Source organism: Corvus cornix, chromosome Z (assembly GCF_000738735.6).
Source record: "Corvus cornix cornix isolate S_Up_H32 chromosome Z, ASM73873v5, whole genome shotgun sequence".
Lineage (NCBI taxonomy): Eukaryota > Metazoa > Chordata > Aves > Passeriformes > Corvidae > Corvus > Corvus cornix.
This window is the reverse complement of record NC_046357.1, coordinates 41,046,960-41,335,317: the sequence shown is the minus strand read 5'-3', so window position 1 is coordinate 41,335,317 and position 288,358 is coordinate 41,046,960. Positions and strand designations below refer to the sequence as shown.

Sequence of the window (288,358 nt, the reverse complement as noted above, 5' to 3'; positions counted from 1 at the left end):
GTGAGTGTCGAGACAGAGAAAGGTGGGTCTGTTTTGAGCGAAATCTGGGAGAGGGGATTATTGAAAATAGGATGTATCCCCCCGATATAAGAGAACAGGCTGTGATACAGGAAAAACCAACTACCAGTCCCAGACCAGTCTCAGATAATCTGATAATACCAGAGCTGGGTAAAAATTTGTTTGTGGACCTGGTAGAAAAGATGAGTAAGGAGCTTAATGTAACTAATTGTTGGGTTTGTGGGGGAACACTCATGACCAAAATGTGGCCCTGGTGAGGAAATAGTTTAGGTCCAGTCAAACTTTTGAGATGGGACAGGGACCGAGACAACCACGAGAAAAGACTCAAAACTGGAATTTGGGTATTGAGTGCACCTGTAATCGGGGAGAAGTGTCTTCAACGAGTGGGAAAAAGTTTAAAGATGAAGTTAGAAGTACTTCACATAAAAGATATTTAGTAACCAATGGGACCTGGTCGGTGCCCAGTGAACCAGAGATATATTGGGCAAAATGGTACCGCAAAGGAAAAAAATCTGTCAGAAATCCAAGGGAAAACTTGTATCAATGCTATGAACTAGAGAAAAACCCCTTCTCTGAGATCCCTGAAGTATCCAAATTCTGGAGGAAACTGAAAAGCCGAGAAACTGGATTTTGGGAAGCTCCCAAGGGATGATTCTGGATATGTCACCAGAAAGCCTATCCCACGCTGCTCCCGAGTTGGAGAGGCAGCTGCACTTTGGGAGTAATACAACCTGGACTCTTTCTGTTACCAGAATGAGAGGGGGGTAATTTAGGAATACCTCTATATGACCCCTTATGGCGAGACAAAAGAAGTATGCTGGGGAAATCTCAAAGATGGGGAAATGAGAAATGGCCTCCCAAGAGGATTATTAAGACTTATGGACCGACAACATGGGTGCAGGATGGAAGCTGGGTTTATCAGAGCTGGATCTATCTGTTAAACCATATCATTAGACTCCAAGCAGTTCTCAAAATAGTAGCTAACCAAACTGCCTCCGCCCTGGAGCTAATAACGCACCAACAGAGACAGGCCAGGGCAGCCATATATCAAAACCCGACTGCCCTCGACTATTTATTAGCCAAGGAAAGAGGAGTCTGCAGTAAATTTAACACCTTGGACTGTTGTATCCAGATCAATGATACTGGGAAGGCAGTTTTGGATATTGCACAGAACATCAGAACAATCACCCATGTTCCAGTACAGAGATGGGAGTCCACTCTTAGACCAAATTGGTGGGACAATTTGTTGGGGGTGGGTTGGTGGAAGAAATTAGGGTTTCTTTCTGATATGTTCAGTGACAAGTTTACTGTTTCTCCCCTGTCTAGTCCCATGTTTTATTAAGGTTATTGTTAGTGTAGTTCAAGGAACGCAGATGATTGTTGAGTTGGACGACTTCAAAACCTCCAAAGCCAGTAGAACAAAGAGGATGATGATACTGAAAGGAAAACAGACCACCACAGATATTTGTCAAGAGGCCAAGTTTATATATGAAAGGCATGAACTAATAAGTAAAATCAAAAATGGATACGAAAGCCAAATGGTCTAATGAAAAAAGAAAAAGAGGGTGTTGTTATAAACAGAAGTAGAGAATTGGCTTTCGTATGTTAATGAGTTTATTAATTGTGCATTAGTGTGTTAGTGGGTTAATGAGTCATTGTATCGAGATTAATGTGTTATGTGAAGTAATTAGTTGTATAAGTTGACAAATGTCTTTGTGTAAAATTTGTATTTATGGTTGAAAACTGGTCATAGAAGTTTCTGGGCATGAGGCGAAGGAGGGGCGCGGGTGGTGATCACATTAACATAAGGGGAGAAGACAGAAGACCCCATTGGACAATTGCACACCAGCGAAGAAGATCCCTAGACGAGGACCAGCCAATCTGAATACCGTACGGAGGCGGGGTCACGTTGTTGTAAACAAGGCAGAGACTTTTTGGAAAAAAAAGTCAACTCGTTTCTTTATTAACAACTGAGAGCGGGAACCCAGGATAAGCCCAGGCTCCACATGACAAGCCAGAGTCAAACAACACACAAAAAAGAACAGTGACCCACTGGGTACTCCCTCGGACACCAAGTTCCACAGGAGGACCTGGGATAAAGTCTCAAGACAGTTCTTACACCCTCTGTCAGTTCACAATTGGTGGGTTTTGGATCCTTCCTCTGACTGGCTCATTTCTAGGGCTTCTATTGGTCTTTATCAAGATGCATTTTTGTCCAATCATTTCCCGAGGGCATTGAATAATTGGATGATTCTTTATCCAGTAGCAGTCCAAGACATTGACATCACCTCCATGAGGTAATCCTCTGATCTATCACATCATCACATCCTCAATTACATCCCCACCTAGTGTTCACGCTTCGATATTACACCTGTACAGTTTCACAATATCCTCAATTAACACGTTAATCTATTTAACTATCAACTCCCCTCTTTTTCTTCTCATTTGAACAGTAACAATCAACGCCCCGAAACAAATTCATTTATTACAATGGGAGGAACTATGCTTAGCTCTGGAGTATAAAAAGTATCTCCCTGGCATAAGGGCTGTGCCTCTGGCCATGTTTGACTCTTGGCTGAGTACCCAGCGGTGCTTCCTTTGTTTTGTAGCTCAGCAGTTCACTAACTATGGTATCTTACTGTCTATAGCTTACACTTGTTAATAAAAATCCAATTAAATTTAATTGGCTAGAGAGCTGATTACACCCTGCCCCTCCGTCCCTCACAGCTGGGCTTGGCAGCCACTGAGGCTTTTTTTTTGCTGGGAGCCAGCTGAAGGGAGTCTACCCCTCACGTACCAACAATAAGAAGCCTGGAGGTCAAAGCTACAATCCCTCTGGAAGGTGGCACTCCCTGCCAAGACACACAAAAAGGAAGGGGTAGAGCTCCTCACCCGAGGGAGCTATCTTCCTGTTGCTGGAACGAAGGCACGTAGGCAAAGGCAAAAAAGAAACAGAGAGGGGACTCTCTATGGTTTCCACATAGGTTTATTCCGTGAAGCAAACAGGGACAAAGAGCCAAAATTTTTACAGAGTCCAGGGATTTTATACTAGGCACAGAATAGGCGGGGAAAGGGATCCCAGCCAATGGGACAAGGGCAAGTAGGCGGGGTTAACAGTGAGGCAACCAATAGGAACAATATGTAGGCGGGTCTTAGGGAAGGAACCAATGGTGTGTCGAGTACCAAGGAACTTTCTAGAACTTATACATAGGGAAATGAATAAACATGATCTTATTCATAAAACAGGGAGCGGAAAGCATGAACCAATCTTGGGAAAACGTGTAGATTACTGAAATGGGAGACTGTGGGCTCTCAGCTTAACTAGGAGTGAGCTGCTTTAAACTTGGGTGCTTGACCACCACAGCCTGGTGTCGGTGTCTTCATCCAAAACCAAAGTGGTTGAAGCCACTTACACTGCCACAGGCCACCTCACCCAGTGTCATACCGGGGTTGCTGGTGGTTGCTGGGGTCAGTCTGCCTGAGGGGTGAGGGCAGGGCTGGGGAACGTGATGGAGTTCTGTGCCCAGGGATGGCCATGCAGCACCTGAGGGGCCCGGGTGAGGAGAAGCTGGCTCCAGGTTTCAGCAGTGAGTGGGGAGCGAGGGCTGGGAGCAGCTGGGGGGGGGGGGGTCTCTGCAGACACAGGGACTCATCTCACCTCTGTTCATCACAGCTCTTCAGCCCCTGGAGGTGGACGTTGCTCCTACCGCTTCTTGCCTGGTATCTCAGACTGCCTTGATCCTGAGCAGCCCAAGGAAGCAGCAAAAACCAGGATGCTCGCTGCAAGCGCTGTGCTGCTGCCACTGAGCCAGCGGCCTGAGGCAGGCAGGGTGGGAGCTTCAGACAAGGTTTCACAGAAACCACAGAATTCTGCGTTGGAAGGGACCCAGAAGCATTGTCAGAGTCCAGCTCTTAAGTGAATGGCCCATACAGCAGTCGAAGCCACAACCTTGGTGTTACCAGCATCAAAAGACCCACCAGCAATGTCAGGAGTGGCAAAAAGGACCTCCAGGCTTTCTGAAGTCCTTCTCAGAGAGGAGATCTAACCCCATCCCCAGGGCTGGTCAGCCATTTATGTCTAAAGGATCACACAGGTGTTGTTGAGCCTCACAGGATTCAGGCTGGCAAACCAACTCTATTTATAGAGATAAGACAAATTATTTATTTTTGCAGCCCAAAAAGCAAAACATACATTGGGCTGATCCCCCAGAGTGGGCAGCAGGGGCATGGGGATTCTGCTCCTCTGCCCTGCTCAGCTGAGACCCCATCTGCAGAGCTGCTCTCAGCACAGGAAGGATGTGGACCTGCTGGAATGAGTTGGGGTGGGGTAGGGTGCTTTTTGAGACCTTCAGTGAAAACACTAAAATCTTAGAATGTGGACATTCTGTCTGCTCCTACAGGAGTTGCTGTGGGTGACAGTGCAACTACAATAAATATGCATCAGATTTCTGGTCCAGACATGCCTTTATATTTAGTTTTATACCAATAGCCTTTTTTATGTGGCTGCGAAGTTTGTTCTAAGGGTGTTGCAGGCATTGGAAATACCAGTTTTCATACTTTGAGGACACAGGGGCGTATAAAACCCTTATGGTTTTGTTAAATGAGTCAGCAAAGTACTCATTACAATTTTAAAGTTTGGCATCTTGGCTGTGTTCTTTAAAAGTCACATTCATGAAGAAGGCTTGTGAAAATAGTACTGTTTCAGAGTTAGGAACTGTGATTGCCCCAACACATCAAGAAGGGATTTCTGATACAGAGCACTGACATAAGGAAAGTCTTGTAAGCCACAAAACAATTTTAATGCAATTAAGGCGAGTCTTCCTCCTAAGCCCAGAAAAAAACTTCATTTCTTAGCTGTGTAATACTGCCTTACAGTATCTCTCCAGTGGAAATTCAGTATGTGTTTTTTATGAGTTTTCTGAAGATTCAGAATAAAGGATACTTGCTCAGCTCCTGAAGTTGATAGTTGAAAACTCTTCCATTTTAAGTGTTGTTTTTGCTATATCTGTCAAACTCCTTGATCTTGCTTGGCAGAGGAAAAAAAATGGCAGTTTCTAAACTGTCATAGCAGTCTTTTCACAGCCCAGCTATCTGTGGCCCTAAGTTAAGTGGAACTATGGATCCCCAGAAAGCTATAGAAGCACTCAAGTAGCCATTTTAGAAAAAAAGGTCTTTGAGAACTTGATAAAAACTTGATAAGGAAGTTTCAATGTGTATTTAATAATAAGTTTCCAGTTCTGGGCTTTATGAATACAACATTGTAACCACAAGTATAGGGGAATTTTGGCCCTGCAACTTTAAGAGGATTTAATTTTTAAATTATTTTTTATTTTATTTATTATTACTTTTTAACTATGGCTCTATTTAATTTTGGCATGCTGCTTTTTACTTCTTGAGCGAGAAATGCACGTTACTGGCAGGTTGTTACCTTTTAAATTACCAGTAACATCATTATAAACATTTCTCAGTGCACAGGTACGTGCAGGACTAATTATTCAGAAAGAAGGATCTATACCAGGGTGCAGAGCTTTATTGTACAGACCCTGAGTACTTCAGCAAAACTGATCTCACCCTATAACTGTCATTAATAACTGCCTTTCACAGAATAAATTAGCTCATAGAATAACTTCACTTCTTGAAGTTTCCCTGCATCCTTTACAAATGGGGCAAGAGCACTCTGCAGTTAACTACAGAAAATTAAAAGTTACTTATTTTCACTTGGCTTCAGTGACTGAAGTCATGGTTTGTGTTTGCCTCTAGTATTCAGCTGTTCTCTGAAAGTTCTGGCAAGTTCTCTGAAAAATAGCTGTGTGTCCCAGGATGAATTAAGGTGAGATAAGCCAAGGTCCAACAGTACATAATCTGATCTTTCAGCTCAGGGATCCCAGTTCCTGCGGTGGGGATGGGAGCAGAAAACTTTACCAGTCCCCTCAGCTGCTAAGTTAACAAAGCACTGACTAAAGATAAGATTATTTGTTCTGTAACAAGAATCCTTTTGTTACTATTTATTTTATAATTTTTTTTTTTACCCGCAACTCTTTTCAGTGAGCCCTATATGTATACTCATAGATTCATGCTCCTGTATTTTATTTCATTTTATTTTTCTATTAGATAAGGCTCCAAATCAAAGACTTTCCATGATCTGTGAGTATCTCATTGCAAATTGTGACGTTAACTGTCACCAAAGTGATACCATTTGCACTAATTTCCCCAAATCAGCTTCATTTTTTCACTGAGTACACTGAGTGCACATGTGCTTCTTGGTCACTACAGTGCTTCTTGCTTAAACTACTAGAAACTACATTTAAAATCACAGCCTTTAGAAATTTCTCTTAGGAGGATGAGGAAAGAATTAGGATTGTTAAGTCACACCTTCGTAAGTTTTAGGTCTTCTGTTAATTTTCTACCAGGCCATATTCTTTTACTTGCATCATTATAAAACTATTTTACAATAATACATAAAATTATTTTACACTGATAATTGGCTGCCTTGCACATGAAGAATTTTTGGAATCCTAAAGCTTAGTTCCTCATGGTTTAAGAGATTTAGGTATTAATTCCAAATGGCATCTCACAAAGGGCCAAATTCCATCCAGGGATAAATGACTGCTCATCCATGCCAACTTTAATGTAATCTGCTCTGCTCAGCAGAGGACAGGATTTCACAGAAGGCTCTTATTTGATTCCGTACCCATTTGCAAGAGTGAATTCTTCATGCTTCTCTTGGGCACTATTGAAATGGCAAACAATGTTAAATGCTGCTAAGGGTGCCAAAAAGAACTTGAGCTAATATTCTTACTGATTAAAAAAACCATTTTGGAATTAGCTGACAGAAATCTTATCTCATGAATGAGAGGTGCTCTGCCTCGTAGTAGCCCATGAGTGGGAAAAACAACTTTTGATAACAAAGCTCTTTAAAGAATAATGCACTTCCTGTATGTTCTTATAAAGAAACTAGTGTAATGCAAATAGGGTGATAGCTAAGATACAGGTGTGCTGGATACAAAAGAAAACTCCTGTGCTTTCTAGAACTCTGACAGTCGGCTCATCATCCTCCAAACTTCTCGAAGGCTCAAACAGTACTCTGCTGGTTCCAAAAGTTTAAAGATGTCTGAATAATTATTTCAGGCCTCGTGCCGAAAGTTGCTTGGACGTCTTGCAGAGATGACTTAGTTCTGAAAATATGCATGCAGATAGGCAATAATGGACCTGCAAGATATCATCTGCAAAGTTCTGGGCTAGAGACCTGAAGCAGCAAAATGTGTTGCTCTCTTCCCTGCCTTTCTTTTCAGGATGTAGCTAATTTTTCTTGCCTGTGATTTCCCCTAAATAGGCCCTGGCAAAATACCACTTCCTCTTGTGTGTACCAGTATGGGAGGATATTATGCTGGAGAAATATGGTGTATAGAAACAACAAAGAAGGAATAAGGAAGTAATTTAATTTTTATTCCGCCTGCATGATAAAATTCATGCTTCACAGTGAATCAACTGCCAAGCCCAAGGAGAAAAGGACTATCCTACTCACAGATACCTGAAAAATCAAAAGAATAGTTACTTTTATTCATCAATTGATTTATTTACTATAAACCTTTCAACTTGCAAGTAGTGTTTGCATTTTTTAGGACAGAAAATTCATTATTCCTTCCTCCTCCCCCAGTAATTTTTGCATAATTACCTGACTAAACTTCAAAGGGGAAAAATTATAGCTCTACAGAAAAACATCATAAAACTGCCTTCAAAGAAGTGGCTTGGAGACACAAAGCAATGCTAACGTGTTATCTTTTTTATTATCATTATTCTTAAAAGTAAATACTGTGATAAGTGCATTCAAGCAGCACAAACAACCCCACAGCCAGCTCCTTTTCAGAAAAAGCTATTTTCATGCCTGTCCTGCTCTAGGAAATGCTTGGGCAGGAGCGACACTCAGAGGAAGGCAGAGATTACACACTTTGTCAGCATTTTTTTTAATTAGTTTTGGATACAAATAAATATTTATATATATATATAAAAATAAAAATAATTTTCCTGTCCATGCTGAGGCAAGGATATGGTGGGTACCTCTGTTTGGATTTCAGTGAGCCCCCAGCATCACTTTAGATGATGGGGCTTGCTGAGTTTGGCTCCAGGTCCTGCTGATAACACCTTCTTAACTTCTCAGACATCAGACTGCTATTTCCTCCATTTACTCTTCCTCTGGGAGAGCTTGTCCTCCCAGCACATACCAGATCCAGATTTTCTCCTGGCTGCCTCACACTCCTGATTCACAGACATTATCCAGCACCTGCAGAGGATTTCCTTCAGGGATGCAACTGCTCCATTTGGTCTCATTCCCACATCTTCAGCTTGAAACACCAGCCACTGAGCCTAACTCTTTCCTATGTATCTTTCAGTTTAACAAAAACCAGCCAATTTCTCTCAAGTCTCCTGAATGACCTCTGAGAAATTTTAAATACTCTCACCCCATAGACCTTAATGTTTTTACTTTTTTCCAGTGATTGGGAGGAAACTCCCAGGTGAGGCCAAGTTCCACCTCCTGGAAGGTCTAACTTTCTCCAAAATACTGTACAATACACAGGGTAGAAACCATTGCTCTGATAGCTTTGGAAGATTTAGGATAGCCCAGGGGTCTGCATGCTGCTGGTGAAGTCTGATCACCCTTAGAGACAACTGGGGCAAACGCCCTGCTGTGCTTGTGTGAGGCAGAGGAATTATGGACAATCACAGTGCTAAATAGCAATATTTTGGAGGGAGTTGTGGGCATGCAGAAATTGCCATGCAAGGAGTAGGGAAATTACAGGAATATTTTTACATGTTTGTTTCCTTTGCCCGGATTGGTGGAAGGAGGAAGGTACTGGAAGAGAGAAGGGTTCTGGAAGTTTGCTTTAACTTCTTGGTATTCCTTTTACTTTTAATTCTGTTAGTAATAAATTTTCTTTATATTGCAGCTGTTTAAGTGTGGACCTGTTTTGGCTTGAAGTTTTTTCTGTTTTCCTCAATAAATCTTTATTTCACCTTACGAAAATGAAGTTTTAATTTCCCCTTCTCTGCTCAATTATAGCAGAGGCAAGTAAATAAATCATTTTTTCGTGGTGCTTGGCACCTAACCAGCATCAAACCACAACAGAGGGGAGGCCCTCTGCCCCTCCCCTGAGTAGTGGTGAAATATCTCAAGGGAAATTACTCCTCCCATCAAGGATCAATGGGTTATGTTTCAATGGAAATGTTTTTCTCCATTTTCTACCCAGTGCAAATCAAAGACTTGTAAGGAAATGAAAGGTGTAGCACAGCCTTGTTTTCTGCAGTACAACCAACTCTGGACTCCAGTCTGTAAATAATTTTTAGGCTTTTGAAAGAGGCTCATTAAATCCTACTGTGTGGTGTTCTCAGTTTAGAGGCTAAAAGTTTTACGTGTTGGGCTGTTAACATCTGCCTACTTGAAGTATCAAGGCACTTGTATCTACTTCCAGTCATTTTTAGGAATTTCTGAACCACGGTGAAGGTGTGCCAGTTTGAAAATTGCAAGTAATTACAGAGAAGAAAATTCTGCTTTTTCCTCATAAAAATAAAATAATCTTAATTATTTTATTACTTTATTACTCATATCAAGTCATGTCACAGAGGCGGTTTAGCAGCATTATCAGTTCGTGTTCACTGGTGGAAGGCTTATGTTCCCCAACATGAAACTGGCAGCTCTTAAAAGCTCCAGAGAGGCCAAAGGAGCATTGTGGGTTTTTCTGTGTGCACTGCTGCACACAGTTTAAGCAGAATATTAAGGTGCTTGAATGCATCCAGAGTCTCATGTCCCATGAAGAGCATCTGAGGACTTTGGGTTTGTCCAGTTTGGAGGGATGACCTTGTGGTTCTCTACAGCTTCCTGAGGAGGGGATGTGGAGAGGGAGTTACTGATCTCCGTATCCAGCAATAGGATGGGTGGGAATGGTTCAAAGTTGCTTCAGAAGAGGTTCAGGAACAGGGTTCCTACAGAGGTGATGGATACCCCATGCCTGATACCCTGCCTTAAAAACAATTATGTGGGCAATGAGCTTAATTAAAGGTTCTAACTTTTGGTCAGCTCTGGAATGGTCAGGCAGTTGAACTAGATGATTTTCATAGGTCTCTTCCAACAGGAACAGGAACTTCTCCTCTCCCTCCCCTCTCTCTTTCCCCACCTTTAAGAGCTTACTGCAGGCTGTTGATTACACTCTTAGTTATCTCTTGGGCAGGGACTATAGTTTCGTAGATAGCAGCAGATCGATGTATTAATTACATGAACAACCTCTTTCATGCCTGCTTTTAATCTCATCTGTTTAACTCCTCGTGTAACTGCTGAGATTAGAAGTACTTTATGGCTTGTCTCACATGCGCACACCCCTCCATTCTCTGCGGGGTTGCTGTACAGAGAAAATTGCAGCAGGTCTACACCTCCCTCCCTCTTTTCATTTGTGAAGAGAGTAAACAAGACTGCAGCAGGGAGGAAGGAAGGGAGAGAGGAAAGGAAGTGGTGTCCCGAGGGGCCCGGACCCTTGGCATGGAGTTTATCCCATAAATGCTTTGGGACCTATCGACAGGAAACTCCTGGAGAGGGTCACTGCCAGAGCTGGCTGCTGAGCAGAGCGTTCCTGAGAGCCCAGGCAGTCAGTCAGGGCAGGCAGAACCCAGAAAAATATATCTTCAGGTTAGGGAATCCTAAAGCCCCTTCTTTTGCTGCTTGCTTGGCAACCCTGATCTTTTCATTCCCTCATTCTTAAAACTGCAGATTATTGCACTTTACAGCTGTGGTGCTCGGGTATTCATCTGCTCTACACTCTTTTGGCTAAACTGGGGCATCCCAGCCTGCAAAAGGCTCCAGTCTGTTGAGAGGTACTGAAGATATTCTGGCACAGAAAATCACCTTGAATGCCTTTCATCTGGGTAAGGTAAGAAATTAAGCAGTTTGCAGAAAACAGCTCAGAGAAATAACATTACAAATAAACATCAAATAAAAGCAGACAGAAGGTGTTACCTGTTCCCAAAGCATGGAAATAGACTCAGTATTAGCAGCAACTTCTGTAGAAAAGGTTATAGCAACTATAGATCTTTATCCACTGTGACAGAAGTTCTTCATGGAGCAGCAACAAGGTGCAAGATATATTTTATATATTTTCCTAAGTAAATAAAAATGCAATTTTTTTTTAGATCTAAGGCTACTTAGGGAAAAAGAAGAAGATTGGGCTGCTATATAAGTCCTGTACATATACACAGACACTCTGATTTTCCACCAAAACCTTGAGTCCTAAATATTTTGTCACATTCTTCACCAAGGAGAGCAAGTCCACTTTAAGGCAAATTGGTGGCGTTTTAAAATTATTTTTCTTTATAAAGAAAATAGTCCACACAACAGGTTTGGTGCAGTTTTGTATGCCATTTAAACATTACATACTATTCTGTTCCAGTTTGCTTTGTAAGAGGAAAAAGCAGCCACATGGAAAAGCAATCACAGTTGCCCAGCATCTGGAAACAGGGAATGTGTGAGGGTATCAGCAACTAAAATTTCCCAGGGCTTTTTTTTTTTTTTTTTTTTTTTTCCTTTTATTTTTGGAGGCTTTTGTTTCAGCTCCATGGCAAGGTCTCTCCTGGTGCTCCAAGACAGAATGGTCTTCTGGGATTTATTTCACCCAGTTCTGCATGTTGAATAAAGACATTTCAGTGGCTGAAAGGGTGTCAGTACAAAGCTCATCAGTAGTAACTAAACAGCAAATGTAAAATAATTACTGTAAATAATTACAGTAATTTGCTGTATTTTTGTACAGTATAATTGATAGTACAATTATACTATCAACTGGTGAAAAAAAACCAAACAAACCCCAAACACCAATAATCACCTGATAGAACAAATGAAAAATTCAGATGGCAACCTAAAAAAGTGCAACTGCTGCAGAAAAATGAGAGCACCTTTCAAAGGGATTATGTCTTAAATAAGAATGCTGATATTCTGGATCACTAGTAAGTTTGCAATTAATAAAACTACTACCTTGAAAATGTTTCTCCAGATGGAATGAGGGTTTTTTTCTGTATGTATTTAATGATACAAAATTGTTGTTTTGCTTTTTTAGTTTCTTTAAATAACTGAAAAATAAATCTCCCTGCTCAAGCAAAAAAAGAAGCAAGAACCCCAACAACCTGAAAGGTGTCTGGAATAGCTTAACTTGTGCATAGTCTCCTGTTGCAACTTCAGATACACATTCCTCATTTTTGTCAGTATTTAGGCCCAGATGTTTGTGATTCTAGAAATGCATTTGGCTGGGCAATATTAAATGTACCACAGCTGAATGTTCCTCCCACAGCTTGGAAAAAGTGGCATCTATCACCATTGCAGATGGGCAGGACAAGAAACCTTCAAATATGTAATTTGTAAGTAAAGCTTTGTTCTCCAAGAACTTAGGTCTGGCAGGTCACTGACTAATATGGGATGCATTAGGTCCAAAATCACCAAGAGGCCACAGCTGCAGCAGTGGTGGCCACATGTTTTCCAGCTGCCTGCTGAATCCTAGAGGTGGTCCCAGGAAATTGCAGTCATTGCCCCTGCGACATTCCTGAACCCCTTAAGCAAACTATGATGCCTGTAGGAACCCAGAGTGCAGAGAATATTTCTCTGCCTGTTTTGAAGGGTTCTAGCCCCCTGGACAACACTGTTTTTGACCTTTGTCCTTGGAGAAAATTGCCTACCCTCTGGGAAGAATTAGAAACCACTCTGGTGTGAACTAGGTGATAGAATACTATGTAAGATTGTCACAGGGTGAAAAATTTAGAGGATTTGGGTTTGTTAATGTAGTAAACAGATAAAGGCAAAAAACATAAAAATGGAAGAGTGGTGGTGTTCTCCAAACCTTCTTCTTCTTCTTCTACTACTCTATATTCTGCAGTAGAAGTAGTTTGGGATGATTGGATAAAGAATTCCACAGTTCCACGTGACCAGATGATTTATTATACATTGGTGGAAAAGTAAAAATAATGTAAGCTTTTAGTGACCATTGGTTAATTTACCTTTAAAAGACTGTGTAAATCTTGATAATGAGGCATTCTCCTGCATTCTCTGCTCTGTGCTATGTCTGGGTCACGTTAAGTGGCTCTATTTCTCTGATAAGACTTTATAAACAATTATCTGAAGGCACAGAAGGCTGATAGCCCCATTTGTCTCACGAACTCCTGGCAAAGACTGTAAAATTCTCCCTCATCAGGGGAGGCATAATTATAGCACAGATACTGTCAATGCTGAAGCTCTTAAGACTGGATACTCCCAGATCCACTGAAGCCCCACAGTGGTTCAGAAAAAGGCTTGGATCTCTGAGGTGCTGCTGACCAGTAAGAATTAGGAAGAGTACTGGGGCACCAAGTAAGCCTGTATTCACTGGAGCCATGAATTCTGCTCTGTACATTGATATGAACATTATTTTTTTAAAATATTGCCTCTGACGGACTCCTTTGAGTCAGAGGATGGTTTAAGTTAAGGGCATAAATAACGAGTGTTGTCATACTGAAGTTTTATGATTGCTAAAAACTCGGAATTAAAAAAAACTTCAAGAATTGTCTTTATTACTCACTCTACTCCTTCACTACTCTGAAAAAATACAAGGAATTTGTCTTCTCTGTAACAGAAAATGCCATAATTAATACAATCATCTCCTTTTCCCATCACCTTTATACCTTCAACTGCGTCATTCCATGCTTGCTTGAGAATTTTGGCAAACAGCAGTTAATGAGCCTGGAGGGCATAAGAACATCTTAATGAGATCATCTTCGTGGAAGGGGAAGGAGAATCTTTAAAGTTGCCATTGTACTTCAAATGATGCTTTCAAGATCCACAGTAAAACTGAATTGTTCATAAATCATTTTTCTGGTGGTACCAAAAATCACTGTTTTCCAATTTGAATTTCGGATGCAAGGTAGCAAAAGGTCTTTGGTTATGAATGAGCATTGTGTTTTCAGATGAAAGCACATTTCCCTCGTTTTTTCACCATCTTCTTCAGGTATGACAGAGGTGGCTCATTATGCTGCTATAGTTTATGGGACAGAGGGTGATGTTCTGTACCAGCAATAGAGATTCTTTATTTGCAGCAAAGATAATGCCTCAACCACACCTGCTCATCAGAGAAACCCAAGAGCTCAAACCCCAGCCCTTGTGCTTGCATTTTCATCTGCAGAGCACCAGCTACCAAAATCGAAACATACAGATCTGTTCCCAGAGAAAACACAGCTCACACCTGACCACAGGGGTCCTCTCCCTGTGAGGACCAGCTAGGGAGAGACCAAAGTTGATTAAGTAGGAGCTGAGAGAGGAAAACCTCTCACACAAAAACTGGTGCTGCTTAATGCAACCTGTTTGATATGGAAGGAAATTGCTGGTGGAACAGGAGTGAAGACGTGGCTACTCATCATTTTGAACTGGCTCGCTTCTGAAAGAACTCCATTGAAAGCCAGGGAAAATAGAGAAAAACCACAAGGTAAGAAAAGGTCTCTTAGACATCGGGAGGAAACTGAACCATGGAATCTGCTGAGTTGGAAAGCACCATCCAGTCCAGCTCCTGGCCCTGCACAGATGCTCCAACAATCCCACCCTGTGCTTGATCAGAGAGCACTGTCCAAACACTCCCTGAACTCTGTCAGGTTTGGTGTTGTTGCCACTGCCCTGGGGAGCCCATTCCAGTGCCCAACCACGCTCTGGGGGAAGAACCTTTTCCTATAATCCAACCTAAACCTAAAGCCCCTGACCCAGCTTCAGGCCGTTCCCTGAGGTCCTGTCACTGGTCACCAGAGGGAAGAGATCAGAGCTGCCCCTCCTCTTCCCCTCCTGAGGATTCTGAAGACCCCAGTGAGTCTCCCCTCAGTCTCCTCTTCTGCAGCTGAACAGAGCAAGTGCCCTCAGCCCCCAGCTTCCCCTGCAGACCCTTCCCCATCCTCACTGCCCTCTCCAATAGCTTAATGTCTGTATCACCCTTTTGTTAAAGACAAGACTTCACACACCATTTCAGTACTCTTTGCCCGGGAAATCAACCTTAGAAATATTAACATTAAAAAAATACACAGTGCAAATTACATAACAATAAAAAAACTGCTTAAACCAATGTTACAATTTGCTGATTCTATCCAGAAAACAGTTAAGACATATCCCCAAGCAGTTCCCAAAACCAGGATCAAACGGTACAGTGCCAAAGCAATTGAACAGCACAAAATTCTGTTTCCCTTACAGAAGTCACCGGTTCACTCTGACCATCACTGGTTAGGAAAATTAATGAAAAAACAAGAAATTTTGTTACTTCAGCAAGAGCAAATACTACCAGCAAAGGCATGCTGCGCAGCTGATGAGTAACTTTTGAACAGTCAGGAGCTCTGACACATGAACAGAAAGAAAGCAGAGAAGTCAAAACTCAGATTTAGTAAGGCAGGTAATGGAATGTGCTGTTATGTGTCAGAAGTGTTTCTTCAAATGCTGCAATCCTTTAAATGCCAGCTCTTGACAGTCCTGAATTGCTCAATCTAATAAACTGATTATGTGTTTTAGTGACACACTTTCCTTCTAAAACTCAAGGACTCAAAGGTGAACAAAATTTATGTGCAAAAGTTGGGTTGAATAGTGTCTAGTCACAAAAAAAAGCCACAACTAATTAGTGACAAAGTACTTGAGACATCATACATACCAGTGTTGCACAAGTTCTTCAGCTATATTAAAAAGAACGTTCAACATAAAAATTGTTTTCAGCTGAACTAACCAAGTACACGATAGTTTTCTGCATCAAATAAAAAAAACCCAAAAAATATCCCCTGCAAGAGGCAGCACAGAAAATCTTCTGCAAGCTACACATTACCTCACCACACAAAGGAGGAGGACAGAAACAAGAACTGCAGGGTAAAGGGTTTATATCTGCATGTACAGACTACAGACCCTTGAAGGGAACACAGCTCAGTAAAATCTCACTACTCTGAAAGCTTTCAGTTGTATGTGTCTTCAAACAAAAAGATCTGTGGAACTTAGGTGTGTGTCTAATCATGGGAAATGTTTAGACAGAACAGGTAGGAAGCTCAAGTCACCACTGGAATAGAAAGGATAAAACTGCTACAGAAATCTGAAACATACATCGCTCAATACTGCTTATTTACAAGGTTGTTATTCAAAGGTCACTGACCACTAAAGTTTATTTCATGAACCAATCTGTTCTTACAGGTCTTAATCCTATTAATACTGCTGTTTTTGTCAATACACTGCCACAGTAAGACTATATGATCTTTTATATCAAGACTAAATTTATAGTAAATTTAAATTCAGCTGCAGTAAAGAGCATTGCTCACTTGATGACCTTGTGTGCTTCAGCAAATTAAATGAGAAGTACTTGGTTAAAACATAGCTTTAACTCCTAAACCTAACATGTGACTAAAAACACTTCCTAAGGAACATGGTGACGCAGGGCTGTTATCTAGAAAAATCTTAAAAGTTTCTGAGGACTCAGCAAACAAGTAACAGGACAATTAAAAGTCTTTCACGCTGTTAAATTTAGCTAAGAGTTACATCCTGTTCTTCAGCATCAAGTATTCCCCACGCTTCCAAAACAAGAAGCCATGGGATTACAAGAAAGGCTCATTTAACACGTTTCATAGAGGCTCTGTTATCAAGAATATTAGTGACTAAAATATCTCCAAATCATGGGCATTATCAATTTCAATGGTATCTTCATGTTCCATCTTTGCCTCGTGGTGCCCCTCCTGCAGGTCATCCAGGGAAGCCAGAGCCTCATTTGTGTCACTGGCAAAAGTCTCACGGGAGGCATCGTCATATTCTTGCAGGTTAAGCCCCTTGATGGCCTTCTTCATCTTCTTCCCCAAAACTTGTATCCTCCTCTTCTTGGCAGCTTTTTTGTTTTCATACTCCTTTTGGTTTTCCAGATAGAATATTTCCTTGAAAGAAAAAAAGTAAACAGCAACAAAAAAAATTTTCGCATATTCATTTTACTGGTATTTCCTAAAGAAAATGTGAAGTGATAAAAAAAAAATTACAAATACTGGTCAATATTTAACTAAAGTACTTGTTATTGAGAGCAGAAGAAGGAGAAAAGACTGCACTTAAGGAAGAGGGTGGAACAGAAAATTTCTTTTGTAATAGTGTAATGTGATCAATCTTGCAACTCGTTAAATTTTTTGTGACCACTGTAAGCTATGAAAAGATGTTGGTCTTTTTTTTCCTGTTTCATTTTTCTCCAAACATAAAACAAGAAATCACAATGTATGTTGATTTGGTTCTCAATTCCCAGTACCAGACCCCAGAAGGGTTTACAGAGTGACCTGTAGCCACCTACCAGCAAAATAAAATACTTTTTTTTTTTTAACAAAAGCTCTACTAAGTAGCATATACCACAAAAAAGAAAGAAAAGTTGGTATTTTCTTCACTCAGTTAAAACATCTCAGAGAAATAATGTTTACAAGCTTACAAAACTGATTTAGAGAGCACCACACATGAGCCCAGTGAGCAATTCAGATTAGGTTTAGACCATCAACTGATTTAATGAGAAATTCTGCCTGGTGCCACAGTTGGAGCTATACAGGACAGAAATATTCCATTAAGAGACCTGCATTCAATCCATGCACAATGACACAGAACTACATGGGAAGAAACACAACATGGATATCTTTGCTGTAAGGAACACAAATATACAAATTAAGGAAAATCTAAGGTTTACCCATTCAAAATCTACAATCTCATCTTCATCAACAGGTTTTTTTGACTGGCAACATGCAAAAGTGAATTCCCTCTGCTTAGAGTTAATGGCAATTCTACAGTTTTTGGGTAGGTCTTTTATTTTTTGCCTGTATTTTGAATGTGAAAGCCTGGTCTCAATGGAATACATAGTTAAATTTGCTAGAAGTTACAGAGTTTCAACCGTGACATTTCTAACAGGAAAAAAAACCCCACAAAACCAGAATGTACACTTGCACTCCTGACATTTTTACCTTGATTTGTTCTTCTTTGATGCTCGGTGTGTTCTTCAGCAGGTTTAAATAAACGCCCCCAGGTGTTCTTCTCCTGGTGCCATTCTTAATAGGGAGAGAGGAAATTAGGAATAGCAAGCTTAATGATAAGTGTTGACAAAAAATAGCTTCTAAGGCAACACTCAGTGTTGAGACAAAACCCATTTAAGTTCTGTGTGTGTCAAGTATCACATGAAAAAAGCCCTGGCTATGTCTCATTTGTGAGTGAATTAGTCATACGAAGGTCAACAACCAGCCTGCTAAATCTGGACAGGAAAATTATAAAGTTACAAAAAAAATTTTTATCACTTCACATTTTCTTTCCAGAACATAATGCTAAATAAAACCACACACTAAACCTGATTTTGGTACGAAGAAACAAAATATGAATAATATTCTAACTACTCTCACAGCTATCTGCAACAAGTTTAACTACTCGAGCACTCCTAACACATAAGCCCAGTAAAATGTCTAAAATGAATTTAATAAAATTATGCTATCTCAGGGGTTTTTTTTTATAATTGTGCTCAGAAATGCTACAACTTGTGTTATCTACAGGATTTTGCAATTCTGCTGAAGCCATAGGAAACACAACCTGTACTTTTAAACTCCCTCCCCACCACACAGACCCAGCAGTTTTTAGCGCAGCAGCAGCAGTGCAATACTTAAAGCATGGAATGGGCTCAGCTTTGAAACCTCTGTAAATTTTAAGTGCTAATTATCATACTATTATTCGATTAAAATTTGTAGTATGAAACACTACTTGTACTCCAGTAAAAACTGGGTGACACCGTGCAAAATGTGATACTTTCCTGCCAAATAATATACTATACAATCTAAAAAATTCCAAGAACAGGGAAGGTCAGGTTTTAAGTCGGTTCTTGAAACAGCACATGTGAACATCTTTTTATCACTTGCATTTCATTTGTCTTTTGTGATCTGCCTTTCAAAGAGTGTACTCTGATCTGCATCCAAAGCCACCTGTGCCACCAGGAGCTGTGTCCCTTCATCTCCTCTGTGAACAGTTATTAAATTATCTTTCAGGACATGCTTCTAACACAATGCATCTAACACAATGCTTCTAACACAACTGGCTAGCTGGAATTTGTTGCCGTTACTTTTTTTTGAAGGAGAGAGGTGGTGGGTTTTTTAATTTATTTTGGTTTTTTTTTTAGACTGTGTCCTCCTACTTGTTCTTCCCCTCCTCTCTGCTTCTGAGTGATGGACCTTAAAAGACATAAATTGTAATCAAGTGAAAGTATTTCCCGGTTCTCACCCACTTTTTCCTCACCCACAGCTTTTCTCATCCACTGTGTTTTATGCACTGAGGCTCAGTATTTAACAAGAACAAAAAACATGCCAAAAATTGATAACTTAAACATGGGGTATAGGGTTCTGACCATGATTTGCAACAGAAATCAGTGCTCAGTTTTGCTCTGCTAATACGCAAGCCAGTGGTTCCCTAATAAAGCCAAGAGCTTTCCTTTTGGGAGTTACTCTGCAAATGGAATACTGGAAATGCTGTTTTTTATTCAAGCTTGAGGATCTTTCAGTCCTGAGTCTGTGAGAGAAAGATCCCGAAGAGAGCCACAGTAACAGACACAACATTATCCCTGCAAATCAGACACCAACCTCAGCACAAGAACCTGGGTCATTTCCAGGTTCATTCCACCTTACTGTTTGCTCAAATCCTGCTGGAAGCTTACATGAGTGTTTATTGAGGGAGTCTCGTGGCAAGGGAAGGCCACAAAACTCCAGGAGAACACGTCCAGCATGAGAGACTTGCATCAGCACTGTGTGAATATTCTACAAGTAAAAGGTTGTGCTGCCCTCCCCGTCCCTGGCAAACCCACAGGATGGCATTTTCCTTACCACGATGAACAGTCCACCATTCTGTTCCACTTCAGCTGTTTCCATCAGCAGCTCAATGGCTTTTCTCTTCCCAATTATTTTCACTACTCGAGCAATTAAGTCTTTCTTTGGCTCACAAAGTCTGAACAGAGAGGAAAAGAAAAAGCAGCACATTTACTGTCAGGATAATTTCTCGAGTATAACTGACTGTGGAACTTCCACAATGAATAATTCGTTTTGTGCTGAGGATTCTATGCATTCAAATGTGTTTAAATGGTTTATTGAATCAGATTTCAAAATACTGAGCTTCTGAGGGACGTTCTTTCCCTAAAGCAGGCATTTTTAAAACTTGTTTCAATGAAAATGCCTTGAGTGGTTATTTTTCTTCTACTGATCTGTGAAATATCAAACCAAATATGAAACAGCAAAGACCTGCATAAACCTCTGAAATCAAAGTATAAAAGCTTCTTGTGCATTTAACAGTTAAAATTAACTTTTTACAGTTTAATCAGCAACTGGAGAAAATGGGAAGTGCAAAAGTTCCCCTGTATCACGTGCCACTTTTAGACAAACCTACGTAACAAAGAAGAAATCAATTTGTTGACTGATCTATGATAATCTAGAAAAAGCAAACAAACAAAAAGAAAAAATTACACTACAATCAGAACCCTATTGATAAAGCTCAGTGCCACCACTACTACAAACATTTAGAAAAAGAGGCTTCTGTCCTATTTCAATGAAGCTCTATACAACAAAAAGGAGTTTATTGCAAGAAATATGCTCAAAGTTTTCCAAATAATAAATGAGAAACTACCCAGAACTGTTAACAGCATTAATAACTGTCTAATTGCTGTAGCATTGCCAGATTCTGAAGTAATACCACATGTATAAGAACAACAATGACAAATTATCCCAGGTTTTATTCAAATGTCAAGCTAACTGTCAGTAAATTGTCTTGCTCCCTACTTAACATAATTTTCTTCCCTTGGACCCCTGAAAGAGGAGTGTGGCAGTTTGATTCCATCCAAAACACTGCACTGCCCACGTTATCTCCAGTTTCAAAGGTTTAGAACTTGTAAAACAAGATTTTTGTGTGACCACAGCATGTGTGCATTGGTGTCCAACTCCAACCAACCATGGGGTATTTCCCCAAAAAAGCCACTACTAAACCTGTATACTGAAAAGCAGAATTTTTCCTTGCCACTGTTCTCAAATAACAAACCATCCTGGTGTCTCTTTAAATAAAAACATTAAAAATTCAAAGAAACAGGCAGTATTAATTGCATGTTTCTACAAGATCACCAGCCACAGTGATGCATTTTTATCCCAGGATTTTGGAAATGCTTTTCATGATCTGGTGTGACACCTTATTTAGCAGCAGGGGAGCTTTTCCCCCCTCTTCTTTCAACCAACCACCAGTACTTAGTGAAGTGAAAACATACCATTATTAAACTCACCTATAAGCAATTTCATCTGCCACTTTTTCCTCTGAATCTTCCTCTGTTATCTCATACCTTCCCTTGTATTTCATCTCTTGCCTTTCGCCCAGTCTATCTCTCACGGGCCGCTTCCGTTTGAGGAAGCCCTGCCCGTTTTCCTCCTCTGCTGGCAATGCCTTCTTGTCATCCTGCATGTACTCATCCAGCTCTTTGTCTAAAGTCTCTGCCTCCTTCTGCTGGGCTTCCTTCATTAGCTTTTTAGCCAGCAGGTAGTTGTAAGTCTCGGACTGCCTGCTCCTGTCAATTGAGCCGTCCATGCCCAGAATCCCAAGCTCAGTGGCAACCGCGTCCTGGTTCTGCTCCTGGAGCACTGCGCCCCAGATGTTGTTGACCTTCTTGCCACGCAGAGCAGTCTGTTTCTGGTGGCTCTGGCTGAGCTGGAAGGGCTCAGGTTTGGCAGGGGAGAGGTTGAAGCACTTCTGCCTCTTTCGCTTCCACAGGCAGCTGTCGTCGTCAGAGTCAGAGCCGCTCTCCTCGCTGGAATCCACGCTCTTGGTGGTCCTGTAAGGAACACTGGGAGCACAGGATGAGATGCTGCTCTGGAAGGGCCTGCATGAATCACTGCCAGCGTGTGGCTTCTGGAATGAAAAAGTGAATTGAAACCCATTATTCATGAAAATTAGAAGAGCTATCAAGTCGTCGATTAGCTAAAATACATAATTCTAACCCATGTGGCCGTGCAGTCCTCCACCAGCATCTCCTGGGCCACAGCACAGGAGCATCCTTTGAAACTCCTGTATTTTGAGTGTATGAACATGAAACAGAGCATGGCTGACACAGAAACACATCAGCAGTCACTCTTCTTAAGGCAAACTTTGCTGAGTGAAAATGATTATGAGACTGGAAAAGTAGTGAATATTCCCAGACTGGACAAAGACACAACATACACAGCAGCTCTAAGAAGAGAAAAATACCAAAACAAAAGAGCAACCTACCAGAGGTTTGTCTAACAGCAGAGCAGTTAATAATCTCGCTGGAGTTTCAAGTGAGAAAATCAAATGACCAAAAATAAACCCCAAAACCAAACCCACAAAACTGGGATGCTGCTCAGACTAAGAGTGTACTGTGATCCTGGTTCCATCAGGACAACACCCGACCAGCTTGGAGACAGCAGGACCTTACAGAACCACCCATTTTTCCTCCTTTAAACCAACCAGACACCATGGATTAACTACAGCTAATTAATTAGAACAAACACCCCCACCAAAAAATCATTCCACTGATACACAAATACTCAAGAAACACTCTTGCTCATAATTCCAGTTATTTCCTGAGTGCTTTCTTATCAAGTTATATGCTGTCCCATGATCTTTCAAAGTAAGATCTCTTCCTTCACTTTCAGGTGAAGCGAAAAATTCTTTCTTTAGCCTTACTGCTTTCGTCAACATGGGCACTGCTTCTTCTTTCTCCAAACAGCAAACAGAAAAGAGAAGTATTCAACTTATCACATTATAAAATACAAACCTTTAACTTCAAGTATAATACCAAAACCAGCATAAATAAAAAAAGACTGAACGCTTCTGTAAGAAACTTATTTTGTGCTTCATTTCTCAGAACTATACTGCAAAGATCAAAGTAACTGGAGAAAATATAATTCTTTACACATACAGTGTCACACACTGATCTTAGTTTGAAATCTTTCCCTTTCTGTACGCCATCATGAATACCTTATACTCTGAGTACAAATTCCTCACAAAGTAAATTCCTCATATCCTCTGAGAACCCCAGACCGGTCTGGGTTGGGAGGGACCTTAAAGCCCATCCACTGCCACCTCCTGCCACAGGCAGGGACAGCTTCCAGTATCCCAGGCTGCTCCAAGCCCCAATGTCCAACCTGGCCTTGGACACTGCCAGGGATCCAGGAGCAGCCACAGCTTCTCTGGGCACCCTGTGCCAGGGTCTGCCCACCCTCACAGGGAAGAATTTTTTCCTAGTATCTGATCTAAACCTGCCCTCTGTAAGTCTGCAGCCATTCCCTGTGCCCTGTCCCTCCAGCCCTTGTCAATTGTCTCTCTCCATCTTTCCTGCAGCTCCTTCAGGCCCTGCAAGGCCACAGTGAGGTCACCCCAGAGCTTCTCCTCTCCAGGCTGAACAAGCCCAGCTCTCACAGCCTTTCCTCCCAGCAGAGCTGCTCCATCCCTCTGCTCATCCTGGTGCCTCCCCTGGCCGGGCTCCAGCAGCTCCAGGTCCTTCCTGTGCTGGGGACCTCGGGCTGGTGGCGGGGGGGACATAAGGCGGAAACCCCGAGAGACAGAGGGACAGTGCTGGCATCTCTACCCAGACACGGAGAGATGCGGGAGAGCCGCAGGGCCACGGGACTCGCAGTGCTTGGAGCTCTCTCGCGTGGTCACCCAGCGGCTCGCCCCCACTGCTCTCATTGTCCCCACTGCCCCAATTGCCCCCACTGTCCCACTGCAGCCACTGTCCCCATTGCCCCCACTGCCCCAATTGTCCCCACTGCCCCCATTGCCCTCATTATCCCACTGCCGCCACTGTCCCCACTGCCCCCACTGCCCTCATTGTCCCCACTGCCCCCATTGTCCCCACTGCTCCCACTGTCCCCACTGCCCTCATTGTCCCCATTGTCCCCACTGCCCTCATTGTCCCCACTGCTCCCACTGTCCGCACTGCCCTCATTGTCCCGATTGTCCCCACTGTCCCCGCTGTCCCCACTGCTGCCGCTGCCCCCATTGTCCCCACTGCCCCCATTGCCCCCACTGTCCCCATTGCCGCCCGCTGCCCCCCAATTGCCCCCATTGTCCCCACTGCCCCCATTGCCGCCGCTGCCCCAATTGCCCCAATTGCCCCACTGTCCCCATTGCCCCCACTGTCCCAATTGCCCCCATTGTCCCCACTGCCCCCACTGTCCCCATTGTCCCCATTGTCCCCACTGCTCTCATTGTCCCCACTGCCCCAATTGCCCCCATTGTCCCCACTGTCCCCACTGTCCCCATTGTCCCCACTGTCCCCATTGTCCCCCATTGCCCCCATTGTCCCCACTGTCCCCATTGCCCCCATTGTCCCCACTGTCCCCATTGTCCCCATTGTCCCCACTGTCCCCACTGCCCCATTGTCCCCACTGTCCCCATTGCCCCCACTGCCCCCATTGTTCCCGCGCGCGCCACGCGCCGGCGCGGGAGCGGCTCCCCGGGGAGGCCCCGGCGGCACCAGCGCAGGGACAAGCGACAAGCCCCGGCAGAAACCACCGGCCCAGGGAGAAGCCACCAAGCCCCGGGAGAAACCACTGGCCCAGGGAGATGCCACAAGCCCGGGAGAAGCCACCGGCCCGGGAAGCAGCGCTGCACGCCGGTAAAAGCCCCTCAGGCGCGTCCTTCGCGGCCTCCCCGTCCCGCAGCCCCGGCCCGGCGCCCCCGGCCCGGCGCTCCGGCCGCTGCCCACCCTCACCTGTCCGGGGGAGCCGGCGCCGGGCATGTCCGAGTCGGAGCCGGATAGCTCGCCGTCCTCCACGTCGCCATCCATGTCCCGCGGCTCCTGCGCCATGTCCCGGCGGAAGGGCGGAGCGCGGTGGCGGGGCGGGACAGCGCGTCCGTCCGGGGCGGGGATGCTGAGGGGACGGCCCGGCCGCCGCTCCGCCTTCCCGGCGCTGCGCCGTGGCGGTGCTTCGTGGTGGATGGAGATAAGGCGTTATCGGTCTTACAGCGTGTGGCAGGCGGGTGGTGGGACCCGGGGGCGTTGCGGGATGTGGGATGCGGCGAGCTTGCCTTAAGCCGGGTGTTCTTTGGGGTGAAACCCCGGTGTGCTTTCAAGCCTGGTCAGCGAGAAAGAAGGTTCGTTCTCGTCAGTGGCGCAGGCAGCAGATGCATCCCGTAGTGAGGGACATCTGGGAACTAACAGGCTTTAAGGATGTAATAAATAAAGGTGTGGAGAAGACACGGCTAAGAGGGAATCCATTAATGCGTATAAATATTTCCAAGGCAGTTCGTATAAGGGGATGGTGCCAGAATCTGTTCAGTGGAGCCAGTGACAGGATGAGGAGCAGTGGCCATAAAGTAGACCACAACAAGTTCCACCACACCATGAAGAAGAATTCCTGTCCATGGAGGGGGCAGAGCCCTGGAACAGCTAGCCCCGAAGGTTGTGGAGTATCCCCCTCTGAAGACATCCCAAGCCCAGCTGGACACGTTCCTGTGTCACTGCTCCAGGGGACCCTGCCTGGGCAGGGGGTTGGGCTGGGTGAGCTCCAGGGGACCCTTCCAGCCCCAACCATTCTGTGGTTCTCTGTCAGTGGAACAGGGAGCACTTAGCATCCCCTCCTCGAGGACATCTGGGTGATGAACCTTTAAGGTGATGGCATTATTGTATGGTGATACCAGCGCTCGAGGTATTATTAATTACTGATTGAGGAAAAAAAGAAATCCAAGCAGATATATCATGATTGTTCAGCATGTATCAGCTGATAGATAGGTACATTTTAACAAAAATAAAACAGCACAGGCAGTAAATCACTTCTACTGGAAACATCTTTATGCATTTGACTCCAGGAAAACAAAAAAGCTGTGATTTTTCAGGGAAGAGATACATCACAGCTAGGCATTTAAGGTCTTGGTGATGTGGGCCTGAAGACCTAATATATTTAAGAGAGGCACTTTTTCACTCTCACCATTAACAGGCCTCTTCATGGACACTGTTTTTCCTTTATGAATTTTAGACCCTCTTACCTGAGGACTTCAAGCTATCAGTGCCTCATTCGAAATCCCTTAGCTGTGGCCTAATTGGATTTTCAGTGCTTGGACACTTAATTGCAATGAAAATCACTGGAGGATAGTTCTCATTATCAATTAGCCATCCTCGTTATCAGTTATCCAGTCAGGCCTTTGAAAACCCTGCTTGACATTTTTCTGCACATTTGGATGGCTGCTTTCCTTAAAAGTTTCACTCCTGGCCTTAAATTTCCTTTTGTCATCCCTTGGAAGAAGAAAAGGCACAAAGCTGAAGAAAGACCAGGAACAGTTAAAGCTCCTTCCCTGTTTGGTCCCTCATGAAACTCCTGTTGTGGTGATTCAGAATTATTCAAGAAATCCAGTGAAAATGAGATAAATTGTAGGGTGCTTCTTTCTGTGCTGTTCTCACCTGATTTCCCATTGCATTTAATGATGCATAGCACTTACTAATCACATCCTGTTCTGCAAAAAAGCTGTTTTTCATCATATTTCCAATTAAATCATATCTGTGGGATTTCACTGGGTCATAGGGAGTTCCTGGACTGAGGTCAAGTGGAGCTGTGGAACAGGGGAAATTTAATCATCCAGTAACTCACATGAAGGAGTTCTCTATGTCAGCATAACCTGTATGTGAACAAAAACTACAAAAAAAACCCACCACAACTTTCAGTTTAACTTCGGAGCAGTAGTTCATTTGGGCACTTCATAAAATGTCCAGAAGCTGGCCCAAGAAGATAAATCAGATAACAGTGCCGCTTACTCAAAAAAAAAAAAAAAAAAAAAAGAAAAGCCAATTGATTCACAGCCCGATATCTGGATTTCCTATATGAATATTTTGTATTGAGATATGTCTTCCCACCTCCATCTTTAATGCAGACTCAGCTATAAAGGACATTTTGTTTTCCCACTTCACTTCCTGGCAAAGGACAGAGAAGTTCTTGGTTAAACACTAATTTCACTCATGGTCTCCTTGATGTCTCTTTTTGCACACCTTCAATTTTCCCCTTACCAAAACCAACTGAGCTGACAGAGAAAGCTTAAAAAACACATTGAGCATATCACCTTCAGAATATCACCTCCAGGTATGCTCAAAAATCATATAATTAAGTGGAACAGAGAGCAATCCTGGTTTATGGCAGCTGCAGCTGCACTCTGTTGTGCTACTGCAGTTTGGTGTGACTGGAGCCTCATCACTGTAGGTCCAGGTAAGGCTCAGAAGATCCATCTCTGATTGCAGCAGGTTTATTCTGAGAAGACAGAGTTCCACCGAGTTTGTAGCAAGTACATTTCATGTCTGTGAAAACAAAGTGTGCAGTATTTTTTAAACCAAGTTGAATAAATCATGGAAAATTACTCCCTCCCTGCTCCAGTGGATGGTTCCATATTTCTTGCAGCTGTAAGTGACTTTGTTTGGGATTCCTTGTGACAATCCCTATGGTTGTTTACCATTTCCTGGCTGCACAGAGAGGGTGCACAAATTTCAGAAAATGTGACTGAATTAGCTGATTTGTTTGTGAAAACCATTCTGTTTTTCGTGCCCTAATGAGCAAGTCAAACAGATGGAGAATATTTATTTCAAGGCATGCATTTAATTAAAGCAACCAAGGTCGTCATGGCTTCTTCACCTCATCATGAACTGAATTCACAATAGAAAAGACTCTTAACTCCTCCAGGATTTTTTTTTTTTTTTGAAAGAATTCAATTGGTGGTGATAAGACTAAACAATCTGTTCAGCAGCACAGTACGTCCCAGCCCAACAGGATGTTCACTTGGAAAGGGTGTTATTCAGGAGCACTTCTGCTCCTCCGGTTGGAGCTGAACCTCTTGGAGGGGTGCAGTAACCTGAAAATTCTTTTCATCTGTGCTTCCACTGGATGAAAGCTGGGTTTAGTTTCCCTGAAAAAGTGCAGAAACTTTTCAGATAATCACAGTTATGTGTCATAAGTGTCCATCCTCCCACTCTGACTCCAGCACTGCAAATACCTGTTTTTAAAAGCCATGAATTCCTGAGATGTAGGCGGTGTGCCAGGGTGTTACATCCTCAGTGTGGCTTTGAAACAAAAGCAAAAACATTCTCAGTGCTTTTTTTTCCAACAGGATTTGTTCAATTAAGGACTTCTTGGTTTTAGGGCTAATCAAAACACTTTAAAAAAGCCCGAATGAATTATACAAACATACAAATATCAGTAACAAATACCTGCATTAAGAGAAGACTTTTAAGATGCAAGTTAGTGAAAGTCAAACCCTTCTAATGAATTCATAATATGCAATTGTGAAATCCTGGTGAAAATTAAATCCTTTAAAGTGAAGGAGATGAATATGCACACAGGCACAAGAAGTGCATGTGAAACCATCTCCTAGGTCCTCATAAGGAGAATTTTCAGGTCTTTAGGTACAGAGGGGTAGAGGTGTTTTAATGCTGAGTAGCTCTTTGGTGTGTGTGGGTTTGTTTTTTTGGTTGTGGTTTTTTGTTTGTTTGGTTTTTTGGGGTTTTTTGTTTGTTGTTGTTTGTGGGTTTTTTGTGTATTTGATTTTTTTTTTTAATTTTTTTTTCTGACTATCCTACTCAGTTACAATTAACTGGCAGCAAATTTAATTAATCCCACCAAGTCAAGTCTATTTTGCCTGTAAAGGCAGTTGGTAGGTAATCTCTCTGTCTCCATCTTAATTTTATTTTCTTTCCTTCACCTGTCCTTCCCGTGGAAGTGATAGAGCACTTGGGGGCCAGCAAAGGTCAACCCACCACATAAGTCAGTCTCAGTCCAGATCTCACTTAGAACTCTTATTTAATCAGTAATTGGCAGTTTTTCTTTTTACATTCAATATTTTCTTCCTGCCACATCTCTTAGTACTATTCACAGCATTGCTGTCCTTTGTGGCTGTAGGCTGAAAGGCTGCTTAAAAAAGAGTTTAATTGGAAAGTTCTGAGAAATAGAAATAAGTTCTGGAAAAACATTTTCAGTTCAAATGTACTCTCAAAAGGAAGTGATTTCAGTAAAGCAGTTGGTAAAGGTTAATTGCTAGCTGATAAAAATATGTGAGCAGGAAGGCAAAATGGTCAGTCTATTCAAGAGTTGCACAGGCATTAATATAATCATTGTAGCATGTTAAAAAATTGGATTAAATCTTTACACTTGGAAAGAAACAATTATTAACTCACTAAACAGAACTTGTAACAATGCTCACCAAGGCTGAGTCATTTGTCAATAGCACAGATGTGCCACGTTTAGATGAAAGAGGTCCAACAGGAAACAAATTATAAATTGCCGAAATACTTAATTTTTTCCAGTGCATTCCAGTAACTGTAAAACAATTAAGTGAACCTGAAAATTTTGGAGGTTTTTGTTATGTTTTGTGTCGATTGCTCCTAAACTAAATACTGACTTGGACTTCTGGTGCTTCACATTTAGGAGTATTTCAGACTGTCCAAGTCACAAAGTCTGATCTAAGTTAGAAGATGACACTGAGCTGTAATGTTCAGGGAAGGTAACTGAGCTGCTCTGTGGCTTTACAATTGTGAAAATGTATTTTCCTACTTTTATTAGGTCATATCCAGTCATTCCAGGGTGAGATGAGTCTGTGAGAAGAACCTGTGGTTGACTTTTGTCTCCCTCTGAAACAGAAAAATTAACAATTTCATGGAGGTAAAATATGACGTCCCTTTAAAGTAAAATATTATCTCCATTATTTTCTATGCCAGTGCCGTTAGAGAATGAATGGATGCATTTAAATTTTGTCAGTGAAATGTATTTTTATGAGAAGAAATGGCCTGCTGAGATTTTGCCACTGAGAAATAGTAATTCGACAGCTCATATTACTGTGCAGGGACAAAAAACTAACTGGGTAATAGAGCAGCATCACACTGCTGTAGATTGTAAGATATTGAAGTAAGAATTTTAGGGACAATGGAAAGTTTGTAGACTTCTGTTCTCTTTCAACACTTTTAAATTTTTTTTTCAAAGAATGCATTCTCAGTGAAGTGGGGAAAAAAAAAGGAAGTTTTTATTGGTTTTCCAGATATACATCTTACTTTATACTGGAATACTTCTTTTGATCATAATGATGATAATGAATAATGATAATAATAATTTTTTTTTCTGTTAAATGGAGATGAATTCTAGCTACAATATATTGACCAAAACAGAAGTTTTTTCTCCATCCTAGCCATGGACAATCAAATCTACTTTATTGTATATTCACTAACAAAACCAACCTGGCTGGTCAGAACTATTCAGAAGTGAAAGTTTTGTTATTTCTATTAAACCATTATTCCCATTACTGGGATCTCCATGCAGACTTTTTTTGGTAAATCAGCAGGGGTTAATTGTGTATGACAGCAAAAGGTGATTTTGCAATGCATACAAACAAACAAATAAGTAAGTTAATGTCTTTTAGGCTTTTTTTTTTCCCCCTCCACCTGTTTTCACCCTAGCCTGGGATGAGTTATAAGGCAAAAACATTTTGAGGAAATCACACCTGCTGTTGTTGTTCAGCTCCCCTCCTCTGATCTCCCTGGCACCTTAGGGTGCAGGGCTGTTCTGTGCAAGGCCTGCTGTACAGAATGCCATGTTCCAGGGCTGAAAAAAAAAGGAAAAAAAAATGCAGCTTTGTTCATGTCAGGGTCTTGGATCTCTCAAGCATTAAGCATGCTCACAGGAGCAGATGTTGCTTGGAGCTGGCCTTGAAATGAGAACATCGAGAGCTCCAATAAATGAGCTGCCACTTTTACAGGCACAGCAGCATAATTTCCTGAAATGCATGAGTGAGAAATAAGAACCAAGCAGGGTGGTGTCCTCACATGAACTATGGAGCCATAAAGAGTTTGGTTATCAGAATATAAATATTTCTGTTCGGTTATTGGAGAGAAGGAAAGATTGTGCTATTCCCTTTAATTTATTCATCTCTTCATAAGTTTTTGTACTTCTGTCAGAGACTGGAGACAGAGGAGGCAGCCGAGTGAGAAGACTGAAACAAAGAATTCTAAATCTAATGTCAAAAAGCTGTTGGATGAACATTCCTAATAACAATTTTGAGTCAAAATTGGGAACATATCGGGAATTTATTCACCATAGACATTTTCAAAAACCCAACAATTTTCCGGCATTTATTTACACTGTAACATCCAGGATTTTTCATAGACACTACTAAAAGTGTGCCCAGTGTCTTGCATCATGGTATAGGTGTTTTGTTTCTTTTAATTACTACCAGGACATCTCATCTATCTTTGTTTAGTGGATACCCTAAACTTCATCCAGCTAAACAGTGTTTTTCACATTTGCTGTCCTGCTTAGAAAATTGCCATTAAGTTTTCTGGGGTGTACAAACCCATGAAGTGTCTCCCTTACTGCAGCTGCAATGTATTAATCAAGGTTTGTGGGGCGTATAGGCCTTTGACTCCTTAGCTCTCTCAAGAGATTTCTTGTTCTATGACATCTAATTCATCTCTAGTTATATGATAACCATTAAACCATTCTTTATTGAATTTTGTTCTTCAGCTATTGATTGAGTTCTCTAAGTGTTGTGGGTCCATGGAGCCCCTTCCTGCAGGTGCATTGAGGTAACTTCTCAGGGATTTCTACTGACACTCAGCCAACACAGATCTAAATCTAAAATAACAATCAAACATTTCTTAGTTAATTAAACATAGCTCATTACAAAATGTTTTAAAAATCACAAAACTCCTGGCTAATTAAGCTGTAATTCACCATCAGGTCAGGTTCATTTTTGCACTGATCTTACACCATCTCTATTTTACACAGTAATTGATCAATCCAACAGCCTTTCTTATGCCTACCTGATATGTTAATTCAATTTGAAAATAAATACACGACCTCCTTATAAGGTTTGAGTAGGTGCAAAGAGAAAAAACTCTTTCATCTCAAATTCCCTAAATAAATGCATTTGCTTACGCTTTTCTAGCTTATTTTTGTTTGCTTCTGGACAAAGAAGGAAGGAGAGTGGGAGGATGTACATTTTGTCACTGATCTAACAGAGTGAAATACATAGCTCAGATCTGAATAAGACAAGAATAGACAGTGAGTACTAAATTCCCCAGGCACTTCCCTTAGCTAAAACACAAAAGTAGATGTTTATGAAAATTTTTCAGCCAGAATTGTTCACGGCAACTGACCCAGAGTTATGCAAGTTGTGCCTGACAAAAATACAGCAGTGCCATCCACATTTTCAAAGTAAGTTTCCAGTATTCACACAGCAAATCTCCAGCCTCCAAGCTAAGTGCAAAAGTATGTATTCAAATGTCTCCTTATAGCAATGGGTGTGTCAGATGGGTGATTTAGTCTGAAATTTTAAAGTTTTAATCAAACCATGGCAAAGCAAATTATTGCAAATCCATGTCTAGCAGTTCATTAATTTCCAACTTTACAAGTAAAAGGTACCACTTCAGCTTAGGAGGCTTTCAGGACACAACCTGTGTGTAGTTGCCAGGTTTTCCTGCAAAGTAGAGAGTTTCTGTGATCTCCTTGTATGGACAAACCTGCTTGGTTTGAGAACAGCGTGAGCCCAGGGGTTTCAGCACAGGTTTTACACAGCCATTCCGTACAGAAAGGCAGAACACACACATCCTGTGTCCTCTGGAATGTCTGCATATGCAAAAGAACTTTAAAAGTGTTTTTTTGAGAAATTCTGGTATTTTATCTCACCGGCAAGTTCTCTCTGTCCACGTATGGGGTGGTGGGTGAACTGAAATTGAGTACAAAATACATTGTGGCATAAACAGACAGCTTTTAGCTTCATACATTTATCTCTTCTATTCATAAACAATGTAATAAAAAGATACCAATTCATAAATAAAACGTTTTATAGCAGATTTTTTTTCTTTCTTTGTTTCCAGTTTTCACACGAATGCCACGATCCTGAGTTATTATCCGTTTGAAAGGAATTCCCATATAAATGCACTTTTCTTCATACTCCTCCTCCTCCTCGCAGAAAAGATTTGGACCTTAGTATCACTCACAGCCAAGTTTCATCAGTCTTAGATTAGAATAGCAGGCCTGAAGTTTAGCAATAATAAACAGACATAGTTCCCAGTAGCGAGTGAACAAAATGTGTAAACAGAAATGCCAAGCTGGTGCTCATTTTCTCAATACAAGGAATTCCTGGGAAAATAAAACTCCCACTTTTCCATTTTTCAGAATGATTTTCAAAGCTTTAGAGAAAAGCTATAAATCTAAAGTATTTTTGGTCAGTAAATAATATCATTCAGTTCTGTTGTTAATAGGACTACTCACAAGGCTGCAGTTTGGATGCCTTTCTAGCACTTTTCAAACTTCTTACACTGAATTTTTTTTGGATATGGGATATCAGTCACACCTTTCATATAATTTGATAGCTTCTCTGCCTTGGGACAGCATGTGAGGCAGTAATCTGAATAAAGCACAAGCATTTTCAAAGTGGACTGTGAATTTGGATTCCTGTACCGGCCTGGGGATAGTCTTTATTGCAGTTTATTGCTCAGTCACCAACTTTCACTGCAAGAGACCCAGGCAGCCCCTGCAGCCCCCCACAACATTATCAGAAGCACTGGTTGGAGGCACAAGTAGCTTTTTGCAAGGCACTCCTGCCTGTTTTTTTAGGTCAGCTGCTCCAGAATGAGCACCTGCATGGGCCTGAATTATCACCCACTCCTGGCCTATAGAGACTCAAGAGGTCTAACACAGAAAAAAGCATCATATCCTGAAATAAGAGAGCTAGACCCTTATGTCACAAACCATTTCTCCCTGTTCTCTAGTTAGTGTCGTTCACAGCACCCAGAAGATCAAATTAATCCCAAATGCTTCACAAAAGACAGGATTTAAAAAAAAAAAAAAGAAAGAAAAAAAAATGTAGGTTTTATTATGGATATCTTGGAGTCTAGTTGCACCAGAGAGCATAATGGCCAGGTTTTTAATTTCAGAACTGCATAGAAAAGTGGCAGCCTGCTAGAAGTGGTTGGAAAAACCTTGGTCTGGAGAGGTCGAAATGCAAAGCCTGCTCTCTGCTGAGGGTGGTGTGACATTACCTGCAGCTGAACAAGCACACATTTGTCACACAGCAGGGAGGCCTCTCTCAAGGAAAAGTTCCAAATCTGTGCATAATGAGAAAAATCTGTCTTGAAAAGGGCTTGGCAAAGAAAGAGGTTCCCAGGCTCAACACAGCATTTTGGGTTCTGTACCTAAGTAAGTTACAAGGGAGAGTTGGAGACCCAGAAAGAGCTTAGCCAAACTTGCATTTCCTCAGAGAAATACCTCACCACCACTATGACTCCCTGCAGGATTCAGGAGGTACTTTCAGAGGTCACAGCTGCACACATTATTCCCATAAACTCTAGTCTGTGAGTCAAGAATGCCTGATGTGGTTTACAGTCTTGATCTGTTTCCTTCATCTGATATTGTTAAAATCAGGATGCATTTCCCCATCAGCATTTTCATTCCCCCACTCACGTTCACCAAAGATATTGTTATGGCCTCAGCTAATACATGAGTTTAGGAGTAGAAGGAAAAACCATCCTGAACACATTAAAACAGAGGCAGGGAGGCTGGATTTCGTATTTAATTTAAAACCCTGAAGTAGTTTTACAGATAAAGTGTGAGAGAAAATTCCTCAGTAAACATTAACATCCCTTAACATGGCTTAGGATGTATTTTAATTGCCTCAATACAGCAGTGTAAGGTAATTATGAGGATTAATTGTTTCTGTTTGTGACTCATTTGACCAGTTTCATAAAGCCTGTGTCTTGGCCAGTGCTGTATTGACTCACTCATTTAGAAATTGGACTAAATTGAACATTAATCATCCTGCTGGCCTTCAAGCCTCTTTCCCTTCAGCGTCCTTTGCACAGGGGTAGGTGTCAGAATTTAACAGAACACTGCCAAAGTTTAAGGGGAAAACAGAAAAGAGGGAAATCATATGTAAGGAAAGTTTACTCACGCAATATATGTAACATAAATTTTAACCTGAGCCTCCATTTCTGTATTTACTTAGAGATCACTGGGGACAAAGTACAAAGACACGTGTGTTCAGCAGACAGTAGAGGCCAAAAAGACAGATGGTTTTGGTAGTCAGTGGGCTGCAGGGGTGGCTTCTGTGAGAAGAGAGACTGGCGATGCCCCTGTGTCAGACAGCTCCAGGACACAGCAGCTGCTGGGGAAAGCTCAGCTCTGTAACAACATGTGAGAGAGAGGGTAAAAAACACTACACAGCAGCTGTGAGAGAGAGGAGTGCGACAAATGTGAGAAAACCAGCCCTGCAGACACCCAGGGCAGCGCGGCAGGAGGGGTGGGAGCTGCGCCAGGTGCTGGAGCTGAGATTCCCCTGGGGCAGCCCATGGAGGGGCAGCTGAGCCCTGCAGCCCATGGAAGTGAACAGGGGAGCAGAGATCCCCCTGCAGCCCCAGGAGGAGCCCAGGCTGGATGTGTCCTGAAGGAGGCTGCAGCCCTTGGAGGGCTTCTGGCCTGTGGGTCCTGAAGGAACTGCACCTCATGGAAAAGATTCCCACTGGAGCTGTTCTTGGTGGCATTGGGGAAGGTGTTTTATCCTTCTCTGCTATTAACTGGCAATAAATTAAATTAATCTTCCCCGTGTTTTGCCCATGACAGTAACTGGTGAGTAATCTCCTTGTCCTTGTCTTGACCTGTGAGCTTTTAATCTTATTTTCCCCCTGCTGTCTTGCTTAAGGAGGAGGGGGAGTGAGAGGGTGGCTTGCTGAGCACCTGGCAGGTGGCCAAGGTCATCCCACCACAGCAGCTGTGGAAAGGCAGCCAGGGAAGGAGCAGAGACAGATCTGTTAAAGAATCCCTCCAAAACACTTGTGTGGCTGTAGCCTTTGGATAAGAAATTTTGCAGCATGGGCATCAAGGGAAGCATTTGCTCCCTGGCTGGTACAGCATGGTCTCATCTGCTAGCCTCAGTTTCAGGATATTCTCAGTTTAGAGGGGCATTTCCTTCCTTCCTTCCTTCCTTCCTTCCTTCCTTCCTTCCTTCCTTCCTTCCTTCCTTCCTTCCTTCCGAATTCCTTCCGAATTCCTTCCGAATTCCTTCCTTCCTTCCTTCCTTCCTTCCTTCCTTCCTTCCTTCCTTCCTTCCTTCCTTCCTTCCTTCCTCCCCTCCCTCCCTCCCTCCCTCCCTCCCTCCCTCCCTCAGTATTGGCAGACATCTAAGGCAGAAAAGGCTCATCTCTTCATACTGAATTAAACTGAAGGTGGTTGTCTGTCTTGATTATTTTTTTTCTAACACCCAGCATCTGACATACTGGGGAATGATGCAAGCTTATAAACATTTTTCAGTGTGTCATGTTTGTCTGCCTGGAGGGAAAGGGCTTAGCAGGAATATTCACTGAGTACTCTTGAGAAATTCCTCTGCTCTGGAATTAATGATTTTTCTTATTTCCTTTCCATTGGTGGACAACCCACAGCTCTCAAATTATTTGTAGATACTTTCCTATTGGGACTGTGCAATCAGGATGCAAATGACTAAATGGTTGGGGGTTTGGTTGCTTATTTGTTTGTTTGGTTTTTAATATAGTGTAGCTCTTCTTTATGGCTTCTGAGAGCTTGGATTTTCAGATGGAACTAGATCCTGCATCTGCTTTGTCTTGGTTACATCAAGAACCCCTCACTGCAGGAAGCACCCCATGGTCATAACAATTCTGGCTCACTGCAGGTCTGGGCATGTGCCACAGTAATTCACCCTTCCTCTTACACAGGTTTAACTAAGAAAGATCTCAGTCCCTTTCCTGCTTAAGCTTCAACAATTTTCTCACAAACTTTGTCTTTAAAATCTAGAGTCTTTTAAAAGGGGAATAGATAAGCACCTCCAGTAATGCTGGGTAATAATTTAATCCTTGTGCAGGACATATACTCTGGCCCATCCACAGCTTCCCAATGTTTGACTTGGCTTTTATCAGTTGTCCCGTTTTACAACTGTTTGCTTTTTACCATACGAAAAAGTTGCTAAGGGCTTCTGTTTCCCATCTGGTAAATCTTGGTTCCAGAAAAGCACAACACAAGAAGCATAGTGCTGCATTCCTTGTCCTTTGGCCCTGCACAAGCAACAGCCTGTCAGTGTGGGTACATAGCAGCCTTGGTGAACTGGCCAGCCTCCAAGCCAAGAGAGACTCAGGAAAGCTTTTGCAACATAAACCCAGCTAGCTGAAGGCATCAGATTGTCAGATTGATTTTACACTAATCATTTTGACATCTTTGTGACCATCCTGGACTGCCTTTCATAGCTGTTTTTTCATGACTTTTCAGATCTCCTAAAATGGCCTGAGATTTTTTTCTTTTTTCTCCAAAGACAAGTTCCTTTGCTCAAGGAAGTCTATATTTCAGTCTTGTCTCATAAAGAATTATACTAGTCATGCAAAGGACATACTTACTTTGGAAGATGGGTTTAAATATGTCTACCAGTACTTATTCCTGTACCTCAAATTATAAGAGATCCCCTCCTTTTTATGGAAAGGTCTGGGCATCAGATCATGTCCCTGACACTTTTTTAACCATAGGAGAATCTGTGCTATACTCATGTAAAGAAAAAGAAAACTGAGAAGAACAGTAGGATGATCCACTTAGTTCTGCCCTTTCCAAACTAACACCTGTGTAAGGTTCCTGTCTTTCATTTTACCATTAAACGTATCACAAGTTCTTTCATCTGCAATTGGTATATTGCATTCAGCCAATTTTGCTAAATACTGGAAGTTATATCCATGACATAGGTATTTTACAACCTTCAAGTCAAATCTCTATTTCATGACATGCATGACAAAACCCCTCACCAACTGTTACATTGAGTTCAGCAGTGAGATGTCTGGACATGCAGTCGAAGCTGTTACCAGACAGGCTGAGCAGTGCTGGGAGGTCCTGGAAGCAGGAGGTGTAAACAGCAAAGGGTTTCTGTCTATTCATGGTTTTGTCTTGCTACCTGATATTGAAAAACCCTTCTTCTTCTTCTTTTTTTTCCCCAGACCCTTTGTTACTTACAGTGGTAACTTAGATCTTTTGCAGGTTTGAAAACACAGGCTTTTGCTAGTTAAATCAAGATATCACTCTGACTTTCAAAGATTTGAGTGCATTGGGAAGAACACAGATTCAAAACAATTTTTTGTGAAGGAAGAAATTATGGGATTAAAACTTTACTTGAAATATAAATGTGAGTCTCTTTTTAAACCGTATGAAAGTGTTGGTGTGGTCATGACATCTAAGGACAGAGAAAAAAATAAGGCACAGTGGTAACATCTCATAAAAAAGCAAAGCAAAATATAAATTGAGAAAATTACCCAGAATTTAAGCAGATACCTAAAAACTGATAATCCCTCAAAGAAAATGCACCTGGTATATGTGAATTTAGTTTTAAGTAATGCGGAAATTAAAAGGAATTCACCTTTTCAGGGAAACAGAAGAAATGTTTTGTAGCTTGTTTAAATTACTAGCATAGATGAAGGTAGATCTTGAAGTTACTTGTTTTCTGTTGGTTTGTGGCTGGAAGAAAATCCCACTTAGCCTAACTATATTTTACCTTAGGTTGTGCTGCTCTTGAACAAGTACCTCATTATATCAGTCTTAAAAGAAGCACTAAACAAAATGAGGAGGCAGCAGCTTGTGTCATAGAGCTAACTAATGACAATAAATTCACAAGTATGCAGCCAGAGTCCTTTGAGGACAGGAACACACACCTCTCAGGCAAGTGGGCTACAAGATCACAGAATCAAAGAATATGCCGAGTTGGAAAGGACACATAGGGATCATTCTATCCAGCTCTCGTATCCCACACAGGACATCACCAGAGTCACACCATGTGCCTGAGAACACTAGCCGAACGCTTCTTGAACTCTGTCAGGCTGGTGCTGTGACCACTGCCTTGGCGAGCCTGTTCTAGTGTCCAACCACCCTCTGGGGGAAAAGCCTTTTCTTAATACCTCATCTAAATGTCCACTGACACAGCTTCAGGCCATTTCAACGGGTCCTGTCACTGATCACCACAGAGAAGAGATTGGTTCCAGCCCCTTTTCCTCCCCTCATGGGGAAGCTGTAGACTGCAATGAGGGCTCCCCTCAGTCTCCTCTTCTCCAGGCTGAACAAACCAAGTGACCTCAGCCACTCCTCACACGGCTTCCCCTCAAGGCCCTTCACTATACTTTTTATGCTCCCTTGGACACTCTCTAATAGTTTAATGTCCTTCTTGCATTGTGGCACCCAAAACTGCCCCGAGCACTCCAGGTGAGGCTGTCCCAGTGCAGAGCAGAGCGGGACAATCCCCTCCCTTGCCCGGCTGTCGATGCTGTGCCTGATGCACCCCAGGACAGGGTTGGCCCTCTTGGCTGCCAGGGCACTGCTGAGTCATATTCTACTTGCCCTCAACCAGGAACCCCAGGTCCCTGTCTATGGGGGTTCACTCCAGCCTCTCATTCCCCATACATCCATGGTTGCCCAATCCCAGATACTGTGAAACTCTGAAATGGACCAACAGAAAGAGCCAGAGCCCAGCATTAAACTTTTAGCTTGGAGCTCAGTAATGAAGAAATTGCTTTGCAGAACTCCTTGCTTGTCTGCATAGTTGCTGTGGGGTACAGCACTTTATGGGTGAAAGAAGTTCAGCTGGTCCTTTCATCCTACTTGTCCTGGAGCTGGGTATTCTCTGTGAGGAACTGCTGAGAAATTGAAGTACTAAACACTGGAGTCCAGAGTGATGAATCTACAGGGTTTCTTTTCTCTGTGCACACATGTAATTGGATCCCTTTGTATATTAGGGTGCAGAACGATTTTTACTCTTTCTGTTTGTCTCTGAGCAAAAGAAGGGAGAGAAAAACTTACTTTTTACATGGCACTGAGGATGTGTAATACATGCCCCAGCCTGTGGAGTACATGCGCCTGTGCTAATGTTAAATCTTACTTGCTCATCCTCTGTGACACTCTGATGCAGGCAGGGCAGATTTTCCTGTTTCTGAGAAATCAGCTTTCTTTACAACATGCCCATTGTATATTTCACAGGTTCAAAAAACTTTGAAAAATTTTACAAAGTGTAAAGATGTAAGGAAAAGTGAATACTAGAGATCATCTTTTTGGACTCCAGACACTCCATGCTCATTGGGAGTAGGCAGAAGATTCAAAAGACTGTTTTCACTAATCTTACAGTGGTTTCAAGCTATCAGATTGATGTAAATTCTAATGCCTATTTGCGTTAGCTAATGCTACTCACTCAATGCCTGTTTGTTCCACACAGCACATGTACCTTAATTGTGAAGACACTCTGCAAACAGAAGAGCCCTGTGTTGATCTCCTGATCATCTGAAAACATTAGATTTTGATTTAATTTAATCTCCTGCTGAACTCATCCTTCTTACTTAAAGAGAGGCATGACATGTGGCAAAACTTCAACATATAGATGTGAACATGCTTCTGTAGCAGGCAGGATACATATGGAATTCCACAGTCTGCACTAGATCACAGAATCACAGAATCACGGAATCACAACTGAGTTGAATCGGAATCAACTGAGTTGAGAGAGGTCCACAAGGATCATCGGGTTCATCTCCTGGCTCAGCACAGGACACCTCAAGAGTCACACCATGAGCCTGAGAACATTGTACAAACATTTCTTGAACTCTTTCTGTCAGGCTGGTGCAGTGACCACTTCCCTGGAGGGCCTGTTTCAGTGCCCAGCCACCCCCTGGGTATAGATGACCCATCCTACAGCAAAGGAAGATGCAAAAACCAGAAACTGCATTAGGGTTGGATGACCCATGAAGAAAAACGTGCCTAGTATGTGCTAGGCACTTTTACAGGAGACACATGAAAAACCAGCTTCCTCAAATCATTGGCTTTGAATGAAACTACCACATGCCAAGCTGTCAGTGCTTTCTGAAGGAAAAGGCAGCATGCTGAGAAGGCCTGGGGCATCTGCTGCTGATCAGAGATACATCCTCAGCACATCACTGGCAATCTAGTGTGGAAAAAAGAGGCAAGATGTAGCTGACTTTAGGGACTGCTTACCTGATAGAACCAGAGGACATTCCCGTGCGACATCAATGATCTTTACTGCAGAGAGCTATTGCTGGCACATTTTAACCATGCTGTAGCAAGCCAGAGACATATTTTGTCAGAAGACACCCCCAAGTGCCAGAGGTTAGGCACTACATGGAGGCTTTGCTACAGGAGAAGCAGTTACACAATATATCAGTTACCCTGTACAAGTTTTTGTCCATGCTATAAGTAGGGAGTTTTTGCAGCGCCAAAACAAACTAATGGCATTCCACAACTTAAAAATATGGATCAATTTGAAAACCCTTCAAACCCCTATGGTTTTCTGAAATATAATTGGAAAGATGGAAGAAACAGAAATGAGGCTTCAGGACATTAAGTAGAGAATTAATTCTAACGTGTTAGGTGATTCTGTTTCAAACTAAACATATTCCTGATGATAGTACTAACACAGTGCTAGTGTCCATACATAACACAGTATATCATGCATGAGACCTGCACATGTACAGGACCTAGTTTGACTGAAAAGATCAGCTACTACTTTGTTTTACAGTTAGGAGAAAAATTATTGTGGATGAGCTCTACAAAGGGGCCATTGCCTGCTCTGACCCCTTCAATAAGGAGTAAATCACCCTAATATCCACTTTGCTGCTCCCATGCTTCTTGTCATGCTCCTCTTTCTCCCACCTGCTGTGCTTCCAGCCCAGCTGGTGCCAGTGCTCCCTCCACTCTCTGCCAACCCTACTGCCAGAGCCTGGACAGGAGGGTGAGGAGAAACAAGCCCTGAGGCACGGGCTCACTCAGGAAGCCTGGAGGTTTCTGTCCAGGCCCTAGCTCCCTGCTGGGAATTGCATCTGCTTGGGAATCCTGCAGGACAGTCAGGGAGACTTTACACAGAAGTCAAGCTGCTGCTGGAGGTGTTGGTTCAAGAAACTGTGCAGCAAGCAGCGCTTCAAGATGTGACATGGTGGCAGAATTTGCTGAGATACCGTGCCAGGAAGAGCAGAAGAGACAACCCAGAAAGGAGGAGGTTCAAGTCGCTAAGAGTAAATGGGATTGTGTCAACAATGCTTTCAGTACAAGATATAGTCATCTCCAGCAATCAAAGTCCAGACCTGAAATAATCTGATTTGCCTCAAAGGATCCTGCTGGGTTTGACACCTTTTGGACCAGCCTGGTTGAAAAACACGGTAAACATTGCTGGAAAATAAGATTCCAGTAAATACTGAGGAGGGAAGGCACAGAATACATCAGCCTTTTCCATGTCATCTGTAACCAGGTCCCCTGCACTGTTCAGAAGCAGACCTGTATGTTCTCCAGTCTTCTTTTGACCCTTGATTAGGTACCTGACCACACAGAGTCCCTGAGAATGGCTGCTCCAAAGAAGGACTCCTGCTCTGTGTTACAGAACGGAAATCCCCTGCAAAGTGCAGCAGAAAAATATGCCATTCTATCTACGTAGAATTTGCTGCTGAAATACTGCAAGTGCCAAGAATAATACCTTACTCTCTCTTCTGGCTTCTTATTGCTTCTGAGGTGGGCTTTTCTCAGAGGCTTGGATGCACCCAGTTAAAGACTGCTATTTATTTTCATTATGTTAATCTTATGCCTCATGTATTTTACAGCCAACACTGCTCTGCCCTTTCCTGATAGCACCTGCACCCTTTTTGTGCAAAAAACCCCCAAACTGTGCCTGCAGTCACATGTATCTAAAGAAAGGCTTTCAACTCCCTTTTTCCAAGCTTTCTCAGCTACAAATTAGGACACTCATCCTAAATGAAAGGATGAGAGAAGGATAATTCCCAAGCAGAGAGTAGCTACAATATGTCAAATCTTGCTGACTTCCCCAGTTTTCTGCTCCTCCTCCACCCTTCCTGGCTCACACTGCCTCACCCACACGGGCAAAATACCCTGGAGGATATTTTTAATGAATCTGAATATAGAGCCTATTTAACAGATAGATTTATTTCTGTGCCATTGAGTGAAAGCACTGCAGATGAAGAAGTCTGTATTCTTCTTCTCTCTTCATAAGTGCAAAATTCAGCCCTGAAATTGCCAGTGGATCATCTTCTGTTGTACCTGTGTTGTGGAGTGTTGTCTCTATTAAGACTCTCTGCTGGTCTTAAAATAGCCTTACAAAGAATGCACCCAGCAGGTGCTCTTCAACTGCTTTTAAGAAACAGAAAATATTTTGGAGGGTTCATGGTTCCAGTGTTTTCTGTTGCCAAGAGAATCATGCTGTGTGCCACGGGTTCCCTTGCAAGTCCTTGCTCCTGGTGAGGCACCGCTCCAGCAGTGTCAGAGCAGCAGAACACCACAACCAATTGGGGCCACTGTGACTCACTACTCTCCATTTAAATAGTTTTACTGGGGCTAGACGACTGGCAGGGATTGGTATTCTGCTCTGGACTCTTGTGCCTTTACTTTTAGCTTTGCATTTTGTTCTATGCTCCATTGTGATGTCTTAAAAAATCAACAATGAATCATCTTGTATTAACACTTTTTTTTTTTGCCATGATTTTTCAGGGTTCTCTTTATATTTCAACCTGGATGCAAACAGTGAATTGAGAAAGGGTCCAGTGCATTTAGGTGGACGTAGGAACAGAAGCTGCTGGGGAGCCCAGACTGCAACAGTGACCTCCAGGCACTGGGGCACACAGAATCTACTCATCAAGTCACTACTCAGAAAGGAGAGATTGACTCCACAGTCTGTCGGGAGCAGTTTTCTCATCCCATCTACTTCCAGTTGGAAGAATCTGATCTATTAAACTGAGGTTTGGGAAGCAGACTTTGAAGCAAACAAGCAGGTTTGCCATGTTTGCATGCTCACTCACAAAGATGAGCACTGCTCATGATGAGGATTAATTCAGTGTCCTGGTTTAAGCCCAGATGGAGATCAAGCACCACGCATCCACTTGCTCAATGTCCCCTCTAACCCCCACCTCACCCCAGTGCAATGGGAAGGAGAATCAAAGTAAAAATTTGATTTGTGTTGAGATAAGAATGGTTTAATAACAGAAAATGAAGTAAAATGCAGAAATAATGGTAGATAATAATGCTAATAAAAAGGAAAGAAACAAGTGATGCACAAATCAATTACTCACAACCCACTTACTGATGCCAGACCCTGTTCCTGAACCCCAGTCGGTCCCCTCTTCCAGGTAACCCCCCCAGTTTACATTCTGGGCCTGACATTCTATGGTGTAGAATATCCCTTTGGGGAGGTCGGGCCACCTGTCCCAGCTGTGCTCCCTCCCAGTTTCTTTTGTGTATGTCCTCACTGGCAGAGCATGAGACAAGGAAAAAAGGGTCCTTGACTCAGGATAAACACAGCTTAGCAAAACTCAAAACATCAGTGTGTTATCAACAGCATTCTCATTCCGAATCCAAAACACAGCACTGTAGCAGCTGCTGAGAAGAAATTAGCTCTACCCTGGCTGAGACCAGAACATAAGGCAAGGTCAGATTTGCTTTTTCTGTATAAAGAAATACCTGTAATAAGCATCATAAATAGTTCTTCATTTTATGTATTGTGAGTTTACACCGGTTGCCCTATTTTTGATAGGCAATTTTTTCAGGTGAGTTTAATATGAACAAATAATGTCAGATCAAGATCATCCTGGGACAAGTTTCTTCCAAGAGACTGGTTAGCCAAACACAAAACACAAAATGAATAAATTGAAACAGTTTTAGAAAATAGAAATGGATTGCAACCTTGAGTTGCTGAAGTTAACTACAAAACATGTACTGGGTAAATTAGGGGCTTCTTGTGTCTATATCTAGATAAGCTTTTGCTACTCTGATGTGGTTAAAAAGCATGACTTACTGTTTGCCCTGTAGGAGTGAGTAACAGGTCTGACATAATACAACTGCCTGGTAAATTAACTATTCCTCCTCTTGCTGGTTCCTCTGGCTGAAGTGATGAAAGATGATTCTGGTAATGCCAGAAAACACTGTATTTTTACTGAAGGAAACCTACACCATGAGCACAATCAGTATTCTTCTGAGAAACTTACAAATTATTCTAACTTTATTCTTTCAAGATTTTCCAGGTTTTATCTACTAACAGTTCAAATTAGCATAGTGTGTCCCCTTTATCAAAAACAAACAAGCGAACAAACAAATTTCTTTGAATTTCTGTGACCCATTACTATTTCACAGCTGATGTTTCTTCTCATTTAAATTCCAATCCCATTTCTTTTTCCTCTTCATCTTTATATGTTATAGAAGAGAGAAAAAAAAATCAGAATCAACAGTTTTACATCCTTTTATGTCCATGTTTTTACCATATAAACACTTACATCCTTTCATTAGAAATTATTAAACCCATGTGGTTCTGTATAACATAGGCAGCATTGTGATTTAGCTAATAATACTTATATTTTTTCAGTGTCAGTTGATGCACAAATGGAGTATGCTGTTTCTTAGCTTCCTGTCTACACTTTGCTGATGTTGCAGACTTCAGGGTTGTTGGCATAATATATCTAGCTAAAATGACTTCGTGTTACATTCTCTGATTTTGCTATTTTTAGAAAGAAGGAAAAAAAACCCCAATGTTGTGGAAGCAAAATAGTTAATGTCTCATAGGCCTCTACAGGTCTCCCTACTTAAGACACATTTGCAGCTAAGGGTCTTGCCAGTCAGCATGATTTATTTACAAAGGAGTGGATTATTCATAAAAGGAGTAGATTATTTGTAAATGGTTGCACTGCATAGCCCCTACTTATCTGAAGGATTTAAATCTCTGCTATTACCTACCATATCCTGCTTATCTGACACGGTTTTGATGAAGAATGTATAACCCACATGTCAGGTACTATCAGCTCTGTGTCTGACTCCTTTGGACAGAGCTCCTATCAGCAGCAATGGTCACTCTGCCGTTCTGTGTTCTCTCCCCCAGCTGTAGTGATAAAATGCTTCTGTTCTGATCATATCTGATCTAAATTGTAATGCAGTTTTTTCTGTAACAGAGACCCAAAAAACCTAACAGGAAAAAAGTACCTGCTCCTTTCAGCTCACTGGGCCACCAAAGTCACCGTGACTTAAAATTGTCCCATCTGTATATATCCTCTTGGGACATATAAATAGTACGAGGCCTGTAATAAGATCTCCCATAGCATACTGTACTCACTTATAAATAGAACAGCTTTAACCTCTGAATAGCACTCTGCTCCCCACCCCATCCTATGTGAGCAAGGAGGATGGCCATGTGATATGGTAAGTAATCTTATCTTTAACTATATAGATCATGTTACACTGTTGATCTCTAGGCAGATTTTAGAGGGCCTCCTGGGACATTCTGAGCATCCCAAAACCTCTGCTGCAAACTGAATAAACAAATCACAATAATGTTGCAAAGTTCAAAGCAAGGAGGGGAGATTTTTTTATTTTGAAATAAGATTCACTCATTCGCACAGAACTGTCATATCCACCTGTTTGCAAGCTGCTAAATGTTTATTTCCACTAAGTCTGGAGAGAATTACATGAGGTAAGACAGAGGGCAAGAGACAGCCTTTGGTGGCCTCTTCACATTTCCAGAATTGCCACTGCCTGGGTGTCCTGAGAAGCTGCAAGTGGATGTGAGCTTGATGAAGTTCTAGTGTGAGTGCCACCAGCAGCTGTCAGTCTTGCAGCCATTTTACTGACTTTGTCTTGTGGCACGAAGGGAGGCATGAGGTCTTATCTAGAGAACTCTCTTGCCACATATGCCTGGAAATATCTGCCTTAGTGACTTGATGGGGCTTTGGAACACATGGATAGGCCTCAGTGACTGGTGTGAAACACCGGTAAGAAGCACAAGACAAGAGATAGAGGGGTAGTGTTGGCAGTGGCACTACAGTAACCACAGACACATGTTCTTGGGCCACAGTGCTCCTGGAGAGAGCACTGGGTGAGGATGCCCATTGTGATGTTACCTAGCCCCGGATAGTGGTGTCTCCGAGGTAACTGATATCACCAGGGGATGTACTGATGTAACCAGATGATAAATTGTCTATACCTGGTGAGCTAACACAATGCTTATTCTTCAAAATCCACTGGCCTGTGGAAGTGCACAATGCCCATTGTGTAAGAAGGAGAACTGGAAGTCCACCAGCCCCAGTGTTCTGCCAACTTCACCTGGTCTCAGTCAGCCAACTATAACATTGAGGTCCCCCACCACTATGGACTACCAGAGAGACCCCCAGGACAGAAGAATGCATGCATAAAGGGGTGGAAAAGTATGTTCATGATTTTGGGGAAATTATTACCATACATGTGTTTATTCTGGGACAATCAGTGAATATGTATGAAAATACAATATATAAACAGAAACTTTCCAGTACTCAGCATGTACAATATTTGGAGGAGCTACCCCTTGTGCATCCAGCCAACGCTTCTTAATGTATGTTGGTGTTAAGTTTTTTGTTTTTACTGAATTTATGGTAACGCTGAGATGTCCCTGACTGACAGACTGTGATGATGGCTAGTGACTTTCCGCAGTTGGTGGATCATCACCTGACTGCTTTATCTGCGCACCAAATCTCACCCAGTCAGGTCATGCCTGGACTCCAGCTAAGTCAGTTGTTGAGGTTTGGAGTGTTGAGCGAGGCCTTTGGTGCTGGTGTTGTTTGAGGGGAGTTTTTTTATTGCTAGCCTTAGTGACCAACCCCAGATCCATCAAAGGAACTTCCTTGGCCTTGACAGGTTCAGGCAGCTGAGGCACCCAGGAGTGCTCTCAGCAGCAGAGGTGAGTTGGAAGGGGAAATTACCTTGCAGAGCTGGGAGGGTTTATTTCTTGAGGGACCTGACACTTCCACCCTTCCCCAGTGCAGGTGATGATTGCAACACCTCTTCCCTTTCTAGTGTGACACCCACTGCTGCAGCACTTAACAGCTCCCAGCATCTCACAGCTCCCACCATCCCACTGCAGCAGAGAGCAGGACCATGGAGCTGGACAACTGCTGTCCCATCTGCCTGGACAGCTGGGACAATGCTTCCTACCTATGCAACCTGAAGTGGGATGAGAGCATGGCTGAGTGCCCCCTCCACAAGATGGAGATCCTGTCCATTGTTTCCTTGGTGCAGGTGGACCACAACTTTGAGGAATATGTTGTCACACCATCTGCAGCATCATCAATTATTGGCCAACAGGCAGGAGGACCTCGTGGCCATCCAGCTGCCCACAGACTTGCAGCAGCAGCACTACAGCCTGTGGCGTGCCATCTGCCCAGGGCTCCTGCAGGTGGCCTCCAGCTGCATACTTGGGCATCCCTTTTCCATGACCAGCCAGCTCTCCTCCAGTCCCTTCCTCTCCAGGTACATCAGAAACTGAGACTGACCTTTGAGAACTGAAACTTGCATGTAGTGGAGGGCTTTGTAATGCTCACTCTGCGCTGCTTTGGCTGAACACAGATTCCTTGGTTCAGCATCAGAGGTTCAGCCTCAAAAACCACACGGCAAGGTTTGTAGGGAAGCTTGTCAATGTTGCTGTGCAGTAGTGCAGCTGTGCAGCGCGGAGGCCCACAATCAGTCGGACCTGCAGGATGGCCATGCTGCTGAGGAGCAGGAGGGCAGCCCCCTGGATGCCCCCCATCCTGCTGCCTCACCAAGGGGGTCTCTCACACGCAGTCCAACCCCTTCCAGCTGCCCTACTGGAGCTGAAGAGAAGAACTCCATCACCTCAACCCCTGCTCTTCATGGGGGTGGCCCCATATACAGGGAGAAGCTATTGCCTCATGAGGATCTAGGGCAGGCCATGCCAGGTCTCTCCACTCCCAGTTGGGACAGAGACCACTCACCTGGGGGACCAGCAGCTCCCAAGGCTCTTTCTCCTCCTGCAAGAGGCCAACCCACCAGCAATACTGGAAGAATGTCCCAAACAGTGATGAAAATGGAGCTGGGAGCTGGGGTAGCAACTGGGATATTTGCCAGCCCAGTCAATCAGAAGGCTCTCAGTAGTCTATCAAGGAAATTAAGTGGATGAAAAATACAGAATGTTAGTATTATTTAACAGTGCTATTGGCATTGCTATCCCCATTTGTGCTTTCTCCCCCTTTTCCTGGTGCATGGCCTCTGCTTCCTTATGTGTAGCTGGCCTGTATGGGATGAGTAGGGTGGGAGAAGGGGTGAGAGGATGCAGCCCCTGGCCAGGAGGAGCAAGATGTTAATGCTGATGGGTCCTTCTACGTGTGCCAGCTACTATTTTATGCCAGGTACTATTTTGTTGTTCCCCCAAATGCAAATGCTCCCCTGCTGCGGCCTTGCATCTCTGCAGCTGGTCCCAGGCAGATGTTCCCAGACAGAGGTCTTCAGCCTGTGCCTGCACTTTAGCCAGCACTATAGCCTTTGCCCCAGTGCTTATCACTCCAGTCCTGTCCTCATCCTCACCACACCTTCTGCTCCTGCATCCCAGGGCTCTGCTCTCCTACCAGCCTACATTGTTTGGTGCAAACTTGCTATAGCATCAACCAGATCCCTCCTACCCAGTCACAACTTGATGCTTCTCACTGCATGCCCCTAGGGCCATACCCTGCCAAGGCAGGAGCCCAGGAAGTTCAACAAGGGGGAGCACGAAGTCCTGCCCCTGAGGAAGGCCCTCCCCAGGCACCTTCAAGTGCAGGCTTCCAGCAGGAAACCAGCTTTGCAGACAAAGCCCTGGATGTCATGGCAGGCACCAAGTTGATCCTAAGCCAACAATGTGTTCTTGTCACTACTGGTGTCCTGGACTGCTTTAGGAGTTTTGCCAGCAGGATGAAGAAGCTGATCACAGTGCTTCACCTGGACCACTGTGTTCGGTTCTGAGCTCTCCATTACAAGAGAGCTGCACGTGCTGGACCAAGTCCAGCAAAGGGCCATGAATATCTCAGGGGACTGAAGCCTCTGTCCTTGGAAGATGGGCTGAGTGAGCTGGGACTGTTCATCCTGGAGAATACAAGGCTCAGAGAGGATCTGATCAATGTGCAAAAAGCCCTGAACCTGAAAGGTCCTTAAAGGGATGCTGCAAAGAAGATGGAGATGCGCTCTTTCCAGCAGTGTCCTGTGACAGGAAAAAGAATACTGAAGAGCAGATTGGACATGATCCTGGGTAAGTGGCTCTAGCTGTCTCTGCTGAACCAGACAACCCTGACAAGATGAAATCCAGAGATCCCTTCCAAGGTCAACCTTTCTGTGATTCTGTGAGAGAATTTAAGTTACATAAAGAATCTAGTCTAATAACTTCATTTTGGATATATTAAATAAGAAAGTAAGGAAAGTAGTACAATTCTTCTTTGTTTATACTTGTTAGTTATCTGCAGGACACATACTGGGATGCATGACACAAATCCAGCTACTGCTACTAGGAAAATGACTGATATCTAGGACTCCTAGGAAAGACTCATAGCCATTATGCTACAGAATAAATGTTTTCTTTCTCTTCTGCTGATCTTGTAATTCTTTTTCAGCTGAAACTCTTCCATCTTCTTCACCTTACTTTGTATTCTCACTGCTGTCCTTGTTTTCAATGATAAAACCTGACACCTTTAAAATAATTTATTCACAAGGGAACAAAAACTGTAAAAAAATCACACAACACTACTTCTATTATTAGAAATAAACCAAACCTTCCCTCTGCTTGACCCTTACTCCAAGTTATTTTCTTCATGTTCTTTTTCTCTAACAGATCACTCATGTTTTCAGACTATCTACTCCATAGTAATCTTCTTTCCTTTACAGTATATTTAATCTTTTTCTCCAGTCAGGATGATAGTCCAATCTTTCCACAGTGCCACAGTACCATACAACCAGCTCAAAATTACATCCTCCAAATGGAGTAAACAAAATAAAATATTTAGTATGTGAATGGAACAAAGTCCATAATCTTAAATAATGCATTCTAATCTAATTAAATAATGTAAGTTATTATGTATTAAAAAAAAAAAAGATAAAAAAGGTAATGGCCTACAGATTTTCTAATAACTGAATACCATAATTATGCCTCAGGAAACATTCATACATATATAGAAAAGATATTTCTTATTAAAAATTTTAAACACACAAACTGGAATCAGGCAATCTATGTGTGTTTAACAACCTTTTTAAAAGCTGTTTAGCTTGTACTTCTGAGTTTCAGAAGTTAGGAGGTTGGTCCATGTGACTTAAACTGTCAGGCAACAGTGTGTATGTGTTTTCATTAATGTAATCTTACCTACTTCCTCAATCAAGTAGGCTGCCAGTGCCACATACTATAGGGTCCTTTTTCAGCATTTGCACTTTATAACAAGAATGTCCTCTGATATTTGTATGACTAAACTTAAAAAATAAGTGTTAATCATAAAAGGCTTTTGTTCCTATTGGAGAGACCACATAATAATGTCAGCTAAATGTTACAGACATGTTTGCTGTGTGTTGCATGTACTGTATTTAAGAGCATATAGAAGCATCACTAAGTTGCTTCCATTGCACTGAAACAGAAATTTCAACAGATTAGTCCTTTCCCTCAGTACAGCTCTGTCTTGCTGCTTATCATCCTGTTAAACATATAAACCAGCAGTGCATAATTGATTTCTTCATCTTTTAACAATTAACTCTCAATACAGCCAGCAAATACACTTTGTTCCAAAATGCAATGCCCAATTCCCTTTCCCTCACATGCTTCAAGATAGCTGCAAAGCAAGGAACTACAGAACTGGAGACCTACGACATCCAGGAGACAGAAGAGAGCCTTTACCTGTATGTCTAGGCATGCAGTCACGAGTGACACACTGTAGGTGTGGAGCTTCAAAAGAACATCTGCTTGGACAAAAGGAACATTTTCAGACAACCCGTGCAACCTTCCTACGAGTGATACACAGAGGCAGAAAGGATCTAATTGAATACAGGACATTAATCAAAGTACACAGAAAAAAAATGTTGGTAAGAAAACGTTTTCATTTATCATTCAGATGCTAGAAAAAGGGCTGGGTATAAACTCAGCTAAATTATAATGTCTGCCTTTCTTCTATAGATAATTTCTTATTGTTTACATACAACAATGTCCACTGTATGCATCTGAAGTCAATTTAGAGATATCCCTTTGTTTGCTTGCATTACAATTTTCTGAAGCTCTGCTTCAATAGAGAAACATCTCAGTCTATTCCTACTAATTATACAGTATGGCAAGTTTCAAAACTCAAATTGGTTAGATTGCTTTTAACAAAGGTAGCATGTTGTTTTACTGAAAAAGCTGGCAGATTACTTGGAAAACTGAATTTTTACCTGAACTCTTGGTAAATGTTTGGGTTCCCTATATTTAGAAAAATTCTCCCTGTTTGTCATTATTTATGGGGTTGTCAGAAAATACTGAAGAACAGTCCACTGTGCATTTTGATACCACTGATTAGTTCCTTTTGAATTTTGTTTTAAGTTCAAGTTCTAAAGAGATAGTTAAGAATTCTTAGTAAATACTTAAGAATATCAGTTTTCATTAAAAGGAAATGTTTTCAATCCTTGTGATTGCAGAGGAACAGCTGAAAAGATAAAAAAAAGACGAACAAAGCAGAGAAAGTAAGCAAACAAAGCATTTCCCAAATTTCTGCACTGCAGCTGGCTGTAGGACTCTAGTCTCTCTCAGGGAGACCTATGCTCTTTCTCAATAATCACTCTTTCCTAAAATTCACTTCTTCTCTATATAGTCCACATTTTTCCTTTAATTTTCTTTTTTATTCTGCTCCATAAACAGTATTTTGCTCAAAAAATTCTAAAACAAGGATTGGTGGGCCTTTCCAATCACATTCAAATGTGAAAAGGGTGAACCGAAACTAATCTTGACACAGCTCTGAGGACTAAATTTTTTTCTTGTAGCTTATTATTCTTTCCCCTGTTTTATTCTACTTTGAGTTCCCACTGATACACCATGGCTATTTTTGACAATAGAAGTAATGTAAGAATGCAAAAAGAAAGCTAGGGCTGAACCTAGTCTAACATCATCATCCTTTTTTTTTATTTTCCGTTAAGATTATGTCTATGTGTTTATTGGTTCAGTTCATAAAATCTGCCAATTTGACTTTGCCCAGAGCTAAACTTACTGTTTGAATGTTTAGTGAATCTTGCATGCTTGCATGTGGCAAAGAAAGCTGAGTAAAGATTTCCAAATTATAGACAAGGAGAATTTAATAGCCACGACACTCAGGATGTCTTCTGTTTCTGCTCTTGGCTATTAAACAATAACATTCTGAGAAAGGCAGAAGGTCCGTAAGGGAGATGAAACACAGGGTCTTTTAATGGCACATCTATTGTAAGACTAAACTTGCAGCTACTTACGTTTTTTCTTAACATACAAAGATTAAACAATTGGCCTGATAGGTAACACAATGTAATTAAGAAGAATTGACAGATTTCAAAGTAGCTAAGAATGTCTCTTTACAAATCATAGACTTCAGAAAAGGATGGGTTTAAAATTTTTCTTTAGAACATTAAAACATTGTGTATTACATGCTTTAACTTCATTTGTATGCTTATATGCAACTAATGTCACAATGCTTTAATTTTTAAGCTGCTCTTTTACTGATACATTTCATATGCTTTGTGGTACGTACAAGACCTTGCTTTCTGCAAGAATTCCACTGAATTTTACAAATACATTCATTGAATATTGTTAAAAATGTAATCAACCTTGAGGAATATACCAAAAGTACAGCTTGTCAGTAAGATACTTCTAAATTACAGAGTAGAGGCCACCCCATTTAGAAAAGCCTCTCAGATTGCTGAAGTGTTCCTGAATCCCAAATTGTCACATAAGATGTTTCAAATATTTGTAGTAATAATGGCTGAAACTTTAAAAAGGAGACTGGTCACTGCTACATGTATTACATTGTAGGGATCTTGGATGATCTTCACAAGTCCTCCTCTACAACCATTTGAAAATATGACAATTAATTTTTGCCTGAAATACATTATAGAAGTTACTAATTGTTACGCTATAAAGGTTATTTTCCAAACCTCAGTATGTACTTGTGAATGATTTTGTTTGAGCCTGCAGTATGCTACTGTAAACAATGTAAATAATACAAATACTGCAAAGTTATTAATCACGATTTATTGCAAATGCCAGAAAATCCTGTGGTCAAAACTGGATACTTCAGAAGATGCAGAAGTTTCACATTATGTTGCCTGAATTTGTGTATGTTCATCAGACTGTTCAAACCTTTGGTCTCAAATGGTCTCAAATTCTATCATACCAAAACAACCAACTTAGGCAGCAAAGAGGAACATTTGGTGCATCTTAACAGATGCATCGTATGTAACATACTTTCATATTATATGTATGATAGTATATGCTTGATCTGTGTGTTTCCATCTTTTTTTAGGATTTGTCATGGCACAGTTAAAAATCTAGACATAATTTTGTTTACAAGTTAAAAATCATGCACAATCCTTTTTTTACTCTTAACCCCCTTTTTCTTTTTTGTACTCTTGCTGGTCTTTTTGTTCTAGTAAACACCAATAAGGCATTTTTAACAGTTCTTAAATTAATTGGTGGAATAGTAATTAGCTCATTGACTTCCAGTCTCTGTCTTAAAACTCGGTGTTAATTATTATAACGTATGTATTTTATACGTCTGAGATCACTAAATCTTACTATTGCCCTCCTCCAAGCATGCTATGCATGTGGCTTTTGCCAGAGGAATGGTGGTGCTGTGTGTCTCTCTGAGGATCTTTCTTCCCTATTTCTGGGAAGATCTAGTCTACTTCTTGAGGTGGAAGAGGTCGAAGGCAACAGTAAAAAAGTGGGCAAGAAATGGAATTCTTTCCGTAACTGACCTGTTCATGCAGAGAGTGGAAAAAATTTCCCCAGAAGCCATTCCTTATCTATGAAGGGACAGAGTACACTTACCAAGAGGCAGACAGGAGGAGTAACAGGGTAGCACAGGTTTTCCTACACTACGGGAATCTAGAAAAAGGTGACACTGTGGCCCTGCTGATGAGTAACGGACCTGACTTCATCCATGTCTGGTTTGGGCTGGCCAAGCTGTGCTTCATCGTGGCCTTTCTCAACATCAATATCCACTCAAGATCTCTCCTGCACTGTATTAATACATGTGCAGCAAAAGCTCTGGTCATAGGAGAAAGTAAGTTCTGTGTTGTATTTCACTTACTGCTCACTTTCTGCTGTTTCCTGCTTTTATCAAAAATAGCAGATCAGAGCTCTTCTAAGCTGCAAGCTCTTTATATATATATACAGTTAAAAGGAGGGAAGAAAAGGAGGGGGAAAAGGAGGGAAAGAGATAGTGTTGTCTAAAAAGGAGAGAAAAGAGATCATGTTTAAATTTCAAGGGTATAAGCACAAAATAAGCCCCATGCAATTAATTAGTAGAATACAAAGCTTTAATCTGAAACTCTCCAAGTACTGGACAAGGTACGAGCAGCAATAATCACGCATCATCTAGAAAACAGCCTTGGGAGATACTTTAGCACAGTTTCCTTTCCATTTCTATTTATTGATTTATGTAGCTTATATAAAACTTCAATGACTACAGGAAGACACAGATTCCCTTTATAGTCATGATTTCCTTCAGCTCAAAATTTCTACATAAAAATTTATGTTACTTTATAACTACTTTAAAATAGTGATCCCAAGATAGCATTGCTTGGAGCAAAGACTGCAGCATGACAAGCTGCAGTTTTGTCCCTGTTCACAGTGTATTTTGCAAATTATTTCACTTTCTACTCCTGTTTTCTCATCTTTTGGCAATACTACCATATTTCCATATGAACTTGTAAGAGGTTGTTATTTGGTATGTGCACCAAGCTTTTAAACATGTGTAATAATATAGTGATTAAATTAAATCCTATGTATTAGCATCACAAACTAAGTTCATGGTATTTTACCAATTACAATTAAAGCCACATGAGAAATATAGGGATATTAAACATCATGATGTATTTTTCACTGTACAGTACGCAGGTTAGCCCTCCTTTGGCTGCAGTAGGTTTATACAGTGGTATGATATATAATTTCAATGCTGGTAATCAGGTCTGTACCTGTACTTATTTTAATAATTAGCATGGGGTTTCTCGTTTGGTTTTGGTTTTGGTTTTGAACTTGGCAGATTTTTTGGGATCAATAGAGTAAGAATTTATTTTGAATCTCCTGGAAAATAATGTTGCTGTCTGGCTGATGAGCACCAGTTCTCCTTTCCAGCATGTTCACACTCTACCAGACAAACTAGACTTTTAGTTGTTCAAGTTACTGAGGATGCCCCATTTTCTTGATATATTGGAAGTAAAGAAGCCGCAGAGAAGAAACTCCTGCGTAATGTGTCTGTGGAAGGAGATGTGTATCTTGACACAGGAGACCCCCTAGTGATGGATGAGGATGGGTTCCTCTACTTCACTGACCGGGGGGGAGACACTTTCAGGTATAGCACAAAGTTAAGACTAAATCCAGGGAGCTTGGAAGAAATCACACATACACAGGACTGGATGACACTGGTCAGACTCAAACCTGATGAATGTCAATTTTGTTTAAACAAATACACTAAGGATAGGAATCAAGCCCACCAAAGTTTACTCCCACATAATTGAATTTTTCAAATTTGGCACTTCTTATATTGCTGGGATCTCAAACGAGATGGCACTAAACCAGAAAGGGGTTTGTCTGTCTATCTACATTCTTCAGTTCAGAATAATGGTAGCCCACATTAAAAGTAGTCTTTCATCACATATAGGAGAAAAATGTGTACGTTAGCATTTATATTAATATAAGAAATATTTTCAACAGGTGGAAAGGAGAAAATGTTGCCACTTTAGAAGTTGCAGAGATCATTAGTATGATGGATTTTGTCCACAAAGTTAACATTTACGGTGTAAGTGTAAAAAGTAAGACATTCCCTATAGTTTGAGAATATAAAATGAAAATAGTAATTTCCTACTCTAACTTCTCTGTTCTTGCAACTGAATGCACAAATACATGTAAGGATATAAATAGTTTCAGCTTGGCAATTCAGGCTTTTCTACATGTTATGAAATTTCAGTTCAAATAAAATGCTATATTTAATAAACATGACATGCTGAAATTTTGTAATGAATGGAAGAAACATCGGGATAAATTAAAATTTGTAACACAGAAGTGAGAAATACAAAGTGAGAAATACAAAGTTATCAACAACACAGGACTTCTCTTAGGCTACAGGCTTTCATCTAAAAAAATGGTAAACCAGGGTATATTAAAAATGACATGCGTGAAACCATTATCTTATGAGTACCGTCCAAGAACATACATATTTTTAATAATTGGAATGTTCTCAATCATATATGATGCTTCATAAAAATGTACAATACCATGCTGAAAAGCTGTAGGCAACTAAATTACAAGATGAGGTAGAAAATTTCTCAGAAGATGCATCCGTGGAAGGAACAGGTTGAGGAAGACAAACTTTTTGTGGTGCTAACTATTCATTGTTTCTGTTGAAGGCAAATAAAGGGCAAATAAAGTCTAGTATTAAAAGAAACCATCCACATGAAGAGGAAGCTCTCAAGAGACAGCGCTGACAGATGGGAAACACAATGTGTTCAAAGAAAGAGGATACATGAAAATAAAATTAAAAGGCCGTCATCTGAATGGCTGATCAGCAGATGGCAGTCATGCAGTGCATGAAACTAAAACTGTAACCTAATGTTCAAAGCATCTCTCATTATCATCTACAGTTGGAGTTGACAGGAACTCCTTAAGAGGGTTATTGCTACCTCAGACAGTAAATAGCACATTAAAAAAATGCCTCAAGAATCACATCAATTTTTGGTCATGGTGTCAATAAAATCTAGATGGCACAGTCTTTCGTATTTCTATATTGACCTGAGTCTCAAATATTGATAAAACAAACTTTACAGCATATCACCAGTTCGGTAACTGCAGATTCATTTTCAGGAAAAGGAATACCCATATTTTTTCTTTCCAGTTTAGGCACACCTCAAGGCTGCTCTTTTTTTCTGAGCAGATTTAACTGTGGCAGCTGATTTCTTCCAACTTAGATATTTTCTCCACTTAGAATTTTCACTTGTGTGAAATAGAATGCAGGAACTATGTCTGTTACATATTTTTGCAAAGGGTTTTGTTTCTGCTTGCACGTCAAACATAGTTTGATGCCTGTAATTTACTAGGACCCACTTACCCTTTTTGTCAAAAATTTGTCTGTGGAAGAGAGTGCAAAGCACTCAGCACTGCTTATACACTGTATAATAGGCACTTGACTTTATATAAAACAAGTACAGTCTCATACATATCAGTGTCCATCTATTGCATTAATCTTTGTGTAAGTGCATTCAGGTTTTTTTTTAATTAATGGTCCCTCTGATTTAATTAGGCCACTATGTCACCAGTGTTCAGGTAGGAATAAAACCTAGCAGGCACCTTCCAGCTACAGATAATTCCTAATAAAAAGGCATCAGTGACATTTTTTAATTGAATAAATGCACTGAAAGTAACTTTTAAAGTCTTCAATACCATATATTGTAAATAAAATATCATGTACCTTATAAATAAAATATCATATACTTTATAGTCAGTGATGTCTGAGAAAACAGGATGGATACTTCACACTATCAATTTATTTGTTCTGACTAATACTAAATCCCCCCAAGTGTCATAAAACATTCACATTCACATTTTTGTCATACTGTTTTTCAAATTTTTTAGATTATGAAGGAAGAACAGGGATAGCAGCTATTGTGCTTAAACATCACCACACCTTTAATGGAAAAAGACTTTATAAGCATGTTGTGGACTTTTTCCAAGTTATGCGCAATCACACTTTGTGAGAATCATGGTAAGACAATCAATTGTCTCCCACTTGTATTTATCTTCTGTCTGACTTGAAAATTGGTCTCTGCAATCATGTAATGCAGAATGCATTTTACAAACTGTTTCAATAATTGGAAACAAAAGGTAATACTAGCCTAAATTGCTGTTTGTATTATTGTTATTATGATGAATTTTAGCACATATATGATTAAACTTCTATTTTGCTATAAGGATCTATCCGTACCTCAGAATCCTAGATGTGATTAATAATTTGGCTGTTGGATTTTGCTTCAAAGTTCTTCATCTTTAACTAGTGGTTGCTTCCAGTCAATAGAAGACTAAGCAAACAGATGTAGAGTATTACGCACAACAGTTTCTTCTTATAAAAGGGTGATCCATTTCAAACTTTTTCCTGATGTGGTTGTTCTTGAAGTGATTATTATTCACTGTTACTGACAAGGCACCAAAGAAATACCAAGTTATTTGCAATAGATAGTAAGATAAATGTTTTATAGAGATGATTTCCTAATATGAGAATTAAAATGCACACACATGTTTTAAAGTACAAAAGCAGAACTAGGATATAATTCTTCTTTAATGTCTACTTTAAAAGTGCAAGGATTACATCCCTTGTGAACTCCCCACAGGATGATCTGTAAGCAGGAGAGAATGGACTGGAAAGAGCAGGAAAGGGCTCCACGTTACATCCTCTGAAAGTTTGTAGCTCACAGTTTTGCACTGTTAAGGGATGATGAGAGGCATTTGGCAGTTTTGCCCCTCCTTAAATATTGACAAATTGTCTAAAAGGCACAAATTTAAGAATTTTAAAGATTGATAAAACATTTTTTTCCCCCAACAGATCAATATACTAAGTAAATGTACGTTCACATGCAGTAAGCATAGGTTATACTATCTATGGTGCTTCAGGACACAAGTGGCCTCTTCTGGGAAAAGCTTTTGGAACAGATCTGTCTTTACAGTTCCACTAGACTGAGAAAATCTCTAAAGAGTTCTAAGGTTTATATATGGCAAACCGATTAAACCTGTTTGCATTTATGTGCTCTCTGACTAAAGCTTTCTTTAGGTGATTGAGGAGGAGCCAAAGTAACCAAAGTTACTAGCAGTACTAATTAATTAATATTTACACATGTGCAAATTTTTATTAAAAGAGATAAATTTCATTTCATTTTAAAAAAATCAAAATGAGAAAAAAATATTGTTACTTCATGAAACGTCTTAGGAGAGTATAACAGGAAAAATGCTGAACTCAGAATTTTCTGTTTGGAAGAAAATTAATTCCATTCTCTATGTCCTGAGAAAGAAGTCACCCTGATCAAGAGTGACAAACAAATGCATGAAATTCTCATGCAAAATTGGATTAAAAACAAAATCAATCTTGAAAATTTTTCAGCAGTCTGTATATAGGTTTTTTCTAATATGACTTGCAACTATGGTTGACTGGTTTTGTAAAAATCAGACAGACTGAGAGTTGTTCTCAACATCTCTGACTTGACTCTAAAAGAACAGCAGGGGCCCAGGGACAAGGATGCAAAGAACCAGGGAACTCTGTGGCTCTGTTATGTGTTCCACCTGAGTTGTTCAGACTTCCTTTCAACAAGAACTAAAAAGTTGTTCCTTTCAGTGTGGGAACTAAAAGAAAACGTTCACTACATTGAAAACACCATATAGGTAATAACAATGCTTTAGAACAGTCTGTTTTAAGCTTTTCTCTTAATGTAAATAACATTTGAAAGGAGATTAATTTATATACCACTTCTGCTCTTATATGCCAACTATTGTGTGCGGAACAACTTGCTCATGAATTGGCATGTGAATAACTGCTGTACAGCAACTACTTACACAGACAAGTAAGACAAGAAGGCATTTAACATTGTCGGGATTATGTTTTAAATTAAGTTTAGCAGTAGGAAATCAGAAGAGAGCCAGTACCACAAAATCAGTCAGCTCTCTGCAGAGCATCACCAAGTGTTCTGTACTCCACTGATTTTGTGGTGAACTGCCCTAAGGAAAGTTAGAAGAAAATGCGTATTTTGAAACAGAAACTTGCAATCTTGTGTGTTGCTTTATTAGGCAAATAAATAAGAAATAAAATATTCATTTACATATTGATTTCACTGCACCTATGAATCAGATAATTCTGTTTAACTAAAGAAATGACATACTAAAATTGTATGATCTGTTTTATTCTGTAAACACATCTTATTTTCACCGATATAGGCTGAAATGGAATATTGCACCTTACTTGAATTATTTCTTTTATAGGATGTTATGCAAATTACTGCAACTTTCAAGCATCAGAAAATGCACCTGACAAATGAAGGATTTAATCCAGAAATTATATCTGAACCTCTGTATTTCATGTATGAACCTGCATATTCCTATATTCTTTTGACAAGAGAGATATAGCAGAAGGTGGTTTCTGGTGAAATATGTTTATAAAACACAGAAATAAAATTACTCTATAATACGGAAAATTTTAGATCTATTCCTGCAACTATTTCAGCAGGAGCCACTATGCAATATTTGTTCTAAAAATACAAGATATTCAAATTAATCTTATTGTGATAAAATCTGTCCCTTCCTAAGACACAGACACAATATTATGTGCATTGTGTAAGCTGCACTGCATCTTACTATTTCCTATACTATTTCCTCACACATGGGCTCACATATGCAAATCTTTACTTTACATTTCTCATTGATTCAAACTATTTTTGTCTAAGTCACCACTATCTTAAGCTAGTTGAATATTTTACAGGCTGACATTATTATTCTGACTCTGCTTTTAAAATGATAAAAATAATTAGATAAATAATGTCCTAGGCATTAATAAAATGAGCCATCAGAAATACAAGCAAAATACTGCACAAGCGCTGCATGTAGACTTCGGTTCGATGTTTGATAATCATATGATGTAATATTTAATTGCAGTATTTTATGTAATGCTCAACTTCAGACTTTTATAGAAAATTTCAATGGTTTTATTTTATGGAAAATAAAGATAAAAATAAAATTTCAATGATGAAATAAACTTGGAGTATTTCGTGTGCACTATTTCCCACAACCTACACCGGAACCAATGCAGATTAAATTATTTGCAAAAATTAGTGCTTGATGGCACATTACCTCTTCTTTTACTTACCATTTGTCACATCCTGAAGCTGAGTTCTCTCAGGAAAACCGAACAAAATTTACTATAGCTTCTAGCTTTTGCTGAAATGAACACCTACAAACTGTTAAAAGGAGCTACAAAGTTTCAAAGGCAGAATCAGATCAGAGAATATCATTAGCATACCTGTTGCATGTACTGTCCTTGAGTGTACATATCTGGTCCCATTTAAAAATCAAACAAGTCTGCATTCATGTGAGGGAAAACCTCTCTACTCTATGAATCCCTGAATTCACATGACCTTTTGCCAGGATTAACAAAATATCTATACTATAAAGCTAACGCTTATCAAATTTAGAGTCTTAGAGACTTGCATGACTTCCCCAAACATGAGACATTTTTTCTTGGTTTTCAGTATGTGCTATTACTACCACTGCTAACTCTGCTCCTTCTGCCATAAGGCAGTGATGCATGGCAATTGACCCAAACACCTTTGGTGCATTGCAGAACCCAGGACACAAGTGGCCCCGTGTCACAAGACTTCACCATCTAAAGTAAGGAACAATCTGACTAACAAAGAAACTCTGTTATGATCACAAAGGTCCATAACCTTGATGATACCATGCATTTCTCAAGATCCTCTGCCATTCCAAGTCACGAGAAATGTGTGCGACAAGAGCAGATGCAGCTTGAGGTCTGGAAGGCGGAAGGTAAGTGTGCAGAACTGGACAGCATGTGATACCCAGCATATCAGATACACCTAGGGCACACTGACATCTCCCGTGAGACATAAGGTTTCTGAGCATGGAGTGAGAGAAGCAGAGCTGCAAATAAAAAAGCCTTTACTCTTAAGAATTGTCCATTTCTGGACTTGGAAGAATACTGAATATAATACAGGTTTCAGGAAGGCCCAAGGAATTTCAATGGTTTGAATACATCATGTGACTGTATAGCACCCAAAAAACCTCCTTTGACTGAAGCAGTAAACTTCTTACATATTGCCCAGTTTCTGGGAATCCTATTATCAAGAAAGAAAGAGATCAGTTAGTCATGACTCTTGAATATAGTTGTTTCTCTAACTACTTCTACTGTGGTCTTCTAACACATGAAACAATAGTGTTCACCTACAATTCATCTTACAAGCTGACACCTTACTTCCAAAATGTCAACAAGTTTCAGAACATGACATAGTATTGAGACAGCTCTGAAATGGCTACTATAAATAAAATACTTGTAGTTTTCCTACCATCTAAAGGTTTGTATAAATATGCACAAGCGTAACACTTAAACATGTAGACTGTTGAAGGACTATTCCTATATAACTGCTATTACCAATACACCTAATTAAGTTTGCAACATTTACAAAGCTCCCAAAATCCCAGAGAAAAGTGCCATCTTCTACCTTTATTTTTATTAAGGAGATACACTACAGACTACTGTCTTAACTGTCTGTTATTTCTTCTTACCTCCTTCACCCTTTTACTCTCTACTTTAATTCCTTCTCAACATTCATTCTTCAGAAAAGGTTAAAATACAGCACAAGACAACAATCACATTTACCACGATCTAAGCAGGAGATGGTTGAGGAATGTGTCTCTTACATCACAAAATTACTGTGGTTTCAGGATTCAGAAGAAATGGCCCATGCACATGCAGAGAAGGATGAGTACCTCTAACTCTTAAGCCTCTAAATCCTTTTCTTCCTCACCTGTTGTTATGCTTTTCAGGCTTTCAGTGGAGTTGTTTCCCCTCCTCATTTCCACAGATCATATGGGAAAAGGAGCATATGAGAAGAAAACTAAAAAAGTGAACAACTACTTTTGCTACAGTATTTAAATAAGCTAATACTTTAGAATTTAACCCAGTTATACCAGTTAATAAAGTGGCATTCCATAGAGAAGACACAATTGAAGAAATCAATGAGAGGGAAGACAATGAGCAGCAACATTAAATGAAACTTGGCTTTAATGCTGATCATGTACTTACAAGGTTCTCCAAGTTTACAACTCAATCCTATGAGTGGCTTCTCCTCTCTGGAAGGTCAAACTTTTTTTATGCAAAAGTCCTAGATCAAAGGTTCCACAAAGCAGAATGCAGATTATGCCTGCTAGTCTCCTATATTATTCTATTTTGAGCCAAGACACAGAAGTAAGTTTTCATACTTGACATCTATTAAAAAATGAATTGGGATACTATTCTCTACCTAGTATGGAAAGAATTATAATACTATATACTTACTATATACTGTATAATACTAAATTGAAATAAACAGCTGACATCTGAAAATTTATGATTTTTTTAAAAGAAACCCACACCACCAATGATTCTCATACATCTAAAATGCCTTACTTAAAACAAGTTCTTTTTTTCCCCTCAAAAATTTGAAGTATTTCACATCCCTGGTGCTTATGCTACTAAAATAGCATTGTAATTCCCTAGGGTATATTAGTCAGGTTCAGAGTTAATGCAAATATACATACACATTATATTTCATTATCTGGATATTAAAAGGAATAATGTCTCAAAGTTATAATATCAAAATTACTCTTTTTTTACATTAAAAAAGTATTTCAGTATTTGGTGCATATTTCTTTGCTACAGTGAGTTGTTATAGGGAAATTTTTTAGTTTTATCTAATCACATTTTTTAAAAAACTTCTCTCAGAATTTCATCAGAAGCAAATTGAACTCCTTTATATTTCCTTATTGGGTCATACCATACTCCAAGGAATCAAAATGTTTTGAGGGAAATTGAGCATAATAATTACAGCACAATAAATAATTCATAGCTCTCTGGTATGACTTTATGAGTTCTACATATGTCAAGAATAAAACAGATTCCAGCTAATGGCATGTAAAAAGAAGCTGATTAATGGATACATTTCTTGTTATACTTTGGGGGTTTATTTACTTAAAAACAAATATCACTATATTTAAAATATAAGAGATTTGAGAGACTTTTTAGAGCAACATTTAGAACCTCCTTAAAAGGTTTCTTCACAATATGAATTTGCCACTTGCAAGCATGTGTTATGTCAGCAATTTTAATCTCATAATAGCACACAACTTTCCCCAGACTTCTTGTCTTATTCGGTGCATGTGGCAACTTGAATTTGCTTAACAGTTCAGTAACCTGTGTTGCACTTATTGACCCATGCATGCATTTAATTTTATCATCACTGATGAATAGTAATTACTTTACATGAATTAAAATTACTCATTTCCTTGTAAGCCTTTCAAATCCCATGCTACTTACTTTAAAAATATTAATAAATATGCAGTCAGCTGCATTGCATAAAAGCCCTGAAAGTATAGAGAACAAAAATACTGAAGGTGAATTTAACCTATCTGCTAACTATCGGTGCTAGACCAGCTACCTAAGCTGAGGCATCTAAGTACCACTCGGGATGCATGAGATGGGCAACTGTGACTCAGAAGTCCAGTACCTTCTGCATAGGTACCTAATGTTAGGTAGGCATTTATCTGCAAGGAATCTTGACTAGCACTAGACCCAGTCATGGGCAATTGATTCAAACCAAGGTATAGACAGTAAGTTTAGAGGATGTCCTCCCAGGGACTCCAGACTTCAGCAATATGTGAATTTTTGTATGTATTTTCCTGAGATCACAGCAAGCACGCATTCTTCAGACTCCTGTTAACACTTGACATGTTATCAAGAAATAGTGCTTCAAACAAACTAAATACAATCCTTAGTAGGTGCAGCCTTCAAGGAAAAAGACATAAAAGTACATTAAATTTTATGTGCCACATTTGAAAGAAGTTATAATATATATATACATATACATACACATATACATATTCATATCCATACGCATCTACATATACCGAGACCTGTTTTCTTGGGTGCTGAAACTAGTTTTATCAGACCGGACTCTAATCGTAACAGCCCAGAGTAATTCCACTGCATTTACCATGCCAGTGACTCATGTGGTGATATAAGGCCAAAGGATTTCTTTCTGTGTTGCTTTTCTTTGTTTTGTACTTCTGGGTGAGATAAATCCCGCCCACAAGGAAAACAGTGGCATTTATCAAGTGTTTGTCTAACGAGAAAAGACCTTTAAACTGAAAAAAAGAAACCCTTGCCTTGCTACACTTGTTAGCTGCATTGTGCTTTTTTATGTAGGGGCCATTTATGAACTGAGATCTTAGAAGAAATGTTGGGGCTACTGACATTCTTTTGCTTTTAATTCCCACTGCACAGTTCAGTTTCACTCATTTCAGTATGAGCACTTCAAAACAAATGGAGATCAAAGGAAGGACTTTGGTAAGAGTGTCACAGGAGTCGGTACTTCTATTTGCTGGTCATGGGAGATAAGTATTGAATTGCCCTTTGGCTTTCTGAAAATTTCAGTCACAAGGCACATTGTGAAAGATATCTAGATACGGACAAGGAAACTGCAGTTGCAGGAAGAGGTGGTGATTTCCTTTGCTGTGAATCTATTCTTAGATTGTGCTATAGTAGAGTACCAGGATACGATAGACAAGCATCATTTTTTTCTAGTATGAAATTGGAGTCATCCTGTAAGACACATTCATGCACAGAGAAAAAAAAAACCCAAAACAACAACACAAATAATTCTACAATTTACAATACAAATATCTATGATCAGACCGTGAGATATCCCAGCAGAGTCCAGAAAAAATCCGTTAGTGAGAAAACAGTACTGATTTAAGGTATGTTTCATCTGATAGAAGATTAGCACAGGAAGTATGGGCGGATCTGGGGACTAAGAACTTAACTTTTCCAGTTCAGAATTGCATTAAATTAGACTGTGTTTACTTGCCATCAGACCAAGCCACCTACACCTTGCAGTAATGAGATCTCTGTGACCATTTGGAAGGGTGTTACTGTCTTCCCATTAACAAATTCTGTACAAATTTTCAGGTTTTGTACCCAAGATTTCCTAAAGTTTGAAGAATTCATAAAATATGAAGAATTTTAGTGCTAGGCATCAGAATAGACTGAAGGGGCAGAGCACAACAGTAGCTTCTTAATTAAACCTTAGCTCAAGAAAAGGCACAGTGGGATCAGTTTCTTGGTTTCCAGAAATAGAGGAGATCAGCTAGATGTATGACAATGTTGTGAATGTTCTGATAAAGACACAAGAATCAATGTGGCACTTAAGGCAGAGCCTGGCCTAAATAGGATTTTTAAATAGAAGGTGTTCAAGTTTAGGTGAAAGAAAACCATATAGAAATGCCCAAAGAAACAAACACCAGCCAACAAGAAAGTACATATATTGATAAAACCAGCTCAGTAGGTTGGAAACAGTATATTTTTGTCTTTAAAAATCCACAACAGTATAACAATAAAAGAATAGAGTGCTTCCTCTGGAGTAAATGCTCCATTTACAGAATATGGCTAGTTTGCAGTAGCCTCTGATCCATGATTTCATAAAAATTTCAGATTTACATCATAAACATGGGACTTTTACACGTTTCACTTACAACCAGAAGAGCTACAGACTGAACATTTTAAACAGAGACTTACAGGATCCTCAAGTAAAGCACAGTAGTAGACATCAGAGCAGAAAAAAGTACAACAAAACAGTTCAACAAGATGTGAGTAAGTATTTGTCTTTACGTGAGACTTGCTTTTATGCAAGGAACAATGAATGATAGGCTGCAACAGGAGAGATGAAGCCTCCAAACTGGCAGTCTTCCCATGAAGGCAAGAAATTCTGTTATTAATTAATTAGTTCTCCTGCAGCATTATGCAACAACCTGTCACACTATCCTGAGTAAAATTTTAACTGACAAGCTAAACCCTGTAATTTGCTGTTTTCATTTAGCAGTGGTTCAAAGGCCAAGGATAAACATTTTACTTTGTCATGACTGGTTTTCTTCGCAAATCTGTGAAGCTGTTTTGGGGGAACCTCTAGTTATATTACTTGATGTAATACCCGGCACAGGTTTCAGTAGGAAGATGTTTTGTATCACAACTGCCCATTCTATGATGTTTCAGACATGCAAAAAATTGATTTTTTAATAAAAGAAAGTCTAATTCCACTCCTTTTGTTGACAAGAGAAGTACAAAAATTGAGGCATTTAAACATTTGTATCTGACTGTAACATTAAAGGTTGTCACTCATGAAACATATTAAGACCACCTGCTTGTGTACATTCCCCTCTGTGGGGGACTGGAAACTATTACACAAAAGAACAAAAGCTGCTAAAGGAGCAAATATTAAAGGCAGGGGGCAGGGGGCCTGTACTTCACCTTAAAAAAATCTTTATTTTTACTTGCAAGGCTTCAGATGTTTTTGAAATTGTACTCTTCAGCAGTAGTTAATCTCTTCTCAATTCAATAAGATAAGAACCTTATCTTATTGCTATTTATTTTTTTTTTAATATTACAACCATTATCTTATCAGGATCAAGGTCCCTTTTAACAGATAATTCAGTCATGTTTTTCACACTCATAACCAGGGTTAAATTTTTAAAACAACACAGAAAATTGAACAAAACATAAACCAGGATAAAGTGGATGGATGCAAAGAAGAAAAATAAGAATTTTTATATATTACGTATGTGGTTCCATAGACAATTTCAATGAAAGTCAGAATTCAGCCCTGACAAGTTCTGAAATTTTTAGAAGTCACTGACAACAGAATGGAGGATGTCCAACCACAGGCAGACACCAGAAACAGAGGTGTTTCAGCTAAGGTTTTACTTCAGCTAAGGTTTTAGAGTAAAGTGAAACACATTCATTAAAACTATATGGCTGTCCAACATACCATCAACTACTCAACATTTTTTCAGAGCATGCCAAATGACCGGTGTCTAAAAGGAGAAAAAATAATATTAGGATTTACACTGCAGCGGGGATAGAATGATGGAAAATGTGAATACTGCTCAATTCAATACAATTAAGATCAAACATCCAGGTTTCTTAGGGTATTCCTTACATTCTTAGAGATGATACCCAGTAGGATAGTACGTAAGGACTTGTTCAATAATAGAGTAATGAAAAAATATGAAGAGAGAAAACAGTCTCTCAAAGTCTGGTGAAAGTGAATTTCTGCATCTTACGAGAGGGATGAGAGTTCATCAGCAAGTTACTTTGAGTGTTACTTGTATAAGCAAGCTAAAAATGTTCATGTGCTAGCACAACCAGGTACATGTAGAGGCTCGAGAGAGATTTGGACTACCCTCTACCCCCAGGGACATTTAGACAGACTAGGCTGCTGGATGTTTTAATATGCTCTGTAGAAAAATGGATCTTCAGCAAAGAAAAAAAAAAGCAAATACAGACAGTATGTCAGTGAGAGAAAGAAGTTATCTAAACTCTTAGGGCCTTGCATTGCAGGAAGCCTTGCAAGACATCCACATCCTTACACTGAAAACAGCTAAGGAAAGCAGAACAAAATTATCATTCTTCCGAAGAAGGATGAAACTTACAGAAAAATGGAAAAGGCATTTTAAAAAGTCTTTGTGTCTCTAGTTCTTCACTCCACTAGTGAAGTAGCTAGTGGTACTACTAATCTATATCAAAATATTTAACTAATACATAGATAGTGCAAAGAGGTTAGTCAAATCTTTCTTCAAGAAATTATGGAGCACTGGGGTGGTCTCTGCAGCCCCCAGAGGCTTGGGATGAGGTGCACCCCTGCACCTACCCTTGGCTTGAGTTCAGATGGCAGGATGAGTTAGTGGGACAGACCACACTGAATTACTGAGTTTCTTTTTCCTATGGTAGGCAGCAATGACTTTGCTAACAGTCTGATTACGAAGATTCACTGATCTTGTATAGGCACTCTTATCTCTGAAAAGGGAGACCTTGAAATTGGTCAGGTTACTGTGCTTCTGTAGCCACTATTTTTCCTCCCTACTACCTGACTGGCTGGTGTGCTTGGCTGAAAAGGATTTCAGCCCTTCAGAAAGGAGAAATAAAAAAAACCAGCATAACAAGAGCGGGGATGAGGTGTTGGGCTTCTGTGTGCTAGACACTTGCTCTAACTGCAGCCCTTTCTAACAATCCTGATTTCCAAGTCTCAAAAAACTTCCCAGCAGCTCTTCAATCAGACATCCTTATCAACATCCAGGTAAATATGCTGCCCCTGGACTCAGTGACGCAGATGACTGTTTCCAATCTTAGGGACCTGAGTTACTGCTTTTCCTTCCTGCTCCACTACACCCTCCTCCTTAAGCTAGCATCTCCTGGCTCATCTTGCTCCACTACCTCTGCATGGAGGTGACTCCACCATTGGGTGACCCCACAGAGCTGCAGTCTGGCTCCTGGATGCTCTTGTTGCTCCCTGAAACTGACTTCAAGTTTTGAGTGTCCCAATCCACTCTTCTTTTGCCTCTGATGTCACCATGAGAGGCAGACACCTGGTTTGCTTGCCCTTAAAGCTCACACCTGCACCACAGTAAGCTGTGGGTGCCAGGGAAAATGAGCTGACAAGAGAAAATAAAAAAGCTGGGTAATCAGTTTAGAGAAGAGAATGGCCCTATGGACATAAGCAGTAAAGGATATGAAGAATTTTTCACAATAAATGTCTGCCTTGATTTATTTCCTTAAACAAAGACCAAAAGTCAGTGAAGCATATAAAATACAAGTATTAAATGTTTAATACAGCTTATAGACCACGAGAGTTTTATCCCTACTAACCTCTTTTGCCATTGCTCACTCTTCCTTTCAGACCCTCAATTACTCGTTAGGCTGTGCAGCAAGGGCTGCAACAGCTGACACTTTGCTAGTGACCACAGAGGCTCAGCACTTTGGCCTGGGTTTCATGTCCCACATTTGCCCTGACAGTCGGCATCTTTCTTCTGTTATGTGCATTATATGGAGGACTCTGCCAGGACCCTGCCAGGACCCGGCAAATTCTTTGGGACCCCTCTTCAGGGCAGATGATAGAATGATGATAAGAGGGAAAAAGAAGAAAGGCAAAAGTCCATCACAGTCCTTGCAGTCCATGAAGAATTTTTTCACAAATTTCAAAACACCCATGAACTATGCTTTGTGGGTACACAGAGTTCCAAGACCAGGCTCAGGATTCTTTTTTTTTTTTTTAATACTGACCTTCTCCTGCTGGATATTTCACATGCGATTCTTTATGAAGAATAACAGAAGTGCTCAGTGTGTATTTGAAGGGAAGTTAGATGACTCTTTTTTGTGTTGTGATATTGCCTTGTTTTTCTAGGAAAGAGAGCATTTGGGTGTGTATCTTGTGCATAGAGACAGTTTATTGGGTGAAATACGCAACTCAGGCTGTTTTGTGGATGAATACAAAGTCCAGGAGACACGAGGATAAGAAGTGCCCATTTGGAGGCATTTTCTCTCGTGATTTGTACACCAAACTTTTAACTGTTGAACACAACGTGAACAATGGAGAGTATTCCTGTAAGGGCAGGTAATCTTTTAATATTCTTATTTTTGTTCTCTCTTGTATCCAGCTAACATGCCCCTGTACAGTGAAGAAGGCTGCTGCCCACCCTGTTGTGGTGACTTCAAACAGCCCAGACTGCTGCGACTGTAGCAAAAATCGCCAGGTATGACCTTGCTGAAGAGCAGTACTGGCATTTAAGAGCTTTATGACTGACTAAGCTGACATTTAAAAATGAAAAGCAGAAAAGTGCAAAAGTGTGCTGCTGAGGTGAAGTCGCACGACATAATGCCCCTGCTCCATCACCAGAATAGACAGGGCTTACTTGCAGCTGATTCTGGACGTGCCACCTTCTCTCTCCTATTTTCTAAAACACCCATGCTTCTAATAAACAGTTGACTAGAAAGTACCTATTTCAATGGATAGCAAACTGTATCATCATGTGAGAATCACCTCGTTTTGAAAAAGCTTTGAAACAGCAACAGCATCTTGCATATAGATTTGTGGAGTGAAAAAATGTGATTAAACCAAACTATACAACCGGGAAAAGCAAGCTCAGGCCACACAACCAGTCTTCAGTTTTTCCTAGATATCAAAGTTAAAACTATTTCTGAGTGTTTTGTGTTTCTAGCCTAAGGTTAGAAGTGAGTTGTGTTTGTGTCCCTGTTAGCTTCCCTGCTTCTGACTATTTCTGACATAATAAAAAACCTTATAGCTGTCCTACCAATCCCCTTTTCTTTAGCCTTATACCATCACAGCTGCAAGAGTACAACTGAGGTATTGGAGGGGTAATGCATTAAAAGTACATTAAAAATGGTGCTCTAACCTACACTTCTACACTTCACAGGTCATTTAAAACAATGACCTCTCCTACCTGATCTCACATAATTTCAGGGGTTTTAACTGCTGTTATCAGATGACTGTGTACTGTAATCCATTCTACCACCATAGAACAAAATCCAAACCACTTACTTTCCTACCAGCTGATTTGGAACTTCAGTTGGAATTACTACAAGGATCTGGAGAATAAAGCAAGGCAAAGCCACAGCTGTTAATGGGGGAGGGTATGAGAGGCTGTACATCAATCCAAAGCCTTTCCTTCCCACATAAGCAACTACTACAAGAACATCAAGTGATTAAGACTGGAGATGAAGATACAGCATATATGGGATAGGATGGCAACAGTTCAATATATATTTCAAAATGGACTTCTGGGGGATGAGGAAGATGAATGAGAATAGGATGGAAGTCAGTGTTTTAGAGAAATCCTTACTACTTTATAGATTTTCTGCTATGCTGCCTTTCTCACAGAATTACTTCACTGTATTTAGTACTTTCCTAGCATGCTGAGCTCATGATTTCATCCAAGAAAGATCATGACGAGGGCATGGTTTCTAAAAGCGGTCTCTTCAAAGCTTTTTGTAGGCTTTTAGATGCACACTGCTTTAAGAAAATCTATTTGTTCACTCTTTAGAGAGCAAATCCTTTGCCTATATGTATGTGTGCATTGTCACTACAACCATCCACTCAAAGTGTGTCCTTACACTTTTACCAAGAACCATGTCAGTCACTACCAAAACATGCAGATAAACAAGATGGGCATATTTATCTAATGTCACTGGGATAGGTGCCAATAGTTTACTCTGTGGAATTATAGTTGGAAAGCAATTCATAATACAGTAGCTCTCATACCCAGACTTGTTGGTATCATCTGGTGCATCTGTATTGCTCAAAGCTGATGTTTTTCGTTATAATCTTGTAGTATGTTTCCCAATGGAACTGCATATATGACATGACAATACCTCCGCAGTATTCCTCATTTGCATGAAAGTATTAGAAATATTCTATACATCATCAACACCTAATTAACCTAATTCCAGGGGTTTAAATAGTGTTTCATCACACACAGACTCTGTGTGTTTCATCACACACAGAGTCTGAATTTATTGCAAAGCAAAATACGGTCCAGAAGTACACTGGCAAAAAGAACTTCTTTTGTCTTCTTTATGACCTTCATGGGCTAGAGAGAACTGAAATAAGCAGAGAGCATTTACAACAGAAATTTACCGCTTATCTTTCAAAGTGGTTCAGCACTGTCAAACTATGTCAAAGGGAATAAATAGCACTCAGTGGGTAATCTACCTTAAAGGAACACAACAGGATTTTTAGCATTGCCTAAATACCTAATACTGCATAAGAGGATGCTCTTTACAGCCTCTCGTTGTGAAGAACGAAGTCTTTACAGAAAAGTGCGTGAAAGTGCTATTAGTTGTTGCCAGTATGGTCAGATGGCTAAGAGAATAGACTGAGACTTAGAATAATAGTTCCTTCACATTTTTGATAATAAACAGCTCTAGAGCTGTTAATCACTTAACACTTAACTTTACAAAGGAATCAAATGTGAGAAAGACTGATTTTTAAGCCATAATTCTTAAGTGGATTTTTTTTTTCTGTTAAGATACTCCTAAAGACCTCATGATTACCCTGTAACTTTGCAAGAGTTCTGTGGAACCCACTTGGGATTTAACCATTGCACCTTCAGTAACAAAGAGGAATATAAAATCATGGGAAGATTAAGAAATTCAAAATAAGGCAGTCACCCCCACTAAGCTTTGCATAAAACAGAGACACCTAACATTGCTAGGAGTGGCAAAGGAAAGGAAATCCAACACAAGAAGGAAAACTTTGTCGATTACAGTTCCTTTAGTAATGGTACAGCACAGCAACATCAACCAAAATACAGCTACTTGTACATAATATAAAAATATAATCCTTCATAAAGTTTATACTGTGCTCAGAATTATGTACTGAGCTTAAAAAGTGATGTATAACATTTTCTCTTAAATAATATGGTCAGCAAATGGATGTAGTAACACACTTTAATTTGAAGACAAACACAGAAAGAGCAGTTTCTTAGTTCAGTGTATCCATATATCATACCTCAGGCAGGATTTGAGAGAACTAAGTCTTTCGAGTTTTCCCTTTGCTACTGTTCTCTATCCATAGCACAGCTATGGTGAATTGAATTTTTGGTAGTGGCAATTATTACCAGATACAGAAAAGTGTTATTCAGAACCAGCTTAAGGCACCAGTTTCCACGACAGACCCATGACATTACTGGCAAAAATCAACTTTAAAGGCAGCTATGAGTGTTTAGCTACAGTACCATGATAAACAACAATCCATTGTTGACAACATATTCTGTTGACTAGTGTGGCTTTTGTTTATTCTCTAAAAGGAGTAGTAACATGTATGATTTTAACATTACTACAATCTGAAGAATGCATAAACTCTTTGCAAAAAAAAATTCTCCTTTCATCTCTCCTTTTTAAAATTCCAATCATCGATCTTGCAAGACAACTCTTTTACAGACTTTTTAGAAATACATTCCAACACATTATTTAGTAAAAGCCCACTAAATTATTTTTCTTCTTGAAAAGAAAGTATATTGTCCCATGTCCCGTGACCCTCTCTCCCAGTTGTATTGTATCTGCCTCTGCTATCAACAGCACTGATGAACAATTCATTTAAAAGAAATCAAGTTTTCTCCTGAAGTCTTAAAGAGCAAACACAAGACCTTGATTTCCTCAAGACCTCTATCCTAATAATAGCCCATGATACCAGCGAGAATTTAAAACAATATGAAGTGAAACTATCATCTTGACAGCACCTGCCACAAAGACCCAAACAGCTTCCTTGCTGAAACTCTCTTAAACTCTAGAGTGAAAAGTAGGATTCGAATACAACAGGACAAGGAGTAAATTAATCAGATTTCACTACAGAAATTGTGCGTTACATATTGAACATCGTAGTTCAGACAGAGAATCACAGCTGAAACATATTCAAAGAAGTACTCTGAATTTCAGAATATGTGCCAGACACATCACAGAGCAATGTCAAAAAGTTATGAATGTGACAGTCACTGTAGCTAACCTGGTTCCATTCACCAAGGGATAGAAAAATTTATCACAGGAAAAGAGGAGTAGATACTGAATCATATATCACATAGTTCGCAAGTATTTTTCAAATTACCATCAACTCATAGTACTTCTTCCACTTATCTATCACAAAATAGTTAGGGTTGTACGCGATCTTCGGAGATCATCTAGTCCAACCCCCACTTGTATCCCCACATTCCAGAGTAGGACTGTCTGCAACTACTTGTAAAAAATAACCAATATTCACTACAGAGTTGATATATTATGCAATAAATCCCCAAAGGCTTTCATTTGTATTCATCTACTGGGTCTGCCAAAACCTTGGCTCTTACCTGCACTTAGTGCAGAGTGTTGATGAGATTTTTCTGTGCCTTACAATAATGCCAACCTTGAAGTCAGACATTTATTGCCAGTGCAGTGAATAACCTCAAGATTTTCCTATGAAAAATACCAGCAGCACACAAAATGCAAATTTGTGTCTCACTACCTATCTTCCTTTAAGGTGCAATGAGCAGAAGTCTTGTTATATTGTTTCTGCATCTTTTGCACCTGAACCTTAAAGTTTATCAACTTTCACACTTTTATTCATTTTTTGAAATTAAGTGAAACACCTCTTCAGAATTAAACTACACAAATCACATGTTGTCATAAATTCAGTCAGCTGTGAAGAGGTATAGCTCAGATTCTAGCAACACAATGAGCAACAGTGATTTCTTCCATTTCAAATAAACTTTAAATAAATAATTTCAATTAAATTAACAGCTTCAGCCATAACAGCTGTAGTATATAATAAAAAAGAACTATAGAGAATTAATCTTGCTATTGTTATCTAATCATATCTAACTGCAGGAATTTTCTGAGTCAATCAATAGCAACATTTTCTAAGCTAAAATCCAGACCTAAGAATGACATAAAAAATGGGAAAATAAGCTGGAATGACATTATGTTAAAAACAGACATTCTTCATTAAATGAGCTAACCACACCTTAAGGTTACAATTAACTTTGGTCATGTTCTGAATGTGCTCAGATCTCTAAAGACCCAGTAACTTTAGGATACACAATTTATCTATAAGGACATAGTACAGCCTTCTAGTTCTTTTGTATGACTGGGCAAAAGAAAACTGAAATCATCTTGTACGGTTGGTTGTGATCTCAGTTATCTAACAAACATATGACACAAAAGTATCTCAGAGAGCAGTGCAAACATAAAAGCTCCATGACAGGGGACAAAATAAGAAAAAGAAATTAAAAAGAAAAAAGGCTGCATGGGTTTTCTCAGTTGTCATTTACTGTTTTGCCTTCTGGCAGATGAAAAAAGTTATCTTCTTTGAGTTTACGATGTTCTGGTAGATCTAGCTGTCTTTTTGCTTCTTCAATGTCTTCCTGAATTGCCGAAATGAGTGCATCTGAAAAAGGTAAGAATAGGGATATTTGAAAGTTGGTTTGTATTCTGAACACAGTAACAAGTGAAAATAAGGCACCACAAAACTTCAAACAACGATTACAGCAGTAGAATATAACTAGGAGGTTTGAAAGGCAGAATTCTTTGCTTGTAAAATGTCTTTTAACTTGCCAAAGTTGCATTTTACCCATTAACAGCACTACCCTCTTCTTTTCCCAAAAGACATGTTAGCAGTTCTGTTTCAATACTAACAAAACTGCATTTTAAGAAGAAATTAATACACTTGACTTTTTTGACAAGCCCATGATTTTTAAATTATTCGTCAGACAAGTGAAAGAAAAATGCGGGTTTTTAGTGTGATACATTAGAAGATGTGGGGGTATGTTTTTTGATTTTTAAGTTATGAAAAAATTTTACTGAAATTTCAAAGGCTAACAGATAAAACATCTCATGATGGAAGGAGATACAGTGAAGACACAGAACTTGCATGAATAAGACAAAAAAGAAACTAGTTTGAGGGAGACCTCCAATACTGACCTAAGGAATCAAAGTTTTTTTCCGGTCGAATGTATCCTGTTATGACTATACTAAGAATTTCTCCATAAAAGTCTTCTTTGAAGGTGTGGATAATGTGCGTTTCCTAAAGGAAGAGAAGTAAGTGAACAATTATTATGAACTTAGGAGTTTATCTCCCTCTCCGTAAGCATGCAGGCCTAACATTCAACATTCAAATTCTCCTCAACAGATAAAAATAAAAGGGACATTTAATATAGCATGTATAATCCAAAATTAAAAGGCCAGGGCTTTAGTTTTTATTAGGAAGTAGAATTGCACTTTGCATAGAATTTTAAAAAAATTACTCCCTTAAAGAGTAAAAAGTGTATAAAGAGAAAAAGAAAGAAGAAAGAAAAAACCAACAAAAAGCCCCAAACCAAACAGAAAAACCTACAAACAACAAAAAAAAACCAAGAAAAAAAGAAAAAAAAGCAAAACAAAAAAACCCTCAAAAAACAAAAACACACACCAAAATCCCCCTCAAAACAATCACCACCCCAAAAACCAGAAAAACCCAAACCAAACAAAAAAAAACAAAAAAAAACCCCCACAAAAACCAAACCAAAACTTAAAAATGAAACAAAAGAAAAAACCAAAACAAACAAAAAAAAGCCCCACCAAACAAAACCCCCCCCAAACAAATAAACAGCCAAGGAAAAAAAAAAACACCGAAACAACCCACCAATCGAACCCAACCCAAAAGAAAAAACACCAACCAATTTAAAAAACCCCCACACCCTCAGACTTGAAGAGAAATGCTTCCAAACTTCTCAGTGGTAAGATTTCCAAGGCTGGAAATGTTAAGGTTTCATCAACAAGTGGATACATTTAAATAACTATGAATACTTTGATAGAAGTAGTCAGCTCCAGGAGAGCTTTTACAACTACCTCCTAAGGGAACTGAATGATAAAATTGAACAGCAAGTCCAGACTAAGACACGGTTCCACCTTACACTCAAAACCATTTTATGCACATCTTCATCTTCAAAACAGGCCAACCCATAGCATACGCCAGCAGAGCTATCAGTTAGGAAGCTTTTAACTACTTGCTGAGAAAAGTTATCCGCAAAAAATTTTTAAAGTATACATTTGCCTAAGACAAACACTTAGAAGCAGAGATTCATGTCCAAATAAAATTGTTTTCAACATGAGAGCTCTGCAAGACTCAGGAAAAACATCAGCATCTGACAGCAAAAATCCCCAAAGCCGTCACAGCTCAGGATTTTAACTTCACCATCCTTACATCCTTATATGCCTTTAAATATTTATTCTGTACATTAAGCTGCAGCACCTCATGTATGGATTCCATCATTTAAGAACAGAATTATTTTAAAAATCATTACAAATTAAGCTGCCCCAACATCTCCTATCTGAAATGCAGATACATTGCAGAGAACAACAGATTATTACTATGTTCCAGCTCATTCTCAGGCTCTCATAACCAGTAAATTCAATGCATTTATCAAGTTTACGCTTAATTTGCTACCAGCAACTCAAGCAACCATCATTTCAAGTACTGTTATATTTTAAATTTGGAAGTAGTAAAGAAACAGTGGAACAGAAGAAAAAAAACTTTATTCAACTTCATCTGCATATTCTCTGGTTACAGAGACTATATTCTTTTCAGAATATAAATATTATATAGATAACAAATGCATTTCTAATGGTGCACAGATCCCTAGATATCATTCATCAGTCAAATCCTGCCTATCTTGTTAAAATTCATCTGGTCTTTTATTACAATAAAAATCCCACAAAAACCAAAATTCTTACCACTGATTTCTTAGTATTCTTATAGAAGGGATTCCATCCTATGCTCAAAACCATTTTATGCACATCTCCGTTTCCAACACAGGCCCATCCATAGTATATACCAGTAGAGATATCAGGTGGAAAGCTTTCAACCACTTGCTCAGAAAAGTTAGCTGTAAAAATTTTATAAAGTGTAAAGTGTGAGCGACTTTGTGCAAGTTAAGAATATAACAGGATCTTCAAATACTTAAAAGCCAAACTCTGCCTACATACTATTTACAAACATAACACTGGTGATGATAAGAATAACACAACATACCATTTGGCAAAGTATAAAACAGCTTCATAAAATTCAGTCACTGTGGCAATACCAGAGTTACTACATCTCCTACATGCACACCCACTGTATTTTATAGTTTCCTTTCTCTTCTGCAATAATAATTAATAAATATGTCATTTCTACAGCCAGAACACATTTCATTCTTAGAACAATTACTACAGCTTTACTATGATGAAAAATGAGAGGGGAAAAAATCAACTTTCTTCTGCACTATAAAAGAACATCTCAGAACTATTTATTAGTAAAATATTTGCTGATGAAACAAAATATCTAGAAGCAAATGCAATAATTATTTAGTCATCTGTCAATTTTGTACAAGTTCACTTACAGAGGCCTCTGTGGATTTGAGATTTCCTTTGAAAAGTACATATTTACAGTAAAATAAAATTTCCTTTTGACTGAATTTAACCTTCTCTCAAAATTACTATCCTACATCTATTTCCCAGCTGAATAGATCTCTTCATGCAAGATATCAAACTGATTTGAAAGGACAGTTACCAAATTTTTATCAAAGCTCCCAGACATTAACGGCTTCCTTTCCCCGTTCCCTAATACCAACACACCGTTTATAAACAAGAGAAGAATGTGACATTCTCAGATGTCAGAAATCCAGCACCATAAGCGTAACCTTACGAAGTTTCATGTCCATTAGAAGAAGTGCCATATGACCTCTGACCTCAGTGTCTGTTTAAGGCAGGTCAAAATTCTCTTGCAGTAGTCATCTGGCTGCATTTAGACAACTGAAACAGAGATGGGCAATAGGAAAATATATTCTCTGTAGGCCAAGCCCACCTGCTCTATTTCAAACTCTGCTTTACACCCCTTGAACTTTCTTCCTTGCTGCGATTCCCAATGCCTACTCTACTCCCTTCCTTATTCCTATCGGAGGTTTATGTGAAGGCATATTTTCCCAAGCTGCCACACCACAGCACCGTGAATGTGACCCTTATCTACATGCTGTACATCATGACGACCACTAGATGAAAAAAGGAACAAACATCAAAACTCAGAGAAACCTCTTTACAGACTGAGGTGTAGAAAATAACACAAGGGAGAGTGCAAGACGCTAAGCAAGGGGTGGGGGGGGAGGGAGGGAAGCGTCAGGAAAACGCTGATACCGAAGGAGGGAGGGCCGTTCTCGGAAAGCACAAGTCATAACAACAGCGCAGCTGTGCAGGGCAGCCGGGCGACTTCCGAGGTGAGGCGACCTGAGTCACAGCGCTGCTGCACCGCTGCTTGGCAGGAGCACGGCACGGCTCCGCTCGAGGGGCGCGACAGGGACCGGCTGCAGAACCCCCCGCCCGGCGCCTCACCGGCGGCAGCGCTCCCGGGGCCCGGCGCGGACCCCCAGCCCCACGGCCGGGCCCAGACCCGGGAACACCCCGCCCGTGTTGTTTCCAGGAGATGTGCCCCCCGCGCCCGCTCACCCGTGGGAATGCCCAGCTCCTTGGAGCCCCTGCCGAAGCCCTTCACCACCTCCCCGCGGCAGAAGTACGGCAGGTGCCTCATGGCCCCGCGCTAAGGCGCCGGCACCGCGGGCCCGCCGCGCCGCTGCACCGCTCACCACCGCCTCCCGCACAGGGCGCTACCAACCACAGGGGAGGAATCAGAATGCGCGCTCAGGCTTGCGATCCACGCAACGCTCCGGCGGCTCCTGCCACCCTCCAGAATGGCCGTGCCCGCCCCGCATGCCCAGTGTGCCCTCCCTTGCCAGGGGACTGCGATCCCGGCCGGAGTGGGGCGGGGCGGAGCGGGCGGGCGGAGCCGAACGGCGATCCCGGCCGAAGCGGGGCGGGCGGAGCCGAACGGCGATCCCGGCCGAAGCGGGGCGGGCGGAGCCGAACGGCGATTGAGGGGCGGGCGGTGCCTGCGAGGGGCGCCGAGCCTTGGCGTGCGCTACGAGGTACCGTCGCTCGTCAAGGCCAGCGCCGTGCCCTTTCCTGCTGCCCATGGGTTTCGTCACACTCGGCTCTCCGAGGGCAGTTGGGTCTGGTCCGTGCTGCAGTTTCTTCCGATGGAAACTGCGCAGTGACAGCTGTGACTGTTCTGCACCAGCTGCCACGTCCTGACCCTCGTACCCGAAAGGCTGCACCTCGCACCCTGCGCCACGCGTGGAGACAGGGATTGTTGCTCCCTTGGTAGCCCTAAATTTGCCTTTTCGCTCAGAAAAGGCCAAATGCTTCAGTGCACAGCAGACATTCAGGAAAGCCCCGAGAACAGGTCGTCTTTTGTGACATGCTCCAGCGAACTGTAGTTGCGTGCTTAAAACAATTCAAACCACCAAAACCCAACAACAAACCAAACTAAAACCAAACCAAAAAATCAAACCATTTTTACTCACCTCTGCTTTACATCATGCTCACATCTCCCTTTCTGCCATTACTGCTGGTAGTACCGGGATCTCCTTTGGAAAAAAACCATCAAGACAACAGTGCTCATCCTGTGTTCACTCAGCTTAAAGGAAAATAAAGGGTAACTGAGCATTTCTCTTCCTTCACTTCCTGTCTCCAGTTGATCTTCATGTTGATGAAGCTCATTAATGTATTTAGATGATTAACACTCTTTTTTCTATTGCCCTGATCCAACTTAAATAAATTCCAGATTGCATGAGTTCAAAATAGTAGTATTGTGGAAGATGTCCATAATCTTGGTAAATTACAGAGCAGCCAACCTGCCAGCACACAGTCTCTTTGTATCAGTGATACAATAGGCCATTTGAGTTCTGGGGTCTCATTCAGCACTGCTGTGCTGCACATAAGCATATTTGTGTTTAAAGACATAACTGTTATCCAGAAACACCATCCAGAAAATCCCCGAAGTGAATTGCCACTTTCTTTTCCTTCCCCCCTTCTAGAACAGAGCTTCTAATTTCACCAGTTTGATATAAGTCATAAAAATATTTCAGGACTTACCTCTAATTTAGTTTGCTATTTTTTAATGTGGAAAAGCAATGTAAACATCCTTGGCTTGTGTTTGTATTTAATTGTATTCCAAATAAATAACTTTTTAAAATGGGAACTGTTCTGAGAAACTGACTTATATATCATCTTATAAAGCACTGACTGTTCATGGAAGCTGTGGACACAAGCTGTTTTATATAAAAAGGCAAAAAAAAGTTATAAGTGATTTTGCCTCAAACTTATCCTCTTCTTTTCCTCTTTCATTTCTCTTATCCCAACTCCCTGCTATCCTTTTCAGGATAACATTCAAATTCATTACGTCAGTTTTAGTAGCTTTGATTGTCTTAGAGAATCACCACATGTGTAACTGGAACTAGCAACAGAGTGGTGATGGTATACATGTAAGAAGAAAAAGTGGGAGAAAAATATCCTAAGTATGCTACTGGCAGGTCAGTTCTGTTCTGCTGTCTCTGAGTGTGTAGAGAATAGTGCTACAAAGAGTGTTTAAAGTGGTATTTCGTCATGGAAGTGTCTTGGATATGAAGTCCAAATCTGGAAGTCATTGCCTAGTTGCTTAGCTAATGACACACCATTAACAGTTGACAGTGTGACCTCATGGCCATTAGCATTGCTAGTTTATTTTAACTGAAAAGCAAGAAACGGAAACAAAACCCCTCTATTTTCTGGAATGAGTTTCCTCCCAATATTTGTATTCAAGGACATACACATTTGTGTTCTACCCCCTCTTCTCCACGCCCCCTTTTTTTTTAAACAAATCCATCTCTTCAGAACAGATGCTGATGTTCTTGTGATATCCACACGATGGCACGCAGTGACTTCTTTTTCAGTGTCTGTAGGTTTGGGCAAAAGGTTTACAATCTCAGCAACTAAGAAAACCTTGAGAAGTACTAAGGCAAGAAAGTATTTGTTTAAGAACTATGTGGTTAAGTAATTTCACAGAAGTCTAACTGACAAATTCTATCTCATTCTGTCAAACAGTCATAACATTAATAATTTCTATCAGTAATCATGATGGACTGCCATGATCCAGGTAAAACATTAGCTGTCCTTCATACTATGTCCTTGTTTTTATTTCGTTACTAAGTATACTGTTCATATTGGAGAGGGCAGATCTTGAACAAGTCGAATTTAATTATCTCAACTGAAATTCAGAGTCGTTTACTAAAATTTAGTAGATTTAGTAGATATGTTTCTTCTAAAAACATCATCAAATTTTAGTGATGAACATGTCTCCTAGCACTGCCAGTCAAGAGAAGAACAATTTGATAGTTCCTACCTCCAGTGAGAAAACTCAGGCACTGTGTCAGGCAGCTAGGGAGGAACTTCTGTTCCCTGCTTATGCTACTTCACCTGTAGTTATTGTTGTCAGTGAAAAGTATTTTTCTTTTTATATATTTATATCTATATGTACATATAGATATACGGCCACAGAAACAAGAAGAAAGGAGAGCATGTGTTACAGCACCTGTGTAGGACCCGTGTCAGGTTACCTAACTGAACATAAGCTTTGAGGACTCATCATACTAACCAACATTTAATGCAGAGTAGAACATACTCTTTTCATCTTGTTTTGCAGTAAAACATAAGACTTGTATCACATCATAACCCTGTTCCAGAGTCCCTGTCTCTTATTACTGTGCTGCAAAAGCCTGCATTCCTATGCAGGACTTAAGGTGAGAGCAGGAATATCCTGTTTCCTTCATGTGGTGTGGAAAAATAGCAAAACCATATCTGCTGGATACCAGAATATTCTAGGACTGTCCCAGCCAAACTGGAAATTCTGGTTACACCAGGCTCAGTGAAATATTCAGGAGCTGACTCAGAGAAAAGAGTGCCATGTAGTAAAACTAGTAGCATTTTAGCCAGTTCCTTGGAAGTTTCCATTCCCAGCATGACAAAACACTCATTGATTCAGGAGTTCAATTCAAGGACGCTCTGGCACTCCGTATTTTTAGTGTGCTGAAACCAGGTGATGAAATCAAAGATATGTACAAAACACTCTTGCTAGAATGTCTAACAAATACCTGCTTTGAAAGTATTTTTTCTGTATTTTAGTCTGGAATATAAAACCACAGAAGTTATTCTTTTACTTTAAAAAAAAAATTATCTTTATTTTTAGCAGTCTGAAGTTTTGTTCTGGTTGAATGGACCACTCTCTTCTAGGAGAAGTACTTGCACATTAGTATGATGGTACCAAGACTGTGTTAGATTACAGTGAAGCAACAGGTACTATCAATGTCTGTATAACAAGGCATAGCTGATATTATCTACTGAACATCTTCTGATAATTACATAAAATTCCAAGAACTACAATTTGTATGTTACTAAACTATGTGTGAAAGACAAAACTGGTGCATTTCAGATATTTTAGAAATATTACATAAAGGCAGAGAACTTGATGCCTTTTGAAAGTCTATGTCGATTCTCAAGGATTCCTCCAGCTTTTGAATCCCTATTTCTCTCTCTAGTGTCTTTTCTCCACACCAAATCCTCAATTAGCTCCTTGAAAAATGCACAGCATTGCTTTCAGCTAGCTTCCCATTGTCTCTGCGCAGCCCTGTATTGTGCCATGCGGACATGCTTAATGGTTAGTGCTCAAAATTCTCTAAATTTTAATACTGCTGAAGAAACTGAGCCTTTAAAAAAAAAAAGCCCTTAAATGCATTTTAAGTTCCTTCCTCTTTGTCCATGTTCCAAAATATGTTTAATAGGTGTCTCAGATTAAATAACTGTAATTAACTAGTTCTGATTAGGCTAAATCATATGATGGCCATCTGAATGGCAGGTGCATTGTCACACATATTTTTTTTCAGACACAGTTTACCCAGATCAAGGTATTTGTGACCAGTCTGTCTCATATTATAAAAGCAACCTTCAATTAATTGTATGGCAAAATATTCAGGAGAATCCTACCAACAGAGGCTTTGGGAGCGCAAGAAAAGTAATACCGGGCAAGGCAGCTCAGGTAGCTTACCACCTTGAAGATAACTAAATGAGATTCTCATGTGTTTCACAGACTCTAGTCCAAAATATCTTGCATTTCTCAACAATCAACACAGATTGCTATCAGGACTCTCACAATGGAATGTAGAAGAACAAGACTGGGATGGTGACATGGGCTAGGAGATGTTTACTGTACTGTCATGATGTTTGCAGATGAATAGATGTTAGGCAACTTGGAGGTCAGTGTCAAGCTATTTCTGTAGAAATGGTGTGTAAGAGACCAATTTCTTACAGGAGGCAACTGAGATAGCTGACATCTAGTAAGAAAGTAATAAACAATGGGACAGGCAATGGATTTTTCAGCTCATTAAATTTAAGATACCAGAAAAAGCTTCATTTCAGATTTTGGTGAACCTGCATAATTTCTGCTTCTTGTGAGTTGGAAAGCAAACAAAAATAATATACCAAATATTTTCTGACCCAGAACTTAATACTACTTGGCTGTTAATTTCTGCTTTACGTGGCAAAGAATAGAAGACAAAGGTGCTAAAGGTTTATAGAAAAGGGCAATCACTCCGAGGGAAAAGCCTGTTAGAAAGGTGTAAGCTCAAGCAGGAATAAGTATGGAGATAAAAGGAGCAGGTATTTGATGTTTATGAAACTTTGTAAGTTTGGGAACACTTTACAAAATAAAGTAAATCAGTTTGTCAAAACTGTTTGTCTTTACTGCAAGAATTGGTTTCACAACGATATAAAGAATAAAAAAATTGAACCATTGACCACTGAATTAATTCATGGAAATGCCATGAAGAACAGTACCCTCTCAAAACCACAAGAGATGCACTGCCCCTGTGGTAGATTTGCTTTTTTATGTCCAGGAGTACCCTGCCTAGGCACTGATCTCTATTCTCTTTACAGAAGAGATTTTGTTAGTTTTCAGCCTCCGAGGGACAAAAGTTTTTCACCTACGCAGTAACATCAGAAAGAGCAGAAAATGAAAATTATTGCCCTAGTGACTGACATTACGAGGAGGATACAATGAAGGAAGCAGCTACAATGTTTTTCCTTGCATACTAATCATCATTTTTACCATCATTTTCTTCTTTCCTTGCCTGGGCTTGCTGTCTCAGCCTTGATAACAGAGTAAGCAACAGGTGAGCAAACAAGAAAGATTCTGGTGAAAATTTCTCATTGCTAAAAGGAATCTGTAGTTTGTAATACTCCTGCTCCTACCCGTATGTGCTGCATGTTCAAGGCATGCCTGCATTTGTGACAGCACTGCCATCTGTAAAAGGTAACCATTCTTTCAGTAGCAATCTTCTTACTGTTGCCTGTTGAAGAACTAGCCCTAGTCATTGCTCATGTCTGCCACTGCGAAGAGATCCAAACGTGCCATTTGACTGCAACCTCATGACTTAACACAGGAAATATTTCCACAACAACGAGGGAAAAGTGTTAGCCATAATTTCCTTGATATTTGAGCTCCATCCCATTTGCCATGCACGCAATCCCAGTAGTCTTGCAAGCAGCCTGTGCCAGACACATCAGTGCTGCGGACAGAAGCATTGGGCTGCATCAGTCTCCCAAAAGTTGCCCCACTACAGGCAGACTGCAGTGACTGGTCCTTGCTAGTAAGCCTAGCTGGGTGCTGCCCTACTCATTTTCTTAGTCACACCAAAGCTATAAATACAAGAGACATGTACAAAGAAGAATCCCAGAAGTAATACAAGGCTTGCTCTGAATAATGCAGCTGGTATGTTTGTTGAAAAATTAATTATATTGTGGAAGCACTGTGTGCTGCTTCTTCAATTCTCCCAGTTAAGCTGCATCAATCCCCCCTCCCCACCCCCCCAAAAGAACAACAAAAACCTTCCCAGCCAAACCAAATAAAACCAAACAAAACCCCAAAGCTCACGATTGTTTTAGGACATCTCCTATTCCACTTACTTTCTCAAGGGTATCCTGAGCGGCAGAGATTCAAAACAAGTAATCTAAATCAATACTAGTTTCATGTGGAGATGTTCTACCAGTTTTTCTACATTATTAATATCCCTACCTCCTGCACATGGATCGCTTATTTTGCCCCACACTGTTTACCTTGGTAAAGAAATAGCAGTGGCAACCCATAATTTATGCTACAAAACAGGTTGAGCAGAAAATTCAGTAGAGCCTGTTTTACATTACAGAACTAATTACCCCCAAAACTAAGGGTTTTTCATAGCCATCATCAGTGTCGTATCAGACAGGTTTAATAAAAAGATTAATATAATCCTTCATTGCGTAAAATATAAGCCAGTGATTCATGAGTACTGTCAACCATGTACTTGCACATGTACGTGGCAACCAGAATGTTCTAACATGGAACAGATATTTTGAGATATTGCAAAACATTTACTACTGAGTGAGAAAGGCCACCATATCCTGGGGTGGTTTGAATGATCTTCTACTTTCTTCCTTGACAGCAGAGAAGAAATAGTATTTTCTCACATCAGACAAGTGACTTCAACTATCATTAACTGTCTCTGTAGGTAAGTAAGAAAGTGGCACAAAAGCACTCAAACTGTTTAATCTGATGTTGAGAATATACAAAAAGATGAGCAAACTAACATCTTCTTCTCTTAAGGAGAAATCAAGCCATAGAAGACAATCTGCTTAAATATCTGTTTTGATCCACATTTGTTTTTATGCCAAATATTTAATAAATATTTACAGCCCATAGTAGGCCTATAAACTAGAATATAAGTTTCTGAACCTGTTGCCTTGTGAAAGAACTTCGAATCATAGAATGGTTTGGATTGAAAGGGACCTTAAAAATCCTCTAGTTCCAGCCCCCCAACATGGGAGGGACACCTTTCACTTGACCATATTACTCAGAGCCCCATCCAACCTGGCATTAAACACTTCCAGGCATGAAGCATCCACAACTTCTCTGGGCAAACTGTTTCAGCACCTCACCAGCCTCACAGTAAAGAATTTCTTCCTTATATCTAGTCTATTATCAACAGTTTAAAGCCATTACCCCCTGTCCTATCACTAAATATTCCTGTTAAAAGTCACTCTCACCCTTTATTTAAGCCCCGTTTAGGAATTTAAAGGCTGCTCTTAGGTCTCCCCAGAGTCTTCTCTTCTCCATCCTGATCAACACCACCTCTCTCAGCCTCTTATTCACAGGACAGGCACTGCAGCCCTTTGATCATCTTAGTGGCCCTCCCCTGCATTTGCTACAAAAAGTCCTTATGCTGGGGGCTCCAGAGCTGGACGTAGCACTCCAAGTGGGGTCTCTTAAGAGCAGAGTAGGGGGGCAGAATCCCCTTCCTTGCCCTGCTGGCCACACTGCTTTGGATGCAGCCCAGGATACAGCTGGCTTTCCAGGCTGCAAGCACACATCGCCACGTCACATTAAGTTTCTTGTCAGCTGACATGCCCAAGTTCTTCTCTGGTCTGCTTTCAATCCATTCTCCTCCCAGCCAGTATTTGTACTTAGGATTGCCCCAATCCAAGTGCAGGACATTGTACTTGGCCTTGTTGAACATCATGAGGTTTGCATGGGCCCACCTCTCAAGCCTATCAAAGTCCCTCTGGATGGCATCCCTGCCCTCCAGTGTGTTGACCACACCACATAGTTTGGTATAGTCAGCAAACTTTCTGACTTAATACCAAATGACCCAGAAGTTTGATATATCCTGAAAAATCTTTGAGAAGCTGTGAAATAACACACAGCATCAGCAAATGCAGTTACACTTTTTCTAGTCTTCCCGTTCACCACACTGCCCTGTTTCTGACACCTCACTCTCCACATCACTCCTTAATAGACATGTCGTAATCCTCCCGAATGCTGAATTTAGAAACAAAGAAGCAAATTTTGTCAAGCATGGTGCTGTGACCATTTCCCTGGGGAGCCTATTCCTTTGCCCAGTCACCCTCCCGGTGAAGAACATTTTCTTGATATCCAACCTAAACCTCCCCTGACGCAACTTCAGGCCATTCCCTCGGGTCCACAGAGAAGAGATCAGTGCCTGTCCCTCCTCTTCCCCTCATGAGGAAGTTGTAGACTGCAATGACATCTCCCCTGTGTTTCCTCTTCTCCAGGCTGAAGAGACCAAGTGACCTCAGCTGCTCCTCATACGGCTCCCCTCAAGGCCTTTCACCATCTTTGTGACCCTTCTTTGGACACTCTCTAATAGTTTGATGTCTTTCTTACACTGTAGCACCCAAAACTGCCCTTAGTGCTCGAGGTGAGGCCGCCCCAGTGCAGAGCAGAGCGGGACAATCCCCTCCCTTGCCCAGCTGTCGATGCTGTGCCTGATGCACCCCAGGACAGGGCTGGCCCTCCTGGCTGCCAGGGCATTGCTGACTCATGTTCAACTCACCATTGACCAGGATCCTCAGTTTCCTTTCCATGGCACTGCTTTCCAGCATCTCATTCCCAGTCTGTCCATACATCCAGGGTTGCCCCATCCCTGGTGCAGATTCCAGGACTTTCCCTTGTTGAACTTCACAGGGTTGGTGATTGCCCAGACCCCTGATTTGTCAAGGTCTCTCTGCAGGGCCTCCCTGCCCTCAAGGGAGCCAACAGCTCCTCCCAGATCTGTATCATCTGCGAACTGGCTCAGTATCCCTTCCAGTCCTGCATCCAAGTCATTTATGAAGATGTTGAAGAGCACAGGGCTGAGGAGCCCTGTGGAACCCCACCAGTGAGAGGTCTCCAGTCTGATGTCACCCCATTCATTGTAACCCTTTGTGCCTGACCCGCGAGCCAGCTGCTCACCCATCCCATGATGTGTTTATCCAGCTGTGGGCTGGACATCTTGTCCAGAAGGATCCTCTAGGAGAAAGTATTGAAAGCTTTACTGAAATCCAAAAAGATTGCATCGACTGACTTAAGGGTATTTAAAGATCAAGCTAATTCTGATTTCAGATACCTCAGTTTAAATAATCAGTAGATTTTTTTAAAAATCAGTTAAACAATAACGAATTTAAATAAAAATGAGTTACAGGAGAGCCTCCCTTTATACTTCACTTCTTCATAGTATAATGAAACCACATCAATTTTGCTCCTGTGGGCTAGTTGTCCATGTATCTATTTCCCACAAATATGGATTATTCAGTTTGAAACTGGTAAAAACACTAAGTGATTTTTATTTATAAATTCTAAAGTTAAGGTAGTTATTTTCTGTGAATTATTTGGTATTATATATAGTGATTTTTATTCAACCAACTTTTGATCCTGAACCAATTGCTGAAGAATCATGACTGATACAGAAAAGATCTTGTAATGTGTACTTGCTTTATTACCAAATCCTCAGTATGTTCAGCATGAACCAATATGACTAACATCTACTACTTCACTTTATGCCTCTTCACAGTTAGAATGTGTAATGCAATATTTTGCTGTGGGAATAATGAGGATTTTTTAAAATCTTTTTGTCTTTGAACATTGTTGGGTTCCCTCCCCTGCCGTGTAGCCCTGGCAGAGGGGCCCTGAGGGCACAGACACGGGGTTTCCCTGTCCCTGCTCAGCCTCGTTCCCATTGTTTGGTTTGTGTTCCCTGCGCGGGCAGAAGGACCCTCGGTCCCGTGACTGGAACAGTTCCTGAGCAGAGCTCCGGCCATGCGGCTGGAGAAATAAACATCTCTGAAACAGCTAGCAAGAATCTGTCTGTCCATATATATTTCCTTTCCACGGGACGCCTGGTTTGGTATATGCATGTTGCAGGATCCCCACTGCAACAGAACATAGCTGTTGCCATATGCGTGTAGGAGAGGAGAAACAGGATGAATGATACATGGTTGTTTCTTTATTTTTGTGAGAACACCAGAGCAGTTTCCCAGAATAGTCTATCAATACACTACTTCATACAGAAACCCTCAGCAGTATCCCAAAGAAACAAAACTATCAACACGGGACCTCACTCTGAGATTCAAATGAATATTTATATGTTTTGTGTTCGGACCATAAATTGTCTTGATCATATCTTGAAATATTACTCAGGAGGTGGCTGCAAGAAGCAAAGGTTGCAAAAGATTTGGACAGTAATGGACTGCAGCAATGCAATCTTTGTATCTATGCAGTGCTGTCAGAGACTGAAATATTATATTTTATGACTTAAACATTTTCTTAAAGCACTTTTAAAACTGTATTACAAAAGCTGCAGAGAACACTACCACACCCTGAATGGGGCCCCGGCTGAGGCCTGACACTGCTCGCTGATGAAGATAAGATAAAGTAACAACTCAGGGCTGGGGACATTCACTGAGCACAGGCTTAACACCTCCAAGATGAGGACCACAGCCCCAGGGCTATCAGCTGCCAGGCTCGAACAGACCCTCGCACCAAGGGGTGGAGGGAGGAGAGGCTTTGGGTACCTTGGAAAAGCCTCTGGTCAGAGGCGCAGTGACTGCCCATCCTCCAACTGTGCAGAGGAGCCCAGCTGAGGGGTCCTCACTGGGCAGCGTGTAGCGGTGTGGCCGCGGCGGCGACGGGGGACCCTCAGCACCAGCAGAGCGGATGGAGGGGAGCAACGAGATGTCACTGGGACCCTCGGATGGGTGATCTGCTTCCATCTAACCCCTGTCACCTCTCCCTGTCCCCCCACCCCCCACGCACACTTCTTTTTCTTTCTCTCTTTGTTTTCTTTTCCCTTCTCTTTGCCTCTTTTACTATCAAATTAAATACATCCATTTTTTGGCAACAACATCTAACCTCGTTTGGTTTTAATCTCATATCTGGGGATATTTTGAACCTTCCAGGTTCTTTCTGGTTTATGCTCAGAGACTTAGCTTGCTTTGCTTTCCTGGGTCTAAACTGGATTGCAACAAGTGCATTTAATCAGTAGACCTAAAAGCACTTCATTGAAGAAATAACTGCCCTCTCTATTTAATTCAGAAACTACGGACACAAGAAAATCCATACATCAAGTCCTCTTTTGTCTTGGTTTGCATTAGAAACACATTTTTGCACAGGTACATTTTCAAGTGGCATTATTAGAAAAGCTTCTTTGTATTAACTTAAGTGCTCTTTTTCAAATTGAGATAATCTCTGTTTATTTGGCATTCCCTTTTGGACTTAGCACTAGAAAATAAGAGGCCGTAGGTCTTCTTACATTATAGTTTTTTCATACCAGGTTATTGAAAGAATACTGATTTGCTTGAATAATTTCTTCTGTTTTTCTAGCCTTCCAGTCCACCACACTGCCCTGTTCCTGACAGTTCACTCTCCACATTTATATCACAACAGTTTGCTGGTGTCTGGTTGAACAGATATTTTTAGCATCACACTTGCTTATGATCTTCATTTTCCTTCCTTTACAATGGGGGAAGAAAGTGCTGTCTCAGAGTACAGGATGGTTTACTGGTAAATCAAAACTAAGTCCAATGATTTCCAGGCTGTTCTAACACCATCCTAAGATGCAGACAGCAGCCAATTGACAGATCAAACAGCATTAAGAATAAACAGAATGTCAAATGGATGGATTAAGTGAAGATGTTTGATCCAGAAGAACCCTTGTGCAGGACAACAGTCTTTTCAAGGATGCAGTTCAAATCTTCATATGTAGATCTTGAAGAAAAAATGGTTTTCTTTAGGGTGGGAACAATCTGACCTCCTAGCAGAGCTACAGAGATGATTTTTATATATGTGCCAGCAAAAAAAAAAAAAACCACCACCAAAAAAACCTTACCTGTTTTATAGACAGTTGTTTCAGAGTTTCAAGAGGTTACCAGCAGCATAAGATCCCCCTGGACTTCCTATAAGGAAAAAGGTGTGCTATTTTTCAAAAGTTTCATTTTTTTGAGGACTGAAAAGCTTTTAAGATAACCAAGCTGCTACTGAGGACTTAGTATGAGTGTTGATAACAAGAAATGAAACCCTTTCTTTCTGACAAGCTTCTTACCTGTAACTCATCATCAAGAGATAAATACTTCTTGCTCTTTTGGTAGTTTCCTTTTTAAAAATATTTACCTCTACCACAAAACACCACCACTTATGTTTATCAGAGCACTACATGACAAGACAAGGCTTAGAAATAGAAGAACCAATGGAAAAAAACCCAAAGACATCCAGCAGCAATTTTGTCCATCAGGAAGGTTTACTGAAGCTGCCAGAAAAAAACCCCAACATATGAGAAGAGTTCTTTTTCTCCATACTGGCTTGTATGGCACTGTGTTTTGGATTTGTGGTGGAAACAGTGTTGGCAACTCAGGGGTGTTTTCCTGAGCAGCACTTACACAGTGTCAAGGCCTTTTCTGCTCCCCTCACTCCAACAGCAATTTGGCTGGGCACACACAAAGAGTTGAATGGGGACACATCTGAGACAGTTGATTCCAACTGACCCAAGGGATACCCCGATCATATGGCATCATGCTAAGCATATAAAGCTACGAGAAAAAGAATAAAGAGGGTAATGCTTGGAGTGATGACATTTGTTTTCCCAAGTCACTGTTATGTGTGATGGGGCCCTGCTTTCCTGGGAATAGCTGGACACCTGCCTGCCCATGGGAAGAGGGGAACAAATTCTTGGATTTGCTTTGTTTGTGTGAACTGACTGAAGAGGCCACCTAAAAATAGAGACTAGACAGGAATAAGGGAATAAAGGTAGGTATTTACTTGAAGGGCCTTCAAAGGTAGACCCTGGGGAGTCCAGAGGCTACCGCCAAAATGGACCCCAATGTGGACGACAGGTCACGAGTTCTTCACACTTTTATAAGTTTGGTTCATTTGCATATCAGGGCTAATTCTCCAGTTAAAGCTTCAGTTAATGATGTAGCTTCCCCAAGCTCACCCCCCTCTTAAGATGCTGGTTTACACATTTTGGGCCTAGGACAGTCTGAGTGTCCTTGGAGAACAGGCCTGGAGAGGGTTTGTTATATCTACCTAGCATGAGAGAACAGCAGCTAACAGGCTACAAGAAACTTCAGAGTTACACACTAGGCAGTACAGGATTTGACAAATATGAAAGTTAAAATTTAAGGCATCAGAACAGTTTTTGCATTACCTATTAAACCATCCTTATCTCAGCCCATGAGTTTTCTCACTTTTACCCTTCTGATCCTCTCCCCTATCCTGCTGTAAGGGAGTAAGTGAGCAGCTAGATGGGGTTTGGTTCCCATCTGGGGTTAAACTACCACAAGAAGAAACTTGTTTTGTCCTGGATGTTGAGATTACTAATTGATTCATAAATGAAACTACATATTTATCAGACTGTACTAAGGAAAGGTACTAAGTATTCTTGACTTAGAAACTATGAAACTGTTAAAAGATATCAGGTATGGAGAAGAAACTTAGGAAGTTCTTACAAGAGACCTCAATTTTACAGGCAGTCAAAATCTTAGGGAAGCTCTTGTTCAGCATCTGTCTGTGACAGACAGGAGACATGCAAATTTGAATATTTACATAAGACATCGATTTAAACTTAAGAAAACAAAAAAAGAAAAGGAGTGGTGAATTGCAGAACATAAATTATCTGTAATTAGGACCCCACATGTACCCTCTAGGGCAGAACAATAACCAAACCACTAACTCTTGGGAACATAAAGAAACAACGCAGATTTAGAAGCTAAAGTCTGGAAAATCAACCGGACACATTTGTGAAAGACTGCGTAAAGGTACAATAAAATACACATCCCAGCAATATCCACCCTTTTGATAAAATTGCTCCATTTCCAAGAACTTACACCATCTGCAAAAGCCTGTGGACAAAGATGAAATTCCTAATAAAAATGAAAGTACACTTTTTTGCTGCAGTACACCGGTACTGACTCCAGGAACTATTCAACAAGCAGCTGTATCTAGTTGTATGAATAAACCCATTGCAATTTATGGTAATGTGCAGTTTATATGACTGTGGGATGATCTTACAGTAAAGTCCCAAAAAGGCAATAATTGAATCACATACCAGGGGACAATCCTTATTACAGATTCAAGTTACTAAATATACAAGTGAAAGACAGTCTTGTGTTGCAGCTGCCACCTAGTCCATGTTAGGAATTTTGCAGATGCCACCTCAACAGGGTTCAGCCCTAGGTTCCTGCCTGAAGGAGACAGGTCACTGATCTGCTGAGTTAATAACTTGTTTCTTTATCTGACATGCAGAGGAGCTTGAGCGGTCTGGTCCAAGGAGGGACCCCTATTCCAGACCACACACCCCAACTATATGTTGGTTGCTGGGCTGACATTTGTCTGAAAAGTTACCACATTCACTTAGAAATGTTTCCTTGGTTCTTAGCTTCATTCTGATTACATCTGCCATTTCAGCTAGTTTTGTGGTTGCACCATTAGCTTTATCAAAAAGTTTACTCTCAGAGAGCTCTTGCAGCCTAAGGCCTCAAGTGCTTTAGTTTCAAGGCTATTAATCCTAACAATTCTCAACACTTGGAAATACACACCTTATTATTTCCTTACGGAATGGAGCACTGAGTCCAGTGACGGAAAATATCAGTCTATGAATTTTATCCACAGCTGACATGATAAAAAAGAATTCCCATGGGAGTACTGGAAAATTCTTGTGTTCAGATTTCATTCTTTCATGCAGTTTCTCAGGACTCACATACAGTACTTTTATGAACATGTTATATGGAGAATGATTGCCCTAAGGGACAGAGAAGGACATTCTGTTTCCTGCACAGGTTTTGGTAAAAAAAGTCCTTAAAATTGAAATATTCTTGAAAAAAATTCAGCTGATGCCAGTAGAGCAACCCTGTTATAAAAAAGGAACCCACAACAATAGATAACATACAGTGAAAGTCTAACTGAAAAAAAAATCCATAACAAAAATACTGCCTTTCTTACAGAATTTACACAAAATGTCCTAAGGAAAGCAATACAGGGAAATTATGAGTAGATGTTGAAAGCTTAATGCTAAAGATAGAACAAAGTAAAGAGAAGAGGCTTATGCTGTACATACAAGTAACATTTAAAGGAACTTTAGGTTCATGGTTCTAAGCTGACATTTATATTTGGATATGCTGGAAAAAAGTATGGATCCAGAATTCTTTTTTTCTCCTGTCTACAAGTAGCAATACCAGACAATATAGCATGAAATCGTATTAGCTATAGATGTTATACTAACAGTGAAGCAGCTGTGCCCAGGCAGCCCCTGGGTGTCCATGGTGGAGCAAATACCAACCTACGTGGGTATTCCCATGGAGAATCCCACAGCAGAACACGTGGATGCCCAAAGGAGGCTGTGACCCCATGGAAACAAGCCCACAGTGGAGTTTGCTGGCAGGACTTGGGACCCCCCGGGTGACCCACGATGGAGCAGTCTGTTCCTGAAGGACTGCGGTCCACAGTTTGTGAAGAACTGCAGAATGCGGGAAGAACTCACAATGGAGAAGTTTATGGAGGACTATCTTCCATGGCAGGGACCCCACATGGGAGCAGAGAAAGACTGTGAGGAATGCTCCCCCTGAAGAGAAAGGAATTGCAGAAACAACAGATGATGAACTGACCAAAGCCTTCACTCCCTGTCCCCATCTCACTTGCAGAGAGAAGATAGAGAAGATCAGGAGTGAAGCTGATCACAGGAAGAAGGGAGGGGTAAGGGGAAAGATGTTTTTTAAGATTTGATTTTATTTCTCATTAACATGAGATTACTCTGATTTGATCGGTACCTGATTTGATTGGTAATAAACTTACTTCCTCAAGTGGCATCTGTTTTGCTCGTGACAGTAATCACTAAGTGATGTCTCCCTGCCCTTCTTCGACCCACAAGCTTTTTGTTGTATTTTTTCCTCTCCTCATCCAGCTAAGGAAGGGGAGTGATGGAGCAGCTTTGGTGGGCACCTGGCATCCACTCAAGACCAACTCACCATGCAGCTGTAACAACATAACATCTTCAATAAAGCAAAGAAGGAGAAATGAAACAAACTTGACTGGGAAAGCTGACTTTTGAAACCGTCAATAGACAATCAAAGGAAGGGCTTGAGCAGAGCATTGTGGATACAGTCTGCAGTCCTTTCTGAAGTCTGCAGCTGGATCACCTCTAAGCAATTGTGAGACCAAGCTCTGAAGTTTGTGAAATGTTTCAAAAGTGTAGAGGACAAATGAAACCAATTCAAACATTAGTTCAGAATTCCTGGTGTATACATACACATAGATCTCCATGTATGTATTTATTTATGGTCAATACATTATATTGGTATTGATTTGATATTACTTCGGGAGAGGGGACTTTCTAACACAAATGATGCTTTTCATAAATAAAACTTGAAATAGTTCAGAGGGTTGAAGTTTTTCTCATTTGCAAGCGTCTTAGGAGGACTTTGACTGATTCTCCTTGTGGTTAAAATACTGTCTTTTCCAGGCTACAGCAGGCTGAGCTTTCACCACTCTTGCCAAAGCAGTCAGCAGGAGGAGTCGTTCACTCCCCCAGCAGACATGGTAACACCAAGCCCGCTTTTCACCTTTTCAGTGCAATCAGCAAGTCATACTTCTTAACTGGATCAGAGTAACAAAAAATAGTCCAAATGGTTCAATTTGGTTTACTTGGCAAAGTCAGTGGGGTGAGGTGGGGGCTGCAGGGGAGGCCTCTGCAAGAGGAGTTCAGGGGATGCCTCGTATGGGACACAGCTTGTTCCAGACAGTTCCAAGATGGAACCACCGCTGGCCAAAGCTGAACCTGTCAGTGACACTGGTGGCACCTCTGTGATAACATATTTCAAGAAGTGTAACAACCACTCTACAGGAGCTGTGAGAGGGAAGAGTGAGAAAACTATGGAAAAAATAGCCCTACAGACACCAATGACAGCGGTGAAGGAGGGGGAGGAGGTGCTTCAGATGGTGGAGCAGAGATTCCTGTGCAGGCCCTGGAGAAGAACATGGTGGAGCAGGTTGTCCCCCTGCACCTCATGGATGATCACAACTGAACAGATATCCACATGCAGGCCATGGAAGATCACATAAGGAGCAGCCGGGTGTGTGTTTTGAAGAAAGCTGCAGGCAGTGGAAAGCCCATGCAGAAGGAGGGTCCTGGCAGGAGCAGCTACCTGGGGCAGGAACCCATGCTGGAACAGTCTGTTCCTGAAGGACAGCAGCCTATTGAAAGGACCCACACTAGAGCAGTTTGTGAAGGACATGGAAGGGACATAGAGAGACGTGGAAGAAAACAGCATCAGGATGAAGGACTGGCAGAGAGGAGCAGTTATGAACTGATTACAATCACCATTCTTCATGACCCTGAAGCACTCAGGAGGGAAGAAGCAGGAAGAGTCAGAAATGAAGGGGTGAAGTCGAGCCTGAGAAGAAGCCAGAGGGACTAAGGCGAAGGTGTTTTTAGTTTTGTCAGATTTTTTTCTCACCATTGCACTCTATTTTTAATTGACAGTAAATTAATCTTTCCCAAGTTGAGTCTGTTTTGAGTATGATGGTAATAGGTGAGTAATCTCCCTGGCTTGATTCCAATCCATAAGCTTTTCCATCTTATTTTTTCATCCTGTCCTGTGAAGGAAGCAAAGTAAGAGAGCTGGGTAGGCATCTGGCAGCAGGCCAAGGTCAAACCCACCACAGTGGGAGAACAAGAGGCCCCTATTTTACCCAGTGTATATTTTACAGTAATTTTGGCAACTCAAGGCTGCAATCCACTCCACATTATTTTCGATTCTGTAATTAGTACTAACTGCCAGCCAGTTTCTTGGAAGAAATTTGTCCTGGCATGTCCTTGATCATACAGTACTGACATAGTTCATCCATATTAAACTTATTTTAAACTTACCTGAAAAATTTGCCTCTCAAACAGTATCACAATTATGTGTAAATACACAACAGGTAAAGTGAAAGAGTATTTTCAATATGTTTTACACATAGCCTGAGGAAGAAAACATGACCTTTCCTAATGAACTTTAGGCATGAACCACTCTTGTCCCTACAAATTAATACTGACCCATATTAAGGCAAGCATGCTACAATGGGCTTTAGATATGCTTTTCTTTCTTTTCAAAAATGTGTTGAGATGTCTTCCTTCTGTCAGAAAATGTTTTGTGTTAAAATGGTTTTGGCAGATGTGATCATCTTCTTTGGACCTTTTATTTCAGAACACGGTATTCGCATACTCCACCCTCAACCCGATTTATGGGGAGGCTCAGCTTTCAAGAGTTCATCTGCAAATTGAAGATTACTTTTTTCCCCTACTCAGGTACAAAGCAAGCAGAATCAGGAATCTAGGGCAAGAACATTAAGTCTCATAAACTTTACAACAAAGGTAAATGTTGCTAGGGATGTTTATGGAGAAGATAATAAAAATTTCTGGATTGGAGCAACTCTTTCCTTAGAGAAGGTTAATGTAGTATGTAGTAAGATCACACTCTCTTTATGAAGAAACCTTCAAGCCCTAGCAGGATTCAAAACTGAGGTTAGGATCCTCTCTCTGAGGATAGATATTAGGACCTCACATCTTTCTAATGTTAGGTCTGAACTATTAGAAGAAACAGGTATTTGGGTTACACTTACATGACAAAAATTCAGACAAGTCATCTTTAACAAAGGTTAGCAGGGAAGCTCTTATTACAAAATGCTAGACTACCATCTGACTTTTCAGAAAAAGGAAACTTACTTCCTTAAAAATGGTAAAGTTACAAGAATTAGCAGTAACCGTGAGGTTTAAAAAATTCTCTACCACTTAAACTTTTGACATAGCATAAAAAACCTAAGGTATTTAGAAACATTTTGTATACTTTGTGTTTTCCAAGAAAAAGCCTAAAAGCTTGGAGGCAGCTGTCAAATTACACATGAGATACTAGTATCAACTTAGAGAAAGCATATCTGTGAGATAGATGTCCTTCTTATTGGAAATACATTTAAGCTGTATTCTCCTGCACCATAACTATGTAAGTTTAGCCATGCACATAGAAAACTATTCTTGAAACTTTCTCAATGTTGTTTGCATGTACTTGTTCTCACTGGATTGTTAGTCTTACCACATCAATCAAATATTCATGTACAAACTGATTTCATTCAAACCAATCAAAATTCACATCAAAATCATTTATGTATTTTAAATTTCCCATATTTGTAATGCTTTTTGTTAACTTTTGTCTTCATTTTGCCTTTAAGTTCCATTTTTTTCTATTGCTTTAATTTGTCTGTCAGTAATTCCAAAGTTGTGAACAACATAACTTTTTCCTTTTGTTTTATTGCTGCCATACAGTCACATCTGTCACTGGCCTGTCACATGGCAGAAAGGGAACTTTGTGGACCCTGATCTTCATATTCCAGACTCAAGGTTCAAGAGTAAAAACCAGGCGCAAACCCATTTAATCCATTTTTTCAGGAACAGGTAACAAAAACTATCCATGAACAGAACTGTCAGTGAACACAGTCCTTGAAATGTCACAAAGCTGCACAAAAAAAATTATGAGTCTCTGCCAGCATGGTCAGCCAAGGATCACAACCTCTGTAGTCATGTCAGCCTACGGAGAACTCCACTTTTTACTTGTGCCAAAGTTAGAGAATAACAGACTTCTTAATTTCAGTCCTCTATCTGAAATAACTACATGGAGTAATGACTTTAATGCCTTCTTTTTCTCTCCACAGGAAGTACTTGTTAGAGGGTATTTTATTACTGCACCAATATATATCAACTCTAGTTGGTGACTTTGCATTAGACATCTTTGCATCTGTAGTTTTGTAAGTAATTAGGGCAAGGTGAATGGAAAACAGTGAGAGCAAACAGCTGCCCCTAAAGCTTACACAATTCATTCTCTTAAGAATACTAGTGTTCAGCTCTACTACTTGGACTGTGATTGCAATACTGTGATGTTTTGCAGGTGGTTTAGCAAGAGAACAAATACTTAAATCTATGTTCTGATTTATTTTTCTAATTTACATGGAAGACGAACAAGATACAGTCACTGTCTGTAATCATAAATCATTAATAATTATAAAACATTACTCTTCATGGGGAAAACTAATAGGAAATCTTGCCCACTCCCACAGATTTCTGTCTCCCACTGGAAACTTCTCTTACCAGCCTCTGCTAGGTTTACATATGAAAGGCCTTTTTGGCATGGTGCTCCGTGAACAATCAAAAGTGAATAAGAAATTCAGCCCTATAAATAACAGACATACTAGAAAACCATCTTTTCCCCCCACATCTGTCAGGAAAAGGGAAAAAAGGGAGGACTGCCAAGCTAGCATGCAGTTACACACTAATTCTTTACCCAGCACATATATATATACACATTAAACATTTTCTTGACAACATGATGATGAAAATTGGAGATCTTGCAATCCATTCCTAAAATAAGCTGTCCGATCCATGTGGTGATGTGTGGAGGCAATTTCCCCTTCTCCTGGCCGTGTGTTCCAGTAACAGCCTTGAAAGCTAATCTCATTTTCTTGTTAGCTTCCACGTTCTTGATCAGTGCAGATGTGGGACCCTTCAGTACAAGCTCATGAGTGGGATGAGGAATGGCCGGGAGAGTCCATTAGGTGTGCCTCCAGCTGCCAAATCAAGCTGCATGTCAGATAATGCTGATGTGCAGGGATTTTTTGGGAATTCTGCAAGCACTGTTCGAGCTGCTGCAGGCTGCAGCACTCGAGTTTTTTAATGAGGCACACGCTCTTTGTATTTCCTTGAAATTTAATTTTCTGTTTTCTATCGAAGTACTTTGCTAAAATAACAAGGGGCTTGCCCCTAAGCTCCACCTTCGTGTTTCACAGCTCTCCAAACCACGTGGACTGTGTTTATCGTCGGAGAGATATTTGAAGGGACAAAGTGAATAAGAAATCTGAGTCTTCTTCACACTCTGCCTAGACACGTTTTACTCCACCGCTGGAAGTTTCGTGCACCGCTTCCCAGCCACTGCTCCCGTTCCACCCCACCCTCCCTTCCGTCTGTCGATTTTCCCTCACGGAGTTCTCTGAAGCCCACTTGCAGCAGGAGGCGAGTCTCGGGCTGCGCGGTGCCGCCGCAGGAGCACCGGCCCCGCCGGCTCCCCGCTCCCGGGCGCGCGGCTGCTACAGCCGCACCGAGCCCGCTCAGCGCATCCGGCCCCGGCGGGTGCGTGCTCCTTCGGGGCTCGGAACCACGAGAAAGCCTTTTGATCCCGTGAGCCGCAGAGAAGTTTGGCCTACGTGGGTTCCAACGTTACCGGCACTGCTGGGAGAAAAAAAGATACACAAGCGCAGTTACCACGGCTGCCAACGCACAGCACGGTGTGGGTGAGGGCGGGGCCGGGCGAGGCGCGGGGAGGCAGGGGCGGGATCCTGAGGGCGGCCGGACCCCGGGTGGGTGGTGGCGGGAGGGGCGCGGGGCCTCCGCAGGCCAGGGCAGGAGCCGGGTCCGGGTTGGGGCCGCGCCCGCAGGGGAGGTTGCCGGGCTCCCTGCCTGCCCCGGGCTGCTCCGCACCTGGGCGCTGCGGGCGGACCGGGAGCGGCGTGGTCCCGAAGCGGGCGGCAGCGCGGGCTGGCATCGCTCTTCCCGGGCGCTGTACCCTGCGGAGCCTCGCAGCGCTACTCCAGGAGCCGCTGTATCGCCGGGCAGGTGCCGCACTGGAGGGCAGGGAGACACATCTGTTGTCCATCCGTTCTTTTTTCCCCTTCTTTCCTCCCTCACCTCTTTTTTTCTTTTCTTACCCCTTTCCCTCTCTCCCCCTCCTTTCCCTCCTCTTTCTCCCTCTTTTCCCGCTTTCTCCTCTTCTCTTTAGTTCCACTTATGTCCTTTAGCCTCTTTCTTCCCCTTTTCTTCTCCTTTCCCTTTTCCCCTTCTTCCCCTGCTTTCCCCCCTCTACACCCCCTTTTTCTTAGTTTGTTTTGTTTCCCCACTTTCTGTCTGTCTGTCTTCCCACCCTCCGTTTGCCTTTTTCCGCGGCAGTGCATGCAGGGAACCTGGGGCAGGCTGCTGCCCTCCGGGGGGGGGTGTTGGTTTGGTGTAAAATCTGTTAGCGCTAACAGGGTTCAGGACATAGCTGATGCTCCTGAGGTGTTGCAGTCGTAGGATGTGGCGCTTCCCCCCCCCCCCCCCCCACCAAACTCATTGTAACTGGGAAAACCCTGAAGAAACTTTTTTTTTTTTTGGTCAGAATAAAAAAAAGCTGTTTAGAAGGTTGTAAATAGTTTTCTGTGGCCCAGGTCGAGTGAGAGGACTGAGAAAGAAGCCTGACAGGAGACTCAGTTATGCTCTGGCACTTTGCCTTCTTTCAGTGTTACTCAGAAAAGTAGACTTCTTTGTGGGAAAGAGAAGGAGTGGCAGCAGGAGGGAATTGCCATTTTGGAGTCTGCTATTTTAAATTTCATTTTTAATGTAATATGAGGTATTCGACCACAGAGTTGGCAAGGATGAGAGTCAGAAATGGTAGTGAGAGAAGAGGGGACAAATCTAGCTTTTCTGTCTATCAACTTCAGCTTGAAAATCCTTGTGAAAAATAGTGCAGTATTTGTAGCTCAATTTGGAGTTCACTTACATTGCTTTTGAAAGTAGGTGTATACAAAAAAAAATACTACTTATATTTTCTCTCCTCAATGATTAGCTACTCTGCCTATAGTATATATCAGCATAATGCCTTTCCTATGAAATCTGAATTGTCTGGAGTAATACTAACTTCCTGAGGCCAGGAGAGCCAAAAGTTGATAAAAAAGCCTGATTAATACCTTTGCCAAGTCTGCCTTTTTTTTTCTAAGATAAAGCAAATGCACAGACAAACACACAAGCTAAAGATATACATTCTATTTGCTGAAAATATTATGTTTACTGACCAAAATCCTGCTCTCTAATTTTGTTTCCACATTGGAAAACCCACTGCTAGTCTTATTAAAAGATTTTATTTTGGTTTTTTAATAATCCCTCTCAGTTTTCCTTTGGATTTCCACACAATTCAAAACTTGTCCACTTACTCTGGTTCATAAGCTCCTGAAACTGGAAAACACCTAACTTTAGCAACATAAGAATTCTGTCTTAGGAAAGGTGAAAAAAGGTAGTGCCACAGAAATGTAGCATGCCCAGTACTACAACTGGAGTAACTTTCACTATTAGGTTTACTTCATAGCTCCAGAGACACCACTTCTTGCAATGTGCAGCATTATTGTACATGGGATAATTGTGGTGGTATTAGAGGAACTTAATAAAGCAAACAGAAACCTCATCTTGGAAAACTCTGATAGAATATCTCAGGAAGAATCACTGATGATTCTTTACCTCACAGATGAACTGTAACTGTAGGTATGGCTTTAAAATGCTGGGTTCTCCATAGGGCTAAAGAAAATCACAGAATATTTTATATGTTGTGCTTGAAGAGGGATCCAAGTACTCAAAAATTTGCCAGCCTCTTTCTTCTGCCTTCTTTCTGATGTTAGAGATTACCTTTTCCTGCCAGTGTGTCCCATTCTGAAATACAGCATTGTCACAAGGCAGCAATGAGCAAAATTTTTTATGTGGGCGTGAGGACTGCAGCAACAGCTCTGTTCCTGGCAATATTTTAGGTCCTACTTTAGAATAATGCGAAAAAAATAGGTGTGCATTTTACCTTAAGGAGCCAAAGTGTACAAATTACCTTGATGAACACCGGGCAGTTCTACCGCATGTTAAATTGGCCAACATTTAACAGTTTAAAGATTTCATGATTTTTTTGTTTTGTGATTTGTGTGTACTTTCAGTGTTAGTAACCTTGAAGTAAAACATATATTTTTGTCCATACTAAGAGTCGCAGGCTTCCTGAGGTCAGAACTGGTCACTGAATGACTTTGCCATAACACCTTTACTCTCCTTAGTTGAAATTTCTTACTCTTAGCTCTATCTGTGGGGCCTCTAAGGATGGACAGGATTGAAAGTAATAATCAGGCTTTGAACTACTCTGCAGAAGATTTACATGATACAGTAGTATAAGAGAGTACTAGAAAGGCTAGTAAAACTTACTGCCTTTTCAGTTTACAGTCTACACAGAGTGTATGTTCAAGTGTGTTTTACTCAATTTTTGAAACAGAAATACTTTAGTGTCTTAGATTCCTAGCACTTGAATATGAAGACCTGAATTTGAATATTGAAGATCTTCAAATAACATGGATGTTTGAATTTATTTTCATCTCTTTTATTTAGCTCTGAAAAAACAGCTGTCTACTTTTAGTTACTCTCAGTATTTAATTTCCATGTAGTGGTGGATGTAGGAGTACTAGTCACTTGTGGAGTTTTGTTTAAAGCTGTCTTCCAAGTTAACAAAAGACTATAAATGTGTTGAGTTTTTTTCTGTAAAAAGGGAGTGTATTTTCCCTTTTTATTATTTTCTTAAGCACCTCCAAAGGAAAAGCATCTACTCCTACAGAGTGCTGTCAATTGCAGGCAATTGTGCCCTCATGAAACCCTGACGCATGGTTTCAAAATTAAGGGTCCCATTAAAGGCTTATGGTAAGCCAGCTGCTCAGCTTATGACCATTTCTCATTTTCACTAAGACTCAAGACTACCTATCAGAACAAATATGAGTTCTTTGATTTATTTACAGGCATGTTTACTTTCAAGATTGTGCTGCTTGGTGTCACGGAAAGCTGAATAAATGATTCTTCACTGTGTCTGGCAGATCTTTGCAGATGACCCTGCAGTTCACACAGTCTGTGTTTATGCATGTTTGTGTTTATGCAAGCTGCTTACTGCTTTAAAAATCACTTCCTCATCAGAATGGATGTTCTGCATAACTGAATCTGAATTGAAGCATGGTAATTGTAGTAACTACAGGATGTGTGTGCTTTGAAGCATTCTGGATATGCCTTTGTAAAATGTTACGACTTACCAGCAAATGCATGTTTGTGGCCCCACTGGCTGGAGAGCTCCCTGGAAGCCATCTGGTTGGATAAGTTGTTGCACTCCTCCTGGCCCAATGTGTGGGTGTCAGAGATGGGAGCAGCATTGCTCCTTCCACCAGCAGCACATCGTGATGCCAGAGCAGTGGCGCGGTGAACCCGCAGAGGTTGTGCTGTGCCGGTGGCCAGAGGCTGGTGTCCAAGCTATTGGGGTAGTGGTGTTCTGCCAGCTCTGCACATTCACAGGCATCCTCATTTGTAGGACCAGCAGATCCAGTCCAGCCTGTCTGCACAGAACCTCCACACCAGCTTTGGTCTCCCTCCAAGCTGTTGTATACTATTGTAAAAGTGTTTGGTGTTTTGGGGTTTTTCTGGCTTTTTGTTTGTTCATTTGGAGGTTTTTGGAGGTTTTTGTGTTGAAAACGTAGGTTTCTCGTGGGATTTTGTGTTTGTTAAAAATCAAGCTGAAATTATCTTGGCTTTGTTTAGTCATACCATACCCTTTGTGTACAGCAGTAAAGAATAATTTTGGCAGGGAAGAGGGCAGCTAACCCAGCCTTTGTACTAACTCCCTCAACTACCAGCAACTGCTGTAAGTTTCCCCTTTCAATAACGACTGCTTCAGAAATAGAGGTTTTGATTTGAGGAGAAAGCAGTAAAAAATAGGAAGTGGGTCAGATATGTAACTTCTGCAACTGAACTTCAGTTGAGAGCAAGATGTAGGCTGCCAAATAAAAGCATTTTCTGTGTAGCTGTGCAGACCTCCCTCCAGTGCAAAGTGCTGCCTCTGACAAGGTAATTCTCTAATGTGCACACTAAGACTATGCAGAGCTAAAGCTTTACTGATGTTAAAAGCTTTACTGAATGCAGTCTGAAACTGTATTAATGAGTGTTCTAGGCTCATTAAGTATATTAGGTGTATTATTAGGTAACAAATCTTACCCTGTAAAGATGAGGTTTTGTGAACTGGATATGATCAAGTTTTAGGACTTTGAAATTGCCAGTATAAGCAAATAATAATTTACTGTTAAAATCGGTCTGAGGAAGCAGCATGTCAGTGAGAGAAAATTGCAGGGAAAAGAATTCCACATAAAGATAAGAGCCATGTTAATGTGTAAATGTTTGCAGATCTCTCATTTTGGTATAATGAAAATGCCAGGTCTGATTATTCTGAGCTCTGAACAACAGAGGAATTGGACCCAGCTGGGTATACAAGGCCTTTCTGAAAGGGATTCTTTATCCTGCATTCAGCTAAGTTTTATTCTAAAATGGGAGGATGAAAGACTTCTTAGCAAGCTTTATTCTTTGAAAATTTTAGAAGGTGAAGACTGCAATGGTCACTTTCAATTAAGACTGTCTCCCTCCATTGGAACAGTGAGGGGTTGGTAATCTTCTTGAGTGTGTGTTATTTTTCAAAGCTAGTGCTCCTATAAAAACTAAGAATAGGATAAAATAATAGTGCTAACAGCCGAAAGAAAGAATTCCAACATCTGTGAGCTAAAGTATCACAAATATAACTGCATTTGAAGTACACTTAAGTACATTTAAGTTCTATAAATGTCTTAATTTTTAAGTTTGTGGGCAGAATACAGTAATTGAAGGTTAACCAGTAAGCTTCATCCTATGAAAATATATACTCAATGGACACTATCACATATCTAGTCTCCTTCCTTTGTTAATTTAATATATGATGAATATTATTTTTAGTGGATTAGATCTACTAGTGTAAACAAGCAGGACATCAAGCACAGAAGTGTGTGATAAGTTACAAAGCATGTTAAAACATGTTCTAAATTATGTTACTGTGTTCAATGTCACATTGCAAACCGAAAGCCAGAGTTTTGGAATTTTCCTTTTAATTTTTTTTTTTAATTCAAAGTGTAAGACCTCATTCTTAAAATTTAACTCTCTGTGCTTTCAGCTGTAATTGCATGCTAGCTCACTGGGCTACTTCCCTTAAGTTTTAAAATTTAAATTTTCTTCCAGTTTGACTTCACTGTACAGCTAAAACATACTATGAACAAATGTTTACCTTTCTTAAGATGTATCAGAAAAGCAGGATAAAATAATTACAATTGTAATTCTGGAAACAAAGTACACTTTAGAGTAAATAAGATATTTATATAATGCTGTTAGTCACAAATTTGTGTCTAGTTAGTGGTCTCTGCCTGCTGTTGGATAGAAATACAAAATATTTGACTACAGTACTTCCTTAAAAAATTGCTGATGTTCATACCTGTGCTAGACATTTGTGCAGTGATCCACACCTTCCCCCCACGTGCTACATTCCCCCAGTCAGTCTGCAGTGCCAAGGGCAAAGTGGTGGACCCAATGTATAGTGCATCCCAGGCAGCATTACTAACAAAAAACTCTGTAATGCCATGTCTCAGTTTCTTAAATGCACCTGTTCTGAAATCTGCAAGTAGCAGGTTAAGAGCCACAGTTTAGGAATTAAAACCTAAAATTGTACTGGGGTAGCTTAAAGAAAATAGGGGGGAAAAAGGAAATTCTTAGCAGAACAGCCTATGGCAAAACCCAGGAGTGGACACAGTACACACTTATTTTTCTTAAACAGAGTTTCTTACCAGTTTTTCTGAGTAGCTGTTATTCTTAGAGCTATTAAAAAAGTTATTCTGAGGCACTGTTCTTTTTCTTGAAAGTAGTAAAAATGTGAGGAGCCTTATCTCTCTCAAATATCTGATATTTCATAAACTTACAGATTCACATTTGGAAGACACATAAACTGTGTGGGCTTTTGCAATTAGGGGCTGGTTTGAAATTCAAACCTGCACTGAATTATTAGGCAGTGCATTCATGATTAGAAATGGCACTTGAGTAGCAATGTAAGTTATTTAAGGATATCTGTTCTTGATCAATTTACCTGCATGAGATAGTACTTCCAAAAAGAAAAGACACCCAGTTCTGCAATACAGTTCTAGACTGCAGTTTTCTCAATAGGTACAGCTGTAGCCACTGTATAACTGCAGTGATTCTGTTCACAGAGTACTGAAACAGAAAAAAGGTGCTTAGAGAGTAGCAGAACTAACAAACAAAGACTATCTAGTGCCTGTGAAGTAAAGTAGAAAATAAAATTGGCTAGAAATCTTTTTGCAATCCAGCCTTGCAGCATATCTCCACATAAAAGCAATTGCTGAATTGTAAAAACAAGTGTGTTTAAATGATGGTAATACAACACTGCTGTGCACTTAGATTTGTGCACTTGTGTGACTTGATACAAATCAGCTTGAGATTGCCTCTTACCTTATAAAGCTGTTTCAGCAATTCAGTAACAGCTTTTCTCAAAATTCTGAAAATTGAGGTGCCCTGCTATAACAACGTTTTTTTCTCGCCCTTCTCATCAGCTCTTTCCTGGAGGTATTTCTAAGAAGCTCATGTGCAGGATGAAGAGACTATCTCACATAAAAATCTTGAAAGGCTGCAGGAACTTCTTTGCCAGTGAGAACTAAAGCATGACTACCATTCAGGAAGTGAGTGGTAAGTTTTAGTGATAAATCTACGTCAACCCTGAAGTGAGTATTAAACATTCTTGTCAAACTCTGAAGCATGAATTAGCAAGAAATACTTGCTTCTCAGTAGTGTATCTGACTTCAGTTTTTTTCTAGATGCTGAATCAGCTCAGTTTTCTTATTGAACTTCAGTTTGTAGCATTACTACTGTGGAAAGTGTTTCATTAAAATTGTCTGCTTCTCCCGGTCTTTTTCTAGAAAAATTTTATTTGTTAAATTTTAATTTTCAACAGAATATTTTTGGCTGAACCGTTCAGCTTTTTACTGTCTCTAAATAACAATGTAATTATTAATCACTGATTTTTTTAAAGAAACTTTTTAGTCTGTGAATGACAGTCATATTCCATTTTATTTTAGGATTTTTCCTTCCATTTCCCTGAAAAACTTGCCAAATTCCTGAGAAAACAGAGACTTTTTTTCTGAAGTTGTTGAAGCTCATATGAACAGAGAGGAGGACGTTTTTTTTTTTAGCCCTGCAAAGCTGCCTGGTATTTGAAATGCTGAAGAGGAAATTACGGTTTTGTCACAACTTGCGTTTCAGGCTTTTCTTGGGTCTAACTCTTATTTTAGTAATAATTTCAGTTTTGAAAGTTAACCAGAAAGAAGACTTCATAAATCGGAGACATCTGGAGCTAACAAAAGAAGATCCTATTAGCAATGTTAACTGCACCAAGATTATTGAGGGAGATATAGAAGAAATGCAAAAGGTACAGCTTGAGGTATTATCAGTGTCATTTAAGAAACGCCCCAGACTAACGACAGATGATTATATTAACATGACTTCTGACTGTGCCTCCTTCACCAAGACTAGGAAATACATTATGGAACCTCTCAGCAATGAAGAAGCAGAATTTCCAATTGCTTACTCAATAGTGGTTTATCACAAAATTGAGATGCTTGATAGACTTCTAAGATCAATCTATGCTCCACAGAATTTTTACTGCATTCATGTAGACAAAAAGTCTCCAGAATCCTTTTTTGCTGCTGTGAAGGGAATAGTCTCATGTTTTGATAATGTCTTTATTTCCAGCCAGTTAGAGAGTGTGGTATATGCTTCATGGAGCAGAGTGCAGGCAGACATTAACTGCATGAAAGATCTCTACAGAAGAAGTTCAAACTGGAGATACCTAATAAACCTATGTGGCATGGACTTTCCTATAAAGACCAACCAGGAAATAGTAGAGAAATTAAAAGCCCTTAAGGGTGAAAATAGCTTGGAAACAGAAAAAATGCCTGTTTATAAAGAAGTAAGGTGGAAAAAACACCATGAGATTATTGATGGTAAAATAAAGAACACAGGCATAGACAAACAACTACCACCTCTCAATACTCCAGTTTTTTCTGGCAGTGCCTATTTTGTAGTTAGCAGAAGCTTTGTAGAATATGTATTAGAAAACAGCAAAATACTTAAGTTCATTGAGTGGGCGAAAGATACTTACAGCCCAGATGAGTACCTGTGGGCAACAATTCAGAGAATCCCTGAAGTCCCAGGTGCTTTTTCTTCCAGTGACAAGTACGACGTTTCTGATATGAATGCACTGGCCAGGTTTGTCAAGTGGCAGTACTTTGAAGGTGATGTGTCCAAAGGTGCACCCTACCCACCGTGCAGTGGAGTTCACATTCGCTCTGTCTGTGTTTTTGGAGTAGGAGACTTGAACTGGATGCTACGAAACCATCACTTATTTGCTAATAAGTTTGACACTGATGTTGACCCTTTTGCAGTGAAATGCTTGGAAGAGTATTTGCGGCACAAAGCTTTGTATCTGCAAAAGAACTGAAATGTATGCTCCTGTTAGGAAACATAGGTACAAATATTATACTGTGATGTCCTTTAACATGTTACAGCCATGGTGGGGATGCTGATGATGGCTATAATGACTCTCACCGTGTTGGTGTGGTGGTGCTGATGCCCTCCCTTGTCCATGGACAAGGGGGAGAAAAGACATGTCTCGAGTACGCCTTGTGGCACACTGAGACTTGGAGCTTTAGGTACAAAATCAAGACAGCAGTTTTTCAAAAGCCAACTATTTGGAATATTTATTATCTAGAAGGTGTAATTAATGGACTTCCTTTGGCTAAACTGTTTTAAGGCTTAGAAAATGCATGATGTTCATGGTTATTCTTAATTTTTTTCCCATGAATGTAATGCTAGCTGGAAGAGAAAGATGAAGGGGTGGAGTAAAAAGCAGCTGGACTGCACAGGCTTCATACTGAGTATTGAAAGATCTCAGGAATATAGCATTAGAAATTATCTAAAAGCTATAAAAGAAGGGGATATGCAAAGCCAGCTGTTACCATTTTACTTAGATCTGTTTGCTGCAGTTCTGTTCTATGTAATTGTTAATCCTCTTGAAAATCTTGTCTTCAACATAGAGTATTAAGGAATTCAGATCTTGCTTTCATATTCTTAAAGCCCCTTGATGTTGTGATACAAAGTTTATACACTAGTTTGTAATTACATTTTCTCAGGGAAACTTCAGTTTTGTGCCTGATGAGATTTAGACTTGTAATTTTACATTTCTTACTGTATTGGGAGTCAAGGTTTTGGATCCAAAATCACTCAAGTTTCTCAAAACTTAGCTGCAGTAGTGTCTAAATGGAATTTAGACATGTTACTGATGGAACTGCTGGTTTCTGCTTTCTGTCAAGGTCAACTTGCATTCCAAATTATTTTAACACTAAGTATGGAAAAAATAAAATTATTTTTTTAAATGATATTGTCTCTCTGTACAATTAAAGTCCCTCTGAAAATACCACAAATAACTCCTAATGATGAAGGCCAAAGATATTTTACTGTAGTTTTCCACACATGACTGAAGCTGTGGCTGAGATAAGACCTACATTACCTCCATATGGTCATTTATTCATGTGTCTGTGTTTGTTTTTAACTGGTGCATTTGATTTTAATTCCCATTAGGCCCTTGCTTAGTTTGGCAGAGAACACTGTGAAGGACGATATTATTTCCTCATCAATTTATCAATTCAGGTTTGTCATGCATAGTTACTGTCAGATATCTCATTCCTGAGATGACAGTGGAATTCATGACAAGCGTTAGCAAATGGCAAAACAGACTAAATTTTTGTATTTGTGAACTGTTGCTGTAATTGCAGCATGAGTTTCTTGCAAAGGTCGTTTGTCCTGAAGTTTCTCCTACTTAGACATTAACATAAAGAACTGCTGACTGTTGATCATGCAAACAGCTAGGAAGGCAAGCTGTTTTATCTGAAATTTGATCCCATTTTTGCCAACCCCTGCCTTCAAAACCACCTGAAAGTTGTTCAGGGAGTTTTCAGAGACTTTCATATTAACAGGTAATTAAAGCCTGTTAGTGAAGGCAGTTGAGGGAAATAGCCCGTTTTCCCCACCTTTTGGCTTTTCTACAAGAATGGTCTTGCAGACTGTTGTCCTCTACCACCTTTACACAAGCTACAACAAAGTTGAACTTCACTGCATATAGTCCTGGGAATTTCCAGGAAGTCATGCTATATTTGTAGCAGAAAGAAAGCAGATTTTAAGAATTTGCATCTAAAGACAATGTACATGATTAGCTTCTATGAGACCAGAACTGCTAGTTCAAAAAGACTGAAAAAGTAATGATAAACAGTAAAATGTTCTGTGCACTGGATGGAGTGCTGACTCAATTGCTTGAAATCTACTTGACAGTTAGAGCATCTTTACGTGCATATCTCAGCCTGCTCTGTACTTAGTCGTTTTTGTAATACAGTGAATGCCTGTCTGTATTTCTGTTGTTAGTAATACTGCTACTATAGATAGTGAAGATGCTGCTTGATCAGCTGCTTCAGGTATTACTATTCAGATGGAGTCAAGAGAGATTCTGTGCAGGCTCACTGTGTCTTCCTTGTACAGAAGGAAAAGTAAAAGAGCATTGCTGTTAAGCATACATTTTCCATAAGAGAAGGAAGAATTTCTTCTGGGAAAAGTAAACTACAAAAATACCCACCTCTCTAAAACTGACTAGAGAAGAGATACAGAATTTAAATGTTCTAGGAAGACGTTTTCATGGAAAGAACTCTGTATTTCCTGAGCAAGTACTGAACATGCCAAGGGAAATTATTGGATTAATTAATGGTATTGCAAGTACACATAAAGAAAAAACACTTTCACCACTATAATGAGTAAAGAAAGCAATCTGATGTACATTAGTGCTGTCCGCAAAATCAGATTCATTACCCAGCGTGCAACAAGCCAATAATCACACACTTGAGAGAGACATTGATTGTTTATTCCACATCTGTGCAAGCCTGGATGCTTAGTAGTGTGACACAAATCAAGCACACTCCTCCAGACCCTCCTTGCCATTATTTATACACAGAAGTTCAGAGTTAGTAACTTGCCAAGTATAGCCCCTCTGTTATGCTTGGTTAGTAATTTCCATACAAGTTACATAATCCCAGCTAACTTCTACACACATTCAGGGGAAGAGTCTTCACCTGGCCAGGGGTCTTTTTTTCTACTTGTAGGCACGATTTTTAGTATTAAAATGAACATAGCTCATTCAAGGTCCAATACACGGACCTTGAGTATTCTGCCAAGTTAGCAATCAAAATCTTGATTTACTACATTCTTAAAGCTTGATATTTCCAGGTTGTCCTTGAGTAAGGTTGCTATCTGCTATCTGTTCTACTGACATAAAACAACAGCTTGATTTTCTACATCCTTAAAGCTTGTTAGTTCCCTGATGTCTTTGACTAAAGGATGCTGGCTGCTGCCTGTTCCTCTGGTTAGGTTTCCTTTCTTGCTGATTAAACTTAAAAGTGTACAGAGATGTTGGATCAGAGAACATCCTTAAGATGACAAGATAATCTTGACATATTCCACATTTTGCAGCATTATTATTTCACTGAATGTGCTAAGAAACTTAGCCAAAATAATAATCATTCTTGAATCAAGCAACTTTGTGGCCCTAATAAAACAAGATCTAGATTACATTCCTTACTGACGTCAGCAGTTTTTTTCATAACTTGTTTCACTTTTCTACTAGATATTTAGAAAACTGGAGTAGAAGTCTAACACTAACATAAGTGAACATGAAAGAAAAAGGCTTCACTGATAATGCAGCAACAAGCTAATCATAATGCTGTGCTGAAGATGCTGGGCACTTGCCAGGAATAACAAAAAATTAAAAAAAAGTACATGACCCTTTCAACCACACATGCTGAATACAGCGATGCTCTACTGCTGATTTACTCTGATCACCTTCAGGTTCCAAATCAGGGAAGAAGGCAACACACAGACCTGTGCCAAGATGGACTGTACTCGGATAGAGGACAGAGCAGGAGAAATCAAAGCTGTGATGCTGGGTTCAGCTATGGTGCTGCCCAAGTCATACCCTGTTTACACCAGCCTTCACACCGTGATCCTGTCATCCTGTGGGCAGCTAGGAAGGAAACAGGTTTGCATTCTGCCAACTGAATAACCCTCCTTTTTCCTTTTCTTTCTTTATTTTTTCTGTGGTTTAAAGCTGGTTCAGTTTCTCAGTTCAGCTCACCACCATTGCTAGGAAGCAATGAGTAGCCACTGAAATCATTGCTGAAGTACCATGTATGCTATTCAAAGTCCCCTAACATCATTTAATTTTCCATAGCAGAGCTTTCCAGAAGAGCTCAGTGCATTGAAGACACTGCTCTAGTTCAGTCCCCCCTTAACACATAAGCATTTTGAGTGGCATTAATAACAACAATTCAATTGGTTTACGGATGGTAACTGTGGTAACAAAGTATCCTGTATCACTACGGATAAGGATGATGTAAGGATCACCAGCCTTTAGGATCAAAGGCTGATTTGATCCCAGAAACCTAATACTTGTGCTTTCATCTCCTGCATGCCTGAGGTTTGGTTTGACAAGGAGCATGTGTTCAGCTCTTGCTCCTTCCTATTGACCACAAGAAAAAAAGACAGAAAGCCTACAAGGTGAACACTGCAGTTATAATCAAGGTCACCAGTCAGATCACCATTACTTGGTGCATTTTCAAGTGGTCTGACAATTAAAAATTGACCTAGGTCATAACATGAATGCACTACAAGATAAAAATGAAAGAAGAGGTCATCTGCTTCAATGTACGTGTACTGTGCTGATCAGGAGGATTTAATCCCTTCCTCCACATTCAGGGCTTTCTCCAGCTCTCAATTGCTGCAGCAGTTGTTAAAAATAATAAACATGATTTAATGTTCCTTCTGTCGCAATACTTCACTTTTTCAATTTACATCTTTTATTGAAAGTTATAGTGATGGTTTTCTTTTAGTCACAGAATAAATAGAAGAGCTAATATTGTAGTGAGTACCTCTTCAGTCAACTAAAATAAGGAAAATTTTGTATGTAAAATGGCTTCCCAATTCCAGTTAGCAATACTATTCATCCTTGGCTTAACATTTCAATAATCTAGATCAGTTTCCATAGTTTTCAAATTATCTTCTTTTCAAGGGATCATTTTAGTTCATTTTAATGCCCTAGACTACAGTGTGATAAATTAACAGTAATCTGCTTTTGACAGACAACAGCCTTCCAGGTGACTTAGTAGACATAAAAAGCAATAACCTTTAGGTGATGTTCTTTATTTGAAATCAAGCCAGCCAACTTTTTACAGATATACTTACTCAGGTTTTAATAAACTAACTAATCTGATCTGTCAAGTTATTTCAAGATACTACTATATCTTTCTGGAATAAGCATCCTAATTTTTCTGGGTTTTAGCTGAAATGAGTCAGTTTCTTACTCTTTGCATACAGATAAGTTTGGATTTTTTTTCTTCTTGGTTCCCCCTTCCTTTGCCTTCCTCTTTTTTTCCCCCTTCCTTTTTTTCTTTCCCCTCCCTTTTCTCAATCAGACAGAACTTGATACAGATGTTTGTGTTTGCACCATTGTCTCCCATATTTGCTTTGCCTAATGCACAGTATCTTCAAACAGGGAACTATTCAGTGCCCTCATTTAAATACTGTGCCTCTCAAACTGAGCTTTTCTGTGGGGGTCTTAAACATGGTTACATTTTTCTAGGATCTGCCAGTATTTGTTTTAGTTTGTCTGTCTTCTACATCTATAATAGAGCTTGACAAGAAAAAGGTAAGAACACAACCAAATCCTTGAAGTAAACCAGTATATTTAAAAAGATACTGTTTTCTTCAAAAACCCGTAAGTTTTCTAAGTTTCCTAAAAAACCACTAAGTTGTGTAAAAGATGAACAGAATTCCACTAAGAAGAACACATCAGGCTGGGCCTTGAGCAGATGCCATCTTTTAAAATCCATGTCACATACTCCAAGACAGGATGCTGGAATGTTTTCTGAACGGATACAGATCTAGCTATATTTTTTTTTAAATATTTCCTCTCTACTTGGGAACCTAGGCCTCCAAGGAGATCTAGTCACATACAACTAATTGTATTTTATTCTGTACCATGAAAACATATTAATCTTGCCCATCTTTGTTTTTTTTTATTTTTCAGGGACATGAGCCCACTTTGTTCTCTCATCTAAACAAGTAACATTTCAGGAATCTTTTAGCAGAAGATGTTTAGTTACTAAAATCTTCAGTATCTTTGATGAAGCTAGTTTGTCTACAATCAAAACCCTTTCTCTCTCTTCCTTTCAGACAACCTGCCTTTGCTACACATGGGGGTGGGAAGCAGAAATGGTCATAAGGCTTCAGAGTGTAATTTACCAACTAGTGTGAATTGCATTAGTGATGCTGGAAGTAGAGATTTCCCAGTGTTGATGTGAAATCACATTAGTATGGAAAATCTACTGGAAGAGTGCACAACACATGTCTGTAGGTATGGCTCAAATCTCATTTAACAACAGACTGTTGGTAATTAAGCATGTTACTTTCTCCAGGCAGTTAAATCTTAATTATCTCTTTGAACTACTAGATTATTAGGATGATTTTGTAATACCTCATCTACAGCAGGAGTTGAAATGCTGTTGACCTTAATTTTGAGTTAGTCCAAGCCACCCTTTATGCGTTTTAAAGTTCTGCAAAAATAGCAAACCCATTTTTAACAACATACCAAGCAGTGATGTTACCTGCATGGCATGTCTTTGGTGGGCATGCAGAGCAAGGAGGTGCCCTTAAGACTTAGCATATGACACACTTGTAAGCCTTGCATCCTGGCACACTCAATTCCTGTTGCTACAGGAGCCCCCAAGAGGAGAGGGGATTTGCTTTTACATCAGAGCAAACTCAGGTGAACCTCTATTGGGACAGTGAGACCAAAAGCATTTATTCTTTCTGGTGTGGCTGTGGCACTGTAGCACAGAGCAGCTGTGGCCTGTGAGATATATAAATCCTTTACAGCAATCAGACAGCAATGAGAGACCAATAAAAAAATATCCAGACTACACAATTAATTTATATCTTCTTCAAGCACTTCTAATAGAAGGCTAAATACGAGTACCACACATGCTCTTCCGTCCCTCTCTTCTTCCTTCCTCCCCACTAACTTTAATTTAAATAGCTGCCATGCCAGGAAACAGCAAACAAAATATTTCACTGAGATAATGCCCCTGCTCCCTAGGGCAACAGACCTTTGGAGAGCTCTTGTTCTCTTCAAATGATCAAAATCAGAAGGGCCAAAGAGAAACTTCACTTTGTTTTCACAGCAACTACTCAAAGCATTTTTCTTTGCTGCTTTTAAACTTTTCTGCCTGCTTGTGTAACTGAAGTTTCAGGGAAACTACTTTCAGATGGATTAGATCTTGCATGTGAGGGGTGACTGTTTCTCACCATGGTAGCTATTTTTTAGCTTAGTTTTTTAGTAAATTCAGCATCTCAAACCCTCTTAAAAGTAATTGCTTTTGCATGTCTGCCTTTTACTTTGCGAACTACATTCTGCTAGGATTTATTTGGGAAATCACATTGCTTTTACCTACTAATGCATCAAAATCTGCAGTCAATATAGAGTACTTTTGCCCTTCTTGACCCTTGAAGGTTGAATTTTTACTAGCAGCCTTAGGAATCCTCAGAAAATTCTAAATCTGGCAGGCTGAGCTGTAATTCATGTACTTCAGTTAATTTGCATGAAACTATGAGAGCACAAACCTATTTCCATCAACTGAGCATCTTTCTAGCATTAATATAGTCACACATGGAAATCTTTTAAATGTGGGAAAATCCTCCACAAGGCTACTTTCACCATCCTAAGATGGATGATACTGACTGGAACAGTCTCTCAAAAAATTAGAAGTACACTAAGAGCAGAAAACACTGGAAAGTGACAGTTGCAGCAGAAGAGAACGACAATCAAAGTATCAGAACACTTCACCTAGCTCCGTCCGAGGTGCTTCAGTCACCAGTTGCTTTACAGCCAGTGGAGGTTAACAGCATATTTGAACCAGCTGCTCGAGGGAGGGCAGTGATTTAGTGACAGATTATGAGGTACTTGGTGGCTTTCAAGTGAGCCGTCAACATACCCATGCCTGTGAGCCCAGTTTGTCTGCACCAAAGGTGCTGAGGATGCTATTCAGTATCCTCCAAAGGCTGTTCTCCTTCAGCTCTGAAAGGTCATAAGAGACTGGGGAAGGCCTTGAATGGCCAAGGTAAAACAAATGCTGTACCCATCCTAAAGGAAGGGCAAATGGAACAATCTGAGGAACTACAGGCTGATTGCCTCATTTTCCGTCCCTGGGGAAAGCATATGTGAAGCAAGAACTCTTAGGCAAGTACCAGCACACAAGGCAGAAGATGGAGATTGGCTAAGTGATGCCTAATCTGATGGATGATCATCTGTGATAAAATGATTGCATTTGTGGATGAGGCGAGAGCCTGGTTGTGCATGAGCAAGACTTCAACAGAGGCTGTGAGGAAGTGCAGCAAGCTGGACTGGAGGAGGGCAGCTTTGAGGTTCTGCTCTGCCTACAGGGAGGTTACCAGGGGCTAGGCTTTTTTGACAATAGCTGCCACAAGTAGAAACAGAAGAGTTTTCAGCTAGAACACTAGGACAGGCTGCTTGGAAAGGCTGTACCATCTCTGTCTTTCATGGAATTCAAACCCCAGTGACACAAAGCCCTGAGCAACCATGTCTGACCCCACAGCTAAGCCTGCTTTGGGCAGGGGGGTTGAGTTTGGAGACCTACTGCACTCCACACCATTCCATATAACTGTTTTCCTATATTCTTCCAGCAGTTATAGAGTTACAAAGCCCCTCTAAAGAAGTAAGAGCTGGTGAAAAATATTTCCAGAGTCAGAGAACCCATTACTTACAAACCAAATGTTCTAAAAAATATGCAATACCAGAGGTTTGCTGTAACTCATTTTCCCATATTGCACATACCCACTTTGTCACCCCACAAGTATCAGTCCCCACAAAGTCCCAGCACACTGATCCTGGTTTTCATCTGTTGTCTTACTTTTAAGCCAGTACTCCTTTCATGAGGATACTCCCATATCTATCTGGGATTAAATTTGGTCAAATGTTTGCTTACAGGAATGACAGTTTCACTCAAGGGGGACAGGATGCTTGCCACATGTAATGTGATGGTATCTCCCCGTTACTGGCAGTCACATTTCAGAAGATCACTTAGCCCAGATGGAGCTGGGAATAGCAGGGTTTTTTTTTAAATAATGAAAACACTTAGCACTTTCTGTGTCTGTTGTGACCACCATCTAGCTTTGCTCATGAAGTCACAAATGAATCCATTTGTGAGATACAAAAACGGGATGACAGGAAATAGTTCCTCACTTTTCCTTGGAGTGCAGTTAAAAGGAAAATGAGTCCACACGTGTACAAATCTCACTTTGGACACGAAGAATCTGCACAAGCAAGTCAATCTTCTTCCATGTATTTCTCTAAGAAGGTATTTGGCTTTTGGCTACTAAAATATTTTAGCTATAGTAGCTATAATGATGAAGTAGCTAGTTCATCAAAGTAGCTGTTATCATGAACTGTAGGAAAGCAAATCTGTTTTGTGTCATTATTTTCACGTGTACTCCATCTTGCTTCAGAAAGTTTGTATGTGTGTGTATGGACTTGTATGGTACTTTTAAAAACAAGTGTAAAAAAGGCTAGATACATGTTTCATTGTGTAGCTTGTCATCTCTTTGGACAGAAGCTGATACATAAAATAGTTTAGACTGAGAAACCACATTATGGAGGCCTTTGATGGGAACTTACTATCTGATAAATAGTCTACCAATCCCAAGGAAAAGCTTGTCTTAAAATTTGTACATCAGAATACATCAGTGGTGGTATTATTATTTATATAATGGCATTGGGGTTATAGTAGCATAAATGGCTTTTGGCAGAAGGCAGTATTTGGTTGATGTTTGTTAAGTGCTACTCTCTTTAACTGCTGGGGAAAAAAAGGAAAAATAACTCTACCAAAATGATTTCACTTTCTGCTGAGTGCTCTGTGTCATTTGTTGGCAAAGGTAATGGAAGGAAAAATATCAGCAACAAAAAGTGAAATGGTTTTTAACATTAACAGCACTGGCTCAAATTTTGTTTCCCATATTTGGTATTGCCTAAACTGTAGGAAAGGACTATGATACAATTCATATTTCATGCTGCTAGCCTAGGCCAATTCTTAAAAAGAATTGAAAGCACCTAATGTAGTACACTGAATAGTTATGTTCAAAATTACATTCATGCCCCACTACACCTCAAGTTATGGGCATCTTGTTTTTATCACCATCTTATCTTTGATCCTTCACTTAAACACATGCATTTACACATCTTCTTCCATCTGGCCTGGCCCATGCTGCACAGCCCAGCAACTGCTTAATTTTTAAGTCTGCACAAAGACATATGCTGTAGGCACGCTCAGAAGGCTCTCCTTTGCTTCGCCTCCCTGTGTGAGAACAGCACACACACTCATTTTTGGAAAGAATGAGAAATACATGTCGCTGTCTACACAATAATTTGATCTCATCTCTGAAGAAGTCACCAGTTCTATAGTTGCAAGTGGGTTAAAGACAAACCCTTCTCTGCTATCTACTATAAATCTTTCTATACTATCTACTGCCTTGGCCAACCCCATGCAGTTGTTAATTCCTTGTGCTGGTTGTTCATGATGTTTATGTAGCTTTGTGCATAATCTCAGATAAGAAATCAGGCACATAATGCCAACATCCCTTTGGAAAAACATTTTAAATGCAGCCCAGTGTGTACATCTTCACTGATGTTTGCAGATCTCTGTGCAGATACTGCATGCTATTTGCATGTTGTAAGTGTCACTGTGCTTGTCTGATAGCATATTCCGTTTATCTTTCTCTGAGGTTGTGGTACAAACCAATCAATATCAGAGGCCCACTGCTAAGCTGAGAGGTTGGCTCAGAGTGATGGTAAGTCTCAAGAACTGACATCTGAAGAATGCCAGGCAGGAGAAGTCAGGAAAAAACAACAAAGCAGTGCAAGTCACAGGAGCCTGGACTCTGCAGAGTTTCAGAAAGGAAAGTTTATCAACCTCAAAAGGCTTACGCAAATAAACGTCAGCTGGAGAAAAAAAACCAGTCTTTACTACCATGCCTTTTAAACATATCTAATTACCAGACAGAAGATTCTCTATCTTTATTTTTAAAATGGCAAAATAAAAATGGTAAAATAGAATTTCAGACTTGGTGTTAAATGAAAATCTGCAAAAAAAGGATTAGGCTATTGGATAAAACACTCTCAAATAACACTTAAGTATATGTCAAGAGGCCCTTGGCATTTTTTCTCACAGAATTGATTCCAGTGCTGCAGTTCAATATGCAAATCCTGGTTTCAGAGCTGCTCAGCCCACATTATCACATTATTTCTGCCAAAAGGGAGTCCAGCTGCTGGGCAGATTTGTGACTCTGCAATCTGACTCCTGTGGTTCTATAGTGTTTTCTATGAAGGTTCACACAGTACATTTTTTGTTAGGCAGAGAACATCAGCAGAGGCTTGCAAAACACAGTGACTTTTAGGGAAATTGAAATCGTCTACATTAACTTAGAGACAAAAAATGTCCTAAATATAAGCTATGAAAAGCAGAACCAGTGATGAGACTCTGCTTAGCACAAGCAGTTGCTTTTTTCCACAGAGTAAGGAGATGGTAAGAAGGGACAGAGGATTCGGTGTTAGATGTGAAGTAGTGAAGTGGCTAGGGAAGCCCATGTGAACCTTGGGAATGCAATAGTGTAGAACAGAAAATGGCACAGATCCATTCACTTTTTCTGGAGTCCTGGCAGTGGACACACACTGAGTGGACACATGGGGGGGGGAAACAAGAAAAAAAAAGCCTCAGTATGAGTTTTTACTAGAGTGAAATACTAACTTGTCCAGAGGAAGTGAGAGGCAGCAAAATATCACACGGTTATTGATTTCAGTGTAACTTTATCCAAATACCCTACTGTGGCAAGTGTAATGTAAACAAATAAGAAGACTGACCACTTCTTCCAAATAAACTGTATCAAAAAAATCACGGGGCACTGCACTAAAAGGCAAGTGAGAGGAAGAATATATTTTTTTATGCTGAGAAAAACAGAATGAGAAAATAATGTGTAATAAAATAATGAATAGATTGGAACTAGAAAAATGGAAAAAAAAAAAACCAAAAAACCAACAGCCCCAAAACAGGAAAACAGGAAGGCTGAAAAAGGTAGGAATAGAAAAACTAGTAAGGGGTAATGACAGTAAAATGGCAGGATATGGTGGAAAAAACTGTTTTCATGAAGTTTTGACATTTTAAAAAGTTGTCCACTCTGTCCATACCTATCCTGTCCACCACTACAGTGCTGAAGCATTATAAATGACTTAATATTGTACTCGTGGCAAACTACAAGTTTTGACTGTGAGAGAACTGCACATTTAGGAGGCAGAGATTCACACCACAGCTCTGCGGGGCAGGTGCTGCATGTCAGCCTGATGGTCAGGCTGTGCTGAGCCACCCTGCGTCATGTCACACTGCGCCACACCCCTTCCTCCTTTGCATGGTGCTGGAGCAGCCTGTGGGCAGCTCCCACTCAGCACTCGTGGTAAAGCCCTATCTTTAACAGGGCACAAGAAATTCCATGGAGAATGTCTTTCTTTTTTGACAGTAGAAATTATGAATAGAGTTGCTTTCTTGTTAGGAAATCCTGCAGCACCTTGAAAGACTGACAGGGGTGACTCGCTTGCTCTCTCTGCCATAAATATGGTCTGTGGAGTGTCTTGCTGAGAAATACCATTTCAAATGATACTTTGCAAGATCTGAGCGTTTTTTCTTGGCAACAGACCTGCATTTCCAAGGCAAAACCAGAAGCTCTAATGAAAATCACTCTAAGGAACTAAAATCAGCGCACAAGATATAAAACTAAAATATAATAAAGCTAAAATCTTTCCACTAACCTCTCCAGAACAACTAACACAATCTCTTCTCACCTGCAAAGTTGTATGTATGCATTCAGTATAAATGACCTCAGGCAGTGCCAAAGGATTTGGCAGTAAATGGAAATAAAATCCTTTCACAGGCACCAAGGGCTTTTCCTCCCTGGAAAGTTAAATTTCTAGCTTACCTAAAATGGAACAACTATTTGGGAAGATCTTTCCTCGTGGAAAATTAATTCAGTGTAATAATGCCTTTATACTTTTTAAAATCTAATCCTGAAAAAAGACCATCCACAGCAAATTTTACTAAACAAAGAAATCTGAGATAGCTCCACAAACAGATTAGTGCAGATCAGGATGCTCATTTCCATCTGAAAGCTGAAAGAACAGAAAGTTAAGCATCACACATCAATCATCTGGAACAATGACATATCTCTTGTATGAAGTCATATCCTAGTGTTTTCTCACAAATCATCCATTACTTTGTCTAAACCGTAACAGGAAGTCCTCTGGTACTTACATAACACATTTTCACCTGGTCTGTTCTTTGGGCCTAAAAGTAAAATAAATCGAGTTTTTGAGTTTATTACTACCAGACAGCTAAGAATGCTTTTCTTCATTTGGGAGCACATGCCCTGCTTACTATAGCAATTTATGAGATACTGTAATCCAGACAATTTTGTCATGAGAAGTACAGTCACTACAACCAGTATCAGAATATATTCCAGATACTTCATACACAGTAAATGGAGATCAAACTACATCATGTACTTATACTGCAAGAAACCATTTTATCCTCTGCATAACCTCAGCATAGGGGTGATTTATAGATGTCACTACAAGGTTAATGAACAAGAGCACAACCTGTCCCATCAAAGAACTTGAATCAATGCAAGAGATCTGGGTCTCAAAATTCCTTTCTATTGCATATAGATGTGGAAATGCACTGTCCTAGCAAAGCAGGACAGAGGGAGAGTCGTAGAGATGGGCAACACTGCCCTAGCCTTCCTGCTACTGCCAGCTCTGCAGATTCAGCCTCTAGCTTTGGGTGAGGGGAATGCTTCCCAGCACAATGTTCTTTTGGGGCTGCACACAAGTTTGGTAGTGGCCAGTCAGGCACAATGAACACTGGAGAAGTACACAGTGGCCTTGTTCCTGGGGGCAGCCAGAGGGGAGAGTGAACAGGGGACATCTTGTGCATCCTGCAACTTGAATGAGGCAGGAGGGCACCAGGTTGGGGGACATGGTGCTTGTATTTTTTCTGCATTGATGAGTTACTCTTGGTGTGATAGTTAAGACTGATTTCACCTATCTCCACTCAAAAATGCATGTACCTTGTCAGATTTAAAAATCAGAGAATTCCAGATATCTTAACAATTAGTTTGTGTTAAAGTACTTTTTATTCACCAGAAATGGAAAAGGTTGAGAGCAGAGATGGGCTACAGCCATCTACTGGTGGCAAGCCAAACCACCAAACATATTTTAATTTATATATCGCAATACTATCTTTCCTCTGCTAGGCTGCAAATCTTTAACAGTAGCATTGCCACAAGGATTGCACAGTTGTCTATTCCTAGCTGTGTCACCACAAGTAAGGAATCGTTAAAACCCATGGAACATTTCTTTAGAGAAGGTGACTGACTGACTGACTTCAACAGAGCCAATTAAGATCTGTCTTATTTACCAGAAAATCTTCAAACGGAAGCCTTTTAGCTAACATTAACCAGCTGCCCCCATCTCTTCTTTCACAACTAAAATTTTCTCAAATTCCTCCATTTTATCTTTATCCTAATTCTTCCAGGGTCATGTAGTATCACATGGGCACATGCAATTTTTGCAATGTCGGCTATTTATAAAAATCTAAAATTAGGCACTTAAAAATATAATAGTACATTATTTTCACCAGATACTTAAACAAATGAATATAGTCTTATGCCTTCATCCAGTGTAGACCTGCACAGCAATCCGTGTGTTTAGTTAGACACATACCCATGTCTAACACAGGTATTTGTCTAACACACACACACACATACACATATTAAAGAACAATGCCTTGGCAACAAGGAAAGGTTTCATTGCACTGTACAAGACATAACTTTTCAAATGCCAGAGGTGGTTACACTACCGGTTAAGAAATCCCCAAAAGAACAAAATAACAGGAAGAAGAGAAAACCTTTCCCCAATGCCCACTGCACTGCTTTTTATTTCACATACAGTATCTGATTTCACATACAAGACTGACAGAAGAGCAGCTATGTGTCTAAGCTTCTCCCAGTGGTGAGGACACTTTCCAGGGAAGAAGACATAGGAATTTGAATGCTCAAAGCCTGAAAAGGACATTTGTAGGTGAATATCCTGCTCACAAAGCAGACATCCAAGTTTGCATATTAAGGAGGTCCAGCTGTATCAAAAGAAAATCTCCTTTAGCCCCATCCGTAGGGATTTACTTGTATCACCTGTATCTGGATCCTCATTCAAGCAACAGATAGCTATTGAGCAGCTCGAAATCAGATAGTTTTGGGTAGCAACTGAGTAGCAGGTTGTATTTTTGAGGCCAGGTTGTGGAAACAAACAGATTGCAGTCTAGGGATCATCCAACAACAAGGTGTCTGAATCCTGCTTCACCTGTGCACATCATTTAGTGGCTCTAATTCAAGGTTAAACTGACAGTCCTCAGAAGAAATACAATCCCAAACCTACTAGCATGCCAAGTCCTGTTCCCCTAGATTACTTTGAATCAGTAGGTATCTTCTAGTTTGAATATGTTTTCCTTTCACATTTCTTCAGTCCTCTGTATCAGCCTTGTTCTGGACACCAGGAACAAGCTGTCTGGAACAAATTGGTCTCGGACATCATCTCATCCGTCACCTCATCAGGACTGTTGAGGCCACCTGAGATGCATTTTTGGCTTCAAAAGTCGCAGTACATAGCTGTAGTGTGGTGCACAAGGGACTTTATGCCAGCCTAGTTGCTACAGGTAATTTTAACTCCACTTGCTTTAACTGGTCTTAAGCTTTGCATCTGCCTTTGTCTTTACAAGGACATACTAGCAGCCTTAGAGAACACTATGTGGCTAAATTTCATTTTTCACATAGTTGAACGTTTGCTTATTTCCAGCTCCCTTTCTCTCTCCATCTGGTAATAAATGATGGGAAGTTCTGTCAGCAGTTGCAATACCTTTGGGAAGTCTGATGCCTATAATTTTTGTCATGTATATTACCCACTTGTAATTTGTTATGATGACTGATGACTTGTTCGAAGGCCTTCTAGGCTCAATATTAACTCTAGCACTCACAGGAACAGGCTGAACAGAATAAGGATTCATTCTGTCTCCTGTGCAGGTATATAAGGTAATCCCAATGTTGTTTATAAATCCAGGGTAAAGAAAGATACCTGCAGATGTTTTCTACAGGGAATGAGATCAATAACTTGACTGACTCCAGCTGGGTAGCAGTACTTTGTATTCTTCAGGCTTTGTTCCATTCATAGACGGAAAGAATTACTGCGCTGGTTTTGGCTGGGGTAGAGTTAATTCTCTTCACAGTGGCTGCTATGGGGCTGTGTTTTGGATTTTTGCTGAACACAGGGTTGATAAACAGAGATGTTTTTGTTATTGCTGAGCAGGGCTTACACACAGCCAAGGCCTTTTCTGCTCTTTGTACTGCCACAATGGCGAGGGGGCTAGGGTTGGGAGGAGACACAGCCAGGACAGGTGACCCAAACTGACCACAGGGATATTCTAGACAATATGGCATCATGCTCAGTGTATACAGTGGGGGAAAGAAGGAGGAAGGGGGCAATGTTGGGACTGACGGCATTTGTCTTCCCAAGTCACCATTACCTGTGATGGGGCCCTGCTCTCCTAGAGATGGTTGAACACCTGCCTGCCCATGAGAAGGGCTGAATGAATTCCTTATTTTGCCTTACCTCTGTGTGTGACTTTTGCTTTCCATGTTAAACTCTCTTTATCTCAACACATGAGTTCTCTAACTCTTCCAGTTCTCTCCCCAATCCTGTTGGTGGGGAGTGAGTGACTGGCTGCATGGAGCTTGGCTGCTGACTGAGGTTAAACCATGACAATTACTCACACAGCAAAAGAAAAAAAAAAGAAAACCAAGAGAAGACAAACCTTAACATGACAGAAAATAAATATTAATATTACAGAATTAAGTAAAATTAAAAAAAAACCACTCAAGGGTAACCATGAAAAAAGGGCATGTAGTGGTAGGGTAAGAAGTAATGGCTTTAAACAGAAAGAGGGTAGATAGTTTAGGTATTAGGAAGAAATTCATCACTATGAGGGTGCTGATGCACTGGCAAAGGTTGTCCAGAGATGTTGTGGATGTCCCACCCCTGAAACTGTTCAAGGCCAGGTTGGATGGGGCCCTGAGAAACCTAGTCTAGTGTCCCTGTTCATGGCAAGTGGGTTGGAACTAGATGATCTTTAAGGTCCCTTACAACCCAAACCATTCTGTGATTCTATGATACGTGGACATTTGTGAACTAAGCCAAATCTGAGGTAAATAATTCCTGCTTTGTTTTTAATTTTTCCATGACTTTGCATCTGAAGTATCATCATCAGTAGACCAGGACAATTTCTTTATAGTATGAAAAAGGTCTTGATAAAGCAGTGGTCAAAAAGAGCTTTATATTGCAAAATGTGGTTTACTTCCCATCAAGCTTTCCTTGAGGCATCTGACTTTTCTATAGCACTTTACAAGATTTATCCCAGATATATCTCTATTGAAATCAATCCCATGTTATTTTTTTATTCCTATTGGTGGTTTCACTGTAAATGAAAACTACCTCTGTAGCAGTACTTCCTGTTGTACTTCCTGATGTACAGCTACAGTGCTGTTTTCCCCACATGAAGAAAAGGACCAGTACTGCATTTAACCTCATTAATGAAAGCCGAGAAATAATTGTTTTTCTTGGCTGGACATTTGGTTACTAGTTCAGTCCACAAACCATTAAGTGTGTTTGTTTAAGGCTCATAGAGTAGAGCTCAGAAAAGAAATTCATTTACATTAAAAAAAAAATAAATTGAAGTTTAGACTAATTCTCATGACAGATAAGGTTGTGAAAAAGAAACAAAACCTCTTTGGTAAGTTACAAACCAAGAGTCATCAGGAAATTCCAGATCCACAGATGTTCCGTGAGTACCGGAAGGGTCACTCTATTTTCTTTAACATCCTTTTAGGTTTAAAAGGGATGTAGTAGCTTTTTACATTTATTAACCAACAGTTACACTTGACTTTTTAAAAAGAGCAGTGGGGAAACGTTAAGGAAATGTGTATAGCTTTTAAAATATTTTATTGATCTAATTTCTTACAGAGCAGCCTGTTTTTCTAAGATAACTTTTTTCATATACATATTTCTATGCACAGTGAATTTACTTTAAGGTTAAACTCAATCTCACTGCTGGCCATCTGTAATAGGTCATTTCACTCTTCAGTGACTTCACTTACTTCAGTCAGTGTTTCTGAATGCTGGGGAACATGCTGACTGCAGAAAAAACCAATAGGATATTTGGCTTTAGCCAGGTATTAAATTTTCAGCCACTGTAATTTACTATATTTTCCTGATTACAAGCTAGTTCCTTTTCTGTACACAAAAGAAAACCAAAAACGACTCCCACCCCAAATGTTCACTCAATAGTAGCACTTCAGCCACAAACCCATCAAACTGGTGATGATCTTGGAAGCCCTTTCCAACTGAAACGATTCTGTGATCTGTGAAATGACCCCTGGTTATCTAACACTCTCCAGCTGTCCAGAAAGCTGCAGGGCTACAGCACAAACCTGCTTGCTCTGAGGCTCATCCCAGCACTTCTGCCACTGCTTCCACAGCTGCTGCCATTGCCACATCTCCTCCCACTCCATCCTCGGCAGGGGCAGCAACACAACACCAAACAAGGGCAGTAGCAATGGTGACGCCAGCAACAAGAAGGAAATCATGGACAACAGCAGAACTGAGGACTGGAGCGGCAGCAGGGGTGCCCAGAGAGGAATAAAACTGAACATAAGTGAAATAAAATGCTATTTAAGTTAGCTTATAATCAGACTAATGCAGGCACCATCCAGCAAGTTGCAAAGGGTTTTAAAATTAATTGCACACAACATAATATACTACAGTAGTGGTTTTGCATACATTTGTTTATAGCAACTGGCAACTACTTCTGTCGCAACTTTAGTAAACAAGAGGCGGTCATTGTGCCCTTGAAGGATGGGAATGTGTCGTGAACCCAGTTCTCTTGTTTGCTCACTGACACGCTGAGCTTGTTGGAAGTTTTTCTGCCTACATATGAAACGTTTCTTTCCTAGATTTTTAAAAAATTCGACCTCTATTTCTGCAGATGCTTTCCTGGATACCTAGATTTTACTTCTAGGTCTAAGCCGTAGGCTGCCCATTATTTTGTCAGGTCTATTCTCAGTGACCTGTAACTGTCCGGAGGAAAAATATGGGTTTATTTTGTACTACTTACCCTGTAAGGGATTAGTCATAGCAAAGATGGGTAGCAATTGTATCCTTTTAATAATTTTGGCATCCCATCCAGCTGTACTTACATACAGCACCGTGTCATGCCAGGCTGTTCAGGGTGCAGCGTCACAAACATCTGCCACACGCTGCAATTGTGAACCCTTCAAGGAAACAGGAGAGCCAACCTAATAGGCAGTAGTGTTCGGATGCAAGGTATAACACTAAGCCAACTTTCTGCTCTGGTTTTGGTGGAATACAGGTTCTCCATGTCAAATCCCCTCAGGATGCAAAACAACCACTTACTTCATAGCAAGCTGCCTGAATTAGCATGGGCAGCCCTTAGGAAATGCTTAACACGGTGAGTGAATTCTCATTATTGTTTCTTGTCCGTTTTCATGGAATGGATCAGTTTTTGCATCTCTCCCTTTAAATATGCTTAACATTTGTAAATACCTTGACTCTCCCAAGTCTGAGACTCTAGCCCAGACAGCTCACTACATCCATCCAAAGGGAATTCACTGATGTAAAGGGCGTCTCAACTAACTATGACATGATCCTAAAGTCACTTCTGTTCATTTCAATCTGGAAATGAGGATTCAAAGCAAAGCAATTATACAGGCCTGACTAAAATGACACAGACTTTCCTCCTGTCTAAATGAATGTGAACAGGAGTAAAACTGGAGAAAAATAACAGTTCTGTTGAAAAGTCCTGAGCACATACCCATGGAAACTTTTAAGAGGCTAATAAATAAGACCATCTGAGTGAAAGAGGCTTTTATTCTCAGCTCGAAACTGCAGTGGGTGAAACTGATACCCAGCCAAATTAGTATCAGGCACTCTCAGCAGAACTGAACTCTTTCATTTAGTAGTAGTTACTACTGTTCTAAGTAAAAGCTTTAGCTAGTGTGTGATTAATACTGCATATTGATTTGGTGAGAGCATAATGAAAAAGAACTTAAAAGGTAATTATATCTGCCAACTTGAAGAACTACTTCCCACATTTGATGAACAGAACAGCAAACAGAAGACAGGATGTCTCTGAAGAGAAAGCGAGCTAATGTGTGGAAATGTATGCATACTGACAATGTCTGGAGGCAGGTACTGAGATAAGTAAGCCAGCTGAGGTTGCCTTTATGCTAGTGAGCAGCAGCAGTCAGTGGGCTCACCCTCCAGCCACAATCTCCAAGCCAATGGACTCACCTTTTTAAACACTGCTGATTGTAAAAAACAAATTTATAGTACATTGTAACATGAGGATATCAATACTTTGCTGACACATTGCATCTTCTCTCTGCATGTCCCATCTTACACTGGTTAGTACTTTGAAAAGAAATCATATATGAATGCAAAGAAACCCCAGAATGGATTGTTTAATTCTGTTTTCACACTACTGATGTTACCCTGTTTACAGCAAAGAACAAAAGCACACATGTAACTTTCTGAAAATTATACACTGAAATCCATGCAGGTACATTTAACCTTCCAAAGGTGTTAGCTGACAACTCCATCACTGTTGAAATTATGACCACTGTGCCTAAAAATTAAATTTAATTCACTATTTGGTCAAAGTCACCAAAAAGAAAGAAGCAGAACTCCAGATGTAGTAAACTTAATACACGAAGCAAAGTTTCATCCTAGCATTCACAAAGAGAGCTTCTGCTCACCAATGTAAGTGTTGACATATTAGGAAATGGGAGAGGTTAGCTGGTTGTTTTTAACTGCATACATGTGCATTGACTCATTCTGGAAAGCTTTTGTCAAGATGAGTATACACATAGTAGCTTGTACTGCTTATCAGGTAATCCCTACCTACCAGTAGTAGAAATGCTAGCAAAACACTTTAGGGCATGTTAGCTCTTCTACTAACAATAATAACAGATGGCTCCTCCTGTCTTTGAAACACAGGGTTATTAATTTAAAAAATGAGTAAATTGCAGTAGGACTAGACATAAAATATAAAAATAACAATATGATTCACCTTTTCGCTTAAGGACTCTGAGTTCACTGTTCCAGTTAAGCAATCTCTTCTTAAAAAAATACCAAAATAAGCCTTCAGCTCAGTAGGCAATTTGAAATGCACTATGTTTGTTTATCCAGACTACATTTAATCCGATGCTAAGCTCAGTGTTGTGTTACCTAATTCACCTTTGCTCCTAAGTGTAAGCAATGGAACACGGTGTTGGGCTGATGACGATCAAAGGCAGGTACAGCTGTAAATGCAATAAAGCACATTGCTGAGAAAAATTACAAGCTTTTTTATTACATCTTTCCATTCCTTGGCTTTACTTTTTACCTGAACTTTCTCTCCCACATTGTTAAAATGCTATCTTAAGGAAAAGAGAAGGAGGAATCTATCCTCCTGAAAGCTTGAGACCAAGGCAAGGGGACAGGCTTTCTAGTTTGTACAGTCTTGTGAGATTTTCATACAGTCACATCTGTAAGGTGTTGGCTTAAGCTGTGCTGGGCCATTTGTTATGGCACTAGAATAGCTACTGACCTACTTATCACAGAAAGATTTTTTAAGAATAATACACCTAAGGCTTATCAAACACTGAGGCCTTCAAAGGCTGAATACGGCCAGTGGGTTTACGGATCTATTTCCCCAAACATTCCTCTCCCCAGAACAGAAGTAAAAAAAAAACATTAAAGGACATTTAATAGAAAGGGTAAGGAAGTAAAAGTGAAGGTAACACATAGAATAACTGGAAAACTATGTAGCCAGTATCGAGATGTGAGACTTCTGAACTGAAAAAGGTCTCACTGGGGAAGGGCAGAAAAACCTGCAACCAGACTTCCTGGGGGATTTATATACCTGTAGAAATTGAGCCAAATAGTCTGAATTCAACAGTGTTGCCAGTAGCTACCGCAAATTTGTTACTTGTTGCATTTTCCCCACCTCATAATGACCCGCTTGTCCCAGACAGAAATACAGTTCAGCAAAACTCCAAATTTACAGGAACTTGATTACTTTTATTGAAACTATTTCCTGAGCTAAATCCAAGTTTATAGATACTGGGTAATGTTTCAAATGAAGGTGTGTAAGAAAGCCTTGTAATTAAGTCTTGCAATAATATTTTTACCAGGTAGCAGACTACTCCTGTATCATTCAGACCAGTCCAGAACTAGTTTCTATCTGGTAGCAGTTTTCTCCTTACGGAGAAAAGGTTAACAGGCAAAACAGTCTTTCCCAGATTTCACTGCAGTTAGAGACTACTGCATTGTTAACAGAATAGCCAGAGAATGTAGGTGTGTAAGTGTACTGGCCTAGGCTGTTATTTTACCTACGCAAATAGTTACAACCTATTGCATACACTCTCAGAAATGCAAGAACAGGAAGAGGGTTAATCCAGAAGGCTAGAGAGGGGGAAGGGTGGGCAGTGGGAGGACAGTGTACGGCCACAGGCAGGAGTGAATCTGGCAGCTCGTAAAGAGGTGCTCAGATAAAATGTTCACTCCAAACAACAGCCTCTTTGCAGGGCTATCATGGGAAGCAGAAATCGCCCAAGCCTGCCTGATGTGAACCAGTGGTGAGGGAAAGGCATTTGCTGCCATAGACTGTGAGCAGAGTAAATTGGGTTTCTGTCTCTCTGAGCCATTGCACGGTCTTGAGGGAGAATTCTCAGGAACAGGAAAAAAACCCCCTCTTTTATACATGTATTTACTTTTAAACTGGGATCTAGCTCTACATAAAGAAGCTGTCAAAAGACAGACATGGTCCAGTTTTCACTTTTCTTGTTAATATACACAGAAAAATCTCAGTTTTTCACCTTGGATCACCCAATTACTAATTTTTATTTTTGATTTCCCACATGCACCCAGTTTCTCATGCTTGCGTGATCTTGGAACAGCTGACAGAAATGTCCCACGGATGAATCTGTCTGCTGATGACTGCAGCAGTAGATGACTTCAAACACTTGTGTTTCCCAAGCAGAGGCACTAAACAGGCTCCTGTAACTTCTCCCTGTTCAAAAGGACGTGCAGTCGGAGTTTGCTCAACTTCTTGGATAGAGCTTATTAAATATTAAAAAACCCACTGGAGACTCACCGAATTTCAAAGTTATTCATATCAATATTCATATCAATATTGGTGTTTAAATAATCTGGGGTTTTCTTTTCTAAATACATTTAAAATGTTTTGCATTTGCCCATTTTTTATAAAGCAATTAAACTTGTTTGCTCTCTTCTCCTCTTTCTTTTCTATCAGATGGTGTCAGGGATACTTGTGTTGACTTCCTTATTTGTGTTTTTTTAATGAAGACAGAACGTCCAGGCAGCCAGCAAGCTCAGCAATTTACAAAAACAAAGTCCTAGGTGAAAGCAGCACAACATTACTCAAGATTTTCTCTTACATACACTTGCACATCTCTGTTAGTCTTCACCAACAACTCTGAAGGGCTGTCACACATCTGCTCCTCCATGCATGCCACAAGGATTAGTGGAATGACAAATCAAGCTGGTTAAACCAGTTGCCAATATATGTGGTAGGTTCCTTATGGCTTCCATGCTAGGAGGACGCCTACTGTGGGGGAAGCTCTGAGCACTTGCAGAAGCTGTGTGGCCTCCATGCTTCCCCTCCTGTGAGAAAGAGAAGGTGCTGGAACCAAATGGGCACCTCATGGACTTCAGATCTGGACATATGGAACTGCAAAGTAACCAAAACAGGCAGACCCTCCAAAGGGTTTTTTCCCCTCCTTAATTTACAAAATCTTCCCACAATTCATACTAAGAATGAAAAAGAAAAAAAAAAAAAAGATAGCAAGTAGCAGTGAGATGTTGTGTTACCAGATGGTGAATTATCACTGAAATAAAGCTAAAACCAAAACCACAAACACTGTGTTTTTGCAGCGTACCTGAAGAAATTAATATTTATCTTGTTGGGCATAAAAATGATTGTATCCCTGAGACAGCTAACTTAACATCCAGTACCCCATCAGGCAGCAGACCAACAGACACAGATCTTTCAAAGCTTGAATGCAATATAATCTTTTTCAGCTCTGGCTTTGCTCATTAATTTATGCAGCTATACTTATGCATATATATTTATTAATATGTGCCTAATGTAACACATCATATCACACCTGTCTACCTAGATGAATTGTCACCACTCTGTTTCACAGCCCCTGAGCTTCAGATCACTAAAGATTCTGAGAAACCTTCTTGTGCTTCCTCAGGATTCCCACTGCACCACATTCCTACCTCAAGAGAAGGCACTTAAAATAGCCCTGTTTGAATTAGAAACATGGAAAAACTAAGCCATTCATCAGTAGTAATTATTCATTTGAAGTTGGCATAAAGTCAGGAAGCTAATAAATGGAAGAAGTGCTAGTGAATGGCAATAGAGAAGTAAAAACACCTAATATGGATTAGTAGTAGTAATAGTAGTAGTAGTAATAATAACTTATCAGACTGAACAAACCAGAGAGGGAAAAATCCAGAGTAAGCTATTTAGGGTTGCAAAAGAGTGTCTCTTCAGGGTTCTGTTCAGCATTCACAAAAAAAGCCCACTCTTGCTCTCATCCTGCTCTTTTTCCTGGGCTGTTTCTGCTCACATGAGAGGAGAGAAAATAGAGCATCAGCTTTGCAGAAAGTGAAGCAGCTGGAAAATGTGAAGGGTGTCTAGACAGCCTCAAAAGGGTAATTCTGAGGGGACTTTACCCTGCTTTGTCCCTGTCTGACTTAGCACAATAGAGTGCCTTTTTTTTTTTTACCCCAGGACTTGTTAGATCTGGCAAATAAGTTAACAAAATTGGTGACAACATTGTTTCTGTGGGTTCACATCACTAGTCTCATGCATTTTTACTCACTTCATATTCTGACAACTGAGGAAGTACTCCACAGCAGGTACTGAACCTGCTTGACAATCCTCCCATGAAAATGCCACCAATAGCATTTAGACCACTGTCTAGCTGATCACTGCTCTGTTTAAGGCACAACATTTTAAGCTAAAGATGCCTGATTTCAGGTTTAGCAGGCCAAAATTAGCAGCAGCCTGGTTTTGATCTTGTATACTGGTTTTGGCTGGGATACAAGTTAATTTTCTTCATAGTAGCTTGTATGGTTCTGTTTTGGATTTGTGGCACGCAATTTGATAGCACGCAAACCATATAACTGCAGAACAGCCTGAGTTGGAAGGGAATTTAAAGATCATCTAGTTCCAACCCACCTGCCATGGACAGGGACACCTTCCACAGGTGGAAAGCCCCATCCAATCCGGCCTTAACCAGGGATGGGCATCCACAACTTCTCTGGGCAACCTGTTCCAGTGCCTCACCACCCTCTTGGTAATTTTTTTTTAGTTACTGCTAGGCAGGCTTACACAGAGTCAAGGCACTTTCTGCTCCTCCACCCAGTCCACCAGCAACTGGGAGTGCTCAAGGAGTTGGGAGGGGACACAGCTGGAACAGCTGAACCCAACTAACCAAAGGGGTATCACGACCTGACCATAAGGCATCAATGCTCAGCATGCAGAGCTGGGGAGAGGAGGGAAGGGGTGTGTTCATGGTTTTTGTCTTTCCAAGTCTCTGTTACATGTGATGGGCCTCTGCTGTCCTGGTGATGGCTGAATATCAGCCTTCCTACAGGAAGCAGTGAACAAATTCCTTGTTTTCCTTTGCTTGTGTGCACAGCTTCTGCTTTACCTACTGTCTTTATCTCAGCCTACAAGTTTTGTCACTTTCACCCTTCCAAATCCAGCTGTGGGGAGTGAGCAAGCTGTGGAAGGACTCACGTTAATTCACAGCATCTGTGAGATGGCAAGAAAAGCAGAAAGCTCTCCATCTAATGGGAGCTGTGAACAAGGGACACTTCTCACAGTTACTGTGTGTCACAGCCTACCAGACAGAATAGAGATTCCAAATCTCCCATTACTGAAAACTAAACAAAATGCTATTTGAAATTTTTCCAAAGAAAATTGATTCCAGAGAAAACAGCAGCATCCAGTATCTATGAATATTTCCTCCTGGGAGTACAGTGACCACCTGGATAGTGTAACCTTATTGGTGGACCAGGTTCTGGGTTCATCTGTTCAGTAAGTATGATCGTATCAGTGATGGAATTCCGCCAAAGCCAACTCTTCTACTTAAAGAGTATCAGACCAGCTTTAGTGGATCAGCAAGGCCTCACTAATTTTGCTGCTTGATCCCAAAATCCGCAGTGTTCAATTCAGTTGGTTTCACCATACTGATTTTCTTTCCTGTTCCAGTGGTAATGCAGTACGAAGTGAGTCAATAGATAACCTGAGGTCTTTTATTGCTGTATAAATCTATACCATCATATATCACTGAGACACCTTCAGGAGATGGCAGCTTCTCCTCTGAGCACTGCTATTGATCCATCAAGTAATACAACAGTTCTCTCCTGAGGTGATAAGCTTTTTTTATTTTACATCACCTTTCTGGTCTCCATACTTTATCTCCTATTCTGTCATTTCTCTCCTGCAGCTATTTTCCACTATGAAACACTGTGTTCCGTATGTCCCCCTATTGCATCTTGCTCTTTCCTTTCTGTATTTAATTTGCTTCCTAATTCACACTTATGACGTCTTCTGACTCATGCTTACTCTGTACAAGTCACTAAGAAATGTGCAAAATTTCATTTTCTCAATTGACGCAACATATTCCATTTCTTCAGCTTTCTCCCCTGTGCTATGTAAAGGCTGAGTGGGTTTTATTCTAAACTGAGTGAACACCAGATTAAGCCACTTATCTCCAGGGATTCCATAATTTCTTTAAATAAGAGGAAAAAAGAACGTTTGGAACAGAGCTCACTTGTGCTTCTTTCAAGTAAAGCCTCCAGGTAAACAGGCCTGCTATGTTTCAGAAGCTCTCCCCAAGGAGAATCAGAATTTGGAAGGAGGCTGGAGCCTCAAGCAGAAAGATGCTTGTAACCCTACCTTCCCCAGTCATTTCCCTGATCGGTCCTTCCTTCCCCTAGTTTTACTTTCTCTGACTGATAATTTTAGCTGTGTTCCTTATTCTTTCTTTTTACATCATAAAGGCCAAATATCACATTAATATTCTCTGTGTTCTTTCCGTTGACTGTTTAAAGCAATGTTACTCATGCTTCAAAGGGACGAAGACAGAGATGAAGTTTTATAGTCTTGATGGCTTAATACAGGTCTGTCCTAGAAAGCCAGCACTTCATTTTGAGTCACTCTCTCATGGAGGGAGCCTGCTTTACATACCAGGCCTCAGGGAGCAGCATGGGAAGTACTCTGTGGATCACTTTCCTACATTGGTGGAGGGTGCTTTGCTTGCTGCCTATTGAAATACATATTAGAGATAAGAAGATAAGGTTTTGACATGGCTGATTTGAATTTTCTTTAAACTGATTCTATTTTAGCAGTAAGTTGTGACTTGGCTAAACAGATACTACTGAGAAGTGAAATAAAGGAATAAATTTAACTCCTTTGAACAGTGTGGCTTGACAATCTTAGAGTTCAACAGTTTTTCTGACAGACTAGCTACTGCATGAGAAACACTGCACTTTTTCTTTCTGCAGCAGCCCACCACAGAGGTCACAGTTGGTCAACTCAAACAGAACAGAAACCCATTCTCTGGAGTCAGTATTTACTCCCAACTCTGTTCATAGGTCACTAGGGTAGTGTTAGGACAGGCACATGGGTCTGTTGGTATGTCCCTCAAGGCATTTAAAAACAACAAGGAATAAAAAAAAAAAAGGTGGCAAGCTTAGGCTGTGGTTCCTTTCAGGTTCTCAAATTAGGCAGAGCTCAGCCCAGTCAATTCTGCTGCTTGGGCTGAATGGACAAATCAGAGAGTCAGTAGGACTGCCGAGAGAATTTACACTGTGTGAGCAGTAAGTGACCACTTTTTCTGAAATGGGTTAATTTGCTAGGAAAAATAAGTGTAAGGACCAAGCACAAGAGACTTCAGTACCTTTGCAAAGTAAGTTTTTGGGAGAAGAGGTTGCATTCTGTAGCAGTTGACCTTTTGTCAGGCAAAGACTACAGAACTGTAAACCATACCAGCGCAAACAGGAACAGCTGACATTTTAACTTCACAGCCCCATTCTCTGGTCTTCCCCTGTGCACAGCAGATAATTGTCACACCCTGTCTGCATGTAATGTCTGTATTTTGCAACGGGAACAGGGTGCCAGAGGGGTTGCAGGACCCGAGGAAAGGGACAGTGAATGAGAAGTAAAACTGCTCATCTTCTGGTGCCAGGCAATACAGGGACACCCCTCTTGTTTCCAGAAATAAATATGGCTGCACAGCTAACAAAGTCTGCCCTGTCATTTATTCCCACTAGTGGCACTAGTAGGAAACTGAGGGTCACTTCTAACACTTAAACTGATAACTTGGTAAACATGTGATAAATCTCCAAACCTATCAGAAATCAAGAAACCTATTTTCAACAAGCATGAAAGGTTTGTTTAATTCAACTTCTTTGACTCTGAAAGGGTCTAGGAGCACTCATCAAGCTGCTTGCAGGTGGGTGGCAATTAAGAAGCCACAGCTTATCCCCTTTAATCTTGTATTTGGTGCCTCACTGGCCAATGCTCAGGATAGCTCCAAAAGTCAGCCAGGTTTACTTAAAGTGGTGGCAGTATAGATTGGCCCATCTGACACAGACGTAGACTGGGATGTGGGCACAAGGTACCAGGCAGGTCAGAGGACTCCCTGTCCACCAGATCTGACCCCTTCCTTCAGGCTGTTAATCTACAAAGGGTGGTTTCACAGTCAATCTCTTTCTGCCCTGTAGCTTTTGCCTTTTTGACATATGAGATGGACTATCTGCGCATTTGATCTTCATAGCATGGACATATTTGATCTTCCATAGCATGGACACAAATTAGAAAGCAATTTAAAGAGCTGCTTTCTTTCAGGAACAATACTGCTAGTATCAACAAAGCCACGATTTTAATAAAGGTAGACGGGGAATAATATAATGAGAAACAAAATTAACTCCATTTCAGTTTTCGGAAAGACAGACAGGGAATGGAAAGTAAAACAAAATATCTGTAACTGTGCAAAGAACTGACCTGAACCAGTCAAGTGTTTCCATGCACCCAGGGAACAAAAAACCCCACAATTTGGAGCTGAAAGGAAATATTTCCAGTGGTGGGTTGCAATTCTTTATTTCTGATTCATAGGTGTATATATATCCATACAATGATATTAGATATCCTTGTATTGCTTAATCTATAATTTAAATCAGCATAGGTATTTTAACAAAAAAAATTGCAACTATAAATTTATATTTGACCTCAGCACTCTGATACACAGTAGAAAAAATCCATATATAAAAGCTTGTATCTGTGCAATTATACGTACTATATTTCTCTTTCAACAAACTACTGATTTAGTAATATTGATACGTTATTGTTTATATAGAATTGCTATATCATAACATTAAAAAACTTTCCAAAATATATTAATAAGCAAAGATAACCACACTTTGGTCTTGCAATAATTTTTTAACCATCACATCGATGCCCCATTTTATTTTAATGTGACATTTGGCTTAAACAAATTCTTTCCATCTCAAGCTGCCACCATTATTCTGTCCATACTAATCATATTAATTAATGTATAACTTTGCTGTTTAGTTATTTCACACAAAGCAAATAGAATTAAATTCAACTCTGAGCTGACAAAATCACAAATCTCTTATACCCCACTTAGGTCTCAAACAGTGAATGAAGATTTGTGCTGAACCTCCGCCTTGTGGTGAACTTCTCAAGTGGAAACTTTTCTCATCTATTGCATAACACCAGTCACGTGGCTTATCCTAGGAGGCTTAAACTACAAGTCTACAAAAGATGCAACTTCATGCTACTAAATGCTTTTAATAGTTTAGATCTTAATGAAGCTTAATTAGCATCTGGAAGTCAATACAAATATTAATCTGTACATAAAACATTATCCCCAATATACTAAGTGACAGCACTTTTATAAGGCAGACACAAGCCAGGATTCAAATATCCGAGAAAAGGTGGAAACTACCAGACCCTAGTTTGAGACAAGGTTACAGAGCAGCAACAATGGTCAGCAGGATTAGGCCCTTCCTCTGTGAAAATTTTCAGGAACTGACAGAAAGATGTGATACAGCAGACTAGCAAGTATGACAGAGACACCAGCACAGAGCAAGGACTGCAGAGGGCACATATTTCAGTTTTCATGCTGGCCAATAAGTAAGCACTATTTTGCCTTTCTGACAATTTTGTCAATCTTTGTTACAGCAGCTGAACAACTATGCACACAATGACAGATGCTTGCTTCAATGCTTGCAGACTATCTTGCAAATACAAAACAGAAACTGACAGAGTTGGAAGTGTGTGAACCACAGAACAAAACCATCGAAGGACAAACAGAATTTTTACTTTCAGTTTAGATCCTGCTGAAAAAATGAATGCTCATGCTATACTGCCTCTGCTTAAACTTTATGCCCCAATAAGTATTTTGCTTGTTTTCTGTTCCATTAATAATTCTGAACTGAAAGCAGGACTAGAGTTAGACCATACTTAAAAGGTGATTTATCTTGAATTGTTATGTCTAAGGATTTCTTTACAAAGTAAAGAATCCACAGATGTAATTCTAGGGCATGTAAGAACCTTGTGAAAAAAAGAATATTTCAAAGAGTATGTAATAATATGACTTCCATTAGGACTTCCCAAAAGGCAGGTTAGTCAGCAGGTTTGGAAAGTGCATATGTGTGTTCGTTAGGGTAAGAGAAAACATTTGTCATATTCTTGACTCTTGTCTTTTAAAATCATACAGAAATCACTCGGTAATTACTTTGTACACTCCTGCAAAAGCATAGTCTGAGAAACTGAAGCTATTTCCCAGCAAGGAGTAGGACTTACAGTAGTGTCTTTTGCGGCAATAAACAGGACAGCAGCAAACAACAGATGCTTAGGGTTTTTTCACTTTTGTGTTTTTACTGCTGTGTTCTGTGACACAGACAACAAACACCATTGTAAGACTTATTTTTTTATCTAACAGAAACACTCTGAACAATATTTTAACATATATTCCTAAAAAATGAGTATGACTCCCACCTCTCAGCTGTTAGTAGGAAAGAATATCTGACTCACATTCAGAAAATTAATAGCCTTTACAATTGGAGACAGTATGTAATTTGAAGACTCATAACTTTAAAAAAATGTTTTTAAAGAAACAGACTTAGAAAGAAACAATAAATTAGTGCTCCAAGAATTTTAGAATATATAACAATCATTTACAGGATTAGCTGCTTCCAGAAAATTATCCCTAAAACAAAGATACTAAACTCAATTAGTAAAATAAAATTTGAGTTACTCATTCACCCTCTTGGAAGTCTGTTTGACAACTAATTTATTTTTTAGTATATCACACTTTTCTCTGACCAAATAAAAAAACCATTTAATGAAGATGGAAAGACTTTTCAGACAGCAAGAAACACAAGTTCATAGAAGCATGAATACTTTCAGCTGGAAGGCGTCTCAAGGATCATCTAGGTCCAGCCCTTTTGCCTTGTGCAAGGACACCTTTCACTAGACATGCTGCCCAAAGCCTCATCCAACATGGCCTGTCAAATTCAAAAAAGTCCTGCATAGTTTCTAAAATTATTTTTAAACAATAAAGTTGCTGCTGCTTTGTGACACAAGCAAACTAATACTTATTGTAACAATAACGATCATGTTCAGCTATGCACAAACATTAACATGCTGAAGACAAAAATGAAAAAATCCCCATCCTCATTGATCTATTCATGAGGCACAGTGTTGGTAAAATGGTATCCTTCTAAAAAGAAATGGCACACACACATAGAAACCAATGCTAGATGATATAGCTTTCCTAATGAAAACTGTTTCTGAAAACAACAAAAATAACCAGGCCCAAAAATTCTGCTGTCCCCTGGCAATAGGACTGGCCCTTTTGGTCTTCTTGAATTGCTGAATGACAGGGAAAACTTATGAACCAAACACAATTGACCAAATCACTCATTGTACAGCATGGTTGTGATTGTCTGGGTGATGAAAATCCATGTGAAACCTCTTCTTCAAATGCCTGGCAACGATGCTTCTTATTTCAGGGTCATGTCCATGCTATTTATTAAAGACAAAATGACAAAGAACAACAACATCAAATTAATCAGTGTGTGAAAACACATGGCTAGTCATTTACCCAATCCTGAGCTCCCAAAAAGCATTGAGTATCCTTATCTCTCACTTATTTCAACGCAATAGTGTGAAATAACTTACACACATCCCATCTACATCTATGGAAGTACACACCTTATTAAGTTCTGTTACTGTTTTATTGAAATTAACAACTACTTTTTCAGCAATTCCAATCTGAAGTAAACATCAGGTGGGGGAAGAGCCACTGGTGGAATGATACAACAGTGTGGCAGGAATGGGTACCCCTAAAAATGTTGCTAAGTGTAGAGTTTTGCTATCTAGTGCAAAGCACGTCATCAAACACTTCAGAAGTATTCTTTAGACTAAGAAGTTGCTTCATAAATATTGCCTCAAGATACAATCTTCCTTCAAGAATACATAATTTAAAGTTTCCTCAATATTTATGAACTGTTACACAATGGTTCTTTCACTGTGAATTATTTAATAATTTTTTTTTAAAGTCACAAAGAAGTGCAAGGAGTTGAACAAAATAGAACACAAGGGAGCATGACAATAGACAAAAGCCTTTGGAATAGTAAGAAAGAGACAACAGAAACAAACTAAGAGCTGGGCAGACTCCAGAGGCATTTCAGCAGAAAGGATACAGAACAAAAGTCTGTGTAAAACTGCTGTTCTCAGAGTGAAGGGATTTACACAGGATCCTATTTCCTGAAGAAATTACACAAGAAATGAGGGATATGATCACAGGAAGATTATTGCCACTTCTGAAGACAGTCATACTTATGCAGGGAAAATAAATGCCATGAATTACCATTATTTGGCTTTAACTATATTTATTTAAGATAAATGCAAATTCTTTTCTCGTATTGCTTTTTGCTGCCCAGCTTATCTTTTGAGAAAAACAGGAAAGTTGCTCAAGCCACAAAAGGTCAAAATCATTAGCAAAGTCTTTAACTTGTCATTTTTTGTTCTTATACTTTGAAAACCAGTTCTCATATTGACTCATTATAGAATAAAACAGTGTCTGAGGAAAGAAAAAGATGTATAATGAGGTATAATGTCAACCGGTTCAGGAATCAGGATTTTACCTTTATGATTCTAACCTCTATATGAGGTATGACAGTGTGATAGCTTATTAGAGTACTGTTTTATATTTTAAAAAGTAAAAACCAAAGCTCCAAATTATTTATGCAACTTTTTGCTACATATACTTCTAATTATTTATTAATACTCATGTTATTAATGGAATCTTTTGCTGAGGATTCAGGTTTACTGTATGATATTTCCTGTACAATATTCCAGTGTGAGACGACTGATGCCTGAAGTGGCCACCTAAAAAACATAGACAGGAATAAGGGAATAAAGGTAGGTATTTATTTGAAGGGCCTTCAAAGGTAGACCCTGGGGAGTCCAGACGCTACTGCCAAGATGGACCCCAAGATGGGCGATAGGTCACAAGTTCTTCACACTTTTATAAGTTTGGTTCATTTGCATATCAGGGCTAATTCTCCAATTAAAGCTTCAGTTAATGATGTAGCTTCCCCAAGCTTGCCCCCGCTTTTAGAGGCTTTTGGTTTATATTTTTTGGGCCTAGGACAGTCTGAGTGTCCTTGGAGAACAGGCCTGGAGAGGGTTTGTTATGTCTACCTAGCATGAGAGAACAGCAGCTAACAGGCTACAAGAAACTTCAGAGTCACACACTAGGCAGTACAGGATTTGAAAAATATGAAAGTTAAAACCCAAGGCATCAAGACAACAGCGTTTTTCTACACACCCGTCAGATGGGTTGTTGGGGTTTTAGTTCTCCTCCTGTTTTCTTTTTCTCTTAAAGAATTTTCCCCATACATGTTGCCAGGGGGACAAATTACTGGGTGCTTAAGAAAAACAAAGGACCTGGCCACAGAAGGAGGGGTGCATCTCTTTCACCTGGGTTTGTGGGCAGCCAGTTCCTGGCATTTGGAAGGAGAGAGAGGCTGCTTCTTTGGCTGCCTTTGAAAGGAAAAGACGTAAAGACGCTTGAGATTTAATCAGGAAAATAATTATGGAAGAAGCTGAGAAGCAGAAAAGCAAAGAGACGGCACATGTCAAGAGTATGGCCCAGAAATCAAAGTAAAATGTAAGACTTTTTAATATTTGAATGAGAACAACAAGTTTAAAATTGAGGATAACGCATGGGACCATCTTTACTGTGATCATGATGCACTTTTTCTATCTGTTTTTAACATACCTTAACCTGAATATTCTCAGGCTAACAACTGTATCTCTCTCTGCTTGGAAATGGTTAAGGACACTTCAAACACACTTCACAGTGCAACACAAATATAACAAATCTTCAGTATATAACACATACATAAATTATATAAAATATAAAGATACTAAATCTTCAATGCTTTTTCTGCCTGTATATGTTGTTCCTGAATATTACCATAAAAGTATTTAGGTCTCAAAAAAGCTTTAAGGAGTCTACCCAGCCTCAGTTCCTAGCAGCATGATTGTAAAATAATGTTAAAATGTAATGACAGTATTAGGCATAAATTCTTACTCCTGCTCCACTGAAGCCATTTCTGGATCATTTGAGAGGCAGCTAGTTCTGGATACAAGGAAAAAGATGAGTAAACATTTTTTCTGTGTTTATTTATTTCTTTCTCTTTTAAAATACGACATAAAATTTGGGGATGTAATAATCAACTGTAGTGAGTATCTCTGACAGCACAAACACAGAAATGTTGTTGTTGTTAGGAATGTAGGGATCTTAGTGCCCACAACACACATTAGTTTGAGAAAAAAAAATTTAAGCTATTTCTTTAATATGGAGAAGGGAAATGCACTACAGAGACCTCATACATCCAACAATAACAATAACCAGTGATGCCTCATATGAATATTTTGTTCCCCTTTCACTTGTTACACTGCAGCCTCTAATATTTTAAATGGAGTAAAAAGAAAGCAGCTTTCTTGCACTGAGTTTTCATTGTCACATATACAGTGCATTTGAAAATGTTTGAATAGAAGGGATAGTAGTTACATTTCAAGGCTGGGTAGGCCTTTTTGTCTAACAAAATAGTCAGGTGGTATCAGGTAACTACTTATGTGGATTTATTGCTTCTGAGGCAGTCTTAACTACTAGAATCAAAAAGCAGTGGCCAGTATTTTAGATATTTCTCTGTGGTTGTTTTAGAAACTAACCTCAGAAGAACTGAAGGAAAATGTGTACTGCAAAAGAAGGAACTTTTGGAAAAAGTTTTGGAAAAAGAAGAAGCTGTAAGATGAAAAGAAATTTCAAAACTCAAAATCTTTGGTTACAAAAACTGCAAGGGAGAATGTTAAACTAGAACCAACAGACACAGACTCCTGCTCAGGAATTTTGTGTACAATACCCACATGAGGAAAGTGCACTGGATACTTTCTAAAGCTCTGCTCAGTGAGTCAAGAATTGTGTACTTAAGGATTTCTTTGGTTCTCTACACCATACTTCCTCAATATACTCAAGTCAAAGCACAGAGTTATCAGTTTAAAGCATCTGATCATCACCTGCCACTGATTTATTAAGTAACCATAGACAGTATAATATTATTATCAAGTATTATTTCCCTGGCCTATCCAGCCAACACTGGAAAGACAAAAGAATTTATGGTTAAGGTATCTACCTTGACTGAGAATGAGGTATATTAGCTAACCCTAATTTAGTAAACTGTAAAAAAAAAAAATCGTAGAAAGAACTACCTCTTAAAAACTGTATGAATCATCTGACATAAAAGGTGAAGGGTAGAAAATGTTTAATGATCCATTTTAATGGAGTATGTGACTTCAGTCATTCTCATGACTGCAGAAACAATCATCAAAAACCAGCAAAAATGTTTTATAGTGTAAAGGTATGATTATTTATTACTGAGACCCAGCAGTACAAAAGCAGTGAGAGGGGAAGTCAATTCACAAATGGGGCAACTGACACAGCAATTGATACTACAAGCTGACTGTTGTACCAAACACAATTTACTACTGCATTCAAGCTATTCCTGTGAAACAATATAATGCCAGCATCCAGCTGAAAGCTATCTTACTTAGCTGTTTCTGAAGCTTCCCTCAGCTCTTCATCCAGTCTGCATGAGTAAAAGTTATTGATATGAAGAAACAGAGAAGCAAGCAGAGCATAAGAGTGAAGCAGAGCAATAGCAGAGCAAAGAACAAATGCAGTACATGCTTTTAAAATAGGCACCCAGTATAATTTAGAGCTAACCCTAAAGATCTTCACTTCAGTATGATACCATTTATCCCTGTGCTCAACCCACCTTAAATCGGTAACTCCTTATTTAGCTCATTTGGAGGCAGAGACAGAGAAGCAGCAGGGGTCTGAGGCATGCCCAGTGGACAGAGCTGAAAGCATTCAGTTGCTCTATCAGATAATGTTAAACTAGCTGCAGCCTGGGCCAAGTCAAGGACATTTACAGTTCAGTGAGTTTTATTCGCAAGGGAGGCTGATCTCAACAGCTTGAAGGGGAAAGTAAGGCTCCACATCATTGCAAGTCCTCTCTCATTCAGCTGTTGAGGTCGCCTGCAGGTGAAAGGCTGTCACACAGATTCACTCCATTATGAGCAGCAGCACTGGGCTAGAAAGCAAGTTTTACCTCATTCTTCTCTTAATACACTTCTCTTCATCATACCTTACAAGATACGAGTGGATGAAGGAAGAGAAAAGATGTAAAAGTTCATATGGTACAACAAGCATATTGTATCCCACTTCACTAAAAACTACCAAAAAACGACACAACCCAAATTCTGGCATAACACTATGTACTTTCTAAAGGTGGGATTTTTCTTGACCATAGGTGGTATGTTTGTTCTTGGCAATGGAGAAATTACGAAGCCAAAAGATTAACTGTATTTTTCTGCAGGAATCTCTCTCAATTTGCACCAGAAGTGAAGCTACGAGCTGAACACTGCTCTTCTCCTGATGGTACAGGAATTTTTCTGCAGGAATCTCTCTCAATTTGCACCAGAAGTGAAGCTATGAGCTGAACACTGCTCTTCTCCCTATGGTACAGGAATAGCCCCTCACAAATGCCTTGAATGCACACAGCCTCTAAATCTTGTTATCACAACATCTTGAAATGCTTGCCACAGATGGGCACAACTGTCATCTTTCCAGTTCTGTCTTTTTTCAGCAAACTCATAATCTCTCATCTGGCTGCTGATGACATGAAATAGGCATTGCCTTAAAACTCTTGAAGTTTTGACTACTAACATTTCTTTGCTACTAGTGCCGTGATCATTTCACCTTTGGTCGGAGAGGTGAATGGACTTCTTGAACATTTTTAATTCTACAGGGAAGAAAAAATGTGCATAACACAGATGTGTGTACTGCCACGGTGTAACGGTAAAACACAGCAAGGAAACAGATAGAAACTCTCTGTATCATGGTCAGGTTTCTAACAAAGGGAACTATAAGAAACCAAAATGTTTACAGGAATCAAAAGATAATTTGTTAGGGATGTTAAAACATTATGGACATCTCTCTGTCAGTTGACCAATGGCCTCTGCTCCACATTCTTAGCAACATTCCATCTCTACAGAAGTTACAGCAGCAAATGAAATTGAGTGAAAGTCTCTATGACCTCTGATTTCACAACTGTAATATACTGTTTTCATGACTGCCATTGCCGGAACTGAGCTTCCCACTTGCTCCCTGGAATTACACCACTAGCCTGACAAAGGAAATTGCCTTACTACTGCTGTGAAACAGGTGTGAAAACTCCTGCCTGGGTCGAAGAGATCTGTGACAACTTCAAAAGCTGTCACTGACCAATCATAATGAAAATACAATCATACTTATGTATCTACTCACCAAACTATCTTCTAGAACAGGCTGTTCAATACCTGGGACATTTGCTAAAGAGAACAATTAAAAAAAAAAAATCCTGAACTGTACATCTTTTTGATAATGACTACATGAAGACCATGGTTTTTTTCAGTTGTGTTTTCAGTCCTGGTATACCATTTCATTTTGTTGTTTTCCAGTCTGAAAAAATGTCAGTTGAGGTGAGCAATGCCAATCAACTTCCTACAAATTTTTAACAGATATTTTCCTTTAGAAATGCCTGCATTTACAAAACTTCTTCACATAAGCCACAGGAACAGAGAAACTGTCTTTCAGTGGTTGTGGATTTAACCATGAAAATTGACAAGGTAAGGAACAGTAAACCTATGGAATTTCACTGGTCTTGTATTGAACAGGCTATCTTTTAATTAATGTTTCTGTGCAAAGCCCTGCATGAATAAAACTTGAAAACACTTTCACTTAAATAGTAGTAAAAGTTATGAAAAAATATGGCATAGATGATACCTCAGGAAAGGCCAAACTATTTTCCCACTCCCCTAGAAGTAAATATTTATTGTGTGTTGTGTTTCTCTTACACAGTGGTCTCCTGCTTCTGAGTTTGACAGTGAAATGTTTGTGGAACAACACATGATAATTTTTAAGAACATCAGGAAAGTGCTTTCTGTTTTTCTTACAGTCTGTAACACTATTACTAGTTTGTGGAAATAGTTTCCATTAGAACAAGTACATGCTTAGTGTACATCACTTACTTGACAATACTATCTGGTATATGCACATACTCCATTGGAATCATCTCCCGAAGCTCTGCCAACGTGTTGATGTACTGTATCTTACTGCTGAACTTAGAGCTGAAACACAGAAAAAAAGGTATTAAAATAACTTTGCCCCCACTCTTTTATGACATACTAAAACCAAATGAAGAAATGTATTAAATATGTTAAATAATTAAGCATTTGGATATTCATATTTCAATTACAGACTGAGAGACTGGACTGTTAATGATTAATGACTCAAAAAATCCTCCTACCACAGTTGAAAAAGGCTGGTAAGAGGGAAATCCTGTGAGGTGGGATAGCGCTTTTTATCATGCCAATCCTCTCTTACTTAATGGCTCAGTCTGAAAACTTCCCTCGGGAAAGAACCAGGACTTTCACACAGAGCCTGAAGGTATTAATCCCTGACATAACTCGTGGGCCATAAATGACTCAACTTTGCTGATGTATGAGGCAGCTGTAACATCTTAGAAGGCAAGGTACCTGGGCATTCCCATCTGAACTTGAGTGAATATGAATGCAATGGACAGTTGGAAGGAGATGTATAAAAATTTGGAAAACAATCAAATTCCTTACAGACTACTTACATGTAAAAAGAGATGGGAAGTATTACTTACATGGATATAATCATCGTGATGGTTATCAAGTGATTGTGATGACTTAGCATTTCTATTTTACACCAATTCTCAATCAAACACAATAAAACTGAATTTCATCATTTGTTCAGAAGAGCATAGATCTGATTGTGTCTATTCTTACTGCAGGGTCTGTTTTTATGAGGAAATATCTTGTTTATTCCTGCTGTGCTATATCATTCATTTATTGCACTTGAAAAATGATCATTTGGAATTAAGGCTAAATTGTTCAGAAAACACACTTAAAACGTAAGGCTATTTACTTGTCTAACCTAAGCTATTTGGTAAGTGTGAGGTTATGATAAATCTATCTTTCTCATTTGGCTCATAAAGCCAGTTTTCAAATTTAGCTCTAGTTGTATTTAGATCATCTTGTAACATCAGTAGTAGTGGCAAGCTCACATTGACAATATATGTTAAGTGTAGGTCTTGAAAAACAGAACATGTTCTGTCTATTTACTGCTGACCTGCTGCTGACATGCAGCCAGACAATAGGAAGCTTCTGAAAGAGCTCTGAGCAGAAGGTTACTGGCCCTCCCCTCAACATACGTATCTTCCCCATAAGATAAATTGAGACAACTGGAACAGAATGCATAAAGGTGCTGTGAACAGTTGTTTAAGCTCATTCACTGTAATTTGTACCAGATTAGCATCACTAGGCACACACACACTGGATCAGACAATGCCCACATTTTAGATGCAAGAATCACTCACAGTTATTCAGTCAAAGCTTGGTAATACACAGATTCTTAGCATTTTATCCAAAATGTTAATCATAGTCTGTAGCATCAGAACTGCCACCTAAAATAACTTGGCAAGCTGCAAGTCAATCATAAGCTTCTAAAGATGGTGGGAAGGGATTAAATAAATCTTTCAAAGGCTAATTTTTCCTCCTAAGGATTCTTCTGGGTCCACTAATTCCACTACAGTGACTGATTTCTAAGTAATTCCTTCATGTGGGAGTCAGTGTATGGGCATGCCAGATACAGTTTCTTTCAGACTTTAGGGAAAGCATGCTGCCAATAATGGTAACTTTCCACCATTTAAATACTTTCATCACAAGCCAAGTATGTTTCACAGACCCTTGCTTTATTAGAAATCTAATTTCTTACCTAACACAACTCAAATAATTTTTGGAGTATCTATAAGGGTCCTAAAAGAGTATCCAAGATCTATCTCTGTTACCTCTAGTTCTTTTCATTCTGTGTATTCAGACAATAGTTTGTCAGTCAAGATGGGTCCCACACTCCACTGAATTTTCTTGCCAGTTTTTGAGGTAGAATAGAGTTGAGGTAGAATTGAGGATAGCCTGCCCTCAGTGACTTGACTGCCCCTTAAAATTTTGCTGTCTTTCAGGTTTTTGATTTCTGCTGTTCAGTCCCACATCTTAGCTGGGACGGGACTCATAATGTTCTTCTGTCTCCTTGGTAAGGGTCCAAATATCTCATGTCATCCTCCACAAAAGTCACACTAGTCATGTGCCCTGCCCACCTTTTTTCAGCTTATATTTGCACTTCACTTTCTTCTCGCACCCAGACTCAGTCTACTTGGCTGAGATGGTCTCTAGTGTGTCAAGTTAAGTACTGCTAATCTGCTTTGTCAAGCTATTTAGAGTGAATATTTTCTCCTGTTTGGTAATGAAAAACCTCTAATCACTGCTGCTTAGTATGGTCATTTTGAATAAATGACTAATGAACTGAAACAGACATGACTTTAAAAGAAAAAAACAAACTCTCATTTCTGGGAGCAAATAAGATGGCAACAGAAATATCTCAGATATCAAAATGCAACTCAGTGAATCCTCATAACTACTGTTGATAATTCCAAGTATTGTTTCCCTGTTACTAGGGTATTTTGAATTGTTACTTTCAACTTGGTCTTAAAGATACCACATCTAGAAAGGAGCTCCATTATGACACTCTGCCTGTTGCACTTTGGCAGCAATGGGACATCTCACATGTTTCCCGATCCCAGTGTCACCCTGTCAGGACAGAGCACCCTGTGACAAGACATCTCCAGTGTCTTCACCTGCAGTCTGTGAGCAGAACTCCCTGAGATCTCTCATGACATATGTCATTTGCTGCGTGGCTTCTGTAGATGATGATTCTTTTCCTGCCTGAAGCAACTCTTTTTCACACCTTCCAGTCTGCTCTCTCTGATCTCAGGATTTGAACTGCATACTTCCCTCTACAGTAAGTGTGAAGTCTTTAAAGTTGGTAACCTTTTTTTTTGATTGTCTTACTAATCAAAGCATTATTTTTGACAGCATTAAACCTTTTTTGAAACCAAATGCATTCAAAAACCTCAGGGGGCAGGCAGTCCTCTTGTATGAATTATGAGCAGCAATGATATTTTAAAAACCCAGAACTGTAGCTTAATCTTGTTCTGTAGCCAGGATCTTTAAAATAAGGTGATTATCTTACATGCAGTCCCCTTTTCTATATGCCTTTTATCTGGGTTCTGAATAAAGACTATTTTATGAAACTGTATTTCCAGTTTTACATACACATACAGGTTTACAAAACCATGTCTATGACATCTGCAACTAGATACTCATACATTTTTTTTTCCCCTATTCACCTTAGGAAGGTGAAATTCAACTTCCAAAATCCCAACATGAGCTATAAAATGAGTACTATTCAGTGAAAGATTAACAGCCATGTTTGATGATTTAGGGTGCATATGTACTCTTAGGGACATAGAAAATCACTGGCATTTATTACATACCTTATAAAAGGTCGTGTCACAGCCAGAATTGTCCTGATAAACCACGATGGATGAACAATTATAAATGATTTCAAATTCTTCCGTAATCTAAGTAAAAAAAAAAAAAAATTCTCAGAAAAACAGAAAAAAACCACAAAAGATAAAGAAAGATCTCATACAGTAAACCCTGGCATACAGGTGAGTTACAGAAATGGACAGTGTTTAAAATAACAGCTGCAGATCAGACAGGAATATATTACTTACCGCCGATCAATCATCTGATAACATTTTTTCATCCAACCCAATCCAGGCATTCTTCTTCTTGGTGTTGCTCCATTCAAGTAGACAATCATATAGTCTTCAGCTACCATCAGCTCTAAGGTACTGATTACATATCTGATAAAAGTACAGATGCCAGTGAGCATATACTGCACATTATCTGCTTAAGCCCGAACTAAATCAGGCTACTAGGAATAAATGAAGGCAGACTAAACACTTCATGACAACACAGGCTTTTCTTTTCCTTTAAACAAAAGCAAACATTTAGCATTGATCACCATGGTACCTGTGGATACATAACTAGAAAACCACAGTCTTACCTATGTCTTCAAAAGTATGTGGTTTCCTTACAAAAACAAGAGTTTCACAGTGAGTTTTCAAATATCACTGGTGAATTTGCTTTTCCTTAGAAGTATTGAAATCAGGAGACTTTGCAAGGGAGAACATGGCAGCATCATGTGAAGTCCTACCAGCTTCTGTACTTAACTCTTGAGAAACTTCTGCTCACTATTCTAATCATCAGGTTTGTTCAATGCAAAAATAAAAGGTGTCAGAAGATACTTGTTTGTAATTCTAGTGATCCTCACACTACTGCTACCGAGTCTGTGACTGCAAAACACAAAAAAACTCAAGTCTAAGAAAACTTGTCCATCAACCTGACTTCTGATGGGACAGAGCACTCTAGGACATGACTTCATTTTGTGAGCAAAACACTCCCAACACTCATTATCAGACAGTGCTCTTGGGGCAAAATTCATCCTACCTAGAAGAGCACACTACTCATTCAAGTAAGAGGATAGTTTTAAAGTCTTGTTTGGGACTATCTATGCAGATGGTTTATTCAGCAGTCCCCATCTCATTTGGGATCTGATCATCACAGGAATGTTCAAACTGTTCTCTCTACTATCTAGCTTCAAGGCATGCCTATGTAAAAACTAGAATAAAAACCACAAGTCACACCTTAAAAACCTGAATGCCTGAGTGCACCCACTACAAAAGGCACCTCTATCCCAAAGCATAATGGCCCCTTTCAGAGTTGTATGGGAATGCCTCACAATCTAATCTGACCCTTAAATTCCTTAGGATGTAATGTCTTTAAAAGAACTGTAGGAAATCTAGTTCTCAACAGAGAGTGGTATTTTATCTGGGCATAAAGTAGGCAGCCATTAACTAGACTAGTTTCATGCATTTGGTAAATCCCATCTAAATCAATACTCCCTCAATGCATTTCACTGCCCTTTCTTACCTTGCAGTTGTGCATTCCCTGCATTTGCCTGACATTTGTGAAGGCTTATGTTTAACAGTGAAATAGGAAAGCAAGGCATTGCATGGGCATTCTGATGCATAAAAGTTAATTTAATAGCTACTTTAACAAAGATACTATATGACAGGTTGTGAGATTAGCTCTTCCCACAGGGCACAACATCTAGTGCTTTAAAGGCACTTAAACACTGAAACATACAGAAGTGTGTAAGTACGTATTAAAACACTACAAGTCTTTCAGTTATGGAACAAGACAGTCTGAAGAAAGGTCTGTTTATTAACTCCAAAGGGAATTATGCCCATAATCAGTTATAGTAAGAAAAATCACGCATGTTTCTCACGAGAAGCAGGAGCCCTATTACGACAAAAAGGAATCTTTGCTAGTTTTTTAGTCAGATCTCACTAATCTCACATACTTTCATTCAACAATGTAATGTAGGTTGAATTAGCTCATGTGCCATTTTAAGGATGCTGAGCTCCCTTCCAAACCTTACCTATCTAGTAATTTATTATTCTTTGGTAATAATGGCAATTTCTTCATTATTTGAAAAGATGGACAGAAATTTTCTCATTGACCAAAACAACTGACTCACTCTGAAGGCAGTGTTGGTTTTGTTTTCAAAGTGTAGTTTTTCAAATTGAGATTATTTTTTAAAAAATTAATCTGTGGACTGGCTTTAATCTGACTTTTAGGCAGCCACAAATTAAACAGCAGATTTTTAAATGTGGCTCTGTATTATCTACAAAAACTGCTGTAGAAGCTGTTTCAAGCATTTTCACCCAAACCCAACTCTTCAAAGACAATTTTACAAAATTAGTCAGTATAAGAAATAGGAAGAAGATAGTAGGAAATGTGAAAGGAATTCAGATGGGAAAGCAACTGCAGCAAAACTCAGGAGCAATTGAAGACAGTTGTTAATCAGAAACTAGAGGTAGCTTCTATACTATCAGAAACACGCTGTATAAAAGAAGAAAAGAGATTCAGCAGTTTGCAGGTCTCTCCAGATCCCTGTGTAATTCAGCAGTAAAGAATTACCAAATATTTAAATATATCAGTTACTGTATATTTAGTAAACTGTTGCACTCCCTCTATTTCCATGCAATGAAGAGATCTAGAACTGAAAGAATGGGGTGAACTAGCTCCCTTTTCTTGTTGTTTTAGAGAGACCCAAACAGTCTATAAGCCTTAAAATAAGCTGCAGTTCACAGCCAGAAAAAGTGACCTATAAAATTGACTTCAGCAATATCCTTAAGCCATGTGGAAAAAGCTCTTAAGGTTTTCTCTGCAAAGTTCATTTACCACCAGCTCTATCTGAACAAGGGTCTTGGGTGAAGACAAAGAACAACTATTGAATGTCAGTCCTGGTAATAGTCAGCTTTATTCCATACTTACCAAGTTAAAACCACTGTAGTAATTCCTTCTTCTCTTCTAAATTACTGGGCATTGTGTGTATTAGTTATTCTGACCAGAAACTAAAACACTGAGTCTTATTTTCACCTATAGACACAATGTTAAAGACACTGGCTGCCAACAAGTGCATCTTCACAGACTAGAACATTAAGGAGACCCGGGTCTGTGCTCTCAGTGCCTTGTAAACTGCAAATGGCAAAAGCTGGCTCCTGCTGGCTCCTGCTGGCTTTAGAAATTACTTACTGGGTTTCAGCATAGAAAACACTGGAATGATTGATTTTTTAACAGCTGTAAGTGGAAGTAGCTAAAGGCACTTTAGCTGCCTTCAAAATTTTGGGCTGCCACCCCAATTGCTATTAGGAATAATTTTCCTGTGAAAAATTTGGGGTTGTGTGGCCAAATTTGTGTCCTGCCCAACTGGCCCCTGCCACTTCCAGCTGAATCAGAAGCAGCTGGAATCAGGAAGCATAGTTAGAGCTGCTTGTGTCAGCAACTGCGATTTATCCTGTTTTTAAAAAACAAGTGTTAAAAAGTGACCATGTGACTCCTAAACCCAAGATATCAGATATTAAAAATACATTCAGTGACACATCATGATAATATATAACAAACAACAAATAGTGAAAAACAGCCTAAGCCCCTGCTGACTGTTCTCAGCAAGACCTGGAAATCACTAGTGAAATAGTGCAAAGACTGCAGCCCCAACAAGTTGAAGATACTGCATTCCTTGACATTTACAGAGATACTAACAGTCAGATTTGGTCCTGATAAATATACCTTAATTTGGGAAGGTGAGTAGGTAAAGGATACCAAAATAATACTCCACTGAGCAGTTTATCTAAAACTGCTATTTTCCTTGTCATTCCCTTCTAACAACCAAAATTACCTCTTAAGGAAAGACAGGTTACCTCTCTCTGCAATTATGAGTACTAACTCAAAAGACTCTGTCACATTGCTCACATATCACTCACAGGAAAAGATTTTCCATGACATAGTTGTAATCAGTTCGACTGCTGTCTGGCAAGAAGCATGCCGTGAACACAATGATAGCATTCAGACCATCACCATAGTATCCTGTGGAAAAAAACGAAAACGCCATTTTTATCTTTGTCAAAGGCTTTTAACGGGATAAAATTTAAAAAGAAATCTCAAAGTCCTGTAATAGAGCTACTATGTCTACTGCTGAAGCATACCAAAATGCTTCATACTGAAGGTTTGAAAATGTATGAACTATCATGAAGTGATAAGGAAGTTGGACAGTCAGTTAAACTGAATTCTCAAAAAACACACACAGCACAACCACTAGTAAACTTTTTATACCAAAAAAGCCTTCTAAGGCCTCTACCTCTCATTCGTTGCAGCTCTGTGGCAAACACATACTGAATGCTCAACTCAGACTGAGGAATAAGGGGCTAAAGAAAATATCCTACATTTGTTGTCCTGCGTCATTTGAATTATGTTTCATAAACTCTTGCAGTCCAATCTCAGTTGGCCTGTGCAGCTCCAATAGCTTTAGAACATTAAAATTATGACTACACTCCACTATCCCTTAAAAGCTCCCAGGGATCTTTGTTGCAAGTTTAGTATAAATTACTTTTTAACCTTGGATACTCTAGTTGTCCAATACTGGCATTCTCTGGGCTCCATCACTGCCTAATGATAGCTGTAAATCTTCAAAGCTGTAGCACTACCATTCCAGGGCCCAGCACAGTTGCTTATAATCCAAAAGAAAATGTTTCTTTTTCATGATGGATTAATGTTGTTTAATCTTCTCCACAATCCTTTGCAGCTGCTATGGATTTTCTGTATTTATCATTAAAAATAAATAAAAAATACTCCTGTGTTTCAGTTGAAAGTTTTGCTTAAAGGATACATGCAATCTGGAGGTAATTTATGAAGATGCTGTAGGAATTGTAGGTAAATAGCACTAGTGATGCAGAGAGACAGAAGACAGATATACTCAGAGAACACTCAAAAACCTTTCAAGTCTAGAAAAAACTGACAATGAGGGAGAGACGATAATATTTGTGAAAGAAACTTCAATTCCCCTCAGGAACATGCTCCTGACAAAAATTAAAGGATAATACTACTACTTAAACAACCTTTCCACAAGGAGATTTTAAGACTTTTACAGTGCTTTCTGGATACTAGAGAGCAATATCCAAGCCTAACTAAAGTGCTCATGGTATGCCAGTCCTGTTTTCAGTACAAATTATTATTCAGCTAGATTATTTGGAACTGTGCTGGTTTTGGCTGGAAGAGAATTTTCTTCACAGTGGCGTGTATGGGGCTGTGGCTTTGATTTGCATTGAAATCAGATGGTTGATAATATAGAGATGTTTGTGTTATTGCTGCGCAGTGCTCACAAAGGACCAAGGCCTTTTCTGCTTTTCATACTGCCCCCCACCACTCAGAGAGCAGGCAGAGGGTGCACAAGAACTTGGAAGGCGAAGGGGACACTGCCAAGACAGCTGACCCCATCTGACCACACAGATATTCCAGACCATATGGCGTCATGCTCAGGAGGTGAAGAAGGAGGAAACAGGAGGGGACATTTGCAGTGACGGCCTTGATCTTCCCAAGTCACTGTTATGTGTCATAAGGCCCTGGTCTCCTGGAGATGGCTGAGTACATGCCTGTCCTTGGGAAGTGGTGAATGAATTTCTTGTTTTGCTTTGCTTGTGTGCACAGGTTTTGCTTTACGTATTAAACTGTCCTTATCTCAACCCAAGAGTTTACTCAGTCTTACTCTTCTGATTCACCATGTGGGAGTGAGTGGCTGTGTGGGGCTTAGTTGACAGCTGGGTTTAAACAACAGGAAAAAGCAGTATTTCTCTCCTCCTCAGGTTTACAAATACGGAAATAGGGAGGACATTTCCTTCCTTCCATAAATTTAATAAAACTTTAGAAGACTTTATATCATGCTGCCATAAAGCAACCTGTCCAGCTGCACAGGAATTTGGCAGGAAGAGCACATTACGGCAGGTGCGCCCACTAAATTACACAGCACAGTTTGCAGTTCATGGAAAGCATAACGATTATGTGCAGATGCTAACTAACAACAAACAGAAGAAAAATCCACAGATAAATCTAAGCCATTTTTTCCTCACACACTTCTTGAAGAGAAGGAATCTTCACCTTAGGGAAAAGTGCATTTTAATTCATCACTAAAAGCCAGTAAAATCCATTCGCCCCAAATCTCAGTTAGCCTAAGCAAAGAGAAAGATCTCTAAGAAATTTCTTCATCAGCATATGTTGAAGACAATCTCACACCTACACTGCCAAATCTACTCTCCTCTTTCCTATTTTGTGGCTACCACCTAGATTCTGCACTTGCTGTTATCTGTCATTTGGCAGGGAGGAATGTTCAGTAGACCTCTGAATCATCAAGAGATGCTTGACTTGACTTCCAATGACTAATTTTAGTCAGAACCTATTATTATTTTTGAGATTAAAGTAAATCTGGCCCTCTAAACACTCCACTAAACTATTGCCAAAGGGAATTTCATATGGAATGGGCCTTGCTGCCGTAATGTAGAAACTGTTCAAGCTGTCCAAAGTTTTCCACGATAGATGCAACAAAATTATTTTGTTCCTTTGTCTTCAATCTGCCACCTCATAAACACAGAATTTAATCCAGTCGTTAACTTACTTTGATTTGTCTAGATATCAGGAAACATTTCCAGTTTAGGCAGTGGCAGGCTGAAACTTATTCTTACATCTCACACTGTTTGTTTTACAATGACTAATGCTATTGACAAGCATCGTTTCAAAAGTAAAGAAAACTTAATGCTCTTTATCTTACATTTGAGTTATCTAAAAAATGTCAGACATGTAAAATTTGAATTCAAATTATTTCTTACTGAGAGTTGAGCTGAATTACCTAGTCTCCCATTAAACATTAATTTTTCACAAAAGCTGATATAAACATATACATCAACATCTAGTAGGAAATACACAAGTTTTTACAGCAAATGCATATTGAATAGTTTACAGCATACAAAAATATATAAATAAACAACATTAGCAAGGCCCCAAAATTATTTTGTGTTTGTTTCCTAAATTAAGCCATCTGTGTATGTTTGCTAAACTGTGTCTGAGGTGTCATCACATTCATAAATCTTTGATGGTAGTGCTGTAGTGGAAAAATGCTTGAAGGCTTAAACATCTTTATTAATTCTGTTTAAACCTTCTGTACGCTGGCCACCATGAATACCTGTAGGCTAGCATTTAGCTGCTTTAAATGTAAAAATTAACCATAATTTATTTATGTAATTTTACCAGCTAGAGGCTCAATGCTGAAAATATTTTAACTTCAATATTTTAATATCTTTAACTGATGCTGCAAATCAACATCACTGTGACAAAAGCATCCTGATATAAACTCACGAATCTTCCCTCTGGGATGCTAAATTGCCTGCCTCAGTTTTTGCAGGAATAAAACAACTCAACCTAATACCTTGCTTAACAGAGAGCAAAGAGTGCTCCCCAAAAATATAGCATCCAAAGATAATTCAAACCTGAGACACCAAGGAAAAGGCACTTAGAAAGCCTTGTTTCATTTTCTTCCTTCAACATCTATAGTAATATTTATCCATATGAATTAATATATACAGAAGTGTAGTAGTAACACCGAAACTATAAATTCTCTAAGGAAGTTGGGAAGCAAATGTGAAAATATAGCAAGCACATGGGGTCATTTTCCTGCTTTAAACGTTTTCTTTGGTATGTTATTTAATAATCATTAATAAATTATGTAAAAAGTCCCATAAACCAGTTCCTAGTAAAATGCTGCTGACAACTATAAATGGCAGAAAAATAACATAAGGCAAGTAGCCAGATGAATGGAAGCCCCAGGGAAAATTATCTTCTTTCTTTTGCCACTCTACTTGTTCAGATCTGTGCAACCACATACATCATTCAGCAAATCACAGAGCATTATACTTCGCAAAAGGTTTTGTCAAAACCCACCAAACATAGTTTTCAGAATCTTATTTTGCTGTAGGTCAAAAGCCTTTTTCCTTGTTCAAAACAGTTTTAGCCTGCAGACTGTTGTCAGGACCAGACTGTTCCTGACACATATACGTCCACTATACTGCTTCCAAAATAGCTTTGAATTTAAAATTCGTATTAGTCATCGCCATATTGAACTGAAAGCCCCGTTGACTTCAGCCAAGGCTGAAAAATAAATTCTCTCTCCCCTTGTCCACATGATAATGGAACAAAAATAAAAATAAATCATGATCAATAAGGCATAAACTTTTTACATCAATTTAAAAAAATGCTTAAACCTTCTCCTACCTCCATGTGAAATGACCTTTTTGTACGGTTCAATGACTCTCATATCAATTCTCTGTTCCTGTTCTCCAATAACCACCGTTCTCCATAACCTGTTGTCCTCTCGCTCCTCTTCAGCAGTGTACTCCGGAATTGATTCAGACTCCTCCTGGGAAGCATCCTTAGCAGCAGTCTGCTCTTCTGAAAAGTAAAACTGTATATATTAGCTCTTCCTGTTAAAGATCTAAATATTTTTGCTTTTACATATATTTGAGATGGATGACTGAAATTAACTGGATTTTTACAGTACTAGTATAAGTAAGAGCAGAATGTGATCATCTGACAGTCAGTAAATAAGAAGTTTCCATTTTCTTAAGACATTTCCTCATTGTGAACATAAAAAGAACAGCAGCAATTATCACTATGCAGAATACCACCACGGGATTTTTGCATCCAGTTGGTAAAATTGAGCAGCTGCTCACTAGAGTTACTGCATGGTAGGCCTTCTGAAATCTGTGTTGAAGGTATGAGAACTATGCTAAAACCCCCCCAAAATAAATGTGAACATAGCAATACTTCCTGCCTAGAAAGGAACTACCAGAAAGCTATAGCTTCTCAACTTTTTTGCAGTTTGTCTTCCATCTCTTTACATCCACTATCAGCAAATATGAAGAACACTCATCTTCATCTGATTCAGTAATGCTGACTCCTCATACAAACACAGTAGTTATACCCCCCCCGCCCCCGGTAACTCCCCCTAGGACTGTCTGAGGTTAAATACCAGCTCTCTCCTCCTGTGAAGTACAGAGCAGCCAGGCACCCTGACCTGTTCTATGAGCACACTAGACAGAACGTGGACATGGAGTCTGCAAACAAAATGACCACAAAAAATTAACTGTATGGCTGACAAGTGACCATAAAGTCTCTCTGCCGAATACTCTTAGTTTCAAAAAAACCTGTGAAGTCATTAATAAAATCTACATTTTCATTGCACATTGATGAGATTGCTCTTAACAATAAATTTAAATGCATTCCATTTTTCAAATTTAACAGCTGTTTACAGAGAAAGTGAGATGAATAGTCATGTCCACAGCTGGAATTATTTAACATCCCTCTCTAGTTATTGTTAAAACATAGTGGGTTTTCCATGGGAAAAAAAATTCCCTCTCTTGTACTATTCTTGCTGAAGCACCTTTGCTTTGTGCTTCTGTGTGCATATTATTAATTTACCTTCATAGTAAAGATCCCGTAAATTTTACGCATGACACATATTTGAAGTAAACTGCTCTTTTTAAAGCATTATTCTGGCTCTGCAGCCGTAAGAGCAGAATTTGAATTGCAAGTCAGTAAGTGAGGTAACAGTAAAAAGATACAGTAAGATACATAATGACATACACATGTGTATGTAAAAAGCTGCAGGCATCCTATCTGAAAATACTAAAGAGATCTATGAGAATTAAGAATAAACTAAAAGAAGCAATTTCAACTGGAAAGAAGTAAAAAACACAATGTTTCATAGGTGCCCACAAAACCTTCTGTGTACTGGGTTATCTACAGATGTGCCTCTTTGGTAAATGCTGCTTCTTGAACTATTCACAAATCAAAGTAAATCATCCTTAAAACATACTAGTTTATCATAAGAATTAAATAAATTATCTATTAAATCAGGAATATGATATTATACTGTATATATACCACAGATATCTACATAGAAGCTACAGGCACATATACATACATGTACTAACTAATAATTTGTTAAACTGACTCCTCCATTAAATCCTATCAATAATTTCACCAAATCTGTTAGAAACAGCAACTTTCTCTAAGCACACAAAAAATGCTTCTAAAAATTATAGGTTGAGCACATATTCATTGCTACACTAGGACCAACAAAGTCTGAATTTCTTACTGCTGCCTGTCTTGTATTTTCTGTCCCTAATACAAAGTACCATTAGGGAATTATACTGCCAGAAGGTGCCCCTCTCTGAGTAGATTCTCTTATGTGCAACAAAAGCTGAGTCTACAAACAATTCTCTGCTTTACCTACTTCCTGCCTGATGGGACCTTTAAAGAAAAGAGGAATATTTCACTTCTTACCTCGCTGTCTAACCAGCCAATGAGTTAAAAAGATATTAGAATAAAGTTGTATTAATGGTGGAAAAAGGGATGGAAAAGCAAGAAATACATACACGTGCACATATAATGTGACCAAGTAAGCCTTTTTTCCTTAGGAACTCCAAATAAACTGCATTTGAGGAGATCTAAGAATGGAAAAAAGGACAGTCTGACAAAAGCTGGGTTTTTTTCAAGTATAGTATTTCAAATTGGTTTAACAGTTGCTGCTCAGCAGATTGTATACTGAGGAAATGAAGAATATATTCATGCCTTTCTCAGGGCATAATGCTCGTGATGTCTAACAATAGCATTCAGCTTTGAAATACCACATATTCCATGACACTGGGAATAAGCTTAAAAAATGCATAACCCCACTACCTCCAAACCTAGGTATCTTAATGCAATTTTGTATGTTGTCGGTTTTGCAAAGGTGCTGTTGGTAGCAATATGAAAATTACATGCGTACAGTCAAGCTATGCAAACTCTGATAGGCCGTTGCAGGGCAGCCCATTCCTGTAAGGATATAGGGTCTCCACAGGACACTATCATGCAGGTACTTTTAGAATAGACAGATGGGATTATAAGCACAGCCTAGGAAGAGTGTCTGATCAGTTGATTCCTCATAAAGTGGAAAGAACATGACTGAAGCAGAAAAGCATAACTGGCAGAACAAAGCTTAATGAAAAGAGGCTGGGCTAGGCACCTGGCAGACCAATGCTGAAATTGTATTTGGGGTTTGGTAATTTTTTTTGGTTGGTGAAACTGTAGACGATGAAAAATTACCAAGATCCTGATAAAACTTACAATATTGAAATTGGATGCATGACCTATTTTTTAATAGAAATGGTACTAGATTGCCTCTTGCTGATGAAGTAGCTCTCCCTTATTGCCTAGAGTGCTGATTTTGCAGAGAAAGATGCACCAGTGTGCAATTTAGAAAGGAAATAAGTACCTTCAGAAAAAACAATAAACAGTCTTACTTTATAAAATAGTGCTGATTTGAGAGCAGGCCTTCTCTGATACTCATATATGGTTTTCAGAAATGCAATTTTTATGTCATCTAAAGCAATAATCATAAAAAGCTCATTTCAGAAACTAGCATGGCTTCTGAAAGAGAATGTTGGAATGTATGGTATTAGTGACAAACAACCCCCACCCTGTGAAACTGATGATCAACCAATCTCTAAACAAGCCAGGTGCTAGTTTAAGACAAGTACTTTAGTATTTCTGCTCTCATCTATTTTCATGCATATTGTAGTTGTGATGATTCTTCTTCACCATTCTTTTGAGCAAATGGTTTTCAGTATTTCTTGTAATATGGAGACATTTGTCAGTGATGAGGTGGACCCCTGAACCATGGTAACAGTTTTGCTTTTCTCAGCTGCCTTTTGTAGTTCAAAGGGACCATCCACAGTCTGATCACGAAAAAAATCACTGTTCTCTCTGGTCTCAGCAGCTATATTTTCTCAGTATTTACTTTCCTGGGTTTGGCAGCAGTTAGAAACACTGAACTGTGGGAGATTGCCGGTAACATCGAATGCTTAACAGCTAACAGTAGAGTACAGGAGTACAAAGATAACAAAGGTTATTTAACATGCAAACAAGACATTCTGAACTAGTTCTTATGACTATAATCTTAGCTATCAGATTAACATTACATATAGCCAACTTCTTTTATTGCTGGCTTATTTTGATAATATGTTGAATTTTTTTTTGTCTTTTCTACTCTTTTCATGGCTCATCTCAGTGGAAGACATTTTTATTATTAAGTATCTAAAAACTTAACTATGAAACTGCATAAATGTCACCAAAACCAGAGGGACCTTGAGCTCTTCACTTAGGAGTCTGGGGAAATTGGTCCAACTTTAAGAACTGAACAAATCACCACATTTAGAAAGCAGCAGAAAACCAGTGGGAGGAAATGCCTGCCATCAATGCAACTGCTACCAAAATCGCTGGAGTTGAATTTAATTACTTGAGGACTTAAAGGCAAAATCTGTTCTACTGCAGACAGAGACTTTTTCTCTCACATGGTAGTCACAACAGTCTAAGCATGTGATCCCATGTGTGTGCATGTTAGTTTCAACCTTTGCTATAAAATCTTCTAACCATCAAGCAACTCATCACCACACTCTGCATCTACCCATAAGGAAATCGGCCTCTTAATGAGAAGTAACATTAGAGACCCTCATGCATGATTGAGTACACAGTAATGCCTCTTTGGCAATACCACTTAAAATGATGCAACTGTTCTTGTATGCTCCAGCAACCTCACCAGCATTAGGGAAAGTAAATGCATGGGAAAATTCAGTTTAAACTGATCTGTGGATACAAAAATGCTGCTAGCAAGGGTTTTCTTTCTATTTTCTAAGTCTGTGAGAGATTTTTCTCTCACAAAAGATAGTAGCAGAGTTCTGTAAACAATGAAACACCTGCACACTTGAAAAGTCTTGTTTATAGTACAGTAGAAAAATATTTTGACAATGGCTGTTTTAGGATTTTAGCCAATCACCCCAAGGGGTGGCTGATCCTTGTCCAATTAGACTAGGAAGGAAAAAGTCTATAAAAGAGTTGGTAAAATAATTAATTAAATCAATCTTGCTGCACAATTCCTGCCTGCTGGATCTTCTCTCCTCCTCCCTATGGCTGCAGGACACGGTGATATACCCTAGGGCATTTTTAATACTGATCCATTTTTGAAGTTTCTTTCTGCTCTCGGTTGTAAAATGTTCACACTTATTTTCCCCTCCAATAGCTTATGATCTGTTCATATTTACATCAGCGATTACAGTTCTTATATGTTTTACTTTTTATAAGGTACTAGCAAGGAATAGGAAACACCATATTTTGTACATCATGGAACTAAGTAAACTGAGTAAAACCTTTACATCATATGTCTATGAGAGAAAATCATTAATATGTGAAGGAAGAGTGAAGTATCCATTGCACACTTCAGGGTGCATCTATGCTGTATAGCTACCCCTGCTGAGAAAGGACATTTAAATTAGTGGAACGAGGAATTCTGTTGTTCCACCACCTGAGCTGGCTTATCATGCCATGCACACACCTTCCATATCTCAGCTTTCCAATCATGGGAATAAAAAGCAGACCTTTTCTTCCTAACAAAAGACCTCTCAGCACATTGTGTCTACCTCATTTATAGATGTTTGGTGCAGCCAATATATTTTGCACAAAGTTATATTCCTAAATATGACCAATGTAACTGCCACCTAGAGCTGGCCAGAGCTGCAAGAAGCTGCAGTTAGCTATAGCATTCTCTACAGCAACAGGCAGCTGCTTTCTGCTTCTTGAACAATTGTTTTTGGACAAGTCCTATGGCAATGGACAAAGACAGGACTTTGAACCTGATTCTCCCTAGGTAGCTGCTCTTACTTTATTAATTCAGCTGTACTATTTCTTTCTGCACTCTGAATAAATAGAAGGATAATACTTTACACAGGAGGAATATTAAAGGTTAAAAAATAGCAGACAGTAAAAATACCTGGATGCCTAGCATTAACTCTCAAACGCTTTAACCATACTGATAACCTGAAAGACATGAAACTGAGCATGTGAGTCGTAAAAAAAGAAACAGAGATGAACTCTACATTTACAGTCTAGAATATTACCTTGTCCAGTGTATTCAAAAGAGTCTGCTTCATCAGGAGTGTCAAGGTCATCTACATTAATGTCTATTTCATCGGGTGTATCCAAATTATCATCAGAAAGTACAGACCCTTCACTCTGGTCCAATGAGAGATTGATGTTTGGAGCAGTGAGCTTTATCCTTCTGGGTTGGGAACCATTAAGATCAAGAGAATTGGGAGGCTCTGAATAAAAGGAAAAAAAAAAAAGAGAAGAGAAAAAGAACTTTATCTATTCTACATACAATTAATCTTCCAGGTACTCAAAAACTACCTTTCAACACACTGGGACAGATCAATTCTAGTAACAGCATGACATTTAAGACCATCTTACACAAAACACAAAGATTAACAATAATGTTTAATGAAATTAAACAAGAATCTACAGGAGCGGCAAATGTAGCGCAGAGCTCTTAAATTATGCTAAAACCAGATTCACTCTTTCGCCATCATCAGACAAAAAACAGGTTTTGAACATGCTCTGACCCATGATGTTTAAGAATTTAAAGGTCAAATACAAATCATTTGAATTATGAATCAAGACGTTGCCAAGTCCTGGGAAAATTTGTATGAGTCAAAAGCCATTGTAAATATTTATTTTCTTATGCAGTCAGTGTTGATTTGCAAATACTTATGTCTTTAGCTTTAGCTATATAATATCTTTCTCAATACAATAACAAATAAAAAAGTCTCTGAGTCTCTTAATCAGTCTTAAATAGAAGTAGTACTCAACAAGACAAAAGATATACCTTTGCTCCTTGCCTCTGCCTTGTATGGTACATTTCAAGTTGTTTTGTCTAACTTAGTTCATTAGACAGTAGTCAATTATAAAATAAATAATATAGACTATTAAACCTTTAGAAGGACTAAACAAGTGGTAACAATGCCCAAGAGAAAATGTCACACTATAATTATTATTTCTCAAGTGAAGGAGAAAACTGACTAAATAAAGCGAACTTAATGCTTTTTTCTTTTTAACACTGAACTGATTCTTTATCAGCACAGAAACATCATTCTCACTGCATAATTATATGCCACAGGAATAAGATATAATTAAGAAAACGAGCAAGAGCTTCTCTCACCAGGTCTCATCTCTGTTGAACTGGGGCTTAGTACACCCTCAGCTAAGGGGATGTCCATTCCCACATCCTCTTGTACCAACCTGAGAGATAAAACACAAAGTGAGATCTTAAAGAGATGTACAGCTCATTATCTTATACAGAACTGAAACTGCCTCCAGCATAGCCAGTTCAGAAATCTGATTACAAAACTGATGTGAGAAACGAACCCTGCTGTTGTAATTGCACTGCGCTGCTCTTACCCCTAACTTATGGACGCTTTTGTAGAGCTCTTGGAGACTACAGGACACACATACCCACTTTTATTTGTACCAAGACACAGCACTGAATAGTAAGAGGTTGGCAAACAGCAGTGTTTCTCATTTTATACAAATGAAGTTGGTCTTCAGTTATCCAGCAAACTGGACACATCACTGCAAGGAGATTCAGCTACTCTTTGTAACACAGTATATTCATGACTGTATATATGGTTACTGCGTAGCAAAAATGAGTAGGTTTTCCCTTTTTTGGCATCATTTGTATCTTAGAGCAATTCTGACCCAAACCAGTAATACTGATGCAGGTAATGTGTCACACTGAAAAAGTTCAGAAAGTACAAAAGTGATAACCAAAACTACATCACAGATTTTCAAAGACTAAATTGTTAAAAATATCCTAGATTCCATTTTTAGGAAGATACTAAGAAATAACATTTAACATACATACATATATACATACACACATACATGCATAAGACAAAGAAAAGGCACTAAGTGGTGAAAATAGCAACAAAGGCAGTTAAACATTTAAAGTAAGTTGACTTGAACTGTTTTCATGTCTACTTGTTATTTAAATATTTTACAAAATACTTGCCGGAAGGATGGTTCAACCGCAAATAGGAAACATCATTTTACATTTTCAGGACACTTGACAGCTTACAAACTATCTTCATGGAAAATGTGTGACTTCAGGAGAGCTTCATTTACTTTATCAACATAATTGTAGCTTTTTATTTTGCATTACTGTTCCAAAATATCTGTTTTCATTTTTTTGTCCCCACAAAAGCTGAAGAATAGACCATTCTTACACTTTGACCAACAGAACAGTGATGAGATCAAAGCTGATACTTTTCCCTGAAACAGCATCAACTAGCTATGTTTTGAATGATTTAAATGATTCAGATCTAAATAGGTGTGGCTTATTGCTCTTGCAGTTTCTTCCTGCCCTCACTTTCCCAATGAGGAGGACTACCCTCACTATTTGACTGTGTCCAGACAGGATCCATTGGTCAATCACTGTATCAAAGTAAGAGTATAGTTTCTGTGATTTCTCGTTAATTTCATATAAATTATATATAAATGTGCATATGTAGGGCTGCCAAAGGCTTCACTGTGCCTTAAGCTGAAAAAGATCTTTACCTCAAGCCCCAAGAGATTGAATTCCCAATACAGACAGGCAAACTAGTGAACTCCCGCTTTTCCATGAGACCACAGAGAACACAGACAATTTAAAGCTATGGTCAAACATGTTTGTGCTGCTCAACTTACAACCAAGCCTTGTCTCTCAATAAAAACTGATTTTACTAATTTTGATTTTATCCCCACTTACTGTATAGTACGTCTTTCATAAATACAGAGATGAACAGCTTCATGATTTTTAGAAAACATATCAGTTCTTGAATATGTTTAATTAGTGTCAAAGAAGGCTTGAAACACTTTTTCTCTTAGGATACAAAACAGAATAGCGAAGAAATTTGATCAAAGTATCCTGCTCATGAATATAATGAAGGCACAAATTGCCTGTAAGGTACCATTTCCTTTTCCCCCCATTATTGTACAGATAATGTACAATTATCTCTATTCAGAAGTACTGAATACTGCCACAATTTACAAAGAAAATGCAAATAAATCATTAGAGTCTTTGGCTTTTTTCTTTTCTTTTTTTTTTTTTTTTTTTGTGTTTATACAAACCATAGTAAAATACGTGTAATGAAGTCTAATTCATTCATCTGAACTAACTAGAGAGAAATCTGAATTCTAAAGAAGTTCTGTAAGTAACACCTGGCCAAGGCAAATAACCATAGTGGAAAGGATTTGGGGAGAGGATGAACTTTTCTAACCCATTTTAAATTCCTATTAGGAGTTTATGTGGGGCTTTATTAACCTTTCAAAAAATAAAACTATGAAGAGTTCTTTGATTAAAGCAGCTCAGGACTAGTCAGATGATGACTTATGGTTACTCAAGGGTTTATATTTTGGCTGGAAAAAATAGGGTTTTGGTACCGTCATACAAACCATTAATTTGGAACATTTCTTAGAGCTTTCTGACCAAATGGCAATTCCTTACTGCACAACCTTTGGAAACTACTGGTGGAAATTATCCAAAAGGAAATATTCAAAGTTGTATGAAGAGTAAGATATGGCAGGATAGTGACATTTCCGGCTTTCTGCATTAAAAAGAGACACTATTCTCTGCATAAAACAACAAAGAAGTTTAAGAATGAAGATCATCTTTTCCTCTGTATGAAAAGACAGTTACTGAGTTTTATATACTCTGTGTCTACAGAAACAGTGACAATTACAATCTGAAAAAAGCGATTTCCCTCAAGTAATTCATTCACAAATTAAAAGTTGTGTAACATTTTTGCAATGACTGGGACAGAATTACCCTAAATCATGACATTTCTAGGGTTACCTCAAGACTGTTTTTCTCCCTGTGGCATCTTCTTTTTTCTTTTTTTTTTTTCAACACGTGTACTTGAGCTGGTATTGTTGTTTTCTCTGGAGTCTCTTACACTTTCACAACAAAAATTTGAAGTATTTTTCTGCTTTCACTGGGACCACTGCAGCTAAGTTAAACCAGAATTTTATGTCATAGTTGTGAAGAACAGTATATTTCTAAGTATTAAAAGATACATGTGTTTCATATGCTTGTTTGAATTTATTATGAAATTCAGCTACAAGCAGTATATGCAAAAAATATCCCTCACTTATGGATTACAGGTAAACAGCATCAGAATTTGTCTGAGAATTTCTAATTTTGTTTTGTTGACACAGTGTTTTTAATGTCAAAAATCTTTATTGCTCATATTGGGTAATTTAATTGGAAAGTAAGAGTCTCTGGTCCTAAAAGCTGTGGGTCAGAACAGGCATTTAAGAAGTCCAGTTACCAAAAACATTGCCGACACAAGGTTCTCCATTGTATCTTCAATCACATAAAATGCTACTGCCTTTCAGAAGATTTTTAGCAGAGATTAGGTTTCCTTTTTCTTTTTTTTTTTAAATTGTGTCAGGTTCTTATGTACTGTCAAAAACAGTCAACAGGCTTTTTGGATAAGAGAGAGTCTGACTTGGGAGCTAGTCTTATTTTTCCAAATCCGTCGGGCTTTACCCCAAGACATTAAAGATTCCTTGCCAGACATACATACCTTAAGTTCAGTGGAAGTTCTTAATTTTTATAAGCCATAGTTAATATTTTTCAGTCATAAATTATTTGGCAATATTTAAAATCACATTTAAAACCATACTTAAAGGTCTGTGACATTATGCCCCAACATACGGCTTCAGAATTGCTATCAGTAAGAGAATAAGGAGGATATGGATGAAGATTGTTTTCTGCAGACACATCTTCATATTATCTGGTGGATTTTGAGAGCATGTTATGCTGAGCAGCTCAGCACTTTGCAGAGTAATTTCTGGCTGTGCAGAAGCTCTCAACAGACCTCAGCAGGAACCCTAGTAATGGAAGCCAGACTCCAGAAACTTTAAAACAGGCAACTATCTCCTCTTCCCTTCCCACAGACTACTTCACATACTTTCAAAATTCTGGTTTATAAAATTCCTTGCCTTCCATAAGGGTGCAACTGATAACATGGATGATGTGGGCAAAAATATTAGTATTAGAGAAAGAAGAATATTTTTTTTAATCCCCTTTTAATGAATGCTCCTATTGAAGAAATAAATTAAGTTACATTAGAAAGCTCCATTCTAATCAGGTATGATTTACTGGATTGATAAAAAAAAGGATCTTTGAACAGAGGTCAAAGTCAATTAAGGTTTTTTGTGTCATAAATGACTTCTTTTATGTTGTACACACACCAGTCATTTAAAGATCAGCTGCACCAGGAATCAAGTTACTGATTATTTGCTCTGATATTCAGGTCTATGGTCTTGTTCAGAAGCAGCTGAAATCCCCTCATTTCTCAAAGGTGGATCAGAGATAGATACCAAATTCATATGAAAGCAGGAGAGGCTGGAGGCTGAAATACTTTCCTTGCTCTTTTTTTGGTTCAGACATTCTTACAGGTCAATAAATTAATAAGCTTTAAATAATTCCTAATGCCCTCTCAAATCAGTATTTCTCAGAATAAAAGTCATCCTTCCTGACTTTTCTAGGTACAGCAGCATTCTGCTATTTTGGAAAGAGCAGCTTTGAATATTCACAGCAATATGTCATAATCCCTATGGGCTGTGCTGCCTCACCCTTGTGTCATCTGTGATCTATCACCAGTTTCCCAAGTTGCTCTGCAGCTATTACATATCAAGAAGTTAATTTCTTTAGTCTAAAACAAGATATGCTTCCAATGCACTGCTCTGAAAGAATGCCTACAACATGCAAAAGAGATCAACATTAATCCAGTTGTGACTGCCACCACAATTTATTCACCAGCTAGACTTTAAAATGTATACGTTTCCCCATTTTCTGCACTCATTATTGCAGAAGTTTAATCTGAAGTGGTGCCAGGCCCTTCTCCTTGATAAGTAAATCATGTTTCCTCCATGCATATCTCTACATATAGAAATACTTTTATTCTTAAGTTTTCACAAGATGTCAAAGGATTTTTTGTAAAGTTTCAAAGCATGGTGAGTCAAAGAAATGACATGGATGAAATCACCTCTGTGGGTATTAATACATGCTTGGTTTGGATACTAAACGTGATAAGCGGAGACGAAGTACAATGGAGAGGTTATTCAGAAACTAGACATTCAGGCTTCTTTCATACTCCCTAATTCCACACATTATGCAGGTATACCCTGGTTCTGGATGAAGTAAGAGTGGGCTGATAGCCCACTTTTTCTCACTAGTTTGCAGTGAAAAATTGAGCTGCTTTGAGGAAGAATGCACAAAGTGAAATCTTAGGTACAAAAACAAGTAAGGGAACTTAAACTCATCAAGCTAGTTTTGCAGCACACAGGCAGCATGAAGTTCTTCTCCTTTGAACCCCTCCCATTCCCACCCTGTGACACCACCCTTATGCAAGTACTGAGCCCAGGAAAATAGAAAGGAGAGCTTGAGGGATTGGATATGAGAGGACAGTTGTTTTTCTTGGAAGGTATGAAAAAGTCCTTGGCATTTATCCAGTAATGCCTGTCTACGGACTCGCAGCACAGCTCTGTCTGAAAGTGCCCTTAGCTTTAAGGAGGGTTAAGTGTTTTGCCAGAGTATGCAGTTATCTTGTGTAAACCCAGCTCTGGCCTGCCTGATGGATCTCACAGCATTTTGATCACCCCACCTGGAAGATGTCTAACATCTTCCAGACAAAACAAGAATTCCTTCCTACTCAGAAGCAATTAAAAGCCTTAGAAGACCCTAAAGCAATTGTTCAAACCCTCCACAAACTGCAATTTGCATCAAGGATATATTTACACAAAATGTTTTCTTAATTGCTCCATTCTTGTTACAATTATAGAAATGCATATAAATTAAGAGCCAAAATATGTTACCAAATATATGACTTAAAAGGGCTGTTTTGCTACCCATCTGTGTAGCTACTTGCCATGGTTTAAGCTGAGCTGGCAACTAAGCACCTCACAGGCACTCACTCACTTTCCCCCACCCCAGTGGGATGGGGTGGAGAATACAAAGTTAGACCTGGGGGTTCAGTGATGCACAATACATTTGCTCAACACCCACCAAGTCACGCCAAACTCCACCTGAGACACGATTGGTTCCCCCCTTGCTGGGTAACTCCCCAGTTTATACACTAGGCATGATGTTCTATGGCCAGCTTGGGTCAGCTGTTCCAGCTGTGCTCCCTCCTCGCTTCCAGTGCACCTGCTTGCTGGCAGGGCATGAGACACCGAAACTGTCCTTGACTTAGGGTAAGCACTACTCAGCAGTACCTAAAACATCAGTGTGTTATCAACATTATTCTCATACTGAATCCAAAACACAGCACTGTACCAGCTGTACCAGCTGAGAAAAAATGAACTCTGCCAGTCGAAACCAGGACACTACTCCAACATTCACCTCACCTCATACAAAATAACAGCAAAACCCATTCTGTTACCACAAATAAACGCTTGACATATTTCATTTTTAGAAAAGAAACTGTTTTCCTGTTTTGTATTTATATCCAAATAGCACATCTTTTGCTTTCTTTCATAGGGCTCCACACTTGTGGCTTGTAATTTCTGTGCCATTTTTGTTCAGAGAAGATACAGGAGGTTTATAGACCATCTCTACAAAAGCATATTTTAAAAGAACAGCAGATGTCTACTTTCTGCTTTCACTACCTGGAGTGCTCAGAAAAGACAGTCAGCCTGTCCATCATCTTCCAGTTGTAGATGTAACTCCATAAACTGTTATAATTGAGATGTGTTATTTCTGAGACCTTTAAATGCTAATGGACTAATAACAAATCCTAATATAATCTGCATGTGTTTGAGTTTTGATGCTTATTGTCCATGTAATATAGATAGCAATGTTCTGCAAAGTCAGAGAAATGTTGGACATACTTCAGTATCATTTGTGTCTATGGCCAAAAGGAGATGCTTTAGGAAACAGTGTTAACATACGAATTTCAGAAATAACACCTGACAAAATAATGGGCTTTAGTGTGAAGAAACTGATGAAAATACACAGGAAGAAACAGAGAAATGAGAGAATATTAGTCCCCAAAAGCCCAAATGGATTGTGCACTAAGAGATGAAGAAACCCACAAGGAGCAAATGTACCCACTAAACCCAAAATTACTTCCTGTATCTAGTCCCATGCTACAAAACTTCTAGAAAATGAACAAAAATTTATGAGATACCTATTCAGAGATAAAAGAGACTGCAGAGTGAATTTTTTCAGTTCAGCAGAATTAATGATCCCTAAACTGTAGCAGAGTATGCAACAAATCAAAGTGACATATACTGTGCAAGATTTAGTCAGTATCAGTCAGAGATTATGCTTCAGCTCTATCCACATACCAAAAAAATGTGTGAATCCACTCATATATATCTGAGATATCTAATATATCTGAGACTATAAAAAAGTAATTACTTTTACTCACAGCTGTGTAAAATAATTATACTATATATAGGTGACTTGTAAAAATGGATTAATTTTATAACCTCCCAAGACCTGAATTTAGCAACCACATGCTAGTATATGAAATTAACTGTGTTTCTATTGCTATTTATTTTGTAGCTCTTAATCACAAATTAGTTTAGAAAAAACCTATAGATTGAGCACTATAATTTATGCACAGCATGAGACTTTTATTCCTTTATCTGTATGAAAAGAAAAAAAATAAAGCTGTGATGATTTCTGAGCCAAAAGGTTTATTAATCAAACATCTGTGCAAATGCTAACTCATCACTGTCATACTGCTTGCTGCATAGTAGATAAAATGCTCATAATCCCATTTTACAGAAAAACGTGTCACTTATGAAAGCCACAGAATAAGGCATTGCTAAATATTAGCAAAAATCATTAACCTCCTTGTTTTTAATACTTCAGTTTTCAGATTTAAGTCTTCTTTTACCAGTTATGCCATTTCTTCATGTTTTACGTGTGCTGACATTTTGCTCCATTTTCAGCAGAGAAGTTGGATGAAAAAGTTAGGCATGACAATAAGAGGTAATACTCTTTCTGTAGAAAAATCCTGTATTATAGCCACAAGATTTGAGAACATGTTAAAATTCTCACTTAGGGCCACTGAATAGATTTTTAACCATTCTTTATTAAAACATTTCGTAGTCTCCAATCAAATTCATTGCTTAGTGTCTGTTTATCTACCCATCTTTTCCCTTGTTCCTCTTTTTTAACCTATACTATAAAACTCATTTCATTCCAGGTAGCCATAGTAATAGGCTCTCCTGGCTCCTCATATCAGTTTAAGACTCTTAAAAAACAAAAGCTGCTATTCTTAAGCATATGCTGCTGCTTTCACTGCTGCTGGGCAGCCACACGCTGTCTGTCCTGACCACTTGCCAGCTCCCTCCCCGTGTCACAGCAGCACAAGAGAAGCAGGCAAAGCCATGGAGGGATGCATAAAGCCATGGAGGGACAAATCCAAGGAAAGAGGGATAATGGACTTCACTAGGCTATTTCATCAACCTTGTGCATATGCCCATAGTTGAGAAGGCTTATGGAAGGGATCCAGGGCTTCAGCCTTCTTCAATCATATGTGACTTCCAGCTACATGAAATAAAAATGCATCTTAATACAAAATGAGGGAAATTGAAGTCCCGAACCTAGATGTCTTGCTGAAATGGGGACTTAGAAATGCAAGCCAGGCTGATGCTGCCAGCAGCAGATCCCAGAGTCTCCAAAAGTGTCTTCCTAGAGGTTTGTCATCAGCAGGTCATTGGATGCTATAGGAAAGGCAGTGCAACCCAAGGTACAACTATTTCATAACTTATCTTGTCCTTTCTGCATTCTCAAACATTATTAACCACATAACATTCAAAGACTGCTCTAGATACAGGTCCATCAACCCTTTCTGGTGGTTTTCAGAGCTGCTTATCACTTATATATTGGGCATTTTCAAAAATAATTTAACACAGCTTGGGCAATAGCTTTGTGAATTGAAGATAATAAATTATTCACTGTTACAGAACAGAATCAGAGAAATTAACTTTGAGAGTGCCCATTAGTTGTGAGTTCCTGTATGTGATGCCTAATAACCTCTGGGGTTTTTCTCTGAATATGTAGCATTTCATAACATCTTCTACATGCCACTACTGATCCTCATGACTAGCTCCCACTTAAAAGAAAAAGGGTATAGCCAGACTCCAACGGCTTCACTCAGGCATCCAAAAAAACCCCAGCTGAGTCAGGGGTTAGAAAAAAAGGATATATGTTATTCAAACAGCTTCTGATTCCTCATGACCTGCCCCACACCACGTAACAACTTCATGGCATGAATATGGACAGGAGACAATTTTTAGGGTGGTGCTTTAGGAACGCATCCATATAATAGCACTGTCTCCAACTATGCCTCTTACAGAGAAGTGCAGAACCTTCTAGGTTCCTAATATTACCATTTTAATAATATTCTCTCAAGTCAATATTCTGTGTGCAAAAGCAGGTAGAGAGTAACAAATTCTAAGGCAGCAGTAACACGTAACTCAACATCTATTTCTTTGCTTGGCATTGCACTTGTATACCACCACGTGGTTTTGCCCTCAGAGCAGGGGTTGTTCTCTGTTAAGTGCCTAGGCCAATGTTCCTTAATGTTTACTGAGACATGGAAAATCACCAGAATTAACAACACAAAGTTGGGGAGCTTATGTCATGGGTGCGTCTCCATCAATATTGAAAGATCACAAGGTCTGGCAGTATGCTGTGTAGGTTCCAAGCAGTACTAGCATTTAGAAAGCATGTTTCTGATCTCTCCACTCTTACTAGGTGTTGTTAGTATTCTACAGATAATATTCCACATATCTAGATGGCCTGTTAATCAACAACTATTGCTATTGAACAAACATTACAAGTACAACATGGTAATGCCAGCAAAGTAAAAATTAAATCAACCTGATTCAAAAGATCCGTAAGTATAACCTGAAAATACATTTTCTTTTTAAACTATATTTTTAAAATTTATTGAGATGCCAGGGACCTGATTCCCACCTTCCACTCTCATTGAGAGATTAATTATTCCTTGAAAAACTCAGTTTTAGTTTTCCTAACTTTTAAACCAATCTCCCATCCTGAATGTTTGGTTCAAAGTGACCATTTTCCTGCCATACTGTGGTGTCAGGACCAACCATCAGAATACCTGCAGCTCCAAATGATGTAATTGGCACATGAGAAACACTTGAAAAAGCAGCGTGCACCTTCTACCCGGTGCAGCCATCTGTGCTTTCAGGAAGTATGCTAATGTTTTGAGAGTAGTTAACAGGGGAGAGGTTGCAGGATCAGAAGCCAAAAAATCTTCAGAAAGTTTTAAATTTTATACCCTACTGGGACTTGTCTATTCTCCACCAGATTTGTGGGAAGTCCCCTTCAACTATTACAACCCACAGCTTACCAAGTACATTTGTTTCCAAATGAAAACATGCTAAAATGCCTCAGACTGCTCTTAACTGTTATTCGCAACCATTAATTCTGAAACTGAGCCAGTATCTGAACTTCAGTGGCTATTTCTCTTTACCACTTGGTTTTTCTGTAATATTGGCAACTTCTTGCATTGCTTGATGATCTTGTTTCTCTGCGTGTATGAATGATGACATGAACAACGACGATGATACTTACTACCATTCTAAACCAGCTGGAATGAAATACTTTAACAAAGCACCTTACAACGGGTGAAATACATCTTGGCTGCATGGTAAAATATGATGATGACTTTTAGAGTTGCTAATTACAAGAACTTGCCTAACATCAAGATGTACAGTTTTTTATTGATCTGTCCATTAAAGCATTAGTATTTTTCTAACACTCTTCTGTTTTAAAGCTCAGCCTTTGCACAATATGCTGGTAGATAGGAAAAGATACATGGCAACATTTTTTTTTATAGTGAATTACTTCTATCTTTTCCTCCCCTCATACTGCTTTTCTCTGGTCCCATTTATGATCTCATTTCCTATCCTCAAAATATTTCTATTTCCTCAATACTTTAAGTATTGTGAAAGTCTTTGTTTTCTCTTCTCACTTCTGTGTCACTCTACTGCCAAAATGTCTACTTTTCCATCTTTTACATGTTACTGTATCTATGATTTCACAATTTATGGTGTTCAACGTTATTATAATTTAGATTCCTAGCTGACCTACTACAAACTTAAAAATAACTAACAGCTACATTTTCCCTGTCTTGGCTATGGGTGACCTAAAGAAAAGGCTCTAAAAAGGTGTCAGAGTCAAACTTTAGTCTCTCTTAAAGCTGCAGTTGCTGGAGATGTAATAAATAGTAGGGGAATTTAAGTGACAATGCAGAATGTAGCGTGGGAATTTTAACCAGCAAATTAAAATGGAAATATCCTATATAAGTACAGAAATATATTAATAGGTGTAAATTGGTAGCTGAAAGGTTCCCATCCATACTGCGAAATTATCAGCTTGGGAAAAATACAGGAAAAGTCCCCAACATAAGCTACTGAAGACTCCTAATCAAGGCACATAAGCTCTACTGAAGCAGTAAAATTGTAAAACATGCTGTCCTGCAGCTTGCTTCCACTGGCTTGAGGTGTTAGGAGCAGGAAAGATTGTTAGACCCTGAATCTGGCAGGTCTAAAAGGCATGCGCAAGGAGAGATGGGAGATGCAGAAAGCCATCAGTTATCTTCAGAAGCAGAACTCTGTCACTGAGTTGGAAAGGCCATAGAAGCAGTAGGAAGATAAAAACCAACCTAAGTGTGGGAAAGAGGAGTAACGTTAGTCAGAGCAAAAGTGCTGTGAAAGTGTCAGAGTGACAGGAAGTGCCAGACTGAAGAAGTAATGTTCAAGAATGAGGTGAGAAAATGGGGCTCCTCCTTCCTCCACATGGCACTCCTCACATATTACAACTAGGGGAAATACAAGGGTAAGGTTAGCTATATGCTCTACTTCCAACAAGCAGGCAATGGTGTATCCTGCTGGGCTACTGCCCAGCAGATAGCTCTTTAGATTCTGTCACCAGTGTTTTCTACTAAGGAGAGTGATCTTGTTCTTTTAAGACACAGTCAGGTTTCATCTGCTAGCCTGAAATAAAGAAGTCCCATCTGCTGCTCTCTGTTTTTCGTAGGTGAAATGGCAGTAGAGGAGACCACAGACTACAAGATATACCAAGAACTAATGAGTTAATTCTTAAAATCCCGTAACAGCTAAACCACTTCCTTCAATGTCCAAAGCAAAAACCACGTAGATAAACTATGAAATCTGTCAAGCAACTAGAATGTCACTCCCACCTTCCTCTGCCTCAGCATCATTTTTTGCTGCAGTAGCACTGTCATTTTCTGGGTATTTGTACAGGATGTGATAGGAAGTGTCTCCAGCCCTGAAGACACAACAGTGATTAAAAAAAGCCTTATCAATATTCACAGGTGCTGTGGAAATCATATTCTCACCTACACATTGTTTCTGTTTATATTTGCAAGCTGCAGCTTTTGCCCAAACAAAGACTGAGGCTTTAAGAGGTCTTTTTTTTCTATGCCTTTTTCTACAGATATATTACAAGCTGTTAAATAACGCTGTTCTCCTACTACTGCTTAATGCTATACAGAGGCGCCACAAAACTAAACAGCCTGTTTGTAGCAGGATCTAAGTTTTAAAAGTAGTGAATGTATGCAAAAACTAGATTTGTCTCTAATTACATGAATTTTCTGTAATACAGTCCAGACTTATGCAAGGCCAAATAAAAAGCCAGATTCATCAAAGCCAGCAAAGAAAAGGCTGGTTTAGATCTCTGTACCTCCCTACCCTACAGGAGATATCACTGAAGACCGTGTGGCTGAGAGTGGCAGAATGAACATGGCAGCCCTGGAAAAAAACAATGGTGTGCATTGTTCCCTGCTCTGACCTCCACAGTTGCTCTAATACCTCCTGACAGTGCTGCTAGAGCTGTGTGCCTCCTCCCTTTCTCAAAACAGCTCTGCTTTCCGAGTGTGTTAATGAAGACAAATCCAGAAATTACATCTCTGCCTGCCCCTCCTTCCCTTCCCCAGGCCCCTTAGAAGAATTCTCGCTAAATGCACCAAACAAGCCTGCATACATTTCCTTTCAGTTTTACTCTAAGTAGCCAATATTTATACATTCTGTATATTTCAATGCCGCTTGTATATCAGTATCATCACTGTAATTTATTTGCTTACCATACTTAGAACTGAAGAATATTTTCATTCCTTCATCACAGAAAAACAAGCAAGTAACTGAATGGAGCTGAACCAAGCCCCTATAATTAAATTTAAAAAAAAATACTGCCTGCACAAACCAACTTTTGGAGAAATTTAATCTCTTACCACTGAGATTATTGCTGCATCCTTCATCAGTTAACCTTCAAAAATTACATATACTCTTCACTGCAACAATTTAAGAGGACATTGCAAAAAATTCAAAAATCGTATGCTTCAGTTGGTAGGGGGAAAAACCCAAAACTGTAATGCCAAGTAGCCTACAATGAGAACTGTCACAAACAGTCGAGATACCAGTAATTAAACACTTTTAAAAGCAAGCTATAGGCTGGCAATGCCCTTTTATTCCTTTTTTGCCCATCGTATCCTCAGAGCAAGGCAAAAAAGCTGAAAATAACCCAGCACATTAGGTGACTGTGCAGTGAAGTTTTGTTTCCTAATTATAAATACCATGCCTGTGCTCAGACAAAAGAAATCCCTCTGAACTGATGTAAGCTGCTCTCATAAAGAGCTGCAACAGAATTAAAATACAGCTGCCCTGTTTTCAGTAATGAGGTCCTGAGTGCTTTGCATCATGCTAACATTTACCCTTTTTCTGTCTAAAGTAACTGCAATAATAGAGCTGTTAATCAGAAAAGCTTCTCCACATCTGCCTCTCAGAGCAAAGAGACACTTACCTTCTGAAAAGGCCCTTCTACTGCAAAAACAGTAAAGATGCTTCACTGCTGCACTTCAGCATCCCTCGTTCTCTAGCAGTTCACTAGGAACACAGATCCTCCACCATTTTCTTGTCACGTGGGTACTGGTACTGCTAAATAAGGGTGATCACCTGCCTGCACACAGCCGGCTGTGTGAACCAGCAGCTACTGGGCTTTGGTTACAGGCACACTTAAACAAATGCAGAGCTGTGTTTTGGCCGTGAAAGTTACGATTTTTTTTTCACATTCCCTGTGGAGCTTCATCGGAGCATCACCAAACTTTGATACAGCGAGTCAGCTGGCAGTAGCAAAAAGACTCCCTGCTGCTTCATTTCACTGCCTGAGGAAAGCTTATGCTGAGACTGCACAGCATTGACAAAAGTTCCTATGGATTCAACCCACCTCAGCCCTCATTTCTGTTTGTGTCGCTGGTTAGAGAGCACATGCATGTTCAAACAGGGTTTGCATCATTTTTTTTTTTGTTTGCAATTTAGCAAGGAGAATGTAGATGCAAATTTAAACAAACAAACAAAAAAAACCAAACACCAACAACCACCAGTTCAGAAGGCATGGTGGATTCTGAAAACACAAACTGTGCAGCAGGAAGCAATGTCCACAGCCTGTGCTCCTGGTTGTGTTTCTTAGGGAAAGAAAGGATACTTCTTCCCCGGCAGTGCAGTCTCACAGTCTCCCTTGCAAGTCTCTTGCAAGTAGGGTCTCTAAAAAATCCAGACTCCTTTCCCAACACAAAACACCTTCCAATTCTAACCCCTCCAGCAATGCAATAGACCCTAGGACAGCCCAACCTTCATCTGGTTTCTCTCTTCACGCTGTGTAGATCCTCCTGGAAAACAATGAGAACTGGAGAAGCTTCCACATCAGACTGCTTAGCCATAAACAGTCAAAAACAAACAAAAGCCAAACCCCGTTTTCTGTTTTCAGTACAGCTCCATGCACAGCTACAACACAGTGTAAATCACAATTCAGCAGCTCCCACCTTGTTCTTCATGGTATTAGTAACCCTACAGAGAAAGCACTCATCATTTGCTACACATGTCCTGGTAAGTCAGTACCCAGATGCTATTTTAAAGGACAACAGATAAACAAAAAGCATTTAAAGAAATTTAAAAATCATCACCAATATGAAAATACACTTACAACAAGGACAGTGCTGCAGGCATGTCATCTTTGATATTTCCGTCACCTAGCTGTATAAAATATTTCCAGTGATGAGGCTATTTCTAGCACTTTTTCAACTGTCCAATATTTAATTCATTTAAAATCAAAAGTCCATAAACCCAGAAGTATCCAGGAAATAAAGCTATAAAGTATTTATGTGTAATAGAAGTCATTAGTAGCAGGATCATGGTGAAGCTGTGAGATTAGTAATATGACAGAAAACAAGGTCTTAATCCTCCATGTGCAGAGTAACACAGAATATTTTTGAGATTTTAGGAGACTGTTGAGGAAACTTCCCTGTCCGACCACCCACGAGCCACTCTGGCAGTCACACCCACAGCACCTGAGCTGGACCTCACACTCACACAGTTAAACCAGGTTTCCTTACCAATGTGACCCCACATTTCCCATAGCAGAGTCTCAATCCTTAAAATAATCTAATCATGGTGCAACAACAAAAGAACAGCTTGAGATGGGTGCCTCGGAGGAAGGACCCCGAACAAAGGAAACTCTGGGCTTTTATACCCTCACAGTCTGTGCGTCAAAGTCTGTGCAAAAGTCTGGGGTTCATCCAGCAGAGGCATCAGTCCCTGCTGTGTCTTTGAGTGTCCAGTCACCTGCTGGCACAACATTTCCCCATACCCTTCATTGTGCAAAGGTCAGAACCAGTTCATGGACTCCGTAACAGACACTCTGCTGGGACCACTTACCTCACTGGGGCTCACTGCCAAAGTCAGGTCTGTGTCAACAGGGTTAAAGTTTCAAAGCTTGTTAACACTTCAGCCTGAAGTCTCTTGTCATTGATCACACTGATTGGAATATGTTATATAATTAATTAGCTCAGAAAACAGTGGTGCTTTTAGTAGCAGAGAGTTTTTCATTTAATCACTAAACCATACTAACAAATTCCAGGTCTTCTTGCTCTAAGAAAGTGGCTCTATCAGGCCAATCTCACGATTTAATTAGAATTTCAGTACCATTAGTAAATAACAGTAAGTAGTGGGGTTTTTCCCTTTTAAAGTTCACTGAAGTGCTGTTCTTTTCTTCTTACAAGATTTTTATAAAGGTCCTGGTATTTGCCATGTAAATATTAAAGCTGTTTTTACAAAAATGAGATCAACAGACCTTCCTACAAGCAACCTTCTCGGTTGTTGCTCCTTTACTTACATGTTTGGTCTTAACCTTTAAAGCATGGTCCTTGTGTTAAGTCAAATGTCATGCTTTGTGTTGCCAAGTGGGAGACCTAAGTTCAATTCCTATTTCAAGTCTATAATTTTGCAGTTCAGCAGGAGCTGGAAGCTTAACTGAAGCAGCATGCCTGGTCCCCAGAGTGCCTGGAATTGCTTTCCAGTGAATCTGGCCAATTAATAAACAATCCTGACAGAAGTGGAAGATAGCAGCCCTACAGGTTTCCAAGGAAAAAAAGGAAACAGGTATCCAAAGGGAAGTAAATGTTACTTTACTTTTTCTTACAACAGATTTTCAATCCTATATATAGCACACTGCTTTGCCCATAAAACCATAAGGCAGACCCGGGATCCCTAACTCACTGCCTTATTCTAGCTTTGGGATGACAGAACAGACATTCTGAGAAAATATTTGTTGAAACCTTTCGTCACTGGAGTCAATGTGCATTTTTTCCTGGGTTCCAGTCTGTCAGTATTTCAATTCAGTACTGGGCATTGATATTTACTTGAATAATTAATGGCTTTGAGATTTATTTTTATTTGGCTAAGTCACAGAGACAGCAGAGTCATCTCAGAATTTTTATTAATCATGTAACAGTCTTAGATTTTTCTTTAAGTAAATTTAATTATCTTTATTCGCTGGCAAGCACAGGCAATGTGATGAAAACAGGCTTTTCTATTCATATAACACTGGATTGCTTCCCCTACTGGCAATTTTAATAGCCAGCAGTACAGTGGTGGTCACAGAGAGACATTTCAGACAGAGGCAGTGGAAGAACTATCTTTTCCCAAATACCATTATACAAGTGAGCAGAAAAGAATGATTCCTTTTACTTTGATAAAAGGCTATCAGAAAGATAAATGAAGCTTTCTTTTGAAGTCTCATTCTAGCAGGTTAAATATATTGTGGTAGCTCTTCAAAGGAACTTGTCTTCTGCTCAGTTTTGCCACCAGTTTTCTAAGCTCTCCCCCAAACCTTCCAAATCTCTCTGTTCTTATTTCTACTGTGCTCACTGCTTCTTGTTCCTCAAGTCAATACATCATTTCATAGTATTTCACTCAGCTCTTTCTAACTCTTTTGATAAGGAAAAGGATAATCCTTCCCTACAACAAAGGTAAAAGCAAGAATGATCTGGCATACACAGCCACTAAAATACTCTGAGTAATGTCCTGGGTAAAAACTAGCACGGCCATCTGCAGTGTTCTCCCTCTACCTCCTGACCAATTCATCACCACCAACCTTCATACAGCTCTGTAAGACAAGATACCTTCTATCAAGAAGAAAATTACCTCTAGTCTCCATAAATTTTACTGCTGGCACACCTCCATTTAGCAGCAGCAAAGTATGTTATCCTGCCTACCTAACATGCTGTATAAAAACCTATTTTCTTTCTGGAAAGACTGACATTACTAATGTGCTATCAAATATTTTTGTGCTTTTTCTATGAGGCCAAAGAAACTCCAAGCTTTATTACTTCTGCCGTTCGTGTGTGTCTGAGACAAGCTTCCATCTTTTCTCCAGTGTTTTAATGCTAGTAAACATCCTTATTCTTCACTCCCTGCTGCAGCTTTTCCTTGCAGAAATAAAACAGGAGAGGATGGAAGAACTTTACCTCTATCCACAGACTTCTTTAAAACTGACCTTAACAGCTCTGAGAGTTGTTATGTTTGACATTGGGATGAAGGGGGCAGTGACATGCAGACATCAAGATTTTAAGGCACTTCTTCATTCTAATTTTTGTTTACACTTTCTGTTTCAAAATTTTATTTCCCTCTTCGATGTAACAGTCAGTTTTATTAGAAGGGGTGGCAGACATCTGCTGGATGAAAGCAGAAAACAATGCGAACTGCATCCGTCACTGCCTGACCCTTACTCCACTATTAAAGGAACCTGCTTCAGCAAAGTAGGAATTCACTTTTTTTTCCTAAACAGAGACATACGGATATAAAAGGGATTAGAAGACAGTTATTAAGTACATGCCTTCAAAAACTTTGGTCTACTAATTCAGTTGTTCATTGGCTGGGATTGAGTTTGAATTCAAATGGTAAGTTTCTTTATTTTTCAAAGCTCATAGAACCACACAATTGTTTGGGTTGGAAGGGACCTCAAAGATCACCTGGTTTCAACCCACCTGACAGGGGCAGGGACACTTACCATTATACAGGTTGCTCAGAGCCCCATCCAGCCTGGCACCAAACACTTCCAAGGACGGAGCATTCACAGCTATTCCGGGCAACCTGTTCCAGTGCCTCACCACCCTCACACTAAAGAGTTTCTTTACATCCTACTTGGATGTAAATCTTTGGCAGACTAAGAGCCTGATGACTAGCACCATCAGGTGCCTTCCGGAAATTGCACTGCAATAATCAGGAAAGTCTTAGTTTCTTCTCTTATGTGATGACACCAGTGTTTCTTCACTAATCTCCCATAGGCTGGCAGCTCTGCTGCATCACACAGTTGCAAACTTTGTTGGCCATGAAGGGCAGTTAAAGGCAGACTAAAAGTCAAAAGCTGCATACTGAGTTATGTTTTAAGGAACTTCTGTTTTTAAAACTGTCAATTAAATACATTAAGAAAACATTTCTAATTACACACTTCTACCATGTCAGTTGCTAGTTTTTCAGCTGTTTATATAAGAGCTTTTATGAAATAGGCATATCATCTAGAGGTAAGGATTCCTGTATGTGTTTCATCATACTATTTTTTTGTGTGTTTGCTTTGGTTTCAAAGGAATCGAGGCCTCTGTGATCACACTGTGGGCATGCATAAGGATGCATGTGTCTCTTCTCCTTAGAAATTTGAAGTCATTATCTAACTGACCAAAGATACAAACTTATTACAAGTTTATTGAATATCAGCTACCAAGCAAAGGGGAAACTGAGGGGAAAACTGCACCACAAAAGCAACCTGTATTATATACAAAATCCTCAGAGAAGAGGATTAATTACTTTTAATAACATTAATGCTGGAAGAAGCTTCCATCAGATTTTACAACTTATCATGAAAAAAATCTAACAACAAAACTTAAACCCAAGGGAAAGTAGATTTTATTGGTTCCATGCTCCCACAATTAATTGTTAATGTGGAAGCAGAATAAGTTCCTTACTTTGTTATCCTTACTGAATAAATTCCTTCTCTGGGCATCAGTATCAGTAGTGCAAAGGACAGAAACAGCCACTGCTACTGACTGAAAAGGCATTTAGTATTAAATAACTTCTAAACAAGATAAGAAGAAAGACTAAACTAGAAGCTACAGTGACCATATATATTCTATACCAAGAATTATTTTATTTTTTTTCTTGCAAGATGCACCATATTCCATCGTGCATTTAAATTTTTACTGAAAACACAAGAATATTAACACAGTTGAGTTTTGGATTTTAATGTGGGAATTAGTCCAAGCAAATACACTAAGTTTTAAGGATCATGAATGTACTGAATGCAAAACTCCAGTGTGAACTATTGTGGAGTAGGATTTGTACAGGGCTTGCCTATTTCAGAAGTTCCTAAAAAACAGCAGAGCTCTTCTCAAAGTGAATCTAACAATTCATACCAGTAAGATGTTAACTCCCCCTATAAATCCATGGCCATAGGAATGTTTTTTCTAGTACCAGTCTAAGTTCAAAAATCAGATTTTCTTCCTGAGGTGTCTAACTAAGAATCTTACTACACTGAAGCTATCTCAAGTCCAAGATGTGCTGTTTTATTTACAAATCACTCTGAATCAGATACCTAGATTTTTGTTTACCTCTCTAAAAATCATGGAAATGTAAGTATGACAAGTCAAACCCCTGAGATGCTGCCTGCATGTAATTAAATCAGTGTGAGTTAGACAGGGTCAGCATCTGGCTGTTTGTAATTTAAAATGCTTTATGGGAGACAGAGGAATTAACAGACCATTTCTTCACACCGGATTTGCAAGCCTGCAACTAGCCAGCACGCCTAAATAACTCTTCCTGTTTCCCATCCCATTCATTACTGATTGTGAACAGACGTGGTAAGCATTTTTTGATTCAAAAATTTTTTACTAGAAATGCGTGGTTTGTCAAAAAAACATCTTTATTAATTGAAATTAGTTGTTTTTAATGAACTTCCAGTGAAACTCTGCAGAGGTAACACAGGAAAATGGCTTCCAGGGTTAACAAACAAAAGCACCTCCAAGTCCAAGGACATCTAGTTTTCCTGGATTGGAAGATCCTAAGCCACCCTTCCACACAACAGCATGGATGCAAAACAGCTGCTTGGAAATTTTGCTTGTTTTGCTTCTCCCAGATTTCTCTTTTATAGAATATTTCAAAATTTCTACTTTTTCTTCTGGAATGGAATTTAGAAGCTTAAGAGGATGGGATGCAACAGAAATATTGTGCCAACCCACCATACTTTTTCTAGTTTCAAGGTCAAGCACTGAATATTTGGTCTACTTCAGACTCTACAGATCTGATGAGTGCTCATCTTCTGCTAACACTTCTGAAGATTTTCCTCTCTTTTGCTGGCAACCTGCTGTTTGCAAACTAAGAAGTCAACAACAGAAGCATCCTCTCCAATACACTACAGTAAATGCAGTCAAGAGGGCCACCCCTCACTCCATCTGCTGACACAGCAGAGAGTCACTTGGCAGTAGTAATGCTGCCAGCACAGAGGCTGCATGTCCACCCAAAGGCAGGTCCATTTGTACCCAATCTGCCTCAACTGCCAGTTCAATTCAAACAGTCAAAAATGCTGCTCTGATCCAACTAGAGCTTGAAAATAATCACAAAGACCACAACCTTCCCTCATGCTTTTCTCTCCTCTATAAGCAGCACGTTTTCTGACTCTGAGCCTTGACTCCCTCCTGTCTTCCTTCCCAGCAGTTCTGCATGGGGTAGAGATAGCACTTCACTTTGATCCCTCCATAATCTCATTATGGACTGGCAATACCATCAGTACCTGGCTTTGGAATGTATTCCCTGGCCACATCTGTTTCAGATTTAAAGGTCGGTTATACAATCAGTGGGAAGGAAGAGAGATTTAACCCTGCAAGACAGTGACCTTCAAACCAATTGCAAAACAACCCTAATTCGGCTCATATCAAGCAACCAAGAAGGAAGAATCTGTTTTTAGAAAGGGAGAAACACATTGATAGTTAAAGAATGTAAATACATTGCATACTTCAGACTTTAAAGTCTTGCCATCTATTCATAATGGCACACACTTCAGTAACATAGATAACAAATTAACAGAAGACTTTTGAAAGAAAACAGGTTGAATTTTACTTACCTTAATTTTTGATTCAGTTCTCTGTCACTGTTGAGAAGAACCGTTTCCTCCGTCATTTCTTGTTCTGTTGCTACATTATTCCCAAGCCTCTGCTGAGAATTTGCTTCCCATGTACTATCACCACCAACTACCTGCAACTCTGATGTTCCTGCAATGCCCGAACTCATGTTCTCAGCAGTCAGGCCATCTGAAGGAGAACAGCCTTCATGTTCAAAAGATTTCTGAAGAGGAGTTTCGACCTGAAATTCTGTCCAAGTGTCAAGAATCAATTCCTGTGCTCCAACAGCTGCCAGTTCTTCACCAGGATGTCTGGACCCTGATTTTGGCATCTCTGTCTTGACAGAAATTTCTTCAGGTGATATGTCGCTTACTTCATTTTGGCCCAATATAATCCAACCCTCATCTTGCCCACAGCTTTCCTGTGATTTCCTTTCACCATCCAGCTTTTGAGGCACAATAGAAGAACTTTTCTCTTCTAAGTGAATAGTGTCCCGCCCAGTCCCACAAACAAGGTGATCTTTGCTTTCATTAGAAATGGAGATTGGCTGAAAGGTATCCAAGGAGCCTGGTGAAAAGCCTTCATGGGATTCTTGAAATACAAAATTAATTTCACTTCTTTCAAGGGTATCATTCGTTGCAGGTATACTTTCCTCCTCAGTAACAAGGATGTAATCCATCTCCAGTGAAGCTGGGAGCATCTGCATCCTCACATCTTCCTTACTCTCTGTGCTTTCCAGTTCAGGGCTCTTAGGGGAATTTCTCAGCTTTTTCTCCCTACAAAGTAGGGAGTCAGCTTCTAAAAGAACAGGCAAATAGAAACTCTTTTTAATTTTTGAATTACTGATTTAGTCACCATAACATCCTTTAATCAGCACTGTGAGGTAAAGCTCTTCTCAGTCTGCTATGCTCTGTTAATGTGTACTGGAATTTTATAACATCATCACCATCATCATTATTGTTAAAGGTTATACATTAACATGGCAATCATTCCCAAGGGACAAACGACTCAGTGTCCTATAAGCTAGGCCCTGTACAAACAACAGAAATTATGTTCCTACTTCACTGTTTAAAAGCTTTAGATCTGTCTGAGCGAATGACACTAGAGCTCTTTCCACAGTACACGTTTTGTACATTAGGGAGACACACAAACTCCACACTACACTCAAAGCCTCCTCATTAAGCAGTAATACTCCAGACACTTCCTCCTTTCTCCGTCCCATGCGTTTGCCCTGGAAAGCATATTTTCTTACCATCACATGATCTTCTATCTCCACCTGGTGGTGAGTTAGGATCAGTTGTTTCTGCTTCAGATTTTCCTGTCAAAAAATCAGAATCTGGTCGAGTTACTTCAGACATGGAGAGCGATGGTACTGAGGTGAGATTTTCCTGAAGGCACTCTGTGGATGTTTCAGACACCTTATCTTCGGTCATTAGGATGCCTTCTGCACCTTTTGGAGGAGCTGGCAGTGGTAGCCGTTTTCCCAAAGAAATGCTGTCATAAAATGGCTGCTGTAACAAGAGCTCACTGTTTGCATACTCTCTGCTGCCAGAGAGTTCAGCATCAAAAGATGCAGAGGATGGTGGAGTACACACCGCTGGTGATTGGTCACTGGGTATTTCCTTAAACACAGGAACATCATGTTCAATTACAGCTTCATATTCTTTTGTTGTGTCATCGAACAGTTGATTATTTGAATCAGATTCATCGCCTTCACTACCATCAGGTAGGAAGGACTTGGGAAAGAGTGTCTGTTCATCCTTTGATTTCCCTTCTGCTGCCTCACTGCCTAGTAGTGCCACTACGTTCATTCCACCACATGTGCCTGCCAGGACATTAGTCACTGATGTGTTCTTGATACTATGTTCTATCCCTGTGTCAGATTCATCCACACATTCTTCTGACCTATCTAGCTCATCACCAGTTACTGCTGGGTGGTCAGTATCAGAATATTTTACAACTTCACCCAAGGCACTAATTTTTTTTAAGCTTTGTTCTGCCCTATCAGGTTGATTGAAATCCATGGGAAGCAAATGCATTTGGGAGGTCGCTATTTGAGCTGTATCAGTTGGTGTTCCTTGATGGCTTGCATGAGTGAAACTTTCATGGAACATGTCTTTCAGATCTAAGTATGGTACTTTTACAACTTCACTGGCAATTTCAGCTGACTCAGCAGGGTCAGAAATCAGCTTATTTTCTAGACTGTCTTCTTCTGGAATTGCAAATTCAGGAGGCTCCTGAGGGTTAGAAGAGGTAAACTGATAGAAATCGTTGGTCTTTACTGGTTCATAGTCCTGGGGATGACCATTTTCAGAGTGCGTCTCCACCTTCTGCATTACTAACTGATACTCTGAATCAAAATCTGCCTCTTTACTCATATTCGACCTCAAGTGAATTGGCTGACTGTCTTTGTCTTCAGGCTCCACTGCAATCTGAGAAGATGGGATAGAGGCATGCTTAGCTCCATATTCCTGGCACACAACAGGACTGCTTGATGACTCTGAACCATTGCCTTGGTCACAGTGATTTAAAATATCAGGATTTTCACCATCTGATTTCATCAAAGGGACAATCTGCTCAGCATTAGTCCACAGGTCAGGTTCCACTGAAAACTGCTGATTACTTTCTTGTGTATTATCCTGTAAAATATCTGGGATAAGCACAGTTTGGGGAACTAATATATTCCACTCTGGACTTGACTTTTCTGTCATTTCAAAAGATAAGTCTTCTACAGTGAAAGTGCCTGGCATGGAGTTGTGCACTTCTAATATTTCACAGGTGTCCTCCTGTTGTCCTTGAGGAATGAGACTTGCATTTCCCTCACTGTCTTTTGGTAGATCCAGTACACTGATTGCTTGAACTGATGTATTTGGTACAGTTCGTTCCTCATCTGAGAAAGAATTCTGTGGAGTCAGTTGATTTTCCTCATCTGTAGAAAACAACTGCTCTATCAACTCCTTTTCTTCTTTATCCAGTGTGAAAGAATCAAATTGTTGGAACTGTGAAGTGTCTTTATTTATCTGACCATCAGGACTATTGATAGAATGTAGCAGTCTTTCATTTTCTTTTTCATCAGAGTACAGGAGGGCAGGCTGATTTTCATCATTACCTGTGAAATGTGCTTCTGTTAGTTCTTCATCTTGTGAAGGGGAATCACAGGAGTCCTCTTTACTGTTTCCTAACTGGTTTGTTACAAAGTGACTTGAAAAAGAATACTGATCTTCCAACTGCTTTTCTTCACAAGGTTGTGAACTCCACCACTCTGAACGGTTATCTGGAAAATCAGGTGTTCCTACTGTGGACTTTGGATTAGTTCTTAAATCAGCTTCCAGTGACATATTCCACCTATCTACAGCTTTTGAAGAATGCTCTTCTTTATCACCAGCAGCAGAAGTCAATGTAGGATCTTTGTTCATTTGATACGAATATAAGTCTTCCCCAGTATCTGTTTTTTCATTGAAAATACTCACCCGAGTTCTTTCCTCAGGTGTTTTACTGTGCCCTGTAGTAGATTCAGGAGTCTTACTATGGTCAATAAAGTCAGTAGTCATACCCTCCTGCAATACCTTCCTGGCTTCAATTGTTTCAGAATTTTCATTGAAGATTCCTATCAAGACCTTCTCTCCCACCCTAGTTTTTGCAGCTAAATTGTCTTCATTAGCTTCAGGACTTGTTGCATTGGACTGAACATAATCCTCTCCCTTTTCAGATGCTTTGTGCTGTTTGTTTTCACACATTGAATCTTCATTAATCACTTCTGGATGTGCCTCTGAATTCTCTGAATCTTCATTTATGTCAGGACTTGATAAAGAAGATACAGTATCGTCATCTACATGGGCATTCCAAAAATCTAAGCTTTTAGGAACTTTGTTCTCTTTGCCACTTATTTCAAATTCTTCTTTGTATTCTTTCCCAAATTCCTTCTTTTTACAAGAATCTTCAAGATTTTTATTATTTTTAATCTCCCACATATCCCTGCTTCTTTCATGATGACTAGCAGCTGGAAGATCTCCCCACACATTCACAGATGCATCGCTTAAATCAGGACTTGTTCCACTTGAGTGTGTATAATCATTTATTGAATTACTCCACACATTATCTTCTTCCAAATAGCTTTTGATCTGTATATCTTTTGAAAGGCTGCTTGTGGTATTTGCTATTTCAAGGATTTCGCTTGCCTCAGGACTTGTTCCAGGAGACTGCAAATCTTCACATGGCTGTGAATCCCAAGCAGTTTGCGGAAACCTGTCATTAAGCACTGCAAATGGCTCTTCATAAAGATTATTAGCAGGTTCTAAATTTTCAGAGTTTTCATTTCTCCCAGAACCTATTTCAAATGAAAATGAACTTTCCACCACAGACGTATGTGTAGTATCAGGAACACTAACAAATCCAGAAGGACTGTTCTTAAACTCATCTGTGAAAGAATTTTCATTGGTCCTCATCAGTTCAGAGCTATTTTTAAAAGACACTAACTCAGAATTACAAATGTCTGGATGGTTAGAAGTCACTTCATGTAAGCATTCTTGCCCTTCTCCCAGTGGTTCTTGTGGTTTATCCATCAAAGGAATTGATGTGGCTTGGCCACAACCATTCTTTCCAGAGTCATTCCAGACACCTGAGCTGCCAGGCATTTTAGAAGAATTATTTTCAGGATTATCACTACCCTTGTCAGAACTTTCAGAAATACTTTCCGTCTTTGGACTTGTCACATCCTCCATCACTGTAGCCTCTTCTTCAGCTCCCTCAGAAAGCAGCTGTGACATTTCATTGTAATTGTAATTCTGTGGTAAGGGGTGATCAAAAAACTTGTAATTTCTGCCTCCTGCAGAAATACTTGAAGATTCTAAACTATTCTGCAACACGTCTTTTCTATCTTCCTGACTAACTGGATTGCTTTGATTAGAAAATGACTCATTCTCTGTAATTAACGTTTCCAAACTAACACTATTTCTCATTTTTTCTGGGGAGGTGGCAACTTCAGTTGTTGACTCGTTTTCTTCCAGATCTGTTTTACCTGAAGGTTCATTGTCCTCTTGCACTGGTTTATTACAAACGTCATTAATCATCTGCTGTCCACTTGTCTCATGTGTTCTCTTACATTCTTCTCCTTCCTTAGAGATGACAATGGCATTATTCCAGCCTTCCTCATTACCCTGCCCACTCTGTAAATCCCATGAGTTCAGCTGCAGCACTGAATCCTGACTATCCAGCTCTTCATCCATACCAGCAGTGTTTTGTGCTGCATTCTTACTAAGTATCTCACTCCCCAAGTCACATATTTTAAGATTCAAGCCATTCTCAGTTTCTGAAGTTGGCATAGAGGTGTTTGTGTCTTCTACAAGAACACTGCCCACTGTTTCTGCATTGTCAGCTGCTGTCTGTCTAGTATTTAATTCATTCTGTGAGGGTGATAAATCATTCACTGTTTGATTATATGCCAGTGTCACTCTTCTGTTTTCAGATACAGGAAAATTATTTTCACTAGTACATGATTCAGTTGAAAAACATAGATCATTTGTTTGTTCTGAATTAAGAAACGGTTTAGCAGAGGCAGAAAGAACTGGAACTTCAGAATTTCTTTCTTGTAACTGGGTGATGTTGTTTAGTGGAGTGTTCCAGATATCTGTATTTCTAGTATTTGAAAAAGGCATATTGTTAGGAGATAATGGTTCCTCACTTGATTTCTCAAGCACTTTTGACTCAGCCAAATCTTTGTTAATGAATTTACCAGTAACTGTTTCTTCATCAAAACCCTTGTCCTCATTTTCTCTTTCATCTTCCACATAGGTAGGTGATATATATGAATCAGATGTTGAATAATTGGTGTCTGGTGGAGAAATAACTAAATCTTCTGTTACATTTGAGGAACTAAGATCTGAGTTTTTGTATAAGAAGGTATCCTCCCATGGCACCACTACTTCTGTTACTTCTTTTCTGATGTTTTTATCATACGTATTCCAGGTGTCTATATTTTTAAATGGTTTTGGTCTATGTTTAGGATCACCAAACACAGCTTTTTCCCCTGTGTTCAGCTTGGAATTATTTTGCATATTGTTGAAAACAAAATTTATGTTTTCAGATTTTCCATGGTCTTCTATTGAATAACAACTTCCTTTATCCCACACTTCTGGATTTTCAGTCTCATTGTCCACTATGATATCTGAAGAATCTGATAAAACAGTTTTTGATATGGCCCATTCCTCAGGAATATTCACTGATTTTAATTCTCTCTCTAGTTCGGGCATGTTCCACACATTTTCTGAGGATCTATCAGCATTTCCTTCATCAAACTCAGTCCAGATTTTGTAAGAGTCTCCAGCTAGCTGACTACCTTTTCCTTCGCCACTACACCATGCATCTGACATCACAGGTGTTGGCTGGCTGACCTTCCACAGGTCTGTAAAGCTCTCTGCTTCTTGCTTTGTCTCGTCTAAAGAAGCAGTTTCCAAACAAGACTGTTCACTGTTTTTCTCTTGATTCCCATGGTTCCAACTATCTTGTTTAAACTGATTATCCCACAGACCTGCTTTCATATATTCCATTTGCTTTGGCTGTTTTTGGAGGAACACAGAATCTGAGGCTCTTCTATCAGTATGTTCTTGTAGCAAGGGACTTTCCTTAGAATCTTTCCATAAGACAGGACTCTGAAATACAGATTCCTGCTCACTTGAACTCCATGCATCAGCATTTCTGGAATCTAAGTCAAAGCCATCCCACCAGCTCCCATATCTAACACGAGACTGAGAGTAATTTGTGCCATCTATTTCATTAATTTTTTTTATGACATCTTGTGAGAAAATTAAAGGCTGCCCATTATCTAATGGTGAAGTATCTACAAGACTATTCATAGGAGTTGGTGGAATTCTTGAATCAGCAGATTTCAACATTTCTGGTGAAGAAGAATCACCTTCAACTAAATCAATCAAACTGGAAGTTTTCTCACAAATTTCTCCTGGATTCTCATCAAATTCAGCCAGGTTGTCTTCCTCAATTTTTGTCATAAGGAAGTCAGTTGAATAATTTGCTGTATCATTATCTAACAGGTTTGCCTCCTCAAGTTCTTTCTTCAGAGTGAGTTGATGCCCTTCTGATGAATCACTATTGAGAAAATAGTCATCTGCTGGGGAACAATCAACAGAACGAGAAGATGACTCAGATGGAGCTGTAACCATGGGTGCTAGATCAAAATTGAAAAGATCGAAGTTATCACTATTGTTTCCTGACTGAGACTTTTGTTCTTCAGCTATTGCTCCTTCAGGAATAGGGCTATAGGAATCAAAGCCAGGCAGAAGACTGTGATGCGAAGCACCACCTTCTGCAACAGGGCTATCATCACTAAGAAAAACAGAACTCTCCTTGGAAGACCGGCTGCTTCTAATGGTAGCCAAGCCACTGTCTGGACTCACAAGGTCTACATTAACATCAATGTGGGCTTGCATAGACCCATTTAGATCTTGAGGATTTTCTGTAAAATTGGCAGAACTGGGCTGTGGTTCTACATCAGAACCGTACAACTCCATAATACCAGAAGATCCTTGTGAAAGTGGAGCACTTCCAGCAACAGCTTCAGTAGAAGAAGTTCTACTGTTTGATACCATTTCTGGTTGCCTTCTATTTATAACTTCCTTAATTAGGAGAAAAATTTGATCACAGGTCACCAAAGAATTTTCTTGATGATAAATAAGAACTTGGTCACATTCACATTCTAGAGGATCCAGCTCCAAACAAGGATTCTGACATTCTTCTAATTCACAGCAGATCTGTTGAAAAACAGGATATTTCAGAAGTCACTGCAGTCATGGGCATAAAGGCACTTCATCATGTAATAAATACAGCCATACCTGTCTCTTCCTATTAACCTATTGCTTGGCCATTTCACTGTAGCATCCTTATTATGATCCCCAAATAGATGATGTATTACAACAGAAGACCAAGACAACATATTTGTTATATGATTGGTAAGAAATTATACCGTTTGACTTTTCACTTCACTTGTTATTAATAACAGAAAATCCAAATAAATGTGTGGTTGTTCCCTTAAGAAATGTGAGTAAAATTTATGTAGTACTTTAGGAATGTATTTCTAGAAAGGGATTATTATATTAGTAAAGTAAATGCATTTTATTGAAAACAATGGAGTTACTTAGCCACCTGTCCCTAAAATCATAAGTTTTCAAGACTGAGAAAAAGGTTCAAAAATTTGCCACTGAAATAGTCTCTTCCATCTGGGGATAAATATAGTTTAAAAAGATGAAAAGCACCTAGCTCTGGAAAAATGTTCACAATTGTAATAATTTTTTTCTTTCAGAGCTTGAATTCTTTAGGAATAACATATACATGTATGAGTTCTGGTCATTACCATTTACAAGGTGTCCGCTTATCACTCATTGCCGAAGACACATTTGTGTAAACCACAATACAAACCCAAGCCAAAACAAGGGGGGGGAAAAACCAAAACAACATTTTAACTGAACTGAAAAATTTTGCCTCTTTCGGTATTTCTCATAATCTTTTTCTATTAGCTTGGTCTGAAGCAATACCAAATACCATAATCTTTCATTCAGTATCATATAAATAATTCAGCCATTTCAAATAGTTGGTCAGTTGCTGGTCAACTGTTGCTACATTTTTACCTCACTTAATTAATCAACACCTTGATATAGACTACTTAAAAAAACCCCAACATCTTTTTTCAGAAAAAACATCTGATTCTTTTTCCAGGTACTTACTTGATTGCCTAGCTCTACATTTTCTGAGTATACTGCTATTTGTTGTTTTGTTTGCTTCTCATCTGACAAGCAGTTGGCCAGAATGACAAGTACATCAAACCCATATTTATCTACGAATGCTTTCAGATCACCAATGAGACTCCTGTGTAATATGCAGTCCTGAAAAATATTAAGAAATTAAAAGAAATGTCAGCAACTTCTCTTGTTCTTTTCATCCAAATCTGCCGTAAAAGTAGCCGTAAATGTTAAAAAGCATCAGCAGCTCTAATGAGCAAGAGAATTCCATTTCACTTGTCAAAACAGCTATGTGCCTAATAAAATCAAGAGCCAGCCACAGCATAGTAATGGAAGAACACTAAAATACTAAATGCAGGTTTTGCCTTCTTGAATCTGCTGGCAAAACATAATTCTTACTTGTTCCTGCCACCTACTTTTGCAACATTGCTTAAAAGTACTCCAAGCTCTAGGCCAGTGTATCCCCATGACAAAGAAATTGGGCAAAGGGGGTAGGAGACCAGCATGGATGAGCATGGAACTCCTAGCAAATCTCAAACACAAGAGAAATGTGTGTCATGCGGAAGAAGGGACAGACCACATAGGAGGATGTCTTGGGGTGACTTTACGATGTGTATTCCCTAAACGATCACAGCCAGCACCCTCCCCCCTCCCCCCCCCGGAATCACAGCATCTCAGGATGCACACCCAAGCTGTGCTAAACCATGATAGAGGACTATAGGAACATCATCAGAGTTGAAAGGATACAATGAGGAAGGCCAAGGCCTACTTGGAATTGAGTCCGCCAAGGGTTATCAAGGACAACAAGAAAGGCTTCTACAAGTTTATCAGCAGCAAAAGAAAGATTAGGGAAAATGCAGGGCCACTGCTCAATCAGATGGGTGTTCTGGTGATGGAAGACATAGAGAAGGCAAAATTACTGAATGCCTTCTTTGCCTGTCTTTACTGCTGAGACTGCCCTCAGAAGTCCCAGATCTCAGAGGTATGAGAGAAAGACTGGAGAAAGGAAGGCTTCCCCTTGGCTGTTGAGGTCTGCGTTAGAGATCAGCTGGGCTTAAAACCATAAATCCATGGGCTCTGATGGGATGTACCAAAGGGTGCTGAGAGAGCTGGCGGATGTTGTTGCTCTGCTGCTCTCCATCATCTTTGAAAAATCATGGAGAAGTGCCTGATGACTCAACAAAGGCCAATGTCATTCCAATCTTCAAAAACAGTAAGGAGACTTGGGAAACTACCAGCCAGCCAGCCTCACCTCAGTTCCTGGAAAGGTGATGTAATAGATCATTCTGGAGATCATCAAAAAGTTGAAGACAAGAAGGTCATCAGGAGCACAGGAGTAGTCAGGATGGATTCACTGAAGGCAAATCATGTAGGACCAATCTGAGAGACTTCTGTGATGGCAGGATGGGTCGATGAGGGAAAAGCAGTGGATGGTGCATATCTTGAGTTCAGCAAGGCTTTTGACAGTGTCTCCCATAACATCCTTGCAGGTAAGCTCAGGAGATGTGGGTTAGATGAATGGACAGTGAGGTGAATCAAGAACTGGCTGAATGGCAGAACTCAGAGGGTTGTCATCAGTGGAACAGAGTCCAGCTGGAGGCCTGAACACCAGTCTGTGGTATTCTCCAGGGATCAATACTGGGACCAATCTTATTCAACTTGTTTATCAAACACCTGGAGGAAGGGATCAATTGCACCCTCAGCAAGTTTGCTGGTGACACTAAACTGGGGGGAGTGGCTGACCCACCTGAAGGCTCTGCTGCCATTCTGTGGGACCTGGATCAGCTGGAGGGGTGGGCAGAGAGAAACCTGATGAGGCTCAACAAGGGCAAGTGTCAGGTCCTGCACCTGGGGAGGAGCAGCCCCAAGTGCCAGCAGGCTGGGGCTGACCTCCTACAGAGCAGCCCTGTGGAGAAGGACCTGGGACTCTGGGTGGATCACAAGCTGTCCATGAGCTGGCAGTGCCCTTGTGGCCAGGAGGGCCAATGTCATCCTGGGGTGCATTGGGAAGAGTGTGGTCAGCAGGTTGAGGGAGGTGATCCTCCCCCTCTACTTGGCCCTAGTGAGGCCACACCTGGAGTTCTGTGCGCAGTTCTGGGCTCCTCAGCACAGGAGAGACAAGGAGTTACTGGAGAGGGTCCAGCTGAGGGCCACAAGGATGATCAGGGGTCTGGAGCATCTCTCTTATGAGGAGAGACCGTGGGAGCTGGGCCTGTTTAGTCTGGAGAAGACTGAGAGGGGATCGCATCAACACACTGAAATATTTCAAAGGTGGGTATCAGGACAAGAGTGCCAGACTTTTTCCAGTGCTGCCCAGAAACAAGATGAGGTGCAATGGCCATAAACTGAAACACGGGAATTTTCACATAAACATGAGGAAGAATTTCTTTACATTGAAGGTGGCAGAGCACTGGAATGGGCTGTCCAGGAAGGTCATGGACTCTCCTTCTCTGGGGACATTCAAACCCACCTGGTCGTTTTCCTGTGTGATCTGCTTCAGGTGACCCTGCCTTGACAAGGGGGTTGCACTAGATGATCTCCAGAGGTCCTTTCCAACCCTAACAATACTGTAATTCTGTGATACTGGGATATTGCTATTTCTTGAATAAATCACCTTTTTTTGTTAGAAAAAGAAAAATATTTTATGAAATTTGTCATGCCAATATTTAATCTAAAATAACAGATGTTAAAATAATAGTATTGAGATGCAAAATTCAGCAATCAAAAGGAAATCCACAAGCTAACTTAATTTTGCAGCCCTTTATATGTGCCCATGATGATGTTACCCAATTGTAACACACAATTACCACAGATTGTTCCTATAGATTCCCTTGTTCCTGCTCTTTGAATTGTGCAAATCTTCAAACACACACACACACACAAAAGTAAGGACTGAGTATTTTTTACACTCCTTTTATCAAAAAAATTGCCTACTTTCACAAACACCCCACACCAAGCATACAGGAGATAAATTTTTATGTTTCCTATTCTCATTAATGCTTCGACTAGCCCAGTTATCTAGAACTCGAAACATAAACCATACATCCACCTTTCTCAACTGGGAACATAATGCACAAAGTATAGATGTCTTTTTTCAGCCCTCAGTTCTGATAACTACTGGTGAACAAAGACTTAGAAATTTAATTCTCTCCTTTATGTTTCTACTGTTTGTTTTTAAAATAATTTTCTGTCATCTTCTAGCCAAGAGTTCTTTTGATGCTGCCAAGCTAGACTGGCCTTGAATAAACAGCAGTTCATCATGAACACAGCACAACTGTATGTGCAGATTGGCATGTTATTCCCCTGCATCTGTCTCCTACCTAATGAATTACACTGTTTTGGTTACAAATATATAAATACTATTTATTAATCTACTCAAATGTGTCCACAAATGCATCTCCCTCCCTGTAAGTTAAACTTAAAACAAAAAAATCTATTTGTCAAATGCTTTGGAAGTAGAATCCTTTCTGCGACTAGAGATTAAGCTCTCCCTTTGATGTTTGCATAGCACCTAAAAATGAGGTTTATGTGAAATTCACACAGATTAATGCACGAACAGTCAGCTGACAGTTTACTGGTGGACACTCAGATGTGAACTCTGAATCAAGGGTTATGGTGAGGAATTATCACGAATAAGCTTTGAATGTCCAAACCAGTAAAATCCTCTTCTGAAGACACTAGTATTGGGTAGATTAGAAACAGTACCAAAATGTCTTTAAGCATGAAAAAGTCACCTCAGTTATCCTATTCTTAACTGCAGCTGGAGCAATTAAAATCTATTCAAATAGAAAATCTGAACTACAGCAGATTCAAAATCATCTGAAAATCCCTGACAACTCTCCCAAATATCCCTAAAGTTTATTCTTTTAAACTAGTACCAACAACAAAATTCAGATACTCACTTCACAAGCATTCAAGCATTCAAGTAAATAATGACAGTTGCAAACAAGTCTTAAAAACTACCAAGACCACATATTGAAAGACATGGTAGATATATGGACTCTTCCACCAATTTGCTAACTTAAACGAACAACCAGAATGTTGCACATATTATAAATGCTTGCAGAACATAAAAAATTTCCTTCAGAAATGAAAAAATGCAAATAATTTCAACAGTTAAGCTTGTACATGCCAAATAAATTACAAGCATTTAAAATACACTGTTGATGAATTACTATAGCAGGAAATATACTGACACAGCTGGACAATGGCAAAGGTCAGTCAACTGGTCATTTTTATACACTTCTCTTCTTTTATCAGAATGTGCAGGCTTAAGTATTAACCAATATTTACAAACTATACAGCAAGTAAACAGCAAATGTAAACATTATTAGTTGTTACAATGCCCTCTAAGTAACTTCTAAACAAAAAAATGGATTGTAAGCATACTTGAAATTTATGTACTTGAAATAAATAGAATCTAGTAGTACAGATATTTTGCATAGTTACCAGCAGTATAACTATGGAGTAATTTAGTGTCATAACACGTGTAATAAAATTGTGCTTTTGTTTTATCTAATGCATAGACAGCTCCTGCTGTAACATAGCCAATATGACAAACATTCTGAAATTTACAAATATTTTTCTTGTAAGTTAGGTAATCAGAATGAGAAAGCTGAAGAAATCCAAAGACTTTGAAGGATTTTTGAACATGTATAGTTAGCATGTATTTTTGTTGAGAAATATCATTTTATGTAGGTTGTATAGTGCTGTGGAACTTCTTTCCCAGAAAATCTACTTTCTTTCTTGAAAATATAACAGATTTTTAAAATTTAACAGATAACATAACTATAAAGATGGATGATCCTTTAAAAGAGGCAAAATACCCAAGAAATATCTGAAGAGAATCTGTAGCTTCTGTTTCTTGCAACACTGATTCATGAAATCAACAGCCAATTACCCAAGTGATCACTGCAAGTGTACATTACACACACTTCTGACTCTTCTAAGATAACTGTGTCAATATTAACCTGACCAAATTAAGAACAAACTGTCTCTTTTGTTCTTCACACTTCTCACATGGAGAGCACAATATGGCTTTTGTCAGAGGTGCTCCATCATTTTGGCTCAAGGAAACTGTCAGTACAGTTTGGGATTCGTTATTCATGGGCAGATACCCTGATGGGTCTAATGAAGCCTTTCTGCTGACAACTCATTTGCTAAAAATACCCAGCCGTCAAAAATATAAATGAGGAATATCGTATCCCATTAAAATTTTCACAACTGATGCAATTATCACAATACAGAAGTCATACATACTGCTACGTACTGCATTCTCCTAATATTTCATGGTTGGTACTTCTGCATTCCAGTTTATTTCTATGTGATCACTGATAAAACTTTATGACATACTTAAATTGCAATATAATAGGGTAAACACCAATGATACAGCACACATGCAGAGCTAACAGTCTGCGTGCCATTTGTTGTAAATCCAGCTAATTGCTAGAAGTCCTCTCCTTTATTAAAAAAAAATATTAAAAGCAAGGCAAAAGAGTACAGAAAAATACTCAATTTTATAAAAAGTTTTCAGGTAAAGGTCACTAAAAATTGAAAGAACAGTATAAACAGTATGATGCCTACAAGACTCCAGAAACACGAATAATGGTATTTGTTGTTTTACCTTGTTTTTTTTTCTACCAACACCACTGGTGAAAATGCTCTATTAAAAATCACTATCTTTTCTGTAAGGAAAGACTGCATTTTTCTATTGTGCATTTTGATGTACCAAACAGCAGCTCTTCTGCCCTGATATTTATCCGTCTTCTGGAAAGAACAAAAATAGCAGCTAATTCTGCTTCCTCTATGTCTGCAGTTTCCAAATATAAAAAGGTGTTAGGTCCTAAACTAAAGAGGAGAATGGGCATCTTTGAGCTTTGTTATCCTGCTCTATGACAACCCCAGTCACATGTTTAAGTTTAGGCATTCCAAACTTAAGTTGAAAAAAATTTGAACTGGAAATGCTATAGCACTGTGGAATGCTAATACAGAATAATGCAGTGAGTGCCTGTTTGCCACTGATCTCACATCCCTTAGTACTGATGACGGCTGTGTTTTTACAGTCTATTATTTCCATTAAATGCAGAGTAACTAAAAAAAAAAAAAGAAAAAAGGAAGCAAAGAAAAAAGAAGGATTCCACTTTAATAAAAGAAATCAGCATGCTTTGTTCAATGAAGGCATGTTTAGCCAGGTTCATAATGGAAACAGTGCCTTTTCTACAGCACTGGTGCATTTTATCATAGTGTCCTAACAATAATCCACTCTTTATGAATTCAGATTGCAGCTAAACAGGTTTTACTTGCATTTGATACAGGTACAAATTCTGTGTATTCAAATGCAGGATTGTTCATTTTAACCTGTGTTTAACTAGAACTTATAAAGATTTCCATGTTTTGTGTGTATTTAGCACAGCACATGATTTCTGCTAAAGTCCCAATTCATTCATAAAACTCGAGGTACAAAAATTTTGCTCAGGTATACTGCCAAACTGCAGTTTCATTATTCCCTGTTCATAGAACTAGCTGAGACAGCTCTGGATTTAGCAACTAGGCTCCAGCATCTTCATGTATCCTAAAAGACATTATGATCTACATGTAACGTAAGGATATCATCATGACCCACTTGGCTACAACATTCTTCCTGCAGCTGGAATACCTGCCTTCAGTGTCTATCACTGTCACCCACCTAAGGAACACAAAATCTTACCCATAAGCAAGGCAGCCCCCCATGATGAGGTGTACAACTAACTCTGAAACACAACAGTCAAAAATGCTCCCTGGTGTCTGTGGGGTTTGTGCACGTGTACTCAAAGAATGTAGCCGATCAGAAGGGCTGGAGATGAAGCCCTGTCAAGGCACTGCCACTACTGCACAAGACAAACATTGAGTGCATAGTCTAAAGACATTAACAAACATAGGTAATGGTCTGCATGCTCCTGTGTATCTAATAATAATATTAGATTGCTGTGACCTCAATACCTAGAAGAAAAAAAGTTTTGCAGCAGCACAGGAATCAGAGAGAATTGAAGTACATCATGTAGTCTGGTAATATGGAGGTGAAAGTAGTCATTTATTTCCATCTCTAAGGGAAGAAATTCAAAGTGCTTGTAATTTGTCTTATTGTTAGTGGATGTTTTCTGTAATAGGAAAACCATGATAAAGTTGCCGATTTTGAGCATTTCTGGTAGTTGAAGGGTAAGCAGTTCAGAGTTGCTAAAAATGCAAAATACATTAAAATATATAGATGTAATTTTCAAGTTTAAAGGCTTAAATGACACCTCCTTTTTCAAATGTGTCTTTAAAACTCTGCCTTTATAAAATAGAAAACTTGTAATCACAGCAGTATGACTTTTGCTCCAAGTAGAGAAGTACAGAGAAAAGCAGTATGTTGAAATGTACTCCCTCCAGGTAATTTTGAAGGTTGAAGTACGTGTGTACATATTTTTTTGGACTAAAGTACATGGACAGGAAAGTCTCTTATTTTGAAACCACAGGTATACAAAGCCTAAAAGTACAGGAATTGCTTACGCACCATATTTATAAGCAAAGACCCCTATAGAAAATATGCATGATATGTACAAAATTAAAAGAAATATCTCCATACTAAAGTACAGCATAGTTTATACAATCTAGTCATTATTTACCTCAAAAACTTAGAGGAGAAAAAGAAGCACTATTTTTTATCAATCAACAGGCCATGTGGACATAGCCCATAATACACTTTTTTGTTCTCCTTCATATTACTCTGTTTTCTGATTCTAGGTTAAGAACTTCCATCTGATTTTTCCATAGCTTGTAAAATCAATTTAAAAATACTGAAAAAGAAACAACCTATCACTTCAGTTACAAGGTTCATTTAGTCACATACAATATTTGATTTCACTGTTGACTGATTAGCAAGTGGTAACAAGCAAAAGGCTGAATTGACAGAGTGATGAATTACAACATGAGAAACATCACAACCATACATATACTGACCAGGAGCTGTCTCTTTTAGCCAGCTAAGTCTCAGGTGTAAGGTTATACATAGTAATTCATACCTTACAAAATAATTCCCATGCAAACATGATAATGCAAAACCACATTTCTGGCTGCCAAGAAAATTTCCGGCAAAATTAATCAACCATTCATCCATTCAGGCTCTTTGCATATCCTTTTGTCAAAGAGGGAATACTAAGAGATTTCTTTCTTCTTCCACACGCTCATTGCAATGGTTTGTAAAATCCATCAAGCCTGAGTTGATTTATTGAACTGTCTCTTAGCTCAGCAGTGTAACTATAGCAAATGAACTGGTAACTTCTTAAAAAACAGCAGTGATTCAACAGTATCTGGTTTATTTGATTCCTTCGAACTCCAGATTAGCAATTTCTTAAAGGCACTGACTTGCACTCTTTAGAAGTTCTATCTGCAATTTTACACCAGCATGTTTTGTTTCTACTGCCCTCCATTTTTTAACATTATGTTTTGACATTTGAGAAAGGCATTTTTGATTTACAACTGATGTTAGAATCTACCGAAATCTTCATGCTAGCTAATATGCTTCTATTGCTACTCAACAGAGCTTTTAAATTTAAATGCAATACTGGTGTGTACTATTATGTGAGCCATCTCACTCATTATGCTATGAATACTGAAAAATAATTACCCTCACCTATTTCTTTAATTACACAGACAACTTTGCATGCATATTCAACTATTTTTGTATTTATCTATTCCCATCACTAGTAATGAGAATTGTTATAAAAAGTAGTTAAGGCACAAAATACAGTGATATGCCAAGCCATTTGAAGCACTGTTTAAACATGGATTTTATTGCTAAGCATCGTCCATTGAACCCCATGAAGCCCATTCATCACTCACCAGCTTTGCATTTTTCTTCATAAAGATATATGACCTTTGCCTATTAGATTTCATTAGCAGGGCACCATACAAGGCTCGTCTGCAGATGACAGGATAGAAAGCTAAACAACCTCGCCTGAAGGATTTGTGAGAACAAGCCCATCTTCAATCTTTGTCCCTGGGAGGCACTTCTAACACCTGCCAACCACAGCACTATCATCAGAAAAACATTTAGAGATTTATCTTCAGGCTGGTGATTATAAGAGATAATTTGTTTGGAGTATGGATAAAGTTGGTCTAGCATAAACAAACTACAAGCTCAAATTATACGACGAACCTCATTAACTATTGATTTAACCACTGCAAATCCATGAACAAATGTTGTATCAAAATGTTAATTCTTCATGAAGATATAACGAAAGGAAAAAAACCAAAATGCCAAGGCAGGATGGCAGGCTATTCTTAGTGCACTTTTAATGCTTGCAGTTTAAATTGGAAATGGAGACTTGCTTTGTCATAACAATGACAACGTTATACTATTGCCATTTTCCCTTAACATGGAGTTTTGTCTGGCAAGAAGTGCTATATATCTTTTCAGTTTCTGCCACTATAGAGGGATGAAACAGCACTTTCTCTCTCACTTTCAGGAACGCTTCTTTTGTTTGGAGACAGCAAGACTAGATTTACCATTAATCTTACCATTTCTTTCAATAGCAAGAAATTAGCAGTATTATAATTGGATGCCATCACAGGGAGACAGTCTGAAAAATTATATATTCATTGATACCTTCTATATTGCAGATATCACACATATCCTATGTTCCGTAACAGGAAGTACCTTTCTTCTAATCTTTGAAAATTACTTTCACCCAAGCTAATAATAAACCCTCACTCCAGCCAACAGTATATTTAGAAATAATACTGCTGCATTAGTCCTGAGATCTCTTTTTAAGAGAGAAAGGTTGGGGTTTTTTCTTCTTTTCTAATTCAGTGGAATCTAGGCCTGTCCCCTCTTTGGTAGAAGAGAGAAAAAATCATGCCAGACTTCCTGTTGCAACCCAAAGAGAAGAGCCAGAAAATGTTTCCACCTAATGTTGGTGGGATATGGCCTAGGACAGTTCCATTGCACCACTGTCTCTGACAGCAACCCTGTTCCTTAACACCCCTGTGCTGAGAGCTCATTTGAGTATAGAAGGTAGAAGGAAACCTGCAGTATCTCCTCCACTGTGGCATTGTAAACAAATCCTTCAGTGTGACTTGCACTTAATAACAAAATATCAACACTTTCAACACTATCATTACTGTAGAAACAGGAAAAATCTTTCAGTGGGAACTCAAAAACTTCCAGGTAAAACATTCAAAAGGAGGAGAAGAAATTGTGAAAATATTTTTGTGGGATGACATGGCTCATTACTAATTGCTTCTGGATGGGAATGGTATTTAATGTGAAATTATTAGTTCATCAATTAAAAAAACAAAGGCAAAATGACAAAATCTGCTAGGGAATATAGTCTTACAAACTGAGAGTTCCTCACACAACAAAACAGCCATTCAAAGTTAAATGGCAATTTTTTTTTTTTTTTTTTTTTTTTTAATTCTTTTTCCCCTGTCAGATTTACTTTGCTAATTTCTATATGCAACTCACAATGTCACTTTAGGAATAAACCATAGTTACTCAACTATTAAAGTCATTTCACTCCATTTATATAGACAAGAAAATGATGTTGCAAGACAATTGATAGAAAATTAAAAATAATCAGCTGATAATAAATCAAAAGAACCATCTGTGCAGGATTCAGATCTATCACTTCCAATATATTCTAAGTTGTTAATATGTCAGTTTTGGTTTCATCGAATTTCAGTAATTGGTGAAGCCTTCTGTTTCATCCAGCTACATTTTCTGCCTTTCTAAAGGAGCTGTTTGATTCCTCACAGTCTTTTGACTGCAAACCATTTTTCTCAAAAAATTTACTTCTTCCATTCATCCTCTTGATTCCAAAATATTATTTTCTCCTACAAGCTTCCTTCCTCCAGTGCTGAAAATTCTTGACTTCCATTATTTTTTTCTTTCCCTATTACTTGCCATGAACACTCTTGTTCCCACTTTCAACTTCTCATTTTTCTTCCTATAATCCCCAATCTATTTGCAGAATACAGTTTCATACTGAGGCAAAATGCTCTCTAATTGTAACCAGTCTTTTCTTATACTTTCATCCTTTGGTTTACAACAAATGCTCTCTTTCAGCACCACAGATCCACATTTTTGAAAAACCCTACTCTAAACAGGTTCTCTTTGTATGGGAAAATACTAATACTAATTATTACCTTTAGAAGTACAATTTGCAAGCCTGAACGAATAGGCCAATTCAGAATTGCACAAACTGGAAGTTAATGGAAATCCTCTCACTGACTTCACAGGATTTCGCACATGCCACTGATGTACACATAAGTATTCTCCCACTCAGTTCCAATGCACAGATGATATTCACAGTATTCCTTACGCACTCAAATTTAGCAAAAGGCCCTTCCAGAAAGTAGAAGTTCCCTGCTAAGTATGTAAGTATTTTAGAAGGGCGTTTTCAATTATTTTGATTAAATCATACACTTTTGCACTGTATGCTAAACCACTGGCACTTTGCTTGACCACCCAAATGCTCAATATGGAGCAGCTGTTATCTGGAATACAACTGAATACAAAAGAGAATTAATTTTCCATTCATCCAGTTTATCTCTCTGCTGTGGGAAGCTGAACATCTTCCTCCAAGACACAGGAACAAACAAGTATCAACGTATTACCAATGACACTGGCTTTAGTCTCATCTGCAATGAGACTGAACTCTGAGCTAGGAACTGGACAGAGATGGTCAAATGCTGTACACTGAACTTTGCCACCAAAAAAAATTCCCAGACAAATAAGAGTAGCAATTCAGTTTCTTGAAATTCAATTAAGTTTCCTATGGATTCTTCTAATAAGGACTTACAGTTACACAAAAAAAAAAATGCCTTTAGCAACTCGTTTGTTAAACAGTCAGTTCCTTCAGAAGAGAGAACAGGAGTCATTACCAACACAAGCAAAAACAGGGTAAAACAACGTTCTTTGCAGATGCCTGCCAGGGGACTCACACTTGGTTACACCAGGCTGAAGTTAGCTGTGGTGTTAGCTGTGGTGTCTCTGTTTCACAGTAACTAAGAGAGCAGCTTCTACCATTTGAGATGGTTCTATTTCCTGAGAACCAAATGCAAGCTTTCTGTAAGGCTGATTTTGGACCTACAGGACCAAGTTCTCCAGCATACACGCTTTTTTCAGGTTGTATCGTTCAGAAAGTCACCCTTTGCTCTCTCACTAGACAAATAAAAGTGAAAAATGAGATGCAAAGCAAAACAGTACCCTAACATCAATCTGAAGTTAACCACTCTGAGATGCAGGACTGCTTTGGTGATACTGGCATGTAAACACAGTTAAACAACCACCCAAAAGAACTGGAATGTGTTTCATGTTGTTCTAGTTTTACTTGACACTTACATGAAATATTCAATGTTTAAAAGAAATTATGACTAGAAGTATGGAAAAAAGATTTTTTTTGCTAAAGGACAACAATACAGGGATTCTGTTGGGGTCAGTAAATAAAAATGTGCTTTAAGACTTAAACATTACAGGAAAAGTGGCATGCAAAATCATTTTTTTCCAATACTTTCAGCAGCCAGGTCAACTAGTTTCCAAAATCTTCAGCTATACCAGTACAGCCCCTGCAGCATAACGTGAGTTTAAAATGAGCTTTACCAACTTACTAGCAATTCCACCATGTGCACTAGTGACTCCAGCTGGCACAACTGACTCTGCTCATACCATTACAGCTTTCTTCTATGAACTTAAATCTTGAGCCAAGACTAAACATTTGCTTGCTTTCTGCTTCATGACTGCAGTCATTCATCGTGACTGGAGCATCTTTCTAACACTAATAAACAAGTACTTCTCAGCAATGTCAAAGCAAAATTTCACCCAACAAAGCAAACAGCCTATTTACTAGATTTTGTACTGCTACCCATTGACTTTGTTGGCGCCTGTTCTAATTTGAGGCTTCAAAATTAAGGTTTTGAATGAAATTTTTTATCATGTTGTATTTGTGCTGCCTGGACATTGAAGGAAATGAAGTAAGACAGGGTGGTCAAACTAGTAATATATTCAGGTAAAATGTACTTAAAATGTATTCAAATCTTACTGAACTCATGGAACTGAAGTAATCTATGGAAGTAAAACACAAACCGTATTAATTAGGCTGTATCTAAGGCTTTCTATGCTGCTGGCTCATTTTTAGAATTATTTCACTTCAATCTCTGTGAAATGGATGTCTTTTAATTCAGGGCCTCATTTATTTTCTGAAAATATCGTTAAAAACTTTAACATGTAAATGAGAAATGCAGGCTCCAAGTATCAAATCAAAACACTAAAAAAATCCGTATGGAATGACACAAGGGCTTTACCTCTGCTACACTGTGCTTTGAAAGACCACCTATTGCTGAGTGCTAGAGAGAGGCATATAGTGGAATGCATAATACATTATCAGAACCATGCAGTAGATGCTAAGTAGGAAAGGCTCTTTTAACAACGTGCACATTAAATAGTGCATCTACTGTATTAATCTAGTTTTAGACTCTTGCAACTCTGTTAAGATTAAACAGCAGTTACACAGACCTACAACTCCTTCAGTGAATATACTTGTATCATAAACCTTAACAGACATAACTTTAAACATCCAAATAGCAAAATATAATGAGACACAATGGTCCAGAGCGAAAAGAACATAAAAGGCACTCAACTTACCTCTCTTTACAGTGAACCACAAGCCCTGCTACTCCTCCCTCATACAAAAGGAACTGACCATAGTTCTGCTGTACATGAAAAACATTCTGTTCCACAGAAAAACATTCTTACATGTAATGTGTGGTTTACCTTCACCACTGTACATCCACCAGGAAGAAGAGGGGGAGTGATGAGAGGAGATAGTACAAGACACATAATTTTTTGCCAGACCTTCTAGCAAACAGCTGCTTACAGGGAGGACAGGGACAATATGGCAAAGAAATTGAGAACAGATGTAAGGAGAGGGGAGAAAAGAGGGTACCCATAAAATGGACACATAAGTTAATACCAGAATAATGTTTACAGAGAATTCTCTGTTATGTAGAGTTCATTGAGTAAAACACTGAAAAATACAAGGTAGAGGAAGAAATAGGGAACTACATAAGTAGAATAACAAGTATTATGCCATCTGACTACGAGCATTACCAACAACGAGAGCAGACAAAAAGTCTTGATTAAAAGATGTTTAAATCTGATTGCTCCATCAAGCTTTAACCTTTACTGTTCACCCACCAGATGGTGCCCTTGCAGCATCCATGAGCAAGCTAAGCACATCTCTGCCTCTGTCTACCAACACAGACAGGTCACTCCATGTGTTCTCTTACCTGGTTCTGAAGGGACAGTTTAGCTGTATCACTGACACTTGAACTGTTCTTAAAAGAGGAGACATTTCAGATAGTTCTTGGCATATAGATTTTTCAAAATCTCATTAGAAGTCTGACTAATTTTAGTAGCAGCATGATCTACAGGCCATACCTACCCCTATGGCAGCTGGTATCCTCTGCGGTGTATGGATCTATGAGCAGGAGAATGACAGTTTGGCATCAATTAGGACGAGCACACCAACTCTTAGAAAACACTGGAGATTTATTTTGTTGCCTGAAACATGGTTTCTAACCTGGAAATACTTCATCTCTGCAGAGCTGTGTATTTCTCCCACAGTGATGGAGAAAGCTTTGCAGCTGTTCAGGTTAATGTGCTCCTGTTTCTCTGCTGAATTTAAACTCAAGGATACACAGCATTCTTCAAAGCTTGATTGGCACAGGGAAGTAAAATGTGTATTCAGTGTTAATCTCCTAGTCTATTACTACTGTCTTTCATAATCTACATATATTTTACAGAATTCTTTAGTAAGAAATGCTGTCAGAGCAAATGATGCATCAAATTCAAACAGGCCATCAAGATTGCTAATGGATTTTAATAGCAGCTATTACAGCATAATGGTATTTTCCCAACAGCTGTTTGTTTATAAAATTTTCAGTTTACAAGACCTTTATGTCCAATCCCAGGAGACATCCCTCAATTCATTTATAATCATTTGGTTCAACCTACATGTAAATGCTGTCTTATTTGCACTGGGTGTGATTGTGTATGTGTAGAAGACTTGAGCAACTACCACAGCAATGAAAACGCTGGGGAACTTTACAAACTAAACTAATTAGTGTGTATCTTTTGACTTTTGCAGCAAATTAAGTGTTTTATGTGTTTCTTTCTTCCCACTCTTGAACAGCTCATTGCAACTAAGGAAGAGCTGCCTAGACTACAGCCTATTTTATGCTCCAAACTGGCATATGATTATTTGTTAAGTTCCATGTAGCTACAGCTGTTAAAGATTTCAGAACATAGCACATAACAGGGCATAACTGGAGCAACTGTCCAGCAGACAATGGCTCAATGTGGTCTGCAGAAGTGGTGGAGGAGCATTAGAGGAAAAACATCTTGACAGGCTTACAAAGTTTGATCTGATACAGAAAACCTAGCAGACACAAAACCCAAAAAGGCATAACTAAGATTTTTTCCCAGGTTTGTGATGGTTCGTTTGGGGTTTGGTTTGGTTTGGTTTGGTTTGGTTTGGCTTGTTGTTTCAGGGTGTTTGCTGGTTGATTGGTTGGAGTTTTTTTAGCGTATGAGCAAGTCTTTTTTGATACCTATTAGCTATGAAACCAGGAAGAAATGGTAAACTAGGACCCTGGCATGCTTTTTCCATTGAGTGATATTCAGAGCGGAACTGTATGAAATGAGTGGGATTTAAAAAAATTATTCAGAAGATAACTAGTAATGGGAGCTAACTGTGAACTGTGGAGAGAAAGAGAAATTGCTAATTTTATTGAATGAATTTTTAGATGTTGCACACTTGGAGATGGCTCTTTGTCCAGCCGTCTGAGTCTCAATTTTTCTGATTCTCAAGATGCCTATGTAACAAATTTCTGAGTAACAGTTAATGCTGAATAAATGCCAAATAAATGCCTTTTAGTATTTGTACTAATGGGTAAGTTTCTTCTAGAAATATCTAGACCTAAATAAATTTGCTTCCATGTTGTTAGCAAATACCCTACTAACAACAAACACTGGAGAATTTTTGAGGATATAGGACAAGACAGAAAAACTACACACTTCACCTTAAACGATGCCCTCTTTAGACAGCAGGTGGCTCCAATTTTCCACAGAAGAAGGCTATGACTAAAACTTTCAGCCAGGACTCTCATTTCCATCATACAGGAATAGGGGAGTTGTTATGCAGTAAGCAGGATATGGATAAACAAGCTGTTAAGTGGGTGCTGCTTGTGAGCAGTGTCAGGCAGCCGCTTTACAAGTCGGCAGTCTTCACCCATACAACAAGTATTCTCCGGGGTAATTAGCTTATGGTAAATGTCAATTACAGCAGGCTCTGTAAATTCAGATTCTACCTCTGTGCTTGGTAATCTTCGTAGTCTGATAGGCACTTAAACATCTCAAGCAATCAGGAAAATTACTAACAGAAGAATCTTTATATTTATTACGGAATGCCTTGACAGTTATGGTGCTTTACATGAAGACACACCACCTTCTCCTCCTAGTCATTTCAATAGCATACCATGACTTATCATTACAATGTGGTTTACTCTGATTTTTCACATCCATTCTGCACAGCAGAGTTATCAGCAGTAACTTTCAAGCCAGAAGAAGTATTAAAAAGTTAACAAAAATATTTTTCTCTCCCAAGACACATGGTCTAAGGTCTCCCCTTGTCTGCCAAGAGAGTTATGGTCAGATCTATGGACATGCAGCTGATACGAGGAAAGTAATTAGAAAACACAATCTAAATACGATCAACTGAAAAACAAGTACATTCTATCTCTTAATTAATACTGTAGAAGAGCTGGGCTTAACAGAAAACCACTGATGAGATTAGACTGCAAATCCCAAAAGTGATATTTATAAACCAGCTGGCCAGAACTGTGGGGGACAATAAAAGGAGTTTTTTCAAATACACTAATGGCAATTCACAATGTAAAAATTACATTGTCCCATTACAGGATGAGGATGGTTATCTCACGAACAGGGACATGGACAAGGCAGAGATGTTTAATGCATTCTTTGCATTAAAGATGCACTGACAGCCATGGATGGAGGTCTCAGTGCCCTGAGCTGAAGGATCATGACTGCAAGAATGATCAACTCCCAATGGATCCTGAAATTGTGAGGGATCTGTTGCTCCAGCTGGATCCCTACAAATCTGTGTGTCCTGATGGGGTGCATCCAATACCTCTCAAAGAGCTGCTGGTGTCATTGCAAAGCCCCTCTCAATGATTTTTGATCAATGAGTTTCGGGAACCCAGAAAGGCCCCAGTTGACAGGAAGCTGATTTTCAAGACCAAGAAGGAGGACCCGGGAAAATACAGGCCTGTCGGTCTCACTTCAGTGCCTGGTAAAGTTATGGAGAAGATTATTCTGGGGGTATTGAAAAACACCTGAAGGACAACACAGTCATTGGTCACAGCCAGCATGGCTTCATGAGAGGAAAGTCCTGCTTTATCAAACCTGATTTCCTTTTATGACAAGGTAACACCCAGTTGATCAAGGGAAGACAGTTGATGTGATCTTTTTGGATTTCAGTAAAGCTTTCAATACTGTCTCTCACAGGATCCTTCTGGACAAGATGTCCAGCCCACAGCTGGATAAACACATCACGTGATGGGTGAGCAACTGGCTCACAGGTCAGGCACAAAGGGTTATAGTGAATGGGGTGACATCAGACTGGAGACCTCTCACTGGTGGGGTTCCACAGGGCTCCATCCTCAGCCCTGTGCTCTTCAACATCTTCATAAATGACTTGGATGCAGGACTGGAAGGAATATTCAGCAAGTTCCCAGACAACAGAAAACTGGGAGGAGCTGTTGATTCCCTCAAAAGGCAGGGAGGCCCTGCAGAGAAACCTTGACAAATCAGGGGTCTGGGCAATCACCAACCCTGTGAAGTTCAACAAGGGAAAGTGCTGGAATCTGCACCAGGGAGGGGGCAACCCTGGATGTACAGACAGACTGGGGAAGGAGATGCTGGCAAGAAGTGCCATGGAAAGGGACCTGGTGATCCTGGTCAGTGACAAATTGAATGCGAGTCAGCAGTGCCCTGGCAGCCAGGAGGGCCAACTCTGGGGGTCATCAGGCACAGCATCACCAGCCTGGCAAGGGAGGGGACTGTCCCGCTCTGCTCTGCACTGGGGCAGCCCCACCTTGAGTGCTGGGGGCAGTTTTGGGTGCCACAATACTTAGAAGGATATAAAGCTATTGGAGAGCATCCAAAGGAGGGTAACAAGGATGCTGAAAGGCCTTGAGGGGAAGCCGTATGAGGAGTGGCTGAGGTCCCTTAGTCCGTCCAGCCTGGAGGAGACAGAGGGGAGACCTCACTGAAGGCTACAACTTCCTCATGAGGGGAAGAGGAGGGGCAGGCACTGATCTCTTCTCTGTGCTGTCTAGTGACAAGACCCAAGGGAATGGTCTGAAGTTGTGCCAGTTGGCAAGTTTATGTCGGATATTAGGAAAAGATTCTTCACCCAGACAGTGGTTTGGGCACTGGAACAGCTCCCGAGGGAAGTGGTTGCAGCACCAGCCTGACAGAGTTCAAAAAGTGTTTGGACAATGCTCTTGGGCACATGGTGTGACTCTTGGAGATGTCCTGCGCAGGGCCAGGAGTTGGACTCAATGATCCTTGTGGGTACCTTCCAACTCAGCATATTCTGTGATTCTGTGATAAAAAATAGACAAATCACCTAAAGCCTGACTCATAACCCACTAGCATCATACTGGAAAGAGACTATTTTTTGATGTGAGAGTTACTTGTGGAGAACAAGCAGTGATACTTTGGAGAGGTCTGTGCAGAAAGACATAAGGCAAAAATACTGATTCAAAATGGAATTTTGGCCATTTGTATATGGACCCTCCTACATAACACGATGACCACATGCCTATGAATATGACACTGAATATCTTTGACTGGTTTTCACCAAGAAATACACAAATACATGGAAGAAATGCCTGCTCATTCTAGAACTCTGAGAAACTGGATTGATTGAAATTGGATTTGAGCTTCAAGAACTTCCCCTATGTCACAGCATTATTTAATTTTACTGGATGCCATAAAAATGAACGTTGTCTTAACTGGTTTGAAAAGTGCACAGTGTATTTGCAGGTACCTTCATCTTAATATGCCATGAGCTTCCCAATACCTTAATTTTACTTTGTCTCATCTATGATTTTTCCAGGTTTGTTCAAGCACTTTGCAATAAATGAGACATATTCTGAGATATCATCACAAGTGGTCTCTGCATTAGCAAGTTAGCAAAGATTATAGAGTCTTCCGGCCCACTTGTCTTGGTTGTCATGACACCACAGTGACTGGTGAATCTTCCACCTTTAGTCAAAAGGAAATGTCAAGTGCAGCTAAAAATATGACAAAGAAAACTTAAGAAATCTCAAATAAGGGTGTGATGAGAGATGAAAGACCAGCCCTCTCCATGAAGCTTCCTTTCAAAATTCTAATAGCTTTTCAAAGTGAGAAACTAAAAGCCCAGTAACTAAAGAAAACACCTAAAGTTAGTAAAGGCAACACTCAGACTTGATGTCTTAACTTTTGTTTACTGATAGAGCTGCTTGTGTAAATAAACTTGTTAAAGAAATCTAATATATACGTATTTTTTACTGTATGTGCACTGAATATTTTAAATATACTGTATATAACCTGTATATATACTAAATAGTTCTGATTTCAAAAGTGTCCATATGCATATATATTTCTTTCAAAATAGTATATTTGTACATAAACAGAGACACACACTGCTGCTTAGGCATTTCAAGTTGATCCAGTAGTGCCAGTAAGTAAGTATTCAAGAAATTAAGACTTTACAAACACTGTAATTCAGAACACTGTTTATTCATATAATAAACTGTGGGTCAGCAAGTTCATTTAGATTAGAGATGTTACAATGAAATATTCTAAAATGAAAGATAAGCAACAGAACACTAACTCTTTTGTGGTAATTTTTAATTTTAAAAACCTGGGTAAAGGAAAATCTATTATATATTTTAGAGTTTATTGCCTCAAACTCACCTAACTGATAGGACTGTTACGGAAAAGCACAGCAGCAGCCACATAAGTAAACATGTAGACAGTCAAAGAAATCAAAGCTAGGTAATTAGATATAAATACACCTTGTGAGTTATTAAATACCTTCTTCATTTCCTCACAAATTTATAATAAATTAGTAGCTACACACTCAGTTCTGGCAGAGCTGTGCTAAACACAGTATGTGCATGTGTCTTTATAAATAGTATTCTGGTTGATGCGCTTCACTAAGTGTTACGTTCACACAATTTTGGTTTTAAGGTACAGCCGTGCTCTGACACAACCATGGCAGAAACCAAGTAGTGCCTGCAACAGAAACTGTTTCGCAACCTATTTTTGGAACATATAATACTCAGCCATCTCAATTATTTCAAGAAGTTAGAAGACTTTTTCTTTTTTAGTTTAAATTGCAATTTGGAAGAACTCTGAGTACTTAATTCTTGCCACTGTTATATGCTTTCCATATGATCTCAAATATATCCTGCATTCTCCAACCTGTGTACCATGATGACCTAAGGAAATGTCAGTTGAATAAGAAAACTAAGAGATTCTAAAGAAAAACTGGAATTATAAAGTATCTGACAGATGACTACTCAAAAGCAATTTTCAGCTCTTCAATATGTATGTCTTGGGGTGACCTTATGATGTGTATCCCATATCGCTGCCTATGCCCAGAAATTAATTTTTGTGCCTTTCTATGCCTCTAAACTGAGCCTGAGAGGGGGAAGGAAAAAACTGAGCAAAACTTTTTCAAAGCAGTTTGCAGCTTGTTCAAGGTCACAAAAAGATAGCAGGTTTTTTTTTTTCCCCAGCTGCAGCAGGGGAGCGAGGAAGCACCCGGCTTGCTGCTTTCCAGTCAGCTTTTGGCCAGTTGTTTCGGTTTCTTGTTTTCTGGAGAGAGACTGAGAGTTGGACTTTGCTTTTCCTTCTCTGGAATTCTGGATTTTCTCCCTTTTCTACAGGACTGCTTTCAACCTCAGAGCACATCGGGAAGACTTTCCATCGGGCACAGAGGGCCTGGCCCTGGCCCAAGCCCCAGCTCCGAGGAGACCAAAGGGAGGACTCGAACACTTTCCCAGGTTTTTCCTCCACAGCGAAACATTTCATCATTTAGCCTTATTTTCCTTTTCCCGTGTGTTTGGTAAATAAATAGTTTTATCTCCTTCACTTTCCTTCGAGGAAAATTTATTTTTTCCCAAACCTGGAGGGGGGAAGGGGTGGTTGTGCCTTCTCTCAGAGGATATATATTTCTAAATTTGGCCAAACCGGAACATACATCAGCTTACTCTCTGAATAGTTTTCTGTACAAAAAATCAAGGGAAGGGAGGGGGAGCCAATTCTCTTCAGAGTTTTCCTTGCATGTTCCTTGTACTTTCACTGTTGTACAGAATAGTATCCAAATACATCATACTATATACATACATCTCTTCCATATAGAATACATAATATTAACTTATTCTTCTGTACAGTACATTATATTTCCTTGTACTACGGAACAAATACTGCATTTCTTGTTGACACTGATGAGTGAAATAAGAATTATGTGGATCAGATACTCATAGACAAGAAGATTAAGAGAATACTGATTTTTTTTTTTCTCAATTCATAAATCATTATGTGATCTGTCAAGATTCATAATGATCCATAAGAATAACATTTCAAAGAACTAGCATGAAAATTGCGTATTACGTGATACTCCTCCAGCGTTTATATATCATTCATATATATCTACTCAAATGTTTTGCCTCAATAGTAAAGAATTTGTCTGTTCCACAGCGGGAAATATATGTAAAATAAAATATAACACAAAATTTTTAACAATGCCAAACAGATGCAAAACTGGAGGAGAAACATAATGCATTACTTCCTATGGCCATGATAAACTGGTAGCCTTTAAAAGGAACAAACAACCTCAACATCTTTTAACACAAACCAAGTATGTCCTGTCTCCACCGACAAGAAAGCCAGCGCATATTTCTGTGTCTTGGATGTCTGCTACATCCTCCTCAGTTATTTCTACTGATCAAACTAAGCACTATTTATTTAATTATTAGAAACTGCTCCTACGCTGTTCATAGAACTGTTTAATGAATGGGAGGTAATCTACCTCTGTTTGCATCAAGCGAATAAATTTAGCTATTTAATTTTGTGGTACTAAGCATTATTTTTAGAGGGACACAAGGACAGGCAACTGTAATAAACCTGATAACACTCAATCCTCATCTTCATGGATCTTATAAATGCTGAGTAAACATTTTTTGCATTAATCTTTCAAACAAGTCTTTATCCTGTGTTCACCAAAAAACTGCCCTCTTTTATGTAGCAATGGAATTTATAACATCGAATAACTGGCTGTCTACTTTCTAGGTCAGATTCTGATTTCAACTGTATCTCAGAAGATGAGAAAAAATGGCTTCAAATGATTTAATATAAGCCACTGGAAACAATTTACATTGTAGAAATACCAACACCAATGCAGTGAAGAGATACCAAACTATCTAATCAAACATCTTTTCAGACAGAATGAGTTTCGATGTCTTTCATGTTCCTACAGTTTTTAGTCTATATTATTTGGAGAACTGTTAGTATTGATTTACTTCACATACATTAATGGAGGAAATGTTTCTAGAGCAAGATATTTCACCAGAGAATGCACAACAATGTCTAGAATCCTAATAAATACTGTTATGTCTGAAATGAGTTATCTCAGTAGTGACTTGGGCTCAGATTTATTGTACAGTTCATCAACTTCTCAGCATGCTGGATAATGAATGTTTCATTTACATTGCTAATTGCCAAGCCATGGTTCCTTCAACCTTTAACCCTTACGCTTTATCACATTATCACCATATGTCAATATAATTGCATTCAACATTCCAAACTACTAACTTTTTCATGAGGTCAAGAGATTCTCTTTTTTAAAGCTTTACCAGTGGGATATCTTTAAAACTACCAAGAAAACCAGTAGTATATAGACAGTGAGCAGCTAAGGCAATTTTTTCTTCAGGAAAACTGCTTCCATCTAACCCAAAATAAGTTCTTTTCTGTTGAAATCATCATTTGCCCACTGTAACTAAATCACTTACAGTTCTGTGAAGAGCTTCACCTTTACTGTCTGTAATTACAAAACACTATTAACTAAGTCGTAATACGAAATATCTTCTGTATCTGCATGCTCTTTAATCTGTGGAATTATGCAATTATTTTCACATCTTAATTTTCATCCTGCTTTGTCCCAAAAATTAAAGTTTTTTACTGCAGGTACCATCCAAGATGTTGTCTTAGGCTACGTCGCTGTTACAAAAGCATTGCCACTCATTGCTTACATTTATACTTTCCCTCAACGAAAACTGGACTGTATCTCACCTCCACAATATGTTAACTCACTCTGCACCTGAAAATCCCTTCCTTTCTGTTGACTTTCACCATGAATACTTCTTTCATCCCTGAATGCACTGTCAAATGCAAAGTTCAAGCCAAATCATACCCAGAATAAGCTGTTCTGGAAAACGACTTTACTACTGAGTGTAAGTGAATCAGTTTTACTGCTTGTATATGGTCAAACTTAAGACAGAAATGTACTCCTGGTTGGTAACAGTTACATCAGCAGAGACTCTGGACCTTCTCCATTTCTTTGGGCCAAGAAACTTTGGCAAGATACCTTCTTAGAACAATTCGGAAATACAGAAAGTTAGAAATTTATTTCTCAGTATTTGAGTCAGAAATCTAGATGCATTCTCAGAGACAGAATTAAGCAAACTACATTAGAATAAAGAAAATGGGTAATGAAGACAAAAGAGAGTGAGCCTAATTCATCTTCCATGTAGCAAGACTTTCACATTACACGGCAGGTAGACATATCTGGTGTATATGTATATATATATATATATACACAGAGACATAAATGGACAGCACACTTTTATATGGCATGCAGTGCCACAAATCAGCAGCCCCATCTCTAAGAAAAATACTGTGGCACAATCTTGAAACCCACAAGTTGGTGAAAGCTTCAAGCTGGTTTATATCACACTTACACTGTTTTATGGCTTTATGTTCTGTACATAGCAGCTCACTCCCCTCTTCCACCATAATTTCATCTCTCTTCTTTGACTCTTGGAATGTCCCTCCTGGCCAAACACCAAATCCCTAAAGGCTCCTTTCTACCAGTTGCTTCTCTTGCCGAATTCTACCACAGAAACCTTGCTTAACTCTACGCAAAGAGCACGACAAAATAATAACCGCACTTGAAAATTTTAAAGTATAATGGAGTTGCAGGCATGAACACTCAGTATATCTTGAGGCTCATATACCACTCCCTTTCAACTTGCAACTATAAAAAAGTAAGTTTTAGCACATATTGTTGTTAGCACGACCCTCTTCCCTAACTGCAGATAATCCCTTTTCAAATCATCTGCACTATCCACCCAGTAAACATCCATTTATTAGTGCTAAACTGATCATCTTCTGGGATGTCACAGGAAGGGACTGCTTCTCCTCCCTGCTAGCTTGGACAAGACATAGCCTTCTGATTTACCTATACATAAAACATGAGGGAAGTCTGGAACCAGAATCATAAACCCCCTTTGAACTAGATTAAGACCAGAAATGTATGTTTTCTTTGAAGTGTTTCAATCCATTAAAAATATATATAAAAACATTTTATAAAATCAAATTCCATGTTACCACTGAGAAATGAATATTCCCTCATGCACACCAGCTGAGACAGAATATAAGTATTTCACTCAAAAGAACTCCTAAATATGAGGAACTTTTAGCAGTATATGCCAAACAATGTGTTCCTAGGAAATTCAAGCATGTGGTTATTCATTTCCAGCTGCTTCCGTGGAGTCAAACTTTGTTTTTATGTTAACAGGTAACATTATTATCACATTTTGTGAAGGATAGTGACATAAAGCACAGGTACATCACTGATGGTGCAGAGGGCCATTTGAAAATATGCTTGTTTTCTTAGTCTTTAATGTGGATTTAAAAAAATACAGCCAAATTCTATATATGTAACTTTAAATGTGTTCAGAATGTGAGTTCATGATGACTGAGTGTACAATACACGAAGGATCACTCATCACTTAATTTACTTTAACCTCCCAACTACTTCCAGTTGACACAAGAAACTGTAAATTTACATTTTTCTAAAATGGTTTAAGGCATAAAATCCAGACTCCTAAATAGTCACCACTAGCCCCTGACTTCAGCTAACTGACACTTGTAGAAATTTAAATGTGTAAATTGTGAAATGACTTCTTTCAGGGTTCTGTTCACCTGGGCATCTTGAAAACCTTACTTTGAGTTTTACAGTTACACTGCTAGTACCCAAAGTCCACAGTAAGAGAGGCTGAGGCTTGGCTTCTGCATAAATATTGGTTTATATTACAAAACAAAATTCCATTACCTCAGAGGATCTGTGTAACTGACTGGAACACTGTAAACAATTAAGCTAATGATATACATGATATACACGAAGGAAGAATTCATAGTAGATGATAAAACAACGAATACTTTATTCAGTTATAAGTATTCACAGATTAGTTTGTGGAGAAGACCAACAAGACTCAGCACACTAGAGCAGTACAAAATAACCAGTAACAAACAGGAAAAACAAAACTGGTCATTCCAATTAACCCCTATGTATTAGAATGAACAAGGGGAAATCAAACATAACTGCACATATTAATATACAAGTCAAACATGCAACCTGGATCACACTGGCAACCTCTGGTGATCATGCTAAGACAAACATTTAGCAGGATCCAATGAAAGAGTTTTGCATTTATTTGAACTAAATACCTCCAGATGCTATAAACTGAATATTATCTCTTGAAGACTCGGAAAAAATACTGCCTAAAGGAAATTGTATCATGATTGTTCAATGTAAGACTAATGCACTTCTTCTAAATCAGAATCATGAACAGTTCTGAATTACCATAGAATCAAGAATGGCCTGGGTTGGAAGGGACCTTAAAGATCATCTAGTTCCAACCCACTTGCCATGGGCAGGAACACCTTTCACTAGACCAGGTTGCTCAGAGTCCCATCCAACCTGGCCTTGAACACTTCCACGGATGGGGCATCCACAACTTCTCTGGACAACCTGTTCCAGTGCCTCATCACCTTCACAGGGAAGAATTTCTTCATAGTACCTAACCTAAATCTACTCTCTTTTAGCTCGAAGCCATCTCCCCTTGTCCTGTCTCTACATGCTCTTCTAACGAGTCTCTCTCCATCTTTCTTGTAGGCTCTCTCCAGGTACTGGAAAGTTGCAATTAGATCACCCCAAAGCTTTCCCTTCCCCATGATGAATAATCCCAATTCTCTCAGCCTTTCCTCACAGGAGAGGTGCTCCATCCCTCTGATCAACTTGGTGACCTCCTCTGGACTCTCTCCACAGGTCCATGTCCCCCTGTGCTGAGGACCCCAGAGCTGGATGCAGCACTGCAGGTGGGGTCTCACCAGAGCAGAGCAGAGGGGCAGAATCCCCTCCCTGGCCCTGCTGCCCACGCTGCTTTGGATGCAGCCCAGGACACGTTTGGCTTTCTGAGCTGTGAGTGCACATGGCTGGGGTCTGTCCAGCCTCTCCTCCACCAGCACCCCCAAGTCCTTCTCAGCTGAATCCATATCTGGAATGGGAATGTGCAGGTTTCTTGCTGGAACAGACAGCATCCAGGCAAAAAGGAGTGTATATGCATTACCAAGGTCTAATGTCCAACCGTAAGAGAAAGGGCACGATGCAAACCACTGGTTTTTTTAAGGCATTTTCTTTTGTAGCTATTTCATGTTTGCAATTGCAATATGAAGTGCATAATGATAGCCATTTCTATTATTCAGAACAATGCATCTGTTTATGCGATGGAGTTTCTTTTGCTCAGATATGCCTGCTCCTAAACGTAAAACAGATGTTTCTGGGGTATTTTTAAATATAGCAATGCAGACCCACCCGTGGAAAAAACTCTTTCTTTGGGCTGGAAGCCCAAAGAGTAGTCACTTGGGTTGACCAAGCTCTGAGTCCTTGAAGGACAGTAATGGCAGCAAAGCCCCTAGGGAAAAAGAAAGCCCACAGAGAGAAAGAAAGCATACGCAATAGTAAGAGAAAGCCCCAGGAGCTCATTGGAGATGGGAGGTTTTCAAAATATTGATGCTATCAATTTCCACGGCTGTGGTTGAGAAAATACCATACCATTATTTATTTTTTGATTTATTTTATACCTCCTTCTGTGCCTGATCCAAATCCTAGCAGTGGCCCAGAAGATGAACACATTCATTTAGTTGGTGATCCTCTTGCAGAAGCCCAGGAAAAGCTAAAGCACCCCATCCCACAGCAAGAAAAGTGATGTTTTCCACCAACTGCCCTTCATGGAGAAAGCACAGCCCTGGGGCAGCTGGCAGCATGCCAGACCAGAGCAAGGAAGGTGTCATTTACACACTGCCACGCAAGCTCCAGCAAATCAGTCTCATGGCAAGAAAAGCGCAGCATTTCAGTCTTCACAAACTCCCAGCAGAGTGAAAATACACACATACTCAACTAAGTGCTACAACTATATGGGATGAACCTGAATAAGCTGATTTCAGTTAAAAAAAAAAAAATGGAGTGAAGGAAGAGTATTAATATTTTCATTGCCTTTTTTTTTCTGTTCACTCACTGTGTGTTTACCATAAATTAGACCTGCTGAGAGTGTAATGCTGAGCAACCCATATGGCAAATACTCAACTGAGAGATGTGAAAGGAAAATCACTTTTTTATTTCTGCATTATCTCTAGCCCCTTTATTTAGAAAGTCTTCTTTAATAGCAAATGCTGAGAAGCAACCTAGCTAACACTGCTTATATAAGAAAAGATAAGGTGACAAACATTTTAGACCAAAACAACGTATTTTCAGAAGAATATGATTCAATATGTCATGAAAGAGGACAAAAAAATTACACTTAAATCAGAGTTAAGATTTTTGGTTCTAAAACACAATTACAGAGGTTCTTGGTCGTAAAGTTGCCATTTATTATTCAAACTCATCCTCAAGTCCTTCTTCCAATGTAAAAATCTACAGCTAGTCTAAGTCCATGGTGTTCTACCAACTGAAGAGCTGACCTAACAGTTCCCATTTAAGGTACAAAATTAATTTATTCCAACTTTTTTCCTTACTAGACTTACAGTGACAAATACTGACAATGAAACAAGCATACACAGAGGTCTGTCATCCATGAAATCTAAGAAACAATCAAGTCCTGCATGTGGAATCCAGGCACAGATTGCTGACCATATCTCTCTAGCAATCTTGCAGTGGGAAAAATAAAGAAGAATGGACTGAAGATGATTCCTTGTGGACCGTGTTTACTCTTACCTTTCTTTTTCTCTAAGTCTAGGTCTTCGCTCCCCACCTTCCTGCCCCCCACCCTTGTAAAGGATGGAGAGAGAATCAAGTTTTATAAAATTTCTCTGAAAATGTGACTAAGGCAACAACAGCAGTAAGACCGGAAGGATAAAATGCCACCAAGTTACAATATATCTAGCAGTGGCATCTTTCCTCTTGTAGAAAGTGGCAGAACCGGTAACAAACACCAACTGATCTATTTTGTTTGTAAAGGCAGCATCCAGGGAAGGAGAGATTTTTTTTCCCAAGGGCTTTAGTTGTTCATGCAAAGGAGGAAGAAAAAACATCTCACAATGAAAATAGATAGTTTTTCAGGTTCTCTGTTTCATTTCACTACCAACTCTATAATCTTGTTTGACCTGAGCCACAGAATCAAGCAGGCCATATTCAGACATTTTCATTTTTTCTCACAGAACTGAGAGACATCCTCCCAAAGTGTGAAAGGGTTGTATACATGCCTCAATTCCCCACTAATGCAAAAAATATGATTTTTCTTATTTGGGGAAGATAAAATAAGCAGCTGCCACTGTTTTGCTCTGGCATAAATTTTGTGGCCTCAATAGGTTTTTCCTCACCTAAGTGAGCCTAGGTATTGTGTTTATATTCTGTTCAAAACTAAGAATTCTGGAAGGCAGACACACAACAGGCATACGAAATTCTGACACATTGAGAGCTACACGATCACAGCTGAAGAAAGTACCCTATTCTGCTTGCGTTTTGCCTTTTTATTTTTTAATCTAAACAGTAATGAAAACTCTCAGGCTTTGTACAAAATCACAAAAATTATGTTAACGTGAGAAATTAAAATCTCTCCATACCTAAGTTTTCAGTCAAAGGATGATATTTTTATTAACCACAAATCACAAATAAGGAGAGTTACAGAACTCAAAATACTGAGATTTACTCTTCAGACAAAGTAATTTAAAAAAAAAAAAAAAATGCAGTCAGGAGAAAAACAAATGTAGACCTTGAACACTTCCTACTCTTTTTCTTTTTGTAATTAAGAAATTCAATCTGTCCTTAGTAACTTTGGTTAAAGACATTGTTTCATTTCAGAAATGCAACAATTTCAGGACTAAAAATTATATATTCGCACACAGAATTTCTTATGGAGAAAATAATAAAGGTGTTTATTTATGAATAAATTTTTGTTTATGAAAGCAATGCAAGATTATCCTGAAGGAATTATCATTTTGTACTTTACCAAGTCTATACGGAAAAAGAAAAAATGGTAAAGAAGTAAGATGTTGCAGTAGTCACAGTATACACAGGAGTTCTGAATGTTGGTTTTTCTGCCACAAAAAGCATGCAGGTTAGACTTAATATGTATTCATTTAAGTACACAAAATCTAACCAAGCAATTTAGCTATGGAGTTGCATAGGATATTATATTTTTGGTGAATATCATTCATTCAGCAGCTTTATGATGAAAACTGTATTTCATTAGAGACACATAGAAGCTGTGAATAATTCTGCAAACAGAAGTGGTGACCTTTCTGAGAAAATTTTATCTGTCTCCTGGAAAAAGAGAAAGGAAAATTGCAGTCTTTGTTAGAATTAGTGTTCTTAGCAAATCTGTATTTGAAAACTCAAATAAGGGCTGAAGGCTTTCAATTTGAATTTCAATTTTGTAATTTTTTTTAATCCCTGTACTGTAAATCAAATATATTAAAATGTATATAAAATCAAATAAACCCCGAAGTTTCTGGTCAGACAAAACACTTGACTTCAAGTCCTGAGAGTGTACCCAGTTACACGGAGTCAAAAAATGGATCTTTCCCATCGTCATCTAAACAGAGAACATATGTGCATTGTAAAAATCTTTCAGAGCGCTTGACCTGCCGAATTCAAAATTCCAAAGTATTTCCACATCTTAAAATACCCAATAGTTTCAGGACTAGGCTTCTGATATGTAGTAGAAGGTATAAAATTCAGTGGTGTATGATAAAAACATAGGCTATTGTAATGTTTACAAGTGCTAAGCATTACTTTACATTAAGAGTTCAGAAGATGTTTCAGGATTTGCTTTGCCAAAGAGATGGAACAAAAGCAACATTTCAAGACGTATCAAACATACTTCATGGGTTTTCTACATTAAAATATCACTATTCTAAATAAATATTACACGATTTTGAAAGTGGATGGATTTTTAAACTTTTTAATTAAAAACACAAAAGCAGTCACCAAGGAGAATATTTGTTTAGAAATACACTGTATCTCTCTTCACTTCCTGTTGACAAATTTGCTGGCTTCTGTAGTACAGTAACACTAACACTAGCAAACTCAAAATGTCTTTTTACTCAAAGCCAGACTGATACTGTAATGTTGGATCAACAGTTCAATGTTCTAATTAATGTGTTTCCCACACAATAGCAAAGAAAAAACAAAAACTAAATAGCAGAAAATACGATTTCTCTAATATTCCTATTGTCATCCCTATTACCACTTCTTATATTCTTATGCATTATGGCCAGATCTTAAAATGCTAAACGTTCATCCTAGGTTTTACACTGAATTTGTTTTAAAAGTACATTATATTTCATAGAAACAACTCTTTATGCTGAACGTTTCTCAAAACAGCACCTCCCGCTGTCAATGTCTATGCCCCATAAGCAGCTAAGCTGAGTGCTACTGACAAGAACTGGAAGAGTATACAAATGATAAATTAGTCAGCTTTGTAGAAGTCAGAAATACAGGCCAATAATGATACTGTAGATTATAGCATTTTACTTAGCTGAAAGACAGTGCATATTTTACAGCTGTATTTCATAAAGAAACCACCTTAATTTATTTAAACACATTTCAGAAACAATACAAAAGAAAATAGTCTATCTTTTTGAACAATGTACCTGTGAGCACAAGCACATTTTTACTGTAATGTTAGTAAATTGTTTATGCTCATTCCTTTAATAATTCTCATAGGTATTTTACTTTGTTTATTAACTTTTGAACCAAGACTGAACTAAATCATTAAAGGCAAAATTGTAAATGATAGCTTGGGCTGAATTAGACCAAATGTCACACTAATTATAACCGATGAAATCTACGCAATTTCTTCAGATACCAAAATAAAAGTGAAATCCTAAAGACATACCACTGCACACCTGATACCAGTGTCTACCTTGTGCATTTTTTAAGTGATACTGCAAGTACAAAAAATTCTGATGCTTCTGGCTCACTATCTGTTACGTCAGTACTATAGAATAAAATAATCAAATACACCTTGCGAAAACTCAAAAATGAGTACATGCTGAGTTGGGAAGGTTTTTAAATGTAATGGTTTCAGTCAGTTTTACAAGTTTACATTTTTCTCATATCTCAAGAGACTGTAGTAATACCTTGCCTAACATCCTACATGACTTCATGCAAAAGCATCTCACTGATTGGGGGAACTATAGCTCGTACCACCCCCATATCATCTTCTGAAAGGAATATGGTCTTGACAGGAAAACTATAAGCAATCCCACTAATCACTGTAACCAAGGTCATTTTTGCTGCCTTTTGATTTCACATACTTAATTAGGAAGCACTTCTTTGAATGATAGAATAACAAGTTAGGAGTGATCTCAAGGATGATCTAGAACAAAGTTTTTTGACAAAAGCACTCGAGACAAGGTGGTCCAGCACCCTGCCCAGATGAATCTTAAAAGTGCCTAATGTTGAGAAATACAGCACTTCGCTGGGGAGATTATTCCAATGACTGACCATTCTCATTGTGAAAAATTTTCCTCTTGTGTCTATCTAATCAGAATCTCTCCAGCAATAACTGTTGTATCCATTATCCTTCATTTTTTCCATGTGACTCCTTGTAAAAACAGTCTCCATCTTTTTTGTAGCCACTCTTTAAATACTAGAACCCAGTGTTAAGGTCTCACCTAAGCCTTCTTTTCTAACATGTCAGGCTTCCTAGTCCTTTGATCATCTCTGTGGCCCTTCTCCCCACCCTCTCCAGCCTGTCCACATCTTTTTTGTATAGTGGGGACCAAAACTGATGACAGTATTCCAGGTGTGGCCAGACAAACGCTGACAAGAATGGGACAATCTCTGCTGATGATGCCCTTGTGGATGCAGCTCTGGATCTCACCGGGTTCCTTTGATGCAGCAGCACCCTGCTCACTCATACTGAGCTTGGGACTCCCAGGTCGCTTTCCACAGAGCTGCTTCCCAGACTTGTGCTCCCAGCCCGTGCTGCGCTCCTGGATTTGCTTTCCCAGTGTAAGACCTTATACTTGTCCTTGTTGAACTTCGTAAGGTTCTTCTTTGCCTGCTTTCCAGCCTACACACGTTTTCCTGCAGGTTGGCTCTTCCTTCCGAAGTGTCCACTTGATCCCTGAGTGATTTTAAGTGCTCTGGATGACCACTTATGAAGACATGAAACAGCGCTGGGCCCAACACCAGTCCTGGGGGTCCCACTTGTGCCAGGCTGCCAGTTGGAAAAGGAGGCATTTACCCCCACTCTGGGTGCTGCCTGTGGGTCAGTTCCCCACCCCCTGCACAGGCAGCTTGTCCAGGCTGTTACACAACAGCTTCACCAGGAGGCTGTGAGAGACCATAGAGAAAGCCTTGCAGAAACACAGGCAGACAGTGTCCATGGCCTGCCCCACATCAGCCAAGCAGGTTACTTTGCTGTAGAAGGCAATCAGGTTTGTCAAGCACAATTTTCCCTTGGCGAATCCATGCTGGCTTTTCCCAACCACCTGATTCATCTGACTTGCAATTAATTCTCCCAGGAGGATTTTTTTCATAACTTTTTCAGGGCCTATAATTTCCTGCATCCTCCTTTAAGCCCTTCTTGTAGATGGGGTGACATTACCCTTCTTCCAGTCTTCTGGGATGTCTCCTGATCTCCACAACTTCTCAAAGATTATGGACAGCAGCCTCACAATGACCCCAGCCAGCTCTCTAATACTCTTGAGTGGATATTGTCAGGTCCTATCTATTTGCAGGGGTCAAGTTCCTGTAATAGCCCACACAGCAACTTTTCCTTCACTGACAGTGGGTCTGTGTTTGCATCAACATGGACTTTTGTTTCCAGGGTCTGGGACCCAACTGTGCTGGCGACAACAGAGATTAAGGAAGTGTTGAGAACTTCTGCCTTTTTGGTGTTGTTGGTGACTAATTCACCTCTCCCATTTAACACTAGGCCAGTAGTTTTCTCCTGTTTCTGCTTGTTGTTTATATATTCAAAGACCCCTTTCTTGTAGTTTCTGACATCTCTTGCCACCTTCAATTCAAGCTGAGTCTTGCTTTTCTAACAGCATCTCATGCCCTGGCAATGTTCTCCTGGTTCTCAACAGATTTTAAATTCCTTTTCCATCTCTGGTGTGCTTCTCTCTTTTGGTCTTGAACAGACTCAGAAGCTCACAGTTACACCAAGAGGGTCTCTTGTTCCACCTACTTCCCTTCCCTTTGAAGAGGATGAATTGGTTTTGTGCTTCCATGAGAGCAACCTCGAAACACTCCCTGCAGTCACTAGCTCCTTTATTCTCTGTGGAAGCTTCCCTTTCAACTGAGCTCTGCTCTTCTAAAATCTAAAACCTCTGCCTTAGTACTAACCTTCAGAATGCACAGCCAGACCCCAAACTCCACACTGTGATCACTGCAGCCAAAGCCACCACGGAGCGAGATACTACAAAGCTGGTTTCCTTGGTTAGTGAGCAGCAAGTCCAGCTGTGCCTCATTCCTGGTTAACACATCTAACATTTGTAGGAGGAAGCAGTCCTCTATGCATTCCAGGAACTTGACAGGTTTTGTGACCTGCTGTATTGCTCTACCAAGAATGTCTGGATAGTTGAAGACACCTAAAAGACCCAAGATCTGTTATCTAGAGCTTGCTTAAATGACCCAAATATTGCTTCCTTGCCCTTATTGTCTTGGTTTGGAGATCGGTCTTGGAGATGACCCCTTTAACCTTGACCCAGAGGGATTTGATAGGGCTTCCATAGTCACTGTAGTTGACTTCTATACATTCAAGGTTCTCCTTAACCTAAAGTGCAACTCCCCCTCCTCTCCTCCCCTGACTCTCTTTATAAACAGCCTGTAGCCATCCATCATATTTCTCCAGTCATGTGAGTGATCCTATCATGCTTCAGTTACTCCTATGATACCCTAACTTTCTAACTGGGTGTCAAGTTCCTAGTGTTTATTCTCCAGGCTGTGAGTATTGGTATAAATACACTTGAGGTGGCTGGTCTTTTCCTTATCATGGGAGGCAGCTAAGGAATAGTTGTCACTGCTCTGACTGGCCTGGCTTATTTCCCAGTTGGCTGCAACAGCAACCACTTAAAACCACCACTTAAATGGTTCTCCCCACCAGATTCCTTTCACACCTTTAGAGAAGAGTCACTACAGAGAATTCAGCTTGCCTGTTTAATCTCTCCACACCTTGGATTGTACTCATTACAACTGGGGTACTTTGGTTGACCTGGGGCATCAACTGAACAACTATTGTTTCCAGAAGATGGCAGTCAGATGTCTAAGCACGAGTACGGTATTTACATCAATGCACGTGTGGCTGCATTACTCAGTCATATGAGGTTATGAATTCACCCTCCTAATACTTCTGAAAAAGCAAATTAAAGTATGTTTAAGCTTTATGTACTATATATGTTATAAATTTTCCTAAGGCACATATCGCACACTGACATTTTAAGACCTTAATTAAGGTTGATTTATTTACAAATGGTATGTTTTCAACTCTCAAAAATGATGTATTTAATGTTTTATTTTTAAACACAATTAAAAAATAATATATAAATATATACATACTGCAAATGTAATACAGATAACAAATTCATTTAAGCCCATTTATGCACATTAGTGACACACCATGTGGCAGAAAGACTAGGACTACAAGAAGACCCCGTGGCGATTTATTTTATATTAAATCCCTAATGGCCTCTTCTCATCTTTGCAAAAATATGCACAAAAGTCCAGACTATGCAGCCATTGAAATGAATGGTTATTTATTTGCTAAACGAGAACCCTATGTTTAATGTTCCTTAGACATAAGGTAGTCTGCAAAAGTCGCATTCCTACAGCTCCATACATCATTTATTTTACATACCCTAACTTCTCACAACAGGCATCAGAAAAATACTTTTGAACCGCATTGCTATTGTAAGTTGCTGTGAATTTTGTTTCCAATTCCATTACTGGAAGATTAAATGTTAACATGTTTACTTGGGTTTGCTTCTTGCTTTGTTTTTAGCATTAAAAACAAATTCATGGACCAATCTGCCATTTAAAATACGTTTATATTTACACTGAAAGAAAAAAGTTCCCAAATACACAATATATACACATAATCATTACAGATAGACAACAAAAGTTCAAATCTTCAAAGAAACACATTGTAATCTCACATATTTGGGTGTAATGGTCTACCTAGCACTTGTTTGACATGCTTCAGTTAAGACAGAGGTTCCTGATTTGCTCTACAGAAGTATTAAAAACATCACTTTTCAAATTGCAGAAACAAAATTGTCCAAATTAGTAAAACAGTGGCAATTCTTACTATAAAATAGCCTTAAAATTAAACTGTACCTCCAGGATCAGACTATTTTTTCAAAGGAAGATGATAAACTGTGCACCCAAACATTTCTGTATTTCTTAAGTTACTGTTGCTGGAACAGCCACTCTAAGTTCCTCTGAGAACTTTGCGGCACAAAGCCACAAAGGGGGAAGCTGTTAAAAGAGAAATAACTTCCTACTGGTACCATCCCCAACTCATTTGGACTGTGGAGGCTACCTAAGAACAGCCAAGCTTCCCACGGCAGCATGAACTTGCAGGTCACTTTCTTGAGGAAACAACACTAGTGACAGCAGCCTCCAGTGGGGCTCTGACATGCTCTCTAAGCCTTTAGAAGTGGCATACAACCTCTACAACCTGGAAACTGTCTTTATGAAGTAGGTGGATGCCATGGCCAGAGGCATGAACCTCAACAGACCAGTCAGCCTTCAGAACATACACACTCCCTTGTCTTTCACAGTCAATAGCAGACAATCATAGACATTATCTTCAACTGACTGGACTGCTTCCTCATGTGGTAATTTATTTTCTATATTCGTAAGTTCTGTGAGCAGTTAGAATAAATTTTCATGAACCAACAGATAAAAGACTTAGTCCAACAAGCATATTATTAATCTATGCTATAATGAGCCATTTCAACTAAACTGAACACTCATGAAACATGGATTGTTCTCCCAGTGCACCACACTTAAAAAGGCAGAGAACAGAGTTCACTTTACAACAGAAGTATTCCTCTCTCAGGAAAAAAAAATCACTTTCCCAGAAAGTCACATTGAGAAGACATTCTCATTTCCAAGAGAATTCCAGCAGAGAAGCAGCAAAAGATACTCTCAGGGTATAACATAATGTAACAGAAATTAACTGTAACACATGCATTGAATTTTGCTACAATATCCTATGAGTAATCATTATTATGACCTGGGGAAACTTTCCGGCAAAGGCAACAAAAATAACTGTGATCTGGGCAGTGTCACTTTTATTTTGTCATTCTCTTCAAAAATAAAGTGGTTATGCATGTGAAATCCAAGCAGCATACACTCTGCCAGTCACTGGTGACATAGGTCTGATTTCATCGTACAGCTTTAATGCCACCTAAATCCATGAAGGCCAGAAATGCCTATGCAAAGCTGCATATAGACTCTTAGAGAAACCTAAACACATCCACACAAAATGACTATCCTATAGAAAGCATTTCAGTGGCCGATACTTTTGCATATTTGTTGCTTTTTAAGAAAAAAAAGTGACCTTGTGATACTTCTGAAGAAGCAAAAACACAAACACACTAGAGATTCAACACCTGTTACCAGGCCTGTTCTTCACGTTTCCTTAATATTTAATCAGGTAACGTCTGTGGAGCACTTTGAGGATGAATAACAAATTACCATTATTATTGCTGAGAAAATAATGAATTCATTAAAGTTTGTGAGTTCATAACAGAATTCTAAACTGAATAGAGAGGTCTGGACAGTCTTGTCAGTAATTTCCTTATATGTATTGTGCTTCTGATACTGGGTAAAGCAACTACGTGTGATTCCTACTGCTAATAATACTGAGTAAAAAAACATCTTTTGCTGGTCAAGCACCAAAAATGAGGGTGTTCAGAAAATGTTTGAACAAAGAGCAGTAATGCTGCTGCCTTGTTGGGGCTATCTAAAAACAGAGGCTAGACAAAATTCAGAGGATAAAAGTGGGTATTTATTGAAGGGCCTTCAATAAGGTACACTACAGGCAGACAGGGCCCTAGGGCTACACCCAAAATGGACAATGGGTCACGAGTTTTTCACACTTTTATAAGTTTGGTTCATTTGCATATCAAGGTTACTTCTCCAATTACTATTTCAGGTAATGATGTCATTACCTACCCCAAGTTTGTTGCCCCTTTTTTGAGTCTTTGTTTACATGTTTTGGGGCCTGGAACAACATGGTGTCCTTGAGTCTCAGGCCTAGAGAAGATTTTTTATGTCTAACCAGAACGGGAGAACAGTAGCTAAGAGGCTATATGGAGTTCTAGAGTTAGACACTAAAACTGTACTAGTTACTGTACTAAAGCACTACAGGATCTGAAAAACATAAAAGCCAAAACCCTAAGGCATCAATGCAACAAATGCAAAACTCATCTCTATCCCAATAACTGCAAACATTACACCTAACACCATTGAAAAGCTAGCCCCTTCTGGCACCAACTGTTCACAGCAGAACAACAGACAGCAAAAAGCAGAGGAAGGAAGGTACCTGTGACTTCCAGAAAGAAATCCCATCAAAAATACTAGTAATAAAATTCCTTAACAGACTGGGACTAAGAATCATCTAACATCAGTAAAATCTGTTCAGTTTGTTCTTACAGGTAAATGAATCTCCTCTGCCCTCCATTGTGGGGTATGCCCAGCCCTTGCCCTGGAGGGATCTCTGCTGAGTAAGAGATTTTGCAATCGCCCAGCAGGACTCCCTGGAAAGGAAACCACTTCTTTGGTCATGGCGAGTAAAGGCAGACCCACAATCCTTTAGGAGACCCTATGCAGATCATTCTGTAACCCATTGGTCCTCACCCATCCCAGATCCTCTGTAACCCATTGGCTTTTATTGATCCCCTGTATCCCTATAAAAGCAAGCTCTCTGGGCCCCTGCAGAGAGAGAGCTCTCATCCCAGGCTTTCCCCTTCGCCGGAGGGGATCCACAATAAAGCTCCCTTCGTACGGAACCAGCCACACAGGCCTTCTCGTCTCTCTCTGGTCTGGCTTGGCCTGGAGGCTGCCCTGCAGAGCTGAGCTGGAATCACGAGCTGGTATCACTAAAGAGCTGACAGCTTCTGCAAGGGCTCCTCTGCCAGCAGCTGGGGAAGACACCGGGCCTCGGGAAGGCGATTCCTTTTGGGACCATCTCCCCGGACCGGTCACCTCTTCCTGGGTCAGAGCCGCTGACCCCCCCCTTTCCAGCTGTAATACTCCATAATGACCACTAGCTATGTAAGAAAAACAATTATGAAGCATTTACTACTTGACCACCACATCTTAACACTTCTTTGGCAAGGTAAGTCAGCATCACATGTTACAGTGTCACTGAAAAAAGGCTAAAAATTTGCCTGCTTTGAGGTCTAGGAACACCTACTGTTGACAAAGTCAAATTGTGAGATCCAGCCAAATGGAAGACAAGTTCCGAGTTACAATTAATTTGAGCATAAAGAGTAGCAAAGATGAGTTCAGATTTACCTGGAGCTTAGATCTGTGGAGGGCAAGGTCTGTATTCTGCATAGCTATTAAACATGATTTAATGCAAAATAAACAAGAAGAAGATGTAATGCTAAAGCTAGCTCCTTATTAGCTCCTAGCTCTGTCCGCCATTAACTGAAAGTGACAGAGTAAAAGAGAAAGATTTAAAACAAAAGGAGATTAAGATTTTATTAAGAATATTTTAAAATCCCATTTTCTCTTTCACGGATTTATCTTACAGGGATTTATCTTACAGGGATTTATCTTTCCCCATCCCCTTTCCTCCCAGCCTCAGCAAATTTTCAGGATCAAATATGGTTCATAAAGCAATGCAGTTTTGGTGGTATAGATTGCTTAATATTGAAACAACTAACAGAAAACGAATAGATTCTCTTTCATTTCTTGAAGCTTTGCTACCCAATTTGCTTTGTATATTTTAGTATGCAAGCAGAAATCCAGAGATAATTATTAGCTGGATTGTACCAAAAACTTCTTCAACCACAGAAGCACCTTATTTTTTGTAAAAAGCGTCACAAGACACATATTGTAGGAAATCCTAGGACATACAATGGAAGAACTATTCAAGAGAATTACTTTTTTTTTAAGTAGCACTTGAGGTATAAAAAAAGTTTTGATTTACTGCAAAAGTAGATGACAATTTCTTTGACATTTCAAATACTTTTGTATGGGTGACTTGCAAGCAAATGAAGAGACTGAAAATTACAAATACGTACTATATAAAAATGTCTTTGTTATTGAGATTTTCTTCAGACCACTTAGGTTTTAATATTAATCAATATGTCAGTATGCAAACTTCAATCAGAAATAATAGTGTCACCTCATACTTGTCCAGTGATCTAAGCATTCATACTTTTAAAATAATATTTTTACAGAATATCCAGAAACACATATCTCTCCTTCAGGTAGATAGCCACTGACATCTGTAACATTAATGTCTTGAGATAACAATTCAAAGCATACTACACAAGAGTTTTCCCTAAGCCTTTACAAAATGTTTGGGACTGTTCAAGAAACAAAATCCAAGTAGTCACTTGCAGGTTGTCTCAGGGATACTCATAAAGACAAATCTGTAGTTTCGATTGAAAAGATCAAAATTTTACTAATGTCTGGCCTGTTGAGGTACTTCTGTTTCTACCAACAGGCATTTAATTTAGGCAGTGTGGCAATGGACTAACTTCATTACACAGTTTCAAGACAGATTTCTAGAAGGCATGTCCCCTCAAAAAGCTGAGAGCTGACTTTATAAAATTTAATGCCACACTGTAAGTGAAAGGTAGGACAAAGTCCTAGTTAGTAACTACCAACTGAAGTATAACAGAACGCTCACACCTTCAATTCACCCAAAGGCTGCAATTTGTTTATGCCATTGTTTTTAACACATCCTGGTACAATTTAATGGGAGGGAATAATCATAATATCATAATCGTGTAACTCAGATAACAAACAGCTATTACTTCTCTCAAAGTTAATTAAATCATTGAAAATTCTGCTCATACTGAAAAAATACTGAGAAAATAACTTGTTCACAATCTGTTTTAAAGAACCATCTCCATATGCAATAAGGCTGTTTAACATGTTGTTTTAAGCTTCCTCTTACCTCCAGTGACATGTACACAGTGCTAATTGCTACTTTGATTTCTCCATCTGAAATCTCCTTGAGATCCTTGAGCATAATCTCCTCAATAATCACACCTGCTTGAGAAAAGAAATGAATTTCCATATATATAAATATCTACAGCTGACATATGCATCAACATAAATTAAAAACACAGCTTAGACTTTAATGCTGAACCTTCTGTATTTCAGCATATTATATGAGAGAATTAAAACCAATATTAATATTTCAATGCTTAATGTTTCTAGAGGGATTTTTTTTAAGGAAGGGATTTAAGGGAGGATACACACTAACAATAAGTATGAAGAATTAAGTCTCCTGCAACACCTGTGCTCCTGTGTGAACATTCAATTTTTTAAGTGTACATAATTCCAGCTGATGATAAATGTATAGATAGACCATTTCTGTGGTCTAACATGAAATCACCAATATAAAATACTTCTGAAATAACTAATATATTGAAAAGCACCTGTGGAAATATTCAAAAGCAAGCCACTTAAGATATTCTCTAAACACAGTCATTAAACGTTTCTGACCTTCTTCACAAATTGATAACACCAATGGGTTTTTCTTATGTCCATCAAACCATTCATGAACTAAGTATATATTTATATATATTTATATTTATTGAAACATTATCATCGGAATTGCAACCAGACATACTGGCATGTTTAAGCACACTGTATTGAAAATCCAGGTTACTAAGCTTCCCTCATTGGAGATGTTTGTCTAAAATGCTGTAAAGATCCTCAAAACAAATACATGTTATGTAGAAGAACATAGTTATGTCATGTGATTGCAATACAGACATGATAGACAAATGTCTATGTAAAGAATGCTGCAAGCCACCTATCTCAGTGCAGGGCAACAACTAAAACGTCCACCAACCTTTACAGCATAGGAATTTAACACTCACCATGTGCTTGTATTAATGATTTTCAAGAGGGAAATAAACACCAACTTGAGTCAAGGAAATTAATCCTTTCATTACTATTCCTGTACAGAGTCCAGCTACCGCATTCAATCCAGCAACAAGATGAACATTTACACATCTGTAATTTTAAAAATTTTGCATATAACCTATAGACTTTCTGGTGGGCTGCAACCTATTGTGCCTCAAATAAAAAATTAATTCAGGCCAATAAATCATTATTTCTGCATGAAACTGGGAAATTTTTTTGCTGAATTGTCCTAATACTGCCTGAAACAACAGGTAAATAAGGTAAAATACTCAGCAGTGGTTACATCCTTCAAGGGGCTTCTGAAACTCAGCAGCATCCTACTAACAGAAAAGTCACATGCAATATATGCTTATGTCATATGAATATACACTAAATATGTACCTTATAATACATATAAAACAGGAGCTATAAGCAAAACGAGTGCATGACAGTGCCCTCCTCATGTTTCATGTGACATACATAAATTACTGGCAACCAGTACCAAGTAGACTAAACCTACTACATATATACTTGTCCAAGTTTTGCATTTGATATTAGGGAAAACTTCATGACAAACAATACTAAACCATTTTCCCTGGCAACTGACAGAACTAAGAACTGATGTCTATAAAAGTCACTTTCACTGCCACTTTCCAATCTAGACAGCATACAGTTCATTCCTGAACTAAGACTACCTGAGTGGAGGAACTTAAGAGAATTAATATGAACGTTTACAGACCGGAACTAAATTAGCTTGTGATCTCACTGAAAGAAAGGGCAAAGGAAGCAGCACCTCAAATTCTGTCCTTATCTCCCAGATAGGGCAGCTGTCTTAGGCTGATGGTCGGAATTTAGATTTCTGCATATCGGCAGATAGAGAACAACAAGAAAAGACCCTGAGTCTGCACAGACCCTGTGTTTACCTGATGTATCTAACAGAGAAATATCTCAGGAATTTAATACTCACTCTTTGGTAACAACTTGGCAGCAAATTCTAGTAAAAAAATGTAAGAGTTATTGCAACAATTTTCTTCAGGTTTTCACAGCATTCCTTTAAAAGCCTGCTACTAAATTTTGGGTTTGAACATTGCCACTTTAGATCACTGAATATTTCTGTTCGGTACTTCTATCAAAAGAAAGGAAAAGAATTTCAACTTTCTCACTGCTTCCTTAATCTTAGTCTGATGTCAAATTCACTTCACCTGTACATAGTAGTAAACTTGGGAAGAGTCATAAAACAAAATCTAGCTGCACACCACATAGGCAATTGCAACACAATTTCTGCACATGGGCTGACATATTTATTATGTCCATGTGAATCAACATAAATTCTTGATGAGCATACACTTGTAAAAACAATATATGAAAAAAATTAATGTTAATTTTATCTGTAAAAACAATACAAGATTATTTATGAGCTTAGTAGTTCCTAAAGAAATCACAATTCCATGATTTAGAATGTAAACAACTTAATTTAAAATTAATATACTACATTAAACTGTCAATGAAGACAGCATGCTGCACCTATTTCCATCACATACAATAAAATAATATTCTGATATGGTTACATAAATAAATTTGAAACAGGTCTGAAAAATGGAAGGAAGTTGCACTACCTTGGGCATTAAACTGAGTCTCTTGAAGAACAGAGATAATTTGCTCTCGTGGTGGAAGATCTGGAAACTTTTCTTCCAAGATTGACAGTACTTTCTCCTGCTGCTCTGTAATTCTGTCAGCTTCCAAAGACATGCACTTGAAGAGAATGCTTCCTGAAACATTGAAAGACAAAAAATCAGTGTCTCCTGTAAGTATCAAAGAGGTACTACAGAAACAAGAAGGTTTACTGTATTGCTTCCCAAGCCCCTTCCTTCTTGGAGGTTGTTTCCTCTGAGAGTTCACTGAATTCACACAGAAACATCCTCCTAACATGAAGGTCCTAAATCTGAACTAGGCGCCTCTTCGGTGCTTCTGCTACAGCTAACTGGCTGGTCCCAGGGCTGCCACGGTGTGCAGCATGCTTCTGTACACCCACCCAACACAGCTGTGCAGCACAGCCAGCAGCAGCCAACAGCACACCAGCCTATATTCCTCTCTCCAAGCACTAGACTAAGCGCTGGTGTGTTCTGAAACATAAATCCACATTGTCTGCCTTCCTTCTACAGACATGTCAGTGAACTCCTACAATGGACAAAAGGAAGAAATACTTTACTGTTAGGATGGTGTGCCACCAGAACAGGAGAAGATGTGGATGTCCCATCCATTGGAAGTGTTCAAGGCCCAGCTGGACCAGGCTCTGAGCAACCTGGAACTGTGAAAGGTATCCCTGTCCATGGCAGTGGTGCTGGAACTAAATGATCTTAAAGTCATTGGCCGTTGTGGTATAACTCACTCTGGCTAACTCTTGTCAATGGACGCATCAAAAAAACACCAATTAAGATAATCAAAATTTCAAAATTTAAGAGGGACGTAACCCAGTAAATAACTTTATAGTGATTGGAATCATCTTACAATGCAGAAGTGAGAGTGATGTCTTTTCAGACAACTATGTCCTGCACACAAAGTCACCCTTTCATTCCCTGGAGATTGGGATCCCGTTTATTAATATACCCAAAGATAGTGTTTGCTTCCAATCACCCACAGTAAAGTGAAGATAATAAAATCTTATACTTCAGCATTGAAATTATTTATTATTCTATTGTGCACAAGAATTTAAAACAAGTGTATGATTTCATTGCATCATGCTGGGTCAATGAGGAAATGAGTACAATAATGTAAGATAGTTACTGCAAAACAAAGTGTTTAGGCTTTAGCACAGAGCAAAAAAGAATAAACAAAAAACCTTGACACTGCCACCCTCAATCTCATCCGATGAGCTAGGATCCAAACATCTACGATATATTCATTTTTCTTTTCTCCTACAATGTCATCACATGAAATAACAAACAGCATTTCTTCAAATTTCACAAAGCACTTGCAACAAAAGAATTGTGCCATGCTAAGTAAATTATTAGTTATTAGACAAATCCAGTGTGGATTCAATAATAAATAATGCTTAATAAGCCAAAAGGTGCTCCCCATCAGACACTAATTTCTGGAATTAAACACAAATACATGAAGTTCTATTCTGTGTTTCTATTACAGATATTGTAACTGCCAATATTCTTTTCATTCACAGCAGTTTTTTATGTCAGTCTTTCAATCACTTTAACACAATGCTCCTGCTCTATTTGATAGTATTAAAAATATTCAATAAATATAGACTGCATGAAAATCATGTCTACTGATCCAGATTGACATTTCTAAATTTAGGTACACAAACCTGGCTCCATAACAAGCACATTTCAATTTCTACAGGTAAATAACTGATAAATAAAGCACCCAGGATATCTATACCCATTACCCATACCCCACTCAAGGCCTAGTTTTCAGTCTCTCTAACAGGAAGACAATTTCTCAATCAGCAGCTTCCATGATAATTCATCTAAAAATATCCCTTTGTTGTTCAACCCCATAGCAGATAACAGTGCTTGTGCTACATATATATTCTTGAGATATATGCTATACCTTGGGAACAGTGGTGACCAGAATGAATTAGACACCCCACAACACGCCTTCAGTCAGCAGAGAGCTGCATCTGGAAAAATGGCAGCTCAGGGACCAGGCTGCCGGAAATATTTTAGCAACAGCAATTGTCTGGTTTTTTTTCTTCCTCCAGAAACAGAAAGGGAAATTGTTCATGCATACACAAAGGAAATGGAGACTCCAGCAGAATGTGCTGGATCTACAGTGTGTGCTCAAATTCATCATACCTACTGGAGGGAGGCTGCAGCATATCCCATTAAGCCTTCCAGCAGCACTAGGATGAATTAGGCAGTCTGTCCATCTGCACAGAACCTCAGATACACACAATGTATGAAACTTTTACCACAGCTGTGTGTGCTTCAGGGAATGGAACATTTGAGTAAGACCAAGAAGAGAAAATCCTAATATAAACATACAGGAAAATGCAGAAGAACAAGAGTTGTGAGTTGTATATCCAACCAAGCTCACCAGTTTGGAAGTAAACATGACGTGAGCTTCACTCACCATAGGCAAGACACCTTAAAAAGGTTTTTAAAAGGCTGCTTTTGTCACTAGTCACAACAATACTGTAGTGCTTGCAATTGATAACTCTTCTACTAGGATGAAAGCCAGAAAAGGATCATTCTCAAATTACTAGGATGTTACTAGCAAGCCCTAAGATCAACATTTACTTGTCCTTTCATACTATGATCATTCTTCAATTCTGTCCTCATCAGCAGGACAGAAAGGCACACCTCATCTCTCCCAGGCATCCTCAGTATTCCTATGAGGGTTAAGATACCATGTAGTTTAGAAAAAGAGTTCACTTAAGGTAATTTTGCTTGACCAAAGATCATTAGTCCATTTAGTCATGTGTCGTCTCATAAATACCTGCTGTAAAAGCAATACATGGTCTCAGAAATCTCCTGCAGATTTTACTGAGTGCTGGTACAACTCCCCCAGGGTTTCTGAAAGCATAATGGTGGCTGCTCTGTCTGCTTACAAGCAGAGAAAAAAATATATAATACGCAATACAAGATTCAATATTATTTCTTGTGTACATCACACTTTACCACATTTTTTTTTTTTTCTGAAGAAGAGGTCACTGGAAAATCGGCTAAGGCTCTTAAAAAATGTGCATTTTATTCTTTTTTTGCAAAGCAGTTTGGAAGTGAAGCATTAGTTTTGCCAAAAGCAATTGCTGTGCATTAATATTAAACATGATCTAATGAAGGCAGAAGTCGTTTTGGGAAAACATTAAGAACAGCACAAGCATCTCCTGAATTTTAAGTTTATGGCTGAGAGAAAGTACACTGAAAATACAGGCATTTCTCCTGTCAAGGTTTTGTTCCATAACCTGGATAAATAAAGGGCAGGGAAAAGGGGGAAAACCAACAGTCCCTCATGGAAAGTATACTTCAACACTCCTCACACACACACCCCCCACAACCCTCAAAAAACCACAAACCAAAATTGTAAACATATCCAAGTAAGCAATCTTTATTATAATTAACAGGAAATTTGATGAAGCTGCGATAAAATGTAATTAGGGAGAAGAGGAGCATGACCTCCAAAAAAACTGCTTCCATATATTTTAAAAAGTGTCAGTCCAAGTAAGTGCAGTGTTTGGTGCAGGTCAAAATGATCCTTTCTTCCTAGCATATATATTAAGGATGCATCAGTGCAGGAACATGTGAATCATCTGACCAATGCACAAGACAGAACAAAAAAATCCTGGCGTAATTCCCAAAGTCCTTAAAAGGGCATTTCTTAACATTTGTCTGGGTGGCTAGAATAACAAACTAATCTTCTCTACTGAAAGTCAGACTGCCCCAACAGACCATGAAAAGTCCTCAACTATGCAGCTCATCACTAGCAAAAGCAGATTCACATTAAAAAAACTGCTGATGCTCTTGCTGGAAATCTGTCTATATTTACATGTTGCAGTTTGCACCTTGTGGCATCCTTCAAGGCCTTATACAAATAAACATAAGGAGGCATTTTTGAGAGTGCATTGACCCAAGATACCTGACAGTGAGTACTTGGAATAACATCCTTGCCAGCTGGCTGCAACAGAGAATGTAATGATTCAGCAGTTTAATGGATCTGGAGTTTGGCAACAGTCCCCTTATAAACATCTCTTGGGAAATAAAATAATACAGGCCCAGGACTCTGGCAGGTTCTATAACTGTTTGCTTCTGGCACAAATCCAGGGACAGCACAAGCTCTAACTTCAGGCAAATATGGCTGTACAACACTGACTCTCCAAGCAGGCTCTAATCAAAAGCCCAAGGGTAGAATTAGCTTATATCACGTCTGGTAAGGAGACAAAGATACCAGAAAAGCATTCACCTAAAAAAAAAAAAATCTTTAAATATAAAAATGCCTAAATCAATAATGCTCAGTTTCACAAGAAACATCTTTTCTCTTGACTTTTTTTTTTAAACATAGACAAGCGGGTAAAGTTTGCTCAAAGTTGAAATGTGGCAGGTTATAAATGTCTGCCTTTTTATTAAGATTTTAAAATTGCTAACAGATTCTAAGAAAAAAAGAAGTTTCAAAAACAGACAAAAAATGAAACTGTCCAGGTCACTACATGATAATTACTCAAACACAAGATTTTATATTATCTTACAAGTCTCGTATCAAAATACTCACTGGAATGCCAGAAAATGAAAGAGGCCTTCCCAGCTCTGAGACTCAGACAACAGCCTCTCTCACCATTTTTATGCAAATAAAATCCTAATTCTTAACACTCGTGACTTCTACTTTGTCCTTCTGTCCTGAACTTCACCTGAAATTCAGACATACTAATCATATACAGATTTACATTGGAAGTAACGTAACAAAATGTGAAAAACACAGGAGTGCCTTTTCGCAGCTTCTGTGCCTGTGAAGTGCCCCTAGAGAGAGGCAACAACCTGCGAGCCTCCACATTCATCAGTTGTGAGAATAAAACAGCCACCGCTCCTTCCAGACCATGATACATGGTCCCTTTGTTTCCGGTGCTATGGTAAGATGAATTTAAGAAGCTATACCTCATGATAAAAGACCACAATATATGCAAAGAAACCCAAAAGCTAGATCTGGCAGGCTGTATTTAATCTTTTATTTTCAGACTGTTGTAGTTTGATCTGTCATTTACATACATCACTATCTATGACCTCTAATTTTTTTTTTTTAATTAATCTCATCAAAACCAGTGATGGGTTCACTGACTTTTCTAAATTTCTGATGAAAGATTCGTAGGTACCAGTAACTTTTTCTGTTTTAAGAGATCAAGAGGACTTGCTGCATTGCTGCACCTTTTATCCATATGAGCTGCATTTCGGGGAGTAGCAAAGCATCAAGTCTCAGGTGCAGCTGTGTTTTGTTCCCTAGGCTTTGCCAGTTGCTTCTCAAACCATGCAAAAGAAGGTATGCAGGGACTTTTTATCCACTATGCACTACCGAACATAATAATCAAAATGTAATTACTCATTGATAAAAAAAAAATTAAAATTAGCTACTATATTCCCGAAAACTGGAAGTGCTATCTCGAATGCAAACACTAATAAAAGCACTTTATTTTAATTTGGATGCAGATTAGAGGCACAAAACATGCTGACACATCCACATACAGTACTTGAACATGTTCTTGAACATTATTCAGACCTCTCCCTCCTGACTCTCGGCCAACAAACAAGTATCCTGATACTCCCCAAAAATCTTTTTTTTGTATTGTATCCAAAACCAATTACTATGCTTGGTCATTTGCTTAGATTCCTGGAAAGATACTCAACCGAAATTTGGAGCTTACAAAAACATTTCATGTAGATGCTAAAAGAGCTGGCAGATTTATTTTCCCATTTTTACAGCCGCTTGTGAAAGTTTCCTTTCTCACACAAGCTAGCTGAAAACAGTGTAGAGGGTTTTGTAAACCAAGACTTTATCTCACAAGTGCAAACTTGTTATGCACAGCCTTGTTTGCCACACTGGGAAAAATATTTTGAAATGGGTGTCATAGCATTCAGCCAATCACTTTGGGAGGTGGATGGTCAAGAACCCAATAATGTTATAAATCTCTTGTGAACAAGGCTATATAAATGAGCATGTAATTAATTAAATGATTCCATCCCATTCTATCCTGGACTCAAATTCTGCGTCGTTCATCTTGCCGTCCCTGCAGACAACAGCAAGTTTCATAGCAGGTTAACTAAAGCTTGTTAGCATGGAAAGATACCATAAGGGCAAGCCAAATGCTGTGTTACTGTTAATGCTTATTCTGTGGAATATTTTAGAAAAAAGTAACTTTTGTGATTTCTTATAACATGTTTATTAGTTATCACAGTGATGAGTACAATGATAAGCCAAGATTCTAGTTGCTTCTGAAGTCTAAATGTAGACAAGTTTTCATAATCCTCATTAAACATACCCACATTAATTTCTTAAAAGGACATTTAACAGTTTCACATAATTAAAACTGAAAACCAATAAAATTCATTGAACATTATTAAAATTCGGAAGTAACTTAAAAGTAGAGACTGTTCTTTTCAACACCAGTTTTATTTCCAATTGGAAAGTTCTGCTGCAGCAAATAAACCAAGAAAATGAATACAAACGATGAACTTCCAAGACAGAGAAGAAGATACTTCTGATTGTTGAAGCCCACCCCCTCTTTGTACTCTGCTGGGCTTACAACACAAAAGAAAAGGAGAGCATAACGAAGATTTGGTAACACTGTTTTTAAACAGCAGAAGTTTTGCATCACGCCATTAAAACATGGTTCTATAAAAAAGTACCACCATTGGGAGGGAGAAGCTTTAACTTGTAAATATTAGATTCCAATCCATATTGTTGTCCACAATGCCCCTGGAATCAACGAACTGCACAGCTTTTCCAGCTACCCAGCTGGTATGTCGACAGCTTCATTTAATATTCTTGTCTAGTGATACAGCAAAGACCTCTCATGCCTATTTTTAAATGCACATTTTTAATATTCAATATAATGTTACTCTTTAACAAACTCTTTACTCCCTGCTTCTTTTATGAAGCTTCCTGTGGTCTTTAAAGGGATTGTTAACCAAAGAATGGATCACACTCTTTCTGCATGAGCAAATTCAGAAACACTCCATTAAACCTTTCAGTATTTAATATAAAGAGTAATCTCTCACCTCTGAGGAGATAAGCCAGTTGCTGAGTGATTAACTCTGGCGCCTTTTGAAGAATCTCTTTTACGACTAAAGAGGAAGAACACGCTTGTAACTCCAGGCTCCTGTCACATTGCTCATCTGGATTGATGACTTTGACAACAGCTGATTCCAAACTTTTATCCTCACTATCAAGTAAAAGTTATACATATATTTATCTTTATAGCTGCTTAGACAGCCCAGCAAAAAGTGCAACATTTTTTAAAAAATTCTGGACTACAACAGCATTGTTATAGCTACCTGAAGCCTGCTATAAAGCCAAAGGACATCACAGAGGTCCTAGGCCTGTGATTTTTTAAATTAAGTGCTCAGAGTTCTTTTACTGCTTGATATATCACCAAGTACGACATCTTCCTCATCAAAAATCTATAAAAAACTAATAATTTGAAAAAAATATTTCTACATGTGCTGAAAATAGCCCTCTTTATATAGAGGAGATTTAGGATTTTCCCAACTGAATATTCTGAAACATTACAAAAAAAATTTTTTCTTGCATTTAGATACTTTATGTTTCTGTTTGCAATAGCAGTGACCAAGCCAAACTAATTTTAATAATGAAATACCTACTGTAATTCTTTAGAAGGAAGAAACACAGGAAGTGAGAGTAATAAACAAAAAGCAGATCTTACAGATAATTTTTACTGAGGAGTGAATGATGCACTGAGCTGACAGCAGTTAACACATCAACAGCTATGAGATTCACACATATCTCTCTTCAGATTTTCCCTGCTTTTAGTCTAATCCATAAACTTCTCAGAGTACAATGGGGCCATAGGATGCTACTTGTCTTAAATGAAGTTCTAAGGAGAGCAGGAAGCAAACAGCATCCTCCACTCTGGGCAAGACAGGTAGACCATTACAAAGAGGCTCTCCATAAAAGATTCACAAGGGTCTTGTAAACAGTCCCTCCTAAAAATGGGCATATGGACTGTGGTCTTACAGAGAGCAACTCTGAGCCTTCTGAAAGGCTGTAGTTGGTAAGGACCACAATAATCCATCAGCCATCTTATCAGCACATATGCAAGTGTCTGGGCACCTGCAAATCAATATAAGACTTTTAAAGGAAAGCTAAGAAGCAGGAAAAAAACTCTGATCTCTTATCTACTGGCCACAGGAAACTTCCAGACTATTTGACTCAATTAAATTACCTAATCTGTGTGAAAATACAAGGTTCTTAAAAGTGGAAGTTCCATTAAAAGTGATGCAAAGATGACTGTTCACCCTGTTACATTTACTGAACATAATGCAAGATAAAATATATCTTAGCTTCTTTGTTTTAGGTCTGTGTTAACATAGCAATATGAATATTAATACAGAAAAACCATAATTTTTGGAACAGCTCAGACTCACTCAATAAGCCATCTTACTGTACAAAAAACGCAATACCTTGTCAGCATGTTGCTGTTTACAAGTGTTAAAGACAATTTCCCTTCAGCATTCAGCTGATGCAAATTGATTTCATCTCGGAAGATATGGAATGACTCTGGGATATTCAGCTCTTCCAAAATAAATCTTGTCTCAGTGAAGTAGCTGAAGTCTCTTCTTGGTATGTTCAACACAGGTAAGCAAAGAACATCAGGAGGACTGACCTGTAACATAGGTGTGCATCTGTCAGAATTGCATAAAATCGGCCCTGTTTTTCATCAGGAAGGTATTTCAGCAGAGTGAGCAGTTAGAAACAGCCTGGATTTTGTGTTTGGGGTTTTCTCCCCTTAACTAAAAAAAATTTAAATTGTGCTTTTTTTTTTGTTCATCTGTCTCTGTTTGCCTCCTACAGAGTACCTGGGAAACCAGAAGAGAAAAAGGATTAAGGAATGAAGCACAGGAGTAATTTTTTCCTGCTATTCAATAAGCCATCTAATAACCACTCATTCATTTTTGTATGGAAAGAAATGTAGATTATTTATCTTCTAAATACTCAACTCTGATAATAACAAAATCATTGTCCAGAAAAAATGTTTTTAGAGTAATTGATTTAACAATAAGATGTCTGTAACAACCTGGAACAAGTGAATTAAGACCACTCTTTCCAATTTTACCATTACCTTTTCTAGGAAGTAGGCATAGGCCAGGGTAGAAATAAGTGAATCCAAATCACAGGGTTTATTCCCAAGAACAACATGGACTTTTTCCAGGCATTTGCTCCTGTTCTGTAACACATGAGAAGACAATTGCCATGAGTGGAAATTATGAGAAAAAGTCAAATCACCACGACATTTCAAGAGACAAGGTAAGTATCAGGCTTTGTTCTCAGTCGTAGCATTTTTCACCACTGGCTGAAGGAATGGACATCCTGTGGGATCAAACATGCCTTGGCTTCATAGCCCCCAAGAAAGCCAAAAACTAAATTTCACGAGAGACAGTAGTTTAGATTCCAATGAGGTCTGAACCGGACAGAAGCCCTTTTCACAGCAAAGTAACAGATAAGCAGCAGCTTCATGTACATGTGGAAAAAACTTTTCAAAACACCTCACAAATCCATTTAGAAAAACAGTCCAAAATACACAAAGCAAAATACACAGCAAATAATATGCAGCAAATTTTCATTTTAGTTTTACAATTTTTTCTTTACTCAGCTGAAATCCGTAAATAGACAAAGTAACTGCCTTTCACCCTGAATCTTCAGAAGCTGAACACAGATGAAGTACTATGAGCTTTGAATTTTTCTCACTTAATAAAATTTGGAGCCTTCCAAGCAAGAGGAAAAGACAAGGCAAACCTACTGTGTGAAAGCAATGTATTGAAGGGAAGGGTCTACCTTCTTCGTAACTGCACACACAGAATATAAGATGAAGTTTTTTCTTGTGCACATCATTGCTGCCAAGCTAGCTGCACAGAAACATTACAGTTTCTTTTCTTTGAATGCTTCTTAATTGTTGGAACATATGTGACTGATGCTAAGAGACGTTTCATAAACAAATACATACAAGTAAACATTTTTGTTGTTGGAGTGTACAGGCTGATGTACTTCTTGCTATTTTTAATTGGAATTCTGGATATCAAATCTTAGTCTTTCAACAGAAGCATATAATTATTACATTACCCTTAATAATGATAAATGTGCAATTTTTTTTAAGGTAATCTTTTTTCTCTATGTCCAGTCTTAGTTCTACCTGGATATAAGGAATAAACTTAGGTTCTCTTTCCCGTAATGGAACACAGCCATCAAAATACGTTTGGGTAACAAATCCAGGACACATTCTCCATTCCCCATATATCAGGAAAGACAGACAGCTTTCTGAACAATACAATGACTGGAACACATATGTTCATTTATGCTCTAAGTCTTCATGAGCAACAAACTGCCTCCATGTACCTCTTTTCAATATGATTTCTGTAATATGTTCTTCTGCAGCATGCATTTCTGATTGATTTGACACCATAAAGAATGAAAATAAAGCTCATGAGCTCATCCTTCTTTTAGTACCCACTCTGTAAATAATTTCTTCATAGTATCTAATCTAAACCTGCCCTTTTCCAGTTTAAGGCCACTCCCCCTTGTCCTATCACTACATGTCCTCATCAAAAGTCCCTTTCCAGGTTTCTTGTAGGGCCCCTTTAGGTAGTAGAATGCCGCTCTAAGGTCTTCCTGCAGCCTTCTCCAGGCTGAACATTCCCAGCTCTCTGAGCCTGTCTTTGTAAGAGCTGCTCCAGCCCTGTGATCGACTTAATGGATCTCCTCCGGACTCCAACAGGTCCATGTCCTTCTTATTTTGAGGACCCTGGAGCTGGATGCAGTGTTCCAGGTGGGGTCTCACCAGAGCAGAGCAGAGGGGCAGAATCCCCTCCCTGGCCCTGCTGCCCACGCTGCTTTGGATGCAGCCCAGGACACAATTGGCTTTCTGGGCTGTGAGCACACATTGCCAAGTCATACTGAGCTTTTTTCCACAAACACCCACAAGTCTTTCTCCTCAGGGCTGCTCTCAGCCCCTCTCCACCCAGCCTGTGTTTGTGCTCGGCATTGCCCTGTCCCAGGTCCAGCACCTTGCACTTGTTCTTGTGGTTCATGAGGTTTGCCCAGGCCCATCTCTCAAGCCTGTCAAGGTCCCTCTGTGACAGAGACGGTGATAAGCAATACTTTTCCCCCCACCTTTCCTGCTTTTCACTGAGCAGAATTTTTTTCTCTTCTCCTTCCCCTCTTGCAGATCCAAGATACATGATTTCACCAATATTTCATTTCGCGGGGTGTAGCAGAATGAATGGCTTTTTACCATCTAACTGTTATTTAGTAAAAATAACCCTCCAAATACTCTCCATATATACTGTCCATAAATGCAACCCTGAAGTACGCCATCCAAGCATACTGCTTATCTTACAGGACTGCTTCCTCTTTCACCATCTCAGATAGAATTCTGCTTGGTCTGCTGCATGCTAATCAGCTATCTTCAGGAGAAGCAGGCACAGGGAAGTAAGAGGGAAGTAAGGTTTCCTCTCACAGGTGTTTCCAAGCAAAAATCCAGGCAGAGAAGCCCACAATCCAGAAGACAAAGATGCATAAGCCCAGTAAGGCTTAAGCTACAATAGCACTAAAATGTGATTACCTCCTGCAGTTATCACAGCTAAACCTGAGTGGAAACATGAACTGTCAGTATCTCTAAGAATTAAAAAATTTAGGAGGTTAATGATGAAGCTAGAACTCTTAAATTAAACTACATAGGAAACCAGTGATTTCTCTTCATGCTGATGAGTTTTTGTTTGGCTAGATTCAAGGTAAACTGTAAAATGCACAAACACTGGATGCCTGGGATAAAATGAATTAAAGAAATTATGTGTCATTTTCAGATGGCATCACTCAGGATAACTCAATTTAGATCAGACCTGCATAGATTAACATTCACTTACTGTGCTCAGGAAAGACATTTATAAACATTAGGCTACTTCTGCAATCTACTAAGAGATCTGAGTCTCAGATATTTACTACGAAGAAACACTCATATCTGTTCGGTTTTGTTATCTATTAACACACAAAAGCATTAGTATGACAACTGCACCTTTACGCAACTGCAGTAAAAATATCATTTATTGGTTGCTACCTGCATCAAACAGCTGATACATTCAAACATACTCCAATACTGGCAATCAGGTTTGTAAAAATTTTGCCTAGGACAAGTAACTACAGTGATTGATCAAACTACAATATTCCAGTCAAAAATTACATTATCTCTACTTTTTTTTTTCCTCTGTTAATGGAGAAGATGAAGTGATCTTGCAAGATAAGAAATACTGAAGACTCATCCTAGTATAAACAGGAATGCCTACAAAATGCTCACTGTATCAAGGCAAAAAAACTTTTCCCGTTCCTTCATACACGTTCACCCCACACAAACACAGAGCACAAATGCACACCCAGTAGCCACACACAGCCTTGCTTTCTGAGCCACTGCTTCCTTTTTGCCTCAAATATCACTAGTTCTGTCCTTAAACTGTAATGAAATCACTGTATTTTACTGCACGGAATGGGACAGCACTTGTCAAGCACAGCAATTCTTTGAAGAAGCAACATGGCTCAACAGAAGCATATTAAAAAGGAAGAAGCTAAGGAATCACATAGCAATATACAGTGTCAGATACAACACTGAAAGCTTTTCCAACCTTGTGGCTGAAGCACCAGCCAGGGGGTACAAGCTTCACAGACACAGCTTCCCCAAGGTGCACAGGAGAAAATCCTAACTATTCCAAATAAAGGCCAAGATAATAAAAAATCTGTCATTCCATATTTAAAGTCATCAAATCACATGAGAGAGGATTTTTGTACCTACTTAGTAGGTGTGGAATTCTACCTCCAAACCAGAGGTAGAATTGAGTAGTCATTTTGGAGTGCAACTTGCATCTGCCTTATAGTATCAGACAGTATTATGCTTCCAGTGGCCTGAGGGCTTGTAACATGATTATACATCTCTGTTGTCAAAGAAATGGCTTTAAGCCAAAGCAAAGTCAATTTGATATTTCATGCAAAGTTCAAGTTACTTAAATACTTAGTAAGTTTTTTCACAAGAAAGCTTTATACTGGCCTGGAAAAAAACAGATATTCTCTTATTCTAAAAACAGATATAAGAGATAATCCCTGTTTTCTCCCATTTTTGAGGACATTAAAAAAAAATTATAGTATTTCTCTGCCCCTATAGTATCCCATTTATCATGTACAGTAAATGACACATAGTAATCTAAAGTACTAGCTGTCAAATACCTGGTTACATAATGATTCTTCCCTAAGGAACACAGGTGTAATTGCAAAAATTTTAAGTGTGACATACTTTAATCATTACCTATTGAATATCTGTTGTATAGTTTTGCTCTACTTACAAATCTGAAAAAAAAACCCCTTTACAGCAAAGATCAATACCGTTAGCAGAACAAATATAAAACAAAAGGAGGATTTTCTAATTCCACACCATCTGATTTTGTGTGGGAGACAAGGCCCTACAAATAACACAAACAAAAGTGGAAGGATCAAAAACTCAACACTGTCCTCAGAAATGGCTAGATAGGCATAAAATGTTACCTGATACTTTTCCTTGAATAAGATATGATAAGAAAAAGCTATGACTAATCTATAACAAAGGCTAGGAGAAGGTCTTCACACCTTAGTTGTCATACATATAGAGCTTGTACCCGTAATTTATCCAATCGTACTCGCACTCTGATGGTGAGTGCACTTTGCACAGCAGGTTGAAAACAGCCTTATGATTATGTCTGCTTCTTCTGAAATTAGTATTTTAGAAGCTATATGTAAGACTCAAGCTCTTGATAGAAGGGGTTTTATTTTACAATGTTGCTTCCCAAATTCACAACATTCCACAGAATGATGAAGTTCCTTCAAAATTAATAATGGAAATGAGGCAGGTTAACTATCTGACAAGCCAGCCAGGCAAGAAGTCTTATCTTTAGATTGTTCCTGGAATTTCCACAGGACAGGAACTCTCTTTTCCAGCCATTTCTAATCAAAAAATGGCACGGTCAGCTATTGCTGATGAGAATGCAGTTCAGTATTTCTGCATTACCAACAGGCTCTGATTTGGAATTCTGCAGGCAGACAAACTTAACACTGTTCAAGAAATAATTCTTAGGAACAGCAAACATTTACTCTCTTTTCACTTTTAGCTAATGTTATAGCCTGTAACTGTAGGCAAGTCTGCTCTGCCTGTTTTTGAAATACCTTTTCTCTAGCTTATTACACACATTTATTCACATTGCAAAAATCCAGAAATGAACAATGATTTCTACATCAACTTTTCATTTGAAAAAGAATAGCTGGAGTAATCAAATAATGCATAAATTCCATTTAAATATAAAAAAGAAGCACTACAGAATTGAGAACATCAATCAAAATCTTGTTAGCTCCTTTTAAAATTAGATTTATTCCATCAATTGGTTTGGCATTGATTTTTCACCATGTTTTATAAGCTTTACATGTTCACACTCTCCTGCTTCTCCAAATTTTTGCCGAATCAACATTTGAGACAGCATTTCCACTTGATCATGGAGTGCATGCATTCCAAATACTCAATAGTAAGTGGCTTTCAAACTGAATCGTGCATGGGGTACATATATATGCCCACATTCACATACGTTTTGGAAGTCTGACTTTGACACCATGTGTTTGGATCCCATCTTTGCTGCTATATCAAGGTAAAAAGTGCATTAAGTCAGACAGACATTAAATATGCTTCCTCTTAGAGAATTAAAGAAACCTAAATTTGTATTATCTAAGATAAACAAAATGATAAAGCAAATACTTATTTTAATGGCCTTAGGCTCAGTAACAGTATCACATTACTCTTCCTGCAAAGACAAAACAGGATATGGTGTACTATGGCTGAAAAAGGAAAATGTTCCCAGCCCAATGATTATTTAAGCTTGACTCAGCAGTACTTCAACAGTCTGTCAATAGGATTCTCTATGATAGAAGTTATTAAAATAAAAATTAAAGTCTCTCTCTTTCACTTGTGCAGCATTAACTCATTTGTTGTTCAAATTAACCTGTCTTGCACAGGATTAGTGCTCTCACCTAATAACTGAATATACAGCATACAGAAATTCAACTTTGCAAAAGAACAAGTTATATTCCTATTCCAGGTCATCTTTAGTGTCTAAAATGTCTAAATCTTCGAATTTCCACCTCGAGCTATGTAATTCCTCTTCTCTCCTCCTCCCCACTTGCCACTTAACATGCAGAAGTGAGACTGGGATGCCAATCTAGTTTACAGGGCTTGATTGTATTCATCTGCTTTAGGAGCTGTTTGGCTTATTATAGGACCAAACTGTTCTTTGAGATACTAGACACAAATGACTTAAAAGTAAGGAGTGTATTTGCCAGAGGAGCAGAGTGCCCCTGTCATATTAATTGTATCAGTTCTGTGGTGCATCAGGAGGTGACTGGCGGCAATAAACCCGTACGTCATACACCACAGAGGCTGAATAAATTATACAGAGCAAAGAGAAAGTGTATTGGATAAAAACAGGTGGGTTTGTTTTGGTGAAGGTAAGGGAATGCAACTCAAATAATGCAGTTAATTTACCTGCCTCTCACAGACTCAACATCTGACCTTGGAGTTTAAGAAGTTTAGCTGCTTCTTTAAAATGAAGAAAGCAACTTTGCAATCGAGAATAAATTGACCAAGAGTCAGAAGGCACTTGAACACTGCACGTTACAGAGGCCTTTGGATTTAAGTTTCATGTTTCTTAAGTCAGTGTAACCCTTAGGTGATGGGCACCAAGCTGAAAATGAAACCATAGCCTGAAGTAAGCCAACAACCCAGTGGAAATATCATTAGTGAGCAAGAAAATCATACCTCAAAGAGATGATCAGGCAAAAGTCACATCAACTTTTACCTTTCTTGTTCAACAGCTTATTATCATACTATAATTCTAAAATGTCTTTGGTTTTTTACCCATTCTCTGGTGAGAATGATGCCGAAAAGATGCCAGTTTTTGTTTTCACTTTTGTTTTGTTTTGGTTTTTTAACTTCAGGATTATTTCAAGTTGCTCTTTCTTATTCCACACTGAAAATCAGAAACCTACTCCTTTGTAACAGCCAGTAGTGCTCTGCTCTGCCTCTCCATACACCATTCCACAAAAACTCCTTTATTATCATTGGCAGCTTCTTTTTCCATGAGGGAATTGTATTGTTGTAATATGATTTACTCCTGTTGTCCTCCTGAATGATAGATATTTGGCTGATTTGATGTATAAGCTGAGCACAGAATAAAAATTGTAATACTGTGCTTGTTAGTAAAATGACAGTGCACTCAGAATAAAACCTGGCTTTAAAAAAAAATCTGGTTTTTTTTATTTGTAATGTTATGAGAATAGAAACATATGCTTCATTATGAGAATACGGTCTTTCTACTCATACAGTAATTAGTTATGTCCATAGTATTTAGATCTCTGAATTGTCCCCACTATAATACTAATGTCAGAGCTATAGACATATTGCAAATGAGAAAGAGAAAATGCATAATGACATTCCTGCATTACTTTTAACATGCATGTGATTTCAGTGTAGGGCTACTCACTAATAAAATTATCTTGCTTTAATACCTAATACTTATTTTCACATAGATGACACTACAGCAATAGAAATTTAGACATAGTTTACTTGGTAAGTACATCGGGGTTCAGGCTAGGGACAGAGACAATATGTTACCTCTTGGACACATACGCAAAGATGTAATACATACATCAGAAATATCCATGTATGAAGTGATCCTCTTTCTCTGATTATTTGGGCTGTATCCGGGTATCCAGACTGCTCATGAAATCCAAAGAGATCATTAATACAGTGACCCACTGAGTACTTCTTGGAGCAGTCTGAAACTACTTTGGTCAATTTGCCTTAGCAAAAAATTCAGTTCAGATGTTCTCTACCATGACACACCTCTCCTTCAGCATAACCAAAGAGGCATAACCTATGTCAATACTATTGAGCTAAGACCTCCACATGCGCTGAGGTGACTGAGGTCTTCTCAGTCACTCATCCTCCGTTCCTTTTGCACCGGCCATCTTTTTCCAGAGCAGAATCATGCAAAAATGTGCCACTGATGTCTTCAAAGCCACACGTGTGAGATTTAGGGGTGGAGCCTGCATTCCATTTCATCAGCTAATACCAGTGTATTTCTTCAATAATCCTGGACGTCAATAAGCCTAGATGTATTGCCTCTGCAGTTCTGACGGACGTTCCTCTTGTGATGGCAAGTAGCCTCCACAGAGCTTTCGGAATTGGTTTCAGGCGACAAAGTTTGTTTCAGCATAAACATTACCCAAAACCTTGTCTGAATCAGACTTCCCCATCTATCCCTAAAGCATTAAGAAAAGATTTAAACATATTTCCTTGATACGATTTGGCTCACTGCAGATTTTTGCTGTGTTTTAAGCACACTATTGACTGCATTAAATAACCTCATAATCACATTTAAAGGCTTACTGATCTAGTGCCACCAATATACTAAAATATATGATACAAATGCAGTCAGCATTTTCCATACCATATGCTTGTAAATGTTATTCTGCAGGGAACCAATTAAAACTATGGAAAATTTGGAACACAGACATATGGAACAAAACAAAGCAACTTATCTTGTCACCATGGTGCTTGCTCAGTACATCGATTAGGGAATGGTGATATTATAGGACAAACAAATGTCACTTTAATTAAAGTATGCTGAAAGGCAATATACAATAGTAATCTAAAACATTAGTTTTTGCTGTGCTGATGTTAGTTTTCCTTCTAATTAGATAAAACAGGTAAAATACCCTCCTGAGCAGGAAAAAAAAAAAATAAATCCACAAATATTCCTATTTGAAGTAATGCAACACTAGTCCTAATTTACTGAAAAACTTCCTCTTTTAACATCAATGAGAAAAAGGTAGGAAACCGAAACAGAATATTTGGGTTTCAGGAAAAACATTTAAAATACTGCTAAGCATATAGGATTTTTCAGGGAAAAATAAGTTTAAGCAGGGACTTATAAGTTTTTCTGTTAAAATTTTGTGCATCAGGGAAAATAGTGAATCTAATCCTTGTACTTGTCTAGCACAATTGACAATGTAAAAATAATAAAAGAACTGGAAGAAATAACAATCACTTTAAAGCAAAAAGTTATCAGGAGGCAGAATCATGGTTACCTCATTGCCAAGGAAATTTGGGAAAGATCTATAGGAGGAAATATGCTCAAACTTGCATTTCCCATTCCTTCTTCCACTTAAGAGTTCAGCACTGCAGTAGATAAGGTCCCACAAGGCACCACAGTGCCCATTAAAAAGATTACCAAAAAGATTAAGAACCTTGAGGTTACATATTTGGGTAAGACTCCTGTCTTATTACTCTTGTATTGTGCCAATGACACCTTGAACTGGCATACAGATGATGATACTGCAAACAATATTTATGATGATGATTATTTTCCCTCTGAAACACATCTCCATTTCACATTACTTTGTCTCGACATAGAATATATGTGTAACTGAGCCATGTTTTTAATTTAATGTACTAGAACAAGTGGTACAGAGGGCAAAAAAAAAAGGAATTAAGTTAATTCTGCAGTCATCAAGTAATGTTCCAGCACAGACAAGATCTGTCAAGAACCTCAATACAATAAACAGATCTTCCCCATATAGAATTATAGTTAGTGACAATTGTCACTAACTACAAAAAATCCCCACTTTGAATGGAGGGAAAACTACATTAATGGTAAGTAGGATATTGATTGCACAAACTCTTATCTACCGCAGTAGTTCAATTTCATCTCCTAAAAGGTATGTTATAGAGTGTTGAACCACAGAACTAGAGAGTATACAGTTTTAGAAATTATCTTTATGGTAAGCATATCAACTTCTGCTTTAAAAGTATGGAAAATATTACACACAACCATTTAAAGTGTAATTACAAAGTAAACTAAAGCACTGTTTGTATTATAAAGCTTTAAAACTATTTTTTAAGGGTATCACATTATTTCAGTTAACAAAATTTGGTAAGCACTAACATAATATAACAGCAACAAACACAACTATAAGGGGTTTTTTTAAATTTAAGATTTGGCTCAGTTTCATTAATTTTGATTAAGGTTTTCACAATGTATTATTTCAGATTTTATTACAGAGAAGGAAACAGGAGATATAAATTGACAAATTCACATACGAAGAGACATTAATGACTGATTAAGACATCATCCTCAATGATTTTTGCTGAATCCTCTTACTTAACACCAAAATGGGTAATTCATCATCCCTGGCAAATCTGCTGCCCTAGCTAATTCAAAAGACAAGAAATATTTTAAAAAGAAAATGGAAAAATATGGTTAAAACAAGCAAAATAAATTACATGAATAGTTCAACTTTTACCTTTCAGCATCTCCTAGTTTTGTACTGAAGACACTTTCATGTATTTTTCATCTATGAAAAACAGTGATATCTGTGCCCTCCCTCACAGAGGGGCTTGCTAGATTCTCTTTAACAGTCCAGGTCTTGGTTTCAAACTGAAGTATGCTACTGTTGGGAAAAGCAATCTCCATGGATTTCTGTGCCTACTGTGGTTAAGAAGAAATGGTCCAAAGGTAAGGAGAAGTAAGTATGCTAGCAAAGAACAATCTTTTTCTCAGGCTTACCTTACTTCCACTAAAACACAGAGCTCAAAACTTGCTTAAACTCTGATTCTGAATGTAAAAAAATCCAAGGTACAACATCCTTCCTAGGTCTCACGTCTCTGGGAGTGCGGGGGAAAAAATCCTCAACCAACAAAAAAAAAAAAAAAAAGGAAAAAAAAAGCATAAAAGTACAAAAAAACACAAACAAAAAGCCAACACAAAACAAAAAATACCCGAACAAAAAAACTACAGATAAGCAAACAAAAAACAAAACAAAACAAAAATCACACCAAAAAAACCCCACAACCCCCCCCTCCAAAAACTCACAAACAAAAACAAAAACAAAAAAACCCTTATGTCCATAAAAGGGACATATCCAAGCCAAAATATGCTCACAGCATCCAGGCCTAGATTTTCCTACTGGTAAACTCTGAGGACACTGGTAGGGCATCTAGAACTGTAATTCGACCTCACCTCACTGATGAGCAACACAACTTACTCCAACTCACAGACATGCATTTTGTGCCAATAAGACAATTCCTGTATTTTTAGTTATAAGAATGCTACAAAGCATTAACTAAAATTTCTCTGTATCCTCAAGGTGTTTAAGGTGTTAAAGGGATTCACTGCCCTTGGAAATACTGACAAGCATCCAGATAAACACTTGTCAGAAGAGGAACAGTGGTAACATTAGAAACTGGTGATGATTTCACAGCTTTGCAGTGTAAGGTCACTCTCTGCTCCCAGTCTGATATTCTTTTAGCTTATTATTCCTGCTTAGTTAATTGCATACATCTCAGCAGATCAGAGGACCATTACACAGTATTTTGCATAACATAAGTATTTTGCACTGAAAGAACAAATGGAGTAACTACATGTAGCTTTCTTTCCCTTATATGGGAAGCATATACTAGCCTTGTACTGCTGTTGAAAGGCTATTTGTTCAGCATTAACGGAATTAGGAAAGTCTATGAAAAATAAACAAACCATAATTCTTTCATTTCTTTTACCAGCTAAGTAGAACAATAATTTTTGTTAGCATCGGCCAAAGAGGACATGGTATAATGGCAATATAATTATATGCAGTCATATCTGAACATTTAATCCCTAGCTGTAGAGGAAGTACATACATATAAGCACCAACATATATATTACCACTCCAGAATAAAAAAAGCATGTCATGTCATTAAAACAGACATACTGACTTAAAAGATATTTGAGATACTCTACTACAAGATATTAGTAAGCTGTTTAAATTTATAGGAACCTACAGAGGATTTATGATTTGAGACATCTATTACACACAGCAATGTATGAGAAGCAAATATTGAGAATGAGATCTACTTATAAAAATAAAAATAGATTGCTATGCCTGTCTGAGGAGAGCCACACTTGCTGAAATCAAATAAATTTTGCACTCCTGTGATTTAAAGCCCAGCCTTACAAATACCTTGCAATGATGTCCATTAATTTGGGGAACCAATATGTTAACAATTATAGTAGTTAGTATCACGATTAGCATCAAAATTAGAAGTTTAAATTGTATTTAATTTTTTCCTTAAAACAAGCCTGTAAGATATACAAATATCAACATATCGCCATGTTTTAACAAAAACATTACTTAAATTACCTGTTTTGTTATGAAGGGTATACTGTGAAGCGTTTGGGCTGTCTAATATTCTTAACATAACATTAGCAAGAAAATCTGCAGTTCTTACTCCGCTGACAGTTAGTCTGTGAAGTCAATGTGATACAAAACTATAGCTGTACTTAACAATAAGATGAAACTCAAAATGCTATTTAAAAATGCACAGCACAAGGAAAGTTCATAACACGGTTAAATGAAATCTACACCTAACTGCTCCTCATAAGGGAATTCTCTTTGCAGCATAAAATGTTGGGTTTTTAACGCTTCAGCATAAAAAACAACATTCCAGAGAATGCAGGAGAAAATATTTAATTAATTAATTTACAAAATTACAAGAATATTTAATAATATATAACACCTCAGAAAAAAACTGCCATCAGTTTTGGATGCCTTTGGATATATGAATACTTCAGAAATAGTTTGAATAGTATTGAATAGATATGAACACTTTGAAAATAGTAGGACACAGAAGACAGATACCACTGCTAAGTAATTCCTTCATCCATCTTGGCTAAGTGATACTAAGAGAGTGACAGTACCCAAAAATTAAACTAATGGAGTCTCAGTATAAACATCTGAAAGGCAAAAAGGGAAAGGGGAAAAAGGGAAAGGGGAAAAAGGGAAAGGGGAAAAAGTATTAGGTGCTGCATGACAGGCCACCCTGTCAAAAATAGAAATAACATTGTGGTTCAGCATGACTTTCTTCAGAAACAATAGAAAAATCTTTTTTCCACGGATTACTCAGCAGGGGAAGATATGGGCACCAAAGATGAGAGAGAGAGGAAAACTCCTCTCTGTGTGACTGGAAACACCCTATTTTCAACTGACATTTGATTCCCTTGATTTACACTGTTCTCTGGCCTCCCAGTACAACGATCTAATTTATGCAGGTGTTTGTGTAAGAGCTAACCAGGAAAAAGACCTAGCTACTAAAGCTCAGTGGGTCTGAGCTATTTTAAACTTTATGCATGTTGATTCACATTAATTAAATGCCCTCAGAAACATTTGCAATTATGGAAAGTTGGAACACTCTGTAACAAAAGTAACCAAAAATTGCAGACAAAGAATGTAAATGTAGAGAAAATAAGTTTCCATGATTCAAGTTAAGTTTGCGAGTTTATTTAGACTTTTAACAGAATCAGAAATTAAATAGGACACTTCTGCTTTTAATAAATACAACCATTCTACTTTCACTTTTGTCTTTTGGTAGGTTTAGATCTATTAGTTGGTATGGAGGTTTGTTTTGCGGGAGGAAAAGTGTATAGGGACATTTCTGCTGGAGTTTTTTGTTGTGGTTGGAGGTTTCTTTGGTTGGTTGTTTTTTGTTTGTTGGGGGATTTTTTTGTGTAAGTGTATCATACTCAGTCCCTGGCCTGGACCCTGTCTTACTCAGCAATCATGCCAAATAAGGTTCCAGAATCTCCAGCAATCTATTCGTAACTTAAATGTGTCACATCATGCCCTTGTTCAAAATAGTACTTGGTGTTAATGAATGGGGATAGAATGGGGCTTGCAAGTACCCAAGTACTTCTGTAAAGACGTAGAAATGGCAAGAAAATTCCCTTGCCCTGTCTGCTACCTATTTCTACAGACTTCTGTTTATTTTTATTACAGAAGTGGTTTCTAACTCTCAGTGCAGAAAACATGCTCTCCTACCACATACCAAACTGATTCACAACAAACTATCACAAAAATGAGTTACTTTCTAAACATTCAGCAGTGTGTAAAGGAGTCCTCAAAACAAATGCTGTGGAGGGTTACTCTTCCGAAAAAAAAAGAAAAAAGGTGTATCTGAATTGGGAAGCAGGCCACTTCTGAGCTTCTCTGGACTGTCACAGATCAACAGACTATTGTGAGGGCTACATCTTTTTAATGTGAAGATAAATAGCCTTTCAGTTATAACTGTGTACAGTCTGAATGACTCCCAGTCACCTGTTCTGTCTATTGCAGCTATGTATTCTGCTGGGATCTCTGAGGGATGGAGCTTATCCTGTCCTTCCTGTTAAAAATGACAAGCCAGTTGAGACTTGAAATGCTTTCTAAAGAATCTGTGATGCTCTGAATGTATCTGTTCATTACACACTTATTAATATCCAGGCTTGGAAACACATGCAAGAGTATATCAAATTATGGCCACAAAGAAAACAGACCTATTTTAGATTTTGTAGAAAAGCTTGAAAAAAATTGTTTACCATACTTCTTTTTGTTTTAAAGGAAGAATTAAAAGCTCTTCATATTTCACAGGATCATAAAATCCCTGAATATTGCAAGCTGGAAGGTATTCATGGGACCATCAAGTCAAACTCCCTGATTCTTGCAGGACTACTCAACACCAAACCAGATGACTAAGATCATCACCCAGACTCTCCTTGAATTCTGAGAGGCTTTGACACTGTGAACACTTCCCTGAGAAGCCTGTTCCAGTGACTGACCACCCCCTCTCTCTCAGCAAAGAATCTTTTCTAATGTCCTGCCTGAACTTCCCCTGACACAGGGTCTTTCCATTTTCTTATGATCTATCACTGATCACAAGTAGAGATCAGCAGTTCCCCCGCCACCGCCCTGTCGGGGTCTCACCTCAGCCTTCTCTTCCCTCAAGCTGAGCAAACCAAGTGACCTCAGATACTCCTTGGAAGTCTTGCCCTCAAATTTTTCCTTCACATCAAAGTGAAAATACAGCATTAACAGTACTTTATTTCTTTAACAGTGTTTCTCAGAAAGGCAAAAGCTATAGCTTGCGATATGGGCATAAGGAAAGCCTAGTTTCCTCCTTTAGAGGTGGAAATTTACCTAAGAGGTCAGTGTTTCTAATACTTACAAAAGATTCCAACTGGACCAGTCTTATTCAATAAGGTCTCTACTCCCATCACATCAGGAATTTTCTTGCCTATCTCAATAATTTCGAGAAACAGACTTCCTAGGGTTTGTGTTTCTCTCTGTGTGTGCAAGTGACAGAGAATGTGAGTGTATAAACAAATCAACTACACAGAAGTGGTAATTTAGTAGTACGGACTAAGTGAAAAGTGCTGAGGCTGAGATGCCAGGTCAGACAACTACACTCAGTGTTTGCAGTTCCTTTCCCTTTTCCTTTTGCTAACACATACAATCTCTTCCTAAAGAATCTACATAGTCACTTGGGAAACCTTAAAATCCAAACCTGTACTTTAAAGTGAGTCCCGCATTCTCACAATGCAAGAGATCTGTAATGGAGATGTTCATGCATCTGAAGCAGATGCTCACACCTTACAATGCCTGGAATTCAATCATCCTCTGAGTTTTCAAATTGGACAGAACATGTCAGACTACTATACCAGCTGCAGTTTCTGATATTGTACTGTGGTTCCAACAATTATACAAAATATAGATGGATAACCCCTTCTGATTTATGGAAGCCAAGAGTAAATTCTGCTCCTACAAACTGCTGTTAATTCAGTATCAGTAATTATTATCTGGTTGGAAGAAAAGCAACTAAATTCTAATCACTACTTAATAGGGCAACTAACTAAGTTGCTTTTGCCACAACATCATAACGTGGCACTGATTTGGGGTCTGAAAATCTGAAATATGCGACAACAAACAAATTCTAACTAGTTTAAAAGGTAAATAATTAAGCACTCAGTTAACAACGGAGGACACATGCAAACAAGCAGAACCAGAAAGATGTAGAATGTCATTTCACATCTCGTTTAGCATCTTTGCTTATTTTCCAGTGCAGCAAAATGCAGAAGCAGACAAGATAATCTGTTTTCTTTAGAAAAGACAGCATGTTGTATGGTGGAAGTGAAAGTGGCAGTTCAGAAACAATCACTTCCCAAAAGGCGAATTTATCCTAAAACACAAGATGTATGAAAGAACATATATCTGTACCTCATTCGTTGGCACAGAAGGAAAAGACAAACTACAGTATCACCAGCACTAATGAAGAACCAGAGAATACTTACGCTGCAATGTTCTGGAACTGTTGAATGTTACTGAGTCTATACTAGTTTCACACACACGGTACACCCCTCTACTCTTAAATGCCACATGGCAGTATCACAGTCTGCCTGCTGAGTATTGTACTTGCTGGGAAGAAGAACGAGAAGAGAAAAAAACAGAGCAGAGAGAAAAAATAAAATAAAAATGTAAGTATCTCATTACTTCACCCTCTTTGGAAACTACAAAGTTGAGGAGAAAAGGACACAAGAAGGTAAGTCTGCCTGCTCAATGCTGTCTGCATTAAAAGAGAGCATTTTTATATTTAGTGTTCCATTTTTCCATACTGGGGCCACTCTCTTCTGTTTTACCCAGCATAGATATAAACAAGATCTCAGCATTTTCAGTCAAGCAGAGTTCATAGTCTTCATACTTACCTAAATTTAAATAAATATATTTCTTTAGATCAGTTTTTTTCTTTATCAACTGGAACTTTTGTTTTACTTAGAATATGTAAATAGATGAACTTTTCAGACCATGAGATTATAACTGATTCAATTATCAGGGGGGTGGGGGGTGAGGGGGGGAAAGTTGATGACTGCTTTCATTCTTTTTTTTAAATGAAGGCTTAACACCTTGATATTGAGACAGGCTCATACCATACCACAACTATTGCACAAACTTTGCAAAACAGATCAGGCAAAATATCTCTGACCCAGCCTCAGAAATCCCTCTTCCACTGCACAAAAGGTGACAGTTAAAAACTGTGCAATGATCTTTAAAATGTGAACAAATAGCTAACATTACATTATTTAATTCATTTTCACATGTGATCTAAAACAAGGTATGAGCCAGTGTCTCTGGAAATCAAAGACTAGAATTTCAGTCCACACCACTCTCTTATCCCTGGAATGAAGGCTTTAATGCATAGTTATACCATTTCAATCTATGAAACCTTTTTTATTCTTGTTCTAGGACCATCAGTGCTGAAGTTCTAGTGTATGTCAAATTTTCAAGGAAGGGAAGGCATCCCTCACCGTAGCATGGAACTGCCTTTATGTAAGTTTATGCAATTTGCCTTTTAGGACATGCAGAAAACAAAGAATTGTACAAAACCATCCCATACCTCTTCCTTTGATATACAAAACAAATTTTGTGTAAAAAAGTAGCCAAGTTGCAAAATTTTAAAGCTGGTTGCCGCAGCTGCGCAGCTTATCTATCATTAGCCTCTACAGCCCCATCCTGTCACAAAGAGACAAATGCACAGATTTCCTCTAGGGTGGTAGAGAAGAAATATATAATCCTTTACCACAGACCATGCCCTAGTGATACCATTCAGTCTACAAACCCCTCACAGATTGAATGAGTAATTAATCTTGAATTTTAAAAAAAAGTCTGTAATTCAGGTGAACTTGAATTACAATATTTTCGCTAGTCAAAAAATTACCACACCTACTATTTCAACTAAATCGAAAAAGGCCAAGTCTGTCTTTGCAAAAAGGGGAAATTTCATTTGTTTTCTGCACTACAGTTATTTCAATTGAATGGGTAATTGCCATTTTTATGTTAGTTAAATTTAAAAAAATTTTAAAAATCAAAGAAGCACAGAATCAAATACAAAACCATGAGGAGACTGGAAATGAAACAGGAGGCTTAAATCATATCTGGTCTTTTAACATTATAAGGCTATTCACTTCAAACACGTATAAAAGACATGCAGGAACCCAGCAGACTAACCTTTCCAAGATTTCATATAGACCTAAACACCCTCTTGCAGATACAATACTCAGGTATATCACAAAAATCCACTTGTTCTTCTAAGTAATGTGACTGCTAAGGGTAAATCAAAAAGATTTATCTGTAAGAAAACTAAGTAAACATATATGAAACTTATGCAGACTGCATCCAGGCATTGTCAAAAAATAGTAGTTTATTCTTCCAGCAGGTTAAATCATCACTGTACTCCATCTGACTCAGCTGTAACACTGCCAGGCCTGCAAATGACTTTGACTGAATGTTAAAACCTTTTCTAAGTCAAAGAAAGGCTGCTGAATGAGTCAATTGATTATTTGCCAACTGTCTATATTTAGGACTGTCCCTGCAAGTGTTTAAAAGTTTACCATTTATCACTGCTTCAAAAAAAGTCAAATATATTCCAAACAGAGCAATTCTGCTTCTCATCAAAGGGAAGTTCTCCTCTTTCCACCTATCCCACTGCCTCCAGAACAGCATACAATGTTCACCAAGTAGAATATGCCTGTCTCGGTAGCACTCCAGATTCTAAGTCTCCACGTATTTCCAGGATTCATAAGAGCACGATAGTAGCTAAAAAACAATCTAGAGTTTTCTTCTTCCCTACCAGCTCCTCCTTGATCAGGATTTTTTAATCAGTACAATAAAAGTGCAAGGAATTATTTATGGAGAATGATAATATTTATGCTGTGTATCACAATGTAGCATAATGAGATTAACCATTAGGGAAGAGGTCACTACAGCATGATGTTAGTTAGCATGGTTAGTTAGCATCAGGGACTGCATACAGGGCCACTTCCACACAAAAGACTAAATCAAAAACCAAAACTGTGCTGATTAAAAGCAGACATGAACACAGTTATTGCTATCAAAATACAGCAAGATCAAATTTCCTAAGTAGTACAAAACAGGTAAATAATTTCAGGTACACTGCAAAATCTCACTGTGCTTTAGACAGAATTTGTTATAAGGAGGCTTAAAATTAATAAATTGCAGCTAGAAGGAAATGTACAGAAGCAGGTTATGACTGTGCAAGATGGAACTGGGCCAGTGCATTAGGTCTATTAGGTCTATTACACATTATTCAGTTACTGTCAAATGATTAAGTAAACAAGGAAGGAAAACCATCTGACGTCCTCCAGACGTCATCATTTTCTGAAATGTTCTTAATCTTTTCACTGTCCATCCTCTGTCCTTACTGTGCCACAATCTATTTGGATTTCATTAGAACAAATGATACAATACCTGTTGTTAAGGACCTGTTTATCTGTTATTGGGAGCAGACTCCCTTCTTTGCAGAAAAAGAATGTAACAGGAGTGTTACCAAGTCATTTAAATCCTAAGCCTGATCTCCATCAAGACTCCAGGTTGGCAAAGAGGACTTCTGTGCTGCTCCAGTCCTGCCCTTTTCAAACTAAAATCCCACACCTATTCCACATCTTCCCAGCATAAACACAATCATGCAGTCCAACTGAGCATGGTTAAAGCTGAGGTTTTACTCCCTCTCCTTTTACTATGCCTCTCTCTGGGAGTAACATACATCACATATATAAGGGACTAAAGAAAGTATCCGACCTACAACTCCAGCCTGTAATCCTAGCATCATATTCAGTTTAGACACACACACCTTACCTACTGCGAAGTTCTGCAGGCCTGTTCAGCTCATTAATCTTTCCTACCTAACTCAGAGCTAACACTCTGGCTATCATTACCTGATGGTTTAATCACATAAACATGATTTGGCTTCAGCAGATTTAAGCTGGCAGCTTCCACAGCCATGCTGTGGAAAGTCTTCCCCTCCCAGCCTGTGGGCTCTGACTCTGCCATATTGGCTCTGCCCATAAAGATCTCTCTCTTCCTGCCCTCCTTGCTCCACTACATTCAAGAAAATGCCTCAACTACATCTTGCTACCTTTTTAAATCCTTCTCTGCTTCATCTGTCATTTCCTATTCAATAATTATGTTTTATCTTCAGACAGTCTATAACAGAGGAATAGAAAGAGTAATCAGGTCATTTCATTTTCTCTGATGCTGTCCTATGCTTAAAGACGTTTCCAAACCTCATCAACTTTCTGGTTTAACTCCTACCCAAAACTGCCCTTTGCTAAAATGCTAACTAATAGGCTAGGAAACATAACAGCAACTATTACCACCATACTACTTCTTTGGATTTATCTACGTCCTCCAATACACCCAACAGACCCTTAGGATAGGAACTGAACCCATTTTTTAGTTAAGTATTTGCATACAATCTAGCACAACAGAATCATGACCACACTTTAATAGTTATGTGATACCCTAGTAAATATCCTACAGCACTGCACTGAAATGCCTTTAGAATTTGTGTGTAGAACAAAGTATAAAGTATGTCAGCTACAACTGCAGTTGATTCAACACCCCGAAAGTTAACCAGAATAGAATTTGGCCTAATCACGTATGATGTGCTTCACTTATCACTGCACCAGAGACTGATGAAGAGCAAGGTATGTAGGTTATTGTTTTAAAATGCTATTTCTATCATCCCAAACAATGAAAATCCATGGGGGAAAAGCCTTTTTAATTCTCATTTTCTGCCATGTTTGTAGTCTGTCAGACTTTAGTGGAACTGTAAAAGGCTATTAAATTACCCATTATATTTTCCTTACCACTACAGGTTGCTTTTTAAAGTAGTTTTACATATGTTCAGCCAATTCATATTTTATTTTGGTTTGCTTATATGCAGAAGCTTTCTCTCCCTCCTCTGGGAAACTGTTTTCCTTGCTAAGAGACCTCATTTTCTGGAAACACTTTCTTTACTAAGCCTCTGCTGACTGTTTTGCAATTTCATATTTATACCTATGTACATGAATGAATGATTCCTTCCTTTCTTTGCATTGCTTCTAGCAACCTCATAGATCCAGACTGCTCTCATGTCTCAGTGTAGCAGTAATTTAATCAAGTTTTATGTTTAGTTCATTTTTTCTCCTTGGAAATCAATTCTTTAAACAATTTTTTTATGATTCCCTGAGTTCTTTTCCCAGTTAAGAAATATTTCTGGTTATGTGGTACCCATAAGATAAGGAAGTATTCTACTTGAAACAACACCATGATGACAAAAACCAGCCCTTTCATATTATTGTAACTGCTCATAACTATGCTTTGCTTAAAAATTTATCTGAGAATTACGTTGGTGCAATGCTTATACTTTTTTTCCTTATTACTAATAAACACTGAGTCTGGTCATGTTTCTTGTACAGATTTAAGTAATAAAAGGTTAATCAGCTGTAATACTCCCATTCTGCAACCTTCTTAGGTGTATATACAACTCCTAAATCTGAGTTTTCCAACTGGAGTCAATATCATTACTCATACTCTTTAATTCTTACATAGTGTAAGTGCCTTGCTAAGTGGAGTCAAGTCCCTCGTGTGCTGCTGGATGAATGCAAAGAAGATACATGTGAGGGTAAGACTTGATTCTTTGTATTAATGCTTGAAAGCTTTTTTACGCCTCAGCTTGCAGAAGTTCAGTTTCTGGGAAAAGAACTTCTGCTTCACTGCTGTAATGTCTCTCACTTCCCATAAAGCCAAAACTTTATTCCAGCTCAATAAAATATTATTTTCAAAGTAACCACTGCCTACTATTGATAAGAAAACTCCAGATAGGAAAATAAGAGGCAATATGAATAAACATGTAAGTGACTCAGCTTGTTTTTAAACTGCGGTCACATAAATCTACTCAAGTCATGCCATCATCACTAACTGTTCTTTGAGCTTCTTTGCCTCAGAAACAAGCACAACATTCATTTTTCATATCTATCAAAGCAGTGCCTTAAAAGCCTTTTTTACTGTTCTCAAGGGCATCTCCCTGGTCAAGGGTCTGGCCCTCAGTCTGGAAAATGTCCAGTCACACAGTCCAATATTTCTTTGGGCACACTTGGCTGGGGTTGTAATTCCCCGTTTGTCCAGTGTGTTACCCTGCCAGGTGTAACACTGGTGTAGCATCATGATCTCTTTTCTTGTATCAGCAAGGGATTAAAAGAACTTCAATTTTTAGAAGGTTTGGGGTTTTTTTTCCCAAATACTGTTAACTGCTGAAGATGACATAGCATTTAGAAACATCATTTCCCCAGCTAATCTGCTATTCTCTGCAGGAGGAGGACCATCTTTCAATTACTAGTTTAAAGCAGTTTGCTGCAGTATGTGGTTATCTCAGTACCATCAGCACATTAAGCCTTTCTGGGGCTCATTCTGTTCCCTGACTTCCCTGAAGCCAGCATACAAAGCATTAGGCTCTCCATTAGGCACAGACCTAAAGCCAGGGAAAAAGCATTCTCTGCCAGTCCTTGTCTCAGCATCTCCCTGAGGCAATTCTATTTTTCTTTTTTTAAAATTCTTACAGCTTCTTTCTTGACAGATGCCCTTGATTTAACTTCTCACAGTCATTCCACATCACTGCAACAGTCTGAAGCACATAAGATTACTTGAAAAATACCTAATTTAAGTACCTTCTTCAGTACACAGTATTCCGCATCTGAGAATTACTGAAGAAATAGTTCTGAATGTTTAGTTCTCTATTTAATTGACTTTAACATCTTGATAATCACTTTGATAATAATTTTGAAGTTACATCACTGAAACCTTAAACTTTTGATTTGTTTTCCTGAATAAATTATACAAAATTATGTATTCACTCATCATAATCTTCTCCAACTGGATGGAGCTTGCCTGTACCTGAAAGAGTCTAATCCAGAGAGATTAATAACATACTATACTGGGGAAAAGACAGTGTTTGTGAAGTATGACATTTCTGTACAAAATTGTTTAAAGTTCATTAAAGTTCTTGAATAATTCAGTAAGCATGCAGAGGACAAGCAAGTAAATGCTTGTATCTGGATCTTCCAAAATACTACTGAAAAGTTTCCTAGAGGCCAATAAAGAAACAAAATCACCAAAAAAAAAAGGGGTGTCATCCTTTCATGACATACTACAGAATTAAAAGTTAAGGAAAAAAGGACAGGAACAAATGGTCAGCTTTTCAATGAAGAAAAAATAACCATGAAGGATTCTCCACAAAGATATATGCTGGGATATGTACTGCTTCTCATATCCATAAATAATAAATAATATTACTTCCAGTAGGACAGGCAGGCAAATAATGAAGTGGAAAAAGCTTCAGACAATACCAGATTATTTAGGAGGGTCAAATCTTTAACTGGCTACAGGAACTGCAGAACGGACTCATGACACTGAGGGACTAGGGAATAAAACAGTAACTGGAAATGAGAGCCAAGAAGTGCAGGCTAGGGAAAATGTGAGAAAACAACCGATCTTCATTTTTAACTGTATTGAGGTGCTGTACACTGTCAGATGAACTTTAAAATAGGTATTACTAAGCAGCAAAAACATCGTGCATGCATTTTACATGATACTCTGAAAGCATCAGAAAAATGCCTTCTGACAGTAAAACAGAATAAGTAGGATAGCAGAACCCTTACGAAAATGGAAAAAAAAAGAGAAGTCATTATACTACTGTCAGTATTTTATGCTGTCATGACTTAAACCTGACAGGTGGTTCTGGGCTCCACAGCTTTCAAACTGTTAAATAAAATCTTCAGAGTAAGGGCAGAGTGATAGAATTATGCTCCTGCATGAAGGGGCAGTAGAAAACCTTAGCTTGGAAATGTCTGAAAGAAGACAAGGAGGATATGGTAACACTTAACTAAAGACCAGAGAGAAAGTGAAATAAAAATATTCACTCAGGTAGAAGAATCATGGAACACACATTAAAATTGTCAGGCAATTTAAAGCAAACAAAGAGGGATATTGTCCCCCTCACACAAAGCACATGATAAAACTGTAAAACTCACTGTCTCAGGGATTTTGTTGAAGCCAAAGCATAAAAAAACCCAAGCACATGACGTAGCCAAATGTATGGAAGATGGTTCTAGCTGTGGCTAACATGTTAGTTCAGCTGTACATTTTGATCTAAGTTTTCAGCACCTCATCAGCCTGTGTATTCCACTGTTTATAATCCCCCACTAGACAAGACAGAACAGTTTAGAAGGACCCTTGGTCTCATCTAGTCTCACCTATTCTCGCATTAGTACTAGACTTACAAAACATGGAGAAAGACCTGCAGAACTGAACCATAAATGTGACAAAACGTGAGTACAGGATTTCTTGTATCCTGACATATATTGCCTTCTAAAATTTTTCCTCCTTGGTTTTACACAGATTATACGTAACAACTTCAAAGATTCATTCTGAAAATTAATGAGGATGTTTTACAGTTGACAAGCCACAAAAGCAAAATTCATTGTTCTTTGGAAGAATAGTCTAGTTGAGACTTTAGTATTAATAGATAATACACAGAGAATTTTCCTCTCTAACAATCAATGAACGTACACAATACAAAGTCTTAGAAAACAAAAAACAGCCATGTCCTTTGTGCAGCATACTCTGAGGCTATAATTTGTTCCATGCGGATAAACAGCCTTGATTAATGTTGTGGCTGGATCCAGACCCAAATGAATGACGAAGCACTTCCAGTAACAGGTTCCCCTGCACAGTCTGGAGCAATTGTTCCTCTGGAGAAAATTTTCCTTTATTCATTCCGAGTAGCAATCATGTAGTCAGTGCACGGTAATCTCTTTAACCTAACAGGAATATCTGTGGTGTGAAATACCAGCACTGTGAGATTGGCACCACCAGGCCTTTTACCATCTTCCACAGATATGGCTGCAGCAGCACAACACACAGCAGCTCCTTTGCCCTTAGTCATTCACCCATTTCCCTGCACAGCTTTACCTTACATCAGTGTCAAAACAAAGACTGCTCACTGTTTGGCGTCAACTCAGCCTATGGCTACCAGCTGAGAAAGATTCCCCACAAAAAACCTGACGAAGCCGAAAGGAAAACACATCATCAGCCTTTCATGTTGCAGAATGCAAATCTTGAATTTCTCCGAGTTATCCTTTTCAGGCCACTGTAGTACAAAGTAAACTGGCAAATTGCAGTCAACCTATAAGATGCATAGATCTGTTCTGACCTGAACACTCCAGTGCTCAGATGCCTCTTCTTCCCCAGCCATGCTCAGCTGACATGCCCATACAAGGACACATCAGTCAGAAAGACACTCTCTCCCCACTATACCACTCCTGGAGAGGAGACCTCCTCCAAAACATGCCTTTTCCTCCCATGATTCTGAAAGTACAAAGAGAATTCTGCATTTCTTTTGAAAACCCACATTACAGGAATATAAAGGGATGTGCTCTTGTGGTGTGTTCAGTTGCTGTTCAGTTGCTCCCCGCTTCATCTAATTGAAACAAAAAATATTATCTGTTCTCCGTTTTTAATGGGCCTCTTCAGATTCTGGTTTTCTAGACAACTCCTTTCTGATCATCAACAGCTATTCAGAAAGATTAGTGCAATATTTGCTTTTACAGATAAACAAATTGTTTTTACTGCTCGCCATTTACTAATGGGAAGCACTATCATTGCATAATTAATGTCTATTAAGTAAGACTACCTATGATGTACTTGAGCAAAAAGTTTGTCAAAACCACCAGCATCTCCATCTCAAATTTTGCAATATATGAAATGCTAATGTGAAAAATGTATTAAGGATTTGTAACTGCACAGTGCAGTATCTTTTAAGAGGGCCAAAAGAGTGCTTATGTGAAAACATAAGGGAAATACTTTAAAATCTCCTAAAAATGCATTGTGAAACAACTTAGTTGGCATGTGACGAGAATGACACACTTCATGTTTATTTACCCTTCATATCTGCCAACACAGTTAAATATTAAGGAAGCCACCAAGGGATTAATTCTCTCATCTCTTTCTCCAGTCCTCTAAAACATTACTTAGTTCTCTGATTTCCAATAATGCATGACAAGAAGGGATAGTATAATAAATCATCTTTTACAAATCATTTTAGATACAGAACCATGTCTATCGGAGAAAGACCATCTTGGGTTCATGATTGCTCCCTCTCCAGACAGTCTTAACAGGTCTATGAAACTGGTAAAGCCCTACAAGTAGCAAGTACCCAAAAACACAGGATAAAACAAGCAGACGTGGGATAAACCCTGTAGTACTCCTATAACTGAACGCATTTCTTAGAGCAGGGATAGCTAGTGGGCATGTAGGCTACACATGAAAGGTAAGAAGTCAGTAAAACCGAGTTTTGCAGAGAAAATAAAAATGGAAAACAACTTAGCCATGTTGGCCTAAGACCATCCCAGTCTTAAAAACATCCTACTTTTGCACTGCGCATAACAGGGAAAACAGCACACACTGTCTGGGGTAGACTGACAGTCACTATAAACAAAATAAATACACTGCGGTTTCAGCATAGCCCTACCAACAAGTCGTTTGAGAACAGGATCTATATACCTCTGTGATTCCTAAGACAGTATTAATTACCTATGACAACCGAGACACAGTTGTGATGCTGAACCTTGATAATCTTTGCATATTGCTCAGTTATTTAATGTCTTGCCAATCCAGACTTATTCCCAACTGCAAGTGTCATTCAGACCACAGAAGAAGTACTTCTTCAGCCACTTCACATACCATTCCCCCCCCTCCCTTCAACTATGCAACTTGATGCATCTTAAAGTCTCAAGAAATGTGCCAATAATCCCAAAACGGCATGCTGACACCCCCCACAATGCCTGTCAGATACGGGCTCGTAGGTTCCTAAAGCAGAGGGTTACTCAGCAGTTACTAGAGAGCAGCAAGATGTGAGAAGAAAACGCACCCCTAAAACACGCCGCAGCCCCAGCCGCTGCGAAGGTCACCAGCCCCATCCTCTCCCCGCCGCCCGCCCGGGAGGACGACAGCACTACCCGAGAAGTTTCGGAGAGCACCCGCGGCCGCCGCACCCGGGGCTGCGGGGGCGAGGCCGATGGCCGCAGTCACCGGCAAGTCGGCCGAAGTCCCGCGCCCGCTGCCCCCGCCGTGACTCACCAGCCTGGACTGGGCGCGCTGCAGGAACTCCTCCATGGCGCCGGCGGGCCGGCCGGGCACAGGGCAGGAGCGCGGCTGGGCTGCCCGCACGGCGCTGCCCCGCACGGCGCTGCCCGCTCGGCGCCCCGGCTCCCCGCTCCCCGCCCCGGCTCCCCGCTCCCCGCCGTGCTGCGGAGCGCCCGCCCCGCCCCGCCCTGCCCGCCGCGGGCGCTGACGTCAGCCCGTGCCGCAAGGGCCGGTGCGGAGCCCCGCGGAGCGGCCGCACCGCGGAAGGGCGCGGGACGCGCCTCCTGCACCGCGCGGGGCGCTGGGCCCTGGCGAGCGGCCGGTCGCTTGTGACAAGAATTCCTGAACCAAGTACAGGGCGCGCCCAGACCCGCCCGACGCAGGGGCTCAAAGCAACAGGCGCTGGTTGGTGGCTGCTGCGAGCCCTTGGGCGGCGATATCTCAGTTTCCCATTTCAAGTTTGGTAAGACTCATCCATGGAAAGCTCGAGGGCATTGGGGTCTGAGGCAGTGACCGTTTCGGGGTCCCCTTCCCGTGTTGGCAAAAGGTCTGGAGGGAACCAAGCGGTGGGTTCAAATTGCAAAAGGGCAGGTTAGATTAGATGTTAGGAAAAAAACTCTTCTGAGAGTGGGGAGGCACTGGAACAGGTTAGCCAGGGAAGCTGCAGATGCCCCTTCGTTGGAGGGGTTCAAGACCAGTTTGGATGGGGCTCTGAGCAACCTGGTTTAGTGGAAGGTGTCCCTGCCCATGGCTGGGGGGTTGGAACTAGATGTTCTTTTAAGGTCCCTTCCCTCAAACTGTTCTATGATTCTATGATTCTGTGTTTCACAGTCAAGCCTCAATAAACCCTGCTGTGTACCTCAGACCTAGGATTCCTTCTAAATATATTGCCCATAGTCACATATTATGTATATATTCAATTGAACAGCTCCCAGTGGAGCCTCCTAGGCTAGAGTCCACTTTGTAGAAAAATAAAGAGAAGTGTTGAAGAATTTGAGTCCAGGACTATAGAAGTCAATGGGAGGTCATGCAATGAGTGTAGAGTAAACCAGAAAATGAACTGTAGGGTTTGCAGCATCTCCAGTGCTCTCACACCACTAGTATTCACCAGTGAGAGGTTTTTTCCCACTCTAAATAACTAACCTGGATAGTGCAGATTTATTATTCCGATCAAGTTGTACCTCACTGAGGAGTCAGTGATAACTAATTGTTAATAAATTCAGTGCTATGTGATCTGGGATTTTTCTCTCGTGTATTTTTTTGCAGCTCATTGAAGATATTACTGTAAGAGCTAAAAGCTCTTGCTTCCTTATTAACAAACTTTTTCTGACAATTGTAATTTACTCTCATTTGATTTGTTAATTCTTCCATGATATCTTGCAGTGCTGGTACTGTGTTTCCTGCCATAATCAATCTGCTCTGCCTAGTCATATGTTCCAGTTGGAAATTGTTCTGGGGAACAAAAAAATAAACCTTAATCTGTATCATAACCATCTAAAACTGAAAGGTAAATCTTCATTAAAATATTTGCGTAGACAAATTACATGAAGCAAGCTACTCTAAATGACAGTGTTCTACAGGAAAAAGATAATCCTGTTACATTTACTAGAACATTTCTTCTTCTGAAATGCATTAGTGTGTTTGTACATTAATGTGTTTCAGGACTCTGTCTGATTTTGGATTTTCTGGTTGCTGTTCTATAGAAAAGTATGTCTCCTGAAAGGTTACAGGTTTTGCACAACATACTCTCGTAACTTGAAATTGAAGTATTACAATACAGAAATTGCTGTGTAACTTGGTATGCAGAGTTGAGGTCTACTAGGAATGTATTGCCAAGTAAGAAAACAATATGCCCTGCACCAAAAAAGGGAGTAAAGTATATATTTCACTTCAGTAAAGTCTGCAAAACAACTAAAATTAAAAGATCCAGCTAGCTACATGAGCTAAACTGAAGTTTTGAAAATTGGTGCTTAAAAGGGTCATTTTTGATGCATACATATTAAAAAAGAAAAAAGAGAGAACAGCAAATAGTTGAAGAATAAAAAAGCTGAATTTGCTAAACAGGCAGCAAAGTTCTTATGCCTCATACCAAAAAGCACACTTACTCTCATACACTGTAAATAAAATGTGTTGACTAATCACTTCTTTGTACATCCGCTGAATACATCTGTGCATGTAAATATACCTCTACATTGTAGTATCCGAGTTGTCCTTCACTGAATCTAGAAGAACCAGGGGTCTCCATATTGGATTTCCAGAGATGGCCTCAGTACAGCTGCATTGAAAACAAAATAGAGTGCACCTGAGCTCCCTGAAAACATTAGCACTAGATAGCTTTTGAAGCTGCTTTTTAAGTAACTTGTTTACCTCCATAATTATTGTATGAGTTAGATATTGATAATTAATTATTTATATCCTATTGTGCAAAACCATGGACAGAGTACCAATCTTGGTATCTTTGTATCTGTTTAATATTTAATAGAAATTCCTAAGCCTTATTCTCCTCTTTTATACCCCACTTGTAGCCACTAATTTGCTTCCACTTTACTGAAGCTTAAATTAGAGATGAATCTGGACACAGATTATTTTTTATCCTTTTTCCTAAAGTAGCTAAAACCAGTTCACAGTCATCCAGAAGCTCTTCCTAAGGTGTGTTCTTTATTTGATGTATGTAACTTACCTCCTTATGAAGTCAGTGGGAATCATGTATGTGTCCCAAAGTGAAAATTTGCTCAATTATCTCATTCATAGAATCAAATTACTGAAAAATAGGCTTGTTGAGCAGTACTTGTTTATAAGCACTTTTGCAATACCTCTTGTCACATTGAAGAGATTTAGCCTGTGAACTGAAAGTTCTGCTTTGTATGTCTTTGTTATTTTGAAAATGTAAACACAAATAATGTCATACTTATTCAGAGGGTGGTTTGGGAATGAATGCTTCTCTATTCACATGGCAAAGGAAAAGTTCATTTTTTAGTTTCAGCCATTATTCAAGCATGTGTGAAAATAGGATTACTTTGCTGTCTTTTTACTGTGTCCTAAAAACCCCTGTAACTCTAGTAATGATGATCAATGCCTTACACTTCAGGTTCTTCTAAAACTCCTCTCATTTTCACTGTGGCCACCCAGAGAAAAGTAATTTGCATGATATAGAAACTATCCTAGTGAAACCTTATCTCCTCATATATACTGTGTGCCACCAATAATACAGACTTTTGTGATATTCCGTAGTTTCTGTGGTTCATATCCATTTTATTTATTCTTCAGGCATACAGTTCAGATCATTCTATTCCATATAATGGAGAAGCAAACCCAGTGATTACATGTTCAATTCTGAGAACAACTCAGAACTGAACTCTGTAACTCATCTTTACAGTTTAGCAAGGAAATAGAAGAGCTGTCATGATACAGCTATCCAGTAGTACAGCATTTCTATCAAAATTGTTTTTATGATAAACACTTCAATAATGTATTAACAATCATTTTCGTGTTAAATAAGGCTGACATTCCTATTGCAAGACTTTCTATACTACCACAGTAAGAATAAATAGTTTCTGCTCATGGAATGAGAATGTAACATAATCATTTCAATAAAAGAACAGGAAAAGTTCACAGCTCTCAGCTCTTGTAAGAGGATATTATTTAAAAATTTGAAAGGAAAAAGGTAATTTCACAAGTTACTGAAAGAATAATTCTCCAGACAGCCACCCAAAGAAAGAAAAAAGAACAAAGCTGTGTGTAGCAGCAGTAGGCTGAGAGTCATTGGCTTTGGCACTCAAACCATTTTACTTTCAGAGTCTCTATGTTTTCCATGTACATCTATGAAAGCTACAGCTTTTTTCTTACAGAGTTTTACCAACAGGACATGTCCTTAGGAGCACCAGTTATCCAGTTTTCTGTATCAAGCATCTTCACTTCCTATGGTTAGTATTTCCAGTTTTTCATGTTTCAGTTACACTCTTCCCAGAATCATAGAATTGTTTAGGTTGGAAAAGACCCCTGAGATCATCAGGTCCATCTGTTAATCCAGCACCAGTGTTCACCACTAAACCGTGTCTCTAAATGCCGTGTCTAACAAGTCTTTTCTCCAGATTAAACAGCCCCAACTCCCTCAGCCACTCCTCATAGGGATCATGCTTCAGACCCTTCTCCGGCTCCGTTGCCCTTCTCTGGACATGCTCCAGCGCCTTAATGTCTTTCCTGTAGTGAGTGAGGGGCCCAACACTGGATACAGAATTTGAAGTGAGGCCTCACCAGAGTACAGGGGCGTGACCCCTTTGCTAGTCCTGCTGGCCACACTGTTGCTGATAGAGGCCAGGATGCCCTTGGCCTTCTTAGCTACCTAGGCACAGCTGGCTCATGTTTAGCTGCTGTCAACCGATAGCCTCAGGTCCTTTTCTGCTGAGCATCTTTCCAGCCACTCTGCCTCCCGTCTGTAGCATTGTTGCACGGGCTTTTTGTGACCCAAGGACAGGACCTGGGACTTTGCCTTATTGAGCCTCATACCACTGGCCTTAAACCATCAATCCAGCCTGTCTAGATCCCTCTGTTGAGTCTCCCTGCCCTCCAGCAGATCAACATTCCCACCCAGCTTGGAGTCATCTGCCAACTGACTGAGGGAGCGCTCAGTCGACCCCTCACCCAAATCATTGATAAATATATTAAATAGAACTGGCCCCGCTACTGAGCCCTGGGGAACACTACTTGTGACTGGTTGCCAGTCACCCTATAAAGACAGACAAAAAGAAACCATTTCAAGTATCAGAATACTCTTCTCCAAACATGAAGACTGTCCATCAACAATGCATAAGACCTCTATGCTGTAAATGCCTCCTGTCTTTCTTTAGTGAAAATGAGCATGAAAGTGGAGGCAATGAACTCACTTTTGGACTTTGGTTTTCCCAATGTAAACCAAGTCCTATTAAGAAATTGTGTTCTCCAAGGGATTACTTCCATTTGTAATCAAATGTGAAACTTTATAACTGGCCCAATTACTTTTGAGGAATATTAGGTATAGAAAAATGAAAATGCCACTGCTTTTTCTGAGGGGTAAAGGAAGAGAAAGAAGCCATGCTTGGTTAGGAGATGACTCCTAAAGGTCTGATACATATTTTGTTGAGGTTTTCAAAGACCAAATGCATTGATCGTATTTTAGTTGTGAATAGCACATAATTCCTGTGTTACAACAATTGTCTTTTCTGTTCCTCCATGCAAAACTGAATAAGATACCAGATAGTGCATTTTTGAGCCAAGGCTAGCTAATAATTCAAAGCCAAAAGGCCATATTGAATCAATACCAAATGTCCTTGGAGGTATTGAAAACAATGGATGATTGAATAGCTTTCTGTGTGGGAAAGTACAGGCTGAAGGTGGACAATAGAACTGCAGGTTTAGTCCCCTCCCAGACTACAACTTGTACCAAATAAGCATGAAATTAAGTTTAGAAGCCGGAATCCAGATTCATTTCCCATCAGTACTATGTCCATGGACACCAACTTCCCAGGTTGTTCATCAAATTTCAACACAGCTGTAGTCTGCACAGCTGTACAGGTTATTTATTATAGAAGTTAACCTTCTGTGCTGCTGCCTCTTTCTTACACCATGTATGCTGATAATTTAGGCAAATTGCATGTGCCATGTGAATACATCCCCAGCTGTACAAATGATCGGTTTACTAGGTAAGAGAGTATGTTATTTCACTAGCACAACCTCAGTACAGGCTACTTGTGTGAAGCTGGTCTCAGGTCAAAGAAGTAATTCTGGTAGATGGCTCAGTTTAAGCTATTACCAAATCTCCTGTCTCCTCCTCACTTGGAAATTAATTGAAGGAAATTTATTCCCATTATACTGCCATATACTATTAGTATTTAAACTAGGCAGAAAGTATATTTTCAAGGGACGGTAATCACTGTAAAATAGTGGGTAAGGGCTTAAGATATTTGACTTAAATCATTAACACAGTTTGGTTCCCATGTACATGGGTCAAAGTCCTCAAGGGTTTTAGGCTGCAGTGAGCACAAGGCATTTCCAAGTTAACTATAAGAAAATTAGAGTAAACAGTACATAAAACTTCTGCTTTATAGACTACCATTGATCAACTGCATATAGTACGTTTATTATTTTTGCATTTGGAGATGTTTATAAGAAGTTCACAAGGGAACATTCTTACAGATATTGGTTTGAATACAGATAAAAAGGAAATAAGAGTGAACACCAGATTCCAAATTATAGCAAATAACATGAAGAGGATATTGGCTCTGCGGTAATAATTGTGAAATATATTTCACTGAATAATATAGTGGTTACTATTTGAAAACCAAAAAGTAACAGAACTTCTCATTTTGCAAGTTGACCAGAATATGCTGCTGTTCATCATAGACCAGCTAAAAGTAATTTGTAAGGTAGAAATTACTTAATTAATAGAATACCATACTATGATTTTTAGATAGGTCTTCTCATTCCACAAACAAGTAGCATAGCTAACTACAGTTACATTCCTAAAAAAATACCATATTACATTGAATACAGTTCTTACCTTGACCTTTGAAATTCATACATACTCAACAAATTCATAGGACCTTTGCTTTGCAGACAATACTGAATATTTAGTAGATACGCTGATAATAAAATTAAGGCTTGTGAATGGTCAGGTTCTTTATCCTGCCCACAACAGGGGGATTGGAACATGATAATCTTTAAGGCTCCTTCCAACACAGGCCATTCTTTGATTCTACAATACTATGAAGGTCCCAAATACAAGTAAGAATATTCTATGAGATTAATAAAGAACAATAAAGAGCATTCCATCATCGACATCCCCGTGCTTTAAATGGAGGAGGATATTTTGGGGGGTGGGGGGGGAAGGAGGGGGTAGAATTACCTCTAATTTACTTTTATTTTTTTCTTTAAAAGAAGTAGAGTTATTTTAATTGCCTGTAAATGCAACAGTAGAATTACAAAACTGATAGTGATCCGAAGGTGCAAGTGAGGGGAATTCATGTAGAGGTAATCTTAGTTAGGACAAAAAAAATAGGTTATGGCAGAAGACCATAGAACTTGCAACACACAGTCTTTCCTTTAAGTCTGAATTATGGTTGCTGATTCTGTGTACCTGTCCTAGTTTTGGCCAGGACCCAGAGGTTGTTCTATACCACCCCATGCCTTTGCTTGCTCAGCTGGGAGAGCTGAGACTCTTAATCCCAGGACTGTGGGTTGGAGCCCCACACTGAGCAGCAATGTCATGGTTTAGGAACGGTATTCCCTAATTCAGTGTCTGCACCAAGACTGTCCAAAACCAAATGCCATTCTCTTGCTCCCCCTTTCCTTCCCCCTTTCCACTAAGGCAGGATGGAGTTGAGAATTGGAGGCACAAATAGTGACGATCATGCCTTGAGATAAGAACAATTTACTGGAAACAGCAATGACGTAAGAAACATCAACAATATTAATACCAGAATGTATTACTTTTGTGTGGAAATGGATGAAAACATAAGTTTTGGAGTATTTTCTGTTATTCGTGGTTTATATTTTTGTGGATTATCTTAAACCAATGGGATAAATGCCAAGGATTTGCATTTATTTTCTGTTTCAATAATGTATGTCTTGTACTCAAGACTTTGGCTTTTCAACTAAGAATTCATATTTTAAAGACAAAATATGTAGAATTCATATTTTAAAGCTTGACCATTTATGATCATTATTGTCACCACTAAGAAAAGATTCATGTTGGTCTTATTTATTAAGGCAATCAAAATGTGCTGTTATGTTCCTAATTACGATATTTATCCAAACTCCCCTACTTACCCACAGTACGAATACAGCGCAGACAGCTGTTGTAGAGCTTCCCTATGCAGCTCTGGAAATCAGTTTTTCTTTCAACTAAGGACACTCCTATTCTCATAGAGAAAGAGTAGAATAAATGTGGATCTTTGCACTGAGGCAAACACTGGTGTTGGATGCGTGAAGTTGTGTTAAGGATAAGAGCTGCTGAAGCAGAGAAGTGTCTAACAACTGTGGTAGATCATAAAATGTTCTGTTCAAACTTCTCCTTCTGGACAACTGTATAATTACAAAAATAAAAGATTAAAAACAGTCAGGCAAACAAAACTTTGTCACTTTTAATGTAAATTGCCCACAAGGAAAAAAAAAAGGAGATTTTAAAATACAAAAGAGTATTTTCTTTATTTCTTTCCTTTTAGAAGATAAAGAATACTAGTATAAGAATCTACAAACAGATTTGATAGCAAAAAGACATCCCCTGAGAGCTGAAATAAAAGGCTTGCTTCACTGTTATGCAGCACAGTACGCAAACTGTAGAACTGGCGCTGTCATGAAGTTTATCACAAAAATCAAAAAACAAATATGAATATATGAAAATTATATTAAGAGCATCTATTTAGAATATTTTAAAAAATCTTTACATTAATTCAGTGCCTATTGACTGAGTGCTTTTTGCTGAAATATGAGCAGTGTGTTTATTAAGTCAATATTACTGCTTTCAACTACTGTTAAGCAGAGACCATTAACACAGATAAAAAGATAGTATACTGCTCTCTTCATATGAAGTCCACCTTTCCAAAACCAAGAATGATCTTTTTCAGCAGCTACAGTACAGATTATCAGTGTTATCTGCTCCTTTCGTTTTCAGGAAATACAATTCGAATATGCTTTTTCAAAACCAATTCCAGAAAAAACACAGTTAAAAGACACCATTAAGGTCTTGGTAAACAATCTTATTGTTGTTTTAAAAGATTAATGATGTAACTATCCCAAAACCCTTTAAAAATATAGAACATTGTTTAGGCCACTTTCCTGAGGGGAATATGTAGCTGTGAATTGACATACCATTAGTGATATTTTCTGATGGATAGAATACATTTTGCTGGCAATGTTGGTCTGTGCTTTTATGTTCATTCTCCTCTGGATTATCTCTCTGTATGGATGTTTATTTGCTTCAGGAAAGAGGGAGACAATTCAGGATGCTCTTATGACATACCATCTCCCACTCTAAGCCATAAACTCAGATACAGTGAAACACGTTGGTTGTTGGAAATAGAGAATGATATTTCTATCCTCTATTCAGAAATAGAGGATAAGGAAGCAAAATTTGATTAGTGAGTCAATACAAATCTGTGGTGGGATAAGATTGCCCTCATTTTTTGTGGAAGTATGAAAAGAGAGGTTAAGTAATTAAGGGGATTATGAAGGAGGGAGTAAAACAGTACTTAGGATCCTCCGTACCCTCACTCCTAGTGTGTATAATAAAAACAGAGTGAAAGTTCAGATTAGAAGTTGCTCCCTTCCCATCTGCTAACTGTATATAAACAGTGCCTTCATAGTCACAAGATAGTTGCAATCATTAGGTTAACATGCAAGACAGTTAAATATATACCTCAATAGGCTTTTCTGAGTGCTGTGTTCAATCTATTTACCTACTCAGTGAGCAATTCCATTCACTTTAGTAGGAACATTTTTTGTAAGAAGTATTTACAGCCTGGAGAAAAGTGTAAAATGCATGTAAATCAAATTTTTTAAAATGGCAGTAATTACAGTAGCGTGTGGAGCCAACACTGAGCCTAAAAAGAATCTTGGTGGCAAATTGCACTGTTGTAGAATAAATAACCACTAAGAGTGACATGTATGGGAGGAATAGAGTAATCAGTGCATGAGGATTTCAGACCTAATTAATCTTTGAGTTAAGAAGCATAAGCAGAATAAACACTTATACTTTTATCATGAGCCCTGAATATGATAGTATTTATGCTTCTGCATAGATATCCCGTCTACTCTAAGAAGGGAAAATTACGTTTTATATTACTTTTCTTTTCCCCCCTGAATGGGGGAGAATTGTGTTCTATCACCTGAAGGTGAAATGACTCACCATGACAAAATGGCAGTGCTTCCTCAACAATGATTTACCTTTTTTTTTTTTTTTAATAGAAGGTGAATGACTGCATCTCCTACAGTCATGAAAAGGTTCTCCACCCAAATTACCATGGCAGGATTTCCTCCTTACCTATCTTCATTTTCTCTTCAACCCTGAAAATTGTCTAATCCACAAGTACTTCATTTCTATAGAGCAACAAGGAAAAGAATGCAGGACTAACCAAATGCTTATTTTCATCTGAGTTCAAAGATATTGTAGTGCTTCATGACAGCCACAATTCCTGGTTTTGGAATTAAACTAGAACTTGGTATTGGGTATTGTATCTTCCTCATAGTCAAAATTTAGTTATATATGCTGATTTCCTTTGTTAGCATAATTCTATCTCATGTTTATGGGTTTATATTTGCATGACACTATTAAAAGAGTGCTAGAAATTGCTCCTTTATATTTATAGTGATTACAGCTCTTGATAAGTAATTCCTTTGAGATCCTTTCCTTGGCCAGTACATAGCTAATCTAACTGTACATTTCAGTAGTCACTTCTTAAAGAGCTCATATTTATCCAGAACATGTGGAATTGTTGAGGAGAAGAGATATTTGAACTGTGTTATTACAGACAGAAAAATGGGGTTTTGTTTTACAGCCCAAAGCTTCTGTAAGCAGAATCAAAGAAAGGTAATTCTTGGAAGACAGCACGCAGGCACCCTTGTGCCTCTCATTGCTTACAGTCCAAAAGCTTCCTGTAGGAAAGTAACTGTAATCTGAGTAAAAGTAAACTAAGTCAAACTGATCATTTTACAAGGGCAAAACTTCTTT

At 39.2% G+C, this 288,358-nt stretch overlaps 4 protein-coding genes and 1 long non-coding RNA gene across 22 annotated transcripts; 2 read left to right on the top strand and 3 right to left on the bottom strand.

Annotated features, from left to right (window-relative positions):
- Positions 1–15,020: 15,020 nt before the first annotated feature.
- PHAX (phosphorylated adaptor for RNA export) lies at positions 15,021–24,900 on the bottom strand. The gene is made up of 5 exons (XM_039567450.1): positions 24,768–24,900; positions 21,321–21,940; positions 19,885–20,005; positions 17,995–18,078; positions 15,021–16,944 (listed from the first exon to the last, which is right to left on the bottom strand). Exons 1-5 carry the CDS (start codon positions 24,861–24,863, stop codon positions 16,675–16,677), a joined length of 1,191 nt encoding a protein of 396 aa, XP_039423384.1. The 5' UTR covers positions 24,864–24,900; the 3' UTR covers positions 15,021–16,674.
- A 49,010-nt stretch (positions 24,901–73,910) lies between these two features.
- On the bottom strand, positions 73,911–89,548 carry RFK (riboflavin kinase). 3 transcript variants are annotated; one of them, XM_039567077.1, is made up of 5 exons: positions 80,649–80,735; positions 79,855–79,961; positions 78,903–79,054; positions 77,112–77,214; positions 73,911–76,578 (listed from the first exon to the last, which is right to left on the bottom strand). In XM_039567077.1, exons 2-5 carry the CDS (start codon positions 79,883–79,885, stop codon positions 76,448–76,450), a joined length of 417 nt encoding a protein of 138 aa, XP_039423011.1. In that variant the 5' UTR covers positions 79,886–79,961; positions 80,649–80,735; the 3' UTR covers positions 73,911–76,447. The 3 variants fall into 3 exon arrangements, with proteins under 3 accessions (XP_039423011.1, XP_019143978.1, XP_039423010.1); XM_019288433.3 differs by lacking the exons at positions 79,855–79,961; positions 80,649–80,735 and adding an exon at positions 89,456–89,548; XM_039567076.1 differs by lacking the exon at positions 79,855–79,961 and having other exon boundaries at positions 80,649–80,964.
- A 12,511-nt stretch (positions 89,549–102,059) lies between these two features.
- GCNT1 (glucosaminyl (N-acetyl) transferase 1) lies at positions 102,060–112,054 on the top strand. 4 transcript variants are annotated; one of them, XM_039567516.1, is made up of 4 exons: positions 102,343–102,562; positions 105,511–105,721; positions 109,168–109,300; positions 109,690–112,054. In XM_039567516.1, exon 4 carries the CDS (start codon positions 109,830–109,832, stop codon positions 111,108–111,110), a length of 1,281 nt encoding a protein of 426 aa, XP_039423450.1. In that variant the 5' UTR covers positions 102,343–102,562; positions 105,511–105,721; positions 109,168–109,300; positions 109,690–109,829; the 3' UTR covers positions 111,111–112,054. The 4 variants fall into 4 exon arrangements, with proteins under 4 accessions (XP_039423451.1, XP_039423450.1, XP_039423449.1 ...); XM_039567517.1 differs by lacking the exons at positions 102,343–102,562; positions 105,511–105,721 and adding an exon at positions 102,060–102,240; XM_039567515.1 differs by lacking the exon at positions 105,511–105,721.
- A 28,114-nt stretch (positions 112,055–140,168) lies between these two features.
- Positions 140,169–277,766, bottom strand: PRUNE2 (prune homolog 2 with BCH domain). Of its 13 annotated transcripts, XM_039566751.1 has the most exons (20): positions 277,651–277,766; positions 250,847–250,951; positions 250,188–250,390; positions 248,766–248,929; positions 241,668–241,820; positions 239,093–239,187; positions 198,263–198,421; positions 190,783–197,293; positions 189,533–190,328; positions 168,197–168,276; positions 167,100–167,300; positions 161,380–161,556; positions 157,050–157,152; positions 153,390–153,521; positions 153,147–153,233; positions 149,761–149,859; positions 147,801–147,836; positions 147,237–147,275; positions 145,718–145,765; positions 140,169–143,139 (listed from the first exon to the last, which is right to left on the bottom strand). In XM_039566751.1, exons 1-20 carry the CDS (start codon positions 277,684–277,686, stop codon positions 143,118–143,120), a joined length of 9,246 nt encoding a protein of 3,081 aa, XP_039422685.1. In that variant the 5' UTR covers positions 277,687–277,766; the 3' UTR covers positions 140,169–143,117. The 13 variants fall into 13 exon arrangements, 12 of the variants coding, with proteins under 12 accessions (XP_039422685.1, XP_039422677.1, XP_039422675.1 ...); XM_039566743.1 differs by lacking the exon at positions 147,237–147,275 and having other exon boundaries at positions 239,093–239,190; XM_039566741.1 differs by lacking the exons at positions 145,718–145,765; positions 147,237–147,275 and adding an exon at positions 145,102–145,164 and having other exon boundaries at positions 239,093–239,190.
- Positions 277,767–277,876: 110 nt separating this feature from the next.
- Positions 277,877–281,602, top strand: LOC109145203. Its single transcript, XR_002046483.2, has 3 exons — positions 277,877–278,119; positions 279,040–279,163; positions 281,505–281,602. It is a non-coding gene; the product is annotated as an uncharacterized LOC109145203 (long non-coding RNA).
- The last annotated feature ends 6,756 nt before the right edge of the window (positions 281,603–288,358 follow it).

What these genes read in the sequence shown, in the direction of transcription:
- GCNT1 (XM_039567517.1), top strand. Translation starts at nt 109,830, where the DNA reads ATGCTGAAGAGGAAATTACGGTTTTGTCACAACTTGCGTTTCAGGCTT.
- PRUNE2 (XM_039566751.1), bottom strand. Translation starts at nt 277,686, where the DNA reads ATGGAGGAGTTCCTGCAGCGCGCCCAGTCCAGGCTG. An exon ending in GAAGCTTCAGAAACAGCTAA is followed by an intron (nt 145,766 to 147,236) that starts GTAAGATAGCTT and finishes CCTTGTATCCAG; the next exon opens with AACTAGCTGCCTCTCAAATG. An exon ending in ATGGCTTCAGTGGAGCAGGA is followed by an intron (nt 143,140 to 145,717) that starts GTAAGAATTTAT and finishes TTTAATAAATAG; the next exon opens with CATGGACATGACCCTGAAAT.
- PHAX (XM_039567450.1), bottom strand. Translation starts at nt 24,863, where the DNA reads ATGGCGCAGGAGCCGCGGGACATGGATGGCGACGTGGAGGACGGCGAG. An exon ending in GCGCCGGCTCCCCCGGACAG is followed by an intron (nt 21,941 to 24,767) that starts GTGAGGGTGGGC and finishes TTTTCATTCCAG; the next exon opens with AAGCCACACGCTGGCAGTGA. An exon ending in ATGGTGGACTGTTCATCGTG is followed by an intron (nt 18,079 to 19,884) that starts GTAAGGAAAATG and finishes CTCCCTATTAAG; the next exon opens with AATGGCACCAGGAGAAGAAC.
- RFK (XM_019288433.3), bottom strand. Translation starts at nt 89,543, where the DNA reads ATGGGGCAACCCTGGATGTATGGACAGACTGGGAATGAGATGCTGGAA. An exon ending in ACTGAGGATCCTGGTCAATG is followed by an intron (nt 79,055 to 89,455) that starts GTGAGTTGAACA and finishes AAATTTTTACAG; the next exon opens with CTAACTTTTCTGAGCAAGTG. An exon ending in AGAATACTAAGAAATCAGTG is followed by an intron (nt 77,215 to 78,902) that starts GTAAGAATTTTG and finishes CTCTTCCTTTAG; the next exon opens with GAAACGCACATTATCCACAC.